Source organism: Oncorhynchus nerka, linkage group LG20, assembly GCF_034236695.1.
Source record: "Oncorhynchus nerka isolate Pitt River linkage group LG20, Oner_Uvic_2.0, whole genome shotgun sequence".
Classification (NCBI taxonomy): domain Eukaryota; kingdom Metazoa; phylum Chordata; class Actinopteri; order Salmoniformes; family Salmonidae; genus Oncorhynchus; species Oncorhynchus nerka.
This window is the reverse complement of record NC_088415.1, coordinates 64,269,423-64,557,780: the sequence shown is the minus strand read 5'-3', so window position 1 is coordinate 64,557,780 and position 288,358 is coordinate 64,269,423. Positions and strand designations below refer to the sequence as shown.

General features: G+C 42.9%; 3 protein-coding genes across 3 annotated transcripts; 1 reads left to right on the top strand and 2 right to left on the bottom strand.

Annotated features, from left to right (window-relative positions):
* Positions 1-67,928: 67,928 nt before the first annotated feature.
* Positions 67,929-207,265, top strand: LOC115102958 (arf-GAP with GTPase, ANK repeat and PH domain-containing protein 3-like). The gene is given in 19 exon segments (XM_065005681.1): positions 67,929-70,251; positions 70,254-70,325; positions 86,381-86,439; positions 88,533-88,620; positions 93,777-93,855; positions 98,738-98,886; positions 100,677-100,811; positions 102,067-102,194; positions 102,506-102,661; positions 108,054-108,140; positions 119,354-119,458; positions 125,100-125,271; positions 144,755-144,928; positions 155,312-155,473; positions 185,818-185,972; positions 187,512-187,602; positions 187,778-188,000; positions 202,639-202,894; positions 203,202-207,265. Coding segments are annotated over 19 exon segments (4,257 nt in total). The 5' UTR covers positions 67,929-68,528; the 3' UTR covers positions 203,445-207,265.
* A 17,786-nt stretch (positions 207,266-225,051) lies between these two features.
* On the bottom strand, positions 225,052-230,621 carry LOC115101764 (homeobox protein GBX-1-like). Its single transcript, XM_029621230.2, has 2 exons — positions 229,957-230,621; positions 225,052-229,438 (listed from the first exon to the last, which is right to left on the bottom strand). The coding sequence occupies exons 1-2, from the start codon at positions 230,402-230,404 to the stop codon at positions 228,924-228,926; spliced, it is 963 nt and encodes a 320-aa protein (XP_029477090.1). The 5' UTR covers positions 230,405-230,621; the 3' UTR covers positions 225,052-228,923.
* Positions 230,622-233,142: 2,521 nt separating this feature from the next.
* asb10 (ankyrin repeat and SOCS box containing 10) lies at positions 233,143-239,732 on the bottom strand. Its single transcript, XM_029623432.2, has 7 exons — positions 239,158-239,732; positions 237,104-237,371; positions 236,327-236,552; positions 236,002-236,184; positions 235,764-235,859; positions 234,326-234,439; positions 233,143-234,232 (listed from the first exon to the last, which is right to left on the bottom strand). Exons 1-7 carry the CDS (start codon positions 239,495-239,497, stop codon positions 234,047-234,049), a joined length of 1,413 nt encoding a protein of 470 aa, XP_029479292.2. The 5' UTR covers positions 239,498-239,732; the 3' UTR covers positions 233,143-234,046.
* Positions 239,733-288,358: the final 48,626 nt, after the last annotated feature.

Sequence of the window (288,358 nt, the reverse complement as noted above, 5' to 3'; positions counted from 1 at the left end):
TGTGTGTGTGTGTGTGTGTGTGTGTGTGTGTGTGTGTGTGTGTGTGTGTGTGTGTGTGTGTGACAACGGCAAATCCAAACATGGGAGGTTATTGGATGGTTGGAAATGCTATGAGAAGAACCATTCCACCCTTTCAACTTTCATTCCATTTGTTGAAGAAGAAGCTTGCTGTGTTTGGAGCCTTGTTTTGAACCCTACCTGAACCTCTTCCAGTGCGAGTTCCCTTTAAAGGCCTAGTGCAGTCCAAATTCATTTTTTCCTGTGTTTTGATATCATATTGTACAACAGCTGATGGAACTAACACTGTAAAAGTGTGAAAACACGATCAGTGTATTTTCCCGATAGATGCTGGTTGAAAATACAATCTACACAAGATCTTCTAATCAGCAGGTTTGCATGGGCGGGAGTTTCAGCTTTCCATGGTGACATCACCATGCGTTATATTGGTTAAACATCCAATGGGTAACAATTAAGCATCATATTATGAGGAATTGTTTTCAATTAAATTTGTAAAAATTTTACATTTACATTTAAGTCATTTAGCAGACGCTTTTATCCAGAGCGACTTACAAATTGGTGCTTTCACCTTATGACATCCAGTGGAACAGCCACTTTACAATAGTGCATCTAGGTCTTTTAAGGGGGGGGGGGGAGAAGGATTACTTTATCCTATCCTAGGTATTCCTTAAAGAGGTGGGGTTTCAGGTGTCTCCGGAAGGTGGTGATTGACTCCGCTGTCCTGGCGTCGTGAGGGAGTTTGTTCCACCATTGGGGGGCCAGAGCAGCGAACAGTTTTGACTGGGCTGAGCGGGAACTGTACTTCCTCAGTGGTAGGGAGGCGAGCAGGCCAGAGGTGGATGAACGCAGTGCCCTTGTTTGGGTGTAGGGCCTGATCAGAGCCTGGAGGTAGTGAGGTGCCGTTCCCCTCACAGCTCCGTAGGCAAGCACCATGGTCTTGTAGCGGATGCGAGCTTCAACTGGAAGCCAGTGGAGAGAGCGGAGGAGCGGGGTGACGTGAGAGAACTTGGGAAGGTTGAACACCAGACGGGCTGTGGCGTTCTGGATGAGTTGTAGGGGTTTAATGGCACAGGCAGGGAGCCCAGCCAACAGCGAGTTGCAGTAATCCAGACGGGAGATGACAAGTGCCTGGATTAGGACCTGCGCCGCTTCCTGTGTGAGGCAGGGTCGTACTCTGCGGATGTTGTAGAGCATGAACCTACAGGAACGGGCCACCGCCTTGATGTTATTTGAGAACGACAGGGTGTTGTCCAGGATCACGCCAAGGTTCTTAGCGCTCTGGGACGAGGACACAATGGAGTTGTCAACCGTGATGGCGAGATCATGGAACGGGCAGTCCTTCCCCGGGAGGAAGAGCAGCTCCGTCTTGCCGAGGTTCAGCTTGAGGTGATGATCCGTCATCCACACTGATATGTCTGCCAGACATGCAGAGATGCGATTCGCCACCTGGTCGTCAGAAGGGGGAAAGGAGAAGATTAATTGTGTGTCGTCTGCATAGCAATGATAGGAGAGACCATGTGAGGTTATGACAGAGCCAAGTGACTTGGTGTATAGCGAGAATAGGAGAGTGCCTAGAACAGAGCCCTGGGGGACACCAGTGGTGAGAGCATGTGGTGAGGAGACGGATTCTCGCCACGCCACCTGGTAGGAGCGACCTGTCAGGTAGGACGCAATCAAGCGTGGGCCGCGCCGGAGATGCCCAACTCGGAGAGGGTGGAGAGGAGGATCTGATGGTTCACAGTATCGAAGGCAGCCGATAGGTCTAGAAGGATGAGAGCAGAGGAGAGAGAGTTAGCTTTAGCAGTGCGGAGCGCCTCCGTGATACAGAGAAGAGCAGTCTCAGTTGAATGACTAGTCTTGAAACCTGACTGATTTGGATCAAGAAGGTCATTCTGAGAGAGATAGCGGGAGAGCTGGCCAAGGACGGCACGTTCAAGAGTTTTGGAGAGAAAAGAAAGAAGGGATACTGGTCTGTAGTTGTTGACATCGGAGGGATCGAGTGTAGGTTTTTTCAGAAGGGGTGCAACTCTCGCTCTCTTGAAGACGGGAGGGACGTAGCCAGCGGTCAGGGATGAGTTGATGAGCGAGGTGAGGTAAGGGAGAAGGTCACCGGAGATGGTCTGGAGAAGAGAGGAGGGGATAGGGTCAAGCGGGCAGGTTGTTGGGCGGCCGGCCGTCACAAGACGCGAGATGTCATCTGGAGAGAGAGGGGAGAAAGAGGTCAGAGCACAGGGTAGGGCAGTGTGAGCAGAACCAGCGGTGTCGTTTGACTTAGCAAACGAGGATCGGATGTCGTCGACCTTCTTTTCAAAATGGTTGACGAAGTCATCTGCAGAGAGGGAGGAGGGGAGGATTCAAGAGGGAGGAGAAGGTGGCAAAGAGCTTCCTAGGGTTAGAGGCAGATGCTTGGAATTTAGAGTGGTAGAAAGTGGCTTTAGCAGCAGAGACAGAGGAGGAAAATGTAGAGAGGAGGGAGTGAAAGGATGCCAGGTCCGCAGGGAGGCGAGTTTTCCTCCATTTCCGCTCGGCTGCCCGGAGCCCTGTTCTGTGAGCTCGCAATGAGTCGTCGAGCCACGGAGCGGGAGGGGAGGACCGAGCCGGCCTGGAGGATAGGGGACATAGAGAGTCAAAGGATGCAGAAAGGGAGGAGAGGAGGGTTGAGGAGGCAGAATCAGGAGATAGGTTGGAGAAGGTTTGAGCAGAGGGAAGAGATGATAGGATGGAAGAGGAGAGAGTAGCGGGGGAGAGAGAGCGAAGGTTGGGACGGCGCGATACCATCCGAGTAGGGGCAGTGTGGGAAGTGTTGGATGAGAGCGAGAGGGAAAAGGATACAAGGTAGTGGTCGGAGACTTGGAGGGAGTTGCAATGAGGTTAGTGGAGGAACAGCATCTAGTAAAGATGAGGTCGAGCGTATTGCCTGCCTTGTGAGTAGGGGGAAGGTGAGAGGGTGAGGTCAAAAGAGGAGAGGAGTGGAAAGAAGGAGGCAGAGAGGAATGAGTCAAAGGTAGACGTGGGGAGGTTAAAGTCGCCCAGAACTGTGAGAGGTGAGCCGTCCTCAGGAAAGGAGCTTATCAAGGCATCAAGCTCATTGATGAACTCTCCGAGGGAACCTGGAGGGCGATAAATGATAAGGATGTTAAGCTTGAAAGGGCTGGTAACTGTGACAGCATGGAATTCAAAGGAGGCGATAGACAGATGGGTAAGGGGAGAAAGAGAGAATGACCACTTGGGAGAGATGAGGATCCCGGTGCCACCACCCCGCTGACCAGAAGCTCTCGGGGTGTGCGAGAGCACGTGGGCGGACGAAGAGAGAGCAGTAGGAGTAGCGGTGTTGTCTGTGGTGATCCATGTTTCCGTCAGAGCCAAGAAGTCGAGGGACTGGAGGGAGACATAGGCTGAGATGAACTCTGCCTTGTTGGCCGCAGATCGGCAGTTCCAGAGGCTACCGGAGACCTGGAACTCCACGTGGGTCGTGCGCGCTGGGACCACCAGATTAGGGTGGCTGCGGCCATGCGGTGTGGAGCGTTTGTATGGTCTGTGCAGAGAGGAGAGAACAGGGATAGACAGACACATAGTTGACAGGCTAGAGAAGAGGCTACGCTAATGCAGAGGAGATTGGAATGACAAGTGGACTACACGTCTCGAATGTTCAGAAAGTTAAGCTTACGTAGCAAGAATCTAATTGACTAAAATGATTAAAATGATAGAGTACTGCTGGGGTAGGCTAGCTGCGTTGTTGACACTACCCTAATCAAGTCGTACCGTTGAGTGTGAAGTTTCTACAATGCTGCTTATCGGGAGCTAGCTGGCTAGCTAGCAGTGTTGGTTACGTTACGTTGCGTTAGGAGAACGACAATAGCTGGCTAGCTAACCTAGAAAATCGCTCTAGACTACACAATTATCTTTGAAACAAAGACGGCTATGTAGCTAGCTATGTAGCTAGCTACGATCAAACAAATCACACCGTTGGGACTGTAATGAAATGAAGTGAAAAAGTGATACTACCTGTGGAGCGACGCGGAATGCGACCGGAATGCGAAAGTTCTATTCAGTAGACGTTGGCTGGCTATTGGCTAGCTAGGAGTGTCTTCTACGTTAAGGACGACAAAATAGCTGGCTAGCTAACCTCGGTGAATTAAGATAATCACTCTAAGACTACACACTCTAAACTACACAATTATCTTGGATACGAAGACAGCAAAGACAACTATGTAGCTATCTAATACTACACTAATCAAGTCGTTCGGTTGAGTGTGATAGTTACTACAGTGCTACGGTAGCCGGTGAACGTATGCTAGCTGGCTAGCTGCTAGGCAGATAGGAGGGCGACGAAATACGATAATAACGCAATTATCACTCTAAGACTCCACACTCTAAGCTACACAATTATCTTGGATACGAAGACAGCAAAGACAACTATGTAGCTAGCTATGTAGCTAGCTAACACTACACTAATCAAGTCGTTCAGTTGAGTGTGATAGTTACTACAGTGCTACGGTAGCCGGTGAACGTATGCTAGCTGGCTAGCTGCTAGGCAGATAGGAGGGCGACGAAATACGATAATAACGCAATTATCACTCTAAGACTCCACACTCTAAGCTACACAATTATCTTGGATACGAAGACAGCAAAGACAACTATGTAGCTAGCTATGTAGCTAGCTAACACTACACTAATCAAGACGTTCAGTTGAGTGTGATAGTACTACAGTGCTACGGTAGACGGTGAACGTGTTGGACAGATAGGAGACGACAGATAGGAGACGACGAAATACGATAATTACGCAATTATCTTTGATACAACGACGACTATGTAGCTAGCTAAGAGGAAATTGCTAAGATTAGACAAATCAGACCGTTGTACTATAATGAAATGTAATGAAATGTAATGAAAAAGTTATACAACCTGCAGACCGAAGCGCGAACAAATACCTTCTTTTTCTCAAGCAAGAATTGTGTTGGGACTGTCTGGGAGTGGTTTGAATGGGGATGGGGAAAACTGAAAATGATCTGTTATTGGCAGAGCGGTTTGGAACTACCTTTCTTATTGTCTATTCATTAATTCACCACATGGTCATGTCACCATGGAATGCCAAAACTCCCTCCCACCAAAACGGTCAGAAATGTCAGGCGGTCTTTTCAAACAGCTCTTACACTAAAATGGCATTCTCACAATTTCCACAATTTCACAGTATTATTCCAACCTCAACATGTGGAAATATATAAAACACAGGAACATCACATTTTTGACTGCACTGGGCCTTTTTAATATACCAATGACAAAATGTTCCCTAACCACTCTGCCGAAAACTGTTAGTTTTCAGTTTCCCCCTCCCCACTCAGACTGCTCCCAGACAGTCCTAGCAAAATTCTTGATTTAGAAAGTTCTTTGCTAAAAATCTATTTTTGCCCATTTTAATAAATCTATTACAGTATGGTACTTAATTGTTACCAAGAAATTATTTGATAATGGTATAGACATGACTGCATTGGCTTGCCAGGTGGAACTAAACATTGTGAAAAAAAATGTGGAATCCCCGGCCTTTAAAGAAATAGATTTTTATAGAGGTAAATTAGAAATGCTCCTCACTTCGAACCTAGAAAAAACGTAAAAGTATCAGCTGAACGACAGCAAATAGCTCAGAAAACTGAGCTGCTTGTCCAATATCCATTATTCAGATCATTTTAATTTCTGAAGAGAACACGATTTCAGGTTTGTATTCAGCCACAGTCATTTACCATCACAAAGACTTGTGTGTGTGTGTGTGTGTGTGTGTGTGTGTGTGTATAGGTGGGTGGTTGGGTGGGTGGATGGACAGTGAATTACAGATTGCAGAACATCACGAAAAGATGGAAACCCTGAATAAAATCAGATATATTCTGTTTCCATTGGCATTCCTCTTTTTCCTCCAATGCCCCAGTACCACAAAAAGAGGTACAGGCCCAACGCACAGCAGTACGTCTTGTTCAAGCTGCCGATTCTGGCAGGAACAATTGAGTATCCAAAACCACACACTTGGAAAGAGAACTACGGACGGACCTTGATTCAATTATCTTTTTTTCCCCCATTGTGCAGAATAATGTAGGCTCTGGTACTACAATTGGCTAGAATAAACTCTTATGTCTGAGCTCAGATCTGGGTCCAGAAGCAGAGCTGTGTCAGACAGGGGAAGGTAGATGGAGGACCAGACTACAGTAACTTAATTGAGCCTCCAGTAGTCAGCAGATTCAGAGGACTGAAGACAGCACCTCTTAACCAGGCTTACTTAAACTATATTGAAACTGTCCACTCTAACTAATGTCATGCTGGCTGGCAGTAAGCTGACATCACATTTTTACTTCACACATTCTGGGATTTTTGTTGTTGTTGCTGACCACAAGTCTCCGGAAACCGTGTGTTTTTTGTGCCTGAGAGGCACCTTTTCATTGTAACGTTGGAACGTGTTTGCTGGCCTCATAAATTCTAGCCAGCTAGTTAACGTAAAACAAATATTTTTTGTTTGGCTAAAGTTACAGTAACTTGTTTGCAATCCCTTTAGCGTTGCTTGCTATGCTAGCTTGCTGGCTAGCTACAGAGGTTAGTTGGCTACTTAGCCAGTGGTGTAAAGTATTTAATAAAAAATACTTGAAAGTACTACCTAAGGAGTTTTAAAAAAATTATCTGTACTTTGCTATTTATATTTTTGACAACTTTTACTTCACTACATTCCTTAAGAAAATGATGTATTTTTTTACTCCATACATTTTCTCTGACACCCAAAAGTACTCATTACTTTTTGAATGCTTAGCAGGACAGGAAAATGGTCTAGTTCACACACTTATCAAGAGAACATCCCTGGTCATCTCTACTGCCTCTGATCTGGCGGACTCATTAAACACGTGCTTGGTTTGTAAATAATATCTAGCTGTTGGAGCGTGCCCCTGGCTATCCATAAAACATATATCTTTTTTAAATGGTGCCGTCTGATTTGCTTAATGTAAGGAATTTGAAATGATTTTTTACTTTTTATACTTAAGTATATTTTAGCAATTACATTTACTTTTGATACCTAAGTATATTTAAAAACCAAATACTTTTAGACTTTTACTCAAGTAGGATTTTACTGGGTGACTTTTACTTGTCATTTTCTATTAAGGTATCTTTACTTTTACTCAAGTATGAGAATTTGGTACTTTTTCCACCACTGTACTTAGCTACAGTAGTTAGGTACTGCCATCAGCTGTTGTTTTATTAACATATTTTGCCTATTCCTTCATTTGTAGAATGCATACTGGTATTGGAATATAGTGCGGGAACGGAGACAATGTAGACATGGTGGACACATTTAAATGTAGATGCATGACGTGTTTGGAATTCCATGATCAGAATTCCTTGATCAGAATACAAAAGCTGCATGAACTGTCAAGTATAGACAGAGCCTGAGATTGATCATACACCATGATCCATATATTCCCAAAAATATTTTGCACACTGGAGAAAGACCTGAAATTGCTTTGTCTAGTTTGGGTCTCCATAAACATAAAGGATATCCATAGCAAACTATTTACATTTACATTTAAACTATCATTCAAATACTGCCCAACCACGCATTTGTTATGAGGTGGCTACATGAAAACCCTCTCAAACTATTGCCATGCGTTCTTACATCTGACAAAATGGCAAAATATCAACATGTTAACCATATGGGAACATGGACAATGATCAATCATATTTTGACAGCTTTCAACACTTTGTGACCGATTCATGAATCATTCAAATCATGTTCTCTGAGATGCAAATAGAGGCTTGTTTTAAGAGGCTTGTTTCGTTACAAAGTACTTTGGCAGTGTGAAATCAGTTTTAAAAGCAGTGCTCTCACCCAGATAGAATAATTACTGGTGCTTGTCTCCAGGAATTGGATATACACTGAGTGTACAGAACATTAGGAACTGCTGCTCTTTCCATGACCGACTGACCACGTGAATCCAGGTGGAAGCTGTGATCCCTTATTGATGTCACTTGTTAAATCCACTTCAGTCTGTGTAGATGAAGGGGAGGAGACAAATAATTTTTAGGCCTTTAGACAATTGAGACATGGCTTGTGTATGTGTGCCATTCAGAGGGTGAATGGGCAAAACACAAGATTTAAGTGCCTTTGAACGGGGTATGGTAGCAGGTGCCAGGCGCACTGATTTGATGGTGTCAAGAACTGCAACGCTGCTGAGTTTTTAATGCTCAACAGTTTCCAGTGTGTATCAACCCAAAGGACATCCCAGCCAACTTAACACAACTGTGGGAAGCATTGAGGTCAACATGGGCAAAAGCGGTTGCAACTCAATATTAGGAAGTGTTCCTAATGTTTTCTGTACTCAGTGTGTATGGATATTGTTATTCGTACTACAATATGAAGCGTTGAACCCGAACCAACTGTCAAATGTTGTCAACCCATAACAACCCATGTCTGGAAGGATGAATTCCCTTTCATGTTTTTTTGTGATGACACAGATTTGTCAGACCTATTGATTAATGTCTTTTCTTTTCCCCCATGCCCTGTCCCTGGTCTATGATGGATTCTCACCATAATTCAACCCTGAAGGTAAGTCATATTTTGTGTGAATACAGTATATTCCAGGCCCATGTCCAACGTACTTAGGAGATATTTAGGTCTTACTCTGAATCATCACAGATTATTTCTAGCCTTGCGCGCCAAGCTTAGTTGGTGTCATAGCAAGGCACATGGCAGGTAAGTAGGACCTAGTTTATTCCTAAATGAAGCTACACAGAACAAATTGACACAACCGTTTGGGACATATGGCAATTTTTTCCTATGATGTGCCACATATAAGCATTCACCTTAGTGTGCCCTGCTGTAACCCTACCAGACTGTGCCCTGCCCTGTTCTGTCAGCAGTTCAGATTGCCAGCTGTTAAAGTAACAGCTCTGTGCTTTTCCACCTGGGCCTAACGCTATGTTCCGTCTCCTCGCTCATGATCCTGGCACTGTGGAACAGGCGCTGTACACAAGGTTACAGCCACGGACAAGACTAAGAAACAGTAATGCCTCTGGCCAAACTACTCCCCCCCCCCCCCCCCCCTCTGTATTTCAGATTGTTAGAACACTGCCACATATCCTCTTGTTGCGGTGTGCAGTCCTACAGCTAGACCACACAGTTGTAGCCCCAGTAGCTAGCAGTAGCAATGTGTCACTACCGGGGTGGCACCGCCAAGGATGGGAGAAGGACAGCAAGACGCCCTCTATGCCACTGGAGCGAGACCCGAGCATACACAGTAATTACATGCCTGGCTTAAAGAGAAAGGAGAGAAGCGCAGGAGGATTGGACAAATTGCTGTGGTGGAGAGGAGGAGAAGTAGGACAGGCAGGAGAGGAGGGGGTAAGGGGGTGGGTGGCAACCAACATCTGGGAGCAGAGCCCCTCTGGAGGCTGAGGGCAAGAGCAATCAGGCTCCCCGGATCAGCCAGGCAGATCCAATCGCCCCCCTGATCTTAATACTTTTTAATACCGCATCAATACGACCCAATACCCACAGGCAGCAGGCAGTAGGCTTCTCTAGTTTACATTGCAGGCTGTATGGCACAAACATTGTGATGCATACTACATGGGATGATTTAAAGACTGTTTCCTCTCATTAGTTGTGACTAGGCGATGAGGCTGGTATGGGATTGGGGCTAGGGCTGTGATTGGTAACAACAACAATATTGTTAGTGTAGTAATTGCAGGTGAAAGAGCAATATAATAATGTCACCGGAGGGGTTGGCTGCCATTTTACGGGCTCCTAACCAACTGTGCTATTTTATTTTATTTTTCCGCATTGTTTGTAACTTATTTTGTACATAAAGTTGCTGCTACCGCCTCTTATGACCCAAAAATTGTTTCTGAACATCAGAACAGTAATTACTCTTCTCTCTTTAATGAGTCTGACTTGAAGGATGTACTGCTTCCCGGAGACCAGGCCCAAATCCCTATCATTTGTGTGAAGAAAAGATTAAGATACAGGGGGCGAAAGTCAGGGTGCCTTGTGAGGATTCGTAGGCAAGTGACTAAATTGCCACTACCATCGGTTCTATTGGCCAACGGGGAGGGGGGGGGTCTATTTGTCAGCTAGTGTGCGATGTCTAATATTAAAGAAGTCTTGAGGTATTGCTCGTCTGAGGTAGAGTACCTAATGATAAGCTGTAGACCATACTATCTACGAAGAGAGTTCTCATCTGTATTATTCGTAGCCGTCTATTTACCACCACAAACCGATGGTGGCACTAAGACGGCACTCAACGAGCTCTATAAGGCCATAAGCAAACAAGAAAAAAAACTCTAGTCCACCTTTCCTCCACACACAGAGATGCATACAAAGCTCTCCCTCGCCCTCTATTTGGCAAATCTGACCATAATTATATCCTCCTGATTCCTTCTTACAAGCAGCAACCACAGCAGGAAGTACCAGTGACTCACTCAATAGGGAAGTGGTCACATAAGGATGCTACGCTACAGAACTGTTTTGCTAGCACAGACTGGAATATGTTCTGTGATTCATCCCATGGCATTGGGGAGTATACCACCTCAGTCACTTAATGATCATTATCATTAAGTGCATTGACAACGTCGTCCCCACAGTGATCGTATGTACAAATCCCAACCTGGGAACATCCGAGCTAAAGGCTAGAGCTGCCGCTTTCAAGGAGCAGGACACTAATCCCGCTATGCCGTCAGACGAACCATCAAACAGGCAAAGCGTCAATACAGGACTAAGATTGAAGCCTACTACAACGGCTCTGATACTCATCGGATGTGGCAGGGCTCGCAAACTATTACGGACTACAAAGGGAAACCCAGCCGCGAGCTGCCCAGTGACGTGAGCCTACCAGAAGAGCTAAATGCCTTTTATGCTTGCTTCAAGGCAAGCAACACTGAAGCATGCATTAGGATGAATGAGCACCAGCTGTTCCAGACGACTCTGTAGCCGATGTGAGCAAGACCTTTAAACAGGTCAACATTTACAAGGCCGCGGGGCCTGACAGATTACCAAGGCATGTACTCAAAGCATGCACGGACCAGCTGGCAAGAGTCTTCACTGACATTTTCAACCTCTCCCTGACTGACTCTGTAATACCTACATGTTTCAAGCAGACCACCATAGGCCCTGTGCCCAAGAATGCGATGGTAACCTGCCTAAATGACTACCGCCCCGTGGCACTCGCTCACATCAAAACCATCATCCCGGAAACCCTAGACTCACTCCAATTTGCATACCGCCCCAACAGATCCACAGATGACACAATCTCAATCACACTCCACACCGCCCTTTCCCACATGGACAAAAGTAACACCTATGTGAGAATGCTTTTCATTGACTACAGCTCAGCGTTCAACACTATAGTGCCCACAAAGCCCTGGGACTAACCACCTCCCTCTACATCTGGATCCTTGACTTCCAGACGTGCCGCTCCCACGTGGTAAGGGTAGGCAACTACACATCTGCCACGCTGATCCTCAACACCAGGTGCCCCTCGGGTGCATGCTTAGTCCCCTCCTGTACTCCCTGTTCACCCATGACTGCGTGGCCAAGCACGACTCCAACACCATCAAGTTTGCTGACGACACAACAGTGGTAGGCCTGATCACCATCAACGATGAGACAGCCTTTAGGGAGGAGGTCAGAGACCTGGCAGTGTGTTGCTAGGACAACAACCTCTCCCTGAATGTGAGCAAGACCAGGGAGATGATCGTGAACAGTTCTATTAACATCGACGGGGCTGTAGTGGAGTGGGTCGAGAGTTTCAAGTTCCATGGTGTCCACATCACCATAGAACTATCATGGTCCAAACACCAAGACCGTTGCGAAGAGGGCACGACAGTGTGTACGGCCCAATACATCACTAGGGCCAAGCTTCCTGCCAGCCAGGACCTATATACTAGGCGGTGTCAGAGGAAGTCCCCAAAAATTGTCAGACTCAAGTCACCCAAGTCATAGACTGTTTTCTCTGCTACCGCACAGCAAGTGGTACCGGAGCGCCAAGTCTAGGTCCAAAAGGCTCCTTAACAGATTCTACCCCCAAGCCATAGACTGCTGAACAATTAATTAAATGGCCACCAGGACTATTTCATTTGTTTTTACACTGGAGTAACTCGCTGTTTATTATCTGTGCATAGTCACTTTTCCCCTACCTACATGTACAAATGACCTCGACTAACCTGTACCTTCGCACATTGACTCGGTACTGGTACCCCCTGTATATAGCCCCGTTATTGTACTTTTTACAAAATATTTTACTTTTAGTTTATTTAGCAATTATTTTCTTAAGTCTTGAACTGCAATGTTGGTCAAGGACTTGTAAGTAAGCATTTCACGGCAAGGTCTACACCTGTTGTATTCGGCACATGTGACAAATATGATTTGATTTGAACTTCATATAAAGTGTTACCCTGGACTGTGTTTTATGTAGTATTTGTATTCGTCACATGCTTCCAGAACAAGCGTGGACTAACAGTGCAAAGCTTACTTACGGGCTCTTCCCAACAATGCAGAGAGAAAGAAAACAGAGAAATAATATAAAAATAAAATGTGTAATAATGAACCCACTAACTACGCATTTGTCTGTCATCATTCTTACCGCAGTGGGATAACATGGCGAGTAGCAATAGAGGTTATCAGCTGTAGACTTATTTTTCTACCTACTGCATAAGAATTTGACTTTTTATAAGTCGTCCTCTGGTGAGACAGAACTTCTTCTGCTCTGCTCCCATAACACTCATACACGAACACACAGAAACACGAACACAGAGTAGCACAGAAACACGAACACAGTGTAGCACAGAAACACGAACACAGTGTAGCACAGAAACACGAACACAGAGTAGCACAGAAACACGAACACAGTGTAGCACAGAAACACGAACACAGTGTAGCACAGAAACACGAACACAGTGTAGCACAGAAACACGAACACAGAGTAGCACAGAAACACGAACACAGTGTAGCACAGAAACACGAACACAGTGTAGCACAGAAACACGAACACAGTGTAGCACAGAAACACGAACACAGTGTAGCACAGAAACACGAACACAGTGTAGCACAGAAACACGAACACAGTGTAGCACAGAAACACGAACACAGTGTAGCACAGAAAGCAGAGCATTATGCCACTTTTTAAAATCTATTATTATTGTTGCTTGCCTCTCCAACACTATGCCAAACTAAACCAGACTGTCTCCTCAGCCCAATGCTGCCTGTGTGGGATTGGGAGGGACAGCCACAACAGAGAGCAGTGAGAGTCAAACAGTAGGATTATATAGACCAGACCCACCCCACACACTCCCAAATCAGCAGTATCTATCCATTTCTGTCCTGTCTGTCTCTGCAGTTATTTGTCTCTCTGAGCTGGGTGGCTGTTGGCCAGTGGAGCACTGCCCATTTCCAGACCAAAGTACTTCCAGTGCAGTAGTAAATAATGTCATGTTGAAGTTGATTTATCCCTTAGATGCAGCTGATGCAGTACGAAATGAGCAATGCATTAGTTGGTTTTGGATAAGCAGTCTATGGCTAGGTGAGGTATGACTGAGGATAGGTACTTTTGCATACGGTTTGCGTTTACTCTATAAGTAGTCAGTTGCCAGCAGCATACCACCCTGCATCCCATTGCTGGCTTGCTTCTGAAGCTGAGCAGAGTTGGTCCTGTTCGGTCCTTGGATGGGAGACCAGATGCTGCTGGAAGTGGTGTTGGAGGGCCAGTAGGAGGCACCCTTTCCTCTGGTAAAAAAAAAAAAACTAAATAGCCCAGGGAAGTTATTTGGGATATTTCCCTGTGTAGGGTGCTGTCTTTCGGATGGGACGTTAAACGGGTGTCCCGACTCTCTGTGGTCACTAAATATCCCATGGCACTTATTGTTAGAGTAGGGGTGTTAACCCTGGTGTCCTGGCTAAATTCCCAATCTGGCCCTCATACAGTCACCTAATCATCCCCAGCTTACAATTGGCTCATTCATCTCCCCTGTAACTAATCCCCAGGTCGTTGCTGTAAATGAGAATGTCTTCTCAGTCAACTTGCCTGGTCAAATAAAAGTCTTCTATTGAATTAAGTCGACCGATCCTCGCGTTCACGATCCGCTTGACAAAGATGTATACGACCAGAGGCTTCGATAACACAGTTAATGACGTCCCTTCTCTGTCAATGTAATAATGGTCATATCAAAGAATGTGAGAGGCATGGATGCAGGCGGGCGAAAAGGCAGAGATTAATTCATTATTACCCTATGGAGAGCAGTGTGTGTGTGGCTCCTCCGAATGAGTGGCGTTATGTAAAGGCTTGCAGCTCCTACTTAAACACCAGTCATAAATCAACCTGGTGCACGCACAATGACAACACCAACGCCAACCATGCCTGCTCGCCTCCTCCGCCTCTCTCTCTCTCTCTCTGTCCACCCTCACAACACATCTAGGATCAGAGCAGCGTTTCTTCTACCCTGCACTTAGTTTTCTTGCCTCCCACCTCAAAAGAGTTTTGGCTTCCATTGGTTTCAATTGTTCCTATCCTGAATATTCTAGGCGAAAGCCTGGATCAAAGTGCCACACCCTGAATTCTAACCTTAAAGCATGAGGAGGGATGACACCATATCTGACCCTGTATCAGTATTTAGGGGCACCTTTTTATCTCTTCCCTCTAGCTTTATCCTCCATCCTCCATAACACTAGGCAGGTTTCCATTGACCCAGGTTTATCCGACTAAAAGCAATGTCTCAAAAAAAAACCTGTGCGACGTGTAATTTAAAATGGCAGAAATAGGAGAAATGTTCTAATTATCGAGATTTGTATCCGTTTGACAGTGATGGCTTTGACTTTTTGTCTAACTTTCTTTATTGCTGCAAATGATGATGATGGAAACTGTTTTTTTTTTTTGTTGAGTAAATGATGATCTCCAAATACTTTTGAAAGTACTTGGGGCACCTGATGTCATCACATAACTATAAGTTCCACTCTGCATTTAATTTCAAATGCCTACTGCTTGCAAAATCTATTTTCTATGCAAACTTTCTTAATGTCGACAAACAAAAATCACTGGACAAGTTAATGGAAACATAGCTATTGCCATTCAGGAAGAGAGAGAGAGAGAGTCAGAAGGTCAAGTAAATGATCCTTAGGTGGATCGTGATGATGATGTTGATGGTACAGCTTATGTAATGTGATGGTGCAGAGGTTTGGTTGCTGATTTGAATCATTCCAAAGGATTTTTCGATGATGCTGAGAAGGATTGTTATGAAGTTGAACAAGTCAATTACTCTGATGAATAGTGTAACTAGTCAACCCGGTGACAATATTTATTCACTGTGGCAATCGATGATCCCTCATTTTATACATTTTTATACAGTCTTTTAGGAGCGTTGCTACTTTCCCTGGTGTCATCACAAAAGTAGACGTTTTTCCTACCGTTTCTAAACATTCTTGGAGCGCTGCGTAAAAGTTTTTGGCGGGGAGAATCTCCTGAAAAAGCTCCAGAACTTGGAGAATGGGAGCTGATGCAACTCTTTCCACACTAGTTGCGTTTGACATTTTGGGCCAGATGATTCGCTTTGCCAGCTTGAGTTTGTGAAATGTGTTGTGGCACTTTCTCAGATCTCTTTCTCTCTCTCGCGGTCTCTCGCAGTCTCTGTCTCTTTCTCCCAGTTTCTCTCTCTCTCTCTCTGTCTCTGTCTCTTTCTCTCAGTCTCTCTCTCTCTCTCTCTCGGTCTCTGTCTCTTTCTCTCAGTCTTTCTCTCTCTCTCTCTCTCTCTCATTGTTTCTGGTTCTCTCTCTCTCGCGCGCGCATGCACACACTGAAAAAAGCACAGGTGTTTGTCTCTTTTTTGCCGATTTATCATTTTACTGCACTTGTGATTTTCTACTTACTGTTTCGGAGATTACAGTAAAACACAGTCAAATCTGCATTGTGCTTTGATTTCACAAAGACGTGATTTATTTTTGCAAAGAAGGGATTTGTTCGTTGTTGGCTAAATCACATAATCTGTTCAAAAGTCTCCCAATTGGTTTTTCAGTTGGCAACGTATTAGCATCACCCCTAGTACAGTACGTTTGCAATTATTGTTTATATGCTGTCAGCTTTTCTGCAGTCATTGTAAGTGAAGAAAATTATGAGGAAAAATCAAGCTTAGATACAGGAACTGTACACATTTCTGCACCTTATGGCACTCGGGAGGGACCAATTTTTCTATCTGTTTTCCTCCATAACAGTTGCAGCTTTGCATTAACATCAAGCTATATTAACATGACATATTTTGTCTAATATTATGGGGCCACCGAAGCATCATAAAGCCATGGGGACAAATAACAAGTTCACAGCACTTTGCCAAAGCTTCTTCTAGGAGCATCCGGTCTCTCTGGCCCTGCCTGACGTATGAAGAAGAAGAAGAGGAGGAGGAGGAGAGGTGGAAGAGAGGAGGAGGAGGAGGAGGAGTGTGGGCCCAGAATGAGGAGGAGTATATGCCTGGGCACTATTTGTGCAGCCTGCCGGATGTGTAGTCAGGACCCAGAGTCATCACTCACTTCCAACTTCTTTCCGTTCACCCCCAGCAGCACCATCTGGAGAGGTTGCCATGGCCTCGCTGGCCTGCATGGTGGCAGAATTAGAATCACGCCACGGCCAGGACTGCTGCCAGGGCACAGCCAAGGCAAGGGGGAAAATCCTGTAGGGAAAAGGCCATTTTGAAGTTCACGCCATGTCTTTTCCTGCTCCCTCTGACTCTGTTGGCTTGGACAGCAGCCCAAAGTGTTGACGTAGGCCGCTGTTGGCTGGTTTTCTCCACGTCAACATACACCGCAGCTAGTCTCATCTCATCGACTACATGCTCGGCATGGGAACTTGGACCAACGCACGTGCTCTGTCTGTCGCTAACTTGGTCTGGTCGTTGGCTTATTTGAGCAGCACATTACAAATTCCCAGAAGATATCTCCTTGTTTTAATTAAGAAGTGCAAACAACCAAATATTCCCAGTGTAATGTTACCGGGGCGCTAACGTCACCTCTGCTGTTACTTAATCTAAAGCAGCACTCCGGGTCAGGTCTCAGGTAGTGGTAGTCTCCTTCTCTACTCTCTTTATCTGTCTCTCTTTCTCTCTCTCTCTCTTTTCCTCTTTCTCGCTCTCTTTTTCTCTCTTGCTCTCTCTCTCTCTTTCTCTTCCCAGGGGAGTGCTCTGCTGCAGAGTCTACTTAATGAAAACACAGGCTGCCTGCTAATATAAGGAGCCCAAAGCACCAAGAGAAGTGTGTGTCCGTCTATGTCAGCGCTTCTATACCTATTAATAGGGAGTGTGTGCTTAATGCGTGTGGGTTATTTTTTTGTAAATGGATAACACTCTCCAACCTATTCTTTAAAGGAATAATGGAAAGTGCTCTAGTCTTTTGCTGATGTCTTTTTATCTGCCCATCTAGTCTTTTCATTCATTACATGTATTTCGTAATAGGGCGGTGGTAGAGTTACTAACGCACCCTCTCCCCATGGTAACCAGTATCCAGCTTTGAGTTGCTGCTTCTCATATTGATGGAGCCATCTAATGCGGCATATGTTCGTTCCGACTGGACGTCATTGTCTGCCAGCTACAGATCTGCCATCTTAATTTGATCACTCTGTTGTCGCAAGAGAACTTTCCTGACTGGATTTGCCCTAACGACAAAATGCATCGACCCCTTACAAAAAATGTCCATTTAATTTGAATCTACACAATAAGAAGTGAAGTAGGGTCAAATTAAGGTCTGTAGATGACTCTTCAGGCAGTGGCGACTGGTTGTGTCCCAATAAACTGAGATGAACTGTTTTCCTTCATGATCGATGAATTGTAAATAGAATGGATAGGTTTCCTCCGTATTGCTTTCACTTTCATGTCTTATCAGATCAGTGGTTGGTGAGGTGGAGGGGAGAGGACAGGAAGCTGTTAAAAACTATTGGGACCGAGCCTGTGTTTGTGTGTGTTTACACAAATGATCAGCATTGACAGAGAGCCAGAAGCCTCGTCGTCACAGGAGAGCTCATCTCCGATGATGATGTGTTTCTGACACTCACAGCAGTACCCAGTCATTAGGGTTGTGTTCATTATGGCATGCATTGGGAATTGTTTAAAAAAACAACAACTTTGCAACTGAAAATGAAAATTAGTGTTACTTATCCAGGTAGTCCTTCTCTGTTTGTCAGTTTTCTTCCGTTTGGTGCCTAATGAACACAACCCAGCTAACAGACTCACTCCCAGACATGTACAGTTGAAGTCGGAAGTTTACATACACCTTAGCCAAATACATTTAAACTCCGTTTTTCATCATTCCTGACATTTAATCCTAGTAAAAATTCCCTGTCTTAGGTTAGTTAGGATCACCACTTTATTTTAAGAATGTGAAATGTCAGAATAATAGTAGAGAGAATAATTTATTTCAGCTTTCATTTCTTTCATCACATTCCCAGTGGGTCAAGGTTTACATACACTCAATTAGTATTTGGTAGCATTGCCTTTAAATTGTTTAACTTGGGTCAAATGTTTTGGGTAGCCTTCCACAAGCTTCCCACAATAAGTTGGGTGCATTTTGGCCCATTCCTCCTGACAGAGCTGGTGTAACTGAGTCAGGTATGTAGGCCTCCTTGCTCGCACAGTTCTGCCCACAAATTTTCTATAGGATTGTGGTCAGGGCTTTGTGATGGCTACTCCAATACTTTGACTTTGTTGTCCTTAAGCCATTTTGCCACAACTTTGGAAGTATGCTTGGGGTCAATGTCCATTTGGAAGACCCATTTGCGACCAAGCTTTAACTTCCTGACTGATGTCTTGAGATCTTGCTTCAGTATATCCACATAATTTCCCTATCTCATGATGCCATCTATTTTGTGAAGTGTACTAGTCCCTTCTGCAGCAAAGCATCCCCACAACATGATGCTGCCACCCTGTGCTTCACGGTTGGGATGGTGTTCTTCAGCTTCCAAGCCTCTCCCTTATTCCTCCAAACATAACGATGGTCTTTATGGCCAAACAGTTCTATTTTTGTTTCATCAGACCAGAGGACATTTCTCCTAAAAGTACGATCTTTGTCCCCATGTGCAGTTGCAAACTGTAGTCTGGCTTTTTTATGGCGGTTTTGGAGCAGTGGCTTCTTCCTTGCTAAGCGGCCTGTCAGGTTATGTCGATATAGGACTCGTTTTACTGTAGATATAAATACTTTTTTACCTGTTTCCTCCAGCATCTTCACAAGGTCCTTTGCTGTTGTTCTGGGATTGATTTGCACTTTTCGCACCAACGTATGTTCATCTCTAGGAGACAGAACGCGTCTCCTTCCTGAGCGGTATGATGGCCGCGTGGTCCCATGGTGTTTATACTTGCGTACTATTGTTTGTACAGATGAACGTGGTACCTTCAGGCGTTTGGAAATTGCTCCCAGGGATGAACCAGACTTGTGGAGGTCTACACTTTTTTTTGAGGTCTTGGCTGATTTATTTGGATTTTCCCATGATGTCAAGCAAAGAGGCACTGAGTTTGAAGGTAGGCCTTGAAATACATCCACAGGTACACCTCCAATTGACTCAACTTATGTCAATTAGCCTATCAGAAGCTTCTAAAGCCATGACATCATTTTTTCAAGCTGTTTAAAGGGACAGTCAACTTAGTGTATGTAAACTTCTGACCCACTGGAATTGTGATACAGTGAAATAGTCTGTCTGTAAACAATTGTTGGAAAAATGGCTTGTCATGCACAAAGTAGATGTCCTAACCGACTTGCCAAAACTATAGTTTGTCAACAAGAAATTTGTGGAGTGGTTGAAAATCGAGTTAATGACTCCAACCTAAGTGTATGTAAACTTCTGACTTCAACTGTATGTATCCCTATCCAGACAAACCTGTTTTTGAGCTACTGTTCCTGCTTCCCACAGTCCCTATAGTGCCCTCCTCTGCTCTGGGATCTGAAGTCTTAACAGAAGGATGGTGGGAGGAAACATAATTGTTTTGGTGTTTTTAAACCTTGGCATTTTACTTGACTGTTGTCATAGTTTCTTGATGTCCTTCCTTTCAAGGAATTCCTTTTAAAATGAGAAGATTTGCAGCCAAGTACATTTTTCAGCTGTTTAGTATTTGAGATTACTTTACATATTCCTCTGAGGGTTTTTGTTGATTTTTTTGTTGTTGTCAAGACCGAGATGTAGAGTAGGAAGAACCTATAGATGAAGGAAGTGGAGATTCCTACAATATGTTACAGTATACCACGGAGAAACTACCTATACCTCAGCTGCTCTGCTATTCTTTTCAACACAATCAATATTGTTGTAGCTATGTGCCCTGAGGACCCAAAAGTACCCATCTGTCTTGTAGGGGTCTGGAAAGCAAACAAACAGCGGTTTAATATATATCTTTTTTGTAGATATTTAATCTATTGAGCTATTACAAACTGAGGTGTACAGTAAACAGTGTGAGCATTCACCCATCAGGTGTCCAGTGGAATCCACAACACAATTATATCCCGTGTGTATTTATCTATAATTTCAGCCCTTTAACCATGGCCACTACAAACAAGACCTGGCACACACACACACACACGTGTGTGTGTTTCGTGCACACCCTCGTGCTGTCATTCGTTAGGAGCACAGCATGGAGGAATAAACCTTGTGTCCCTATTGTGTATTTTTTTTGCACTCTTACTGTGAAAGCACTTCCGGCTCTTCCACCCTCTCTTTCATTCTCTCGCTCGCTCTCTCTCTCTCCGTCTCTTTCTTTCTCTGTGAGGGTGGACGTGGGCGGTTGTTCAGAGCGTGGCAGCATCTCTCTGAATGCAGGGAGGGCTGAGACGAGAAGGAAAGAAATACACTGCTAATGAAATACTGAGAAAGACCTGCATACCTGCATACATGTAATCCATATAGGTCAGAGGATAATACTAAAGGTGTGTGTGTGTGTGTGTGTGTCACCCTCTTCCAAGTACATTTCTATGGTAGCTTGGTTTTATGTTAGCATCCTTTTTTCTTTTGTGGGCAACATTCCTGCTGTTCTATGTGCAGCAAAGGCTGTGTGTGTGTGTGTCACACCCTCTTAACAGCATTGATGCATGCAGCATCAGCCTCCAGCAGTAGGTTTGCTGTGACACGCACACACACACACAGTTGATGTATGGGTTTCTGTTGCTGTTTGCTGTGGTTCTTTATTTCTCTGACACAGAGGAATTAGGAAATTAACAGGACCCATCAGTTTAACTGTGAGCATCAACAATCACTAAAACATGTAAATGAGCCTCATTAAGCAGTACATTAGGTTTCCTTTCTGTAGAATTTTAAGTGTGTTCCTTTTCAGTCTTCCATTAATTCCTATTTATCCCTCAATGAGTAGATTTCTGATTTAGCCCATTGAACACCGTCGATGCAGTTCACATTCCCCCTGTCATATCTCCTTCCAAACTTCATTACAGCGTCGTCATTGTGGGTTGACACCCCGAAGGCACAACTCTGACACAAGCAAAATGGCTGGATAGACCTGGATGGACGCTGGAGGAAAGGGAGCTGTTGCGGGGACTGACGGGTGCACTGCAGTGGAAATGGACAATCAGCCTTATCTGTCCATGCCGTAACCCTTAGACGGAGGAACATTCCCTAGGTTTAGCCTTGACGGGAAAACAGATCAGTTTAACTGTGACAATCAGCATTATCTGTCCATGCCGTAACCCTTAGACGGAGGAACATTCCCTAGGTTTAGCCTTGACGGAAAAACAGATCAGTTTTAACTGTGACAATCAGCATTATCTGTCCATGCCGTAACCCTTAGACGGAGGAACATTCCCTAGGTTTAGCCTTGACGGAAAAACAGATCAGTTTAACTGTGACAATCAGTCTGTAAACATTGAGGTTTATAGAGCAGAAGAGGCTAGAGAGTCTACGTTGTAAGTGTGTCTGCTTCGATGGAATCCACATAAAGAGGGTAGTGGACAGATGGAGGGGGGGGGGGGGATTGGATGAAGGTAGTATTGAGGAAGGGGAGGGCTTAATAGCCTACATGGATGGCTGGACAGGATGAAAGGGAGATGAATGAAAAATACATGGTTAAACAAATAAGATATTGACATTTTTTGTTTTCACTCTCAGACAGAGTAGATGTGAGTGCTTTGGGGTTGCCTAGGCAACAGGTTCTCTGTCTGTTGGCCGGGTGGATGTCGGAAAGAAGGGGTGAGTGGGTGTGCAGGAGTCAGTAGGGGCTGTTGGAGTGGAGGCAGGCACGGACGATTGGCGCACGGCATGCCACACAGGGACCAGCCAACGGCGAAGATGCATGGTGTTCCTACGGGTGACCCCTCCACCCCCAGCCCCGCCTCCACCCCTCAAACGAACACAATCAAAGTACAGTCACAACATTTGCGACATGCCACATACAGTATCACCACACACCTCTGCTGTAGTTCTTCAGGGTGCGGATTGTGGTAGTTAGCGGTGGCTTGTGAAAACGTCATTGTGTGTCAATGAAGCACTTAAATGAAAAGGTTGGCTCTCTTTTATTTATTTTTTTAAAAGCATTTCTCAGCATTCTCCCGGCCCCCATGTTCCATGTTGGCGTGTTAGCTGATTTTGGTAGCTGATTCATGTCCCATTTGAAACACACACCACTCTTGTACTGTTGAGTAAGTAAAGGACCCCCCCCCCCCCCCCCCACACACACACACACACACACGGTGAAACACTTGGAGAAAAGTGCTAGTGAAAGGTGCTATATGAATGTAATCCATTATTAAATGTCAAGGACCTTGTGGGCATGACAGTTGTCCTCAAATCACACAGCGTTTATCACTGAATAATACCTCTGGTTATCTTCCTATGACCTTTTTTTAGCCAAATAAAATAAAAATGGCGTTCGTCACATGCTTTGGAAACAACTGGCGTAGACAAACAGTGGACATGGTTACTTTATGGGCCCTTCCCAACCATGCAGAGAGGAAAAAAGATCTGAATAATAGAAAAATAATCATTCAAGGAATAAATACATGGTGTATTGTATCGTGCGACTCACATCGCTGTTCCCTTTTGAGACGAGTTGAACTTACAAATATTACTAACGGTCTCCAGCATAGGCAAATATCGATCACGGATATGTATAGTATGTAATGTCTGTGCTACAATGGCAACCCATGTTTGTGTTCTAGGCCGCACCATTGGGGCCATGTGTGTAATATGTAATAAGTGAATGTGTGTAGACGGGTTGGTTGTTTAGCAACAAAACCAACACCGTGTGCAACTACAGGGCAAAACAGACCGGGTTGGCTTAGATTTTTGACAATTTAGATTTTTGACAATTTAGATTTTTGACAACATGTAAACTATATTTTTGTCTCCAATGTTTATTGATAACATAAATACATTTGCACGATGAGCACTTGTTGTCTCAAATACATCATTACAGTTGTTGGTTAGCTATCTAGCGAATTTGAGCCATTTTAGCATTGACATGAAATCAGTCAAAACTCCTCAAGACATGGTATCAAGAATACGATAAAAGTAGCTCAAACGAGTCACTTACAATTCCCCACATGGCAGTTTTCTTGTCATTGTTGCTGGCCATCTGGCCATCCAGAATCACAACAACTCCGACTTCTGCCCCATTGAAGCACAACATGCAACAATGTCAACGATTTTTCTGAGTTACAGTTCATATAAGGAAATCAGTCAATTGAAATAAATGTTTTAGGCCCTAGTCAGGTCCTGGGCTGGCATGGTTACATGTGGTCTGCGGTTGTGAGGCTGGTTGGCGGTACTGCCAAATTCTCTAAAATGACATTGGAGGTGGCTTATGGTAGAGAAATTAACATTAAATTATCTGGCAACAGCTCTGGTGGACATTCCTGCAGTCAACATGCCAATTGCATGCGCCCTCGACTTGAGACATCTGTGGCATGGTGTTGTGTGACAAAACTGCACATTTTAGAGTGGCGTTTTATTGCACCTAGCACGAGGTGCACCTGTGTAATGATCCTGCTGTTTAATCAGATTCTTGATATGCCACATCTGTCAGGTGGATGGATTATCTTGGAAAGGGAGAAATTCTCACTTACGGCGACGTAAACAAATTTGTGCCCCCAAAAATGAGAGAAACATTTCTGGGATCTTTTATTTCAGCTCATGAAACATGGGACTAACACTTTACGTGTTGCGTTTATATTTTTGTTCATTATATATGGTGAGAGACCATTTGTTTAACAATGCACAGCTACGCTCATCATCCAAAATGATTTGCATTGAAACACTGAGACGTTTGGAACATCTTCCCGTTACAGTATGTGATTATTCATGGTAATAAATGTTTATTTTTGCTCTTTTTTTTTTCTTCAGCAAAACGGTCTTCCTCTGCTATTTTGTTTGAATCCTAACTTTTGAGAACATTTTGGTTTTAGGCTAACTCTCCCTCTCTAAACACATTGGAGCAGAAGATCCATTGATCATCTCCTCAGATCTTCTCCTCCAATGTGTTTTGAGAAGGAGACGAGCAAAGAGGACGGAAGGACTCGAGGAAATCCACCATAGATTCACCATAGGCCAATCCACCGAGGGCTGGCTGCTGAGGATTGTGGATGGGGTGCGTGGGCTAGCCGTACCGTACCCCACTGATGACTGTTATGTCATCTCTGTCACTCGCCCGCTCAGGGCAAAGCAAAGGAATGACGTGAACAGACAAAGATTTGAGCTATTTTGTGGACTCTGTATCGTACATTGAGTCGTCTGTATGATTTGATACACTAAACAGTAATTAACCAAAAAAACATGTTTTAATAATACACTTTCTTTATATTTCATCTACTTGTGTGGCGCTAATAATGTGGTGGTAGTTACCATGGAATACTGTTGAGCACAATATTATATTCCCTTATTTAGTGGATTAGGTGATGTCTGTGAGATGGGAGATTTAAAAAAAAAGAATGGATCCCTAGCTTTCTTTCATCCTGACTGGAATGTGTTCCTTACTTCTGCTAGTTAGGGGTGTCTGACTGACACCTAATTATCCCACGTACAGAGAAATGCTGTGAACAAACCCTCCCTGTCACCCTGATTTAGGCTGAAGTCATTCTTAAGATTTCCTAGAACTGCCATTAAACATCATTGTCCTTCTTTAGGAGGAAATGTGCTGTATTTGTAACTGAACAATGTGATAAAAAAAAATATGCATGTAGCAACAGCGACACCTTCTGGTTAGTGTGTAACAGCACCACTGGTCCACCTTTGATGCAGTCCTATTAGAGCATCATCTTCCTGAACGATGCTCTGATTCCAGACTTAGACTGGCTGCTATCCAGCTGTATGTAGGGAGAGACCATTCTAGAACCACTGCAGAAAGTGTGTTGTTTTTTGTCGTGCTTTGGCTCTGTGCTCACGTGGGCAGACAGAGCTTACGTTGGGATTTAGCTGGATCGCCTCCGTTTATTGTGTCATGGCAGCGTTCAAGCGTTGACTAATGTCAGATTAGCTATTTGTCTACCCTCCTCGGCTCAGCTGTCCTCCCCTCTGGGAGCCTGTAAGCGGGCTGGAGATGCTGCTATGATTTTGAAGTTATTTTCTCTGGATCATATCGGGTTGGTCTCTTCTGCACTGCTGCAAAAGGCTACGATGTGTGCCACACTGCCACTATACTTTCTGTTTTCCCCGTGTCACCTATTTCTGTAGTTTGAAAAGTAATATTTTCAAAAAACCCAAAGTGAAACTTTAAAGTGTTGGTTCCTTACCCTCTCACTTAGTGATTGTGACGGTCAGTTTTCATCTCCTCGGGACTGTCATGATTTGCAGTGACTTGTGTTTTTTTAATGTGCATGCATTTAACATGGGCCATTCTAGCTGACTCACACATCACTTATTTCATCCCACGGTGAAAACAATGATTCAGCTATTCCAGGTCAATGTTTGCTGATATAGAAGTGGGAATTCCTCATGCTCATATTTCTGTGCAGTTGACCTGCGATGCCGCTGACTAGCAGCGGGAGACGTTGAGTCACCTGTGAAACTGGTAGGCAGAGCAGTGTGTACGCATGGAGAACAATTTGCTCGCTGCCTCCGTCTTTCTCTCTCTCTCTGTCCCCATGTACCTGTCTTTGTTCTTAGAGTAGTCAGATGAGTCCATGCGGGGTCACTGCCCCCCCCCCCACACACTCAATAACACAACCGTACCAAGTCTTTGACTAGCTAGCTCTTAGCCTAATTCCACGACAATGGAGGAGAGAGAAAGTAAAGTGAATGGGTCTTTTTTTTCATATCAGATCTATTGGAGTGGTGTATAGTGGCCTGGTGTCACTGTTCATTGTTGTGGGAGAAGTACTCTGAACTAAACCTTTTTCAAGGGACTCCGATTCAGAATGGCAACTCTAGCCATAAGTCTAGGCCTATACTGTGAAAGCAGCTGACCAATGACCAAGCGTTTCACCACCTGACTTGTCTTCGTGTTTGAAATGCATTAGACGTGAGTAACCAAAAGCATCGCTGTCGATACGAGGCATCCGAGATCATTTTGACAGGATATGTAATCATGCCTTTGCATGTAGTTTCTTTCCCAATGTACACACACGCCCAGTCTGTTCACGCCTTGGTGAGCGTTTGGTGTATATGAGCTGCTTTTCGTCAAATACGGTCATGAGATCATCAGATGACCCTTCCCCGGAGGTCATTCCCGCAACCTTAAGTTTTTTAAAATTTTATCTCCGTCACCACGGCCACCGTGGACAAAACAAGTGTTCAATCACTGACCTGCACTGGGGCTCCATTACCTGCCATTATCTAAGAGCTTATTCTTGGCCTTGAGCCACTCGAGAGCATGGAGCACGCACGTTATCATCACCAGGATAATTACACTCCATTATCGGGACAAAATTAATTTAGATTAGTCCCAATTCACATATGAGCAGCGACACAATAGTAGGCTGTGGCAGTGATGATGATCCCGACGTTGAAACCGTCACTCATTTCTCTTTCATTGTCCCTCGTCTTTCCTGTCTTGTTATCACCAGATGTTGGGTGACCGGGTTCACCAGTTCAGACTGTTAATTGGTGACGGTGGCAATGTTGCAACCTAAATAAAAGATGGTCTTCGATATTGACGTGATGGTTCATTGCGAAACCCAAGGAAGCCAGGTGTTTTCAGATGACAATACCCATGTTATATCTAGAGGAGTCCACATCCCATGCCATCTGTTTAGGTAGATCCAGCAATAATGCCCCAATCTGAAAATAATGGGAAAAATATACGCAATATTTTGTAATTCAAGATTATGCATATCTTTCAAATTCATTTGGGATTGACACATACTTTAGGAGGCGCTACACAGATGGCATGGGACGGAAACTCAAGCAATAATTTTGGGTGTCAACTGCTATTTTAAATTCAGCCGACCAAGTCACTGGTACCTGGTGCACTAGATTGCTGAACACAAGCCAGCAAAATAATGGCGTGAATATTATTTGACTTCTTTGATGTACAGTATGCTGAGCAAAGACTTCACGAGAGGCTGTGTCTCCTCTCCCCTGCTACCAGCCCTTTCAATGGAGCAGTAGATATTCACGGTCAGTCTAGTTTTCTCTCTTGGAAACTGATTGAAAACTTCTGCTGTCTGTGACTGTCGTGTCTTGGCTCGGATGTGCCATGAGTCAAGGTTTTTCAGAAGCGACTGTAAATGGCCAAACTTATTTTTCCAGTGGGCATATTACTCTTATACACCAATCTGATTGAGTATCTGTCCTTAAAGGAACGGGAACACTGAACACTCCTAGCTCTTTTCTGTTCCTGAAGTTTGAAATCAAGTTTGCACAGGATTCGGAGCAAGTTGTCATCTAGGCCGATAACTCTTGATAGTGATTCAATACTTTCAAAGTTTGAGGAAGTATGGAGTAAAAGCCTATATAGGGAGTTTTATTGTATTTAATTATGTTATTTGCTCTCTCTGTCTTGATTAGGCCACCAGCCTAGCAGTCCTCTGACTGACTGACTGGGGCATGGCACGCAGAGAGAGAGAGAGGTTGTCAGGATGGGGTGCAGTGGAGCGCACGCTGTCGGGTGTGTGCCTGTGGTGGGACGGGGTTCAGACGGGGTGATGCCAGCGGTCCTCTGACTGACTGACTGACTGACTGGGGCATGCAGAGAATGGCTGTCGGGGTTGGGTGGGGGCACACTGCAGAGAGAGAGAGAGAGCGAGAGAGAGACTGTTGAGGTAGGGTCAGTGTGGGGTGATGCCTGCCCGCCAGTGGGCCTGCAGCTGTTGCTCTCTCTGCCATGACATGAGGCGTCCTTCTGTGAGACTGACACAACCACTGTGCTCATCTCATTGGCATGCACATTTCAGCATTCAGCCCAGCGGTCACAGACAATACTGCCGAGGGGAATATGTAGAAACAACGGTGGGCTAGCCACAGCACTGCCACTTATTAACCACTTATCCCCCACTTCAATTCTCATCACTTTAAGCAGCACCTGGGTCGTGTTCAGTAGGCATGAAATGGGACAAAACATTTTGATACGGAGAGGTGGGCTGCTACCTACCTAAACTTGACTAAAAGGAACAGTGATTTTTGTAATACCTAGTGTGCGCTACAGAACATGAGCCTGATTATTTGTCATGGATTGTAAGCCGTCATGATTTCTGCTCTATTTAGCACATAGCATTTATATCGGCAATGTTCTGAACATTTCACTTTACTAGATTGGCCCCTGGTTTGGCTACGCAAGCAGAGAGCAAAGTACTGTAATTGGGTTGGTGTCCCAATTATGCTTGGGCACTGTATCTTTCTACCGTTAGGCCCTAGTGGTGCAGGGTGGAAGTGCTACAGTACTGTACCTTCCATGGGTTGGTTTGTCCTCCCAACTCCTCCCTACATGTGCCCTCACACCCATCTCTGCCCTCCTGCCCAGCATCCCGGCAGAGCCCCAGAAATATCCCACGACAGCAGTGTGGCGGTGCCAATGGCCCATATAACCACGTGACCTGTGAAGATGCCGGAGTAAAAACAGCTGAAACGATCCCTGCTGTCTTGACACAGGCGGTGCATCGGGATTCCCAGGCCTCCCTGAATACAAGGAGTCATTCTTCTAGAATGTCTGCTGCAGTTCTCTATCACTCTTAGATTACAGAACAGAGTCGCGTTATTCAATCTCATCTCTCTCTTGATGGGGGCAGGATGGCGTAGAAATAGCATATTGCTCATGAAGTTGGCTAGGTAGACATCTTTGGGTTGGTAGTTCTTTTTAATTGTGATAAAGTTGGTTGGATATTTCTTTTGGGTTTGGGCTGATAGGCAGTTCTTAATGATCTAGTGAAAGTCAAGAACAGTTCTCCTCCCCTTCTCCCGAGGTGCTGCTGATGCAGTATTCATCAGACTGGTAGGATGGAGGGAAGAGGAATTAAGGGGGGGGAGTGGAGAGGGAGAAGAGAGAGAGAGGTTCTGATCTAATTTCTGCTGCCTAAGGTTTTTTCCCGTGGCCCAACATCTCTTCTCGTTAGCCCGTCTCACTCCCTCCGGGTTGCTGTGGGAAGGAGGATCACTGTGTGTGTGTTTGCGTCTGCGGGAGTGTGTGCGTGTGCGTCAGTGAAATATAAAAAACTGTTGGGTAAAAGTTACCAGAGATTGGACCCAAGAGTATATGTAGGAGGTGACGACATGTCAAATAAGGCATTATGGGTAGACTAAGTAGTGTTTTACTTGTCCAGCATATCACATCAGTGGCATTGAATGTGTTCAAAGGTTCTGTGTGTATCAAATCAAATTTTATTTGTGTGTGTGTGTGTATGTGTGTGTGTGTGTGTGTTGGGAGCTTGGTATCTTCAGTGCAGCACATTTTCTCTCTGTAGAGCCCTGCTTTATTGTCCCCCAGCAGGCAATTTGTTCCCGCGGCATGTCATCATCAAACAAATTCAGGTGGACCCATAATACCAAATAGTCTAAATACACTCACAGTGCAGAGCAAAATAGTTTCCTCATTTGCATATATAGGGGCCAACATACCGGCGGCACGTCCTTACTATGACCAGTGTGGCTCTGTGGATTCGCAACTCTTTGTCTTAATCAATCAAATTTCAATCAAATGTATTTATAAAGCCCTTCAGCTGATGTCAAAGTGCTGTACAGAAATCCAGCCTAAAACCCCCAAACCGCAAGCAATGCAGGTGTAGAAGCCCGTCCACACTAGCATGCCACTTAGAATGAGCAAACTATTGGGCACGCATGCTAAGTAGTAGGCCTATGCTAGTATGGACAGTGGAATATAGCCTCTATGGCAGCTGTCGGTCTCGGTGTTGTGCCCTGCCTTGGAGCAGCGCAGTGTATAACATAAGTCTCTTTGGCACAGAGGCTCTGTGCTTCCATTAAACTGGCTATGTTTTGACACCACCCAAGGGGACATCACCTCTCCCTCCAATGCAATACAGCCGACTACTCTGGTCAGCATTTGGAACAATTGAATCCCGACAGCCCAAAACATTTTTGTTTTGGGAAAAGGAGTTTGATTTGATTATTTTTCGACGATTGTCAGAAGATATGAAGCAAAATTCCCGAAAGGAAATTCATCCTCATGCTGTAACGGCTGTTGGAAGGAGAGGACCAAGGTGCAGCGTGGTACGTGTTCATATGTTTATTTGAACTGAACACTGAAATAACAAAAATAACAAAGAGAACGAAACAGTTCTGTCTGGTGCAGACACAAAAACAGAAAACAACTACCAACAAAACACAGGTGGGAATAGGCTACCTAAGTATGGTTCTCAATCAGAGACAACGATAGACAGCTGCCTCTGATTGTGAACCACACCCTGGGCCAAACACACAGAAATAGAAAACATAGGATGCCCACCCCAACTCACACCCTGACCAAACCAAAATAGAGACAAAAAGGATCTCTAAGGTCAGGGCGTGACACATGCTTTTCTCTCTCTTGTCTGAGTACACAGGAATGGTGTACTAGAGAGACACGGCCGGGTTTATGATCTTCTCAGGATACTAATGCTGTTCGTCCCTTTGAACTCTTTATTTATTTATTTAGCTAACAAATTCGATTTCTCTTCTTTTTGTTGGTTTATTTGATAAGAAAAATACTGCCCTTGTCTGTAGTCACTGAAATAATAATACTTTAAGTGATTCTACTGATCGAGTAGCCTACGAAATGAAATGTTGTTTTAGTGTGTACTACTAGCCACATGACCGGTACCATTCTGTCCATGATGTCAATGTTCTCATCAATGTCACTGTCCTCTGTAAGACTGTCTGTGACGACAGCGATTTTACCGTCCTGAAGCATAAGGTCTTTTTGACATCAGCATATGAATTTAAAATCTGCTGATGGCATAACATTGATATGGTAATTCCTAAAAAAGCAGCATTATAATCACATTTCAGTTCCAATCAGATTATAATCACATTTCAGTTCCAATCAGATTATAATCACATTTCAGTTCCAATCAGATTATAATCACATAGCAGCAACAATCTTTTAGTGAGCAGCAACTTTCTTACTGGTACCATATTATGCGTTACACCCTCTTAGGATAAAGTCTTCTGACCTGCCAGAATACAGTAACTCAATGGTCACTTTTGTTGGTTTCACCATGTTCTTTTCTGGTTAAATCACCTTGACTGTCAGTCACTGTGAGTTATACAGTGTTGGAGTCAGGAAATGTCAGTCCTGGTGGTGCTATGGGACATGATGATGATTATGATGATACCCGTCATTAAGAATATAATAGACAGGGTAATGCCATGTCATCTTGGTGGGATAGATGCCTTAGAGTTTTCACTAGATTATTTTGGGGGTTATTCAATTTTATTCTTTATGGAGGACGGAGGAATACGGAATTAAGCATCTGTTGATTTGGTGTCTTTGATATTCAGATGTCATTAGAGACGGAATTGAACGGAGGCTCTGGACATCACATTTATTTATATATTTTCCAAGCTGTCCTCTGCTGTTATTCGCCCATCACTCACCCTAGGCCATGATAATTGTTTTTAATCATTTAACGTAATGCCGCCACTAGGCTACGCCATATATATATATATATATATATATAGAGAGAGAGAGAGAGAGAGAGAGAGAGAGAGAGAGAGAGAGAGAGAGAGAGAGAGAGAGAGAGAGAGAGAGAGAGAGAGAGAGAGAGAGAGAGAGAGAGAGAGAGAGAGAGAGAGAGAGAGAGAGAGAGAGAGAGAGAGAGAGAGAGAGAGAGAGAGAGAGAGAGAGAGAGAGAGAGAGAGAGAGAGAGAGAGAGAGAGAGAATGAATAGTGTATCAGTACTGTCAGTCACCTATGGAACTAATTAAGTGAAACCAAATTAGTCTCCGCTCCTCTTTTCGAGATGGTTGAGGAGGTTTATCATTCACAGATGTGCCACGTTTCCAAGGCACCACCACAACAACCCTGAACGCAGCATGTAATACACCACTAAATGGGCAGCTGGAACCAAGAGCCTTTTCCATTCTGAAAAGAATTACGCAACAGCCAGGGCTCTAATTCATATGAATACCATTTGGAGTGTTGAATTAGATTTGCATGTTTATACTGAACAAAAATATAAACAATACATGTAAAGTGTTGGTTTCACGAGCTGAAATAAAAGATCCCAGAAATGTTCCATATACACAAAAAGCATATTTATCTCAAATGCTGTGCACAAATTTGTTTACATCCCTGTTAGGGAGCATTTCTCCTTTTCTAAGATAATCCATCCACCTGACAGGTGTGGCATATCAACAAGCTGATTAAACAGCATGATACTTACACAGGTGCACTTTGTGCTGGGGAAAATATAAGGCCACTCTAAAATGTGCAGTTTTGTCACACAACACAGTGCCACAGATGTTTTGAGGGAGCGTGTAATTGGCATGTTGATTGCAGGAATGACCACCAGAGCTATTGCCAGAGATATTGCCAATTTAATGTTAATTTCTCTACCATAAGCCGCCTCCTGTTACGTGTAAATGAGTGAAGAGGTGTGGAGTCAGGCGCAGAGAGCAAAGGATGTGGGAAAAACAACACGCTTTAATGTCCTGGAAACATAACATGTACAAAAGTGGAAACACAAATGAACAGAAATATAAACGGACAGCGTGAAACCCAAATGCCAACAAAATACACTCAAACAAAGAAACAGGAGAACAAGCCCGCACGAAACAGAAGCGGGCTGAACAGACTATATATAACCCTATCCTAACAACCAAACAAGAAACAGGTGATACCAATTAGACAGAACTAAACGAACACAGAACAACGGATCAGCGATAGCTAGTAGACCGGCGACGACGACCGCCGAGCGCCACCCGAACAAGAAGGGGAGTCACCTTCGGTAATATTCGTGACAGTACCCCCCTCCTGACGCGCAGCTCCCGCAGCGCGCCGACGCCGGCCTCGGGGACGACCCGGGGGCCGAGGCGCTGGGCGATCCGGACGGAGGCGATGGAATTCACTCAACATAGATGGGTCTAGAATATCCCTCACCGGGACCCAGCACCTCTCCTCCGGACCGTACCCCTCCCAGTCAACGAGGTACTGCAAGCCTCTCACCCGGCGTCTCGAGTCCAGAATAGCTCGTATCTTGTACGCCGGGGACCCCTCGATGTCCAGAGGGGGCGGAGGAACCTCCGGAACCTCATCTTCCTGCATAGGACCAGCTACCACCGGCCTGAGAAGAGACACATGAAATGAGGGGTTAATACGATAATACGAAGGAAGTAATAATCGATAACAAACCTCATTTATTCTCCTCAGGACTTTAAATGGCCCTATACACTGCGGACCCAGCTTCCGGCAGGGCAAGCGGAGAGGCAGGTTTCGGGTCGAGAGCCAGACCCTGTCCCCAGGTGCAAACACTGGGGCCTCACTGCGGTGACGGTCAGCGCTCTTCTTCTGCCTTATACTCGCTTGGCGTAATGACTCTTGGACCGCCCTCCAGGTCTCCTTAGAGCGCTGTACCCACTCCTCCACCGCAGGAGCCTCAGTCTGGCTCTGATGCCACGGTGCCAGGACTGGCTGGTACCCCAACACGCACTCAAATGGTGACATGTTGGTAGAGGAGTGGCTTAGTAAGTTCTGGGCTATTTCTGCCCAGGGAATATATCTCGCCCACTCCCCTGGCCGGTCATGGCAATACGACCGCAGAAACCTACCCACCTCCTGGTTAACTCTCTCCACCTGACCATTACTCTCCGGGTGATACCCTGAGGTCAGGCTGACCGAGACCCCCAGACGTTCCATAAATGCCCTCCAAACACGGGAGATAAATTGGGGGCCCCGATCAGAAACTATATCCTCGGGCACCCCGTAGTGCCGGAAGACATGGGTGAAAAGAGCTTCCGCAGTCTGTAGGGCGGTAGGGAGACCGGGCAATGGGATAAGACGGCAGGACTTAGAGAACCGATCCACAACGACCAGGATTGTAGTGTTACCCTGAGAGGGGGGGGGAGGTCAGTAAGAAAATCTACCGAAAGATGGGTCCACGGCCGTTGTGGAACGGGAAGAGGTTGTAATTTACCTCTTGGCAGGTGTCTAGGAGCCTTACTCTGGGCGCACACCGAACAGGAGGAAACATAGAATCGCACATCCCTCCTCAAAGTGGGCCACCAGTACTTCCTCTCAAGACCTCGCACTGTCCTATAAATACCTGGGTGACCCGCCGAGGGTAGACAATGAGCCCATCGAATCAATTGATCACGGACAGCCAGCGGCACGTACCTACGACCCTCCGGACACTGTGGAGGCGCAGGTTCCCCCCTATGCGCCCGCTCGATGTCTGCGTCCACATCCCATACTACTGGTGCCACCAGCTTAGCTGCCGGAATGATGGGAGTAGGATCGATGGACCTGTCCTCAGTGTCATAGAGTCTTGACAGCGCGTCAGCCTTAGTGTTGAGGGAACCTGGTCTATACGAGATAGTGAAACGAAATGCGATAACCCAGGAAGGAAACTGATTGTTTGGAAAACTCACATTTCTCCGCCTTCACATACAGGTCATTCTCCAGCAGTCGTCTAAGAACCTTGCGCACAAGAGATACATGCTCAGTGCGTGTAGCGGAGTAGATCAAAATATCGTCAATATACACCACTACACCCTGTCCGTGCAGGTCTCTGAGTATTTCATCCACAAAGGATTGAAATATAGCTGGAGCATTCTTTAAACCGTATGGCATGACGAGGTACTCATAATGGCCCGACGTAGTGCTAAATGCAGTTTTCCACTCTTCTCCCTCCCGAATACGCACCAAATTATAAGCACTCCTGAGATCCAGTTTAGTGAAGAACTGCGCTCCGTGAAATGATTCCACTGCTGTAGCAATGAGAGGTAGTGGGTAACTAAAACCCACTGTGATGGAATTTAGACCTCTATAATCAATACACGGACGTAACCCACCATCTTTTTTCTTCACAAAAAATAAACTCGAAGAGACAGGTGACATGGAGGGCTGAATGTACCCCTGTCCCAGAGCCTCGGTGATATAAGTTTCCATAGCCACCTTCTCCTCCTGGGACAAAGGATACACATGACTCCTGGGGAGTGCAGCGTTACCCTGGAGATTTATCACGCAATCCCCCTGCCTATGGGGTGGTAATTGGGTCGCTTTCTTTTTACTGAAAACGATAGCCAAATCGTCATACTCAGCTGGAATGCGCACGGTGGAAACCTGGTCTGGACTCTCCACCGTTGTCGCACCGATGGAAACCCCTACACACCTGCCTGAACACTCATCAGACCACCCCTGTAGAGTTCCCTGTTTCCACGAAATCGTAGGATTATGAATAGCTAGCCAGGGAATCCCCAGAACAACTGGAAATGCAGGTGAATCGATAAGGAACAAACTAATTCGCTCCTTGTGATTCCCCTGCGTAATCATCTCCAACGAAATTGTGGCTTTCTTTACCAGCCCTGACCCTAATGGCCGACTATCTAAAGAGTGCACGGGAAAAGGGGGGTCTACTTTTACTAACGGAATCCTCAACCTCTGAGCGAGTCCGCGATCTATAAAGTTTCCAGCTGCGCCTGAATCTACCAGTGCCTTATGCTGGAGAGAAGGAGAATAATTAAGGAAACAAATTAATAGGAACATGTGACCAACAGGAAACTCTGGGAGAGTGTGGTGCTTACTCACCTGGGGTGACCGATGAGTGTTCTGCCTGCCCTCACGATTCCCAGATGAATTCCTCCAGCACCGACCAGACGTGTGCCCTCTCCGGCCACAACTGGTACAGGAGGAGCTTCCTCCTCCGATCTCCCTTGACGCAGTCCCTCCTAGCTCCATCGGGATAGGGGCAGGATGATCAGGAGGTAGAACTGACAGGACCCTTTCGGAACGTCCACGAGCAGCTAGCAGATGGTCCAACCGGATCGACAGGTCTATCAGTCCATCCAGGCTAAGCGTAGTATCCCGACAGGCCAGCTCCCTACGGACGTCCTCTCTCAGGCTACACCTGTAATGGTCTATCAGGGCCCTGTCGTTCCAGCCTGCTCCCGCAGCCAAGGTCCGGAACTCCAGCGCGAAGTCCTGCGCGCTCTTCGTCCCCTGTCTAAGATGGAACAATCTCTCACCCGCCGCTCGATCTTCTGGAGGGTGATCGAACACGGCCCTGAAACGGCGGATGAACTCCGGGTAGTTGTCCTTCGCTGAGTCGGGCCCGTTCCAGACCGCATTAGCCCACTCCAGGGCTCTACCGGTCAGGCAGGTGATGAGGACCCTTACTCTCTCCTCCTCCGAGGGGGCCGGCCGAACGGTGGCCAGGTAGAGGTCTAATTGCAGCAGGAATCCCTGGCACCCCGTCGCTGCTCCATCGTAATTCCTCGGAGGCGTCATGTGCAGAGCGCTGGAACCGGATCCAGATGGGGGAGATGGTAGAGTTGCTGGTAGGAGGGTCGGTGGGGTAGTAGTAGGGAAACCATTCCTCTCCCAACGATCCATCCTCTCCATCATCTGATCCATCGCTGATCCTAGGCGATGGAGGATGGACGTGTGATGTTGAACTCGCTCTTCCATAGTGGGAAGAGGAGTGGTCGCTGCTCCTGCTGACTCCATAGAAGGTGCGGGCTTCTGTTACGTGTAAATGAGTGAAGAGGTGTGGAGTCAGGCGCAGAGAGCAAAGGATGTGGGGAAAAACAACACGCTTTAATGTCCTGGAAACATAACATGTACAAAAGTGGAAACACAAATGAACAGAAATATAAACGGACAGCGTGAAACCCAAATGCCAACAAAATACACTCAAACAAAGAAACAGGAGAACAAGCCCGCACGAAACAGAAGCGGGCTGAACAGACTATATATAACCCTATCCTAACAACCAAACAAGAAACAGGTGATACCAATTAGACAGAACTAAACGAACACAGAACAACGGATCAGCGATAGCTAGTAGACCGGCGACGACGACCGCCGAGCGCCACCCGAACAAGAAGGGGAGTCACCTTCGGTAATATTCGTGACCCCTCCAACGTCGTTTTAGAGAATTTGGAAGTACGTCCAACTGGCCACACAACTGCAGACCACGTGTAACCGCGCCAGCCCAGGACCTCCACATCCGGCTTCTTCACCTGCAAGATTGTCTGAGACCAGCCACCCAGACAGCTGATGAAACTGTTTGTTTGCACAACCAAGGATTTTCTACAAACTGTCAGAAACCGTTTAGGGAAACTCATCTGCATGCTTGTCGTCCTCACCGGGGTCTTGACCTGACCGCAGTTCGGCGTCGTAACCAACTTCAGTAGGCAAATGCTCACCTTCGCTGGCCACTGGCACGCTGGGGCAGTGTGCACTTCACGGATTTATCCCGGTTCTCAACTGTACCAGGCAGATGGCGTCTTGTTGGCGAGCGGTTTGCTGATGTCATCGTTGTGAACAGAGTGCCCCATGGTGGCGGTGGGTTTATAGTATGAGCAGGCATAAGCTACGGAAAACCAACACAATTTAATTTCATCAACGTCAATTTGAATGCACAGAGATACCGTGATCCTGAGGCCCATTGTCGTGCCATTCATCCGCCACCATCACCTCATGTTTCAACATGATAATGCACGGCCCCAAGGATCTGTACACAATTCCCGGAAGCTGAAAATGTCCCAGTTCCTCCATGGCCTGCATACTCACCAGACATGTCACCAATTGAGCATGTTTGGGATGCTCTGAATCGACGTGTATGACAGTGTTTTCCAGTACCCGCCAATATCCAGCAACTTCACACAGTCATTGAATAGGAGTGGGACAACATTCCACAGGCCACAATCAACAGCTGTATCAACTCTATGCGAAGAAGAGGCCAGGGTGGTCACACCAGGTACTGACTGCTTTTCTGATCCACGCCCATATCTTTTTTTAAAGGTATCTGTGACCAACAGATGCATAGCTGTATTCCCAGTCATGTGAAATCCATAGATTAGGGCCTAATGGATTTATTTACATTGACTGATTTCTTTATATGAACTGTCACTCAGTAAAATCTTAGAAATTGTTGCGTGTTGCATTTATATTTTTTGTTTAGTATTAAATGTGTTTTTTTATCATGTGATCCATACAAAGCATCCTCAGTGGATCATACATGAATACTAATATGCATATTTGTAATACTTCAGGTATAAGCCCTTTATAATGTTTATAATTTACTATTACTACTGACTGAAAGTAGCTGTTATTTGTCAGGATTTCATTAGATAATAATAACACATTCTAAAGTGGTCATTGATGCCCAAGTCTTATGATGCATTATAACCACATTATAATAAATGACTGCGCCTGATGCCTATTGTTGATAGCATGACCTGCATTTCCGTAGCACCGTGTCTCCCAGACAAGCTGCTATTGTAGATCTCTATGTCAAGTGCATGAAGAGGATGTGCTAGTAATTATAGGATTCCTCCTGATTTGTAGTGCCGCAACTAGGCTTGGGCGGTATACCGGGGTATTTTGAAATGCTAACGGTATAAATTTCAATAGCGGGGGGGCTATACTGTTACACTGGCAATACTATAGTGCCTATAAGAACATCCAATAGTCAAAGGTATATGAAATACAAATGGTAAAGAGAGAAATAGTCCTATAAATACTATACTAACTACAACCTAAAACCTCTTACCTTGGAATATTGAAGTCTCATGTTAAAAGGAACCACCAACTTTCATATGTTCTCATGTTCTGAGCAAGGAACTTAAACGTTAGCTTTTTTTACATGGCACATATTTTACATGGCACACATATTTACATGGCACATATTACTTTCTTCTTCAACACTTTGCTTTTGCATTATTTAAACCAAATTGAACATGTTTCATTATTTATTTGAGGCTAAATTGATTTTATTGATGTTTTATATTAAGTTAAAATAAGTGCTAATTCAGTATTGTTGTAATTATTATTATTACAAATAAAATAAAATAAAATAAAAATGTTAAATCAGCCGATTAATCGGTATTGGCTTTTTTGGCTCTCCAATAATCGGTATCGGCGTTGAAAAATCATAATCGGTCGACCTCTAGTTTCTACATTATAGAATAATAGTGAAGACATCAGAACTATGGAATCATGTAGCAACCAAAAAAGTGTTTAACAAATCAAATTATATTTTATATTGAGATTCTTCTAAGTAGCCACCCTTTGCCTTGATGACAGCTTTGCACAGTCTTGGCATTCTCTCAACCAGCTTCACCTGGAATGCTTTTCCAAAAGTCTTAAAGGATTCCCCACATTTCTGAGCACTTGTTGGCTGCTTTTCCTTCACTCTGCGGTCCAACATCCCAAAACATCTCAATTGGGTTGAGGACAGGTGATTGTGGAGGCCAGGTCATCTGATTCAGCACTCAATCACTCTATTTCTTGGTCAAACAGCCCTAACACAGCCTGGAGGTGTCATTGTCCTGTTGAAAAACAAATGAAAGTCCCACTAAGCGCAAACCAGATGAGATGGTGTATTGCTGCAGAATTCTGTGGTAGCCATGCTGGTTAAGTGTGCCTTGAATTCTCAATAAAATCACTGACCGTGTCACCAGCAAAGCACCCCCACACCATCACAACTCTTCATCCATGCTTCACATGTGGAGGTCATCCATTCACCTACTCTGCGTCTCACAAAGACACGGAGGTCAAAACTTTCCAATTTGGACTCATCAGAACAAAGGGCAGATTTCCACCGGTCTCATGTCCATTGCTCGTGTTTCTTGGCCCAATCAAGTCATTTCTTATTATTGGTGTCCTTTTGTAGTGGTTTCATTACAGCAATTCGACCATGAAGGCCTGATTCACGCGGTCTCCTCTGAACAGTTGATGTTGATGATCTGTTACTTGAACTATGTGAAGCATTTATTTGGGCTGCCAGTTCTGAGTCTGGTAACTCTAATGAACTTGTTCTCTGCGGCAGAGGTAACTCTGTCTTCCTTTCCTGTGGCGGTCTTCACAAAAGCCAGTTTCATCATAGCGTTTGATGGTTTTTGCGACTGCCCTTGAAGAAACGTTCAAAGTTCTTTACATTTTCCTGATTGACTGACCTTCATGTCTTAAAGTAATGATGGACTGTCATTTCTCTTTGCTTATTTGAGCTGTTTGTGCCGTAATATTGACTTTGTCTTTTACCAAATAAGGCTATCTTCTGTATACCACCCATACCTTGTCACAACACAACTCAAATGCATTAAGAAGGAAAGAAATACCACAAATGAACTTTTAAGAAGGCACACCTGTTAATTGAAATGCATTCCAGGTGACTACCTCATGAAGCTGGTTGAGGGAATGCCAAGAGTGTGCGACGCTGTCATCAAGGAAAAGGGTGGCTAACTTAAGGAATCTAAAATATATTATGATTTGTTTAACACTTTTTTTGATTACTATATGATTCCATGTGTGTTATTTCATAGTTTTGATGTCTCCACTGTTATTTTACAATGTAGAAAATAGTAAAATAAAGAAAAACCCTTGAATGAGTAGATGTTCTAAAACTTTTGACTGGTACCGTATGTGTGTATATCATATAACCAAAAAAAGTGTTAAACAAATTATAATATATTTTAGATTCCTTAAAATATATCTAATTTTAATTTTGGGGGTAAATAGCGGCAGTTGTGTGCACTGCCGTTAATACCGTATACACCGATATGGGACAGGAACGGTTTGAAAATCTGCATACAGCCCAACCCTAGCCGCAACTCAGCACGGGTTGTGAACACTGTTGTCAGCTAACATAATGATGCACCCATCTCATTGTCTTGACATGTGTGGGTGGGTGACAAAGCATGGCACAGGGACACAGACAAAATATGCTCGCACAGCTATTCCGGGCATCCTTTTCAGGCGTCACTGAAACCTTGAAAGGGATTGAAAGAGACAGATATATAAAGAGCTATTGATATATATATATATATATATATAGATATAGATATATTTCATTCATTCATTAGTCGGTTGGTTTGCTGTAATATAGGTAGGAAACATTTCTAGCTGTCAGAAAGGGCATCAATAAATGTTGCTGTGACAGAACGTTTTTATTTAAGAGGAGGAACAGCCTTAAACACATTTCATAACCGCTGGTGTGCTGGGTCTTCTTTCTCCTGTGTGTGTGTGTTGAAATGACCGAGAATATGTTTGAAATGTTGTACGCTGAGAATACATTGGACCAGTGTCCGAACTCTGTCCTCCCAGCAACGTTCATGTGAAGGTCAGGGTTGTCAATGGTTACCGCCCAACTCATCATACCTCACAGGGCATGGATGGAAAAGGAAAGGTATTTCACATCATTATTTCTCAGTAGCATCTGAAGGTGAAGGCCTCAACATAATGTTTTGGTGTGAAGAACCTTTGATTTCAAAATAATGTTATTTCTTCATCCCCACACATGGCTGAGAATGTTGTTTGAGGATTTGCTTTCTTTCTCTCTCTATGTGTTTCTCTGTCTCACTCTTCTAAGAGGCTTTGATTTGAAGCGGGGCCGGTAGTGTAGCGAGGAGGAGGACGAGGAGGACACACACACACACACCTAAAAAAAACACCTAAGTGCTGTAGTGTAGTGAGGAGGAGGAGGAGGACTGGGAGCCACCAGCCCACGCAGGCAAAGCTGTGAATACTGTGCATTCAAGATTGAATCCTCCCCCGTGCTTTGGCTGTTCTCCTAGCAGCTTCCCTCCACAGACCAGCCGAAAGCCTCACCTCACCATCAGGCTCCAGTCCTCAGCCCCAACCAACCAAGCATTCAAGGAGATTTGAACCCTTCTCTCTCGCTCTTAAAAACAACACTGATTTTTGTCCTGTTCTTCTTAGTGAGATAAACATGTATTTAACCACACAGTAAGCACGGAGTGTAGTGTTTTGATGGTTATAAAGAGGGAGTCCAGCCCCCCACCACCTATGCATCTATCCGCTCAAGAACAGTACATGTACACTAATACACACACAATACTAAATACACATTCGAATCTAAGCACGTTTCAGAGACCGAAAAGCGTCTGGAATTTCTTCTCTCCGGCATCAGCCTCCCACAGACTTCCTCAAACCTATAATTTTCTCTGCAGTGGAAGAATTGTGATGAACGCTAGTCTGTAGTGCAGCTGAATTTTAAAAAGCCACACACACCCACGCTCGATATCACTACTGCAAGCATCATTATCCTTAACTTTGCTCTGTAGCCCCCTTCTGCTGTGTGTGACTGTCTCCGTTTATCGGTCTTTTGACTTATTCGTGTGCCTACATTAATTCTGTGTAAATGCACAACGGACGGAATTATATTAATACGAGTCTGCCACATTGATTATTGAATTGACTGGTCAGTGTGCAATCAATGACACAGTTGATCTTTTATTTCCTCCAGATTGGTTGGTCAGGGGTAGAGATTTTGTATCTATTTTGGTGCTGTGTGCGTGGGTGGGTTTGTCTGGGTAGAGAATTGTTGGCTGTACACTGTGTGGGAATGTGTGTTGTGGACGTTCTGTGTGTGTGAGTAGTGTTTGATACACATATTGCTGTAGTGTAGGAGGATGAGGAGGAAACATACTCATTAAATGCAAGATGGCGCTGATAGACATGGCCGCTTTGTTTCTGGTTCCTAAGCAACTTTGCATTTATTATTATTATTATTTTTTAAATATTTTTATTCTCACATCATTATTAGCCGAGAAAGTTTTTTGCATTATTACTTACAGCCAGGAAGAACTTTTGGATATCAGAGCGGCGGTAACTCACCAGCAATACGAATTTCCTGAATTGGATCCTTTGTTCGTACCCCCCAAGGCGATTGAACTTATCCCAGAGGCTGCTCCAAGACGCCGGCGGCGAAGAAGAGGTTTTCAGATTGGACAATAAAGTAGACGAGCTCAGGACGAGAATCTCCTTCCAAAGAGACATCAGGGACTGTACCATACTCTCTTTCATGGAATCATGGCTCTCTCCGGATATACTGTCCCTGTCCATACAGCCAGCTGGGTTCTCAGTACATTGTGCAGGTAGGAATAAAGAACTCTCCGGGAAGAAGAAAGGCGGAGGTGTATGTTTCACGATTAACTACTCGTGGTGTGATTGTGGTAATGTACAAGAACACAAGTCCTTTTGTTCACCCGACCTAGAACCGGGTGTTCTTCCCACTGTGACGATTTAAAACCTATTCAAACCAAAAAAATGTGGATAGATGGCAGCATTCGGGCCAAACTGAAAGCTCAACCTCTGCATTTAACCACGGCAAGGTGACTGGGAATATAGTTGAATACAAACAGTCCAGTTATGCCCTCCTCCGTAAGGCAATCAAACAGGCAAAACGATAGACACCAAACGTATGTGGCAGGGACTCCAGACGATCATGGATTACATAGGGGAAACCAGCCACATCGCAGACACCGACGTCTTGCTTCCGGCAGACAAGTTCAATATCTTCTTAACCTGAAAGTGGGCTAACACAGTGCCGGGGACGCGGGCCGCTCGCATAGACTGTGAGCTCTCGTTCTCCGTGGCCAACGCGAGTAAGACATTTTAAGCATGTTAACCCTCGCAAGGCTGCTGCCCCAGAAGACATCCCTAAACCAGCTGGCTGGAGTGTTTACGGACATTTTCAATCTCTCACTATTGCAGTCTGTTGTCCCCACTTGCTTCAAGATGTCCACCATTGTTCCTGTACCCAAGAAAGTGAGGGTAACTGAACTATATGACTATCGTCCAATAGTAGATGTTGACATGGGAACAGGACTCCCTTGGGTCTTGTGGGATTCTGGCAGGAATGGGAGTGAAGTTCTAGAGTCATGTTCGGGACAGGATCAACAGTCTACATCAACAGGCAGTACAGGAATAGTTGTAAAGGTGAGGTTTTTTCGGGATATAAATATGTAATGGGTGGAACATTTCATAAAAACAACAACTGTGTAGCCTAGGCTTAATATAGTTTACTTAATAAAAAATATATTAAAAATGTATAATTTCCCCCTTCCGTTGACTCACTCTTGCGCCTCACTCCAGTTGTAGCCAGTCACTACGCTACCTCAGATGCCAACCTACATTAGTAGGCTAAATGAAGAAGCCTTCAATAGAGGAATTGCAATGTCTTGTTGCAGCCAAGGACCCATCATTAACATTAGAGCTAAGGATAGAGCGCTGTTTTAAATGCTGTAAAAAAAATTGTTGCGCTTTAATCAAATAGGCTACCAACCGGGAAAGTGGGACAAAGTGGTCTGAAGCGGCATAGCTGCTCTACTCCTAACAACTTTACTGCCATGCCTGCTGGGATCTCTGTCCTCATCCTCCAGCCTAAATCAATCTACATTTAGGTCATTTAGAATACACTGTTATCCAGGCGACTCACGCCTACAGTCAGTGCATTTAACGAAAATAGTTAAGACAACCACGTTGAATACTTCCTAAACAAACACAATAGCCGTCATATTTTTCTGCACACAAAAATGAGCACGGGATGAGACTGAGTTTTATCGGGAATGGACAGGAGAGTTCAGGGGTTATAGAACTGTTGCGAGATCAGTACAGGGGGAAAAAAATGAACAGACGGGACAGGAATTCATTTTCACTCCCGTGTCAACCTTTTACCCCGTAGCACTCACTTCAGTCATTCATGTCACCTCCACCTTATCCGACACCCTAGACCTGCATACTGCCCCAATAGATCCACAGATGATGCAATCACCATTGCACTGTACACTGCTCTATCCCATCCAGACGAGGAATACCTATGTAAGAATGGGGCGGCAGGTAGTGGTTAGAGCGTTGGACTAGTAACCGAAAGGTTGCAAGATCGAATCCCCAAGCTGACAAGGTAAACATCTGTTGTTCTGCCCCTGAACAAGGCAGAACGACAGCCGCCCACTGTTCCTAGGCTGTCATTGAAAATAAGAATTAGTTCTTAACTGACATGCCTAGTTAAATTAAGGCAAAATAATTTAAACAATGTTGTTAATTGATTATAGCTCAGCCTTCAATAACATAGTACCCTCCAAGCTCATCATTAAGCTTGGGGCCTTGGGTCTGAACCTTGCCCTGTGCAACTGGGTCCTGGACTTTCTGATGGGCCGCCCCCAGGTGGTGAAGATGGGCAACAACTCCTCCACTACTCTGATCCTCAACACAGGGGCCCCACAAGGGTGTGTGCTCAGCCCCCTCCTGCACTCTTTGTTCACCCATGACTGCATGGCCACTCCTGCACTCCAACTCAATAATCAAGTTTGTATTTGACCTAACAGTGGTAACAGCCTGATTACCAACAATGACAAGACAGTCTACAGGAAAGAAGTGAGGTCCCTGGCGGAAGGGTGACAGGAAAATAACCTCTTCCCTCAATGTCAACAAAACAGAGGAGCTGATCATGGACTTCCGGAGATGGCAGAGGGAGCACGCACTCTGGAGAAGGTGAAAAGCTTCATGTTCCTCGGGGCACTGACAATCTGAAATGGTCTACCCACTCAGACCCACTATGAGTACTGACCGATGAGTACTTCAAATAGAATTTGTTTTTCTACTTATCAGTCTCCAGTAGTAGCTAGCATCGCACGGGCTAGCTATCGCGTAGGACCACGCTGCAAGGCTTTAGGTAACAAGTTCCCCTGACATTCAGCAAGTGTGGAGGCGGCTTTAGCACCTCTGCGAATCAGGGGACTAAGAATCTCCCCCTACATAAACGATTACCTGCTTTGCTCCCCGTCACAGGAGCAAGCAGTGTGAGACACGGTAGATAAAACCAGACCAAGATCTGTTTGGTGCCCACACGGAATCTAATACCAGGGCATCAAGCTGGATTCTCTCTCTTATCGGGCTACACTATTGAGCGGCCACATTACATCGTTCTAACAGTGCATCTCCCTGGTCCACAGGGGGTGCTGGTCATGCTCAGTAATTGTCTCCGTGCTGGGGTTGATGGGGTTGATGGCGTCCACTATCTCAGTTGTACCACTTGGTCTACTGACAATGATAAACTTCCAGTGTTGGGTATCAGACTAACATCTGTGTACACGACCTCACCTCAATCTAAAGATAGCAGTAACCTCAGAATGTCTCTCGACTCTGCATCACAGGAAGAGCCCCTCGAACTTCCGCTAGGGGTAGTATCAAATCACATCTTATTGGTCACATACACATAGTTAGCAGATGTTATTGCGGGTGTAGCAAAATGCTTGTGTTCCTAGCTCCAACAGTGCAGTAATATCTAACAATTCACAACAATACACACACATCTAAAGTAAAGACATATGTAAATATAATGACGAGCAATGTCGGAGTGCCATTGACTAAAATACAGTAGAATAGAATACAGTATATACATATGAAATGAGTAAAGCAGTATGTAAACATTATTAAAGTGACTAGTGTTCCATTATTAAAGTCACCAATTATTCCATGTCTATGTATATAGGGCAGCAGCCTCCTAAGGTGCCGGGTTGAGTAACCGGGTGATAGCTGACTAGTGATGGCGATTTAACAGTCTGATGGCTTTGAAATATAAGCTGTTTTTCAACGAGGAAGGTGGTGACGACAGACACATCCCTCCTAGGGTGGGGTGCAGTGCACGAGGGAAGAATAGTAAACAGTGTGGTCCCCACTAGGGCTGTTACAGTGACCGTATTACCGCCACATCGGCAGTCACGAGTCATGACCTCAGTCAATTTCCACGTGACCGTTGAGTCATGGTAACTAGGCTTCTCCAAAACTGGGCTCTGATGCTTTTGATGATCACTGATGTCCTGGTACTCAGGGCTCTATTGTCCCTCTAATCACTCTGACATCAATGCAAATGCTATTGAAAATCGAATCGAACACTTCTTGAGCACCCTGGCATTCAGAGTTTGAATGGAATAAGGTCACCTGTTGCGCAGCAAGAGCCAGCTTCTCATAGCTGGTTGATGCATGGAATGAGTGAGTGTTCCTATAAGCTCATGTTGTGCAACTTTTCTACAGGCTATGCTATAAAATTGCATGAGAGAACCGTGGTACACATCACTGAGTACCACTCATCATATTTTCAAGCATGGTGGTGGCTGCATCATGTTATGGGTGTGCTTGTCATCGACAAGAACTAAGGAGGTTTTTTTTGCCAAAAATAAACGGAATAGAGCTAGGCAAAGGCAAGATCGTAGAGGAAAACCTGGTTCAGTCTGCTTTCCAACAGACACTGGGAGACAAATTCACCTTTCCCCAGGACAGTAACCTAAAACACATGGCCAAATATACACTGGAGTTGCTTACCAAGATGACATTAAATCATCCTGAGTGTCCTAGTTACATTTATGACTTAAATCGTCTTGAAAATCTATTGCAAGACTTGAAAGTGGCTGTCTAGCAGTGATCAACAACCAACTTGATAGAGCTTGAAGAATGTTTAAAAGAATAATGTGCAAATATTGTACAATCCAGGTGTGCAAAGTTCTTAGACTTACCCTGAAAGAATCACAGTAATCGCTGTTAAACATGTATTGACTCAGGGTTGTGAATACTTATGTAAATGAGATATTTCTGTATTTCTTTTTTCAATACATTTGCAAAAATGTCTAAAAACATGTTTTCACTTTGGATCATTCACGTGAAGGTCTACCTCCGTCAGTACATTGCTGTGCCTAATATATGAAGATATAATAGTTTATCAACATTTTAAGCGAAACATTATGATCGGTTCCATGAACCTTAACTGAAACGTTGTTTACAGTACATTCAGAAAGTATTCAGACCACTTCCCTTTTTCCACATTTAGTTACATTACAGCCTTATTCTAAAATGGATTACATATTTTTTTGGCATCAATCTCAACACAATAGCCCATAATGACAAAGGGACAACAAGTCTTTTTACAAATGTATTACAAATTAAAACTGATACCTTATTTACATAAGTACTATGAGACTTGAAATTGCTTCCTGTTTCCATTGATCATCCTTGAGATGTTTCTACTACTTGATTGGAGTCCATCTGTGGTAAATTGGACATGATGTGGAAAGTCACACCTGTTTATATAAGGTCCTACAGTTGTCAGAGCAAAAACCAAGCCATGAGGTCCAAGGAATTGTTCGTAGAGCTCCAAGACAGGATTGTGTCGAGGCAGAGATCTGGGGAAGGGTCCCCAAGAACACAATGGCCTCCATTCTTAAATGGAAGAAGTTTGGAACCACCAAGACTCTTCCTAGAGCTGGCCGCCCCGGCCAAACTGAGCAATCAGGGGAGAAAGGCCTTGGTCAGGGAGGTGACCAAGAACCCAACGGAGATGGGAGAATCTTTCAGAAGGACAACCATCTCTGCAGCACTCCACCAATCAGGTCTTTATGGTATAGTGGCTAGACAGATGCCACTCCTCAGTAATAGGCACATGACAGCCCACTTGTAGTTTGCCAAAAGGCACCTAAAGGACTCTCGGTCCATGAGAAACAAGATTCTCTGTTCTGATGAAACCAAGATTGAACTCTTTTGCCTGAATGCCAAGTGTCATGTCTGGAGGAAACCTAGCACCATACCTATGGTGAAGCATGTTGGTGGCAGCATCATGATGTGGGGAGATTTTTCAGCGGCAGGGGCTGGGATACTAGTCAGGATCGAGGGAAAAATGAATGGAGCAAAGTACTGAGAGATCCTTGATGAAAACCTGCTCCAGAGCACTCAGGACCTCAGATTGGGGCAAAGGTTTACCTTCCAACAGGACACAGCCAAGACAACGCAGGAGTGGTTTCAGGACATGTCTCTGAATGTCCTTGAGTGGCCCAGCCAGAGGCCGAACTTGAACCTGATCGAACATCTCTGGAGAGACCTGAAAATAGTTGTGCAGCAATGCTCCCCATCCAGCCTGACAGAACTTGAGAGGATCTGCAGAGAAGAATGGGAGAAACTCCCCAAATACAGGTGTGCCAAACTTGTAGCGTCGTACCCAAGAAGACTCGAGGCTGTAATTTCTGCTAAAGGTACTTCAACAAAGTACTGAGTAAAGGGTCTGAATACTTATGTAAATAGTATATTTACAAAAATATATTTATAGATTTGCAAAAATGTCTAAACCTGTTTTTGCTTTGATATTATGGGGTTATTGTGTGTAGATTGATGAGATTTAAAAAACGTAACAAAATGTGGAAAAAGTCAAGAGGTGTGAATACTTTCCGAATGCACTGTACCTCCACTACACTACTTTGGTACATATCGTGTCGATTAAGAAGTGAACAGTGGTGTAAATATACTTGAAAATACTACTTAAGTATTCTTTGGTGGCATCTGAACATTACTATTTATATTTTTGACTACTTTTACTTTAACTTCACTACATTCCTAAAGAAAACTCTGTACTTTTTAGTTACTTCATACATTTTCCCTGATACCCAAAAGTTACATTTTGAATGGTTACCAGGACAGAAAAATTGTCTAATTCACACTCTTATCAAGAGAACGTCCCTGGTCATCTACTGCCTCTGATCTGGCAGACTCACTACACACATGCTTCGTTTGTAAATTATGTCTGAGTGTTGGAGCGTGCCCCTTGCTATCTGTACATTTATAAAACAAGAAAATGATGCTGCCTGGTTTGCTTTTTATATAAGGAATTTGAAAATAATCATACTTTTTCTTTTACCTTTGATACTTAAATTACATTTACTTTTGATGCTAAAATATATTTAAAACACACTTTTAGACTTTTACTCAAGTAGGATTTTACTGGGTGACTCACTTTTACTTGAGCCATTTTCTATTAAGGTACCTTTACTTTTACCTAAGTTTGACAAAGGGGTACTTTTTCCACCACTGGAAGTGAGTATACACAATGCCCGCTTAAAAAACAAGTGGCCATATGGTGTATACCCTCCACGACACCACGGACAGTAGAGAAACATCCTGTGTTGTGATGTTTTATGAAGGGAGCGTGTCACCCAATGCCAGTCTCCAAGCCTTTAGTCCCGTTTTGTGACCTATTGTGCGGATTACAAAAATAAAACGGTAACTGAAATCCTTTGTTACCAGCAAATATATTGTAATCGGATTACAGATACTATCGAAAACACTAGATGATTATTTCTATGATTTACTTTTTCTCAATGCCATCCATATCAGAATTGAAAAGGGACGTTTAAGTTTGTTCCACCTGAGCGAGTCTCGTCACAAGTCAGAGATCACTATGACGACACACCACATGCGTTTTGATGGATCGCAGGAAAGGAGCAGGAATAGGCTTTTGTAGGGTACAGTCTAAGTTATGTCTTCCAACGGTGCGACTGCTGTCGGCAACCAAAGATTTTCCAACTTGAATAAACCCTTGGAGGTAAGGACGACAGCAGTGGTGTCGCCTACGGGTGATACGGATATCACTTATAATTGATAACTATATGGCGCATTGATGTGAATCACACTGCTGCTCTCGTTTAGCTAGTTGCGCCTTATGGATTGTGGTTGTTGTGGATGGCTGTTCACATATGTATATGTGTATTTTAACCGAAAAATAGTTGAATTTAAGAAGTTTCGTCTGCCTGTCAGTAATTGATTTTGTGACAAGTGGACAGCCACTAAAAAAATGTGCTCTTGCAACAGCTGACTAATACTGATCCCAGCATATGGAATACAAGTTTGTGGGAGTTCTACACTTCTAAACTCCTCCATGGTATTGTGCTCCATACGGTCAAAAATGAGTTTAATTTAAGGAGACCTAGAGTCAGACTTGTATTGCTCAATCTAATTTGTGCTGATGAACATGATTTTTTATAGGCCTAACGGACACATGCTCGAACTTGCACACTTTTGATAGACCTTAAACAGTAGCAAATTATTGCGATACCTAAGTGTCACCAACAAAAACGTTAACAATGGGCCAATAGAAAATGCATCATATGGCATCCATTTTTCACATGCAAATAGCACTTCTAGGTGGGGCCCAAAGCATGCCATTCCAAGAGCAGTATTTTATTTCAATCTCGACACAATGAACCCAATCGGTCCTCCATGACAAGAAAATCATAAAGAACAGAGTAGCTAATAAGTCTTTAGTTTTGGAGTTATGCTCAAATTAAACACTTTAAGTAATCCATATTTCCAAGTCCTATTCTTGAAGATCAAGGGGTATTAAGTTCATTTGAATGACTGGAAATCTGAGACTGGTTTTTAATTTGAAGACAGGCTTACAGCCTAATCATATTATTATCTGTAGTAGAAAGCAATGGGTTAGAAGAAGCCTACATAACCAACCTATAAAGTAAAATGCAACATCCATTTATGGTCAGCTATGTAAACTCTAACATAGATTTTTCCTGCAGTAGATGTCATTCAATTGGTAATATTCATGTTTTTCTTCTAATGCCTCTTAAAAGTAACTGAAGGTAATCAGATTACGTTACTGAGTTTAGGTAATCCAAGTTACGTTACTGATTACAATTTTGGACAGGTAACTAGTAACTAACGGATACATTTAGAAAATAACCTACCCAACACTGCCGACCACATTTGCCGACCCTGGTGACAGGCGTTTGAACCTTGGCAACTGTCTGTGCCCTTCCTCTCTGTCTCCCTGTACATACCTGTCTCTCTCTGCTTCCTACTGTCCTGTCATGAAAATAATAAAATGCAGAAGGAGATCAGACCTGTTTTTTTTTTAAACAAACATTTAATGACCAGAGGATGGGCGAGTGGTGCCTTATAAGGAGGGAGGGGCTCATCTATTTCACCACTTAACCTGTCTTCCTTCAGTAGTCAGCCTACCACTGTGCAGGTGTGTGAGGTCAGTCATTAGCTAGGAGACAACGTGCACGAGGGATCAACGTCTGTACATATGTAGTTCCTCTGTGTCATAATGATGATGGTGTTAATGGGGATACTGAATACTGATAGCCACGGTCTCCTCTCCCCTCCTCTTCCACCCGGCCAGGAAGCAGCCTGCTGTTGATTGTCAGTGGAACAGCGTGTGTCTGTCATTTTCACACTGACTCAACTCATCCTAAAACTGAGGGTCGCGAGGAGACAACACGTCATACATCTGCTAGACTACAGTTGTAGACAGTTGTAGGATCTATGGTCTGTAACCTCCAGAATGTTGTCTGCTGGTTGATTTGAGGCTTTGCCTATGAGTTACAGCCTACTGTATAGTGTTGAATATATAAAATGGATGCATTGTGCAGTGTAAGTGTTAGACCCACATTATGTTATATCCGATCAGCCTGTTCAATGAGTATCACATGACATGGATAGATGTGATCATAATACTAAACTGGCAGTTTAATCCTTCCACCCAGTGAAAACCTTTGACTAACTGGTTAGGAGGTTGCTATTCACAGATTGTATCCCCAGGAAGTAGGATTTGTCTGTGATAGAACTCTGGTAGCTTCACATTCCATTGTGGTTCCTGCCTTGTTTACAGTGCCTTCAGAAAGTGTCCACACCCTTTTGACTTTTTCCAAATATTTGTTGTTACAACCTGAATTTAAAAAATATGAAATAGAGATTTTTGAGGGGGGGGGGTCACTGGCCTACACACACACACAATACCCCATAATGTCAAAGTGGATTTTTTTTCTTCTCCAAAATGTTTACAAATTAATAAAACATTTAATAAGAATTCAACCCCTTTGTTATGGCAAGTCTGAATAAGTTCAGGAGTAAAAACGTGTTTAACAAGTCACATAATAAGTTGCATGGACTCACTGTGTGCAATATTAGTATTTAACATGATTTTTGAAAGACTACCTCATCTCTCCACACGTACAATTATCTGTAAGGTGCCTCTGTCGAGCAGTGAATTTCAAACACACATTCAACCACAAAGACCAGGAAGATTTCCCAATGCTTCGCAAAGAAGGGCACCTATTGGTAGATGGATAGAAGAAGAAAAAAACATTGAATATCCCTTTGAGCATGGTGACGTTATTAATTATGCTTTGGATGGTCTATCAATACACCCAGTCACTACGAAGATATATGTGTCCTTCCTAACTCAGTTGCTGGAGAGGAAGGAAACCGCTCAGGGATTTCACCATGAAGCTAATGGTGACTTTAAGACAGTTACAGAGTTGAATGGATGTGATCGGAGAAGACTGAGGATGGATCAACAACATTGTAGTAACTCCACATTACTAATCTAATTGACAGAGTGAAAAGGAAGCCTTCACAAAATAAATACAATATATTTTAAAACTTGCATCCTGTTTGCAACAAGGCACAAAAGTAATTCTGCAAAAAATGTGGCAAATTAATTAACTTTTTAATTAAGTTTTGTGTTTGGGGCAAATACAATCCAACACATTACTGAATACCACTCCCCATATTTTCAAGCATAGTGGTGGCTGCATCATGTTATGGGTATGCTTGTAATTGTTAAGGTTAACTGAGGAGTTTTACAGAATACAAAATAAATGGAATTGAGCCAAGCACAGGCAAAATCCTAGACAAAAACCTGGTTCAGTCTGCTTTCCACCAGACACTGGGAGATGAATTCCCCTTTTAGCAGGACAATAACTTAAAGCACAAGGCCAAATCTACACTAGAGGTGATTATCAAGAAGACAGTGAATGTTCCCGAGTGGCCAAGTTACATTTTTGACTTAAATCTACGGCAAAACCTAAAAATGGTTGTCTAGCAATTTGAGCTTAAAGAATTTTGAAAAGAATAATGGGCAAATGTTCCACAATCCAGGTGTGCAAAGCTCTTAGACTTACTTAGATACTTATTTATCTTGCTCCTTTGCACCCCAGTATCTCTACTTGCACATTCATCTTCTGCACATTCTACCATTCCAGTGTTTAATTGCTATATTGTAATTACTTCGCCACCATGGCCTATTTATTGCCTTACCTCTCTTATCCAACCTCATTTGCACATGGTGTATATAGATTTTTCTACTGTATTATTGATTGTATGTTTGTTTATTCCATGTGTAACTCTGTGTTGTTGTATGTGTCGAACTGCTTTGCTTGATCTTGGCCAGGTTGCAGTTGCAAATGAGAACTCGTTCTCAACTATCCTACCTGGTTAAATAAAGGTGTTCTCAACTATCCTACCTGGTTAAATAAAGGTGAAATTAAACAAATATAAATAAAAAAGAGAGCTATAAACACTGCTAAAGGTGCTTATATGAAGTATTGACTCAGGGTTGTGAATACTTGTACATTTCATTTTCAATACATTTTGCAAAAATGTCTGAAAACAGGTGTTCGCTTTGTCATTATGGGGTATTGTGTGTAGTTGGGTGATACTTTTTTTTGTATTGATTTTGAATTCAGGTTGTATCACAAAATGTAGAATAAGTCAAGGGGTATGAATACTTTCTGAAGGCACTGTAAAATCACCTCACTACCTGCTCACCCTCTGGCTTCTCTTCTATTTTCTTCTATTGTCTTCTATCTTCTATTGTCGTCATGACTCAAGTGCAAACTGGCTGCATGCTCTAGATTCTCATCCTTGGCAGAGCAGAGCTACCTAGACTGTTAAAGGGTGGGCTTATGTAACAAGAACAGAAGCCTTTGAACAGTGTCTCAAGCAGCAGATTTGCCCTAGAAGAAGACTGGATCCAACAGCAGTCAGAGGGATGTGACTGCCCTCTGGTGGTGAGATGTACTGCTCCCGTCTGGCATTTCACATAGTAGAGAGTGAGAGGGCCATAATGAGTTTTTATATAACTATTTAATTAGACCTGTGCTGAATTAAATGCAGGAGATGCTATTTCCCTGAAGATAGCCCAAAGCCCTCAAGTTGGTTCAAAGTGAAAACTGTCTTCCTTCAGAGAGGGACATTTTATTTGACAGATTCCATAATTTAATTGAAGGTACAGTTTGCAGAGTGTAAATATACATTTATTTTAGGGAGTTAGTTTGCCAGACTAATACGGTCTTTTACTTCTATTTCATTGGTAATTGAAATTCATTTGGCCGTCTGAACAGTCATCCCCTAGGCCTAACATAGTTATTAAGAACAAAATGAGATGCTGTGCATGATAATGCATGTCTTGAATTTTTTTGTACTTTATTACTTATTTGTATTACTTTTGAAGTAAGGCTACACTTTCTAGAGTTTTCTCATTCCCTCTACCACCACCACTTCTAATACTGACAAAAGCATTGCTGTTGGTAATGATAACACTTAACAATATACAGTGGCTTGTGAAAGTATTCACCCCCTTGGCATTTTTCCTATTTTATTTCCTTACAACCTGGAATTAAAATATATTTTTTGGGTGTGGTTGTACCATTTGATTTACACAACATGCTTAGCACTTTGAAGATGCAAAATATTATTTATTGTGAAACGAACAAGAAATAAGACAAACTGAAAACTTGAGCGTGCGTAACTATTCACCTCCCAAAGTCAATACTTTGTAGAGCCAACTTTTACAGCAATTACAGCTACAAGTCTATTGGGGTATGTCTCTATAAGCTTGTCACATCTTTAAGTCACACCACAGATTCTCAATTTGATTGAGGTCTGGGCTTTGACTAGGCCATTTCAAAACATTTAATGTGTCCCCTTAAACCACTCGAGTGTTGCTTTAGCAGTATGCTTAGGGTCATTGTCCTGCTGGAAGGTGAACCTCCATCCCAGTCTCAAATCTCTGGACAACAGAAACCGGTTTCCCTCAAGAATTTCCCTATATTTTCCCCCATCCATCATTCCTTCAATTCTGACCAGTTTCCCAGTCCCTGCTGATGAAATGTGTTCAGTCAATAAGAATTCAACCCCTTTGTTATGGAAAGCCTGAATAAGTTTAGGAGTAAAAATGAGTTTGACAAGTCACATAATGTGTGCAATATTTGTATTTAACATGAAAGACTACCTCATCTCTCCACACATACAATTATCTGTAGGTTCCTCAGACGAGCAGTGAATTTCAAACACAGATTCAACTACAAAGACCAGGAAGGTTTCCCAATGCTTTGCAAAGAAGGGCACCTATTGGTAGATGGATAGAAGAAGAAAAAAACATTGAATATCCCTTTGAGCATGGTGACGTTATTAATTATGCTTTGGATGGTCTATCAATACACCCAGTCACTACGAAGATATATGTGTCCTTCCTAACTCAGTTGCTGGAGAGGAAGGAAACCGCTCAGGGATTTCACCATGAAGCTAATGGTGACTTTAAGACAGTTACAGAGTTGAATGGATGTGATCGGAGAAGACGGAGGATGTATCAACAACATTGTAGTAACTCCACATTACTAACCTAATTGACAGAGTGAAAAGGAAGCCTTCACAAAATAAATTTAAAATATTTCAAAACTTGCACCCTGTTTGCAACAAGGCACTAAAGTAATACTGCAAAAAAATGTAGCAAAGTAATTAACTTTTTGTCCTGAATACAATGTGTTGTGTTTGGGGCAAATACAATGCAACACATTACTGAGTACCACTCTCCATATTTTCAAGCATAGTGGTGGCTGCATCATTTTATGGGGATGCTTGTAATTGTTAAGGACTGAGGAGTTTTACAGGATACAAAATAAATGGAATTGAGCCAAGCACAGGCAACAGGTTTCCCTCAAGAATTTCCCTGAATTTAGCACCATCCATCATTCCTTCCATTCTGACCAGTTTCCCACCCACTCCTTGCTGATGAAAAACATCCACGCAGCATGATGCTGCCACCACCATGCTTCACTGTGGGGATAGTGTTCTCGAGGTGATGAGAGGTGTTGGGTTTGCGCCAGACATAGTGTTTTCCTTGATGGCAAAAAAGCTACATTTTAGTCTCATCTGACCAGAGTACCTTCTTCCATATGTTTGGGGAGTCTCCCACATGCCTTTTGGCAAACACCAAACATGTTTACTTATTTTTTTCTTCAAGCAATGGCTTTTTTCTGGCCTCTCTTCCGTAAAGCCCAGCTCTGTGGAGTGTACGGCTTAAAGTGGTCCTATGGACAGATACTCCAATCTCCGCTGTGGAGTTTTGCAGTTCCTTCAGGGTTATCTTTGGTCTCTTTGTTGCCTTTCTGATTAATGCCCTCCTGGCCTGGTCTGTGAGTTTTGATGGGCGGCCCTCTCTTGGCAGGTTTGTTGTGGTGCCATATTCTTTCCATGATTTAAATAATGGATGTAATGGTGCTCCATGGGATGTTCAAAGTGTCAGATTTTTATTTTATTAATAACCCAACCCCGGTCTGTAATTCTTCACAACTTTGTCTGTGACCTGTTTGGAGAGCTCCTTGGTCTTCGTGGTGCCCCTTGCTTTGTGACACAGGAGCGATGGAGAGAATTAGGCAAACATGGATGCATAACAAAAGCTTTACCTTGGTAACCTTAAGCATGAAACAATGATAATCTGAGTGCCTATAGATTGCCTATAAGTACTTGTCACAGTCTCGGATGTGATCATACATTGTAACTCTCTTACTTTGTGTTTTTAAAGAAATGACTGTCCAGCCGACGATCCCAGTAGGTTGGTGTTTATTCTGACGATCGACTCAAGGAAGCACATTAGATGTGCAGGACAACAGTGTGTTGATGGCTGGAGATTCATGATTCGTTGCTTGCATGTCAATATCAGACTGGGGATTTAGTCATCAAACAACAATGATGAAAACTGTTCAAAATACAATAAATGTAAGTACGTGACGATAGACACAAGGAAGCACAATATATGTGCAGGATAACAGTATGTTATAATGGCTGTAGATTTGTTGATTTGTCTGTTAGCATGGAAATAACTGAATTAGCAGGGAGCTAATGCAACAATTACAATTAGAGCATACTAGCTATCTCGCTCATACAGCAATAACATACAAAAGCACACCCCAGGATGCCCTCGATATCTAACAGGCGCCATACACATACGATCTCCCGCTATCTGCAAGCATGACCAATGGCATAACACCCTCACTGATATGTAAATTCAACCAGCCAATAGGAATACATACTGTAAACATTGAATACATATTTCTGCAGTGTCAAGTGGAAACATAACTAACCCTGTTACAAGTGGAAACATAACTAACCCTGTTACACTAGAACAAAAGACGTACTTGCTGTGTACGGTCCTGGTACCAAAGAAACCGCCGTTTCTACTTATTTTTGACGTCTAAGTTTTGCGCTTGAAAAATGTTTGCGTGATAATGTGCACTAGCTTATTAGGTAGCTCGCTAACTAACTTTTAACTTTCTAACTGAGCAAGGCAGTCACACTTCATATGAAACTAGTGGAACACTAAGTGCTGAACAATGTACACACAGCACGAAATACTTTACCAAGCTATCCATCATTTAATCACAATGGATACGTTTTCATGAAGCAGCTGCCTGCAACTGGCTGCCAAGAGTCGATGCAGTGTCTTTACTTTCCCTAGCTAGCATAACAGCCAACTGGTGAATCATGCTAACAATTTATCTAACATTAGCCAGCTAGCTAAAAATGTATATGGGCTATATAAAAGATTATAGATAGTGAATTCAATTTTATTTGTCGTCTTGCTAGCTAGTTATCTAGCTGTGGCCATCTGGCTAGTATCAACAAGGGCCTTTCAGTTTTTGATTTGTTAAAAAAGTTTGAAATATCCAATAAATGTTGTTCCACTTCATGATTGTGTCCCACTTGTTGTTGATTCTTCACAAAAAATACAGTTTTATATCTTTATGTTTGAAGCCTGAAATGTGGCAAAAGGTCGCAAAGTTCAAGGGGGCCGAATACTTTCGCAAGGCACTGTATATAAGTATTCAGACCCTTTGCTATGAGACTTGAGATTGAGTTCAGGTGCATCCTGTTTCCATTGATCATTCTTGATGTTTCTACAAATTGATTGGAGTCCACCTGTGGTCAATTCAATTGATTGGACATGATTTGGAAAGGCACACCTGTCTATATAAGGTCCCACAGTTGACAGTGCATGTCAGAGCAAAAACCAAGCCATGAGGTCGAAGGAATTGTCCGTAGAGCTCTGAGGCAGGATTGTGTCGAGGCACAGCATCGAAGGTCCCCAAGAACACAGTGGCCTCCATCATTCTTAAATGTAAGAAGTTTGGAACCACCAAGACTCTTCCTAGAGCTGGCCACACAGCCAAACTGAGCAATCAGGGGAGAAGGGCCTTGGTCAGGGAGGTGGCCAAGAACCCGATGGTCACTCTGACAGAGATCCAGAGTTCCTCTGTGGAGATGGGAGAATCTTCCAGAAGGACAACCATCTCTGCAGCACTTCACCAATCAGGCCTTTATGGTAGAGTGGCTAGACAGAAGCCACTCCTCAGTTAAAGGCACATGACAACCTGCACCTAAAGGACTCTCAGACCACAAGAAACAAGATTCTCTGGTCTGATGAAACCAAGATTGAACTCTTTGGCCTGAGTGCCAAGTGTCATGTCTGGAGGAAACCTAGCACCACCCCTACGGTGAAGCATGGTGGTGGCAGCATCATGCTGTGGGGATGTTTTTCAGTGGCAGGGACTGGGAGACTAGTCAGGATCGAGGGAAAGCTGAACAGAGTACAGAGAGATCCTTGATGAAAACTTGCTCCAGAGCGCTCAGAACTTCAGACTGGGCGATGGTTCACCTTCCAACAGAACAACAACCCTAAGCACACAGCCAAGACAATGCAGGAGTGGCTTCGGGACAAGTCTCTGAATGTCCTTGAGTGGCCCAGCCAGAGCCCAGACTTGACCTCGATCGAACATCTCTGGAGAGACCTGAAAATAGGTGTGCAGCGACGCTCCCCATCCAACCTGATAGAGCTTGACAGGATCTGCAGAGAAGAATGGGAGAAACTCCCCACGTACATGTGTGCCAAGCTCTTGTAGCATCATAACCAAAAAGACTTAAGGCTGTAATCCCTGCCAAAGATGCTCCAACAAAGCACTGAGTAAAGGTTCTGAATACTTTTTTAAAAATTGTGATATTCCAGTTTTTTTTATGGTATGTGTGTGTGTGTGTGTAGGTAAGTAAAGAAATAAAACAACAGTAAAAAGACATTTGAAAAAAGAGTAGCAAGGCTATATACAGACACCTGTTAGTCAGGCTTATTGAGGTAGTATGTACATGTGGGTATGGTTAAATGGACTATGCATATATGATGAACAGAGAGTAGCAGAAGCGTAAAAAGAGGGGTTGACGTGTGGTGGGACACAATGCAGATAGCCCGGTTAGCCAATGTGCGGGAGCACTGGTTGGTCGGCCCAATTGAGGTAGTATGTACATGGATGTATGGTTAAAGTGACTGCATATAAGACAGAGAGTAGCAGCAGCGTAAAAAGAGGGGTTGTTGGGGGGGCACACAATGCAAATAGTCCAGGTAACCATTTGGTTACCTGTTCAGGATTCTTATGGCTTGGGGGTAAAAACTGTTGAGAATCCTTTTTGTCCTAGACCTGGCACTCTGGTACCGCTTGCCATGCGGTAGTAGAGAGAACAGTCTATGACTTGGGTGGCTGGGGTCTTTGACAATTTTTAGGGCCTTCCTATGACACCGCCTTGTGTAGAGGTCCTGGATGGCAGGCAGCTTTGCCCCAGTGATGTACTGGGCCGTATGCACTACCCTCTGAAGTGCCTTGCGGTCAGAGGCCGAGCAATTGCCGTACCAGGCAGTGATGCAACCGGTCAGGATGCTCTCGATGTTGCAGCTGTAGAACCTTTTGAGGATCTCAGGACCCATGCCAAATCTTTTTAGTTTTCCTGGGGGGGAATAGGCTTTGTCGTGCCCTCTTCACGACTGTCTTTGGGGGTGTTTGGACCAAACTAATTTGTTGTTGATGTGGACACCAAGGAATTTGAAGCTCTCAACCTGCTGCACTACAACCCCGTCGATGAGAATGGGGACGTGCTCGGTGCTCCTTTTCCTGTAGTCCACAATCATCTCCTTAGTCTTGGTTACGTTGAGGGAATTCTGGCACCACCCGGCCAGGTCTCTGACCTCCTCCCTATAGGCTGTCTCACCGTTGTCGGTGATCAGGCCTACCACTGTTGTGTCATCAGCAAACTTAATGATGGTGTTGGAGTTGTGCCTGGCCATGCAGTCGTGGGTGAACAGGGAGTACAGGAGGGGACTGAGCACGCACCCCTGGGGAGCTCCAGTGTTGAGAATCAGCGTGGCAGATGTGTTGTTACCTCCCCTCACCTACCTGATCCAGTTGCAGAGGGAGGTGTTTAGTCCCAGGTTCCTTAGGTTGGTGATGAGCTTTGAGGGTACTAGGGTGTTGAACGCTGAGCTGTTGTGAATGAACAGTATTCTCACATAGGTGTTCCTTTTGTCCAGGTGGGAAAGGGCAGTGTGGAGTGCAATAGAGATTGCATCATCTGTGGATCTGTTTGGGCGTATGCAAATTGGAGTGGGTCTAGGGTTTCTGGGATAATGTATGTTGATGTGAGCCATTACCAGCCTTTCAAAGCATTTCATGGCTACGGACGTGAGTGCTACGGGTCTGTAGTCATTTAGGCAGGTTGCCTTTGTGTTCTTGGGCACAGGGACTATGGTGGTCTGCTTGAAGCATGTTGGTATTACAGACTCAATCAGGGACATGTTGAAAATGTCAGTGAAGACACCTGCCAGTTGGTCAGCACATGCCTGGAGCACACGTCCTGGTAATCCGTCTGGCCCCGCAGCCTTGTGTATGTTGACCTGTTTAAAGGTCTTACTCACGTCAGCTACGGAGAGTGTGATCACACAGTCGTCCGGAACAGCTGATGCTCTCATGCATGCCTCAGTGTTGCTTGCCTCGACGCGAGCATAGAAGTGATTTAGCTCGTCTGGTAGGCTCGTGTCACTGGGCAGCTTGCGGCTGTGCTTCCCTTTGTAGTCTAATAGTTTGCAAGCCCTGCCACGCCCAACGAGCGTCGGAGCCGGTGTAGTATGATTCAATCTTAGTCCTGTATTGATGCTTTGCCTGTTTGATGGTTCGTCGCAGGGCATAGCAGGATTTCTTGTAAGCTTCCGGGTTAGAGTCCCGCACCTTGAAAGCAGTGGTCGGATTTACCAAATGGAGGGTGAGGGAGATCTTGGGCAAATGCCAACTTTGATGGCCACTGGCACACTGGAGAAGTGTGCTCTTCACAGATTAATCTCAGTTTCAACTGCACTGCGTTGTATGTCTGTGTGGGCGAGGGATTTGCTGGGATGTCAAGGTGGTGATCAGAGTGCCCCATGGTGGCGGTGAGGTTATCGTATGGGCAGGCATAAGCAACAAACACAATTACATTTTATCAATGGCAGTTTGAATGCACAGAAATACAGTGATGAGCTCCTGAGGCCCATTGACGTGCCATTCATCCGCCACATGTTTCAGCATGATAATGCACGGCCCCATGTCGCAAGGATCTGTACACAATTCATTGAAGTTGAAAATGTCAAAGTTCTTGCATGGCCTGCATGCTCACCAGACATGTCACCCATTGAGCATGTTTGGGATGCTCAGGATCGACGTGTACGACAGCGTGTTCCAGTTCCTGCCAATATCCAGCAACTTTGCACAGCCATTGAAGGGGAGTGGAACAACATTCCACAATCAACAGCCTGATCAACTCTATGCAAAGGAGATGTGTCACGCTGCAAGTGGCAAATGGTGGTCACACAAAATACTGACTGGTTTTCTGATCCACCTTTTTTTTGAAGGTGTCTGTGACCAACAGATGCATATTTGTATTGCCAGTCATGTGAAATCCATAGACTAGGTGTAACGGTTTTCTTGAGTTGAAGGAGAGGGGGACCAAAATGCAGCGTGGTTTCTATTCATGGTTCTTTAATAAAGACTCAACACATGAACAAACTAACAAAACAAGAAACGTGAAAACCCAAAACAGCCCTATCTGGTGCAAACACAGAGACAGGAACATTCACCCACCAAAACCCAACACCAAACAGGCTACCTAAATATGGTTCCCAATCAGAGACAATGACTAACACCTGCCTCTGATTGAGAACCATATCAGGCCAAACATAGAAATAGACAAACTAGACATGTAACATAGAATGCCCACTCAGATCACACCCTGACCAAACAAAACATAGAAACATACAAAGCAAACTATGGTCAGGGTGTGACACTAGGGTCTAATGAATTTATTTCAATTGACTGATTTCCTTTTATGAATTGTGAACCTCTTTCTTTGAAATTGTTGTGTTTTATATTTTTGTTCAGTGTATGAAGCGAGTGGACAGAGAAATACTGCTTCACTCTATCCAATCGTACCAGCAAGATTGTTTTAATTTTATTTAACCAGGCAAGTCAGTTAATAACAGATTGTTATTCTTTCACAACCAGCCAAACCCGGGCGACACTCGGCCAATTTTGTGCCGCCCTATGGGACTCCCAATCACGTCTGGTTGTGATACAGCCTGGATTTGAACCATTGTGTCTGTAGTGATGCCTCGAACACTGAGATGCAGTGCCTTAGACCGCTGCGCCACGTACAGCCCACCCTTCTCTTTACAGACAGGAAAACTATCCAGTTGAGTTATTTAGACCACGCAGCACCTCTCTTGACTGGCTAACATGAGAAAGATGCGTGCTGGCATCTGAAAATCATGTTTTTTTCCCGATCACGGTTAATTCTAAAAAATACTGTAAAAAATATGATCATAATCGTATCCAGAAAACTGCCCATATCCGTTACGATACTCGTTTTGACTGACTACTTGGCACACCTCTACTTTCTACAGAAATAGAAACATTTGCGCAGCTAGCTAGCTAACATTGACTACACCATAAAGCAACACACACAGACATGCTTTGCCAAACTACGCTACCGCCACCTTCTGGTTTGGAGTGTTTTAACAAGGCTGAGTGGCTGACGACTTCATGGTCTTTGCTGCGTGAACACCGAGATTGACTGCCAACACTCTGTTTAGAGGTGTTTTAGTTCTGTCGGCAGGCAAGCGTTTGACAGTCCTACCCGTGTGTCTGAGCTATTATACACTGTAGACATCATAATAGCTAGGTTTCCATCCAATTTACAACAGATTTTCATGCCAAAATTTAAAAAATATGCATAAAACAATATGCAAATTTTCCACCAAAGATGTGTTTCCATCGAACAGACTTTTTGCGGATAAAAGTCTGTGCGTGATGTAGTGCACATAAAAATAACTTCTGCCACTAAATTCCCATGTACCGAAAGAAAAATACAAGTTAAATGGGTTTCCATCACATTTTCAACTCTAGGTAGGCTACTTACATTTTGAGATTATTATGAGAACAGTGATGTAATTAGTATTTGTCAAGCGGCAGCCAAGCATCGATCATCATGTCACCAGATTAAGACCTTCGATATTTATTGGAAAAGAGCATCAAGCTCGTCGCCTTGCAGATTCACCACCCTGTGAAGTTCAGAATGTATTTAGTCTGTAGCTTAATAAACTGCTTTCCGTGTCGTAGTGGGAGGACCACACAACGTATCATTGTTTGACTTCAAGGTTACCTCGATACGATGGTTATTATATCAATATTTGCACATAAAGGCACTTCCACCTCCATTTCCTGCGTAATTAATTTTACCTACACAAAAATATCCCACCATGTCGAACAAATTTGTTTGTTGGCGTTTATAAAATTGTACTGGCGTTTCATGTTTCCATCAGCCCGGTCACGACTTTGTTTTTCATGCGTCAGGTAATTCTTCCACATGAATAGGTTGGATGGATACGTGGTTAGGACAAATGAGAACACAGACATTAGACATTCACACACAAACACACACACACACACAGACTCTCATTGAAAACCCCCAGACATGGCCGGTCTGTCAAGAGTTACAGAACTGGGGCTACAGGATGTGTGTAGCAGCACTCTGTCTACAAAGTGAGAGAGAAGAGAGAGAAACACACAACACAGCTTGTCCTCTGTTGCCATGAGGGTATGGACGAAGAATGAGAGATCCTATGGCTGACCAGAGTTTATTAATGGATGTCCATTCTGGCCATGGGGCAAAGGATTAGCCTAATAATCCAATCAGAGTGTTGTTTTAGGTATAGGCCTATAGACCCCTCCTCCTCAGCTTCCTCAGCTCAGCGGATTACCAGGAGGAGGAAACGGATCCGAGTTCCATCACCTGATGCATGGTTGTCGTCTTCCTGACCAGGTCAGTGTGTTAGGATACAACTCAGCCCAGCCACAACACCACTTCAGAGCTGTCTGCCACGAAGTCTCCTGCGACTACATCATACACAGGACCAGGGCAATTACTATCTTTTGGATCCAGAGTTTGTCTCCAGTGGAAGTTGAAATAGAAACCTGAGAGGAAAGAGAGAGAATATGAAAGAAAATAGGGAAAAAGAAACAAGACGATGATGGAAAATAGGAGCTGGGTTGTCAGTCATTTTGAAGTGTGAGGGTTGGAAGGTGAATTTGTATGGCTCGGTTGTGGCTTGTGGGCCCTTTGCTCTGCTAGGAGCGGAAGGACTAAGACAAGTAAGTGAAGTCGTGCCCCTTGAAAGTCTGGGACAATGATGCTGTGTTTCGGGGGCCGCAGACGGAACAGGCACCACCACATCCACTGGAGTGAAGAGGACTGTCTACTGGCTAATGAGACGCAGGTTATTTCCAACCCTGCCTACCTGGACACAGGTAACAGAAACCTGTACACGACACGCTGCGCAGCAGCAGGTTAGCAGATCGCTATGACTAACAGCTGAGTTGAAGCAGCAAGCTCTCAAAGCAGTTGTTATCTGGAGTATGAATCTATTTGCTAGCTATTATTTGAGCAGTGTTTTCATTCAATTTGCTTCTGACCATTTTATGAACATTTACCTTGTGCTTTTGTGAGGATATTTTTGCAAAATCAGAAAACCTTTGGCTTGTTTCGTATTTGAGAAACCTGTCTGAAAGGCGGTATCCACAACCCAGACTTCCTGGAAATATGCTTGGGAGGTCTTGAAGGGGGCCTTCACCACATAACAATAAACTGTACCAGACAATGGCATGACGGTGTATGAGATGACCGTGACCATTGTACTGTATGATTGTGAGTACATCCACCACTTCTTCCACACTATTTCTCATACTCCGTTTCTTCTCACGTTATGCAATAACGACACTCGCTAACACCTAGATGGAGAAATAGTTTTCATGTTAGGTATAAAGTCACCTTTTGTCAAAAATAGGCTATTACTATTTTTAACACCAGTAGTGCAACCGTTTGAGAACATGTTTTGAATCTTTCAAGGGCCTCGTGTTTTTTTGTATAGAGAATAGTTGGTTGTTTGCCTTTCGTATGATTCAGTTGACACATGATGTCTGGGTGCTGTTTTGCAGTCAGTCAGATATAATCTGTACAGATGTCCTGTCGGAGTCTTGGCCTCATACAACCCCGGTTCTCTACATGTGCTCTGATGACTAATTACTATAGTATTTTATAACAGCATGTTCACATAATGTTGTTACTAGTATAATTGCAATGTAACTACAAAAAAGGTTTAAAAGCAACTAAAGAGTTACCATAATATATTAAGTTTTTTTGGTGCCATGTATGGATTTTTTAGAAAGAATTCTCAAGGTGTGTTCCAAAATCAGGTACCTTATTTTTGCCGTTCTAGCCTACTTATAAAGGGGCTTCATCTAAAGTGAGGCTATTTTCTAGTGGCCCTCAACAGTATGTTTCACTCTGTAACCCCAAGATAAGAATATTGAATTTGTACCGTGCCGTTATTGACTGGTTCCCATTTGATTGGCTAAGCCTAATTGAACACCAAAAGCTCTGCCAAAGCAGAATGTAGAGCTGGAATGTGGCAAATTAATCAGTGAAATGACATTAAAATAACAAGTTTATTGCAACCAATCTGTTACTAACAATGATTTACGAGCTATTAAATTGTTCCCCTCAAAAGGTTAATTTACTTAGTCAGAGATGGCCCCAGAAAAACAGATTTGGGATTATTATTAGTTTGTTTTCATACAAAAGTCGTCACTAACTAAGTCTTTCAGTAATTAACAAAACTATAAAAAATAAAATGCCCCCTGCCATAAAATGTATCTACATTTAGCGCTGTCGGGTTAGGTGACTGTGATTCATCTTGCTTTCACACAATTAGGCTACTCTGCCTTGAGCTTTCCTAGTGTTTGTTTTTTACAGTGAGAGCTACAGAACATTTTTTCCCCTAATCTTGCCCTTTAAAGCTATCCGACCCACCTGTGTGCGACCCATGTAGTCTGCCTTTGGCGGACCCTAGGATTAGCAGTGCTTTAAGTAGCGTCTAAAACCTGGATATATGGATGCTGTGTGCCGGGAATTCACTGGTACTTCCACTCCCTGTTTCTCCTCCTCCTCTCGTGAGCCATGGGAAAATCTCAGCCTTTTTTTTCGTGTCCCCTCTCCCCGTTTGTTTGGTTGTAGAGAACTTGATGGAAAGTGAGACTGGGCGAGAGAGAGCGAGCGAATGGGAGAAGGTAGAGAGAGGCAGAGAGGGAAAGACTGAGAGGGAGGGAGGCCGAGAGAGGCCCTGGAGACACAGTTCTCTTTCATAGCAGTTTGTTTTGGGGATCCTGCCTTTGTTCACTGCAGCAGCAGCAGTGGATGCTAAGCTCCCTCTTCCCTGGTTCCTATTCCTACTGTTCACCGTCGTCCATTTTACTCTGTTGGGGCTGAAATGCCTCTAGAGATCCCGAGGGGAAACTCGGTTCAGGGAGTTAGTGTGCTTTAATGCTGAGCGACGACCCCGTTTGGATCCGGTCCTTGTTTTCCAACTGTCCCGAGGGGTAGGGAGGCTACTGGGAAGTTCAAACAGACATACTCCCTCAAGCTATGTGCAGCAGGCAAGGGCTCGGAGATGAAGAGTTTTGTCTGCGCCGGTCGGCAGAAAAGGGATTGCTCATAACTCACAACTTGCCAAGAAGGAGGATGTCTCAGTTTTTCAAATTTTGCTCAAGGCCTCGCAGGTATGACCAACATGCATTTGGTTGTTCCAAGGCAAACACTGGAAGGGTTGTTTTAGCTGTTGCTCACCCTCACGTCGGACAAGTGGAACAAAGTAGAAATGAGGAGAGAGTGCAGCCAGTGACCCACTGTCCTGCAGCCTGTTGCGGTGCTGCTGTTGAATGCGGAGTATAAGGCTCTAGGGTTGGGCAGGTGGCACAGAAGCTTTGCTCAGGCTTGGTTGACTTATTATTATTATTTTTTTCATGTCAAAGGTTAAGGATTATGCCTGGGGTTGGAATGCAGCCTGGAAGTGAGGGACTCGGAGAGCAACCGTAAACACCACCACACTGGGGAGAGGAGTGTGAGTGCACATGCGTGTGTGTTTCAATTGGGCTAGATTGTGCAGGCCTGTGTGTGGGGGAGTGCAGGGCCGTGCCATGCTACTACTGAGCAGTCAGGCAACGGAGCGGACTAACCCCGGGGCCACAAGTAAAGCTGTCACAGCCCACCAGTCAGGAGGAGGTAAGACCGCGGTGGACCACATTTCTGTCATCCTGAATGGAACTCTGGGCCGTGAGGAGGTGGGTTCGAGGTCGGTGGCGGGCCAGGTCGCCCGATATGCCGCACTGGAGCAAAGTCATCCTGCAGCCGGGAGCACTAGGGCACGACAGCAGGCGCTGCAGGGGGAGGAGGGACGCTTCAGCCTGGGCAGGATACGGCAGGATCTTGGCAGGTGGCCCTCCCTGAGCCACACAGGCAGAGTGGAGAGGAGGAGGGAGGATGCAGTGCAGGAGGAGGAGGAGGAGGTAGAGAAGGAGGATGGGGGGGAAATGACAACGGACCGGTTTCTCCAACTGCAACAGCCCTCCAATAACTCAGCAGCTCCAGCAGCAGCCCAACCTTCTCAGTCAGACTGGGAGACTACAGCGGTAGGAGTAGAGGTAGATACAGCCACAGCAGCTCCAGAGCAACAGAAGACCCAGGTAGAAACCCAGGGACAGGACATTTCTCCCCAGTACGAAGGGTCTCTCCTTGGGCATAATGGTGGTGTTCTGGCCAGCGGTGGCCGTCTACCCCGGGCAGTGCTCCGCAGGAAGCCATCCCAGGACAGTGCTGCGCCAGACAGCAGGAGGGTGGTGAGCATGTATGGAGCCCCAGCCTGGCAGCAACGAGGCTCGCTAAGTGACCAGGACAGAACAGACAAACCCAGGAGGCCCAGGAGTGTGTGCATGCTGGGAGGCCCCAACCTCAACCCTGCCCTGTTGCAGCCTGGGTCCCACAGGTCCCACTCCCAGCAGAGCTCCAGAAGGGTGGCTACAGGATCTCTGGACGGTCCCCCGCAGCAGTGCTGGACCAGGAGGGCAGAGCTGCGGGCGGTGGACGGCCTCAAGCCGGGGGTGCTCCCTCAGCGGACAGTGGCTGAGGAGAAGGGGGTCCCCAGGGTCCGGCAGCAGACCTGGAAACAGAGACCAGTCAGTATGACAATGTTGGAGCTGAGGAAGAAGGCCTCTGGGTCTCAGGACGAGCTGGATAGCCATAGGGGAAGCCAGGTTAGAGGTCTGTTCGGCCGCTGGAGGATCTTTGGCCGACCAGCCCAGGACAAGGAGAAGGATAAGGAGGGAGCCCGAGCCCCAGGTTCCAAGCCCCCCAGCAGGCTGGACGTCCCCAAGAAGACCCTGAGCTCCTTACGCCGGAGTCTCAGTTTGCGGATCAGGAGGAACCGGCCGCGGGGGAGAGTGGAAATATCCGAAGTGACGGCAGAGGAACGCTCACGCACTAAAAGTATTGGGCAAGAGACATCTCTCCCCTCGCGGCCCTTCTCCTACCTCACCGGGAGGTCCCTGCCACCCCCTTACGAGAGGGACAATGATGGAGGGATGCAGAACATTCAGTACCACAGCCAGGGCAAGGTCAAGGTGATGGAGGTGCCCCTCTACCCAGCCAGACTGTCCTCCTCCACTAAACCAGCCCATGAAGAGCCCAGCGTGTGGCAGCTCATAGCCAGCCGCTTTAGGAGGAAGGAGCAGCAACAACCTCCCAACGGTAAATGTAAACTCCAGCCCCAACCCCTGAGCAAAGAGACTGGCAAATATCCCTGGCTGGGAATAAAAAGCCTCAGTTAGTTTCCATAGAGACTCTGGCAGGCATCAACTGCAGCAAAGGTCAAGGTAAGATTCCCTGTAAGATTGATGAATATATTCCCCAGCACTTATTGCCCCGAGGTCTGTACAGCCCCCCCCCCCCCCCCTCAACCACTCTGTGAAAAAAGTTCCCTTTTTATAGTTCAACAAGAACAGGGGTATGCTGCTCTTAGGAAAAAGGGCAAATTGAAAACACATGGAAGGGAAAGTTTAGGATGAGGTGGCATTTCAAGGCTTCAGGCCCCAGAGGTTAGAAACCATTCCTCTTTTAGCTTTTGCGTTTTGTTCATGTACTTTTCCCTCCACGCATTCCGTTTCAAATGCAGTTGTGTTCTTATTTGGCTAGTAATTACTGAATACTTTTTTGCATCACAGAGTGTATGCATGTCATTTTGATTACTTCTACCGAGAGAGATGAGGGTCTTGCCTGTTCTCTCATATGAGTTTGCCTTGTCCGTTTATGATGCTTTAAGTTAATTAGCTGTTTGGTTAGTAACAGTATGGGTGGTTGGTACTGTACTATACAGTCTGCTCCAGAATCTCTGTTTCCCAGAGACCGAGCCAGTTGGTAATGCATGTCCTAGCTAATGCCGCTGGCCTCGTAGGGACACAGCTAAAAGCAGGAGGCATTCAAATGGTCAACGGTGGTGACGTGCCATTGAGATGCTTTTGGCAGCCAACCAGGGCTAAATTAGGAGGGCTTTACACACTGTAATGATGGGGAACTGAGAGAGCGACATCTTAAGCACTGTGTTGAGCTAGCCAAAATCAAATCAGGTTTTATTTGTCACATGCGCCGAATACAACAGGTGTAGGTGTACCTTACCGTGAAATGCTTACTTACAAGCCTTAACCAATGCAGTTCAATATTTTTTTAAATAAACTAAAGAAATGTAATAAAAATCTAAAAGTAACACAAGAAAACTACACAGGGGGTACCGGTACTGAGTCGATGTGTGTGGGTCCAGGTTAGTCAAGGTAATTTGAAGTGACTATGCATAGATGGTAAACAGCGAGTAGTAGCAGTGTAAATAGTCTATATAAATTGTCCGGGTGGCCATTTGATGAATTGTTCAGAATCTTACGGCTTGGGGGTAGAAGCTGTTAAGGAGCCTTTTGGACCTAGACTTGTCACTCCGGTACCGCTTGCCTTGCGGTAGGAGAGATTACAGTCTATGACTTGGGTGACTGGAGTCTTTGACAATTTTTTGGGCCTTCCTCTGACACCGCCTGGTATATAGGTCCTGGATGTCAGGAAGCTTGGCCCCAGTGATGTACTGGGCTGTACACACTACCCTCTGTACGGTCAGATGCCGAGCAGTTGCCATAACCAGGCGGTGATGCAACCGGTCAATATGCTCTCGATGGTGCAGCTGTATAACTTTTTGAGGATCTGGGGACCCATGCCAAATCTTTTCAGTCTCCTAGTGCTGCTCTTTTAGCGTTGACAGTGTGGGATCCAGTGTGCATTTGAGAAGTTACTCATCGAAGTTGAATGAGAAACGCAACAATGAGCTATAGCGATTTGTCCATGTGTTGAAAAGACTTACGTTTGCTGTATATCCCTTGCAGTTTAGTTACAATCTGAATTAAGCATGGCTCTTTTCATAAAGGCGTTAGCAGATGACACGTTGCACAATGTTGAACTTGAAAACCTGTATCTGACAGGTTTGCTCCAAGTGCATCGAATCACACGCTCTAGTGTTACATCATATTTACATAATTAAGCAAAATCCACCACTCAGGCCTCCGTAATCTTCAAGAGAAGAATGAAAGATGAAGGTTTGAAACGTTTATTCAAATTTAGTGACGTTCAGATTGAAAATGGAAACTTTTACTTTCTCTGTGAGAAAGAAAACACGCCTGAAAACGTTAGAAGTACTTTGGATTGATTGGCAAAGGTTTGTTCCCTTCTGATCCTTGGCTCTTAATAAGGGTGCACAGGTACACGTCATGATTTGCAATTTTCTTTTGTTTTCCCTTTAAGATTATTTTTTTATACCAAGGTCACCAAAGTCTTTGTAGTAGTGTTAAGTGCACATTTAGTGATATCTGTGACTGTCTATGTAGTGTAGTCGAACTTGGAGAGGGCAGTCGGTCAGGCAGTAGGAATGTAGGTGTGTCGTTCACACTGACTACAAGCTAGGTGTTCAATGCCAAGGGCGGGCCTAACTGCCTGTCTCTACCTGCCTAAGTGTTTGACAACCCTACCTGCATGGTTGCAAAATGTATCCTAAGAGCTCTGAAGTCCAGCCCTTAGTTAGCACACACACACACACACACACACACAAACTGCAATAGCCACATTAGTCGGCATTACAATATAATTTCTCTGGCTATTATTGAGCTGTTTTCCAGGATGCCTTTTTTCCCTTTGGTGGTGTAACCCCACACCATGGCTGAGGTGTTGAGGCCCCTGTCCCCACTCACCTCCTCACTCCCACCCCCACCCTCACCCCACACCACGGCTGAGGTGTTGAGGCCCCTGTCCCCACTCACCTCCTCACTCCCACCCTCACCCCACACCACGGCTGAGGTGTTGAGGCCCCTGTCCCCACTCACCTCCTCACTCCCACCCCCACCCTCACCCCACACCACGGCTGAGGTGTTGAGGCCCCTGTCCCCACTCACCTCCTCACTCCCACCCCCACCCTCACCCCACACCACGGCTGAGGTGTTGAGGCCCCTGTCCCCACTCACCTCCTCACTCCCACCCTCACCCCACACCACGGCTGAGGTGTTGAGGCCCCTGTCCCCACTCACCTCCTCACTCCCACCCTCACCCCACACCACGGCTGAGGTGTTGAGGCCCCTGTCCCCACTCACCTCCTCACTCCCACCCTCACCCCACACCACGGCTGAGGTGTTGAGGCCCCTGTCCCCACTCACCTCCTCACTCCCACCCCCACCCTCACCCCACACCACGGCTGAGGTGTTGAGGCCCCTGTCCCAACTCACCTCCTCACTCCCACCCTCACCCCACACCACGGCTGAGGTGTTGAGGCCCCTGTCCCCACTCACCTCCTCACTCCCACCCCCACCCTCACCCCATACTGGTGGGTGAACAAAGCCATTCCTGTCAGGCCCGTGGATGGGATGACTATCTGACTATTCAGTCAGATAATGGCTCTCTCCCTGGCTCTCTTTATCTTGCCTAGAATTGACATGACTCATTGAGATTTGTCCAAAGTCTCCTGTGTGTCAATGTGCAGTCTCTATTCGTTCGTCTCACGACTGCTCTCTTTTAAGAGATCCATTAAATTGTTTGTGGAGCGTTTAAGAATGCCCTGGCATTTATTATTTTTAATCCCACAGCGAACTGAAGTTCATTCATGAAAGGTTTTTCTATTGCAGGTTTGGGATAGGGTCAAAACAGAAAAACAACTCCACGGTTGAGTTTAGCCATTAATTAAGATTGGCCTTTCTAACTCATTGTGGACAGATGGCGCAGCGGTCTAATCAGCCAGCTCCTGCTCCATGTACTGCGAGTTCAATCCAATGATTCATGTATACACTAGATGACAGACAGGAGCGCTGTTTTGAAGCTACTGCACCTCCATCTTGGCACTCCCCCACCTTTGTAAAAACTATTTTGGAAGCTATAGAAATGCATTTATTAATGTCTAGATTTGTTTTTGCTATATTTGTTCTATTACAGACACCTTCATGCATACTTTTAAATTATATTATGTGAGTTAACATAAAAATGTAAAAATATATTAAAACATTTTCCTTAAAGTATAATTTTTTGACAGTTCTAATGTGACTGTTCACACTATATTAAAAAAAACGTAAATACACTGAACAAAAAGTGTTGGTCCCATGTTTCATGAGCTGAAATAAAACATCTCAGAAATGTTCTTTGTGTACAAAAAGCTTATTTCTCTCATGTTGTGCACAAATTTGTTTACATGCCTGTTAGTGAGCATTTCTCATTTGCCAAGATAATCCATCCACCTGGCAGGTGTGGAATATCAAGAAGCTGATTAAACAGCATGATCATTACACAGGTGCACCTTGTACTGGGGACAATAGAAGGCCACTTTAAAATGAGCAGTTTTGTCACAACACAATGCCACAGATGCAGCAAGTTTTGAGGGAGTGTGCAATTGGCATGCTGACTGCAGGAATGTCCACCAAAGCTGTTGCCAGATAATTTAATGTTAATTGCTCTACCATAAGCCGCCTCCAATGTTGTTTTAGAGAATTTGGCAGTATGTCCAACCTGCCTTACAACCGCAGACCACGAGTGTGTTTTTGGTGACCTTCAATGCTGCAGAGCTTTTTTAGTGCCCTTCCCCAGTTCTGTTCAATACTGTCTCGGAGCTCAATGGACAATTCCTTCGACCGCATGGCTTGGTTTTTGCTCTGACATGCTCTGCCAACTGTGGGACCTTATATAGACAGGTGTGTGCCTTTCCAAATCATGTCCAATCAATTGAATTTACCACAGCTGGACTCCAATCAAGTTGTAGAAACATCTCAAGGATGATCAATGGAATCAGGATGCACCTGAGCTCAATTTTGAGTTTCATAGCAAAGGGTCTGAATACTTATGTAATACTTATGTTTTATATGTTTTATTAATGTGCACAGTCTATAAGCCTGTTTTTGCTTTGTCATTATGGGGTATTGTTTGTAGATTGATGAGGGAAGAAAATAATTGAATCCATTTTAGAACAAGGCTATAAACGTAAGAACATTTTGAAAAAGCCAAGGTGTCTGAATACTTTCCGAATGCACTTCATCATTGGTTCAATCCCAACTCTGGGCACTCATTGTGGACGGTTTTAGGTGTGTCTCCTGATGTCCTGGGGACCTGCAAATACAAAAAATGTCAACTTAAATCTGGAGTGATGTCTGTTCATACAAAATGTTCAGCCATTGTGAAGGATGGCCAAAAGCATTTCTGTTTCCCTAAATGTTGTCTTTCTACTATTCTTGAGTTTGAATCAGGCCTCTGAAGACTCTCTGTCAGAGTTGTGTGAAAGATGTATCTGATTTATTTAATTCCCTCAGCAGACCTTTTTTGAGCCAAGTTCCTCACTGCTGATTAGGTTTACCATTATGACAAACAGAATGTGTCACTCCCAAGCAAAACAGCACTGACAGTGTGATAATGCAAACCCACCTGCTGGGAGAGGAGTGGAGGGCGGGTTGAGTGAGTTAGTCAGAGACAGTCGAGAAGGAGATGGGATATGGAGGCTCTGCTAACACTTGAATGTGACTCCTTATTTGAGCGTCTGCTGCCACACAGATCCCCAGCTACATACAGGACTGCTTGAGACTCAAACTATGCTGCTGCTACTCACCTCTCAGGGGAAATAGCTTCTCAGAATCAAGTTATCAAAACCCAGTGACATGCTGGAGTCTGAGAGACCAGAGTCCCAAATGATGTGTTAGGGGTGGTTAAAGGGCTACATCCATTTCTTTGCTCTTCTAAATGAATGATATGTACCCATTGATTCCTGAAGAATATAACTTCGGAATGGCTCAGGAGCATAGTTCCACTGTACCCCATCAGAACCCAAAAATATAAACTTGTATAAAATATAAACAATATATATAAAACAAAATATAAACTTACTCCAATGTTTGTAAACAAGGTAAATGTAAACAAACACTATATAGCCTCAAAACATGGCTAAAACTACACTTAGTTTTTTTATCATGGATAGTCAGTCCTTGCATCCATAGCTCTGTCTGAATTTGAGTGGTTACATTTCTCCAGCCCCCTCCCTCAGCTGTTTACCAAAACAGGGGCGGTGAATATGCTTTGTGCTGATTGCCACTTTGATGTTATGGTGATGACAGAACTGCACAGTCGAGATAAAGGCTGGGGTTAAAGAACGCCTTTCTGTATCAGTACACAGGTCAAAGTTGAGTTCCTGGGGCTATTTGCATTGAACAGGTAACCAATGGTTACCCAGACTATTTGTATTGTGTCCCCCCCAGCCCCCCTTTTTACACTGCTGCTACTCTCTGTTTATCATATATGCATAGTCACTAACTATTCATTCGTGTACGTACTACCTCAATTGGCCCGACGAACTGGTGCCCCCGCACATTGGCTACCCGGACTATCTGCATTGTGTCCCGCCACCCACCACCCTCTCTTTTACGCTACTCTCTGTTTATCATACACTGCTCAAAAAGATAAAGGTAACACTAAAATAACACATCCCTTGATCTGAATGAATGAAATATTCTTATTAAATACTTTTTTCTTTACATAGTTGAATGTGCTGACAACAAAATCACACAAAAAATGATCAATGGAAATCAAATGTATCAACCCATGGAGGTCTGGATTTGGAGTCACACTCAAAATTAAAGCGGAAAACCAAACTACAGGCAGATCCAACTTTGATATAATGTCCTTAAAACAAGTCAAAATGAGGCTCAGTAGTGTGTGTGGCCTCCACGTGCCTGTATGACCTCCCTACAACGCCTGGGCATGCTCCTGATGAGGTGGCGGATGGCCTCCCGAGGGATCTCCTCCCAGACCTGGACTAAAGCATCCGCCAACTCCTGGACAGTCTGTGGTGCAACGTGGCGTTGGTGGATGGAGCGAGACATGATGTCCCAGATGTGCTCAATTGGATTCAGGTCTGGGGAACGGGCGGGCCTGTCCATAGCATCAATGCCTTCCTCTTGCAGGAACTGCTGACACACTCCAGCCACATGAGGTCTAGCATTGTCTTGCATTAGGAGGAACCCATGGCCAACCGCACCAGCATATGGTCTCACAAGGGGTCTGGGGATCTCATCTCGGTACCTAATGGCAGTACAGCCACCTCTGGCGAGCACATGGAGGGCTGTGCGGCCCACCAAAGAAATGCCACCCCACACCATGACTGACCCACCTCCAAACTGGTCATGCAGGAGGATGTTGCAGGCAGCAGAACGATCTCCACGGCGTCTCCAGACTCTGTCACGCCTGTCACATGTGCTCAGTGTGAACCTGCTTTCATCTGTGAAGAGCACAGGGCGCCAGTGGCGAATTTGCCAATCTTGGTGTTCTCTGGCAAATGCCAAACATCCTGCACGGTGTTGGGCTGTAAGTACAACCCCCACCTGTGGATGTCGGGCCCTCATACCACCCTCATGGAGTCTGTGTCTGACCTTTGAGCAGACACATGCACATTTGTGGCCTGCTGGAGGTCATTTTGCAGGGCTCTGTCAGTGCTCCTCCTGTTCCTCCTTGCACAAAGGCGGAGGTAGAGGTCCTGCTGCTGGGTTGTTGCCCTCCTACGGCCTCCTCACATCTCCTGATGTACTGGCCTGTCTGCTGGTAGCGCCTCCATGCTCTGGACACTACGCTGACAGACACAGCAAACCTTCTTGCCACAGCTCGCATTGATGGTCCATCCTGGATGAGCTGCACTACCTGAGGCACTTGTGTGGGTTGTAGACTCCGTCTCATGCTACCACTAGAGTGAAAGCACCGCCAGCATTCAAAAGTGACCAAAACATCGGCCAGGAAGCATAGGAACTGAGAAGTGGTCTGTGGTCACCACCTGCAGAACCACTCCTTTATTGGGGGTGTCTTGCTAATTGCCTATAATTTCCACCTGTTGTCTATTCCATTTGCACAACAGCATGTGAAATGTATTGTCAATCAGTGTTGCTTCCTAAGTGGACAGTTTAATTTCACAGAAGTGTGATTGACTTGGAGTTACATTGTGTTGTTTAAGTGTTCCCTTTATTTTTTTGAGCAGTGTATATGCATAGTCACTTTAACCATGCCTACATGTACATACTACCTCAATTAGCCCGACTAACCGGTGTCTGTATATAGCTTCGCTACTGTATGTAGCCTCGCTACTGTTATTTTTCAGTCTTTTTACTATTGTTTTTTATTTCTTATCTATTGTTCACCTAATACCTTTTTTTTTTAACTTAAATTTGCTCTGTGGTTAGGGCCTGTAAGTAAGCATTTCACTGTAAGGTCTACACCTGTTGTATTCGACATTTCACTGTGAGGTCTACACCTGTTGTATTCGACGCACGTGACAAATAAACTTTGATTTGATTGAGAGTTGGACAACCCTCCTTTGTGCAGAACCATGTTTATGGTATGTTGTCAACTAGGGTTGGCGTTACAGAAAATGTTAGCTTATACGCCAATTTAACTTTCACTGCTACATATTCTACTAAATCGAGTCAGCTAAGACTGAACCCAAGGAACAAAAGATCTCTCAAAAATCCAAATGTGTCTACCTCGGGTTAAAAATGAGAATTCATATCAACACCGGTGTCCAATTTAGCTCAGAGGAAATGGTTGATAACAATCCTTCAGCAACCGAAAGCTTAGACGAGACCCTTAAGTCAGCTTTGCTATAGCCCTCCACAATGGCATAGATTGGTCGGCAAGCATCCACCTCTCTGTCTGCATCACTAGTGATTCTGTTTGTCACTTACCTATCCCCTTAGAGTGAAATTACATTCTGCTGTTCAGAGCTCTACAGATAAGAGCTGTAGCAGAATTGAGCCGACAGCTTTGTGAATTGGGCTGCAGAGTCATAACAGTTACAAGATAGGGATATGATTCAGGAACAATTATGACAATGGAGCTGCTGCTCAGTGTAATTATACCCTAGGCCTAGTCAGAGGCAATGCCAGTGGGTAACAACCCACTATGTGGTTACCAATGAAAGATGTAAAAATACTTATTCCAAGCTAAATTCACACTCTGTCATTTCTAGCTTGTGGGGAAAAAATATCTTGGCCTCTGAGCAGCGTGGAGGTTTAGACCTCATGGTTGTCCTCCCCTCTCATTCCCCCACTGACCACACACACATGCACACTTACACACCCGCGCACGCACACACTCAAACAGAGTGGTATTTTCAGAACTCAATTAGGGGGGGGGTACTAATCGTGCCTCACTGCCTTCGGATTGAATAGTCATTTTTATTAGAGTGGACGTGAGCGGTGAGGTAAAAAAGAAAAACAGGACAAACAAGCGGCAGCAGTTTTCCGTCTCACACAAACAAAGGGATCTGGTGTCCTCTGGAGGGTGCATCACTGACGTTGGGGCTCGTTCTGTTCCGTTTCCACGGGCATTCTGGGTAGCGATGGGGTGCTCATTTGTAATGGAGGAAACACATGCATTCTATTAGCTGTGTGAGCAAAGGGCTAAGGACAAGTGTTTTTGCCACTCTGTATGCTACATCAATCTGGATAGCCACAGCATATAGGCCTAATATGTAACTTGTGTAGCACAAACAATGTGTCACGTGGTTTTTATAAAAGATAGCTAGGTAAAGCTTTGAGTGAATGAATGCTACTTGGTCTTCTATATCTCCTCTGTTCTTCTGCCCTCTGTGTTTCATGCCTTTTTTTAAAGTTATTTTCAAAATGAGTGGTGGTGTTATGGTCAGTAATAACACAATGTTCCATTCTGGTGCGGCGCCCCAGTGTCCTAACTCTCTAAGTGGTCAACAACACTATAGAGACCCTTTTGTATGATGACCCCTAATTCTACTGGATAGCCTGTCTATTTCTGGGGTCTTCTCTCGTGTGTTTGCCCCTCTTTCAGAGATTCAAGAACAGTGGAATCTACCGATGCAGTTTAGAACAAAGCTGTTCAAGTCAAAGTGCTCTTGTAAACGGGTTTCTGAAGAGTTGCATCGAAGAGCTCCAATCAGTGTTTTTATTCGTCCTCTTGTCTATATCTTTATAAAAAAAATAATAATAATCTTGACAAAATGAGTGGAAACCTCATTTAAACTGCTCTCTACCACTTGTGAAAAACACTCCCTCACTCACTCAAGCGGAGTGTCAGAACTGCAGAGCCCAAGGTTTTCCACACATTTTAGTGCTACTCGTGTTCGTGCTCTTGGGGTGGTCCGATTTTTCTTTTGGAACAACACGCACCTTCTGTAACATGATACCCTCTCTGGTCCATGTGATCCCAGACCCCCCTCCCCCCAATAGCAACATACACAAGGGGGCAATAGCAGAGAGAGATTTTCTTGTTGTTGTGTTCCCATTTGTGGGAATACAAAGAAGAATCAAAGAAGAGTTACGTTTAAAACATCACCACTGTTAGTTCACTTCAATGAAATGGCATGGCTAAAAAAAGCAGGCAAACGATCCTTTTAGCTTCCCACATCACCCCCATGTGGAATAATCCGATTTATCACGAAATAATATGCTAATATTATTTACTTGCCAGCGTAACCTACAGCATCATCCCAGTTTAATATGCTGCTGGAATGTATTCACACCCGTATCAGCTACAAATAGAATGCCATCATTTATGCTCAGGAAGAAACGGCACATGGTTTAGGGCTGTTTTAGGTAGTCACTCAGTAAAATACTTTTTTGGGGGGCTGGGGTTCTAATAAGGCTACAGTGTTGATTGGTTTATTGTTTTAAAAGTCGCTAAGATTATATTTGGTTGTCAATGCAAAATAGGCTTCTTATTTAATGCCAAGCTAAACCAAAACAGTAATATTGAAGTTTGAAGTGATTTTGTAGATTAGCTTCCCACATCGCCATGTGAAAGAATCACATTTATAATTCAATAATATGCCGCGGCAAATATTCGTATACTTTCTGTTGTAGCCTACACTGTTATTCCAGTTCGATATGATACTTGCATGCATTCACTCCCGTATCAGCTACAAATAGAATGTCATCATGTTTTGGTCGCGGAGAAAAATATATGTTTTTACCAATAGCCTGGGATCACTGGTTGTAATAAGGCTACGATGTTTGATTTGGTTGAACAGTCGATGAGATTAGAAGGCGTATCAATGCAAAAATAGGCTACTTTGATTCAGCCTATAGATTCAAGGAACCAAGCGAGCTTCAGTGCCTAGACATCACTGCCTCTACCGCTACGCAAAGAATGACACAGCAAGTGACCATTTTCATTTGGCACGGGAGTACTCGGATGTCGGAGTGCACTGCAAGGAGCCGCGCCTTTTGTGAGGAAAAACGACATTGCGACGCTGCGCTACGCACCGTATGGTCCGTCTCTGTAGGGTATAAATCGGCCTTGAAAGAGCATGTTCTAACATGTTAAAGGATATAGTCAAACTGGTAGTGAGAGGGCTTAGCAACACAAGGGCTGCTATTCAGAACCGCTCTGTGCAACACAGGTTGAATCCACCTCGGGCGATGCACTCCTCAACAACGAGGCCTGTTATTGTATACAGGAGTATTGTCCGTGTATTAAGTCAACCTTATTGCTTCTAAAACTACATTTATCAAGGAAGAATCTAGTGAACAAAAAAAACGATTTATTTTCTTAATTGGAAAAAAGTGTCTCAAGTGAAGTCTAATGGTGTTTTGGAATGGCTTCGATTAAGCCTTGGAGGAACACAAAATCAATGTTCTTCAACAATTGATCCTACATCCTGCAAATGTTTTAATTATCATGTAAGAGGCCCTTATTCTCGACTTACACGACTACTTATGGATTGGACAACCGCTTTCAAATAATGAAACATTTTGTTTATGGCCAAGTGCACTTCTTAGATGCCTATAAATAGGTGCTTGAATACAGGAAATTAGTCTCAAGGGTACATCCATTTGAATTGCATCACTTTTTGACAGAAAACCTTTTGATTTCAACAAAACTTTCCTTACATGTTTGCCCATGGAAGAAGTGGACAGAAAGTGACTTTTTGGACCAGAATTACCAAAACATTCAGGAGATAAAGGTGCTCAAAGTTGACCCGTTTTGCATACCCCACCATACCATGATATTCATGTCTTCCTCACTGGAAAATATAAAATGGTTAACTTTTTGATATCATTTAAAAGCTTACAAATGGAATCAGCCTATAGATTCAAGGAACCCAAGCGAGCTTCATTGCCTACTACACAACACGGGGCCTCCACGGCTACGCAAGGAATGATACTTGGCAAGTGACAATTTACATTTGGCACGGGAGTAGTCGGATGTCGGAGTGCACTGCGAGGAGCCTAGCATTTTGTGAGGAAAAATGACATTGCGACGACGCACCGTATGGTCCGTCTCTGTAGGGTATAAATCGGCCTTGAAAGAGCATGTTCTAACATGTTCAAGAAGATAGTCAAACTGGTAGTGAGAGGGCTTAGCAACACAAGGGCTGCTATTCAGAACCGCTCTGTGCAACACAGGTTGAATCCACCTCGGGCGATGCACTCCTCAACCTTGAAATGAAGTGAAATAACCATAACGACGAGGCCTGTTATTGTATACAGGAGTATTGTCCGTGTATTAAGTCAACCTTATTGCTTCTACAACCACATTTGTCAAGGAAGAATCTAGTGAACAAAACCATTTACTTTCTTAATTGGAAAAAGGGGCTCAAGTGAAGTCTAATGGTGTTTTGGAATGGCTTCGATTAAGCCTTGGAGGAACACAAAATCAATGTTCTTCAACAATTGATCCTACATCCTGCAAATGTTTTAATTATCATGTAAGAGGCCCTTATTCTCGACTTACACGACTACTTATGGCTTGGACAACCGCTTTCAAATAATGAAACATTTTGTTGATGGCCAAGTGCACTTCTTAGATGCCTATAAATGGGTACTTATTTTCAAGGGTAAATAGGAAATTATTTTCAAGGGTCGATCCATTTGAATTGAATCACTTTTACAGAAAATTCACGTAATAATTATGTTGTAGCTTAGACCCTATTTCACATCATCTGAGGTTTTTGGTGTTGTGTCCTCCATCGGCTGAGACACAATATGCTCTTGAATATAGGGTGGGTGTCATTTCAATCATAGAAAAGTCCATTATATGAATTATATATGGCTTCAGACCACTGAAATGTAGCTAGTACACCTTGAAATTTAATTGAAATGTAACTTCTAATCACTACCCCAACAGTTGAATGTCAACATAAATGGTCATGTCTATTCTATTATCTATATTTCTATGATCTCAATAGGTTTCCTATAGGGATGGACAGTATAATTTAAATCAACAGATATTCCCATTCAAGTCTACATTCTCTGATGTGTGGACCTCCAACTGTCTTTGTGGTCCCATTTGAAAGTTGAAATGTCTATTTTACTCCCATTTTAGTCATTTGTCAGCAAAAACATGACAACCCCCCTGTATTCAAGAGCACTCCTATTTGCCATATCTTCACTTTAAGCCTACTAGAAAGTGTGTGCTCTCAAGCCTGGAGAGAAGCAAAAGTAATTCTGCTACCTAAGAATATTAAAGCCCCGTTTGTTTACTGGCTCAAATAGCCGACCAATCATCCTGTTACAAACCCTTAGTAAACTTATGGGGAAAAAATAGTTTTTGGCCAGATACAATGTTATTTTACAGTAAACAAATTGACAACAGACTTTCAGCATAAACTTTCAGCATATAGAGATGGACGTTCAACAAGCACAGCACTTACACAAATGACTGATGATTGACTGAGATTGATGATAAATAAATTGTTTTGTTAGACTTCAGTGCGTATTCTGACATTAGCGATCACAATCTGCTGCAGGTTAAGCATATGTGTTATGGCTTTACACCCCCTGCTATATTGTAGATAAAGAGTTAGACAGGTAACAGAACACAGAGGGTGTTTTTTAATGGAAGCCTATCCAACACAATCCAGGTAGAATCAGGAATTCTCCGGTTCAGCTGTTTAGGCCCCTTACTTTTTTCAATCTTTACTAACGACATGCCACTGACTATACACGTCAGCTACTACAGAGACTGAAATGATTGCAACACTTGGGTGGAAAGGAATAAGTTAGTCCTAAATATTTTCAAAAATGTAAAGCACTGTATTTGGTAAAAACAAATCATTCACTAAACCCTAAACTTCAACTAAATCTTGTAAAGAGTAAGTTGAGGTGACTAAATTGCTGAGGTGACTAAACTGCTTGGAGTAACCCTGGATTGTAAACTGTCTTGGTCAAAACATATTGATACAACAGTAGCTAAGATGGGGAGAAGTCTGTCCATAATAAAGCGCTGCTCTACCTTCTTAACAGCACTATCAACAAGGCAGGTCCTACAGGCCCAAGTTTTGTCGCACCTGGACTACTGTTCAGTCGTGTGGTCAGGTACCACAACGAGGGAACAGGGCAGCACGGCTGGCCCTTAGATGTACACAGAGAGCTAACATGAATAATATGCATGTCAATCTCTCCTGGCTCAAAGCGGAGAAGAGATTGACTTCATCACTATTTGTATTTATGAGAGGTATTGACATGTTGAGTGCACTGAGCAATCGGTTTTTAACTACTGCGGTTTAACTGCGGTTTAACTACGGTTTTTAAGCTCAGACACCCATGCATTCCCCACAGACATGCCACAGACATGCCACAAGAGGTTTCTTCACAGTCTCTTCACAGGTCTCTTCACAGTCCCCAAGTCCAGAACAGACTATGGGAGGCGCACAGTACTACAGAGAGCCACGACTACATGGAACTCTATTCCACATCAAGTAACTCGTGCCAGCAGTAACATTTTATTTAGAAGACAGATACAAACACACTTTATGGAACAAACAGCGGGGACTGTGAAGCAACACAAACATAGGCACAGACACATGCATACAAACACACAATAACATATGCACTATACACACACGTACTGTGTACATGGATTTTGTGTGGTAGATATGTGGTAGTAGAGTATGGGCCTGAGGGCACACACTTAATGTGTTGTAAAATCTGTTGTGAATGGCTCCCGAGTGGCGCAGCAGTCTAAGGCACTGCATCTCAGTGCTAGAGGCGTCACTACAGACCCTGGTTCAATTTCAGGCTGTACAACTGGCCGTGATTGGGAGTCCAATAGGGCGGCGCACCATTGGCCCAGTGTCAGCTGGGGTAGGCCGTCATTGTAAAGAAGAATTAGTTAAATATTTAAAGGTTAAAAGAAAAAAAATATATATATATATTAATATATATATATATTGTAATGTTTTTAAAATTGTATAACTGCCTTAATGTTGCCGGACCCCAGGAAGAAGGCAGCAGCTAATGGGGATCCATAATAAATACAAATGATGTGTCTCAACTGATGCTGGGCACAACACAAAAACCTTAGAATGATGTAAATTAGTGTCTAAGCCACAACATTTGCGAATATGTTTTTTATTTTTAAGTTTACACATTTTAAAATTAAAAGTTTTTTTTTTTTTGTGTAAATTCTCCAGATATTATGAAATAGTTTGAAAACCCTGTTTGTAGGCCGTTTAAATTATTTCAATCTCAACTGTATATTTTCCAGTCATCGAAACATTGGTTTATCCTCAATACATTTTTCTGGATGATTGTTCTGGATGATCAATGTTTTTTGTTTGCTTTGAGCAAGACGAGAGAACATGGTTGCTGCACCAAACGCGCACTTAAATGACGCTGCCTTCTTTGGTGTTGTAGGTCTTCATTGTCCTGGTGTAGACACCGGGTCCCACCTGGTTTTGCACCTTGTTGCCTGGAGACAGTGTGTCTGCACCGGCACCACCTTTCTCTGTTGTTGATGGTATCTCCATGGGGGTCGCTAACTTGGAATAGAGGGTCTGCGACCCGAAACAGGAAGGGGGTATTTTGTCAAACAGTTGTGACAGATCCGGACACTTTTTTACTATAATGTCCTGAGAGAGAAGTTCTCTGTGTATCTGGTTATGACCTGAACAATGCTACTGACTTTCACCCAGTTTGTAATTGTTCTCTTGAATGGTTTTCTAGACTTAGTTTTTAAATGGCGATTTTTTTTCCAGTCAAATGTCCCTTCCATATGTGTCGCCATTAATAGAGGAACATGTTGGAACAAGTCTGGTTTTCTCTCGCTATTGAATTGAATTAGCTGTGTGCGTGTGCATTCTTGCTTGCTCGTGCGCCAGAGGTCTCTTTTTAAACCCCGATTTGCACCACTTCCCTTCAAGCCACAGACAGTACATGTTCGGTGCAATGTAAACAAACATCAAACAACAAGCATTGTCAGGACAAAGAGTCAAGAGGGAGAGCAGAGCCTGTTTTTCTCTGGTTCAACAGAACACATTGACATAAACTGTTGACGACACGAAACAGTGATGGGGAATCAACACCCTGCTTTACCCTTCAGTAACCTTAACTAAATGCTGTTTGTTCTCCGTCTTTTTCTCTTCCAGACTCTTTCGTCAACAGCCAAGAATGGACATTGAGTCGATCAGTGCCAGAGCTCAAAGTGGTGAGTGGTATGCATCATAACTTCAGCCCGTTGTTAATTGGCTGACATTGGCATTGCAAGAGGAAGATAAATTCAACATTAGCATTGGATTGATTTCAACGTCAATGCCAGTGCATGCTCTATGCATGTCAAAAACATTTCCTCTCATTCTGCATGAGAGAGAGGTAGAGTAGAGTACAGAAATTGGCTGGAATATTCCCTGGCACCAAACGAGATTGTGGGTGATTTTTAATGATGCTGTTTTTTTTTGCGTTGGCATGGTGACGCGGAGCGTAGAGTGGCTTGCAGCAGACTAAGAGATGAGTGACGGTTTTGGGCTAGACGAGTGACACTTCCTGGGTCTGATCCAGCCGCTGGCACAACCGTTCTTACCACTGCCAAACGCACGCACACACACACACACACACGCTGCTCACGTCCTCACTTGAAGAAAGGGATGCTTCACGCACATAATCAATAGGGATATTACCACAAAACCTCATTCCACCGTTCTGGTGTTAAATACTGTAGTAGTATTCATAGTATTTTGGTCTTCTATGAATTGGTTAGGGTCGTGCATCGCATCAGAAAGATTTATGGGAATCAGACACAAATCAGATGGGGGAACTTTTATGAAGAACATGTTTTCAAAACAGGGAGAATTTGATAGAGCTCATTGTCTTTTTATATAGTAGACGCTGTTCATTAGCGCCACACACTTCAGAGGTTAAGTGAACTGATGCTGAACTCAGCAGGGAAAAGACAAGGACTGCTGTCAGAGAACTTCATTTACTTTCACAGTTCCCATATGGCAATATTGGACAGAAGTAGTTCAGTCATATGAGTTATGTTTCCCAAAAGCATGGACAAATGTTATCGTTCCAACATGTAGGCTATTGTACTCATGGTGGACATGAGCTGATACTGTGTAGTACGGGCTTCCCAAAACTTTTCATTAAAAACATTGTATTCAAACCTGGACTTTGATGATGAACCCACAGACTGATCCTTAAAAAAAAAGTCTCTAGTGGAATTTACACATAGTGCCCGCTCTGCTTTCATCTGCCTGAACTATGCTCATAAAGCAGCCTTATTAATGATGGGCTTACAACCCAGCAGGTTACAAAGCTTTACAGTTCTAACACAAACCCTGCCCCTTTTGTAGTTAGTTTTGGTTATGAGTAGCTCCTAGCTTGTTATATTTATTTATTTATTTAACTAGGTAAGTCAGTTAAGAACAATGACGGCCTACCCGGCCAAACCCTCCCCTAACCCTGACGACGCTGGGCCAATTGTGCGCCGCCCTATGGGGCTCCCGATCTCGGACGGTTGTGATACAGCCCGGGATCGAACCAGGGTCTGTAGTCTCGGTCTATTCTTCCGTTCTTGATAGACTACTACTTCATGTCCTCTCCAAAGCCAACTTCCTCCTTACAAAGAACATAAGTATTGTGAGGGAGAGGATAGGTAGCTTAATCCCCCCCCCCCCCCCCCCCAACACACACACACACACACAGTCCGCTGTAATTAAACCAATCCTGACTTTACCACCCACTAATGATCTAAAGAAGAGGGGGATGAAGGAAGAGGGGGGGGGGGCATGTTGAAGGAGCCTTTGTTCTCCCCCAGACACCCTGGCATCATCAGCCACCCCAGCCTGGGAGCGGCACCAGCCCACCCTCCGTCAGGTTTCCCCTGGGGGCATAGAGCAGTCAGGGCTGGGGCCTTGGCCTAGACACCCACCAGGGGGAGTAGGTAAAACATTAGCTGAACATATACAGTACTGTTCCCTTGGTGTCTTACCTTTACCCTATAAGCACCATCTGTTCATGTGAAAGTTCATAGTCCTTTGGCATTGGTTAGTTGTGTAACCCTCTCTACAACATATTGCCGCCACCAACTGAACATTTTACTGGTACTAGTCATGTTAACAGACTTTTATTAGTACTAGTATTTTGCAGTCTTGCTGTTTCACCAATCATCATCTGTACTGTATATATGTCAAGCTGTAGAGGCTCTGGCTATGATTGCAGGTGTAACCATCCATACAACATACATGTCCTGGAATGAACTACATGTGAGTGTGGTGTCATGTGTTTTTGTTGTTTCTGCAGGGTATTGTGGGTAATCTGTCGAGCGGGAAATCGGCCCTTGTCCACCGGTACCTGACAGGCACGTACGTGCAGGAGGAATCCCCTGAAGGTAAGAGACTGCTGCTGAAATCCCGAGGGAGGAGAGCACCATCACACGTAAAAAAAACACGTTAAAAGTTGTCTACTTTACTAGACGGTCTTGTCAGTCAACACATGAACGCATCACTTGAGGCAGAGCTGTCTGTTCCTTCTTATAGCTGTGATGATATCTTGCTAATCTAGTCCATCTACTGGCCCTGCTGCATCATACATGAGATCTTTATAATAATTCCTAAAGTTTATTTAAGATTTTACCAGATTATTGTCAGTCCAAAACCTGTTGAAATTCCACCTGGAATGATCAATTGGCAAGCCAGTCTGCATTTTGGCAGATGTTATTCTAGCTGGGGATAGATACTGACAAAATACAAGGACTGGGCTTGATGCTTGCAGTATAATTAGCAGTTAGTTTGAGTGTTTTCCACATGGTGTATGGAGAGAAAGGAGAAATCTTGGCTTGTCATTAACGGTATGCCAGGTGTGTTGGTGTTGATATTTTGTATCAACACCAAGTCCGATTTTCTCTCAAACCCAAGGGTGTGGAGAGAGAGAGAGACGACTCTGAGGTAATTGGCCGTTAGCCAATTATCCGTTAGCATAAACGAATGACAGCTAGAGCAAAGCATTGTCTATGAAAGAGAGAGGGCTTCTGCGTTAGAATGATAATTCCCAAACACATCAAGGTAAAACTAAGACCTGGGCGTAAAGCACTAAATCCTACTATTAACTCTTCATTTACATTTACATTTACATTTAAGTCATTTAGCAGACGCTCTTATCCAGAGCGACTTACAAATTGGTGCGTTCACCTTAAGACATCCAGTGGAACAGCCACTTTACAATAGTGCATCTAAATCTTTTAAGGGGGGTGAGAAGGATTACTTTATCCTATCCTAGGTATTCCTGAAAGAGGTGGGGTTTCAGGTGTCTCCGGAAGGTGGTGATTGACTCCGCTGTCCTGGCGTCGTGAGGGAGTTTGTTCCACCATTGGGGGCCAGAGCAGCGAACAGTTTTGACTGGGCTGCGCGGGAACTGTACTTCCTCAGTGGTAGGGAGGCGAGCAGGCCAGAGGTGGATGAACGCAGTGCCCTTGTTTGGGTGTAGGGCCTGATCAGAGCCTGGAGGTACTGAGGTGCCGTTCCCCTCACAGCTCCGTAGGCAAGCACCATGGTCTTGTAGCGGATGCGAGCTTCAACTGGAAGCCAGTGGAGAGAGCGGAGGAGCGGGGTGACGTGAGAGAACTTGGGAAGGTTGAACACCAGACGGGCTGCGGCGTTCTGGATGAGTTGTAGGGGTTTAATGGCACAGGCAGGGAGCCCAGCCAACAGCGAGTTGCAGTAATCCAGACGGGAGATGACAAGTGCCTGGATTAGGACCTGCGCTGCTTCCTGTGTGAGGCAGGGTCATACTCTGCGGATGTTGTAGAGCATGAACCTACAAGAACGGGCCACCGCCTTGATGTTAGTTGAGAACGACAGGGTGTTGTCCAGGATCACGCCAAGGTTCTTAGCGCTCTGGGAGGAGGACACAATGGAGTTGTCAACCGTGATGGCGAGATCATGGAACGGGCAGTCCTTCCCGGGAGGAAGAGCAGCTCCGTCTTGCCGAGGTTCAGCTTGAGGTGGTGATCCGTCATCCACACTGATATGTCTGCCAGACATGCAGAGATGCGATTCGCCACCTGGTCATCAGAAGGGGGAAAGGAGAAGATTAATTGTGTGTCGTCTGCATAGCAATGATAGGAGAGACCATGTGAGGTTATGACAGAGCCAAGTGACTTGGTGTATAGCGAGAATAGGAGAGGGCCTAGAACAGAGCCCTGGGGGACGCCAGTGGTGAGAGCGCGTGGTGAGGAGACAGATTCTCGCCACGCCACCTGGTAGGAGCGACCTGTCAGGTAGGACGCAATCCAAGCGTGGGCCGCGCCGGAGATGCCCAACTCGGAGAGGGTGGAGAGGAGGATCTGATGGTTCACAGTATCGAAGGCAGCCGATAGGTCTAGAAGGATGAGAGCAGAGGAGAGAGAGTTAGCTTTAGCAGTGCGGAGGGCCTCCGTGATACAGAGAAGAGCAGTCTCAGTTGAATGACTAGTCTTGAAACCTGACTGATTTGGATCAAGAAGAAGAATCATTTCAGAGAGGAAGGGGATCATAGTTGCTGCCATGAACATAAACAGGTTTCTGTTTAGGGAGCTGCGAGGCTCTGAAACGAGAGGTCGTAGCTCTGCGAGGAGGTTGTGTTTACTCCTACAGTTGGAGCCCGTTCCCAAACCTTCCACTTATGACTTCACAGAATCAAAACAGAAGAGTTCTCCATTTTGATTCTCAGGCGGGAAATCGGAAGCGAAGGCTGCCCGAAACCCGTGAAGATGTTGGCAAAGTTGGGTTAAATGACAATTTTGGATGGTTTGTAGTGTCTGTTTTTATGTGGCTACTGTGTACTGAGGATGATGAGACATGAAGCGCATAATGAGTTCCTGGCATTAAGATGCTGCTTCACCAAGGGAAAGCAAGAATCCTCGATGCCTAATTAGGCCTAGAGAAGTCAATGACAAAAATGCTGGAATGAAAAAACCTGAGTGCTGGTTTTGGTAATTCTGGAAACATTTTATACAGATCATTGCATTGTTGCTGTGATACAACATACCGCTCTGTCTCCCATCCTTAACAGGTGACAAAGGGTCTCCTTTTAGTCTCATTTCTAGCACCTTGCTTAGCCCGGATAGAAACTGGCTTTGAAAGAGGCTACCTCGCTTCTGTCCGTACCATTCATTAACCCAGCAGTTTTACTTTACGGTGTTTTATTCTACTATGTTGCTAGTTCCTGTGATATCTAGAAAAAAAAGGCAGTATCGGGACAGGGAGGGAGGTGTTGCCATGGCGACAGTGAAACTGGCTCTGTTTGAATTGTGGCTCTGTGTCAAGGTCTCTGAGCATCCACATTCCATTCTAGAGCTGGATATGCCTATTGCCTACTGCCGGCTCACCAAGCCCACAATTTCAGCTACCATCTCAAAACCTGTGTGTGACTGTGTGTGTGACTGTGTGTGACTGTGTGTGTGTATGTTGGACAACAGTTTGATAGAAAAGCTATAAACACTCTTTTCATTAGCCACGTCCAGGCAAAATCATTATACATTAAATTGCTTGCCTCCCTAATACAGATTGAGTGTCTCTCGTTATTGCTGTACAATTACTGTAGTTTTGCTTAATTAGTTTTGCACTGAGATTCAACAGACGTTTCACAGTACAGATGGTTTCTCCTCCGATATGTTTTTGTCTATGCTTGCCGGTGAACAGTCACAGACACAGCAAGGATGTTGATGTTATGTAATCTAAATGTAGGTCTTTACTTAAATGCACATCCATTTTATACCATGGCAACAGAAGATGCTATTTGGTATAACACTCTCATTGTACGATTTTCAAGGGCTATTCGCATTTACATCCTCCAGAATCATTTCAAATGTCCTCTGAAGTCTGACACTTTGGTCCAGATACAGTCATTTTCTCATAAGATATGACTATACTGGGTATTACTACGAGTATCACTTTTCTGATATTTCCTCTAAATGGGAATCTCCTGGCATATGGCAACTCATCAGTCCGATCAGCGCTCCAATCTCAGAGCTCTGTTACTTCAGTGGAGGAAAGCTGGCTTGGCTTCCTTGAGTCTCCCTCTTTGGCTCTTACACAACTCAACTGATGTCTGGGAGAATCCCCCTTCCCCATTTGGGCTAAAGTGGAATTAATGGGTAGCAAGTGTGGCTCAAGTGGATCTGTAGAACACTGCCTACCTATCTCTTGAAGACTGCAGGCGGAGCCCGTCGCTGTGTCCTCCCTTGCTTTTTTGCAGAGGTGGGATCTGCACATCAAAGTACCAGTTAGAGTTCAGATAACACGGCTGATGATTAAATATCGGGTGTTGCCGCAGCGGTAGATATTTATCTTGTGTCTGTAGTTTTTTGTTGTTGATATACGTTAATATGCCCACTCTTACTCCTTTCATGCAGACGTACATTATTCAATATTGTTTGAGATGGCTTGAAGCAGATTTTCTGCTTTTGAAAAAGCAAGGTTTTTATTTTGCCTCGCTCCCCAACTTTCTCACTTTAATATTTGAAATCTCTGCAGGATCTCAAACTATTCCAATGTTATGCAAAATCCAATTTAGTGCCGAGGTATTCCCATCGGTCTGTATTTCATCTGCAGCCAGCCTTTGCCGGAGGCGAGGAATACGAACAAGCGTTCAAAGAGATGAGGGGTAAAAAGTCCAGGCTGACTATAGTAGCTACCCTTCTCCTGCAGAGCTCTAGCCTCCACTATCTTGTGGCCGTGAACTACACCCAACTTTAGATTTCTCCCTTTTCTTCTCCTATTATCTTCCATCCCCTCCTTCCCCCTCTCTCCACCGCAGGCTCCAGGCTATACGTTCATTCTAGTGGACGTGCCTTATCACGTCCTTACGGCCTGCTGCGCTGGCTAACACACTAGCACGCTATCTTATATTTAATGGAGTTCTGCATCAATGATGGAGACGGATCGCTAGGCTAGCTGGTGGTGGTGTTGTAGTGAATTTAGGGTGGGGGGGGTTGGGTCTATGGCTTTGTGGCAGTGCTCTGTGACTGTGTAGTGGAGAAGGTTCCCTCAGCAGCTGTGTACGTTTAAACATGCCAAATGGCAATTTCCCTTCATTGTAACTGACTTTAGAGACCAGTTTTCTTCCCCCAGCTTCTGATTATTATTCATTTTTGTTTTATTGAGACAGCGGGGCCAAATCAAACCGCAGCATATTCACAATCACATGCCGGGATGGGACCATCATCAAAACCTTACCGGGATGGAAAGTCATCAATGGGAAGTTCGAAATCTGACTCATGCTTAGGTCTACTGGTGTGTGCTGGTGAAGAATATTGGAATTAATATTGCATTTTGGTGATTTAGCTGTAGCGAAACCAAACACGTTTTCAGTGACAATGGGTAGAGTAGCAAGTGCTTTACACCACTTTGGGCCTGAGTTTAGGGCTCTTCCTTCATTTTGCCGACCCCTTTAATAGGCAGGGTAAAGTAGATCAGTCCACATTGGTTGTATTAATACTGCCGAAGCATGATTCTAGGCAACGCACCACCAAATAAGTCACCCTGACATTTCTCTCCTCTTCCTCAGGTGGTCGGTTCAAGAAGGAGATGGTGGTTGATGGACAGAGCTACCTGCTGCTGATCAGAGACGAGGGAGGCCCCCGGAGCTGCAGGTACGTACGCACAGCTTGCTTTCTGATCCCGCATGCCTCAGCACAGCCAATTAATGCCACTTAACGTCTGCAAGATCTCCTCCACAACAACCAGACAGGAACTAATAAACACTTCTCTGTTGGGGGGGGGGGGGGGGGGGGTCATTTCAATGCTGCACAGCTCTCCCATTCTCAGCAGTGCTTCATACTGCTTTTTACCAAGTCGTTGTGCCCTGAGAACTTACCAACAATTAAACCTAGCTAAAAGTCATTTCATAGTGGAAAGACAAGACAGAACAGACACACACTCTTGTTAAGATAGAGGACCCAGCAGCCTAGTTGGTGTGGAGCATCAAGAGTTGAGCCGGATTCATTCATTCGAGGAAGAAAATAGGTGGTATTTACAGTGCAGGTGACGGAGGGAAGACGAGATCCAGTAGGAGTGTTTATACACAAAATATACAGATAATGACAAGGAATTGGCAAAAATACTTGGTTGAAAAACACTGAATTTAATTGGCCAATACTACAATAACTCAACAGGAGTACACAGGCAAATGCACCGTAAATACAGAGCAAAATGCCCATAAATGCACACATTTTGAGTATAAATTGTCAGGGCTCTGTAACGACAATTTAACTCACGAACACAACGGTCGCGTTCCCCTGCTCAAACGTTGCATGCATCGAACAATGGTTGCATCATTAACTGTGCCATCGGGAACCAGATTGCAATAACATATGATGTGGTTAGCTGATACTTAAAATACCTATCCAGGCGTTGTAAGATCTGGCATGTGTCAGCAACGCCTGGGCAGAGGAACACGCACAATAGCTCTTATGGAGGAGGAGAGCAGTAATCTGGCATTAAAAGAGTTAGTGCTACCTGGGATCCTTGGGACATCCTCAACTCCTACCCCAACCATAACTCTTACCTTAATTTTAAATGATTTCAACTTCAATCGGGTAACTTCAGAGTTGGGACGTCCCATGGAACCAGAATAGCACCGACCCTTTAAAAAGGTAGGCTACATTCTCAAACACGACTAACACACATTTTCAGAACAAATGGTCAATACTTTACACGTTATTGAAAACAAAAACAATATATGCTCAAACATGAGCGTTTACAATCAACTTTGGAAACACCTCTTAGACGAGATAAACCAAATAACCTAATGAGAGGCGAGCCACCTGGGCATTTAAAGGTGGAAACTCACCTACTAGGAGGAGGAGCCAGTTCACAGCACTGGTGAGCAGAACCACTGAGGTATAATATCCTGGAGACTGCGTCCAAGATGTCCGACTGTTGGTAATTTACTCGGGTTCGTATACGCCGATTCATGGACTGTCTATATCCTTCTTGGACTGTCTATATCCGGGTTGCGTCCGGTTTACACGGACCAACAACACAATGCGCCCCAGCACTCAGTGCGCACAGGGAGCAACGACGACGTCATCCAAAAACATGGCAGACATTGGATGAAAATAAAATGCTGATATCTTCGGCTGTGAGTTACAATTATTTGAATAATTCAGTGGATGTTTTGTGCACAAAGGTGATGACTAAAGTGTCTTATTAGGATTTCTCTCGTTGTGGCAGTCTATGGAATTTGTCCTTCTGGGCCAGGCATCAGTTAAACTGCATTACTGAAACCGTGCTTCCAGACCGGAACACTTACCCTTGAGTTGAACATGTTGGCGGTAGCCTCGTTTTACCAGACTGATGACTGCTGCCCTACAGTGAATGATTTATGTGAAATGCACTGCACATGCCATGCTGCATTTATGGCGGTACGGCCTCTGCAGAAGTCAGGGCATTCATACTTCTTACGCTGTTGTGAAAGGAAGTTATCAAGGAAGTGAGTTTGTGTTTATACAGGAGCTCCGGCTCTCAACTATCGTCAGTGGCGGATTTAGGTATAGGCGACATGGGCAGCCGCCTGGGGCGGCATCCTGCCGGGGGCCCGAACACATTTTTTGAGGGGAATGGTAACATTTGCTGATTCGATTTTCTATCGCTCATTTGCACATCACATTAAGGATATCATGTCACGGTGTGGGACTGTGGGTCAATTAACCTGGTCGGAGCGGGTGCCCTGATTCTAGTTTGTGAGCTAGGCAGGCTACTGCCTGGGAAGGTCTCCCACTCAGAAGTACGAGATGGGGAGGGAGGTGGGGGTAGGTTGACCTCAGATCTCCCCATTGGAAGCTCAAGGTAGGGGGAGCGGGGGGGAATCTATCAAATAGCGCACTTCTAAATTTGTACAGTACTAATACAATTAGTAAAATCAGTGACACTACGAAATGCTACCAAATACACCACAATTCATTCATAATACTGTGAATATATAGTTTCACAGACATATTGTTGAATTTTCTTCTGGTTTGTGTGAAATTGTTAAGAGCAATATAAAAATCAGTCTGCACACCACCAAGGTGAACTGGTTTAGTCTTGACTCTTGGTTGACAGTGTTGGGGGATGGGTAATGTATTGATGCTCGAGTGCCAAATCAACACATTTGTTTCTATTTGTCTTTGTTACTTCTTTTTTGATATGAGTCTTATTTTTGTATATAGTTTTATATTTATATAGTTTTAAAGGTTATTAAAGGTTATTTATTTATGTTGTTCCAAATGTCTGAATAACAAATACAGTTAGTGCAGAATGGTGCTTCTTTTTTTTGTTGCCTGGGGGGCGCTGAAGGGGGGGTTCGCCCAGGGAGCCATAAAAGCTAGAACCTCCACTGCCTACCGCCAACCAATTAAGTCAATGCGGAGCTATATGGAGCCCTCCGCATTTTTACAACATTTGGTAGGTGCACGATGCGGTAAGGAGCTGAATTTGGCCTCTGCATGTCTCTGGAGGTTCCAGAATTGCGTCACACCCTCATTATGGAGCCTCCGACCACATTTTCAGATAAAGCATAAATTGGCTTTAACCTTGCAAGACCCGGATGGCTCACTAGGCTAGGTTGGCCTTACCAAACCAAAGAAATACAAAGCTAAACATTTCTAAAATAAATATGGTTGCCAGACTCTAGCTTTTGTTCTTTATATGATACAAATTACAATGTCTGATAGGACTAGCGACTGTGCCTCTATGCCAGGTACTCATTCAGTAATTAGGGAAAACATGGTGTGGTGATGCTCTTGGCTGAGCCATTTCATGTCTGTCTCTCTCTGGAGGCCTCATTTTCCTATTTTTTGGAATCTCTCTGGAGAGGCCTTGGAGTGAAAGCATCCTGGCACTCCAACCCCTCCATTGGGGATTTGTGATGATGAAACAGTCAATGATACCTGCCCTCTCCCTGGCTTAGCAAGGTTGGCTCACAGGCAGAGTTGTGCTAGCATGAGTAAGGTTGGCTCACAGGCATTAGCAAGGTTGGCTCACAGGCAGAGTTATGCTAGCATTATGCTAATGTTGCTCCCAGTCCCAGAGATGGGAATGGAAATGACTGTAGCTCCGTTCCTAGCTGGGTGTAATTAGCGCAGTGTAATTAAAGGCCTTCATTACGTTCCCACTTACTGGAGTCTCAGCTGAAGCTGTGACTCTAAACTGAAAGCTTGATGTCCCCATCCATTCTAGACCTGGGTTCAAATACTTTTTGAAATCTTCCAAAATACGTTTTGTGTTTGCTTTATGGAGTTTTTAGTGTTTTTATGGTGTTTACCTGCCTGAAGTGCCAGGTGGGTAGGGTTTGTTCTTTTGTGACTATTCTATTGGTTCCATTGCAACAGGTAAGCTCAATCAAGCACAGACACAGTATTTGACATTATTTCAAGTAGTATTTAAACCCAGGTCTGATTAATTCCACAGATATGAACGCTGCTGAATGACTAGATGGAGGGAGGGGGAGGCGAAGGTTGATACACTGTTAGTGCTTGGGCTCGCTCTCCTCCTTAACCACTTTCTCAGAAGCAGTTGTGATTATGATTACCTTATTCTGCTGCCCAAGGGAAACCTCTTCCTTTCTTCTCTCCCTGGTGATGCACTAGGAGATTAGGTTTGTGGAATGGTGCAGGGGAAAACAGGTTCCATCTTCCCGATAACATGGGACACTGGGTTGTAATAGCCATATTTGAGATTTCATTGATATTCCCACTAGTAACTGGCGACACAGGCAATACAATAACACAGGCCCTGTCATTACAATGATGTTGCTACACTGCCCTCTCCTGCACAAATATGGAACTGAAGCCACTCCCATACAAATATAAAAAGGGAATTGTTTTGCATGCACAGGAGGTTGGTGGCACCTTAATTGGGGAGAACAGGCTGGTGGTAATGACTGGAGCGGAGTCGGTGGAATGGGATGAATCGAACACATGGTTTTCAAGTGTTTGATGCCATTCCATTTGCTGCATTCCTGCCGCTATTATGAACCACTCAGCAGCCTCCACTGTTGGCATGGTAATAATAATAATAATATTGAGTCGGAAAGAGTAATGCATATTTCAAAGCTGTTACAAAGGTGGACTTTATTCATTAAGCTTCACTTGTTCATTAAGTTGACATTAAATTGCTGTGGTAATTTTTATTTTTTTTAAACAATCAAGGGATTCATAAGATAATTATGTTTCAGGTGGTTCCTGGTTCACCATGATCAATTGATTGAAATTCATTTTTATGTGAACAGCTCAATAGGGCTAGATTTATTTCAGCGTGAAAAACGTAATCTCTTCTCTTCTCACAAGCTGGTTCTCTCTTTTACATAAAAAAATAAAATAAATACAACATCTTATACACAAGTGAAGCCGATCCGGTTACCCGATACCTCTTGGCCACACACTCAGGTCCTCCCAGATCCAGACAGTGCCACCCACCCAAACACACACATTCAGTATGTTGGTGTTTTTTTTTATCCTATCAAGCCTGTGTTCTGTCTGTGTGTCCCCTGCAGTTTGCAGCGTGGGTAGACGCTGTGGTGTTTGTCTTCAGTCTGGAGGATGAGATCAGTTTCCAGACAGTCTACAACTACTTCCTGCGTCTGTCCAGCTACAGGAACACAGCAGAGGTCCCCATGGTCCTGGTCGGGACGCAAGGTATTTCTATTGAACTTTGATTTAACTAGCAAGTCCCTTAAGGTATGAATATTGTTTGGAATGTTAGCTTCGCCCCATAGTGGTAGTTTGTGGGTTGGAGGTAGCCAGTTGTTACCATACACCTGACATAAATATACATGAAGATGTAAGTAGGCTGGGAGTTTTGACATGTGCCCTGACCAGGAAGAACTCTCGGCCTTAGTTTTAGCATAGACTTGAGACTTTAGTGTGGATTTTCACATATAGTGCGTTCTGAAAGTATTCAGACCCCTTGACGTTATACACATTTTGTTTTGTTACAGCCTTATTCTAAAATGGATTCAATTAACATTTTTCCTCATCAATCTACACACAATACCCAACAATGACAAAGCGAAAACCGGTTTTGAAAAAAAAAAACTGAAATACTTTATTTAAGTAGGTATTCAGACCCTTTCCAATGAGGCTCAAAATTAAGCTCAGATGCATCCTGTTTCCATTGATCATCCTTGAGATGGTTCTACAACTTGATTGGAGTCCACCTGTGGTAAATTCATTTAGATTGGAAATCATTTGGAATGGCACACACCTATCTACATAATTGTGTCGAGGAACAGATCTGGGGAAGGGTACCAAAACATTTCTGCAGCATTGAAGGGCCCCAAGAACACAGTGGCCTCCATTATTCTTAAATGGAAGAAGTTTGGAACCACCAAGACTCCTCCTACAGCTGGCCTCCCGGCCAAACTGAGTCAGGGAGGTGACCAAGATCCCGATGGTCACTCTGACAGAGCTCCAGAGTTCCTCTGTGGAGATGGAAGAACCTTCCAGAAGGACAACCATCTCTGCAGCACTCCACCAATCAGGTCTTTATGGTAGAGTGGCCAGACAGAAACCACTTCTCAGTAAAAGCCACATGACAGCCTGCTTGGAATTTGCCAAAAGGCACCTAAAGGACTTTCAGACCATGAGAAACAAGAATCTCTGGTCTGATGAAACCAAGATTGAACTCTTTGGTCTGAATGCCAAGCGTCACATCTGCAGGAAACCTGGCACCATCCCTACGGTAAAGCATGGTGTTGGGAACATCATGTTGTGGGGATGTTTTTCAGCGGCAGGGACTGAAGGACTAGTCAGAATTGAGGAAAAGATGAATGGAGCAAAGTACAGAGAGATCCTTGATGAAAACCTGCCCCAGAGCACTCAGGACCTCAGACTGGGTTGAAGGTTCACCTTCCAACAGGACAAGGACCCTAAGCACACAGCCAAGACAACATAGGAGTGGCTTCGGGACAAGTCTCTGAATGTCCTTGAATGGCCCAGCCAGAGCCCGGACTTGAACCTGATCGAACATCTCTGGAGAGACCTGAAAATAGCTGTACCGCGACGCTTCCCATCCAACCCGACAGAGCTTGAGAGGATCTGCAGTGAAGAATGGAGAAACTCCCCATGTACAGGTGTGCCAGGCTTGTAAGTGTCATACCCAAGAAGACTTGAGGCTGTAATTACTGCCAACGGTGCTTCAACAAAGTACTGAGTAAAGGGTCTGAATACTTTTTTATTTTTTAATACATTTGCTAAAATTTCTAAAAACATGCCTTTACTTTGTCATTATGGGGTATTGTGTGTAGATTGATGAGGGGGAGGGGGAAACGATTTAATCAATTTCAGAATAAGGCTGTAACCTAGCAAAATGTGGAAAAAGTCCAGGGGTCTGAATACTTTCTGAATGCACCGTACATAATCCCCCCCAAATGACATGTTCTCAGAACAATATTACATTCTTGTTGGCCCTTTTTGTCCTTCCCCAGATGCCATCAGTGCTGCCAACCCCAGAGTGATCGATGACTCACGGGCCAGGAAGCTGTCCAACGACCTGAAGCGTTCCACCTACTACGAGACCTGCTCCACCTACGGCCTCAATGTGGAGAGAGTCTTCCAAGATGGTACGGGCTGGGGCATTGGGGACATACTGTAGCTAGCCTAGTAACTAATGAATCTCCCCTTGATAAGCTGAATGAGAAGTGTCAGTGCCGGCCTGGGACTAGAAAGGGAAAGGGGGATGACCTAGTTAGTTGTCCGACTGAATGTATTCAACTGAGATGGGTCTTCCCATTTAACCCAACCTCTCTGAATAGATTGTGGACCCCTGGGGATCCTTGCGATCAGGATCACAATATAATGGTCAACAGTGTGTCATTGTATGGGCCGATGTCCGCCCATAGTGTTTCTACTGCGATCCAGTATCCAACCTCCCCTAACAGATGCTGGAGCCTTTCATGTTAGAAATGGCAATGTGATGTCAATGGAAAGGCCATTGGTAAGAAACATATAACGGGCAGAGAGAGAGGACTATTTTCAACGCGGTGCCGATAGCCAAGAAGGAACTCATGTCTGCTTTACGAGAGAGAAACATGTGCGCTCGAGGAGAAAACGTCTCGGAACTTTATGACAACCTTCATTTGAACAGCAACAACATCCGGTCCTGCCACACTACGATACCCTGCCGGGTTCAGTGCATCCTATTAACGACAGCTTTCAAACAGTCCCCAAACATTCTCTTTCCCCAACTTTATGAATGCGTAACGCAGCAGTTCACTTTCTCCTTTTCGTTGCTTGTTGACGCACGGAGCCTTGCGGGTCTCTGTATTAATTGCTTGCTTTGAAAGAATTACAACAGCAAAAAGTGTTTGTGTCTTGAGATCGAGCGGCTCCTCCATTCCTCGTTTCCCATGCTACTTTAACTATCAATACCAATATGTTCCCCGGCTGTCAGACAGACTTAAACTCTTCTCTCTCCCTCGGCCCTCATTCGCGTTATGCAGAATCACAGATCCCCTCCCGCTGGAGTCTACAGCGAAGTGACGGGCGGTTGCCTACGCCGTCTGCGTTGGCCAATCAGGTCCCTCTGTACTACACCTGACAGTCTCCTTTGGTTAACATCACACCGCATATCTCCCTGGCTTAAGAAAGGCTCATTTCTCTGAACATCATATGGCAGGAGTATTTCCCCTTGGAAACGGAGATGCTTTGTTATCTCTGGAGAACTGTATCAGGTTCACTTCCCCCGTATGTAACGTAATGACCTGATTGAAAAAGAGAATTGCTATGAAGTGGTTAATATCAGTGGACTTGTTCTTGTTGTTGTGTTTGATTCCTAACCCTCTGTTGTTTTGTCTGTTTCTCTTTCTCTCCCACCAGTCGCCCAGAAGGTGGTGGCTCTGAGGAAAAAGCAGCAGCTGTCTATTGGTCCGTGCAAGTCCCTTCCCAACTCGCCTAGCCACTCATCAGTCCCCAACGCATCCCTCCCCTCTGTGCATATTAACCAGGTGAGGCCACACCCCCTACCAGAATATTTCTAACTAGGGCCAGGAGTTTTTCCTGACCACGTGACCTGACCAGGAAAAATTCAGGGCCCTAGTTTTAGGATATTACTTGTCAGGTTACGTGGTCAGGAAAAACAATGAGCTTCTTCTGTGTAATTGGCACATGCTGCAAGACATAGGCTGTAAACTACTGAAAATACAGAGCGTACAGTAGCCTTCATAAACTATATATTATGATCCGTTTTCCCAGATCCTACCTTCTTTAACTGACTAGTTTGTTCTCTCTCTGTCCTTCCCCGTCTCTCCTCTTCCAGGCGGCGAATGGCGGGGTTGCGTTCAGCGACTACTCCTCCTCGGTGCCTTCCACTCCCAGCATCAGCCAGAGGGAGATGCGCATCGAGACCATCGCCGCCTCCAACACGCCCACCCCCATCCGCAAGCAGTCCAAGCGCCGCTCCAACATCTTCACAGTAAGTATGCGGCAGCTGATGCAGAGCAACACCCACTCGCACTACTAGAGGGCGCAGTACTGCACACACACTGTCCACCAGAGGGAGACAAAGACAAAGCCGCCCACTTCCTGGCTGTATCAGATACAGGCACAGAAAGCCTTCCTGGTTTACTCCTTATACAAGCAACACAAATGGGCAATGAGAAACAAATTATAAGGATAACGGTTGCTGGTTGCCACCTGGGTTATATTTTGAACCCATACTATGAACAAAATGCTTCATTTATTTTTTGTTTTTCTTATTTTAAAGCAAATATCAAAGCTATAAGCACTGTGGAAAAATATCTCAGCTTTTTAAAACCTTTGTTATGTTGGTAACATTTCCTTTCCAATTGAAAGTAGATTCTCATGAGTTACTCATCTTTCACTTATCCCCTCCTCCTGGCCCCTCTGTCTCAATCTTTGGCCTCCCTCCCTACCCCTCTTATTTTTACTAGATCCTTTCTTTGCAGTGACTCCCTATTGGGGGAGAGAAAGGGTGAGGCAAGGCTACACCCCAGCAAAGCCAGCAATGCAACTTCCCCCTACCCTACCCAACCACACTAAACTAAACTAAAAGTCAGGGACAGACTATAACCCTTTCAGTCACTACAGAGTCAGATAATGCATGCTCTCCCTCGCTTCTCCCTCCGCCCCTACCTTACTCTAGATATCCCTTTTCTAACCTTTGCCCTTACCCCAGATATCCCAGCTCTTACCTTTGTCCTCTGGCCACTAACCAGTGTACTTACCATAGCTTGCCCTGCTCAACCCTCTTCCAATTACCCATACTTCTGATAGCCTTAGTTAAACCTCTATCCTTACTCTAGCTTCTACCTGAATTGCCCTTATTCAATCCCGTGACGCAGCTCTAACCTTCCCTACCTATGAGAGCCTTGCACTAACCACTGTACTTTCCTCAGCTTCCCCAGCTCCATCTCTTCCCCTCCATCCTTAGCCTCCCTTTCTCTTACCTCTACCCAGCCTCACCTGCTCCAACCTACCACCATCCCTTTCCCAGGTTCCCTTTTTCGTACCTCTACCTCTCCCTTCTACCCCTAACCCCAGCCCCCTCTCTTCCTCTCCCTTCTACCCAATAACCCCAGCCCCCTCACTTCCTCTACCTCTCCCTTCTAACACCAGCCCCCTCACTTCCTCTAACATCTCCCCCTACCCCAGCTACTGTGGTAGCCATCACGGGGCTCTGGGCAGCAGAGCAGTGCAGATTGTCTGTCAGTTAGTAGCTCCCCTTGTCTTCTCCCTCCCCCTGCTAGGTAGTGACTAACCCTGTTCACCAGAGACATGAGCCTCTGCCTGTCCGCATCATGGAGATGCCCAAGCATGCCACCTACCCCGTGTGGGTGCCCGACTGGCAGGCTGAGCGGGAGTTTCAGCTCATGACCTTCTGAGGAGCGGCAAGCCGGGACAGGGAGGGGCAGAAGATGGGTGGAGGGAGGAGAAACAAAGGGTGTGGGCGGGTTGACGACTCTCCATTTCCCAAATGACACTTCAAGAGCACATGAGAGGAAGGATTTTTGCCATTTTTTACAATACAAGAGAAAAATGTAAGTTTTGTTTACCAAGCAGCATCCACGATAAGACTATCCGTTTTCACTTTGCTTCTTCATCAACCTCAATTTGGAATACCTCTTGAGGAAACAGAATTATGAACGCGCCATTCACAATACAGTAGTCCTGAACATCTCTCTCTCTCTCTCTCTCTGGCCACAAATAGTTAGCAAGTCAGTATTATAACACTTGCAGTGCCACCTCTTCTAATCAGAGTACTGGGTAGTTGTGATCCCTAACCGTTTCGGAGAGTTGTAGTCAGGGTAGAGAAGAAGCCTTAACGTCGTGGGTTATTTTGATAGATTATACAACACTATTAGTGTCTATTTCTCTCCCAACCCTTTTGGGTTCGCTTTCCTTTACTTAAGGGGTTTTGTGGGCTTGTCAACCAGATAGAAAGTCACTCCACTAATTATAAACAACACTGTGGCTAACTTTGCAGTCATATTCATGAATCCACAAGGTGTTGTACTCAGTAATTGCTAGTTAGAATATGCCAGGAACATTTTCCCAATATTTTTTCTGTTTGATATATTTCAGTTTAGATAAGACAGTGTGTTGGCTGTATGATACATTCTAAAGCACAATGTATTACTGTTCTACATGTGTAGTCAAAGGTTGCTGAGGGGGAAAAAAATCAGAGTACTAAACAGTGACCACATAAACTACTCTGTATCCCAATGCACAATCTAATTAGATGTCATGCTCTCTAGTCAGATTTGGGTTCTGAAGTGCTTTTAAGTAGACTCATCTCAAAAACTCACGTTTTTTTTTTAGTGTAGGCTATTGCCAACAACTCATGTTGATTGAAGTATAATTAAAATATGAATTTATTTAGGTTACTGACTATAGATTTAGTGGGCACTGGGTACCATTGGAATATTAGAATTAGCTGAGGCGACTTTGATTCTTTTAAAATTTTGAGCTTTATATAGTGCATTGCAAATTGACTGGTGAATCTGCCTCTTTTGGAACTTTTATTTCTCAAAGTTACTAAAAGCTTTACTCATAAAGACGTTGGTTTATCCACCGTGTCTTTTCACCACCTTCATCACCAGTCAGTCAGTCTCACCAGCCATTATCATCACCCTCAGCCCACTTCTGTCATGATTAGTAATGGCCACTAGGTGTCAGCTGAGTACACAGAAATTATTTCCTAGTGCTTCCATGGTTTAGTGACCATATCAATAGGTTTTGGCATATGTCATATATTTTCCGGGCTGTTTGAGGCATTTTTCTTCTTTCGCTATGTTCAAAAGCACCATCATGGCAAATACCTTGTTGCATATTTTTTCAATTTGTTTTGGCCGCGTCTAAACCGCATATCCATCAACTCCCATGTATAATTGTCAGCCATTTTAGTTCCTTTTGCACTGGGTGTCCACTCTAAAGGAAACAAAAAAAGAATCTCCTGGAATGTTTTTTGTTGTTGTTGTTGATATTTCCAGATCCGTGCTAATTTTCCAACCTTTCTTCGACAAAAAGGGCTTCCCAACTCTTTCCGCATTAAGAGCGCTGTGCTATCAAAAAAAAGCACATTTCACCCCAATGAGTTGTCCCTCTGGCCTGTCATACCCAATAGGGAGGAGAAATGACTGGGGACTAGAGCGTTTTTGCTGCTTCGCCCTAGTGCCCCCTTTGCGTAATTGTGCCGTCGGGAGGTGCACTATGGAAACCATAGAACTTTGTGACAAAAAAAAAGCAACATGTAACATTGGTAGTTGCTGAGTAGATCTGGGAGTCAGTTCATGGTCAAAGTGAAAACAGTCAAATCCACCCTCTGGATTGTGACAGACTGTAGGAACTCTTCTCTGCTGGAAATGCCCCCCCCATCCCCCGCCCCCCCCACGTCCTTCAAGCCCACCTTGCTTCACATCCTTACAAACAGTCTGTGTACAGTACAGTCAAGTCACGCTTGGAATTCTAATTCAACCACTCAAAGGACACGGCCCCATTACATGACATCACACTGCCTTTTGCCATAAAACAAGGACTCAAGGACTAGAGGTGCCAGGTACATTGTGGTTTACTCCCCCGACCCCCGACCCCTTTCTTTTCATCGTTTTCTCTTTCATTTCTCTTTCTTTTCAGGGAAAGTCTTGAATGGACTTGAATATGTGGCAAACTTAAATAAGGGAATGTTAGGTGAAGTCGGGTAGTTTTATGAAGGCCTTCATAAAAATTAGGGTAGGGAGTCAGGCACAAGTGGTATCATACAGAATAATGAATAACTAATGGGAAATGGATTGCACCGACTTGTATGAATGTAGTGTCTATTTATTTAATTTGACTATGATTTGGAATGATCCATTCCCCATCCTTTATTATTGATATTTATTTACTTTTTAAAATGGTTTTATTCATTTCAATTTTGGTTTGGTATGAAGATTATGAACTTATTCCATAATCGCTTTTATATCATTTATGGATTGACAAATATAAGACTTCTGTATATCTTGTATTGTATTTTATTTACAATGGTACTCTATAGAAAGTATATTATATACATATATGAAATATATATATAAATAATGCCTTTATTGTCCATCCTATATTTTGTGGGAACTGCAATGTTTGGCTCATTCTGTTGATCTTATTTGGGAGTGAAACCTGTGACTTGATTTGTATGGTGTCTGTATAGAAACGAAAATAATCAGAATAAAACAATAAAATGTTGAAAATGATAAACCAGAGTTGGTTTACTTGAACTCAGACTCTACCTCTCTCCATTGGTGATTGATTGGGCATCCCTTCATCCTGTTCTGAGTGAGACCATAACAGTCTTGTCTGTTGGATATGAGTGACATTCCTGTATTTCACCTGTTAGTCCGTGCTTTGGGGATATTCTGTGTACAAGTACTGTGTTTGTCAGAAAATGGGGTAATACTGTATTTTCGCTGCTTTTTCCCTCCACAGTCTGTCATTTGAAATGTAATGTGTTGGCAGCAGGTGTTGGTGAAATGTGCTGCTGCACCTGTTCACTGATGTGTTCCACTGTTGTTTGTAATGACCATGTTCAACTGCAGCTGTACTAACCCTAACACTGTGATTGCCTTGAAATGTATTTTCCCTCCTGGTGTTCCAATAGGAATTTCAGAGGAATTTGAAAGGAAACACTTTATGAAACTCCTATATGATAACTTTCTTCATAATAACCTTCTTTTCCCCCTTACCTGCCTTTTCTCCTTTTTATTGCGTTTCAACTTGACTTGTCAATGTATCTATGCAAAACGGCCCAGCTGGGCCTTAAAACTTGATTTGGACTGACCTAGAAAGGCCCAATGTGGACCTAAGAGAGGGGTGTTCCTCTATGACCTGGAAGGGTCCACTGTGGGCCTGACAGAGGGATGGATCTCCCATGGGTTTACAGGACTGAGTCATGACTCAATGTGTGGTCGTCTTTTGGTCTACTACCTATTACGTGTTGGGATGTTTCTTCAGTGTCTGGTCTGGTCTGTTCTGGTCTGGTCTTTTTTTATTTATTACTGCACGCATGTCAATGTTACCGCTGTATGTTACGCTGGTCTGCTTGTTTGTTTACTTTCAAAGCTTTTGTTGTTGTTGAGAATTTTGTTTTGCAATGTTGAATTCGCCTCCCAACCGCTCTCCACACGCATACACACACACACACGCATACACACACACATATCCCCCCCCCCCCCCCCACACACACACATCCCACACACACCAACCTCCAAACATTCTCACCTCTGACCCACATGCTCATCTTGACACCATGCACCTTACTCAACCCCCCTCCATGTTTTCTCCAGTGACCGACTGACTCTCTTGTTTCCTTGCAGTCACGGAAAGCCAACAGTGAACAGGCAAAGACCACTGACAGTAAAACAGATAGTATAGGCAGTGGAAGGGCCATACCCATCAAACAGGTGAGTGTCTCTCTACTCCTACACTAGTCATAGATTGTGTCTGAAATCACACTCTATTCCCTATATAGTGCACTACATTTGCTCAGGGCCCTGGTCGAAAGTAGTGCATTTTATTGGTTAGGGTGCCCCATGCTGATCACCAATGGGTATTCAGGTAAGCATAGCACATTCACTGTGTAAGTAGCACATTTCTCCCCTTTAGTGCATACACTCCCCAATGTATGTATTTGGACAGTGATGCAAATGTTTTTATTTCGCTATATACTCCAGTATTTTGGATTTAAGATGAAATGTTTCATATGAGACAACAATATAGAATGTCACCTTTTATTTGAGGGTATTTTCATTCATATCTGATTTACCGTATATAAAGTGCTTTCATTCCTAAATCTACTCCCCCGATTTGAAGTCATAAGTATTTGGACAAATTCACTTAGTGTATTAAAGTAGTCAAAGGATTTGTATTTGGTCCCATATACCTAGCACACAATGACTACATCAAGCTTGTGACTCTACAAACTTGTTGGATGCATTTGCAGTTTGTTTTGGTTGTGTTTTGGGTTCTCTTTCAAATACTGGTTTTGATGTCTCGCTCTGGGATTCGCTGAATAGGTGGATCACTATGGAAGAACCAATCACACAACGTCTGTCGGAGACAGACAGATCGAGTGGCGAATGAGGTGAGCCCCTCCCTCTTTATAAGGTGCCCCTCGCCCCACCCTCTAGTTACTCTCGTTCACTATGCTCTCCTCAGCACGATTTGACCACTGTCTTCCTGCTTAACCTCGTGGTTCGCCTGAGAACAGTTAACGATGCTCAATGTAGTGCCCCCCGCCCTCTTGTCCTTCATGTTGAGTACTGACCAAAAGGAATGCTTTTGCTAAAAGTAGAATTAGCTTTTTGCTATTTTCTACTTGCTCTAAGTCTAGTTGTAACTAGCGTCACACGGCTAGCTAATGAGACTTGGCCAGCTGAGGCCGCAAGGCCTTGCTAACCCGTTGTGCCAGCTAACCACCACTTGCTCTTACTACCTGTACAGACGGTATAATTGCTAGCTCTCCTCTCTCGTTTAGCTTCAATAACGATTAATCGTTTTGTGTTGACTAAACTGACCGACCCAGCTTTTCAGCTCAACGGTCAAGCAAGTCTTTATGTTCACGGAAGAACTACGCTGCAACACGTTTGTGTTCTGCCAGCATTGTGCTAAACTAGCTAGGCTATTGGCCCACGAGGCGAACGTTTAGCAAGCTAACGGTTAGCAAGCTAACCACACAATTTGGTTGCTAGCTAGCTAACGCCTACGTTAGCCTCACAGCTTTAGCATTTATACACAGTACTCACTTCAGCTAGCCATTAGCCACGAGGCATCTAATGAGCTAGCTCATGCCTATCAAGGCTAAATTCGCAGCAGGCACAACTGGATTAGCAGGCCTTTTTCCATGAATTGGGGCCAAAGGAAGGGTAACAGCGGCTTGACCGCAACCCAGTCAGACTCTGGTTCAATAAATGATGGCCACTGCTAATCTGCCTCAGGCAGGCACTTGAACCCCCTCGTTCTTGCGTTTGCTACTCGATGATGATGAAAAGCCAGTTTTCTTCTCTCGCTTGGTGCATTTAACATTCACACATTTTGTTGGCTAAACTGACCAGTTACAACTCAATGTGCTCTGGTCAAAAGAGAATCTATTCTATAACGCTATTCAAATGGTTTTCTTCGCCATCTGTGGCGCAAGCCAACAAGGGGAACACTTGCTAGCTAACACCACAGCCTCACGACTAAGCGTCGACTAGCACACGCATAACCCGGTTAGCAAGGGCTTGTAAGTAAGCATTTCACTACACCTGTTGTAATTCGGTGCATGTGACAAATACAATTTGAGTTGATTTTAATACTTTACTCCCAGTTATCATGGGCCCCCGTATGCCATGGGAAACAAACATGCTTATGCAGAAGTTTGCATCCTGTAGCTCCAACTCCAAAAAGTTCTGGGACACTGTGAAGTCCATGGAGAACAAGAGCACCTCCTCCCAGCTGCCCACTGCACTGAGGCTAGGGAACACGGTCACCACCGACAAATCCATGATTATCGAAAACTTCAACAAGCATTTCTCAACGGCTGGCCATGCCTTCCGCCTGGCTACTCCTACCTCGGCCAACAGCTCCGGCCCCCCCGCAGCTCCTCGCCCAAGCCTCTCCAGGTTCTCCTTTACCCAAATCCAGATAGCAGATGTTCTGAAAGAGCTGCAAAACCTGGACCCGTATAAATCAGCTGGGCTTGACAATCTGGACCATCTATTTCTGAAACTACCCGCCGCCATTGTCGCAACCCCTATTACCAGCCTGTTCAACCTCTCTTTCATATCGTCTGAGATCCCCAAGGATTGGAAAGCTTCCGCAGTCACCCCCCTCTTCAAAGGGGGAGACACCCTGGACCCAAACTGTTACAGACCTATATCCATTCTGCCCTGCCTATCTAAGGTCTTCGAAAGCCAAGTCAACAAACAGGTCACTGACCATCTCGAATCCCACCGTACCGCTGTGCAATCTGATTTCCGAGCCGGTCACGGGTGCACCTCAGCCACACTCAAGGTACTAAACGACATCATAACCGCCATCGATAAAAGACAGTACTGTGCAGCCGTCTTCATCGACCTTGCCAAGGCTTTCGACTCTGTCAATCACCATATTCTTATCGGCAGACTCAGTAGCCTCGGTTTTTCGGATGACTGCCTTGCCTGGTTCACCAATTACTTTGCAGACAGAGTTCAGTGTGTCAAATCGGAGGGCATGCTGTCCGGTCCTCTGGCAGTCTCTATGGGGGTGCCACAGGGTTCAATTCTCGGGCCGACCCTTTTCTCTGTATATATCAATGATGTTGCTCTTGCTGCGGGCGATTCCCTGATCCACCTCTACGCAGACGACACCATTCTATATACTTTCGGCCCGTCATTGGACACTGTGCTATCTAACCTCCAAACAAGCTTCAATGCCATACAACACTCCTTCCGTGGCCTCCAACTGCTCTTAAACGCTAGTAAAACCAAATGCATGCTTTTCAACCGATCGCTGCCTGCACCCGCATGCCCGACTAGCATCACCACACTGGATGGTTCCGACCTTGAATATGTGGACACCTATAAGTACCTAGGTGTCTGGCTAGACTGCAAACTCTCCTTCCAGACCCATATCAAACATCTCCAATCGAAAATCAAATCAAGAGTCGGCTTTCTATTCCGCAACAAAGCCTCCTTCACTCACGCTGCCAAGCTTACCCTAGTAAAACTGACTATCCTACCGATCCTCGACTTCGGCGATGTCATCTACAAAATTGCTTCCAACACTCTACTCAGCAAACTGGATGCAGTTTATCACAGTGCCATCCGTTTTGTCACTAAAGCACCTTATACTACCCACCACTGCAACTTGTATGCTCTAGTCGGCTGGCCCTCGCTACATATTCGTCGCCAGACCCACTGGCTCCAGGTCATCTACAAGGCCATGCTAGGTAAAGCTCCGCCTTATCTCAGTTCACTGGTCACGATGGCAACACCAATCTGTAGCACGCGCTCCAGCAGGTGTATCTCACTGATCATCCCTAAAGCCAACACCTCATTCGGCCGCCTTTCGTTCCAGTACTCTGCTGCCTGTGACTGGAACGAATTGCAAAAATCGCTGAAGTTGGAGACTTTTATCTCCCTCACCAACTTCAAACATCTGCTATCTGAGCAGCTAACCGATCGCTGCAGCTGTACATAATCTATTGGTAAACAGCCCACCCATTTTCACCTACCTCATCCCCACAGTTTTTATTTATTTACTTTTCTGCTCTTTTGCACATCAGTATCTCTACCTGTACATGATCATCTGATCATTTATCACTCCAGTGTTAATTCTGCAATATTGTAATTATTCGCCTACCTCCTCATGCCTTTTGCACACATTATATATAGACTCCCCTTTTTTTCTACTGTGTTATTCACTTGTTAATTGTTTACTCCATGTGTAACTCTGTGTTGTCTGTTCACACTGCTATGCTTTATCTTGGCCAGGTCGCAGTTGCAAATGAGAACTTGTTCTCAACTAGCCTACCTGGTTAAATAAAGGTGAAATAAAAAAATAAAAAATAAAAAGCTCTCAAACGAGTCCTGCAAGGTTTTACTGAGTACCGGCCTTTGCTAGCTTTAGCTATGCTACTAGCCCTCACAGCGAATGCTAGCTAGCTAACCACCATCTGCCGATAGCTAGATTAGCTCTCATATTTAGTTTGCCTAGCATTAAGTTGCTTGGTGCCTACTAACTGATCCAATCTACGAGACGGCGTAAAACAGGCTAGCTAACACGGCAAGGTCATCCCCTCTCGGGCTAAAGGTGATGGTCTACGCTTTTCCTCCTCTATGCCTGATACTAGGCAGAGCGAGGGAACCAGGCTTATCCTTCATCTTAGTAGCCACTCAATGGCCACGGAGGCTCTCTTTAGCAGAGATCACTCCTTATTTACGACCAGCCCTGGCAACTACCATTAAGCAGGGATCTTCTGACCTAAGAGAAGAGAGATGTTCCACCCTCACCCCGAAACCCTGGCCCATGGGCCTGGCCCGTAAGACAATGAATCTGAATGTGACGTGACAAGCTTGCCGCTCAGTCAATTGAGACTATCCAGAGTGCCAGAGCCACTTCTACATGCTCACTGTATGTTAACAAGTGGTGCGGTTTTGAGAAGTGGTGTGACCTAAGGCAGATCATTCCTTTACCAATGCTGTTTTATGAATGGGGATGTCGCTTACAGTCTCCAAGCCTTGAGCCCCATCTTGAGACCGGTCTATTGTGTTTCAGGCTATTTCGCAGCAGACTTTAGAGGCGCAGGAAAGCATGTAGAATAAATATCTCCTTCAAAACTGCTTTACTTGATTGCCCTGACGTCTGCAAAGCGAGTGAGTGAGATGAACACACTGTCAGTCCACCAATTGTGCTTACAGTTTGCCCCAGGGTTTTCCAAGGTGACTTTTCTACCTAACCCCACCTTTATGACTAAGGTCGGCAATACTTATAATTGCCTCATCGAGAGCTTTTGGCATTCCACCCGCCGCCCTTCTCTTCTACATAGGAGGAGCGTCTCCACCGTTTGTGTCCAGTTTCACGCTTTCTTTGCACATTTACTTGGATAGAACAAGAGCATTACGAAAGAGCGATCAATTCTTTGTGTCCTGGGCACCTCCCTGCAAGGCTAGGCTCCTCTCTCATCAACGACTATCCCATTGGATAGCGGAGGCTATTATACTGGGTTATAATCGCAAAGGTTTTACAGCCCCTAGAGGGCCTGAGGGCTCATTCCACCAGAGGTATCGCTATCTCTTGTGCGCTGTTCAAAGGCATTTCTGTACAAGAGATTTATGATGCGGCATGTTGGGCCATTCTGCATATATTTTTTCCGTTTTACTAACTGAATTTCACTGCTCCTTCTTTGGCACATACACAGTCCTCAGTGTCAGAGCCTCTTGAGGGGTGAATGCAGCCTTGGCTTCGGAGAGTCTGTCTGCTATACGGGAGTTGGCTGTATCCCATAGTGAGACATTGAAACTAGTATTTGAAAGAGAACTCAAGGTTACTTGCGTAAGCCCGGTTTGCTGAGAATATGAGTGAGATGCCGCACCGCATTTCCCTGCTCGCAAGAGCGAAAAGAAGAGAGACATGCATGAGAATAACCAGATGGTGGGGCGAGTGCACATGGCTCCTTATAAAGAGGGGAGGGGCTCAGCTCATTCGCCACTCGACATGTCTGATTCCGGCATATGTGTGCGATTGGTTCTTCCATAGTGAGACGTCTCACTCATATTCTCAGAGAACTGGCATTACGCAATTAACCTTGAGTGATGTTTTGCCCAATAGGAACTGAATGGTGAATGATGACTGGAGTAATTTTCTTTGTGAATGAGTATATTAGATGTTTCTGAACTCTTCTTATAAATAATCCTGATAATGCCATGATTTAAGAAAAATCATGAATGAATCATGAATAAGGATGAGTGAGAATGTTAGAGGCTACAACAAAACATGCTAACCTCTTACCATTACCAATAATTGGGGAGGTTAGCATTTTTCAGGGTTATGAACTTTGTCCCTCTGTAACTTTCATCATTCACTACTCATTGATGATTATTCACAATCATGGTAGCATCCACGTTTACTTAGAAGTGTTCAAAAACGTCTTCTATTTTCACTTACAATAAAAGTGACAACATTTACACAGTACATTATTCACCATTCACTTCCTGTTAGGCAAAACACTACCAAAACAAGCTGTAAATGCATCCAACAAGTATTTTGAGTCACAAGCTTTATGTAGTCATTGTGTGCAAGGAATATGGGACCAAATACTACACTTTTTACTACTTTAATACACTATGAGTTAATTGGTTCAAATACTTATTAAAATGGGGCGGACTAGGAACACAAAGTGCTTTCATTTATAAACGTTAGAGCAGATATGAATGAAAATACCATAGGAATTAGAATACTACATTAAATTGTAATTTAATAGGATCTCTATGGAAAATATCCCAAATAAAAGTTGACATTCTGTACTGTTGCATATGCAACATTTGATCTCAAATTCAAAATGCTGAAGTATAGACATTTTTGCTTCACTGTCCAAACACATACAGAGGGGAGTGTATTTAAAAATGTATGTATATTTTAAAAAGTTTTGCGCATACTATTCCTGATCTGGCAAGTGTGTTTATGTGAGTGTTGAGGAAATGTTTGCTTTGTGGGTGGGCTGAATCATACAACTTTACAACCACCAGATGGCGACGTGATACCACATTACAAATGAAAGAAACCATTAAAGATTGTAATCATTAGAATCCCATTGCAAGTAGTGCTGTCTGAACCCTGAGGGTTCTTAGAATGAAAGGAAAAGGAACATCAGAAGGAGAATTTCCCTGCAAAGTATCAAGACATACAGATCACAATCTTTAGATTACTTACTTTCTGGACGTGTAGCTGTCAGGTTGGATGGGTTTGAAGATTTAGACTCACTATTAGCCTTGAGAATTTGTAATATATTCTGCGATCATATTGCAGTACGTAGGTGTCTCATATTGACAAGGTATAATTTTCAGCATTAGAGATTGTGGCTTGTAATTTCGTTGAAGGCAGTATTTGTTACATCCATCCCATTGTATTTTATTTGACCTTCTAATGTTATTAGACAAATACTCACTTTGTTGTCTTTTCATTTCCCAAGAAAATGTAAGCTTCTAAATCACTATATTTTCCTCGTTCCCCAGAAATCAATTTCCCGGAAACAACTTTGATTAATTATAATATTCCTATAAAACACTGAAAACTGTCGACACCAGTGTAAGGATCACAAGCTTGTCTGTGTAACCAAGCTCCAAATATAGTTTTAATAGTCTTTGAATATGCGCTCCAGTCACCTTTTCGCCTCATTGATCACCTGGTTTTACTTAAAGCCACATCTCAATAGATGCTTCCGGTATGACATGACATGACACAAGGTGGTCGGGTGGGTTCCATTGCCCCTCCATTACTCCTCTATTGTTCCCACAAGTAAGGAGGGGGGCAGACAACATCAGACCAACACCTTGAATTGCCAACTCTTGAAGTTTGCAGTTGTTTAAAAAAAACAAAATTTTGCTCAAAACATATATATATATATATATATATATATATATATATATATATATATATATATATTTTTTACCTTAAGTGTGTACACATGACTTATTTACAGGAAAGGGAGATACCTAGTCTGTTGTCCAACTGAATGTATTCAACTGAAATGTGTCTTCCGCATTTAACCCAACCCCTCTGAATCAGAAAGGTGCCGGGGGTCTGCCTTAATCGACATCCACGTCTTCAGTGCCCGGGGAATAGTGGGTTAACAGCCTTGCTTAGGAGCAGATCGACAGATTTTTGGTTTTGCCTTGTCAGCTCGGGGATACGATCCAGCAGCCTGGCCCAACGCTCTAACCACTAGGCTACCTGCCGCCACAGGAGCAATTAGGGTTAAGTGTCTTTCTCAAAGGTACATCGACTTTATATTTTGGATATTGTTTTTCAACAGGAAAACTTAAGAAATAGAGTCTTTTAGTATACATTTTCCTTTCAAATTAAGCTAAATAGCCTGTATGAAGTACAGTGGAATCAAACATCACACTGAGTTGGCGTAATTTGTACTAAGAACCAGGATGAGGAGTGATTGACACATTGATTACTATTCTCTCCTGATTATATGAGGGCTTTCAGCAAGGGTTAGTATCCTAATCCTAGCATTATCCTTCTTACCCGGGAATTACGGGAACGATCAAAGTATACACTTAGTTTTTAAACGTGGTGGGCCAAGCATTCCCTGCTGTTCAGGACACTGTCCACATTTCTGCACAATTAGAATGAATACAAGTATAAGATGACAGATGAAACGCATAGTAGAAATGGCCAAATAAATCAAATCAGCCAGGAAACATTGCCAAACAAGCCAAATATAATGTTTACAAACTTTTTATTGAGTCTCATTTGATCCCAATCAGAATGGAACTGTAATGACCAGTGCAATTCCCTCCGTGTCATTGACCAGGTTTAAGTCATGTTTAAGGGGATTAGACCAGCAGGGCCAGGTGAGAGGGAGGTCAGTTGACAGAGATCTTAAAGACCCCCCAAACATACTTACTGTGAGCTCTGCCATTCATTCTACCCATATGATAATGGCTTGAAGTAGGGCGTCTTCCCTTGGTGGGTATCATAGCAACCTACAATAAGACGATAAGATAAGACCTGGCCAGCTCTCGTCCCATGATCTACCCAAGAGTGGTGGGTGGGTGTGGGCTATTAAGAGTAGTTTATGGCCTGCCCTGGCCAGTCAATAGCACAATACGGAAAATCAACGTGCCAATGTGAGCTTAATTACCCCTATTGGGCAAATTATACACTGCCCCCCACTCCACCTCCTCCCCTCCCTCAATCCACTGACCCTGAGCCCCCTCCTATCTGTAAATATTTTAAATAAAGGCAACAACACACTCACTGCCGTGGAGCTGTCAACAGAATTTTTTATTCTGGCCTTCGCTCTCTTCTCTCTATTTCCCCCTTTCCCAAACCCCTCTTCTCTTCCTCCTGTTCTCCTCCGGCTTGGCTGTCACAAAGGCCCGGGCTATCACTCAGCCACTGTGGCAGGATGCAGCTTCTTTCTTCCCGGTAGCGTGACAATGGAAAGGGAAGACGCTATCTCCTCTGTGTAGATATGGCAATTATCTGGACACGGAGAGTGCGTTTGGCGATTGGCCGGTCTCCTTTGCCACAAAGCCTGAACATGGTGATCATGGTTGAATGTGAAGTCGGAGAGAGCGGGAGGGAAGGAAGGAGAGAAAGACGGTGAAGCGCAATTAATTTGTTTATTTTTAAGAATTCACGACATGCGCCCATTGACTCTATTTCGGTCATGATAAAATAACACTATAGTTGCTGTAAGTGATCAAATTATTCTTTAACATAAATGTGAATTATAACTCAATTATTCTAATTGTTTTAAATGGGAAGCTCAATGTAATAAAATATATTAGAGGATAAAACAATTTTATTCTGCTTTTTGTTTCTGACAGTCAGATGAATTAAGCGGATGTATAAAGTACCTACATTGGAATACTTCTCAGTATTAGTATTGATCTTTTCAAACCAGTGATGAATTTATGTTGGTCCACTGATTGCATGTATAGATTTATGGCTTGGCTCAATAAGGACAGGAGATGTATAACATTATTTGTGTGTAAAAACATGCATTACACCGTCGCCAGAAGCCTTGTGACGGGACCATTTACTTCATGTGATCATAAAGCCATTACATTGTGTTTACAGTTCTTTTATTGACCAAATCATGGAGAAAAGAGTCTGTGCACGCTTTGATCAATTTTAGTCATTTCGTATACCAAGCTTTCGGGTCACAAAGACCAAATCATGAACAGTATGTATATGTGTATGTATGTGTTTCGCACATGAGAATACAAAATACGTTTCTAAAAGCCGTCTTTGAAATATCCCTAGTAACAGCAGTATGTCTTTGTTAAAATGGCAAAACAGGTATTAGGTAGTGGTTCTCAAACTTCAAGAAAAGGTCATCACACAAAGTGATGATCAGAGGCCTGCTAGGGCCCTCCAGTAGGGGGGTTATGGATGTTGTTCAGCAGGGTATAGGGGTCCTCTCCTTGGGCATACAGAGGCTGTCCTGGGGCCCCAGCATGAGTAGGTCAGGGCTAGATCAAGGCAGGGGCCAGGATTAGGATGATTGTCGGCCCCCAGCCTGGTGCCTGGGTCAACTAGGGTCAGCTCCTGATGTGTTAATTAGAATTATACAGCTCTGCAGGACGGCCCAGCCTAGGACAATATCGGAGGGTGAGGTTACCGTATTTAACACTGACACACACACACACACACACACACACACACACACACACACACACACACACACACACAGAGGAAAAACACACATACACACTCACACATATATACACACACACACACAACCCTGGCTGTAAAAGCACAAACACTCCCCTGGTAATTCCCTAATTAAGCGTGCCCCTCCCCTGGTCCGTACCCCCAGAGAACCCTCACAGCCCCACAGAGCCCAGTGTTTGGCCAACTCCTGCAGAGGAACTGCCATTGTTTACCCTGGATTGTCCAAGCAGATAAGGCCAACCATCTGAGGAGTTAAGAGGCTCCAGAAGATAATGGTGGTGGTGGAATACAGGAGAGGGGCTAAATCAGGCCTTTGAAGAGGGGGAGATCACACATCCTAATCCCTCGATGGAGAGGTCCTCCAAAGTTCAACTGGTCAGGACATAGGGATGAATGCATACAGGGGCAAATTGGATTGTCTCTGCTCACTTTGACTGTAAGAGTGTAGTTTGCAGTAGGACAGGACCAATTATGAAGGTTCAAGTGACCACTGTTGAGTTGCGTTGACTATGAGGTTGTAGTGACCAATGAGAATCATAAGTTAAAAGGTTGTACTCGCATACTTACTCACATACATACAAGCAACCTGCTCCTTTAATATTACCCCTCTGGTCAGATCTATGGATAGAGCAAGTGTTCTCATTGTCATCCCAAGTTTGTTGCAGTATATGTTTTAGTCCACTGTGTTTAGCTGGAGGAAGACATTTTCTGACCCTTTATTCTCCTCTTCTCTCTCCTCCAGGGCATCCTTCTGAAGAGAAGTGGGAAGTCCCTGAATAAGGAGTGGAAGAAGAAATACGTCACTCTTTGTGACAACGGCCTCCTCACCTACCACCCAAGTTTACATGTGAGTATCCAGACATTTGGTGTAGTTCCGTTTGCAGTGGACCGCTATGCAGGGAATAGAGAAACGACTACATGCGTGCTGGTCCCTCACAAAAAGTTGAAATGAACGATTTAACGTACATTCATCAACAAGGTTTCCAGAGAGACATAAAAGCTAGCAGAGATCTTCCACCCTCTGATTATAAGATCTCCATCTTAGATGACTGTTATTAGTGACGGCCCACAGAACAAGGGGCGTCTGCCCTCTTGTTCTAGTGGTCCAAGTCTAAGATGTTGGTTGCTCCCGTGGGAGACCCGGGTTCATATCCCGCATGTTACACCCGGTCCTGGAGTTATGGTAATGGAGACATGCATGGCGCTAGCTGCTACTGCTGGGGGTCTGCTGTGCGCCTGCCACGCCCGGGCCACCACGCTAGCTTGTATTTATAATGGCGCTCGCCGCTGTGCGTGGCGCTTGTTGGAAGCTGAGGGACCTGCCACATCCGTCTCTGTCAAGAGTCCCGCTGGGCCACTAATACCTCTTAAACACTCCGCTGCAGCCTGCCGGCAGACAGCTCAGTCAGGACCCCCCCACAGCACGACATGGCTGCCTCATGCCCTGCTTGTCCCGGTCTACAGACCTCTAACCCCTCCCACTCCCACTCATGAGTTCTCGCCTTTGCATTTAATCCTTAAGAGTCTATTGACACATAACAACATAATAGAAAAAATCCCCATCAAAAAATCTGTCAGTTTAAGCTAGAGAGAGATCAGGTTTTTGGCATGGTCTCAATCCACCGCATTCGCATCAGTGGGATACCGAGCTACAGCGGTCTTCTCACGAAAACGCTTATAACGTCCAAACCCTTTTAGCTACTAACTATTATGACCACTCTATGGAAAGGGGAGACTGAGGAGCACGGACGAGTTCCAAGTGTCACGGGACTCGTCTGAAGGTAACCCAGACAAACGGATGGAAGTATTTTTGTGTCAACAAAAAATAAGGGGTTAAATATGTCTAAAAAAAAAACATATTTCCTGAGATTTCTTACACTACACTTACATAAACATTTTAGAACACCTGCTCTTTCAAGGGTTTTTCTTTTCTTTTTTACTATTTTCTACATTGTAGAATAATAGTGAAGTCATCAAAACTATGAAATAACACATCCGGAATCATGTAGTAACTAAAAAAAGTGTTGAATGAAAATATATTTTATTTTTGAGATACTTCAAATAGCCACCCTTTGCCTTGATGACAGCGTCACACACTCTTGGCATTCTCTCAACCAGCTTCCTGAGGTAGTCACCTGGAATGCATTTCAACTAACAGGTGTGCCTTAAAAGTTCATGTGTGGAATTTCTTTCCTTCTTAATGCGTTTGAGCCAGTCAGTTGTGTTGTGACAAGGTAGGGTACAGAAGGTACAGAAGATAGCCCTATTTGGCAAAAGTCCAAGTCCATATTATGGCAAATAATAAGCAAAGAGAAACAACAATCAAATAAGCAAAGAGAAACAACAGTTTATCATTACTTTAAGACATGAAGGTCAGTCAATAAGGGACATTTCAAGAACTTTTAAAGTTTCTTCAAGTGCCGTTGCAAAAACCATCAAGCGCTAGCTAACTGGCTCTCATGAGGACCGCCACAGGAATGGAAGACCCAGAGTTATCTCTGCTGCAGAGGATAAGTTCATTGAGATTTACCAGTCTCAGAAATTGCAGCCCCAGTAAATGCTTCACAGAGTTCAAGTAACAGACACATCTCAACATCAACTGTTCAGAGGACACTGTGTGAATCAGGCCTTCATGGTTGAATTGCTGCAAAGTAACCACTACTAAAGGACACCAATAAGAAGAAGAGACTTGCTTGGGCCAAGAAACACGAGCATTGGACATTAGACAGGTGGAAATGTGTTCTTTGATCTGGAGTCCAAATTGGAGATTTTTGGTTCCAGCCGCCTTGTCTTTGTGAGACGTGGTGTGGGTGAACAGATGATCGCGTGTGTATTTCTCAACGTGAAACATGGAGGAGGAGGTGTGATGGGGGTGCTTTGCTGGTGACACTGTCAATTATTTATTTAGAATTCAAGGCACATTTAACCAGCATAGCTACCATAGCATTCTGCAGCGATACGCCATCCCATCTGGTTTGGGCTTAGTCCCACTATAATTTGTTTTTCAACAGGACTATGACCCAACACACCTCCAGGCTGTGTATGGGCTGTTTTACCAAGAAGGAGAGTGATGGAGTGCTGCATCAGATGACCTGGCCTCCACAATCCCCCGACCTCAACCAAATTGAGATGGTTTGGGATGAGTCGGACCGCAGAGTGAATGAAAAGCAGACAAAAAGTGCTCAGAATATGTTGGAGCTCCTTCAGTACTGTTGGAAAAGTATTCCAGGTGAAGCTGGTGGAGAGAATGCCAAGAGTGTGCAAAGCTGTCATCAAGGCAATGGGTGGCTATTTGAAGAATCTCAATATAAAATATATTTTGATTTGTTTAACACTTTTTTTGGTTACTACATGATTCCGTATGTGTTATTTCATAGTTGTGATGTCTTCACTATTCTACAATGTATAAAATAGTACAAATGAAGATAAACCCTTGAATGAGTAGGTGTTGTAAAACTTTTGACCGGTAGTGTATATCTCCTAGATATAAGACAGACACTTCCAAACCCTATTCCTGGTGATTTATTTTTTGGCTGTCTTTTTTTGCCGTTTATGAATGTGTCATTGAATGCGTTTCTATGGGCTATAGTAGTAAATACCAAATTCAATATTTTATCAAATAACCCCAAAAAATCGAATTCAAATAGCAAAATGATCCATTGTATGACCATCTTAAAACAATTCCATATGTTAGAATATGTTTAGTGAAAGTTGGAGAAGTATTTGTGCACATTAACTCCAGATTTGTTTGACATTAGAGTCCAATTTGAAATAGTATAATGTATATTAGCAAGATCATAGATTAACACTTCTCAGCAAAAGACATTCATACTCGAAAAAGCATTGTCATTTGCTTGCAACATACAGTAAGTAGACTAAATCTGGTTTTATGATCATAGATTAGCTTCAAGTGCCTCTGTGTCCACATCACCAACAAACTAACATGGTCCAAGCACAACAAGACAGTCATGAAGAGGGCACCACAAAACCTATTCCCCCTCAGGAGACTGAAAGGATTTGACATGGGTCCTCAGATCCTCAAAAGGTTCTACAGCTGCACCATCGAGAGCATCCTGGTTGCATCACTGCCTGGTATGGCAACTGCTCGGCCTCCGACCGCAAGGCACTACAGAGGGTAGTGTGTACGGCCCAGTACATCACTGGAGTAAAGCTTCCTGCCATCCAGGACCTCTATACCAGGCGGTGTCAGAGGATGGCCCTAAAAATGGTCAGACTCCAGCCACTCAAGTCATGGACTGTTCTCTCTGCTGCCGCACGGCAAGCGATACCAGAGCGCCAAGCCATTAGACTCCTGAACATCTAATCAAATGGCTACCCAGACTATTTGCGTTGCCCCCCCCTCTCTCTCTTTTACACCGCTGCTACTCTCTGTTGTTATTATCTATGCATAGGTAACTCTACCTACATGTACATATTACCTCAAATACTTCAATTAAGCGGTACCCCCGCACATTGACTGTTATTTTTATTTAATTACTTTAATTACTTGTTACTTTTATTTCTTATTCTTATTTATTAAATTTTTTAACTGCATTGTTGATTAGGGGCCTCGTGAGTACGCATTTCACTGTAAGGTGAGACTATGAGACTAGTACAATATGATTGGGTGATATTCTTCTCGTGAGATGATAATGGATTAATTTAGTAGCCATTGTTATCAGAGCAATGTAGCAATACAGTGATGTACAGAGACAGTGGGTGTTATCGAGACAGTGGGTGTTATCGAGACAGGGGGTGTTATCGAGACAGGGGGTGTTATCGAGCCAGGGGGTGTTATCGAGACAGGGGGTGTTATCGAGACAGAGGGTGTTATCGAGACAGAGGGTGTTATCGAGACAGAGGGTGTTATCGAGACAGAGGGTGTTATCGAGACAGAGGGTGTTATCGATACAGAGGGTGTTATAGAGCGAGAGAGACAAGGGGTGTTATCGAGACAGAGGGTGTTATCGAGACAGAGGGTGTTATCGAGACAGAGGGTGTTATAGAGCGAGAGAGACAAGGGGTGTTATCGAGACAGAGGGTGTTATCGAGACAGAGGGTGTTATCGAGACAGAGGGTGTTATCGAGACAGAGGGTGTTATCGAGACAGAGGGTGTTATCGAGACAGAGGGTGTTATCGAGACAGAGGGTGTTATCGAGACAGAGGGTCTTATCGAGACAGAGGGTGTTATCGAGACAGAGGGTGTTATAGAGCGAGAGAGACAAGGGGTGTTATCGAGACAGAGGGTGTTATAGAGCGAGAGAGACAAGGGGTGTTATCGAGACAGAGGGTGTTATCGAGACAGCGAGTGTTATAGAGAGAGAGAGACAGAGGGTGTTATAGAGAGAGAGAGAGCCAAAGGTGTTGTAGGGAGAGAGAGACAGAGGGTGTTGTAGAGAGAGAGAGATAGAGGGTGTTATAGAGAGAGACAGAGGGTGTTATAGAGAGAGACAGAGGGTGTTATAGAGAGAGACAGAGGGTGTTATAGAGAGAGACCGGGGGTGTTATAGAGAGAGAGAGAGAGACAGAGGGTGTTATGGAGAGAGAGAGACAGAGGGTGTTATGGAGAGAGAGAGACAGAGGGTGTTATGGAGAGAGAGAGACAGAGGGTGTTATAGAGAGAGAGAGAGACAGAGGGTGTTACGGAGAGAGAGAGTGGGTTGGGAGCGAGAGCAACCGGGAAAGAGAGAAGGTGGGTAGGAGAGCGAGACATGGAACGAGAGCGCGAGGATCCCTTTAATTTCGCAGTCAGCCAAGCCATCCACACAATCACCTTCTGTTAATTCTATCTGCTACATCAATTAAATTGTTTGTAGAAACTAATTGAATGTGGCTTAATCACACATCTTAATAGCTTTGCACGCTTCGATCTGGCTGTTAATTCCAGCAATAAAATGAAATGAGAATGAGGAGCGCTAGCTGGCTGGGTAATTAGAGAAGAGGCAGGGGAAGAGATGAGTGCTTTATGGCACTGTGATAAAGGAAAGGAGAGAGATTTAGAGATGATGGGGGGGAGGGGGGTGCACCCAGTAACCCAGTAAAAGGCAGAGAAGAGCGCAGAGTTCTCCTCATTGATATCTGCTGATATCAATGAGTTTCACCTTGGCTTTCCTTCATCATCCACTTGGGATGGTGATGTTGTTTTAAATCGAAATCAAATGACCAAATTGAAAGAGAATGACTGTTTGCGTTCATTAGTCTACTCATTAAGTCTCTAAAAGCCAACTAGCTTGTGAGGCAGCATGAGCACAGGTGATACCTAATGTTCTGAAACTTCTCTTAGCTGTCCATCAGTCGCTTTTGGTACTTTTTTATTTAGCTTTGAAGTGGATGAAAGATATATGTCACATCATAAAACAAAAGTGAAAAGTTATTTCTTGTCAGCTAATGGGGGCAGTTTGCGTTTTCTTTTTTTTGAATGAAATATCCACGTTTTGTGTAATGACATTGACTCTGTGTGTTTTTTTGCGATGCTTGTGTGTTCCAGGATTACATGCAGAATGTGCACGGGAAAGAGATTGACCTGTTGAGGACCACGGTCAAGGTGCCAGGGAAACGACCACCCAGAGCAGTCACCACTATCGCCCCCACCGCCAGCCCCAAGACAAACGGGCTGACCAAGGACCGCAGCACCCTGCAGCTGGGCGTAGGCACCACAGGTAAGAGGGAATGCCTAGTCACCACACTGTGGGTCCATTCTAGACCTCTGTACCAGATATGGGTCAAAACATATGTCAAGCTAGCTTTGATTTAGATTACATGTTATTATAGAACAAATAAAATAATCCCAAAATCTTGAAGCACACCTCAAATACTTTGAAGACAGATGTACACTATATATGCAAAAGTATGTGGACACCCCTTCAAATTAGTGCATTCATATGTGGACACCCGTTCCTGACAGGTGTATAAAATCGAGCAATCAGCCATGCAATCTCCATAGACAAATATTGGCATTCAAATGGCGTTACTGAAGAGCTCAGTGACTTTCAACGATGGCATCTTTCCAACAAGTCAGTTCATCAAATTTCTGCCCTGCTAGAGCTGCCCCGGTCAACTGTAAGTACTGTTATTGTGAAATGGAAATGTCTAAGAGCAACAACGGGTCAGCCGCGAAGTGGTAGGCCACACAAGCTCACAGAACAGGACCACCAAGTGCTGAAGTGGGTAGCGTGTAAAAATCGTCTGTCCTCAGGTTGCAACACTCACTACTGAGTTCTAAACTGCCTCTGGAAGCAACGCCAGAGCAAGAATTGTTCATCGGGAGCTTCATGAAATAGGTTTCTATTGCCGAGCAGCCGCACACAAGCCTAAGATCACCATTCCCAATGCCAAGTGTTGGCTGAAGTGGCGTAAAGCTCGCCTCCACTGGAGCAGTGGAAACGCATTCTCGGGGAGTGATGACTCACGCTTCACAATCTGTCAGTCCGACAGACTAATCTGGGTTTGGTGGATGCCAGGAGAATGCTGTAAAGTTTGGTGGAAGAGGAATAATGGTCTGGGGCTGTTTAGGCCCCTTAGTTCCAGTGAAAATCTTAACGCTACAGCATACAATGACATTCTAGACTATTCTGTGCTTCCAACTTTGTGGCAACAGTTTAGGGAAGGCCCTTTCCTGTTTCAGCATGACAATGCCCCCGTGCACAAAGTGAGGCCTATACAGAAATGGTTTGTCAAGGTTGGTTTGGAAGGACTTTGCTGGCCTGCACAGAGCCCTGACCTCAACCCTATCAAACAACCTTTGGGATGAATTGGAACGCCGACTGCGAGCCAGGCCTAATCGCCCAACATCAGTGCCCGACCTCACTAATGCTCTTGTGGCTAAATAGAAGTAAGTCCCCGCAGCAATGTTCCAGCATCTAGTGGAAAATCTTCCTAGAAGAGTGGAGGCTGTTATAGCACCAAAGGGGGGACCAACTCCATATTAATGCCTATGATTTTGGAATGAGATGTTCGACGAGCAGGTGTCCACATACTTTTGCGCATGTAGTGCATTTTGGACAAACTGAGAAGGTAGAAGTTCCCCACTAATGACTGAAACAGGGTCAGATATTCCTCCTAACGGTTATGGCCAGGTTTGGGATTAAGGTCATCTGATTTTAGGTTTGCAGTTATAGGAACAACTTCTACCTCGAGTCAAACCGCAACCAAGCACAGTGAACAACCACCGACCAAGTAATTTGCAGGATATCAACTGAATAGCTTAAGCTAAGCAACCTGATGCCCAGTCCAACTGTATGCAAGCCTCTATCGACTTCATGTCCAGTCCAACAGACAATCAATAGAGGTTCTTCAATGGACTGAAAGAGACACCAGGGACACTAAAGTATTCAGAGGAGGGGTTTCACATGAATACCATTCACTGCCCAGAGGATACAATAAAGTATGCTCCTAATAGGTGGATTTAGGTATGTAATATGTATTTTGTTGCTGTAATTGTGTGAAAGCTCTTTAGATTATGGTACAATGTCATAAAATGAGGCCCTACAAGCCAATTGTCTCAATGTATGATTTTTCATTATGCAGATGAGCCAGCACAATATAAAAACAATGATAGGATTACTGAAGGAGTGCTTGTGAGGCTATTAGATTCTACCTTCAATTACTAAATAGGGAATTGATGAATGAGATCCCCGTTAAATATAATTCATTTGTTTATAATAATTCATTTCAAAGAAAAAATAAGATTTATCCATTGAGGGACATTTTATTTTGTCCAGATGTAATAAGTTTGCTGTGACCTAAATTCCATCAGCCAAGTTTGTATGTAATGTCACAGGAACAATTATCAGGTTGGGGCTTGACTTGCGTGTCCTGCCAATACCAATGCCTTCCTTCCAGTCCACACGGGGCCTATAAATAGACTTAGCTGACCGGTTGGATGGCTGTCTACGAGGGTGTCTGCTCTACTCTGCTCTGGCAGCTAGGTCCAGAGAGGCGAAGAGAAGCCAGTGATTCTATTTAGGGGTTAGGATTAAGAGTAATTAATACTAATTAGCAGAGTGGTCCCCAGAGGGGGGATAGACAGGGGGGGAGGGTAACGAGGGCGTCCTCTATCGGCCGAGGAGTGGGGTCCATGTTACCTACATTTACATTTACATTTAAGTCATTTAGCAGACGCTCTTATCCAGAGCGACTTACAAATTGGTGCATTCACCTTATGACATCCTGCCATGGCTGTAGCTAATTGGAGTGTGCAGTAGTGGAAAAGACAGACCAGACAGCAGAGAACACTTGTGGCCCAGCCCTTTCTTATTTTGTTGGGTCCTGGCCAGGATTTGAACATCAGGACCCCACTGGACCACATTAATTAGTCAAATGGTAGAGAAAATATAGGAGTTTACAGAGTGAAGGATAGGGGGTGGAGGTCAAGAGTTAACCTTCAGGATAAAAGTAGAGGAGAAAAGAGCAGAGGTGTCCCGTATCTGTAGGAGGGAGAGGAGAGTTAGGGGGAGGAGAGATAGGGAGAGGAGAGAGGAGATATAGGAGTTTACAGAGTGAAGGATAGGGGGTAGAGGTCAAGAGTTAACCTTCAGGATAAAAGTAGAGGAGAAAAGAGCAGAGGTGTCCCGTATCTGTAGGAGGGAGAGGAGAGTTAGGGAGAGGAGAGTTAGGGAGAGGAGAGAGGAGATATAGGAGTTTACAGAGTGAAGGATAGGGGGTGGAGGTCAAGAGTTAACCTTCAGGATAAAAGTAGAGGAGAAAAGAGCAGAGGTGTCCCGTATCTGTAGGAGGGAGAGGAGAGTTAGGGAGAGGAGAGATAGGGAGAGGAGAGTTAGGGAGAGGAGAGAGGAGATATAGGAGTTTACAGAGTGAAGGATAGGGGGTGGAGGTCAAGAGTTAACCTTCAGGATAAAAGTAGAGGAGAAAAGAACAGAGGTGTCCCGTATCTGTAGGAGGGAGAGGAGAGTTAGGGAGAGGAGAGATAGGGAGAGGAGAGAGGAGATATAGGAGTTTACAGAGTGAAGGATAGGGGGTAGAGGTCAAGAGTTAACCTTCAGGATAAAAGTAGAGGAGAAAAGAGCAGAGGTGTCCCGTATCTGTAGGAGGGAGAGGAGAGTTAGGGAGAGGAGAGATAGGGAGAGGAGAGATAGGGAGAGGAGAGAGGAGATATAGGAGTTTACAGAGTGAAGGATAGGGGGTAGAGGTCAAGAGTTAACCTTCAGGATAAAAGTAGAGGAGAAAAGAGCAGAGGTGTCCCGTATCTGTAGGAGGGAGAGGAGAGTTAGGGAGAGGAGAGATAGAGAGAGGAGATATAGGAGTTTACAGAGTGAAGGATAGGGGGTAGAGGTCAAGAGTTAACCTTCAGGAGAAAAGTAGAGGAGAAAAGAGCAGAGGTGTCCCGTATCTGTAGGAGGGAGAGGAGAGTTAGGGGGAGGAGAGATAGGGAGAGGAGAGAGGAGAGATAGGGAGAGGAGTGGTTCTGGGGGCCGGAAAGAGGAAAACCACAGAAAATGATTTTGTCTTTTATAATGAATTCTTATTTTTCTCTGACAATTTTACAGTATTTGCACGGGTATATACACCCCCACATGTTGCCCTCAGAACAGCCTCATTTCGTCAGGGCATGGACTCCACAGGGATACTGGCCCATGTTGACTCCAATGCTTCCCACAGTTGTGTCAAGTTGTGTGGATGTCTTTTGGGTGGTGGACCATCCTTGATACACACAGGAAACTATTGAGCGTGAAAAATCCAGCAGCGTTGCAGTTCTTGACACACTCAAACCGGTGCGCCTGGCACTTACTACCATACCCCATTCAAAAGCACTTAAACATTTTGTCTTGCTCGTTCACCCTCTGAATGGCACACATACACAATCCATGTCTCAATTGTCTCGAGGCTTAAAAATCCTTCTTTAACTGGTCTCCTCCCCTTCATCTACACTGATTGACGTGAATTTAACAAGTGACATCATAGCTTTCACCTGGATTCACCTGGTCAGCCTATGTCATGGAAAGATGTTTTGTCCACTCAGTGTAGTTTCTCTCTGCTGTAAATACAGAGCTAGTTAAGGATATCTTTGTGACACCCCATTCTAGAGGTTCAATTATTTTTTGCATCCGGGAGGGGAACAATACGAGACGATTTGCGTTAATCTCCACTTAGGGGAGAAAGGTTACAAATCACGGCAGGTCTTCTCCCGTTTGGAGCACCCTCTCCTCTCCTGGTGCGATCGGCGTGAGTTTGATTTCATTAGGCATGCAATTGATGAAGGGAACAAAGGGGTAATTTGTCATTCATGGCGTCTGAATCGCAACCCTGTCTTTGCCTTTGGTAATTCATTCACTTCCATGGATCTAAAGACCTTTTATAATCACAGGGGGTGGAGGGAGGAAGGGAGGGAGGGAGATGGGAGATGGAGAGAAAGAGAGTAAATGAATGAACCCATGTGTCTATGAGTGAAAGAGTGTGCAAGCTTAATTCCTTTTCCTCTCTCTGAGTGTTCAGCGGAACCGTTTTAAATATGATCCTCTCCGTTAATACGCATCCAATGGTGTCACCCACGACAGATGCATTGTATCAAAGTATTAATGAGGCCCATCAGTTTTAATCAATCGTATGGGCGGCAGAGATGTACTGTCTGTGGGGAAGGCGCAGGGAGGGGGTGGTGTGTGCCTGTGTTTCGCTCGCGGTACAACTCCTTCCTTATACATTGTAAACCACTCTTCCTCTTGCTCTGGGCCACACATACATACAGTCCAACTAGTGGGCACGGACTGACCACCACCACAACCATGCCTCTGTCTCACTGGCCACCAGCCCGGTGCGGGTGTGGAGGCTGGGGCTGGCCCCTAATGGTTCCTAAAGAGGATGAGGCTGGTTGTGGAGGGAGGATAGTTAGATGACAGGGCTGAGCCATAAAGGGGGGTGGTGGTGGTGGTGGCGGGTGGGCGGTCAGACAGGCGGTGTTAGTGAGCAGTGATAGTGATGATAGTGGTGGTGGATTGCACGGCCACAGCCGTTGATGATGTGCTGCTTCTCTCCTTCCTTTCCTCCCTCCCTCCCTCCTTCGGTCCCCCACATTAGCATTAATGCCTCGTTATCCTTCTACTTGTACATAATGGCAACAACTCCCCGGTTGGGTCAGGCCTCGGCGTCACGACTCATCAGCCCTCTGAGGGCATGCATGGTCGCGCCGGCCCAAAGAGAAATGAGAGTCAAGACGACATTACCGCTACCGCCGCTCTGTAGCTACTCGCTAATCCATCGCTTCTACTTAGCTAACAGCCACAGCAAGAGCCAGCCCTGCTGCTGCTGCTCCTATTCAGCATGGAAACCACTCCTTTTCTTTCTCTCCTACACACTTATATTTGTGAAACGAACATGTCAAATGAACATATTTCTATAATTGTTTTAAATGCCGGTATAGGCCTACATGATCGCTGTCGAGTTTTTGGACATTTCTATTAACCTTCAGGTGTTTACTAGCAATCTTATGCTGCTTTCACATAGAATTGATGGTATTTTGCCTGTAAAAAAAAGGGGGCAATGTTTATATGACCCCCTTACAAACAGGCCCATTTTTACCTCATTCTTGACTGCATTCTCTTTTTTATACCTCCCGTGCGCATGCCGGCGAATAGTGGTTGTTGTGGTGTGCCGATGTGGTTGGCCGTCTATATTAATAAATCCATTGAATATACACCATCAAAAATTATCCAATATTCATTCGTTTATGCAGGTCCTAAGAAATATTCTAAAACGAATCAAATGTATTTTCAAATAGAATGGCATATTTTGAGTTGAAATTATGTTACGTCCAAATGAATTCAATCAATAGTTAATTATTTTGTTCATTAACCCTTTGATACGTACCACCGAACAGGTTTGATCATTCTACAGTGGTCCTTGCAGCTTACGCTCAAACCGCTGTGATTAGAGCGCTTATTTAGAACATCCGGCGCTAGAGCTAGCCACACCGTTTTTTTCACAGAAACATGTTGCACAAACACAGTCCTTACAAAGTTATGTCCTGAATGTGACCAGTTTATTTTTGGATGCAATGTTCAGACATACATAGAAGTAGAGACAGCATAACACAATCATCTGAACCGGAAAATGTAGGCTACATTAGTCCTAGCGCTAATTGAGGAAAGATTGACATAACACAAGCAGTCATATTTAGCTAACTCTCGGCTGACAGAAACCACAATATGAATGATCTAACAGCAATTACTATGTACAATTCATCACATCATGGGTGAGCTCACCATTGCTTGAAATAATTGAGTAAAACACTTTAAAAAATCTAAAGTAATCCGATTATGAGTAGTTTCTGCGCACCACCATGTTTGTTTTTTCACGTCAACCAAAGATAAGAAGTGGAGACTAGATGAGTTTGGTCTGTTTGCAGTATGCATGTTGAAGGGGGTCTGTCGTCTACGATCATTCACTTCCCTTCATTCACTTCCGCAAGTTTACTCCGGAACCATTCCTTCACCTCATTATAACATCTTTGGTCTGACAGATGTTTACGTGACACCCAGAATTCATTGTATAATGTCAACAAACAAGGGGCCACACATAGCTGGCAAATAGCTAAGCATTAGCTCATCATAATTTACACACATTCATAGGTGTCCATTACAATCAGAATGCATTATTTGTCACCAGTACTTGAAAACATGTGAATAAAACTGTAAATACATGATGCTACATAAATACATACATACTGTATGCTACAGTAGACACAACAACAAAATACAGAAAATAAGGCACTTACTTTGATAGGAACGCACACATGTTCAAAGTTATTATTTGAAAGTAAAAAAAGAATGAAGGCAATGTGAGCATCAGACAGAAAATGTGCTACGAGGAAAACGTCTGCATACTTGATCTGCGGAAACACTGGGGAAGTGCTTTGGCTCTCCTCAAAGAGAGAAGTTTGTCCCGCTCAGTAAAACTTAAATTGTCCGCAACAGTGAAATGGGCTACTTCTATGTGAATTAATGAGGAGGTGGAGCACACCTCAATTCCAACTGTTGTTAGAAAATAAAACTTGAAATTGACAAGTTGAAACAGCCTATAGATTAATAGCAGACAGCACTGTCCTGTTACGTAACAATCACATTTTGGAACAGTGAGTGCATTCTGACATCACGTGCATAAACCAACTCACGCTGGGGCGACCGTTAGAGATATTTGGAACTCACGCATGAAAAGGTTTAAACAGACAAGACACACTTACCCCGATCACAGTCAACACACATATATTTTGAAGTAAGAATGTAATGGAATATGACAGAATAAAATACACATTTATTTTCCCACACAACTTGTGTCACAGGAACGTGTGGTACCGCTGTCACCCCTTCGGGTTTTTGGAGTTGCCTATACTCGATCAAGCAAAAATAATAGTCCTACACTTGATTTGGGCTACAATATTGCCAGCTAAATGTTTCTGGTTAATGATAGATGAGCAAACAAAATTTGTAATAGATGAGCTATACCACCTCCACTTATTTCCCCAGCCAGAAACCAGTTAACCAAATCGCTATACAGAGGGTGATTCAGTGAAACAAAATCACATTGATGGAGACCAGTCAGTAAAGTCACAGGCTTTTGTTCGGGAGTAGGCCTAGTCTACTAAATAATCCACTTGGTAAACTACATAACATGCTATCAAAATGCTGTAATAAATTAGCCAACTAGACAAGATGATCACAAGCAGCACTCACCTCAACTTAGCTAACCGTAGCCTAATACAAACGGCTTCAGTGAAAACAAAAATCTGACATTGATAGATTTATCAAGACGAGACCACACGCTTCACTCAAAGCAGCACGATGGCGTGCTGTCCTAATCAAAAACGGTGCTGAAATTATCATCTAGGTGACCACAGGTGGGTAGGCTATTGCTTCAAATTTATTTCAACGATTGGATGACTTTGGGAGGTTCAGTAAGCAACCATTTGATACATGCCTTCAAATGCATTAGCCTACTTTATTCCAATATTTTCGTCATTCCGTGATATTTATTCCCACAGTAATTATTTTTGGATGCATCCAATTATGGTTAAGAAAACAGTACATGCTTATTGGGGTTCTATGCAAAAATATGTGAGAAGTGGCATGCCTTGCAAAATGTAGAACTGGCAGGAGGATGGTTACTGGCGCTGTTTAGTAACCATGAAGAGATTAAGAGCATAGAGTGTGCCAGTGCCGTCTCAGCATTATCGCTACATTTATAGTAAGCCGTAGGCAGAAGTTTACAAAAAATTATTGCTTGGTTGTTAGGCAGAAATACAGGTTTAGGCTTTGATACCAGCAGTACCTTTGACATGTAAGGAAAAGGCGGGAAAAGGTAGGTGGTATGGTGAAGTTCACAGTTGCAAATGAGAACTTGTTCTCAACTAACCTGATTAAATAAAGGTGAAATCAAAAATTTAATTTTAAAAAAGTTGGCAGAAAAACATATTGGTATGAAAGGGATATGTCTCTTATAAATTATCACAGGAATTACAATTATGATTTTATTTTGTCGCCAAAGTTTTCCCCAAAAACTTTTTCAGGAGTTTATTTTTGTAATGGCAGTATTTCTACAGTACAGTGCCTTCAGAAAGTATTCATATTCATTGTGTTAGAGCATGAATTCAAAATGGATAAAAAAATCTACTCACAATCTACCCATCTACACACAATACCACATACAGTGGGGCAAAAAAGTATTTAGTCAGCCACCAATTGTGCAAGTTCTCCCACTTAAAAAGATGAGAGAGGCCTGTAAATTCCACTTCAACTATGACAGACAAAATGAGGGGGAAAAATCCAGAAAATCACATTGTAGGATTTTTAATGAATTTATTTGCAAAATATGGTGGAAAATAAGTATTTGGTCACCTACAAACAAGCAAGATTTCTGGCTCTCACAGACCTGTAACTTCTTCTTTAAGAGGCTCCTCTGTCCTCCACTCGTTACCTATATTAATGGCACCTGTTTGAACTTGTTATTCAGTATAAAAGACACCTGTCCACAACCTCAAATAGTCACACTCCAAACTCCACTATGGCCAAGACCAAAGAGCTGTCTAAGGACACCAGAAACAAAATTGTAGACCTGCACCAGGCTGGGAAGACTGAATCTGCAATAGGTAAGCAAGTTGGTTTGAAGAAATCAACTGTGGGAGCAATTATTAGGAAATGGAAGACATACAAGACCACTGATAATCTCCCTCGATCTGGGGCTCCACGCAAGATCTCACCCCCAGAAAATCCCAGAACCACACGGGGGGACCTAGTGAATGACCTGCAGAGAGCTGGGACCAAAGTAACAAAGCCTACCATCAGTAACACACTACGCCGCCAGGGACTCAAATCCTGCAGTGCCAGACGTGTCCCCCTGCTTAAGCCAGTACATGTCCAGGCCCGTCTGAAGTTTGCTAGAGAGCATTTGGATGATCCAGAAGAAGATTGGGAGAATATCATATGGTCAGATGAAACCAAAATAGAACTTTTTGGTAAAAACTCAACTGGTCGTGTTTGGAGGACAAAGAATGCTGAGTTGCATCCAAAGAACACCATACCTACTGTGAAGCATGGGGGTGGAAACATGCTTTGGGGCTGTTTTTCTGCAAAGGGACCAGGACGACTGATCCGTGTAAATGAAAGAATGAATGGGGCCATGTATCGTGAGATTTTGAGTGAAAACCTCCTTCCATCAGCAAGGGCATTGAAGATGAAACGTGGCTGGGTCTTTCAGCATGACAATGATCCCAAACACACCGCCCGGGCAACGAAGGAGTGGCTTCGTAAGAAGCATTTCCAGGTCTTGGAGTGGCCTAGCCAGTCTCCAGATCTCAACCCCATAGAAGATCTTTGGAGGGAGTTGAAAGTCCGTGTTGCCCAGCATCAGCCCCAAAACATCACTGCTCTAAAGGAGATCTGCATGGAGGAATGGGCCAAAATACCAGCAACAGTGTGTGAAAACCTTGTGAAGACTTACAGAAAACGTTTGACCTCTGTCATTGTCAACAAAATGTATATAACAAAGTATTGAGATAAACTTTTGTTATTGACCAAATACTTATTTTCCACCATGCTTTGTAAATAAATAAATAAAAAATCCTACAATGTGATTTTCTGGATTATTTTGTCTCATTTTGTCTGTCATAGTTGAAGTGTACCTATGATGAAAATTACAGGCCTCTCTCATCTTTTTAAGTGGGTGAACTTGCACAATTGGTGGCTGACTAAATACTTTTTTGCCCCACTGTAATGACAAGGTGAAGACATGTTTTTATAAATATTTGCAAATGTATTGAAAAAGAAATACAGGAAGATCTCATTTACCTAAGTAGTCACACCCCTGAGTCAATACTTTGTAGAAGCTTCTTTGGCAGTGATTACAGCTGTGAGTTTTTTTGGGATAAGTCTCTAAGAGCTTTGCAAACCTGGATTGTACAATATTTGCCCATTTTTATTATTTTTCAAATTCATCTAGCTCTGTCAAGCTCAAGTTGATTGTTAATGATTGCTAGACAACCATTTAAGTCTTGCCATAGATGTTGAAGCTTATTGAAGTCAAAACTGTAACTAGGCCACTCAGGAACATTCAATGTCGTCTTGGTAAGCAACTCCACTGTAGATTTAGCCTTGAGTTTTAGGTTACTGTCCTGTTGCGAGGTGAATTTGTCTCCCAGTGTCTGTTGGCAAGCCGACTGAACCAGGTTTTCCTCTAGCATTTTGCCTGTAGGCTTATATATAGCTGTATTTGGATTTTTTTTTATCCCCAAAAATTCTCTAGTCTTTGCCGATGACAAGCATACACATAACATGATGCAGCCACTAACATGCTTGAAAATATGGAGACTGGTACTCAGTTATGTGCTATGTTCGGGGCAAGTCCAACACAACTCTTTGTATTCAGGACAAAAAGTTCAGTTTTTACTTAATATTTTTATTCTGCACAAGCTTCCTTATTTTCACTCTGCCATTTAGGTTGGTATTGTGGAGTAGCTATAATGTTGTTGATCCATCCTCAGTTTTCTCATATCACAATCATTCAACTCTTAACTGTTTGAAATCTCCAGCAACTGAGTTAGGCAGGACGCCTGTATCTTTGTAGTGACTGGGTGTATTGATACACCATCCAAAGTGTAATTAATAACTTCAGCATGCTTAAAGGGATATTCAGCTTCTGTTATATTTTTACACATCTACCAATTGGTGTCTTTCTTTGAGAGGCTTTGAAAAACCTCCCTGGTCTTTTTGGTTGAATCTGTGCATGAAATTCAATACTTGATTGAGGGGCTTGCCATGACAAAGGGGTTGAATATTTACTGAATCAAGACATTTCAGCTTTACATTTTTTATTAATTTAATGAAAATGAGACAAACAATATTCCACCTTGACATTATGGGTTATTGTGTGTAGATCAGTGACACAAAATCTCAATTGAATCCATTTTAAATTCAGATTGTAACACAACAGAATGTTAGAAAAGTCAAGGGGTGTGAATTCTTTCAGAAGGCAATGTGCCTTGTGTAAATTCCGCCTATATAAATAGCCAGTTGACTAGCTTTGACAGGTAATTGGTGTGTGATTGTCTCAGGATGGTGCTGTATTTCATTACTACAAACACTTACCTCCAGACATTTACCAATGGAGAATGGACGGCTGGAAACAGTGCCCGGGGCAATAAAAGTTAGGTAGGTTCACCCACAATGTGCTACAGTACATGTCTGAGACAGAATGACAAAATGAACATGGAGATATGCTGTATTGTTTCTTGACGTGGAGGTGGAATACCCCATTGCCAATCAGGAAATGTGTACGGTGTTAGAAAGTAGAATGTTCTAACATGGATACAGAGTGCACCATTGTTTACATTCACAACAACATCACCAGAACCACAGAAACTGATTAACAAGGCAAAAGTACTTCTGCTAGGATTTTGATGTTTTCATTAGATATTTTCTTAGTGATAGTACACAGGCCAACAACACATTCTAACAAGTAGTATGACTCTTGGCCTTCCAAAAGGGGACTTTCTCCCCCCGCTAAATAAATACACAAACCCTGCTTGGATTCATATTTAAAATTCAAGTAACAATCATGTCTAATTGTCAAATGTGATGCTAATGATTAATGAATTAAACATGTATTCATCAATTAGTCCCCACAGAGTATACCTAGACCATTCCTGCATAAAGCAGCGGATAATGTAATTACACTGGAGCTATAATCAGCTGGTCGCCTCAGGGGAGAACTCTTCTCTATCTGCCCCATAGAAATAGTATTAGCACACCTATTAGACTACAGTATCATATGTCTTGTCAAAATATCAAAGGTTGTAAATGTTGTTTTTCTGTTCTGCTTTAAAGATGCACTATGCAGATATCGCTCTGCCATTTTCTGGTTGCAAAAATTAGAATAGTTTGCATAATTTCAGTTTATTGGAGAAGACAAGCAAGTACAAAATAGTGTAGAGAATCATTGTACTATCTAAACCGCTGTGAAATATTTTTTCCATAACCAGAAATATTGTATTTTCAGCTGTTTGAAGCTGGTGTACAAAACTGAAAGTTAAAAGATGCAAAAACTAAACCTGAGAACAGGAATCATAGAAATAACACACTTAGAACAGATCTTGCACTTTTTAGATTTGTTTTCAATGAGAATGACAGATCTTTAACTCACATTTCTATGTGAATTTAGTCATGTCGCCCAAAACGTTAACTTCAGATTTAAAATTGTCAATCATCCCAGCAAACCAAAATTGTTTTTGTGAAAGTTCCAAGAACATTCGTTAGGTTACGGCAAATGTTCTCATAACACAAAAAAAAATCCACTTGTGCTGATGGTTATACAGTGTTTGTATAAAACATTTGCCTGACGTTGCAAGAACATTCCCAGAACACATTTCGTCTGTTCTTTAAAGGTTCCCATAATGTTTCATTAGGTTGTGGGAACCGTCTGGTGGGAAGAGATGTTCCCAAAACACAAAAACTGTTCAGATGTGCTTGATTATTACAAATCTGCTATTTGGTTGCGAAAACATTTGTTTCTAGAATGTTCCCATAACACATTTTTTTAACGTCATTTAAAAGTTTGTAAGACATTTCTTTAGGTTCCCACAACACAAAATCTGTCCAGTTGTGATGACATTCTTGCAATGTTTGTATCCGGGTGCACAAAACATTCCCTCGACGTTCTTAGAATGTCATTTCTATTTTTTTGTTTTGAACAGTCCACGGAGGTTCCCTTAATGTGTTAGGGATATCTTACCGTTGAGGAAGTTAGTTGTACAACACTCCATGTACTGTAGTAACATATATGGCAATTATTTTGGAATTGCATGCCATTTTATTAGACATTTATTGTACATTCCTGTGCCACTGGGATGGGACTAACACCAAAATAAATGTGTTGCTTCATAGCCTTTGTCTCTCAAAAGGTAGGATAACTAAATCTAGAAAAAGAAGTATCCTCTATTGTTTCTTACCCGACCAATCCTGTTTACAGTGTATACTGTACAGTTGGGAGGTTTTGACTTTTATTTTCCCTGCAAACTTGATTTCAGAAATCATGTTAAATGATTGCTTGGCAGATTGCGGTAAGGTGTACTTGCATATGTACTAAGACATACATTGCTGTGAAAAAGTATTTGCCCCCTTTCAAATGTTCTCTACTTTTTAATATTTTTTTATACTAAATGTTATCAGATCTTCAACCAAAACCTAATACTAGATAAAGGGAACCTGAGTGAACAAATAACACAACAATTGCATACTTATTTAATTTATTGCGTCAATAAAGTTATGCAACCCCCACTGCCCCTGTCTGAAAAGTAATTCCCCCCCCCTTACACTCAATAACTCGTTGTGCCAAATTGAGCCGCAACGACTCCAACCAAACGCTTCCTGTAGTTGTTGATCAGTCTCTCACGTCGCTGTGGAGGAATTTTGGCCCAGTCCTCTATGCAGAACTGCTTTAACTCTGCGTCATTTGTGACTAACCGGTGTCCCCTTCACAGAGTCAATGTGAAGGGGACACCGGTTAGTCAAGGTAATTGAGGTAAGATGAACATGTATGTAGAGTTGAAGTGACTATGCATAGAAATAAACAAAGAGTAGCAGCAGCTTAAAAGAGGGGGGGCAATGCAAATAGTCTGTGCAGCCATTTGATTAGCTATTCAGGAGTCTTCTGGCTTGGGGATAGAAGCTGTTAAGAAGCCTTTTGGACCTAGGCCTGGCGCTCCGGTACCGCTTGCCATGCGTTAGCAGAGAGAACAGTCTATGACTAGGTTGGCTGGAGTCTTGGACAATTTTTAGGGCCTTCCTCTGACACTGCCTGGTATAGAGGTCCTGGATGGCAGGAAGCTTGGCCCCGGGCCGTTTGCACTACCCTCTGTAGTGCCTTGCGGTCGGAAGCAGAGCAGTTGCCATACCAGGCAGTGATGCAATCATTCAGGATGCTCTGGATGGTGCAGCTGTAGAACTTTTTGAGGATCTGAGGACCCATGACAAATCTTTTCGGTCTCCTGAGGGGGAATAGGCTTTGTTGTGTCCTCTTCACTACTGTCTTAGAGTGTTTGGACCATGGTAGTTTGTTGGTGATGTGGACACCAAGGAACTTGAAGCTCTCAACCTGCTCCACTACAGCCCCGTCGATAAGAATGGGGCCGTGCTCGGTCCTACTTTTCCTGTAGTCCTCAATCATCTCCTTTGTCTTGATCACGTTGAGGGAGAGGTTATTATCCTGGCACCACATGGCAAGGTCTCTGACTTCCTTCCTATAGGCTGTCTCATCGTTGTCGGTGATCAGGCCTACCACCGTTGTGTCATCGGCAAACTTAATGATGGTGTTGGAGTCGTGCCTGGCCATGCAGTCATGAGTGAACAAGGAGTACAGGAGGGGACAGAGCACGCACCCCTGAGGGGCCCCCGTGTTGAGGATCAGCGTGGCAGATGTGTTGGTGCCTACCCTTACCACCTGGGGCGACCTGTCAGGAAGTCTAGGATCCAGTTGCAGAGGGAGGTGTTTAGTCCCAGGGGCCTTAGCTTAGTGATGAGCTTTGAGGCCATACGATTTCAGTACAAAGGGAAATCCACTAGAAACATTAGGATCCTGGTGTCGCGCCAGACTAAGTAGCCTACAGCATTGGTGTAAAGAAATTTGAAGTGCTACTTTATTTGTTTTTTGGGGTATCTGTACTTTACTTTACTATTTTTATTTTGGAAAAACTTTTACTTTTACTCCACAACAGTTCTAAAGAAGTATGTACTTTTTACTCCCACATATTGTCCCAGACACCCAAAATGCTCTTTATATTTTGAATGTTCAGGCAGCAATATGGTCCAATTCACGCCCCTATCAATATAACGTGTTGTCATCGCTACTGCCTCTGTTCTAGCGAACTCACTGACCTAGTGGCAGGGTAGCCTAGTGATTAGAGCGTTGGACTAGTAACCGGAAGGTTGTAAGTTCCAATCCCCGAGCTGACAAGGTACAAATCTGTCGTTCTGCCCCTGAACAGGCAGTTAACCCACTGTTCCTAGGCTGTCATTGAAAATAAGAATTTGTTCTAAACTGACTTGCCTAGTTAAATAAAGGTAAAAAAAAAAAAAAAACACGAATACTGCGTTTGTAAATTATGTCTGAGTGTTGGATTGTGCCCCTGGCTGTCCGTAAAAACATTTTTTTAAACAAGACAACCGTGTCGTCTGGTTTGCTTAATACAAGGAATTTGATGTATACCATTTCCTTTTTCCTTTTACTCAAGTATGACAATTGAGTGATTTTTCTACCACTGTACGTACTTAAGTACATTTAACACCAGATACTTTTAGACTTAATGTTTTTTTCAGAACCAATTTAATTTAATCCAGACATGATTGCTGAAAAATGTTTAGGGAACGTTATTGGAACAATCATTTCATAACATCACATTGTAACTTTTATAAGAGTAACGGGGAAAGTTTCCCTGCATAGAGATCCTACCAAATCTAAGCTTCCCTGCTTGTTGATATAGGTGTCTCGGATGACATATCCATTAATGTTATCGGAACATTCCAGTAATGTTTTCTCAGAACCAATTGAATTGAATCCAGACATGAATGATTAGGGAACGTTATTGGAACAATCATGTCATAATGTCACACTATAACTTAATGAGAGCATTGTGGGAATATTCCCTACTTGTTGTTATGTGCATTTTTAAAAATAATATCTCCATCAACATTAGCAGAATGTTCCCGTAATGTTTTCTCAGAACCATTTTGATTGCTCTCACAGTATGTTCTAAAAACATTACTGCTATATTGTGTTATTAAAATACTTGGAAACCTAATGAGAATGTGTGGGGAATGTTCTGTGGTGGATGTTATAGATGCTGTGCACATAACATTCCAAGAATCTGTCATTGTAAAAATATATGTATGGGGAAAAAACAAACATTTTGTTGTCAAAAGCATTCTTGGGATGTTAGGGAGGTGACCAAGAACCCGATGGTCACTCTGATGGAGCTATATAGTTCCTCTGTGGAGATGAGAGAGCCTTCCAAAAGGACAACCATCTCTGCAGCACTCCACCAATCAGGCCTTCGTGGTAGAGTGGCCAGACGGAAGCCACTCCTCAGCAAAAGACACATGACAGCCCACTTGGAGTTTGCCAAAAGGCACCTAAAGGACTCTGACCATGAGAAACTAGATTCTCTGGTTTGATGAAACCAAGATTGAACTCTATGGCCTGAATGCCAAGCGTCATGTCTGGACTAAACCTGGCAGCACCCCTACAGTGAAGCATGGTGGTAGCATCATGCTGTGGGGATGTTATTGAGTTATGTTATTGGATGTTATTGAGCGGCAGGGACTGGGAGACTAGTCAGGATCGAGGGAAAGATGAACGGAGCAAAGTAAAGAGAGGCCCTCAGACTGGGGCGGAGGTTCACCCTCCAACAGGACAACAACCCTAAGCACACAGCCAAGACAACGCAGGAGTGGCTTTGGCACAAATCTCTGAATGTCCGTGAGTAGCTCAGCTGGATCCCGGACTTGAACCTGATCTAACATCTCTGGAGAGACCTGAAAATAGCTGTGCAGCAACACTCCTCATCCAATTGGCAGAGCGTGAGAGGATCTGCAAAGAAAAATGGGGAAAACTCCCCAAATACAGGTGTGCCAAGCTTGTAGCATCACACCCAAGAAGACTTGAGGCTGTGATCACTGCTTCAACAAAGTACTGAGTAAAGTGTATGAATACTTATGCAAATGTCATATTTCCATTTTTCTTTATATACACTTGTACAATATTATATTTTTGCTTTGTCATTATGGAGTATTATGTGTAGATTTGATTAGGAAAATAAACTATTTTGTCAATTTTTGAATAATGCTGTAACGTAACAATGTGGTAAAAGTCAAGGGGTCTGAATATTTTCAGAATGCACTGTATATTAAATATACTAATAATACTAAGCACTGTTCGATGATGGCACTATTTTCCAGGCGAATTTTAAGGCATTTTGTTCTAATCTGTTGTAATATGTTCTATCCTGTTCTCTAAATGTGATGATTTTTCTCTCACTTACAGTCTAGAAAGTTACATTTTTTTATAAGTTTCCTGGGGTTCGAACTCCCCTTCCTCTATTTCTTCTCTCCAATGCCCTGATTTGGGGATGCTAATTCAGCCAGCACTCCCCAGCATGGTTCCCCCTCTCTACTCCCTTCTTTCGCTGCAATCCCTCCCTCCCCTCTGGGACCTGAAGATAAATATTCCCGGGCCCAACAAGATAAACACTGATACTAATTAGACATGATTATGTGAATTTGATACACTTATTACTCCCGCTAATGAGAAGGACGTATTATCCTAACAAGAGCGCAGCGCCGCTTAGTTTACTTTACACACGGCACACATTACAGTATATCTAGCAACTGTTGTTGTTGTTAAACCTCAATCAAACATTGTTTTTTTTATTTTTTATATAAAGTCTTGTAATTGTGAAATAAAAAGGCCCTGCCGTGTGTGCTGTTTGTCAGTCATCTTATTACAATTAATAAAATAAATATAGGACTTTTACCGAAACAAAGTTTTTGACTGCTACCCTCTCATAAGTCTTTGCTCTGAGTAGATTAAGTCTGTTGCTAAATTATTGCTTCTAGTCTATCATTTTTTTGGGGGAGAATATCCAGCGGAGATTATAGTATACTTGATTACTCTCTTTGTTTTTAGTACAGCCTAAGGAGTAGGTCGTATTGTTACACTTTCACTCTATTATCTCTAGTTGGGCTTCATGTGTGTGGTAACAAACTCTCATGGCCAACTTTTATAGTATGTATTTATTTATTGCACCTCTGACAATAAAAACCTATACTTGATAAGGCTGTTGATTTACTGATGAATACCATGTAGATAATTTACCTAATCAACCAAGGAGGACTTATTTTGGTTATTTTGATTGTGAATTAGTGTTAGTTAATCAATTAAGTTTTAATTGACATCATTTTGTTGCAAAAGAAAATCATTATTACAAGCTTAATTTAATACATTTAATAAAAAAAAATAAATATATATATATATATACACACTCTAGATGAAAATATGCATTCTGTGGAACTATAGCTATAACTGTAGAAGAAGTCAAGTCAGGATCTATTGTGTTGTGTGGCTGTCGAGACTGGAACAGGAGGGAAGGACCCCACACTGCGCTGCCTATCCCATGAATTAGTAAAGGGAGGCAGGCAGGGAGGCATCCGTGGCTTGCTTGATTGGAAGTCGGTGAGAAAGAGGGGACCTGCCTGCCGACGGCGGGAGAGATGGATGTGGCAGTCAGAAGGATGAGGCGAGATAATTAGCGATCAGTGTATCTTGTTAATTAAGGGCTAATTAGAGACCGAGGCAGAGGGAGAGGGGGAGATGAGGGGAGGCAGACGGGTTAGGAGGGTTTACACATGTAACACAGAGAAAGAACACAAGGAAGGTGGCGGCAGCATTGTGCAACTTTACTATGCTGGATCATAGCTTTCACCTGGACTCACCTTGTCGGTCTGTGTCATGCTTTATCCACTCAGTGTATGTGGCTTGTTTGATGCAACATACACTTGGATTTACAAAAGAGACTTCTAACTTCAGTGAAATGCACCTCCATGTACAGGTATGCATTACATTATTTTAAATTCTCTTTCTCTCTCTCTCCAGGTGCGCCCCATTCTAACAGCAATACATCCCTCCAGTCAGAGCGTTCGGTCAGCGGAGGAGGCCTGGTGGGCTTCGGTGGCAGTAAGGACAGCATGCACCAACGCTCCTTCTCTGTTTCCAGTGCCGACCAATGGAACGAGGCCGTCATCAACACCAGTGCAAGCACCGGGGCCGGTGAGACTGACGAGCACCCCCCCCTGCCCTCTTCCTCCATCCTTTCTCCTTGTTTTCTACCCTCATTCTATCTTCCTCCTCTCCACTCCCATTACTTTCTCAATGAAGTCTCAGCCATTCAATGTAATTGAAATAGACAGACACACAATGAACAATAGAAAACATCCAGAACAGATCTGGTGCAGTCATATCAGTGTTGGTACAACAGCTGTGCACGGGGTCGAATTCATTAGGCCACACTGTAGCAAAATGTTTTGCAACAGAAAGCTAAAATGAGCATTTCTTATTGGGCAAGTTCAGGTAGTCCCTCCTTGTTTCAATCAGTTTTCGTCCGTTTGGTGCCTAATAAATAGGACCTGGAATTGGTGGAATATAACAAAGCTTGTTTTCGTAATGAGGTGATCAGGGCTTTGGGCGCTGTGACTTTTTCGCATATTGTTATCTGACAGAAGCGAAAGACGACGGCGGAAGTGAGCGAAGGTTATTTGCCATCCCGGCACCCTCACTCCGCTCCCTCCCCATCATAGAGCCTTGTCAGCGCACTTGAGTGAAGTAAAATAATACATTCGCTATGCGTGTCGGCTCCTCTCTCTCTCGCTCTCTCTCTCTCTCTCTCTCTCTCTCTCCCCCCTCCCCTCTCTCTCTCCGCAATAGGAAAATGAATGCTTTCCGGGGTACCATTCATCACCAGTTATTTCCCCTCTCTTTGTGGTTGGCAGTAAAAAAGCACTTAAATGCACATCAACAGAATAACAGTCATTTCCATGCATGTTTGCACTCTGCTAGTTCTCATTAGTGCGGTTGCGGCGGCGGCCCTCTCCCCATGGGCTCCCAGGGGCCCCGGCAGTTTAAAGAGCGCTCTTTACGAGCGCTGCTGGAGTCCAACGCTGCGTTGCGCGTACGGCCTCGTGGTTCCGCAGACGAGCCCCGTCTCTCATTTGGAACTGCCAAACGATCAATTCTGCCTGGACGCAGGAAGGCAGGCACTTCTATCATCACCCACTACCCCTCTCCTCTCCCATCAGCAGCATGCCCAAAGCAGAATTACTTAGAGGAGAGAGCGTGGTGGGGTCCTCTCAAATAAATGTGTGGCTGTGAGTGTGTGTGTGTGTGTGTGCGTGCATGCATATTTGTGTGTTTTCGCATGTATTTTTGTGTCTGTACTCTAGGCTACATGCGTTGTGCATGTTGTTTAGGAGAGAAGCACGTGTCTGGTGAATGTGGTGTGTGAATGTTGATGTAATTTGTATATGTGTATTGCCAAACACTGTGCTGTCATGCCAATCTATGGACACTCTACTTACTAAACAGCCAGCTAAAATCTATTTCCTTGTTTGGTAAACTAAGAGGACTTGACTTCATATTAACATAACTCATTAGCTACCATCTAGACTTCTCCTAGACCAGATTTACAATTCCCTCCATTACTCTCTTTTTTTTTCAATTATTTAAATGGTTCTCTTGAAGGTAACCACGAATGAGCCAAATGAGCTGAAAATGATAGATACATTAGAGAAGTCACATCAAAGGGTAAATATGTTACTTTGTCCCCTGTTCTTGCGTTGCCAATTCCATACAATGGGGAAGGGCTTTAAAACTTGAAAACAAGTAGACTTTAAGGACATTTTTTGTGTGTGTTTTTGACATTTTACAAGCATTATTTGGGTATGCCATACATTAATTTGTAAATAGAGGATCTGAATTAAAACGTGTAGCAGGATACGGTCATCCAATATATGTGACTGGAGGACTAGAAGGTAACAACATAATACTTGATTTAATTGTGACCCCGTTATTTTTTTCACCCTAGTGGTTTCTTCAATAATCAATAGGAGGGCGGTCCACCGCTCAGACCCTTCATGTTTGACGATTTGAATAGACTTCAATACGCCCCCAATCACTCCGTCACGGTTTCAAGTCAACATAAAACACTGTCCTTCTGGGAAGCCAAATGAATATAGAAAAAAAGCAGATAGGCTGAAGTATAAAATGTATTTTAGCCCAGGTAACCATTTCCATTTTATTTAAAGGATGTCCTCATTTGTAAACCTATTGAGGGAGAGGCAGAAGGAGATGCACGGGGAGCTCGCTACGTCTCTTGAATATTGAACGCTGCCTTTTGATTAAATCTCAGCCGCATTTTGTCTATTGCTTCGCAATTCAAGAGAACACTCTTAATCTGGACCCGCACAGGGCTTGTTTTTTCCCTCCTTCATATACTTCATCCTTTACGCCTAGATTCAATGAGAAATAGACTCAACTGGCACCTAAGTGCTGTGATATTTTTTACGAACATTGACCCCCGCCCCCCCAGGCAAAGTTTTGTTGTTGTACAATATGTAGTGTCCTGCTAACATGGGGGCATCTGGGAAACAGGAAACAGTTTGACCAAGTCTGAGGGTGTGAGAGTTATTTATTTATTTTACACGGAAGTAGGTGTATACACCATCCGTGTATGTTTTAAAGGTATTCACCCAGGCTTCTCTGGTGAAGGTATTTCAGTGCGAAGGCAATGCGTAAGTGAATGCAGGACCAGGCAGTTCTGTTCAGGTTGGGTACTGCTGTAACTCCACTCTGCCCTCCCATCGGGTACTGGAGAGCGTGTTGCATGTGGAGTTTGATTTCCACGCCAGGTCCGTAATGAAGTTTTACATTTAGTTTTAAGAGAGCAGCAGAGCGTGATCAGGCCTTGATTAGTGCATTCTAATTGAGGATAATAAGGGGGAAGCGGTGATTGTTTCTAATTTTTTTTGCCATTAATTGCAGCCGATGTCGTTGATTGAGGACAGGCAGTGAGCTGCTGCTGTGTCAAGTGACCTACCGGCAAAATCACAGTGCTGCCAGAGCCTCTCGAATTACGCGTTTACAAATGAAATGAAAACTTCTCTCTCTCATTATGTCCCTCTATCTTTCTATTTCACTTTCTCTCTCTTTTCAACCCTCTATGGCAGTTAGCGAGCTGTTAGCCCTCTCTTTGTCTCGTCCACAGTCTTCGTCATGAAGCATGTTTAAACTGTCATCTCCCTGGCGGGAGTGTAATAAACTGTAATCACAGGTTAGCCCTGATACCTATTCCACAGTACCCGCATGCCCAGGAGAGGAGAGCAGAGGAGAAGCTGAGAGGGGCTGCATGGCACTTAGCTGAGAGGAGAGAGAGACTTGTGATCCTCAGCGCGCCTCATTACCGCTGTTCGCTTCCTCGCTCTCTTGCTCCCGACAGCCCCTCATAACCACTAGCTAATAACGCCAAAGTGAACTCTCTGAGCGGTTCATAACAGTAGGCTACAGGACCTCCATTTTAAACAGAGAGCCATTCGGCGGCGCCGTTCCTGCTAAGTTTTATTATGGTAAATTGAATGTGATCCATCAGATTTGGATCGCTTTGAATTGAGGAGGACTTCAGATGAGCCAGGTAATCTCTGATACAGTTCAGGGCTGGCGTTATGGGCGGGCCTTACAGGGCCCGGCCCGCTCTACTGTATCTCTTTGCCCGTCCAAATAAAATGATTAAAATATTGATCATTTATTTGACCAAGATGCGCACCGACAGAAATACGCATCAATCTCATATAAATCATCAGAGCGAGCAAAACAGGACCCCTCTGTCAGTATGTGTATCCCATGTATCTGATGCTGTCTGGACAAAAAGAGTATGCTAATTAAACGCTAAGGACGGCAACATGTCATACTCTTTTTGTCCATACAGCATCAGATACATGGGTTACATATAGTAAGTATGAGGGGCGCTGTTTCGCTCTCTCCGATGCTTTCTCTGGTGAGATAGTAGTTTCAGCCACTTTGGAATTGAAGGAAAGTTGGTGGGTGCGTAGTGCACTGTTTTGGATGCTGGAATTATTTTTGGACAAACGTGCAAAGGTCACCTACTTTTTGAAGTGATTTGTTTGACCTCCATGCTGGTTGTGTTTGACCATCATGACTGGTTGTGTTCATGCCACATTAAAAGGTAATTTTACAGTTAAATGACATGTATTTACTATAAAACCCACTCTAGTATCACTAAAGCAGTCAGTTGGACTGCTCATTGTTTGTTTTTTTATTACTCTGACATTTTTTAAGTCATGCCCCACTCTGTCCTTGACTTCTCTTTAACACACACTTTCATTGTTATAACCAGTTTTTGAAATGGTTTTCCCCCATTGCCCCATCCTTCTTACGACAGTAGGGCCTGCTCCTCTCCTTCTCCCGATAGTTGAAGGTGCCGTGCCCAGTTGACAATCACGCCGATAATTGCCTCAAAACTGAACCTAAACTATACCAAAACTAATTTCACACACGTAGCAACAGATTCAATAAATGAAGTAAGGTATGATGGGGAGAAAGGAGAAGAATGGGCGAGTTGATGAGCGAGCGGAAGTGAACGATGCATAACTATGTAATCACCCATTGTGAATGAAGAACAGGGCGGGCCATTCTATTGTATTGATCTATTCTGTTTATAAACTGAAAATGGTGTGGACCCTCTATCAGTCCACCAAATCCAAGCAGTCTTTGGCCTAGTACAAAATGAGCGTGTACATAATTTACAATGGCAAAAAGACCAACACTAATGGATGCACATGCTGCGTTATCGTTGCTACGAAAGTCTGAATGAAAATGACTCCGAATGGCGGGGAAGAAATTAATCATTATGACATCTCTGATGATTCTGAACCTGAGCCTGAACCTGAACCTACACCTCCGAAGCCTAAGAGCTAAAAAGCCATAACGGTATACACTCAGCAGTTGCCCGCGCCACCGCCGACGAGATCAGAGAGAGGAAGGGACGGTACTGCTTGGATAGAAAAAGCCGGTGACAATGTTACGGGACGATTATCAGCACAAAATGTCATCGCTGAGAGAGCATTGCCGTACGTCTTGTTTATGTGACACGGACACACTCCAACTGATGGCATTGTGTGAAGACGTACACCATGTAAGCACGAGCTGACAATAATTGACCATTTTTTGACTACTGTCATATCTACACTTATAATCATTATAATGCCATTATTGCTTTGGTGCCGATTGTCACTATTGTCAAGTACACTTGGCGACGTTTAGGCTGCTGATGTTTCCATCGTTTGTGTTATTTGAAACATATGTATTTTGTATTCTAATGTCACCGAAGACCCTCACAAACACAACCAAATTATTATTTTTGCGATAGCACATATGAAATGTATTAATTACACTCTTAGAATGTTGCAGTGAGAATGCTCATTAGCTTGAAGGGGGGGTCCCTCGAGGCTCAATGGTTCTAGTATGGAAATCAAATGCCTGCCCGACTGATTCGTTCTGGCGCTGGCCCTGATACCGTCGCTAGTGGAAGTCTACACACCTCTCGCACAGTCTTCACATTTTTGCTGCCCTAAAATGGGATCTAAAAAGGGATACCCCCCCCCTACAGATCTACACAACCTCATCCGCATTTTCAAAGGAAAAGAAAAATGAAAGAACATTTTCAAAATGACTAAGAGATATAAGATGAGGATGTATTGATTGTGTGTGTCTGAACACCGCAAGAGTTAATACTGGGTGGAATCACATGTGAACGCCATTACAGCTGTGAATCGTTTTGAACAAGATTCTACCAACCTTGCACAACTCTTAGGGCAACATACTGTATATCTGTTGTTTTTGTCCCAAACTTTTGTTAGGAATCATTGATGGACAGCTATATTCAAACCTGGACCATTCAGGAACACTCAATACCTCTTGGAAAGCCATTTTGTCTTTGTCTTTGGCATAATTCCAGGGTTAAGTTTCCTGATGATTAAAGAGGATTTTCCTCTAACTTTTTACCTAGGCTTTGCTCCTTTCATATTTATTTTGACCCTATCAATCTTCCCATTCTCTGCCGGTGACGAGCATAGCCATAACTTGATGCTGCCACCACAGTACTTGAAAATACAAAGGGATCGACAACATTGCATTCACTCCACATTACTGGCTTGGCAGTGGATGGCAGTGAAAATGTCAATTGTAATGTTAAGTATCAAGGACCCCAGCCACTCGAACAACAGCCTGTTCATCCTTGCTACCATCTAGAAGGTGGAGACAGTACAGGTGCATCAAAGCTGGGACAGAGAGACTTAAAAACAGCTTCTCTCTCCAGGCCATCAGACTGTTAAACATTCATCACTAGCTGGCTACCACCCGGTACTCTACCCTGCACCTTAGAGACTGCTGACATAGTCATTGAATGACTATGTGTACATTTGGGACAAGTCTCAATGTCCTTGAGTGTCCCAGCCAGAGCCCGGACTTGAACCCAATTTAGCTCGTCACGGCCCAGTACATCACTGGGGCTCTGCTGCCTGCCATCCAGGACCTCTACACCAGGCGGTGTCAGAGGAAGGCCCTAAAAATTGTCAAAGACCCCAGACACCCCAGTCATAGACGGTTCTCTCTACTACCGCATGGCAAGTGGTACCGGAGTGCCAAGTCTAGGACGAAAAGGCTTCTCAACAGTTTTTACCCCCAAGCCATAATGGCTACCCGGACTATTTGCATTGTGTGCCCCTAACTCCTCTTTTTACGCTGCTGCCACTCTCTGTTTATCATATATGTATAGTCACCTTCACCTACTCTGCGCCTCACGAAGACATGGCGGTTGGAACCAAAAATCTCAAATTTGGATTCATCAGACCAAAGGACCGATTTGCACCGGTCTAAAGTCCATTGCTTGTGTTTCTGGCCCAAGCAAGTCTCTTCTTCTTATCGGTGTCCTTCAGTAGTGGTTTCTTTGCAGCAAATCGACCATGAAGGCCTGATTCACGCAGTCTCCTCTGAACAGTTGATGTTGAGATGTGTCAGTTACTTGAACTTTGTGAAGACTTTATTTGGGCTGCAATCTGAGGTGCAGTTAATTGTCGATTTCTGAGGCTGGTAGCTCTAATGAACTTATCCTCTGCAGCAGAGGTAACTCTGGGTCTTCCTTTCCTGTGGCGATCCTCATGAGAGCCAATTTCATCATAGCTCTTGATGGTTTTTGCGACTGCGCTTGAAGAAACGTTCAAAGTTCTTGAAATGTTCCGTATTGACTGACTTTCATGTCTTAAAGTAATGATTTACTGTCATTTCTCTTTGCCTATTTGAGCTGTTCTTGCCATAATATGGACTTGGTCTTTTACCAAATAGGGCTATCTTCTGTATACCACCCCTAGCTTGTCACAACACAACTGATTAGCTCAAACACATTAAGAAGGAAAGAAATTCCACAAATTATCTTTTAAAAAGGCCTACCTGTTAATTGAAATGCATTCCAGATAACTTCCTCATGAAGCTGGTTGAAAGAGTGCCAAGAGTGTGCAAAAGTGTTATCAAGGCAAAGGGTGGCTGCTTTGATGAATCTACAATCTAAGATATATTTTGATTTGTTTAACACTTTTTTGGTTACTACATGATTCCATATGTGTTATTTCACCGTTTTGATGTCTTCACTATTATTCTAAAATGCAGAAAAATTGTGAAAATAAAGAAAAATCCTTGAATTAGTAGTTGTGTCCAAACGTTTGGCTGGACTCTGAATTTACTCGTTCTGATTTAGCTCATTCTGATATTTCTTAATACTGTAGTTTGTTTGTTTTTTGGATTATGTGTGTATTGCTAGATATGACTGCACTGTTGGAGCTAGAAACATTATCTTATCTCTGCACATCTGTGTACACAACCAATAAAAGTTGATTTAATACTGCAAGACAACACCGCAAATACATTTTTGGCCTCAATTAAAAACTACAGGTTTGGGTCAAATCCAATAAAACACAACACCGAGTGAAACCCTTTGTACCTTCAAGTATCGTGGAGGCAGCATCATGTTATGGGTGTGCTTGTCATTTGCAGGGACTGGGGAGTTTGTCCGGATCAAAATAAATATGAAAGGAGCAAGGCCCAGGTGAAAAGTTAAAGGAAAGCCGTCTGAAAACAATCTAAACATCTCAGTTGACAATTATTTTAGTTTTTTACATTCAATCATATTCTTTCACTTTTTAAATGTGGAGTAGGTCCCTTTTTAGATGACGTTTACATTCACTCTGCACTATAAAAAAATATTATTTGGTGGGTGATAATATTTGTCCTATTTCACACATGTACAAGTGTGTATTAATATGAATGTGTGTATTGGAAATGCGTTTTTTTGCACGTCACAACTCTCCCCGAGAGACCCTCGGAGAGTGGGTTCATGGCATTGCTCATTTATGTGTATGTGTGGTTTAACAGCCTCTTATCAGTGAGTAATAGCATTTTGTCTACACATAACTATCAATGGCTTTATAATAGTTTGTAATCATATGGCTCCAATGGATGTAGCTTGACAGATTAACATATTTCACCTATTGAGTCAGTGACAGGGAAGTCTGAGCCAAAGACAAACGGCAATGTATTTCAACCTCATATTTGTTTTCCGTCGCAAAACGTTTTGCTACGGTGTGCCCTGATGAATATGACCCATGTTTCAGGTGCAGGCAGAGCAGCGGATCATGGGTCATGTTCCACAACATTGGGGGCAAAAATTGATAATTAGAAGTATTTATGACACGACGGGGCCCACAGAGGGGAGGCCTCCCCTTTCACCTCAAGCCACATTAAACAAATGCTGGCTGTCATCATCCAGAGTTGAACAAGGTTGGAGGGGTGGGGCCCCTTCGTTCTCCTCTCAGAGCTGCCATACGGAGCAGTGCTGGCGGGACAGACGCTGGGGTAAAAGGGGAGGAAGGGAGGGAGGGGGGTACTCTGTGGACCCCTGTGCCCCCAGCTGTCTGCGCCCAGCTAATGACTGGTCTCAGGGGGGCTGTTGTGGGAGAAGCAGGGAAATTGAAACAGACGCCACGGCTACATGTATGGCTCTGCTGCCATTCAAAACCACCCGGTGAGTAGCGGAGGGGAGAGCGAGGGAGAGGACTGGTGATGTAGTAGGCTAGGCCAGCACTGAGCATCACAGTCACTATATACTTTATTAAACCCACAGCATCTATTAAGGTGCTACAATCAATAATCAGTCTTTGTTGTTTTTTGTGTCTTTCCTCTACATATTTGTCCATGTTTGACTATTATCTATGTGAAATAAGATCAAGAACAATCGAAATGTAAATATTATTCTGATAATTCAACTAGCAGGTATACTAGCTGTATCGGTGGAGACACATGATGCATCCTTTTTTGATGTACATCAATGATAACTAAAATAATCCCAAGCATATATGTATGCCTAATACCGGTAGTGTGTTAGTTCCTATATTTGTGATTCCACGCTCCAACCTGGCCGCCTGAGGCCTTTTAAAGATCTCCCGTATCCTCCACTTTAACATCCTTCACCCCTTGCTGAGCCCATCCCACATCCCTCTCCTCCCTCCAACACAGCCCCATCTCCCATAAGGTAATGACCAAATTAGGCCTAATGTCTGATGTTGTACACTAGTGGCTAATGGCACAACCAGCGACAGTGGCGACATTAGAGTATGTGCAACTGGCAACAACAACAGCAATAATCCCTGATCCAAGCCGCCTTCTCTCTTCTCTACCGCCCTCCTCCCCTGCGGCTGGGAAGGTGTGGAGGGAAGAGGGAAGGGAAAATGAATGGCGTTTGCCACACTACAATGAGCTTTTGATGGTAGACAATGGAGGATCCTGCCTGCTCTCCACACGGGGTGGTAGGAGGAGAGAAATATGGGGCTCATGGACTGGCCCCGGCCCTCGCTGCCTCCCTCCCTCTCCCCGACCCCTGAGGCCCCCGGCCCCCATCTCTCCCAGGACTCATAATGGCATCCTGAGGGGGAGAAGAAGAAGGAAAGTGATGTCAAATGTCAGGAAACCAGAAAGATGGCAAGCTGACACCCCCCTCCATCCCTTCAGCCCCCTATCCCTCTCTCTCATCTCTGCCCAACGGTGGCGCAGGTTAATATCACATTTATAAAATACCTTACCAGAAACTAAGCTGGCTCTTAGCCCCCTGTCAGTCACTGACAGTCATATAGAGAGCTTGGCCTGAGGCTAACCTAACTAACCATTTGTTAGCTGACCTGCCCCCATACCTGTCTGTCTTTCCTTCATCTGTTCTAAAGCCACAGCAGTATAGATACTTTTGGATCGCTAGTATCGGGAGTGCTGGGTTGACATCTTTTTCATTGGGATCACTTTGTGTTCATTTGGTTGGTATGAATTAACACTGTCTGATATTTCTTATAATACATGGTACATCATCACTAGTCAATATCTCATGAATCATACATAGCCTTCTGTCTTTCCCTTCTAGAAATCCAAATGTAATATGTTTCTGCGTGCGTATTTACAGAGTATCAAACATCTTGTACGTAACCTGTCAAAAGTATAGTTGATTATGGTTTCTCTTAGTGATCAGTGATTTTCTCCGTCTTTCCACAGCCAACGGGATGGGCGAGCCCCTAACCTGCAGCTCTGGAGTGGGCAGTGCCACCAGTCCCAAGCTGGAGCCTCCCCCCTCACCTCACGCCAACCGCAAGAAACACAGACGGAAAAAGAGCACGGGCATCACCAAGCCAGACGGGCCGTCTGCAGGCAATGAAGGTAAGCCAGAAGTTAGGCTAAGAGTTCTAGAAGACACTAGTTCTGCAAACTCGTCAAAACAATCTAAAACTAGTCAAAACATTCCGAAACCGTCTGCAACAATACAGAAACATCTAAAACCAGTCAAAACAATCTGAAACCATCTGCAACAATACAGAAACATCTAAAACCAGTCAAAACAATCTGAAACCGTCTGCAACAATACAGAAACATTCTAAAACCAGTCAAAACATTCTGAAACCGTCTGAAACAATACAGAAACATTCTAAAACCAGTCAAAACATTCTGAAACCGTCTGCAACAATACAGAAACATCTAAAACCAGTCAAAACAATCTGAAACCATTTGCAACAATACAGAAACATTCTAAAACCAGTCAAAACATTCTGAAATGGCAAGCTTCCTGAAAAAAAGGTGCAAACTTAGTGATTCTGGTTAGCATACCTTATTGAAGTGCATGTCTATGTATAGTCACCCCTAATGTTCTCCAGTTTTTAGCCATATTGTGAACCAACCGCCCTGAGCTCCAGTAGCTGTGAATCTCTCCTCAGCTCAGCAGGGGAGTGGCAGCCACCCCTCTGCCCAATTAATAATGATTCTCCAGTCTGATGATGAATGGACAGCTCTAATTGGATGGCATTGTGAAAACACAGTCCCATCTCTAAGGCCATAAAACTGATGTCACTGGAGCCAGAGATGATCAATCAACATGATTGATACGCCGCATAGCAACAGCATTGGGAACCGACGCCTCCTTAATGACGCTTAGTATTTATAATCATTACGCTTTTATAATGGTTTCACTGACACACGCCCATTCCAGTTTGAATGGGACCACTGACCACATCGTTTCAAGCACGGATCACCTTCACTGTTGTTGATATGTTGGTACAGTAGTTTCAATGTCAAAGATAGGTTAGTGTGGTCATTGTGCTTCTCTATCTCAGATATTTGGACCTGTCTTGGATCGTTCTTACCCTCTGTTTTTCCGTAGGAGTAGAGAGGAATGCTTTGTATTGATTTGACAGTATTTAACATACACTGAGAGTACAAAACATTATGAATACCTGCTCTTTCCATGACAAAGACTGACCAGGTGAATCCAGATGATCACCTATGGTCTCTTATTGATATCACTTCTTAAATCCATTTCAGTCAGAGTAGATGAATGGGAGGAGACAGGTTAATGAAAGACAAAAGATTTAAGTACCTTTGAGTGGGGCATGATAGTAGGTGCCAGGTACACCGGTTTGTGCCAAGAACTGCAATGCTGCTGGGTTTTTCACGCTCAACAGTTTCCCGTGTGTATCAAGAATGGTCCACCACCCAAAGGACATCCAGCAAACTTGGGGGTGTGCAACTCAAAATTATATATACACTGAACAAAAATATAAACACAACATGTAAAGTGCAGGTCCCATGTTTCATGAACTGAAATAAAAGACTCCCGAAATGTTCCATACGCACAAAAATGTATATATATTCTGCTGTGCACAAATTTGTTTACATCCCTGTTACTGAGCATATCTCTTTGGCCAATATAGTCCATACACCAGACAGGTGTGGCATATCAAGAAGCTGATTAAACAGCATGATCATTACACAGGTGCACCTTGTGCTGGGGACAGTAAAATGCCACTCAAAAATTAGCGATTTTGTCACACAACACAATGCCACAAATGTCTCAAGTTTTAAGTGGTGGTGGTGCAATTGGCATGCTGACTGCAGGAATGACCACCAGAGCTATTGCCAGATAATTTAATGTTAATTTCTTTACCGTAAGTCGCCTCCATCCTTTATAGAATTTGGCAGTACGTCCAACCGGCCTCACAACCACAGACCACGTGTATTGTGCTGTGTTGGCGAGTGGTTTGCTGATGTCAAGGTTGTGAACAGAGTGCTCCATATGGTATGGGCAGGCATAAGGTACGGACAATGAACACAATTGCATTTTATCGATGGCAATTTGAATGCACAGAGATACCGTGAAGAGATCCTGAGGCCCACTGTCGTGCCATTCATCCATCCATCACTTCATGTTTCAGCATGATAATGCACTGCCCCATGTCGTAAGGATCTGGACACAATTCCTGGAAGCTGAAAATGTACCAGTTCTTCCGTGGCCTTCATACTCACCGGACATGTCACCAATTAGGATGCTCTGGATCAACGTGTACGACAGCGTGTTCTAGTTCGCCAATATTCAGCAACTTCGCACAGCCATTGAAGAGGAGTGGGACAACCTTCCACCGTCCACAATCAACAGCTTCTATGCAAAGGAGCTAGACTGGTTTTCTGATCCACGCCCCTACCTTTTTTTGTTAAGGTATCTGACTATACAAATGCATAACTGTATTCCCAGTGTTGTGAAATCCATAGATTAGGGCCTAATGAATTCATTTCAATTGACTGATTTCCTTATATGAACTGTAACTCAGTAAAACCTTTTGAAATGGTTGCATGTTGCGTTTGATATTTTTGTTCAGTGTGTGTGTCCATGCCCCGACAAATTGAGACAACTCAATATTAGGAAGATGTTCTCAATGCTTTGTACACTCAGTGCATAAGCCTTATTTACATCACCACGATTTTGCCCCCATTTATTCCTAAGTAAGCTTACCCACAATGCCCTGTATCATCCTGAAAGAGAAACCAAACAATATTTTAGACCCTATTGGACCAACACTATCAGAATCACTCCAATAATGGTGTTACGGTCTTGAATGAGTGATGGCTATCATTAGGGACTTGGGAAACTGGGTGGATTCACCTCGTCACATTGCATTGAGGGAATCATTAGTGGACATTAGCCCGTCTCAACGTCCGTCCCAACCTTTTGTTCTGTTCCATATACAGTAGCTTGGAATCATTGAAATGTGTCCACGTGTTTTAAAATGACGAACTTTCTGCTCTAGTTGTGGATGAGTGATCATAGTTGTACCTGTAAATGCTGTTCAGCATGTGGTGTCAATGGAAACGTGCGGATTCAGAAAGTTTTGTTCTCTGTCAAAGAAGCACATTTATTTCTTCTTCTTTTTTTTTTTTTTACCTCTCTCCTTCTCTTCTAAGATTTTCTATTAGCATCAGCTTGTCTGTTCTACTGAACGCTTCCGGAATACAGACATATTGCTTAAATATCGAAATCACTCAAGTGTAGGATGCAGGTTGTGTCTCTTGAATGAAGGGGAGAGAACGGGAGGGAGGAAGGAGAGGTTGGATCCTTGAATAAATTGCTATCAGTTTATCTCATTTACAGGGCAATCAGAGCCCTGGAATACAGTCCAAAATTGAATTTTAGTTGTTGTGAAGCATCATAAATCAAAGGGGCATGCGCATTTTAAGGTGAGCAATCAGTTTTGTCAACATGGGAAGAACAGGATGTGTGAGGGAGCCTTGAGAGGGTCAGACACACTGAGAAATCTGACTGCCGAAAAGGTACTTAGCGCATCTGCCCAGTGTAATAATAGTTTTAATAATAAGTTTGAATAATAATAGTTTAAATACTCCAGGCCACAAGGTGGCAGTAGGTTGTTTAGCTTGTGCCTACTGTAGCTAATGTAAGCTAACTAATGTTGTTGCTAGCTAGCTAGATTTTGTAGTAAGCCCTTTTTGATACTAACCAGATGGCCACAACTAGATAACTAGTGAAGTTAGCAACATTATACTAATAATCACAATGGATTAATATTTGATTGAAGCAGCTGCCTGTTAGCTATGTTGTGCTAAATGACGATTCTAACCATTTTAGCTAGCGTTAGCTAGCAAACAAACTGGCACTAGCAGTATGGGATAATGGAGATTTGAATTTAAGGATCTTCTTCATCTTGCTAGATAGTTAGCTTGGTAAAACATTTAATGTTGTGTGCATTGTGCTACATTTACCACCCCATTCATCTATATGAAGTGTGTGTGTGACTGCCTGGCTCAGTTAGCTAGCTAACTAACTAATGAGCATGCACATGATCAAACTGAACCTAACAAAATAGTATTTTTTCAAGCACAAAGCTGGATTGTAAAGATGTACATCCATTACATTTTCATGCAGCTATATTGTTTTAGTAAGAACAATTCAGATGAAAAGGTGGTGGATTATACTGGGAAAAGTGCCCATTTGTTTAATCTTTCTTGGCACTTCTGTCGGCTCCCTGACGTGGAGGTTTGTGCTCTCTAATTGTCAAGTTCATTGCATTGCGATTCTACACGTAGAAACGGCAGGTTGGTTGTTAACAAGTCAGTACACAGCATGGACTCATTTTATTCTAGCAAGAGAAGGAACGGCCTACTCTGCTATACCTATCGGCAGTCCGATTTCTCAGTGTGTCTGTACCATGAGCTGTAGCCAAGGAGATATCTTAGCCAGGCAGTTACGTTTATAAATCAGTAGGGCAGTGAAGTTGTCCTGACCATGTGACATGACCAGGAAAACCACTGCACCTTAATTAGACTTCAATTTGGCTCCACAGAGTTTTTCCATTGAAGAACTTGTGCTCCCTACAAATAACAGTAGGGCATACTTCCCAATTCTGTTCCCTATGCAAACCTTCAATTGAAGAGAGAACAGACAGACTGGCAAAGTAGATCCATCTAAGAAATGCGGGGTTGATTTTTGGGCCATTTTAGTCAGGAAAGTAACTTCTGCATTGTGAGTCAATTGATTGAAAGTGGAGCTGTTCCTATGTAAGTCAAGAGCAGTTCCAATGGCATCTAGCTTTCAACGTATACATCTCCGAATCAGTATTGTATAGGTGTGACATACGGAGGCAGCAATGTGAATTCTCTTTGCTGTGTCGGCTGCGTTTCCACTATACGCTTTCCTCAGAGGAAGTGCACAACGGACACAGCCCCTAATATCCTAGTGCACTGTCAGAGCCGTGTGCAGTGTAATGAATTTCTCATGTGCTTAAGGAATGATGCAGGATGCATAGCGAGACAACTGACAGCCCGTTAATGTGCTTCCCAGCAGCCGCCTGGCATCGGGGCTCTCTGTACGCGCCACTCGCACACCGTTCGCATGCCACCTGCCTTAAAAAACCCCACTGGAAAATCGATGGGCGATAAAGACTTGTGTTCTGGGGGAGGCCCTTCTGATTAATGCAGACTGTCAGGGAGAGGAGCTTCATTAATGTTATTTCTCTTTTAAAAGAAGGAAGGAAAGTGTATCAAATGTTCATTATTTGAAATGGGGGGGTTCAGCGTGTTCAGTGGGGAGTGGCAGCAGAGATGGAGGGAGAAAGACGGGAGGAAATGAGGAGAGAAGGAAAGGAGGTTCAGATCCTTCACAGTTTTACACTGTAGATGAGGACGTTTGCTCTTGTCAAGGACATAGCAGAAATGTTTTAACTGTTAGTTTATTTGTGTTTAGTTTGTCTCTTAATAGTTTTGAAATTGTTTTTCTAACTGTTTTTGATCGTAAGTTACTTTTATGACTTAACATGTTGTGTCGTCTCAGTTCCATGTGAATTTGAGATAGATGTATAACTCGATGTATGAAAATGAGTTGGTGTGAGAAATGTTCATTGGAAATGTCCTGCTCTTCTTAGAGTGGGCGTTCAGAAGAAACCTTGATGTGGTTGTATCATCTCCCAGAGAATAACCGTCCCCTGCCAACTATCGGTAACCCAGTAACACGTCTTATTGATTATATAAATATGTCTTAACATCCAGAGCGGGAAACCTACAATCCCTAACCCTCCTAATACTTTAGCCCTAACCCTAACTCTCCTCCTCAGTGAGGTTAGGATATAAAGTACATTCAGTAATATCCTCCACTCCCTCCACCACCTCAGTGTGTTAAAGGTTATATATAAAGTGTACATGATATACTAATGCCCAGACTCCTCCACTCCCACCCTCTACCTCAGTATGTTTAAGGTTATACAGTATAGTACGTAAATACCCAGACTCCTCCACCTCTGTGTGTTCAGTGTTAATGTCTTCTGGAGTCCAGCAGAGGATTAGGAAATGGAGGTTTAACAGCCCTGTGCTAATAGTGGGTATTTATCTCAATACTTTGTTTTGTCATTGACTCCCTCCCCGGACAATACCGTACATCTCTGTTTCATTTCGCAAAGCTGTCCCCGGAGCCCAGAGCAGCTACAGTAATGGCTCCTCGGCTTTCCAAACCAAACGCCACCCAATGCACGTCGCAGAGAAAGGAATAATAAGATTCTCATTTGTGCGGCTCTGTACACAACGCACTGCCCACAGATACGCCGTGTAATTGACAGTGTTTTCTTTTCGCGTATCGCTAAATGTAGTTTTGCTATTAGGTCGTGGCTTGTGTGCGTGTCTGTTTATGTACGCCTATGTGTGTGTCAGTATTCTCCTCTCACTCTGCGTTTTGGTGCGGTGCGGTTCCCCCGGGGCCGTGTGTGTCTCAGTAATGGCCTGCTCCTGATTGCTCTGGTCCAGGTTAGGAATATTGGCTTTAATGATGTGTAAAATGAGCAAGCAGTGCCTGTGACATTTACAGATGGCACCGCCTTGGCCTGTTCTTCCCAACTGCACGTTAATTCACAGGAACAGAAAGCACTTCTTTAAGTGACCGCCTGATGCGTGCAACATACGCAACCCAGCACAAGACCTCATACATACCATCACACATACAAAACCACACCTTGGATGACGTGTCGCCCCCACCACCTCAAAGTCTCTACTATATATTGTCCAAATACACACACGCACTAGTTTCACACTTGCACCCACATGCACACACACACATATACACTCACACCTTGAGGCGTTGCTGAGGCGGTCATTGAATCGATCTCTCCAGAGAGAGGTAGTGTGAGGCAGGATAGATGTGTCCCTCCCTGGCCCTGCCTCTCTGCCTGCCGTAGACAGCTCAGCTGGGCTCAGCCCAAACCCCAGAGGTGCTAATCTGGTCCTCCGGTCCTCACTTCTCCCATGGAGCATCTGCTGTGGAGTGGAGGGACGATCATTAGGAGTAGAGACAGCTCTGTGTCAAACTTGTACCAATGATCTCTAAATATTTATGCTCAGAGGTCTGATCTTCTTCATTGATCTGTAACGATACCAATTTGGTAATTTCTTGATTTACCAAATCTGCAGTTTATGTTATTTATAAATGTTATGTATTTGTTGTTAAGACATCCAGTCTGATGAATCATGACTCTGTAACTTAAATGCATTCTAACAGTTTTATGATTCATGGTAAATGGTGGACAGGAGGACATACAGGTAACTGCCAAAATAAAGGAAACACCGACGTGAAGCGTCGTATGGTGCTGGGCCCACTACGAGCCAGAACCGTTACAATTCTTCCACGAGAATTTCCATAATTTAGTGTTTTGTTGATGGTGGTGAAAAACGCTGTCTCAGGCACCACTCCAGAGTCTCCAATAAGTGTTCAATTGGGTTGAGATCTGGTGCGTGAGACGGCCATGGCATATGCTTTGAATCTTTTTCACACACATCAAACCATTCAGTAACTACTCGTTCCCTTTGGATGGGGGCGTTGTCATCCATTGGGCGCATGGCCATGGTATGTTAATTGCTTATTTAACTCGGGAACTACATTTACCTGTGTAAATGCACCTGCTTTCAATATACTTTGTATCCCTCATTTACTTAAGTGTTTCCATTATTTGGGGAGTTACGTGTATACTGTAGACTGTAGGAGAAGATGCCTTCGCTTTTTGCTTGACTCCACATCACCACAGCCATTAGGCTATCATTTCGTTTTTATTGTGGTCATGTTAATTAAGGAAAATCATCGTATCTGCCTCTTGATTCTCCACAGTTACAGTTGTTCCCTCCTATTGGATTCATATTACGTTGCTCCACGTCCGCCCACTGCCCCGGCCACATCTAATTGGAAAGGACTTGTTGATTGTGTAGCTGCTGGATAAATATTGTCAGATCACGGGGTTAATGCTGATTGCTGGTGTTAATGTGTGACTGAACTCCCCATTCGTTCCTCTGTTAGCCATGGGCTAACTGTACCCATTGGGGAACATCAGGAGTGCTAATGATCCTAGCGCTAGCTGTCTCAGCCATCATCATGGCAATAGAAGCCGTAATACCTCATTGTATCGTTCACGCCTGGTATTTATCGTCTTGGAGGAGGACATTTTGACCTTAATCGTCATGCTTAGATGGAACAAAATTACTTTGCTTCACACAGAATGGAATTACCTCTCCAGTGAGGCTGTGACAGGTCCTGCATTAAAAAGCAATATCAACATACTGTATAAGCATATCATAATACTACTGTTGCCTCCATGATACTATGATACTACCACAGAAATATAATTACTTGAACAGATATTTCCATTAAAGTCAATGGGTCTTAGGGGATTTGCCTGTTCTACTATCTGGTTTGGTCAGTGTTTTTGTCTGATGGTTTGGCCTTTTTAGTGCTCATGTCTTCCCTGTACTGTTCTGTTCTGCGCATGAAGAGTTAGATTTGTATCCTCAACAGTTTAAGAAGTCATCGATTTGTTGATTTCTTAATCTCAGTAATGAACGCGTTCTAATGCCTCCAATTTATTGCCAGTCAACTAAATAATTAGCTTTAAGAAGCTGAGTGCAGAAGTGTAACGTCATTGGACTCTGAGGAAAACTAGGCTGCAAATGTAAATGCCATGCTTTTTAAAAAATGAACAATTATGGGACAGTTGAGGAGAAAGAGGCACTCTTTAAAGTACAATACTTAATGTTGGCATGTACTGCAGCGCCAGCTGTGCCACCAGAGACTCTGGGTTCGCGCGGCCGCGACTGGGAGGTCCGTGGGGCGAAGCACAATTGGCCTAGCATCGTCCGGACAAGGGAGGGTTTGGCCGGTAGAGATATCCTTGTCTCATCGCGCACCAGTGACTCCTGTGGCGGGCCGGGCGCAGTGCGCGCTAACCAAGGTTGCCAGGTGCACGGTGTTTACTCCGACACATTGGTGCGGCTGGCTTCCGGGTTGGATGCGTGCTGTGTTAAGAAGCAGCGCAGCTTGGTTGGGTTGTGTATCGGAGGGCGCATGACTTTCAACCTTCTTCTCTCCCGAGCCCGTACGGGAGTTGTAGCGATGAGACAAGATAGTAGCTACTACAACAACCTTCGTCTCTCCCGAGCCCGTACAGGAGTTGTAGCGATGAGACAAGATAGTAGCTACTAAACAATTGGATACCACGAAATTGGGGAGAAAAAGGGGTCAAATTCAACAAAAAACAACAACAACAAAAAAAAACTGACTGAATGTCTGAATTTTTTTATTCAATCATATATCTTTTATCGTTTGTTCAGTTTCCTTAACAAATGATTCTTGATAGGATAATAGGACCTTCTAACACCAAAAGGAACTCAATAAGACACCAACTAAGCATCACATCATGCTACTCTAAGCCTTTGAGAATCATTGTAACATTACTCAAACCCAGACTTCCATATGTAAACACTCCTTAACTGTACTGTATGTTTAAATAAGAAGCTCTGAGGTCTTTATTGATTCTGTTACCTGTAGTCGATATCTCAAACGAGATCAGATAATTGAAGTTGGTGTCGAGCTAATTGGATTATAGCTTTTCCCCTGAAGAGGAGACCCTCCACTAGAGCATTGTGATTGCTACAATCCCCACAGCCAGAACCAACTACTTACTTTTGGTTCTGGGAATGGATGTATGGACTTATTATCCTTTTCATACACAGACCCAAATCCCACTAATTTACCATGCCTGCATAATTAGCCAAGCTTGTTTGTATATCTTAAAGGGGTAGTGGGTAAAAAACATGGGAAAAATAATTGAAAGTACTACTTAAGTCGTATTTTGGGTTTCTGTACATTATACTCCATATATTTTCCCTGATACCCAAAGGTGCTTATTGACATTTTGAATGCTTAGCAGGACAGGGAAATTGTCAAATTCACTCACTTATCAAGAGAACATCCCTGGTCATCCCTACTACCTCTGATCTGGTGGACTCATTAACTGGAAATTAGTTTGTAAATTTTGAATATTGGAGTGTAGCCAGGAGCCCGCTCTTTTTACAAGACAATTGTGCTGTCTGGTTTGCTTAATATAAGCAATTTGAAATGATTTATACTTTTGCAATTACATGTACTTTTGATACTTAAGTATATTTAAAACCAAATACTTTTAGACTTTTACTCAAGTAGGTTTTACTGGGTGAATTTCACTTTTATTTGAGTCATTTTATATTAAGGTATCTTTACTTTTAATCAAGTATGACAATTGGATACTTTTTCCACCACTGACTTTGATACACTATGTATACAAAAGTATGTGGACAACCCTTCAAATTAGTGGATTCGGCTATTTCAGCCACACCCGTTGCTGACAGGTGTATATAATCGAGGACACAGCCATACAATCTCTATAGACAAACATTGGCAGTAGAATTGCCTTCCTGGAGAGCTCAGTGGCTTTCAACCTGGCCCCGTCATAGGATACCACCTTTCCAACAAGTCAGTTCGTCAAATTTCTGCCCTACTAGAGCTTCCCCAGTCAACTGTAAGTGCTGTTGTTGTTAAGTTGAAACATCTAGGAGCAACAATGGCTCAGCCGCGAAGTGGTAGGTTGTACAAGCTCACAGAACGGGACCGCTGAAGCGCGTAGCATGTACAAATAATCTGTCCTCTGTTGCAACACTCAGTACCGAGTTCCAAACTACCTCTGGAAGCAACGTCAGCACAATAGTCGGCAGCTTCAAGAAATGTGTTTCCATGGCCGAGCAGCTGCACACAAGCCTAAGATCACCATGCGCAATGCCAAGCGTCGACCAGAGTGGTGTAAAGCTCGCGGCCATTGGACTCTGGAGCAGTGAAAACGCGTTCTCTGGAGGGATGAATCACGCTTCACCATCTGGCAGTCTGACGGACGAATCCGGGTTTGGCGGTTGCCAGGAGACCGCTACCTGCCCCAATGCATAGTGCCAACTGTTAAGTTTGGTGGATGAGGAATAATGGTCTGGGGATGTTTTTCACGGTTTGGGCTAGAGCCCTTAGTTCCAGTAAAGGGAAATCTTAACGCTACAGCATACAATGACATTTTAGATAATTCTGTGCTTCCAAGTTTGTGGCAACAGTTTGGGGAAGGCCCAATCTGTTGCTGTTTCAGCATGACAATGCCGTGTGCACAAAGCGGAGTCCATACAGAAATGGTTTCTCGAGACCGGTGTGGAAGAACTTGACTGGCCTACACAGAGCCCTGATTTTGAAATTATCTTGGGATGAGATGTTCAACAAGCAGGTGTCCACATACTTTTGGTCATGTAGTGTGCCTGTAAAAAAAATCAAACCTGTTGAAATAATATTTTTAAGAACCCAATTCATACAGTCCCATTTTTACCACATTTGTATATGTATCTGCCAAGGCAGCAGCTACTCTTCATGGGGTCCAGCAAAATTGATGTCAGTTATACAATTTTAAAATCATTACAATACATTCACACATTTCACAACACACTGTGTGCCCTAAGGCCCCTACTCCAGCACTACCACATATCTACAATACAAAATACATGTGTACGTGTGTGTATGTTATCTTATGTGTGTGTGTATGTACGTGTTTGTGTTGCTTCACAGTCCCTGCTGTTCCATAATGTGTATTTTTATATTTTTTAAAACTAATTTTTCTGCTTGCATCAGTTACTTGATGTGGAATAGAGTTCCATGTAATCATGGCTCTGTGTAGTACTGTGCGCCTCCCATATACTATTCTGGACTTGGGGACTGTGAAGAGACCTCTTGTGGCATGTCTTGTGGGGTATGCATGGGTGTCTGAGCTGTGTGCCACTAGTTCAAACAGACAGCTCGGTGCATTCAACATGTCAATACCTCTCACAAATACAAGTAGTGATGAAGTCAATCTATCTTCCACTTTGAGCGAGGAGAGATTGACATGCATATTATTAATGTTTGCTCTCTGTGTTCTGAGCTAATTCCCTTTTTGTGGCACCTGAACAGTAGTCCAGGTGCGACAAAACTAGGGTCTGTAGGACCTGCCTTGTTAAGAGTGCTGTTAAGAAGGTAGAACAACACATTTTTGTGGACAGACTTCTTCCCATCTTAGCTACTGTTGTATAAAAATGTTTTGACCATCACAGTTTACAATCCAGGGTTACTCCAAGCAGTTTAGTCACCTCAACTTGCTCAATTTCCACATGATTTATTACAAGATTTAGTTGAGGTTTAGGATTTATTGAATGATTTCTCCCAAATACAATGCTTTTAGTTTTATAAATATTGAGGACTAATTTATTCCTTGCCACCTTCTCTGAAACTAACTGCATCTCTTTAAGTGTTTCAGTAATTTCAGGTACTGTAATAGCTGACGTGTATAGTTTTGAGTCATCCACATACATAGACACACTTGCTTTACTCAAAGCCAATGGTATGTTGTTAGTACAGATTGAAAAATGTAATGGGCCTAGACAGCTGCCCTGGGGAATTACTGATTCTACATGGATTATGTTTGAGAGGCTTCCATTAAAGAACACCCTCTGTGTTCTTTTTGACAGTTAACTCTTTATCCACAATATAGCAGGGCGTGTAAAGCCATAACACATACAACATACGTTTTTCCAGCAGCAGACTATGATCGATAATGTCAAAAGCTGCACTGAAGTCTAACAAAACACCCCCCCAATCTTTGTATCATCAATTTCTCTCAGCCAATCGTCAGTCATTTGTGTAAGTGCTGTGCTTGATGAATATCCTTCCCTATAAGTGTGCTGAAAGGCTGTTGTCAATTTGTTTACCGTAAAATAGCATTGTACCTGGTCAAACACAATTTTTTCCAAAAGTTTACTAGGTATTGATAACAGGCTGATTGGTCGGCTGAGCCAGTAAAGGGGGCTTTACTATTCTTAGGTAGAGGAATGCCTTTTGCTTCTTTCCAGGCCTGGGGGCACACACTTCCTAGTTGGCTTACATTTAATATATGGCAAATAGGAGTGGCAATATCGTCCACTATTATCCTTAGTAATTTTCCATCCAAGTTGTCAGACCCCGGTGGCTTGTCATTGTTGATAGACAACAACAATTTTTTCACCTCTTCCACACTTACTTTACAGAATTCAAAGTTACAATGCTTGTCTTTCATAATTTGGTCAGATATATTTGGATGTGTAGTGTCAGCTTTTGTTGCTGGCATGTCATGACTAAGTTTGCTAATCATGCCAATGAAAAAATATTAAAGTAGCAATAACAGTCGGGTTTGTGATGAATGATTCAATGAGTTGAGTTTGCCTTTTTTCCCAAAATGTAATTTAAGGTGCTCCAATGCTTTTTACTATCATTCTTCGTCATTTATCTTTGTTTCAGATTGTATTTTCTTATTATTATTATTCAGTTTAGTCACATGATTTCTCAATTTGCAATATGTTTGCCAATCAGTTGTGCTGCCAGATGTATTTGCCATTCCTTTTGCCTCATCCATCTCAACCATACAATTGTTCAATTCCTCATCAATCCACGGGACATTGACAATGACCCAACACACCTCCAGGCTGTGTAAGGGTTATTTGACCAAGAAAGAGAGTGATGGACTGCTACATCAGATGACCTGCCTCCACAATCACCCGACCTCAACCAAATTTAGATGGTTTGGGATGAGTTGGACCACAGAGTGAAGGAAAAGCAGCCAACAAGTGCTCAGCATATGTGGGCATTCCAGGTGAAGCTGGTTGAGAGAATGCCAAGAGTGTGCAAAGCTGTCATCAAGGCAAAGGGTGGCTACTTCGAAAAATCTCAAATATATTTGGATTTGTTTATGTTTTTAAATATAGTTACTACATGATTCCATATGTGTTATTTCATAGTTTTGATCTGTTCACTATTATTCTACAATGTAGAAAATAGTAAAAATAAAGAAAAACCCTTGAATGAGTAGGTGTGTCCAAACTTTTGAGTAATACTGTATGTTAACTTGGGCTATTTTGAGCACTTTTCTGGGATGCTTACTTGTTTTCATTGCTTCTCCCACTCCCACTCCAAGTTCTCCCACTTAAAAAGATGAGAGGACTGTAATTTTCATCATAGGTACACTTCAACTATGACAGACAGAATTAGAAGAAAAAAATCCAGAAAATCACATTGTAGGATTTTTTATGAATTTATTTGCAAATTATGGTGGAAAATAAGTATTGGTCACCAGACCTGCACCAGGCTGGGAAGACTGAATCTGCAATAGGTAAGCAGCTTGGTTTGAAGAAATCAACTGTGGGAGCAATTATTAGGAAATGGAAGATATACAAGACCATTGATAATCTCCCTCGATCTGGGGCTCCACGCAAGATGATCACAAGAACGGTGAGCAAAAATCCCAGAACCACACTGGGGGGACCTAGTGAATGACCTGCAGAGAGCTGGGACAAAAGTAACAAAGCCTACCATCAGTAACACACTACGCTGCCAGGGACTCAAATCCTGCAGTGCCAGACGTGTCCCCCTGCTTAAGCCAGTACATGTCCAGGCCCGTCTGAAGTTTGCTAGAGAGCATTTTAATGATCCAGAAGAAGATTGGGAGAATGTCATATGGTCAGATGAAACCAAAATATAACTTTTTGGTAAAAACTCAACTGGTCGTGTTTGGAGGACAAAGAATGCTGAGTTGCATCCAAAGAACACCATACCTACTGTGCGGCATGGGGGTGGAAACATCATGCTTTGGGGCTGTTTTTCTGCAAAGGGACCAGGACGACTGATCCGTGTAAAGGAAAGAATGAATGGGGCCCATAGAACCCCATAGAAAATCTTTGGAGGGAGTTGAAAGTCCGTGTTGCGCAGCAACAGCCCCAAAACATCACTGCTCTAGAGGAGATCTGCATGGAGGAATGGGCCAAAATACCAGCAACAGTGTGTGAGAACCTTGTGAAGACTTACAGAAAACGTTTGACCTCTGTCATTGCCAACAAAGGGTATATAACAAAGTATTGAGATAAACTTTTGTTATTGACCAAATACTTATTTTCCACCATAATTTGCAAATAAATTCATTAAAAATCCTACAATGTGATTTTCAGGATTTCTTTTCTCATTTTGTCTGTCATAGTTGAAGTGTACCTATGATGAAAATTACAGGCCTCTCATCTTTTTAAGTGGAAGAACTTGCACAATTGGTGGCTGACTAAATACTTTTTTGCCCCACTGTATATCTGGTTCATAGGGGTGGCAGGTAGCCTAGTGGTTAGAGCGTTGGGCCAGTAACCGAAAGATTGCTCGATCAAATCCCCGAGCTGACAAGGTAAAAATATGTTGTCCTGCCCTTGAACAAGGCAGTTAACCCACTGTTCCTAGGCCGTCATTGTAAATAATAATGTGTTCTTAACTGACTTGCCTAGTTAAATAAAGGTTCAATAGACACATGATTACTGCATACACTAGCTGTAGGATCAGCAGAGGCATTCAGGGCAGTTAGAGGGACATAAATTAGGTTACTTACATTGTGTCTACCAACCCCCCTGGTATAATGTACATTTTCTGAAGCACTATGACAACTAATCACAATGGTAGGTATTAACTGAGCTGGGCCTGGGTCATTGATAAGTAATTGTCTCAATGCAGCCATATAATGTTGTGAAAGGATCCAGGAATGCAAATTATTTGGGTGGATCCCATCTTCCTTATAAAACGTGTTTTGTTTCCAAAAGGTATCGAAATTGTCAACAAAAGTTACACCCATTGAGCTGCAATAATCAAGTAGCCAGTTGTGAAGAGAAAGAATCCTGCTAAAGCGTTCAATGCCACGATTCAAGAGGGGATAGATATGATGGGTGGGATACCGCCCATGCACATGCCGGCAAGTTTAGGAGTGGGTGTAAATGTAGGCCGATGTGGGTGGACGTCTATTTTAATAAATCCTTTGAATATACACCATCACAAAGAAATGCATTATTAATATGTTTAGGCAGGTCCTGAGAAACATTATACGTCTAATAAAATGTATTTTCAATAGAATAGAACAGCGCATTTTTAGTTTAAATTATGTTACTGGTCTGTGCAGCCTATCGGCTACATGGCTGCGCAATGCACAATATATATATATTTTTTTGTTCATTAAAAAGACAAGACACACCTTCCCTCATCACAGTCAACACAAATACATGTTTTTGTAGGCTAAGATTACAGTGGAATAACAGAATAAAATACAAATCATATTTTCCCCACACAGCTATTTTGGAACATAATCTACGTTTCATCTCTTTCCTACCCTCAATCTGCTTTGTTAGGGAGCAGGCGTAGGCTCTTACATTGAGAGTATCTTCATCATAATACTGATAGGAAATAATAGCAATCCTGTTTTTAAAAGCATGTGAGTCTCGTGGTCATAGTTCACCGCAGGGACTTGCCTATACTCAATCGGGCAAAATAATAGGCCTCCACTTTATTTGGGCTACATTATTGCATGCTAAATGTTTATGATCAGTAGTAGATGAGCAAACGAATAGTTGAGCTATACCACCTCCAATTAACCAAATATACGGACAGCGATTCAGTGGAACAAAACCACAAAATCACAAGACAAGTCGCAGGCTTTTGGCCAGTAATGGGCCTGGGCTACTAAGCATCTGCGAGTAAAGAGCAAAAGACTCCACTTGTTACGCTGCATAACATGGTAGCAAAATGTTCTCATCAGTGCTTATAAATGAGCCAGCTAGACAAGATGATCAGAAGCAGCACCAACCTCAATTTAGATTTATTCAGCCTAATTGTAGCCTAACCAATATTCAAACGGCGATTCAGTAAAAAGGAAAATCTGGCAGTGTCTCAAAGCAGTGTAAATCAATGCTGAAACAGCAGGTAGGCTAGTGCTTCAAATGTATTAGAACAATTGGATGACTTTGGGAGTTTCAGTAAGCAACAATTTGATGCCTTCAATTGCATTAGCCCGCTTTATTATAATATTTTTGTCATTCAGTGATTTATTCCCACAGTAATTATTTGTGGAAAACAGTGCATGTGGTGGGCTATGCAAGGAGATGGGTGAAGTGACATGCCTAGCAAAATTTAGAACTGCCAGATGGATGGTAACAACCAGAGCCATATACCTGTATATATATATATATACACACACTCTGGTAACAGCCCAATTAAAAACTTTATCGCAATCATGACTAGGTCAGTTCAAAGGAAAACAAGCCATATCCCTGTAATGTTTAGAGAAGATTTTATGTAAAGTGTTATTGAAGTGTTGTGGTTGCAGGTTTACCTGGCACATCTAAAGCCTTTTCTTTTGGGGTGTTGCTGTAGGCCACCAAGTGATAACAGTCAGTATCTAAATAATATGTGTGAAATGCTTGATGTATGAAATGTGTGAAATGTATGTGATGTAAACAGAGAGGTCTACTTTCTTGGGGACCTGAATATTGACTGGTTTTCATCAAGCTGTGTGCTCAAGAGGAAGCTTCTTACTGTAACCAGTGCCTGTAATCAGGTTCAGGTTATTAATCAACCTACCAGGGTGTTTACAAAAACTACAGGACAAGATCAATCACATGTATTTGTCAGATTTTTACTAATACTCTAGAACTTTGTTCTAAAGCTGTATCCGTACCCATTGGATGCAGTGATAGTGAACAATATAGTGGATATATCCAGGAAAGCCAAAGTTCCAAAAGCTGGGCCTAAAATAGTGTGTAAAAGATCAAACTAAATATTTTGTTGTGAGTCGTGGTTGTTAAAAAATATTTGTTAGTCAGATGTGATTAATAAGGAGCATCAAGATGCTACACTTGATGAATTTCTTGATTAACCTGTACCTGTTAAGAAACTGACTGTTAGAACTGTTAAGGCTCCAGCAATTGATGAGGAATTAAACAACTGTAGGATTGAAAGAGATGTGGCAAAGGGAGTGGCTAATAAGTCTGGCTGCACATCAGACTGGCTGACTTACTGAAAATTGAGAAATAATGTGACTAAACTCAACAAAAAGAAGAAGAATCTGTATTATGAAGCCAAGATCAAAAAAACGTTTAAATTAAATTATGGGCAAAATGACTAATTCAACTCCGTCTTTCATAGACTCAGATGGCTAATTCATCACAAAACCATTTGATGTTGCCAATTATTCTTAATGAAAGAAAAGCATTGTAAGTTAGAATTTTGTAAAGTTAGTGTGGGAGAGGTGGAAATGTTTTTGTTATCGATCAATAATGACAAACCACCTGGCATTGACAACTTCGATGGAAAGCTACTGAGGATGGTAGCTGACTCTATAGCCAGTCCTTTATGTCATGTCTTTAATCTGAGCCTAGAGGAAAATCTTTGTCCTCTGACCTGTGGGGAAGCCCAAGTCATTCCGCTACCCAAGAGTGGTAAAGCAGCCTTTACTGGTTCTATCAGAAGACCAGCTCAGCTCTTAGCCACCAGCTCTTAGCAAACTGTTGTAAAAAATTGGTGTTTGCCCAAATACAATGCTATTTCTCTGTAAACAAATTAACAACAGACTATCAGCATGCTTATAGATAAGGGCACGTAATATGTACTGCACTGACACAAATGACTGATGATTGGTTTAAATAAATTGATAAGAAGAAGATTGTGGGAGCTGTAGTGTTAGATTTCAGGGCAGCCTTTGATATTATTGACCATAACCTGTTGTTGAGAAAACGTATCTGTAATGTCTTTTCAACCTCAGAGCTATCTATCTAATAGGACTCAGAGGGTTTTCTTTAATGGAAGATTCTCTAATGTCAAACATGTAAAGTGTGGTGTACCGGAGGGCAGCTCTCTAGGCCCTCTACTCTTTTCTAATTTTACCAATGACCTGCCACTGGCATTAAACAAAGCATGTGTGTCCATGTACGCATCAACATCAGCAGCCACAGCTAATTAATTCGCTGAAACCCTTAACAAATAGTTGCAGTCTCTTTTGGGATGGCTGAACAATAATAAACTGGTCCTGAACATCTCTAAAACTAAGAGCATTGTATTTGGTACAAATCATTACATACAGTAAGTCGGAAGTTTACATACACCTTTAGCCATATACATCCTAGTAAAAGTTGGTAGTTACTGTCTTGTCCCATCGCTGCAACTCCCATATGGACTCGGGAGAGGTGACGGTCGAGAGCCATGCATCCTCCAAAACAAAACCCCGCCAAGCCGCACTGCATCTCGACACAATGTGCACTTAACCCAGAAGCCAGCCGCACCAATGTGTCGGAGGAAACACCGTACATCTGGGGCCGTGTCGGCTTGCATGCACCCGGCACGCCACAGGAGTCGCTGGAGTGCAATGGGACAAGGACGACCTGGCCATCCAAACCATCCCCTAACCCGGGCAACGATGGGACAATTGTGCGTCGCCTCATGAGTCTCCCGGCCGGCAGTGACACAGCCCGGTATCGAACCAGGATCTGTAGTAACACAGCTAGCACTGCTAGCAGCGGTCTAATGCATTGCAGTGCATTAGACCGCTGCGCAACTAGGGAGGCCCCTCTTGGCTAAGAGTTGAGGAAAGACTGACTGCGTCACTTCTTGCTTTTACGAGAAACGTTGTGTTGGAAATTGTTTGCGTAGTCAACTTACACACAACACTGACACACACACTTACCCAACCAGGCATGCCACCAGGCGTCTTTTCACAATCTCCAGAACAAATTCAAGGAGAAGTAGAGTATTATCCAGAGCCATGAGTGCATGGAACTCCATCTTACATAGATAGTGCAAGGCACCACGCCTCTCCCCCATGTGGTCTACTTGTTGTGTGTATGTGTAACTGATAGATGCGCACACACATACACACACTACATGTTAATGTTTTTAAATGTATTCCAATTGTAAAGTCTTTGGTCTGTAATGTCTTTTTTGTTATGTGTCGGATCCCAGTAAGACTAGCTGTCGCCATTGGCGTCGGCTAGTGGGGATCCTAATAAATCGAATCAAATAAATGCAATCATACTCTTCTTCCACCGGACATTCCACTGACTTCAAAATGCTGTCAACTTCTTCCGTGACAACAACACTGTTGATTGACGTTTCTTCCCCATCACTGTCATCAGAAGACTCTACAATGTCTGGTTCAATAAAAATGATTTTACCTAAATCAGGGATTTCCTCATCGTCTGATTCATTTTCAGATTCAGAGAGTGAGCATGGCGCGATCGTCCTCCAGAATGTAGTCCATCACATCTTCTCAATGATCTTTGTCGATAGCACCTGTTCAATTCAGGGCAGCAATGTTGAAAGCAATAGCAACACTTTTGCAGTTCTGCATTATATCTCAGCCAATCATGGCTAGTGGGAAGGGTCCTCACTTTTTCTTTGGTAAAACCAACTAGGCTCCTAATTTAACAATTGTATTTGTATTTACAGATGGCATGCACATTTGTTATTAAGGCACATGAAAGTTCATATGTTCCAGAAGGCATTTCTGGCAACAAAAAAAAGCATTTTGATTAAAAAAATAGATTAAAATGCCTCTCCTGTGAAGTAGTGATGTGCGACATATGCCTAGCTTTTTGAAACGGGTCACAATTCATTAACACCTCTCTAATTTGAACTGCAAACTGCCCCCATGGTTTAACAACACCCAACACCCCTGCCAATTTGCCAGTTACCCACTGATATGTATAAAATGGTATACCTGCAAATAAGTGGTAAATAAGAGTCGGTTTGAAAGGGTAACATACCGAATCTTCTGTCTGAAATGGGTATGAAGATCGACTAGCGAGTCCATGTCGCCAAACTCCAAATGTCCGGTGTCTACAGATAATAGCTCAGTACTGACTCCCTCCCAACTCCAGCACACACAAGCCCTTTTTACATACACACCGATTTTACCAGAGCTTGGAATTCTGATCTCTTTATACGACTGTGAACTCTGTTTATTACATACAATCTGGGTGTGCAAAGAGAGGGCTGATGGGAGATGTGTTGGAGGAGCCCAATCTCCCCCTTGTCTGTACCCTCCTCCCCAGTCTCCTGCTGGAGGCAGGGAAACATGCGTTATGCAAATTAGCCCGCTATATTTGCATAGCCATAATTAGGTAATTACAAATCGTTTGGCTATGAGATAAAGCATGTGCAGAGGACTAGACGATTTACATCAGTCATTTTCTAGTGTATTATCATTGTGTTAATGAATTACTTGTAAACGGGGGAGGCATTATGACATGTATTATAGCATATGTTGTTGCAAAGCCCTTGCCCAGGCAGATGACAGGTGACATTTTCATAAAGCCTGCTTCATCGTGAACAACACATTCAAATCAAATTGTATTAGTCACATACACGTGTTTAGCAGATGTTATTGCGGGCGTAGCAAAATGCTTGTGTTTCTAGCTCCAACAGTGCGGTAATATCTAACAATTTCACAACATATACCTAAGGCACACAAATCTAAGTAAAGGAATGGAATTAAGAATATATACATTTATGGACGAGCAATGTCAGAGCGGCATAAACTAAGATATAGTATAGATACAGTATATACTTATGAGAATTATCCACTAGAATAAATACACAGAGCTTTTTTTGATTAGACTGTGTTGAAATCTGTTTTGAATTTATAGTGATTGCCATTATTGTCAAGAGTACACAATCAGTGTTGAGTAGCTAAAAGTACCCTGATACCGGTTTCAGTGGGTATCTTTGCCGTAAGTCACTTTGGATAAAAGTGTTTGCTACATGATATTCATTATTTATTACTAGGCTATTATTATCAATGACAAACAATCAATTACAGAAGAAATTGTAATCTACAGTATTTTAGCTTTGTCCAAAAATACCCAATCTGTTTCGTAAATGAAACTCAATACTTTTGTCTCATTTGAATGTTGTTTCTTAATTGATTTCATTTGGTCTTATTTCACAGTATTTACTCATCAGTGCATTCAGAAAGTTTTTAGATTCCTTCACTTTTTCCACATTTTGTTACTTTACAGCCTTATTTTCAAATGGATTATGGATGCCCCACAGATGCTCAATAGGGTTTAGGTCTGAAGACATGCTTGGCCAGTCCATCACCTTTACCCTCAGCTTCTTTAGCAAGGCAGTGGTCGTCTTGGAGGTGTGTTTGAGGTCGTTAACATGTTGGAATACTGCCCTGCGGCCCAGTCTCTGAAGGGAGGAGATCATGCTCTGCTTCAGTATGTCACAGTACATGTTGGCATTCATGGTTCCCTCAATGAACTGTAGCTCCCCAGTGCCGGCAGCACTCATGCAGCCCCAGACCATGACACTCCCACCACCATGCTTGACTGTAGGCAAGACACACTTGTCTTTGTACTCCTCACCTGGTTGCCGCCACACACGCTTGACACCATCTGAACCAAATAAGTTTATCTTGGTTTCATCAGACCACAGGACATGGTTCCAGCAATCCATGTCCTTAGCCTGCTTGTCTTCAGCAAACTGTTTGCGGGCTTTCTTGTGCATCATCTTTAGAAGAGGCTTCCTTCTGGGGCGACAGCCATGCAGACTAATTTGATGCAGTGTACGGCGTATGGTCTGAGCACTGACAGGCTGACCCCCCACCCCTTCAACCTCTGCAGCAATGCTGGCAGCACTCATACGTCTATTTCCCAAAGACAACCTCTGGATATGACGCTGAGCACGTGCACTCAACTTCTTTGTTCGACCATGACGAGGCCTGTTCTGAGTGGAACCTGTCCAGTTAAACCGCTGTATGGTCTTGGCCACCGTGCTGCAGCTCAGTTTCAGGGTCTTGGCAATCTTCTTATAGTCCAGGCCATCTTTATGTAGAGCAACAATTGTTTTTTTCAGATCCTCAGAGAGTTCTTTGCCATGAGGTGCCATGTTGAACTTCCAGGGACCAGTCAGTATGAGGGAGTGTGAGAGCGATGACAACAAATTTAACACACCTGCTCCCCATTCAAACCTGAGACCTTGTAACACTAACAAGTCACATGACACCGGGGAGGGAAAATGGCTAATTGGGCCCAATTTGGACATTTTCACTTAGGGGTGTACTCACTTTTGTTGCCAGCGGTTTAGACATTAATGGCTGTGTGTTGAGTTATTTTGAGGGGACAGCAAATGTACACTGTTATACAAGCTGTACACTCACTACTTTACATTGTAGCAAAGTGTCATTTCTTCAGTGTTGTCACATGAAAAGATATACTCAAATATTTACAAAAATGTGAGTGGTGTACTCACTTTTGTGATATACTGTATATTTATATAGAGTTGAAGTCAGAAGTTTACATACACTTAGGTTGGAGTCATTAAAACTTGTTTTTCAAACACTCTACAAATTTCTTGTTAACAAACTATAGTTTTGGCAAGTCGGTTAGGACATCTACTTTGTGCATGACACAAGTAATTTTTCCAACAATTGTTTACAGACAGATTATAATTCACTGTATCACAATTCCAGTGGTCAGAAGTGTACATACACTAAGTTGACTGTGCATTTAAACAGCTTGGAAGATTCCAGAAAAATGATGTCATGGCTTTAGAAGCTTCTGATAGGCTAATTGACGTAATTTGAGTCAATTGGAGGTGCACCTGTGGATGTAATTCAAGGCCTACCTTCCAACTCACTGCCTCTTTGCTTGACATCATGGGAAAATCAAAAGAATCAGCCAAGACCTCGGAAAATAAATTGCAGACCTCCACAAGTCTGGCTCATCCTTCGGAAACAATTTCCAAACGCCCGAAGGTACCATGTTCATCTGTACAAACAATAGTACACAACTTTTAACACCAACACTGACCCACGCAGCCGTCATACTGCTCAGGAAGGAGATGTGTTCTCTCTCCTAGAGATGAACGTACTTTGGTGTGAAAAGTGCAAATCAATCCCAGAAAATCAGCAAATGACCTTGTGAAGATGCTGGAGGAAACACATACAAAAGTATCTACAGTGGGGCAAAAAAAGTATTTAGTCAGCACAAATTGTGCAAGTTCTCCCACTTAAAAAGATGAGAGGCCTGTAATTTTCATCATAGGTACAGACAAAATGAGGGGGAAAATCCAGAAAATCACATTGTAAGATTTTATGAATTTATTTGCAAATTATGGTGGAAAATAAGTATTTGGTCACCTACAAACAAGCAAGATTTCTGGCTCTCACAGACCTGTTGCTTCTTCTTTAAGAGCCTCCTCTGTCCTCCACTCGTTACCTGTATTAATGGCACCTGTTTGAACTTGTTATCAGTATAAAAGACACCTGTCCACAACCTCAAACAGTCACACTCCAAACTCCACTATGGCCAAGACCAAAGAGCTGTCAAAGGACACCAGAAACAAAAGTGTAGACCTGCACCAGGCTGGGAAGACTGAATCTGCAATAGGTAATCAGCTTGGTTTGAAGAAATCTACTGTGGGAGCAATTATTAGGAAATGGAAGACATATAAGACCACTGATAATCTCCCTCGATCTGGGGCTCCACGCAAGATCTCACCCCGTGGGCTCAAAATGATCACAAGAACGGTGAGCAAAAATCCCAGAACCACACGGGGGGACCTAGTGAATGACCTGCAGAAAGCTGGGACCAAAGTAACAAAGCCTACCATCAGTAACACACTACGCTGCCAGGGACTCAAATCCTACAGTGCCAGACGTGTCCCCCTGCTTAAGCCAGTACATGTCCAGGCCCGTCTGAAGTTTGCTAGAGAGCATTTGGATGATCCAGAAGAAGATTGGGAGAATGTCATATGGTCAGATGAATCCAAAATATAACTTTTTGGTAAAAACTCAACTCGTCGTGTTTGGAGGACAAAGAATGCTGAGTTGCATCCAAAGAACACCATACCTACTGTGAAGCATGGGGTGGAAACATCATGCTTTTGGTCTGTTTTCCGCAAAGGGACCAGGACAACTGATCCGTGTAAAGGAAAGAATGAAAGGGGCCATGCATCGTGAGATTTTGAGTGAAAACCTCCTTTCATCAGCAAGGGCATTGAAGATGAAACGTGGCTGGATCTTTCAGCATGACAATGATCCCAAACACACCGCCCGGGCAACGAAGGAGTGGCTTCGTAAGAAGCATTTCAAGGTCCTGGAGTGGCCTAGCCAGTCTCCAGATCTCAACCCCATAGAAAATCTTTGGAGGGAGTTGAAAGTTCATGTTGCTCAGCAACAGCCCCAAAACATCACTGCTCTAGAGGAGATCTGCATGGAAGAATAGGCCAAAATACCAGCAACAGTGTGTGAAAACCTTGTGAAGACTTACAGAAAATGTTTGACCTCTGTCATTGCCAACAAAGGGTATATAACAAAGTATTGAGATAAACTTTTGTTATTGACCAAATACTTATTTTCCACCATAATTTGCAAATTATGTCATTTTGTCTGTCATAGTTGAAGTGTACCTATGATGAACATTACAGGCCTCGCTCATCTTTTTAAGTGGGAGAACTTGCACAATTGGTGGCTGAATAAATACGTTTTTGCTCCACTGTATATCCACAGTAAAATAGTCCTAAACCGACATCACCTTAAAGGCTGCTCAGCAAGGACGAAGTCACTGTTCCAAAACCCCATAAAAAAGCCAGACTACACATGGGGACAGATGAAACAAAAATAGAACTGTTTATCCATAATGACCATCGTTGTATTTGGAGGGAAAAGGGGGAGGCTTGCAATGCGAAGAACACCATCCCAACCGTGAAGCATGGGGGTGGCAGCATCATGTTGTGGGGGTGCTTTCTGCAGGAGGGACTGGTGCGCTTCGCAAAATAAATGCCATCATGAGGAAGGAAAATGATGTGGATGTATTGAAGACATCAGTCGGGAAGTTAAAGCTCGGTTGCAAATGGGTCTTTCAAATGGACAATAGCCCCAAGCATACTTCCAAAGTTGTGGCAAAATGGCTTAAGGACAACAAAGTCAAGGTATTGGAGTGGCCATCACAAAGCCCTGACCTCAATCCTATAGAAAATTTGTGGGCAGAACTGAAAAAGTGTGTGTGAGCAAGGAGGCCTACAAACTTGACTCAGTCACACCAGCTCTGTCAGGAGGAATGGGCAAAGATTCAGACCCAAGTTAAACAATTTAAAGGCAATGCTACCAAATAGTAATTGAGTGTATGTAAACTTCTGACCCACTGGGAATGTGATGAAAGAAATAAAAGCTGAAATGAACCATTCTCTCTACAATTATTCTGACGTTTCACTTTCTTAACATAATGTGGTGATCCTAACTGACCTAAGACAGGGAATGTTTACTAGGATTAAATGTCAGGAATTGTGAAAAACAGAGTTGGAATGTATTAGAGTTGGAATGTGTAAATAAACATCCAATTTCAACTGTATATACATATACTTGCAAGCCTCCCACTTTTTCCTCCAAACATAATGATGGTCATTATATTTTTGTTTCATCAGACCAGAGGACATTTCTCCAAAAAGTACTATCTTTGTCCCCGTGTGCAGTTGCAAACCATAGTCTTGCTGAGCGGCCTTTCAGGTTATGTCGGTTTAGGACTTGTTTTACTGTGGATATAGATACTTTTGTACCAGTTTCCCCCAGCATCTTCACAGGGACGTTTGCTGTTGTTCTGGAATTGATTTGCACTTTTCGCACCAAAGTACGTTCATCTCTAGGAGACAGAACGCGTCTCCTTCCTGAGCGGTATGGTGGCTGCGTGGTCCCATGGTGTTTATACTTGCGTACTGTTGTTTGTACAGATGAACTCAAATCAAATCCAATTTTATTTGTCACATACACATGGTTAGCAGATGTTAATGCGAGTGTAGCGAAATGCTTGTGCTTCTAGTTCCGACAATGCAGTGATAACCAACAAGTAATCTAACTAACAATTCCAAAACTACTGTCTTATACACAGTGTAAGGGGATAAAGAATATGTACATAAGGATATATGAATGAGTGATGGTACAGAGCAGCATACAGTAGATGGTATCGAGTACAGTATATACATATGAGATGAGTATGTAGACAAAGTAAACAAAGTGGCATAGTTAAAGTGGCTAGTGATACATGTATTACATAAGGATGCAGTCGATGATGTAGAGTACAGGATATACGTATGCATATGAGATGAATAATGTAGGGTAAGTAACATTATATAAGGTAGCATTGTTTAAAGTGGCTAGTGATATATTTACATCATTTCCCATCAATTCCCATTATTAAAGTGGCTGGAGTTGGGTCAGTGTCAATGACAGTGTGTTGGCAACAGCCACTCAATGTTAGTGGTGGCTGTTTAACAGTCTGATGGCCTTGAGATAGAAGCTGTTTTTCAGTCTCTCGGTCCCAGCTTTGATGCACCTGTACTGACCTCGCCTTCTGGATGATAGCGGGGTGAACAGGCAGTGGTTCGGGTGGTTGATGTCCTTGATGATCTTTATGGCCTTCCTGTAACATCGGGTGGTGTAGGTGTCCTGGAGGGCAGGTAGTTTGCCCCGGTGATGCGTTGTGCAGACCTCACTACCCTCTGGAGAGCCTTACGGTTGAGGGCGGAGCAGTTGCCGTACCAGGCGGTGATACAGCCCGCCAGGATGCTCTCGATTGTGCATCTGTAGAAGTTTGTGAGTGCTTTTGGTGACAAGCCGAATTTCTTCAGCCTCCTGAGGTTGAAGAGGCGCTGCTGCGCCTTCTTCACGACGCTGTCAGTGTGAGTGGACCAATTCAGTTTGTCTGTGATGTGTATGCCGAGGAACTTAAAACTCGCTACCCTCTCCACTACTGTTCCATCGATGTGGATAGGGGGGTGTTCCCTCTGCTGTTTCCTGAAGTCCACAATCATCTCCTTAGTTTTGGTGACGTTGAGTGTGAGGTTATTTTCCTGACACCACACTCCGAGGGCCCTCACCTCCTCCCTGTAGGCCGTCTCGTCGTTGTTGGTAATCAAGCCTACCACTGTTGTGTCGCCCGCAAACTTGATGATTGAGTTGGAGGCGTGCGTGGCCACGCAGTCGTGGGTGAACAGGGAGTACAGGAACTTGGTACCTTCAGGCGTTTGGAAATTGCTCCCAAGGATGGACCAGACTTGTGGAGGTCTACAATTTTGTTTCTGAGGTCTTGGCTGATTTCTTTTGATTTTCCCATGATGTCAATCAAAGAGGCACTGAGTTCGAAGGTAGGCCTTGAAATCCATCCACCTCCAATTGATTCAAATGATGTCAATTAGCTTATCAGAAGCTTCTAGAGCCATGACATCATTTTCTGGAATTTTCCAAGCTGTTTAAAGGCGCAGTCAACTTAGTGTATGTAAACTTCTGACCCACTAGAATTGTGATACAGTGAATTATAAGTGAAATAATCTGTCTGTATACAATTGTTGGAAAAATGACTTATGTCATTGCAGAAAGTAGATGACCTGACCGACTTGCCAAAACTACAGTTAGTTAACAAGAAATGTGTGGAGTGGTTGAAAAACAAGTTTTAATGACTCCAACCTAAGTGTATGTAAACTTCCGACTTCAACTGTACATTTTACGGACACATTCTACCTTACAATAGTTATCTTCTTTCCTTTTTTTTGTACTGGCCTTCCTCTACTTCTGATGTCCATCCAGATTTCTATTTGCCATATATTTGTAACTGTGCTATTTCACAAAAGTTCTGAACCTATATACATTTTACAGACCCCGTATGTTTTACATTAGTTATCTTTTTGTTATTAGTCCCACCCTTCAGCTCCATTCAAACCCTCCCTTCTATCTCTTAATTTGTACTTGCCATATATTTTTCAACTGTGCTGTGATGCTTCACAAAAGTTCTGAGCATTCTATTCTCATAGTTTCTAGAGATTGTAAATTAAAGATAAATATTTTTGCTAAAATAATTATTATATTATTGATCGGCTCTGACTTTTCAAATCACCCAGTATTGCTACCTGCAGCGTTAGCTCTAGGTAAATGTTGCAATACTTCAGCCATTCCTGGACCTGTGACCAAAAACAAGCTACATATGGACAGTACCAAAATAAATGATCTTATGATTCTGCCTCCCTACAGCAAAATTTGCAGAGCTGGGAAGGTTGTATCCCCCTTATATTTATAACATTCTATTGGTTGCAAGGATTTTGTATAATAATTTAAATTGAAATATTCTACGTTTTGAGTCCGGCGTCGTTTTCCATGTGCCATGGAATCGGTACATCGAAAATCTCTTCCCAACTATTTTTCAATTTATGTGGCACAGCTGTCCATGTTTTGATCCTTAAATGAGACTGGTATATATTTTTATTTATCCCAATTGTCCTTAACTTCTTATGGGCTGGCCAACATCCGGTGAAATTGCAGAGCACGAAATACAAACTACAGAATTATAAATATTTAACTTTCATAAAATCACAAGTGTAATACATCAGAATAAAGCTTAACTTCTTGTTAATCCCGCCACTGAGTCAGATTTCAAAAAGGCTTTACGGCGAAAGCACACCACGCGATTATCTGAGGACAGCGCCCCGCATACAAAACCATGAAAACCATATTTCAACCAGGCAGGTGGTACACGAAAGTCATAAATAGCGATATAATAAATGCCTTACCTTTGATGATCTTCTTCTGTTGGCACTCAAAAAGGTCCCAGTTAAATCAGAAATGGTCCTTTTGTTCGATAATGTCCTTCTTTATATCCATAAATACTCAGTTTTGCTGGCGCGCTTCAGTCAATAATCCACCCAGTTTCCCTCCATCAAAATGCATGCAAAATGAATCCCAAACGTTACTAATAAACCTTTCCAAACATGTCATATAACGTTTATAATCAAACCTTAGGTACCCTAATACGTAAATAAACGCTACAATTTAAGACGGAGAATCGTTATTGTCTTTACTGGAGGAAAATACCAAAGAACGCGCTCTCATTCACACGCTTGGAAACACTACAGCCAAATTGGGAGCCACCTAGAAAAACTAAATTTTCTGTCTCATTTTTCCAAAAACCAGCCTGTAACTCTTTCTAACGACTGTTGACATCTAGTGGAAGCCTAGAAACTGCAATCTGGGAGGCCTTCGCCTCTGGAGTTCTGTCAGAGTGACCATCGGGTTTTTGGTCACCTCCCTGTGACCAAGGCCCTTCTCTCTCGATTGCTCAGTTTGAGTCAGGAAGAGTCTTGGTGGTTCCAAACATATTCTTCAGACAATTCCTTCGACCTCATGCCTTGGTTTTTGCTCTGACATGCGCTGTCAACTGTGGGTACTTATATAGACAGGTGTGTGCATTTCCAAATCATGTCCAATCAATTGAATTTACCACAGGTGGACTCCAATCAAGTTGTAGAAACATCTCAAGGATGATCAATGGAAACTGGATGCACCTACGCTAAATTTCAAGTCTCATAGCAATGTTGGGGTATTGTGTGTAGATTGATGAGTAACATTTTTATTTAATCCATTTTTAATAAGTTTGTAACGTAACAAAATGTGGAAAAAGTGAAGGGGTCTGAACACTTTCCTAATGCTCTGTACATGTGGGTTTATGTTTTACAGAGTCGGAGGAGTCGTTTGAGTTCATTATTGTGTCTCTCACGGGCCAGATGTGGCATTTCGAGGCGTCTACGTTTGAGGAGAGGGAGCTGTGGGTCACAGCTATCGAGAACCAGATCTTTGCCAGCCTGCAGTCTTGCGAGAGCATGAAGAATAAGGTGGGCATGAGAGACAGTGAGGAAACTGTGGGTCTGTCGAGTCATGATTAGTTCAGGGTCGGGAATTTTTTCTGACCACGTGACTTGGCTATGAAAATCTCTGGTTGCTAATCAGGATTTGATTTGATTTGATTTTGATCTATTTTAGTCCCCATTTGGACTAATCTTCCAACAGTCCTTAAACATTAAAATACAATTTATAATACGAACACATTTTCACATATAACACACTATTACAAACATACATAATATACTAACACAATCACCCAATAAATACTTAATCTAGAAAATATTGATTCTTCATCTACTATAGTCCCACAACATTTCTATGTATTATTATATTTAAATTGTTTTAAAATAATGTTTAAATTTATATATCGAAAGGTTTCTAGTTTGCTCAGTTAATTTATTCCATTTCTTTATTGCTCTAAATCGAAATGTTCTTTTCCCTATTTCTCTTTTCTGTCTGGACAACGCATAGATGTTGGACAATCTATTCCTAGTATTTACGGATTGTCTGTCTCTTACCAACTGAATACCATTGTGAATAGAACTTGGCCGTTTTAAATTATGTAGGCAAGTCAGTTAAGAACAAAATAAGAACAAATTCTTATTTTCAATGACGACCTAGGAACAGTGGGTAAACTGCCTGTTCAGGGGCAGAATGACAGATTTGTACCTTGTCAGCTCAGGGGTTTGAACTTGCAACCTTCCGGTTACTGGTCCAACACTCTAACCACTAGGCTACCCTGCCGCCCCTATCATTGGTATATATTAAATAAAGAAATGGCCCAAGGCAGCTGCCCTGCGGTATTCCACAGTTTAACACATGAGGGGAAGAAAATGAACCATTGATATAGGTGGACTGTTTCCTGTCAGTTAGATATGACTGTACCCAATTCAATGTTACCTCCTTAAAACCATAATGCATTCATTTTATCAAAATTATTTAATGATCCACTAAATCAAATGCTGCACTGAAATCTAAAAATAGTACACCCACACCCACAAAAGGATGTGTGAATGCAAAATTCTCTCTCTCCCCCCTCTCCCCACACCCTTCTCTCTTGCCCTTCTCTCTATCCCCTCCCCTCTCTCTCTCCCCCTCCCCAATCTTCCTTTCTCTGAGCTGCCATGTGTTGGGCTGTGTGTCAGACAGGTGCAGTGCAGCGTGGGGGAGCTCTTATTAGAGCTGACAGACATCAGAGATGGGAACACGGCCTGTGTCAGAACACAGGGGAGGAGACGCAACGCAACACCGACTCAATTTCATATAATGCCCACTCTCTCTTCTATTTCTCTCTCGCTCTCTCTCCTCCTCCTCTCTTTCTTCTCTTCCCCTCTCTTTACCCTTGTTCTCTCTCAATGATCTCTAGGCCTTCAAAGCCTCTAGTCCTCTCTTCCCTCTCCCCTTCTGTTTTGTGCTGTGTAGCCAGCTGAAATCCTGTCTCCTCCATTCTCTCACTGCAAAGCAATGATTCTTCACACACGGAGTCCCTCTTGCTTACCTGTTTATAACTTCTCTCTGCTCCCCCAAAGTCCCGGTTAGGCAGCCAAAGTGATGCAGCGTCCATTCAGTCCATAAGGAACGTGAGAGGGAACAGCATCTGTGTGGACTGTGATGCAGCCAGTGAGTACAGTACTTTCTCAACATTCAAGTTATATGTCAATGATTCCTAATACTTTACATGCCAGGTATTGTGTATATAACATGATGTCTCCAGATTGCTATGGGCCAGATATCACCCTTGCTTATTAGTAACTAACATAGGGCTCATTTTGTTCCTCTCCTCCTCCTCTCCCAGACCCGGACTGGGCCAGTCTTAACCTGGGGGCTCTGATCTGTATCGAGTGTTCAGGGATCCACAGGAACCTGGGGACCCACCTGTCAAGGGTCCGCTCCCTGGACCTGGATGACTGGCCCGTGGGGCTCAGCATGGTGATGATGGCTATAGGCAACGCTATGGCCAACAGTGTCTGGGAGGGGGCCCTGGAGGGGTACACCAAGGTGGGCGCTGACAGCACCAGGTCAGTAACCCACATCTCTCTGTTAGTGTGTGTTTGTTTGCCATCTGCCGTTTGCCAGCTTTGTTGGAGGGATTTTGAAACAAACTGTTTGGAAATCCCCACATATTGAGCTGGTTTCCCCTAGAGCAGACCCTGGTTCCCACCCCTCCTTCTCCTCTCTGCTGGGGCGCCCAGGTCTGGTCCCCTCTTCCCGCTCCCCAGTGAGGGTTGTTTGTCTCTGGGTGACAGTTAAGGCCCAGCGCGTCTCTCTGACTAATGACCCTGTGTGTGGATGAGCAGGTAATTAAGGAGCCCATTATGGTGTTTAAGCCCACCCCAGGGGCCAGGCCCCTGGCCCCAGAAGGGCCCTGTCACATATCTATCACACAGAGGCCCCCCCATCACACTCTCTGTCCCACTGTAGAAGACAGGTCTGTAGTGCCTGTACTGTTGGTGACCTAAATTAAGAGAATATGTAAAGATATACTACTTAAGTGATCAACGGCTTGGTTTTTGATTTGCTGGTCTCATTGTTAAAAATGTTTGTACTGCAGTTACTAAAATGAAATGAACATTTGTCAGTAAGACAAAATCTTTCTTATATACACATACATACATACATACATACATACATACATACATACATACATACATACATACATACATACATACACACATACACACACACATACACACACACATACACACACACATACACACACACAGTATACACAATATATATATAATGAAATACATTTTTTTTAATTTTTTTTTATTAGTTATACTATGTTAATATTAATTACTGCACTGTTGGGTAGAGCATGCAAGTTAAGTTATGTTACTGAACTTGTGCATGTGACAATAAAACTTGAATTTATAGAAATGTAAACTAACTTGTAAATGTACCTTCAAATGCTCTTGTAATAAAGGTGATGACAGCTATTGTTGCTTGGAATTGCATATCAAGAGGACATATGTTTCAAGTTTGTTTTAATGTCGCGTGCACAAGTACAGTGAAATGTCTTTCCTGCGAGCTCTAAACCCAAAAATGTAATAATCAATATTAATTTAGTACTAAAAATAACATAATGTAGAATAGAAACACACGAGAAATAGAAATAAGAACACGAGAAGTAAGTTAGCTATATACAGGGTCAGTTCCAATAACATATTTACAATGTGCAGGAATACTGGAGTGATATAGGTAGATATTGTATATTGTAAGATAGTGTATATTGTAAGGTCACTAGGTATTTTTTGTTGTTGTATTTTATTAGGATCCCCATTTAGCTGTTGCAAAAGCAGCAGCTACTCTTCCTGGGGTCCAACACAAAACATGAAACATAATACAGAATGACATAATACAGAACATCATTAGACAAGAACAGCTCAAGGACAGAACTACATACATTTTCTTCTTAGTGATCAAATCCCGTTAACGGGATCGATTTGACAACATCCGGAGAAATGGCAGAGCATCAAATTCAAATTAAATGACTATAAATATTAAACTTTCATGAAATCACACATGCAATACACCAAATTAAAGCTATACTTGTTGTTAATCCAGCCAATGTGTCAGATTTAAAAAAGGCTTTACGGCAAAAGCAAACCATGCTATTATCTGAGGACAGCACCCCATCAAACAAACACAGACCATCATAATGGTGGTCTGCCAGGTGCGACACGAAACTCAGAAATAACGATATAATTCATGCCTTACCTTTGACGAGCTTCTTCTGTTGGCACTTCAATATGTCCCATAAACATCACAAATGGTGCTTTTGTTCTATTAATTCCGTCGTTATATATCCATTTATTTGGCGCATTTGATCCAGAAAAACACTGGTTCCAACTTGCGCAACATGACTACAAAATATCAAATAAGTTACCTGTCATCTTTGTCCAAACATTTCAAACAACTTTCCTAAGACAACTTTAGGTCTTTTTAACGTGAATAATCGATAAAATTTAAGACTGCGTTCAATAGCGGATAAAAACAAAGTGGAGCGAGCTTTCAGGTCACGCGCCTCTAACAAACAGTACACTTCACTCGACCCTCGTTTTGAACTGCCCTACTTCTTCATTACATAAAGGAAAAACACCAACCAATTTCTAAAGACTGTTGACATCCAGGGGAAGCGATAGGAACTGCATGCAAGTGCCTTAGAAATCTAGATCCCCATTGAAAAGAGAGTGACCTCAAAAAAACAATTTCCTGGATGGTTTGTCCTCTGAGTTTTGCCTGTCAAATAAGTTCCCTTATACTCACAGACATCATTCAAACAGTTTTAGAAACATAGTTTCTGGGCCTGAGTAGCAGGCAGTTTACTTTGGGCGTGCTTTTCATCCGGATGTGAAAATACCGCCCCCTAGCCTAGAGAGGTTAAAAAGGCACACGTAGCCGACATATCAATGCATACACACAAACTATCTAGGTCAAATGGGGGAGAGGCGTTGTGCCGCGAGGTGTTGCTTTATCTGTTTTTTTTAAACCAGGTCTGCTGTTTATTTGAGCAATATGAGAAGGAAGGAAGTTTCATGCAATAAGGGCTCTATATAATACTGTATGTTTTCTTGAATTTGTTCTGGATTTGGGAACTATGAAAAGACCCCTGGTGGCATGTCTGATGGGATAAGTGTATGTGTGTGTCAGAGCTGTGTGTAAGTTGACTATGCAAACATTTCGGGATTTTCAACACATTATTGTTTCTTATAAAAAGACGAAGTGATGCAGTCAGTCTCTCCTCAAGTCTTAGACAAGAGAGACTGGTATGCATAGTATTTATATCAGCCCTCTTATCACAATCTCTTTCGGGCCAGCTGCAGCTTAACTAGGTCTTTCCTTGCAGCACTGGACCACAAGGCTGGACAATATTCAAGATTAGACAAAACTAGAGCCTGCAGAACTTGCATTTTGGAGTGTGGGGTCAAAAAAGCAGAGCATCTCTTTATTACGACAAGACCTCTCCCCATCTTTACAACCATTGAATCTATATGTTTTGACCATGACAGTTTACAATCTAAGGTAACGCCAAGTAATTTAGTCTCCTCAACTTGTTCGACAGCCACAACATTCATTACCAGATTCAGCTGAGGTCTAGGACTTAGAGAGAGCAAATTAAGTGAGTGTGTGTGTTGGAGTGTCAGTGTGCGAGTGTACAGTCCTGTGAGTGTGCATAGAGACAGTGCAAAAGAAAAAAAGAAAATACAAGGGTTAACTCAAATTGTCCAATTAACCCTTTAGTTAGCTATTTAACAGTCTTATGGTTTGGGGATAGAAGCTATTCAGGAGCCCGTTGGTGTCAGACTTGATGCACCAGTACCGCTTTCTGTGCAGATGCACAGAGAACAGTCTATGGCTTGGGTGGCTGGAGTCTTTAACTATTTTACGGGCCTTCCTTTCACACCGCCTGATATAGAGTTCCTGGATGGCAGGGAGCTCAGCCCAAGAGATGTACTGGGCTATCCGCACCACCCTCTGCAGTGCCATGCGACCGAGGGTGGTGCTGTTGCCATACCAAGCAGTAATATAGACTCGTCGTGTGTGTTTGTGTGTGTGTGTGTGTGCGTGCGTGCGTGCGTGTGTGCACGCGTGCGTGTGTTATCTGTGTCCATAGAAAGATGTCGTATCCTCTTCGATCCATTCTACCCAACTCAGGGCAGCTTTGAGTTGAGTGATGGCCCACGATTACTTATTGAATGGTTTGTGGGCTCCAGTATTCCGCCACCCTGGACATGATGAAAGATTATTGATACTGATTCCTCTGTCTCACCTCTGTCACTGTTCCTATATCGCCCTGGGTAGGAATGTTTTTCATTGTCACGAAAATCACATCTCATTCTGTGTGAGCACATGCATCTTTGTTTAGTCTGTCAAACAAATAACGATAATAATCCCATTATTATCATAGAGGAAAGAGGTCGTTGCCATTATCTCATCGGTAATCATCGATCGATGATTATTGAAATCAGGATATATATTTTGCTTTACGAAAGAGGAATATTTTTTTTAAATCAGAAATCTGATGAAGAAAGGAGATACCATTATCTTGGCCCTGCCTCTATATCACCTCAAAGCATCTATTGTATACATTTAGGAGACAAAAAGGGGAATTAATATATTATCTTGCTTCTGATCCCCACCATTACTTTGTTGTCTCATCCATACAGATGAAACGTTAAGATGAAATATACAGATCTCTATTGTCTCCACACTAGCTCCTCCCCTGGGCTCGAAGTGGTTCTGATGTTAATTGTGTCACTGTGGTGACATGGAGCAGCTTTGTGATGGCACCCAGGCAGCTGGTGTAGCCTTCCCACCCCACCTCCTCCTAAACATTAGTGACACCTAATCTAAACGACTCAGTAACTACCTGAAGATGAGCCTCACATCTGATTGAATGTCTCCTGCGACACTAGTTCTGCCGGCTCGCATTTTGAAATGTTAACTTAAAAGGTGTTCATCCGCAAGATTAGCTTAGCTTTTTAGGAATTCTTATGTGAAAGAGGTCTGCACCAATTTGCTTTGTAGTCAGATTTATGTAGATATCGGTACTCATCGTGTAGGCTAATGTTGTGGTGGGATTTTGTAGTGGTTTGTATCTTTAAAGAACCAAAATGCATTTTGTATTTTTGATCAGACTTCTCCAGTGCCGTCAATAGCTTTCAGAGAGAGTTTCACATGTATCACCAAACATTTTAATGAAGTCTGAATAAGAAAGATGTTGATATTGGTGTGCCATAAAAGGCGTGTGTATACATCAATGGATCATGATGACATATATTTCTCCTGGGCCATAAATCTCATAGAGAAATGAAATCTTTCTCCAGTCAGCATATTGGAAGGGAGCTGTTCCCTTAATTAGTGTCTGCAAGTCGGCGTGTTTTCCACGCCACCTCTAATTGTATGGCACACACACGTGAGAGGAAACACTATACACTCACACTCCTAAGAGAAAACATTATGTGTGCACACGCATACACGCTCGTGAGAGAAAGCAGCACACACACACTTGTGAGGGAAAACACTACTGACTATATTGCCGGGGAAGGAAGACACACACACATACACAAACCTCTCCTTCCTCCCCCATGTCTCATTTGGGGGTGGAAGATGTCTGGGAGCGTAGACGGATGTGGAAGGCTATCCCTCACCGGTGCTGCCCACCTCACTGTCACCCCTCTGTCGGTTGTTGTGCCGCGCGGCGCCCTTGGCCACGGCCAGGTAATAGCTCTGCTGTGACGACCAGAGGAGTGGAGAGAGAGCGAGTTAAAGAGCCCGCCTCCTCCACTTTGTTTCAGAAATAATTTGCCGCTCCTGCATGCCGCCTGCAGGGTCTGCACGGTAATAAAAATGAATCACACCACTAACCTCTCCCAACCTGCTCCCTCTTTTTTAACTCCGTCCTTCCTGGACGGATACACGGCTGGGTGAATGGAATTGATACTGCATCCCTCCACTGTCATCCCTCATATTCTTCCCTCATTCTCATCCCTAATTCTCAGCTGTTATAAGAATCACCAACCCAGTGTGGATGGCAGAAAGGGCTGTAGTTTAGCCTGTTCAAGGATCCAAACTATAATGAGCCAGCTATAACCTCTCTCCTGTAGAACAGCCCCAGTCCCTAAACCAAAAAGCGCTGAGCCTTTCCGGATACTCACAGGTTAGGGGTGCGAGGAGCGCCAACCGGCAACTATCCAACTCTCCAAAGAGGCTTTAGAATAGCTGGCCTTGCCAGGAGCCCTGGTGGAGGTGGGGTAATTCATTTAGACTAATTAATGAGCGGAGCTGGGGTCTCCCGTCCAGTTCACCACCGTGCCGTGGCAGTCTCTCCAAATGAAACCCACAGGTCACTGATTAGCCCAGCCTGCCCTGGAGATGATTTGTCACTAATTACCCAATATGCCACGGGTTTCAGCACCAGCCAGGTATATAGGGGAAATTAACAAGCAAATCCAATTTTATTTGTTACGTACACAGTTTACTGCAAGGCCAACTGAAGCAAATTACTGTCAGTGTTTTATTTTCTATTTTAAATTATAGAGTATAATTAAAGCAACATATACCATATGCCATTGGAATCTGGAGCAGTGGAAATGTGTTCTCTGGAGTGATGAAACATGCTTCACCATCTGGCAGTCCAACGGACGAATCTGGGTTTGGCAGATGCCAGAAGAACACTACCTGCCCAAATGCATAGTACCAACTGTAAAGTTTGGTGGATAAAACATATTTTTTTATGGTTCAGGTTAGGCTCCTTACTTCCAGTGAACTTAGTTCCAGTTAACGCTACAGCATAAAATTACATTCTAGATGATTATGCGCTTCCAACTTTGTGGCAACAGTTTGGTGAAGGCCCTTTCCTCTTTCAACATGACAATGCCCCCGTGTTCAAAGCGAGGTCCATACAAAAATGATTTGTCGAGAACGGTGTAGAAGAACTTGACTGGCCTGCACCGAGCCCTGACCTCAACCTCATCGAACACCTTTGGGATGAATTGGAATGCTGACAGTGAGCCAGGCCTAATTGCCAAACACATCATTGTCCGACCTCATTAATGCTCTTGTGGCTGAATGGAAGCAAGTCCCCGCAGTCAGCAAGTCCAACATCTAGTGGAAAGCCTTCCCAGAAGAGTGGAGGCTGTTCTAGCAGCATAAGAGGGGACCAACTCCATATTTATGCCTATGATTTTGGAATGAGATGTTCAACGATCAGGTGTCCACATACAGTTGAAGTCGGAAGTTTACATGCACTTATGTTGGAGTCATTAAAACTCGTTTTTCAACCACTCCACACTTTTCTTGTTAACAAACTACAGTTTTGGCAAGTCGGTTAGTACATCTACTTTCTGCATGACACAAGTTACTTTTCCAACAATTGTTTACAGACAGATTATTTCACTTATAATTCACTTTATCACAATTCCAGTGAGTCAGAAGTTTACATACACTAAGTTGACTGTGCCTTTAAACAGCTTGGAAAATTGCAGAAAATTATGTCATGGTTTTAGAAGCTTCTGATAGGCTAATTGACCTCATTTGACCTAATTTAAGTTGGAGGTGTACCTGTGGATGGATTTCAAGGCCTACCATCAAACTCTTTTCTTGACATCATGAGAAAATCAAAAGAAATCAGCCAAGATCAGAAAATAAATGGTAGACCTCCACAAGTCTGGTTCATCCTTGGGAGCAATTTCCAAATGCCTGAAGGTACGACATTCATCTGTACAAACAATAGTACGCAAGTATAAACACCATGTGACCACGCAGCCGTCACACCGCTCAGGAAGGAGACGCGTTCTGTCTCCTAGAGATGAATGTACTTTGGTGCGAAAAGTGCTAATCAATCCCAGAACAACAGCGAAAGACATTGTGAAGATACTGGAGGAAACAGGTACAAAAGTATCTATATCCACAGTACAACGAGTCCTATATCGACATAACCTGAAAGGCCGCTCAGCAAGGAAGAAGCCACTGCTCCAAAACCGCCATAAAAAAGCCAGACTATGGTTTGCAACTGCACATGGGGACAAAGATAGTACTTTTTGGAGAAATGTCCTCTGGTCTGATGAAACAAAAGTAGAACTGTTTGGCAATAGTGACCATCGTTATGTTGCAGGAAAAAGGGGGAGGCTTGCAAGCCGAAGAACACCATCCCAACCGTGAAGCACAGGGGTGGCAGCATCATGTTGTGGTGGTGCTTTGCTGCGGGAGGGACTGGTGCACTTCACAAAATAGATGGCATCATGAAAAAGGAAAATTACGTGGATATATTGAAGCAACATCTCAAGACATCAGTCAGAAAGTTAAAGCTTGGTCGCAAATGGGTCTTCCAAATGGACAATGACCCCAAGCATATTTCCAAAGTTGTGGCAAAATGGCTTAAGTCAGGGTATTAGAGTGGCCATCACAAAGCTCTGACCTCAATCTCATAGAATATTTGTGGGCAGAACTGAAAAAGCGTGTGCGGACAAGGAGGCCTACACACCTGACTTAGTTATACCAGCTCTGTCAGGAGGAATGGGCCAAAATTCACCCAACTTATTGTGGGAAGTTTGTGGAAGGCTACCCGAAACGTTTGAGCCAAGTTAAACAGTTTAAAGGCAATGCTACCAAATACTAATTGAGTGTAAGTAAACTTCTGACCCACTGGGAATGTGATGAAAGAAATAAAAGCTGAAATAAATCATTCTCTCTACTATTATTCTGACATGTCACATTCTTAAAATAAAGTGGTGATCCTAACTGACCTAAAACAGGGAATTTTTACTTGGATTAAATGTCAGGAAACATTGGGTATAAATGTATTTGGCTAAGGTGTATGTAAACTTCTGACTTCAACTGTACGTTTGGTCATGTAGTGCAACTACATTTGATGACTCATTTCATTTAAAATCCATCTGATTAAAGGAAGGCTCATTTGTGTCAAGCTGGGTGAAATGAATTAATTCTGCAAGTGGTGTTTGTCGTAAGTGACTGGGTGCATGTGTGGTGTACATGTCATTGTCCCAGCGTTGTGTTGGAGAGGACAGGGGCAGTAGGGGGTTAACAGCGAGAGCATTTAAGGGTGTTAGTCTTCTCTGGCACAAAAACACAGCCGCTCCATCATGGGGACGGTGACAACCTCATTAATGTCACAATATATTCAACTCGTCCTGCCTTGTCTGCTGCTAGCCCAAGGCTCACAGATGCTCCTCTACTGGCCTCTCAATAGAACAACTGGCCAGACCGTTCAACCAGACTGCTCAACCAAACAAAACAACAGTCTCATTCTAGAGCCATACTATAGAACCACTATCTCTGGCCCAACATTCTACAGTATGTACATGAGTAAAGGAGGGTTTATCCTAGAAAGCTATATTCTAGATCATGTGTGTTATGTAGTTGTTATTCTTGGTTAAGGATAACGTCTAAACTGTACCCCTGTTGTTGACTGTAGTGAGTCTCATTTACTGGGTTGCTCTCTCATTTTTCGCCCCTAGCAACCTTTGAAGCTCTGGGGCCCTGCTTTCTCGCTCTGTTGTGTGTTTTTTCTCTCCCTTTTGTTTTTCTCTCTTTCTGTCCCCTTCTCCCAGCTCTCTCTCTCTCTCCCTCTCTCTCTCTCAATATGTGAAAGTGAAATGGCCGGCTGTTGCATGGGAATCTGTCCTATACAAGCCGCCCCCCTCCCACTGCGAGGGGTGTTTAGATTGCCTAGGCCCCCCCTCCACCACTCCTTCACTCTCAGTGAATCTATTTGATGTGTCCGCAGTGAATGTTGAGAGGCAGGGAGGGAGGGAGGTAGGGGGCTGGGGCTTACTCTGATTGTTTAGGAGGAACAGACTGTGTTTGAAGGATGGGGTGGTGTGTGTGTGTGCATGTGTGTGCGTTTGGTGGTGGTAATGGTGGGATGGACATCCTGATTCCTCCCTTAATGTGTGGACCAATCAATGGCACCTTTATTAAAGGAGGCCTGGAGTGGTCATTCTCTGGTCTTTGTCTATTCACTACTATTTTACTCAATGCTACCATGGTCCCGCCCCCTCTGTCTCAGCCTCTCTTTCCCTCAATAAATCCCTATTTGTCTTTGTCTTTGGAGCTTGACTAATTATCCTTGTTTGTTCCTCTTTATGTGGATGCAGTCATGTGTTGTTGACTTCGTGGACTGGGTTGAGGAGAATCATTCCGCCATTTGCCACTTAATTAAGCGGAGGTCAGAATCCTGTGCTCAGCTCAGGAACTAAACGTGCAGAACTCGTATAGAATTATAAAAGGGCTTCAGCACTTATTTTCACACAAGTTATTCTGCAACTGATGCCGCTCTTATATAAATTTGGAATTAGGATTGAAAAGTAGAGAATCTAACAGCCTATTTGACCGTTTTGTGTCCTCTGTGCCTTTCGACTTTAGTCCTGATACTGTAATCTCTGCTTTGTTTTTTAGCAAACTTTTGGAACAAATGTCAGCTACAAGGTGGTAAAGAAAGTATAGTCATTGCGCACAGACATAACACTGAATTACTGAGGAAGTTCATGCTGCTCCAAGCAGTAAAGCTTTATCGTTTAAAGAGACATTATTGAGATCTTTGCTCTCAGTCTCTCTTCTGCAAGTCCCCTCTGTCCCCTAAGCAACAGAGGATTTTTTTAGCAAGTATGTGTGCAAGGGTGGCGAAAGCAGTGTGTGTGCGTGAGTGCTTGTGTTTCACGGTGTGCGCGTGTGTCGAGGGTAACCATCGGCTTGGTTTCCTGAACATCATCCCCTGCTTACGAAGTTCACTCTCTATCTCCTCTCCTTCTCCCCCTCTTTCCCCCTCCCGCTTTGACATGCTAAATCTTGCCGATTTCTATTTTTCTTCCTCCTGCGGAGAGGAAGTGTCCTTTTCAAGGATCTCGGCTTTCCCCCTGACTGCCTAAACCCTGCCTATGTTTGGATTGTTGTTCTATTTCAAACAAAAGACAGAGGCGGGATTACCATTTCACTTCCTCTCACAGACTACCTTTCAAGTGGTGTAGCAGCTGAGGAATCTGGGTCACCACCGCTGGCCGCTTCCCTTTTTTAATTTTTTTTAAACGGAACTCTATAGTACCAGCGTGGTTACATTTGGACCCCTACTACTGGGATTGAGGTCTTTTTGTGGCTTCGAGGCCTGTATTCACAAATAGGATATATAATCAGTTTGCCTTTTAGATCGTTTTGAATAAGATTTAACAGGGAGGACCTGATCCCAGATCAGCCCTCCTACTTTGAGACTGCTTTGTGAGTATGGGCCTTGGGCTCCTTTCTTGGACCTTGACATCTTCTTAATGGTTCTCAGCCTTTTTGTTTCACATCCCGGCGCTAACTTTCTGCCTCATTTAGCTCATGTCAATTCACTGGGCTCTCCTCCCTAGATCTGGGATCCCATTCATTCAGTGGGTTAGCTCTCGGAGGCAAACCTTGGCTAACTGCCCGATTTGACTTCATCACAAATTCCAGATTCTACCAAAACAAAATATTAGGCAGTACATCTGACTATTACCAAATCTATCACATATAGTTTAACGTTCGACACGTACTTGATTCTCGGGTTTCAGAGAAGGGCTGGGGAATGTTTTTAAAAGGACTTGGTTCCTGTGTTTGAAAGTGAAAACCAGGGGGGGTGGGGCTGTCAGCCTCCTAACCAGAGCAATCCGCTGGTTCTGGTCTGCCATTGATCCGCTACCGGCCTTGTTCTCACATAACGACAGACTGGAGTTTGATGGAGGGCTTACACCATAAAACTGCTGGCTGCTCCAATCGCTGCTCCAATCGCCATCCTTAAGAAAATAGTTATTCACCCACGAGAGATCCTTTTCCCCACTGTTTTAATGCTTTTCAGGAAGTCGTAAGGCGAGTTTAGAGGTATGCCTGTACCATTGAGCTAATTTGAAGAATCGCAAAAGTAACACTTTACTTAACCTTGAGGTATAATGCTTTATAACGGGTTATAAGCATGTATGCAGGCTTTGTGGTATTACTGAACTCCAAACTAAACATTAAAACAATTTCCCTTCTCCCAGTGTAATTGGACATCCTTTAATGTATAAAGGACAATGCAAGAGTTCAGGGTGACTGCTTTATCTGCCAGGCTGAGCTTTATGAACTATTAATGGTGGTTAGCAGTTAATCAAATTCCGTGCGGGCACTGACAAAGGCATCTGTGATGTGGGCCAGGTCTGTCAGTGGAGAGGAGAGGTAGGCTAATTAACCCCTTTAGTTAAGGCTGGTGCTGCTGAAAGCTAGTGGGCCTGGCAGGTGACATACTGTACTATACATTGCATTCGGAAAGTATTCAGACCCCTTGACTTTTCCCACATTTTGTTACGTTACAGCCTTATTCTCAAATGGATTAAATAAATAAAAAACTCCTCACCAATCTACACACAATACCCCATGATGACAAAGCAAAAACACATTTTTAGAAAATGTTGCAAATGTATGAAAAATAAAGAGAAATACCTTATTTACATAAGCTTTCAGACCCCTTTGCTATGAGACTTGAAATTGAGCTCAGGTGCATCCTGTTTCCATTGATCATCCTTGAGGTGTTTCAACAACTTGATTAAAATAAAATAACATTTGATTTGTCACATGCGCCAAATACAACAGGTGTGGACCTTACAGTGAAATGCTTTTACTTACAAGCCCTTAACCAACTATGCAGTTTTAAGAAAATACAACAACAAAAATATATATAAAAATGTTTGTCAACATGTGGAACATTCTATTGGTTGGACATGATTTGGAAAAGCACACACATGTCTATATAAGGTCCCACAGTTGACAGAGCATGTCAGAGCAAAAACCTAAGGTCCCAAAGAACACAGTGGCCTCCATCATTCTTAAATGGAAGAAGTTTGGAACCACCAAGACTCTTCCTAGAGCTGGCCGTCTGGCCAAACTGAGCAATCGAGAGAGAAGGGCCTTGGTCAGGGAGGTGACCAAGAACCCGTTGGTCACTGACAGAACTCCAGAGCTCCTCTATGGAGATGGGAGAACATTCCAGAAGGACAACCATCTCTGCAGCACTCCACCAATCAGGCCTTTATGGTAGAGTGGCCAGACGGAAGCCATTCCTCAGTAAAAGACACATGACAGCCCGCTTGGAGTTGCCAAAAGGCACCTAAAGGACTCTCAGACCATGAGAAACCAGATCCTCTGGTCTGATGAAACCAATATTGAACTCTTTGGCCTGAATGCCAAGCGTCACGTCCGGAGGAAACCTGGCACCATCGCTAGGGTGAAGCATGGTGGTGGCAGCATCATGCTGTGGGGATGTTTTTCAGCGGCAGGGACTGGGAGACTAGTCAGGATCGAGAGAAAGATGAACGGCTCAAAGTAAAGAGAGATCCTTGATGAAAACCGGCTCCAGGAGTGGACAAGTCTCTGAATGTCCTTGAGTGGCCCAGCCAGAGCCCGGACTTGAACCCAATCGAACTGGAGAGACCTGAAAATAATTGTGCAGGGATGCTTCCTATCCAACCTGATAGAACTTGAGAGGATCTGCAGAGAAGAATGGGAGAAACTCCCCAAATACAGGTGTGCCAAGCATGTAGCTTCATACCCAAGAAGACTTGAGGCTGTAATCGCTGCCAAAGGTGCTTCAACAAAGTACTGAGTAAAGGGTCTCAATACTTTTGTAAATGTGATATTTAAGTTGTACATTTTTTTTAAATTTGCAAAAAAAAATAAACAAAACTGTTTTTGCTTTTTCATTATGGGTTATTGTGTGTTGATTCATAATAATAATAATAATAAAAACAATTGAATCCATTTTAGAATAAGGCTGTAACGTAACAAAATGTGGAAAAATTCAAGGGGTCTGAATACTGCCCGAATGCACTGTATACTGTAAACTCTGGTCCAATGCTAGCATACCCCTTAAAATAAAGCAACATATTGGGCATGGATTTCTGATGGTGTGCTAGTGTAGACATTTGGACATAGCCACGAGTCAGTCTGAGCATTGTCTTCAGACCGATGGCATCATTCTAACATGACACATTGCCATGAGCTATTTGTAATTATTTGTAATTTTGTCTGCTTTCTAGGCTTACTTACTGATAGTTTGAAATGTAAAGTGACGTTAGTGTCCATACAGACCCGTTGGCAGTCAGTGTCCTGGGGGATCCTTGTCACTCCAACCAGCGACAGAGTCGTTTTACCATATCAGTGTGAGCCCCTTTTCTCTGTCACTCACCCAGACGCCCAAACAACAGCCCCTTTCTACTTCCCTTATCACTCCGCTTGACGGGGTCGCAGGGTCAGAGCCACACTGAGCATGCCCAGCCATTCACTGTATTGATTTTCTTTTTTTAAATCCAATGCTATTTGGATGGTATTGCAGTTTGTGTGTGGGTGGGAGAAAAGAAAACTGGGGAGTCGAGATTCAAGATGTAGAGCGATGTAGAGATAGAAGTTTGACTAGCAGAGAGTGGAGGGAGATGGATCCCTCCTCCTCTGCTCCTCTCCATTCTCTGGCTCTATAACTGAAGGAGACCCAGCCCCAGCTCCGGTCCGCCCCTCTGTCTGCCATTCAGGCCCATCGATCGGCTTCCTATCCCGGGCACCCCAGGGGAGGCCGGGGCCCAAGCGCAGGAAGTCTCCTTTGTGGGGGATCCTCCAGTTATCCCTTTCCGACTGATGGCTGACAGCACTGATAAAAACATGTCCCCCTTTCCTCCTGTCCTGTATTGTCCACAGCAGACATGCTGTTCACAATGTGTAACCTTTAGATAGCTGGCTAGACTGTAACTCTCCTGCTGCAGACGATTATCAGTGGAGGTGGGATACAGTTTCAGCATCTGGCCCCTGCACTGAGCTCTTTCATCGTCAGTGTCCTGACACTCAGAGGCTACACTAGGCTCCCTATTAGAGAAAATACATGATTGAGACAATGGCGTGACTGTTAGGATTGTTCTTAAGGATCGATCTTAAGTGGCCGCGTGTGGTCTAGGCCCTATGAGTACTGTGGAATACAGTTACTCCAAAAGCTGCCAGAATTTCCTTGGATCCCTACCCTCCCGCCGATCAAATATTTAATAGAAAATCCCATTTCACAATTATATCATTGTTTCTTGTTTTTAGGTCCTCTGTAACCTCACTTGACCCTCTTTTAACCCTCTATGTCATATCTCTTCTCTCTTTCCTCACCACCAGGGAGGAGAGGGAGCGGTGGATCCGGGCTAAGTATGAGCAGAAGCTGTTCCTGGTGGGTCTCCCGCAGTCGGATGTGCCCCTGGGGCAGCAGCTGCTCCGGGCCGTGGTGGAGGACGACCTGAGGCTGGTGGTGCTGCTGCTGGCCCACGGCACCAAGGAGGAGGTCAACGAGACGTACGGAGACGGGGACGGACGCACCGCCCTGCATCTGTCCTGTGCCATGGCCAACGTGGTCATCACCCAGCTTCTCATCTGGGTGAGTACGTTGGGGTTTGAGAGGGGATGTTTTTCAACCTTGATTAAAGGTTGATCATCTTCCTGGTTGAATATAGATTGAATGATGAATGAGATAATATGGTTAAAAAGTTAGATAAATAGGGAAAATGTTATGGTCAGGGTCAGGAGTGTTTCCTAAGCATGTTGACACGACCAGGAAAAACTCCTGGCTGTGGAGGAAAATTGAGTTTTTTGAGTGAATCTGCTCAACTAGCTAGACCACGATGTCACCTCTCTCTGTCCAGTCCACTTCTTCTCCTCCTCACACCTCTCATCTGTTCCCTCAGTACGGTGTGGACGTGAAAAGTCGGGACGCGCGCGGCCAGACGCCGCTGTCCTGCGCCCGGCGGGCAGGAAGCCAGGAGTGTTCTGACATCCTGCTCCAGCACGGCTGCCCCAATGACCCGGTCAGCAGCAGCAGCCTCACCACCCCCAACATGAGCCGCAGAAACCCCAATGTTAACCCCAACCCTAACGTCAACAACAACAATGCCCTCAGTGAGCTCAACCGCAGTGTCAGTATAATGTAGGACCAGGAGTGGATCATCCCACACCAGACTGGAGTAGACTTGACTCACCGATCACCAAGGCTCGTGAACATAAACACACTGTGTCCCCATAGACGACCCAGTAACCGTACTACTCTCCCGGTCCCCATTCTCCTCCTATTCCGCTTCATACTGTGTAACCTAAACTGAGCGACTGGCAGTGGAGGCTTTTTTGGGCCGCAACGGAGAGGATAGAGATATGCCGAGAGAGGCATATCAAGATGCAGAGAGAGGCAGGCTTTACCTGGTGGACATTGTATATTGTATTTGTTTGGTTGTTGTTTTCCTCATATCATTGGCACAGCGGTACTGTCTGTCAGTAACGATCATGATCAGTTTAAAACTTTTTTATTGTTATTAAGCATCAACCAAATGAATGGCTCACCCCTCCCCTCTCTACTAAAACAGTTCATTTCTATGCTTGAACATTTCCTTTCGTGTCGTCCTCCTCTGTTGGAGCCAAACTGTGTTCATATTGTGTCGTTTGATGAAATGACAAATTCCCTCCGATAATGCTTCCATGCCTATATAGAGAAAGATAAACGCCATGGTAACATTTTTCTTTTAGATACTCCAAAGGAACTTCCATGTTGGACGCACAGCGTTTGCTGAGTGGTATCATCCATAGTCATGCAGGAGAGAAACTATTCCTATAGATGGTGTAATAGGGTTTACTACAAGCCCTCCATAGCCCACCAATTTCAAAATTCAGAAGGTTCGAAATTAACCAGTTAGTATTGGTACTATGAAGCCATCAAACTCTTGACATGCCATTCGTGTCAAAAATAAAATAAATTTAAAAAGCAACGCATGTCTAGGTAGGTGGAAGGTCAAAAATGATTGAAATACTTTACTTACGGGCTAAAGGTTTAAATCATAATTTGACATTTCAGAGATGATTGCACAATGGGAGAATTTTGGGAGATAGTTAAGTGAGTCATTTGTTCTTCCACTCTGATCATGTCCCGCTTGCAAATCATCCATGATTATAAGGAAATTGAGGGTCTGTTTTATGAGCATCGTGTCGATTGGTTTTTGTAAAAAAAAAAAAAAAAAATGCCTCTTCAATCAGAAATCATTCAGAGGAATGATTGAAGGAAGGAAATTGTGTCATTAAGAGATCTTTGTTGGAGTAATTTTTGGATGGATTTGAAGAGTGTTGATAACTATTTGACACAGATCACATAACCTGGCCCCTGCAGGCATAATGGAATGTCTGTTCGCCTCTTGTAGCCGAAGGCCCTGTATATTGGTACTCATAATTATATGTCTTTTGTTGCTGTGAACAACTATGTGGTGCGCGTGTGGGTCTGTGCGTGTGCTTCTGTTTGAGTGAAAGAGAGTGAGGAAGTGACTGTGTAGGACACCATTGGGAGAAAAGGCTAGCATTTATAGTTGTTTGACTAAAAGGGTTTTGGAGCAAAAAAGGTGTTTTCAAGTACAGACCACTGTAACAAGCAGGGGTTGGAACCGAAAACAGGAGAATAACATTTTTGTGAAACAGAAGTGAGGAAATTATCTATACTGTTCCAGAACAGACCTGTTATTTTAAAAGCATGGGAACCGGTTAATAACGTTTACGCAACCAAGAGCCTATGCAAAGCCCTCACTCTGTCACTCAGAAACGTATTCCAGTGTCTGCCTGCAAGCTGGAAATCTTTGCCTGTACGTGTTTAGGCTTACCTACCCCTCCCCCTCCGAAGCATAGACTACTGTACTGACATTACAAGTGTGATTCAGAAGATGGGGAGAGATTTTTCATTGGCTAGAGAAGAATGGATTCACTTTTTTTCAATGCTAGATAAGGATACTATAGTTATCACGTTTCACATTGGATTTATTAACTGCGAAAAGGAAGACGTGTTTTTAATTCTGGTGCCGCTCTGCACAAACAAGCTTGTTAACTAGCTCTGGTCCAGCATTAAGCCACCTCGGAACTCTCAGAGTGGACCGGACTCACCGACCACCAAGGCCCAGCGCTTGCATAGAAACCGCTCCTCTGTAGGTAGGGTATAATTCGGTGGGTTGAATTCGGAGAATGCATGTCATCACAAGCCACGCCTCCTCCTCCACCCTCTCGCTCTCCCCACCCGGGGGAAAACGATTGGAAAGTAATTTTGGTTGGTTCCAACCCCTGGTAAACAGTAGCTCGTCCTCCAATAAGATTTATCCTGAAGTGGTGTGGATTAACGTTGACTACTAGAGTCGTTTTGAAGCTTTCCCTCTCAATTCCTCTACAACTAATGTGACTTTAACGAACCATCCAACCGCTCACCCTTACTCAAGGTACCAAAACAGGTACATTCAAGTGTCAAACCATGGAGATAGAGACTAAAAGGGTCAAGATGGGATGGAAAGAAAAGCCAAGATAACTTGACAGTTTTTATGGTAATTCTTCATGATAATATCATATGTGTATATATAAGTACTTAGACGAGACAAAACCAGATGGAGGAGGGACTTTCACAACAGGAACATTCAAGTGGTATTGGCATAAAGTATATAGAGACATTTCATTTTCCTCGCTCTTCTGCCGCGTAAGGTTTGAAATTAAAACCCAGTTTTCTGGTCTTTAAATTTACTATGGCAGTGTTTATGTTTACAGGGCAAAGGCTCTTCATATTTACCCCGTTACATTATCTACATGGTTTTGTTATTTCCCAGCAGGCTAAACTGGTTGGAATTACGTCAGTACAACCTGGTTACAACCATATTATAAACTGGTTGTAATGAGGACATTTAAACCAGCTTTGCCCTCCCGCTGTGTTCCCTCAGTATTTGTAGTTTATTCAAACCTACAAGATATAAAGTTGTGGTCAATCAGGAATAGTGTCAAATACAGTATACACTTTCATCCCTGTTGTCCTGAATTGGCCTTCAGATTCAACCAAATGACATTTAGACTGATGGTCAACAGAGCTTGTAGACAGCCTTACGTTATAACTACATTGACGAGTTGGCCTTTTCCTTTGGTGTACAGTAGGTGTACAGTACGTGTACAAACCACCATGGCACCAACGTATTTCAATGAATTCTCAAGTACATTTCAACGTATGTCTGATATACGGTAGTAGATTATTTCCTATAGAGGAGTTTGAGGTATATACTTACCTGATGCCATAGGACCATATTCACCCTTGTAATATTTCCCTTCCCCACTACTCTTAACGTTGCCTGACTATAACTATAACCATTATTCTAAGCAAAATGTTTTTCCCCCCAAAGACGGGCTGTTCTGATATGGCACCCTATTCTCTAAATAGTGCACCACTTTTAACCAGAGTTCAATGCGATACCTGGTCAAAAGTAGTCCACTATAAAGGGAGTAGGCTACTATTTTGGACATACCCAGGACGTAGATATGGGTCCAAGATTCTCTATGACCAGACAAGCTCCCAGTCAAACAATTGAAAATATTTTGTTTTGTTTTACAGTCAGTCTTCCTTGACTTGTAAACCCTATTTTGATATCTTTTCAACTTTTTTTCTTCATTGTTCTTAAGCATATTTTTAGGTACTTTGGTTAGGTCTCAATGTAGCTACATTATCTGACCATTTGAGGTACTTTGTGTATAATGATGTACATTTGACATATTTATAATGCAGTATGTAAATATTGTTTGTTTTTTTGTTTAATTTTCCTATTGTGTTTTTTTTTCTCTCTTTACGTTTCTGAACGTGAAACAAAGCATGAAGCTAAAGAGTTAGCTGTTGTGTGCTTGGATGCTTGGCTGACCTTTGACCTATTCATCAAACACTCCAATAAAACAATGTAGCCTTTCCTGGATTTGGGAAATAACAAAATGTTTGAAATGTGTCTCTCTCTCTTTGCATCTTCTTTGGCTGACTTGCTGTAAGGGATGTACGTGTGTGTGTGTACTCTATGTGCTAGCATCATCTGAAGCAGAAGCTTACGTTGCGACCGCTCTTAAAACCATGGGGCCACTCCCAAGGCAACGTTTCGAACTCTGTCTTACACAAACCCTCCATTTTCTTAATGGCACTTCCTACCTAATCGTATGTGTGACATACTGTACATGGATGAGTATGTGATGTGCCAATATAGGATTTCCTGTTTCAATATCTAGGATTAATGCATTTAAAAGTATTATTCTATATACAGTAGGTCATGGATGTAGGATCAATAGCCAGCTTCACTCAGTCAGATCCATTGAAGTTAGACAATAAAGACAATCCACTCCTAGTACTGTGTTTCAAATGAGCAGCAGTTTTGGGACACTGAGGATAGCCTGTTGGTGTATGTTGTGTAGTCCGTTAGTATTAATGTTTAGTGTATTCCATTTGGTATTAATGTATATTGTCTGAATACCATAGTTATTATTGTGTTTCGGGAGTACCAGAGCTTGACAGAGGACAGAGCTCTGATGCGTCCTTCCTCTGCCAGCCCTTCAGCTAAGTGGTGTTGCCCCCTCTACCCTTCCACTTCCTGCTCATGGGGCCCCCCAATAGTCCAAATAGTCTCTCAGTAAGGAGGATTAAGATAAAGAGCCAGGCTTAGTGTCGGGCAGCATGACAGGCATTATGACGCGGAGGGGGAAAGTGAAAGGTCTCAGTGTCGAGACGAGTCAAAGCACACCACTAATCCACTCCTCATTTTCAGCTTATCTGCTCTCGCTAATACAGGGGGGGACTCTGTGCTTCACCTCTCGGTTTTCTCTTCTGTTGTCTTTTATTCCCTGTTTGTCTTCTCTTTCCTTCTTCCTTCCGCTTTGCAGACTGTTGGTGGTGATACAGCCACATGTTTGTGTTTAAGTGCTTACACACACACACACTTAGTTGAGAGAGTAGCCTATACAATGTCAGCACCAGTGGTGTAGTGGTACCTGGAGAAGTGTGTATAAGCTCATTTTGACAAAAAGTTCCCAAACGGTCCACCCGGTGACGGAGAGGTGCCGTGTTTGAAAAATTCAGTGAGGAACAGTGCCATAAACTCTAAATGACCTAAAATGATGAATCTCATTTTGGTATTTCACAGTCAGGCCAACCCAAGCTGTCCTTTGCAAGTAGGCTAATAGTAGACCTACTATTGAAACAGACAAATGAGGCTGTCAACTAAGTCAGAAATTCACAGGTTTCAGATTTGTCCAATGTTGGGGGGTTTCGCACTCAAAGTCACACTGTTTTAATAGAAAAACAACTAATTGGATGTTAGAAATCCATAACCATGTGTAAACCACATCATGAGACCACTTTTGAGGTCTGGGTAAAATCTAAGATATTTAGATTTGCTTATTCAAATGCCCATGCACCTAGCACTGTTGTTTGGTTAGTGGTGTTGCCAGAAGATTCCGACCCTACCGTTACGCTTGTTTACACTGAGCGGCACTGGGGTCAGAAGGCTAGCAATGGCCACTGCTGCCATTTTGGAATGGCAGTGTCAGGCAATCAGCTCTTTTGTTGTGCAACACAATGTGTCATTCCATAATGGCTGCTGTGGGTACTGCTAGCTAGCATGAGGGTGGAAAGCCCAGTATTACGGAAAACAAGCAGTATTTCAACATACTTGAATTATCAGTGTCGATAAAGGTACAATTTGGAGTACGATGGGACAGTATATCCCATCCATGCATTGCGGTAAGTTTTCCGATCTATATCGCGCGCCGGCTCCACAGTATCTTAATGTAACCATAATTGCGTTCCGACCGCAGTGTAGCTCAGTGTAAATAAGCATAACGGTAGGGTCGGTATTTTCTGGCAAGTTAGTGGTGTTTCTGTAGCACATACGATAGATTTTGCAAACCAAATAGCCACTGGATTGATGCAAATAATCATAATATCATTCTGCCAGGTAGGCAGGCTACTTTGTATCTATTTTACATTTAAGTGAGAATGTTTTTGGAAACCCTTTCCATCTACACTCTTAGAAAAAAAAGATGCTAACTAGAATCAAGAAGGGTTCTTTGGCTGTCCCCATAGGAGAACCCCTTTTGGTTCCAGGCAGAACCATTTTGGTTACAGGAAGAACCCTTTTGGGTTCCATGTAGAACCCTTTCCATAGAAGGTTCTTAATGGAACCCAAAAAGAGTTCTACCTGGAACCAAAAGGGGTTCTCCTATGGGGACAGCCGCAGAACCCTTTTGGAACCCTTATTTCTAAGAGTATACCAGATGACGTTTAGGCCTATCATTAGCATTGCAATGTTTTTCCCGTTTCTTAACCTCTTGCTTCTACCTGAGACGCTTGCGTCCCAACTAGAGCTCTGGAAATGCAAATGCGCTACGCTAAATGCTAATAGTATTAGTTAAAACTCAAACGTTCATTAAAATACACATGCAGGGTATCGAATTAAAGCTACACTCGTTGTGAATCCAGGCAACAAGTCAGATTTTTAAAATGCTTTTCGGCGAAAGCATGAGAAGCTATTATCTGATAGCATGCACCAATACACTACAACACAAAAGCCACGCAGGGGACGTAAACAAAATAATTAGCATTTCGGCGTTACACAAACCGCACAATAAAATAGAAAACAGTCCTTACCTTTCACCATCTTCTTTGTTGGCACTCCTAGATGTCCCATAAACACTATTGGGTCTTTATTTCGATTAAATCGGTCCATATAAAGCCTAGATATCGTTATATGTAGACTGTGTGATAAACGAAAAAAACATTGTTTCAAAACGTAACGTCATTTTTAAAAATTCAAAAAGTCGACGATAAACTTTCACAAAACACTTCGAAATGCTTTTGTAATGCAACTTTAGGTATTAGTAAACGTTAATAAGCGATAAAATTCATCAGGAGGCGATGTAAAGATCATTAGCTGTCCGTCTGGAAAAATGTCCGGCTAGAAACTCAACGAAAATATCCGGTCCTAGACCTGAAGAAATACGGTGCCTCGCATGTGTTTGACCAAGAAAAAACTCGAAGGCTCGCATGTGTTTGACCAAGAAAAAACTCGAAGGGAAATGACAAGACTCTAGACACCGTGTGGAAGCTGTAGGTACTGCAACCTCAGTCAATTAATTGTGGTTCACCTTTATCAATGGGTTCAAGTAGCGCATGGATATATTTTCCCATTTTCAGTGATCAGTTTTTCCTGTGCTTTTCGATGTAAATGCCGTTCTGGTAAAGCCACAGCAGTGATTTAACCAGTTTTATAAACGTCTGAGTGTTTTCTATCCACACAGACTAAGCAAATGCATATACTATATTCCTGGCATGAGTAGCAGGGCGCTGAAATGTTGCGCGATTTTTAACAGAATGTTAAAAAAAGTAGAGGGTCGACTTAAGAGGTTGTTTGAAACTTGGAAGTTTTACTTCATATTATGAGTGATGCCTTATCTTGCTTCAAAGTAGCTTATAGCCAAAATCCACCATAGAAACATGGAGGCAATTATTTAATAATGGCATCCTCATATGCTTCTCCTGTTCAGTTGGTTATCTTTCAGCTTACTTTCATTGTCTAGCAGCCAAATACATTATCCTAGTCATATTAGCAACCCATGAAAGTTGTTGCATCTTTAGATCTTCCCTCTTTCAAAAATATGTACAGATATTTCTATCTCTGTCCATGAATCAGCTTGCATGTGCAGTGCACATCTTAGAACAATGTTTTCCCGCAAATTGCATTTAGGACCATTCAAATTCAAAATAATAGTTAAACATTTTTAGCTAAACATTCTGGTCTGTTCCATAAGCTAATTTAATTGATATGGCATATATCTCCACTACACCACTTTGATACACATTGTGGGGATTAACCTCTATCCCCCCAACGTGCACTAATGTGATTAGCATGAAGTTGTAAGTAACAAGAACATTTCCTAGGACATAAGGCAGAAATCTTAAATTCTTGTTAATCTAACTGCACTGTCCAATTTACAGTAGCTATTACAGTGAAAGAGTACCATGCTATTGTTTGAGGAGAGTGCAGTTATGAACTTGAAACATGTATTAATAAACCAATTAGGCACATTTGGGCAGACTTGATACAACATTTTGAACAGAAATGCAATAGTTCATTGGATCAGTCTAAAACATTGCACATACACTGCTATCATCCAGTGGCCAAAATCTAAATTGCACCTAATCTGGAATAATACACAATGGCCTTTCTCTTGCATTTCAAAGATGATGAAAAAAAACACATGTTTTTTTTGTTTGGATTATCTTTTACCAGATCATTTCCACAAACTTCAAAGTGTTTCCTTCCAAATGGTATCAAGAATATGCATATCCTTACTTCAGGTCCTGAGCTACAGGCAGTTAGATTTGGGTATGTAATTTTAGACGAAAATTGAAAAAAAAGGGTCCGATCCTTAATTAAGAAGTGAGTATACGCAATTCCCACTGAAAGTAAGTGGTTATACTGTGTATACCTGCGCACAGGGCCGTTATTGCTCCAATACATTTCCTCTTCACTATAACAGCACTTACTTAAAAGTGCAAATCAATCCCAGAACAACAGCAAAGGACCTGTTGAAGATGCTGGAGTAAAACGTGTCCTATATCGACATAACCTGAAAGTTCGCTCAGCAAGGAAGAAGCCACTGCTCCAAAACCGCCATAAAAAAGCCAGACTATGGTTTGCAACTGCACATGGAGACAAAGATAGTACTTTTTGGAGAAATGTCCTCTGGTCTGATGAAACAAAAATATAACTGTTTGGCCATAATGAGCATTTTTATGTTTGGAGGAAAAAAGGGGAGGCTTGCAATCCAAAGAACGCCATCCCAACCGTGAAGTACGGGGGTGGCGGCATCATGTTGTGGGGGTGCTTTGCTGCAGGAGTGACTGGTGCACTTCACAAAATAGATGGCTTCATGGGTAAGGAAAATTATGTGGATATATTGAAGCAACATCTCAAGACATCAGTCAGGAAGTTAAAGCTTGGTTGCAAATGGGTCTTCCAAATGGACAATGACCCCAAGCATACTTCCAAAGTTGTGGCAAAATGGCTTAAGGACAACAAAGTCAAGGTATTGGAGTGGCCGTCACTAAGTTCCTAGGAAACTATGCAGTTTTTTGTTTTTTTTACGTGTTATTTCTTACATTGGTACCCCAGGTCATCTTAGGTTTCATTACATACAGTCGAGAAGAACTACTGAACATAAGAGCAGCGTCAACTCACCATCAGTACGACCAAGAATATGACTTTCGCGAAGCGGACCCTGTGTTCTGCCTTTCACCCAGGACAACGGAATGGATCCCACCCGGCGACCCCAAAAAACAACTTCGAAAAAGGGGAAAACGAAGCGGTCTTCTGGTCAGACTCCGGAGACGGGCACATCGTGCACCACTCCCTAGCATTCTCCTCGCCAATGTCCAGTTTCTTGACAACAAGGTTGATGAAATCCGAGCAAGGGTAGCATTCCAGAGAGACATCAGAGACTGTAATGTTCTTTGCTTCACGGAAACATGGCTCACTGGAGAGACGCTATCAGAGTCGGTGCAGCCAGCTGGTTTCTCCACGCATCGCGCCGACAGAAACAAACATCTTTCTGGTAAGAAGAGGGGCGGGGGCGTATGCTTTATGGTTAACGGGACGTGGTGTGGCCAAAACAACATACGGGAACTCAAGTCCTTCTGTTCACCTGATTTAGAATTCCTCACAATCAAATGTAGACCGCATTATCTACCAAGGGAATTCTCTTCGATTATAATCACAGCCGTATATATTCCCCCCCAAGCAGACATCGATGGCTCTGAACAAACTTTATTTGACTCTTTGCAAACTGGAATCCATATATCCGGAGGCTGCATTCATTGTAGCTAGGGATTTTAACAAGGCTAATCTGAAAACAAGACTCCCTAAATTTTATCAGCATATCGATTGCGCAACCAGGGCGGGAAAAACCTTGGATCATTGCTATTCCAACTTCTGTGACGCATATAAGGCCCTGCCCCGCCCTCCTTTCGGAAAAGCTGACCATGACTCCATTTTGTTGATCCCTGCCTACAGACAGAAACTAAAACAAGAAGCTCCCGCGCTGAGGTCTGTTCAACGCTGGTCCGACCAATCTGATTCCACACTCCAAGACTGCTTCCATCACGTGGACTGGGATATGTTCCGTATTGCGTCAGACGACAACATTGACAAATACGCTGATTCGGTGTGCGAGTTCATTAGAACGTGCGTTGAAGATGTCGTTCCCATAGCAACGATTAAAACATTCCCAAACCAGAAAGCGTAGATTGATGGCAGCATTCGCGTGAAACTGAAAGTGTGAACCACTGCTTTTAATCAGGGCAAGGTGACTGGAAACATGACCGAATACAAACAGTGTAACTATTCCCTCCGCAAGGCAATCAAACAAGCTAAGCGTCAGTATAGAGACAACGTGGAATCTCAATTCAACGGCTCAGACACAAGAGGTATGTGGCAGGGTCTACAGTCAATCACGGATTACAAAAGAAAACCAGCACTGTCACGGACCAGGATGTCTTGCTCCCAGGCAGACTAAATAACTTTTTTGCCCGCTTTGAGGACAATACAGTGCCACTGACACTGCCCGCAACTAAAACATGCGGACTCTCCTTCACTGCAGCCGACGTGAGGAAATCATTTAAACGTGTCAACCCTCGCAAGGCTGCAGGCCCAGACGGCATCCCCAGCCGCGCCCTCAGAGCATGCGCAGACCAGCTGGCTGGTGTGTTTACGGACATATTCAATCAATCCCTATCCCAGTCTGTTGTTCCCACATGCTTCAAGAGGGCCACCATTGTTCCTGTTCCCAAGAAAGCTAAGGTAACTGAGCTAAACGACTACCGCCCCGTAGCACTCACTTCCGTCATCATATGAAGTGCTTTGAGAGACTAGTCAAGGACCATATCACCTCCGCCCTACCTGACACCCTAGACCCACTCCAATTTGCTTACCGCCCAAATAGGTCCACAGACGATGCAATCTCAACCACACTGCACACTGCCCTAACCCATCTGGACAAGAGGAATACCTATGTGAGAATGCTGTTCATCGACTACAGCTCAGCATTTAACACCATAGTACCCTCCAAGCTCGTCATCAAGCTCGAGACCCTGGGTCTCGACCTCGCCCTGTGCAACTGGGTACTGGACTTCCTGACGGGCCGCCCCCAGGTGGTGAGGGTAGGCAACAACATCTCCACCCCGCTGATCCTCAACACTGGGGCCCCACAAGGGTGCGTTCTGAGCTCTCTCCTGTACTCCCTGTTCACCCACGACTGCGTGGCCACGCACGCCTCCAACTCAATCATCAAGTTTGCGGACGACACAACAGTGGTAGGCTTGATTACCAACAACGACGAGACGGCCTACAGGGAGGAGGTGAGGGCCCTCGGAGTGTGGTGTCAGGAAAATAACCTCACACTCAACGTCACCAAAACTAAGGAGATGATTGTGGACTTCAGGAAACAGCAGAGGGAACACCCCCCTATCCACATCGATGGAACAGTAGTGGAGAGGGTAGTAAGTTTTAAGTTCCTCGGCATACACATCACAGACAAACTGAATTGGTCCACCCACACAGACAGCATCGTGAAGAAGGTGCAGCAGCGCCTCTTCAACCTCAGGAGGCTGAAGAAATTTGGCTTGTCACCAAAAGCACTCACAAACTTCTACAGATGCACAATCGAGAGCATCCTGTCGGGCTGTATCACCGCCTGGTACGGCAACTGCTCCGCCCACAACCGTAAGGCTCTCCAGAGGGTAGTGAGGTCTGCACAATGCATCACCGGGGGCAAACTACCTGCCCTCCAGGACACCTACACCACCCGATGTCACAGGAAGGCCATAAAGATCATCAAGGACAGCAACCACCCGAGCCACTGCCTGTTCACCCCGCTATCATCCAGAAGGCGAGGTCAGTACAGGTGCATCAAAGCTGGGACCGAGAGACTGAAAAACAGCTTCAATCTCAAGGCCATCAGACTGTTAAACAGCCACCACTAACATTGAGTGGCTGCTGCCAACACACTGACTCAACTCCAGCCACTTTAATAATGGGAATTGATGGGAAATGATGTAAAATATATCACTAGCCACTTTAAACAATGCTACCTAATATAATGTTTACATACCCTACATTATTCATCTCATATGTATACATATATACTGTACTCTATATCATCTACTGCATCCTTATGTAATACATGTATCACTAGCCACTTTAACTATGCCACTTTGTTTACATACTCATCTCATATGTATATACTGCACTCAATACCATCTACTGTATCTTGCCTATGCCGCTCTGTACCATCACTCATTCATATATCTTTATGTACATATTCTTTATCCCCTTACACTTGTGTCTATAAGGTAGTAGTTTTGGAATTGTTAGCTAGATTACTTGTTGGTTATTACTGCATTGTCGGAACTAGAAGCACAAGCATTTCGCTACACTCGCACTAACATCTGCTAACCATGTGTATGTGACAAATAAAATTTGATTTGATTTGATTTGATTTAGAACATTTGTGGGCAGAACTGAAAAAGCATGTGCGAGCAAGGAGGTCTACAAACCTGACTTAGTTACACCGGCTCTGTTAGGAGGCATGGGCCAAAATTCACCCCACTTATTGTGGGAAGCTTGTGGAAGGCTACCCGAAACGTTTGACCCAAGTTAAACAGTTTAAAGGCAATGCTACCAAATACTAATTGAGTGTATGTAAACTTCTGACCCACTGGGAATGTGATGAAAGAAATAAAAGCTGAAATATATAATTATCTTATTCTGACATTTCACATTCTTAAAGTAAAGTGGTGATTTTTACTCTAATTAAATGTCAGAAATGGTGAACAACTGAATTTAAATGTATTTGCCTAAGGTTTCAACTGTACCATGGCTTTAGAGCTGTATCCAGGAACTCTGTGTTGCATCATACGTAAGAACAGCCCTTAGCCGTTGTACACAGTATTGGCCATATACCACACCTCCTCATGGATAATAATCCATGAGGAGGTGTGGTATATGGCCAATACTGTGTACAACGGCTTAACTATACTGAACAAAATATTAACACAACATGTGTTGGTTCCATGTTTCATGAGCTGAAATAAAAGATCCCATAAATTTTCCATACACACAAAAAGCTTGTTTCTCTGAAATTAGGTGCACAAATGTGTTTACTTCCCTGTTAGTGAGCATTTGTCCTTGCCCAAGACAATTCATTCAACAGGGTTGGCATATCAAGAAGCTGATGAAACAGCATGATCATTAAACATGTGCACTTTGTGCTGGGGACAGGAAAAGGCAACTCTAAATGTGCAGTTTTGTCACACAAATACAATGCCACAGATGTCTCAAGTTTTGAGGGAGCGTGCAATTGGTATGCTGAATGCAGGAGTGTCCAACAGAACTGTTGCTAGATAATTTAATGTTATTTTCTCTACCATAAGCCACCTCCAACGTCGTTTTAGAGAATTTGCCAGTACATCCAACCGGCCTCACAACCACGTGTAACCATGTCAACCCAGGACCTCCACATCCACCATATTCACCTGTGGGATCGTTTGATGCCAGTCACCCGGACAGCTGATGAAAAGAGGAGTTTTTCTGTCTGTAATAAAGCTCTTTTGTGGGTGAAAAACTCTGATTTGCTGGGCCTGGCTCCCAAGTCATGTGAAATACATAGATTAGGGCCTAATGAATTTATTGAAATTGGCTGATTTTCTTATATGAACTGTAACTCAGTAAAAAAATTGAAATTGCTGAATGTTGTAAAAAAAATTGTTCAATATGTAGAGTATATATATACAGTACCAGTCAAACGTTTAGACACACCTACTCATTCAAGGGTTTTTCTTATTTTTACTATTTTCTAAATTGCAGAATAATAGTGAAAACCTCAAAACTATGAAATAACACAATCCTGTCTCGGGGCTCTACGGACAATTCCTTCGATCTCATGGCTTGGTTTTTGCTCTGACATACACTGTCAACTGTGGGAGCTTATAAAGACAGGTGTGCCTTTCCAAATCATGTCCAGTCAATTGAATTGACCACAGGTGGACTCCAATCAAGTTGTGGAACATCTCAATGATGATCAATGGAAACAAGATGCACCTGAGCTCAATTTCGAGTCTCATAGCAAAGGGTCTGAATACTTATATAAATAAGGTATTTCTGTTTTTGCAAAACTAAAAAACTGTTTTTGCTTTGTCATTCTGTTTTTTGTTATTGTGTATATTGATGAGGATTTTAAAAATTTTAATCCATTTTAGAATAATGCTGTAACAGTAAAGAGGTCTAGATACTTTCCAAGGGCACTTTATGTATATGTATATTCCAGTCTCTGGTATTGCTCGTTCTTATATTTCTTATTTTTTCTGGATGATTTCTGTATTGTTTTTTACATTTTTTATTGCTCGGTATTAACTGCACTGTTGGAGCTAGAAACACAAGCATTTCACTGCACCTGCGATAACATCTGTGTACGCCACCAATAAACTTTGATTTGATTTCAAAACGTTTTCTCCCTTGGTGTACAGAACCCTGTTTTTTTTATTGCATACAGTAGGAGGTAGCTAAACACTGAGGAGTGTTCTGTGCTGCCCACCTTGGCTCAGACAAATCACCTCCCAGATTGCAGAGGAGGGTTTTCCTCTGATGGATGGCTACACAAACACCTGACAAGAACATATTTACCAGCATTAATTAAAAATCTTGTGTTGCGCTACCTAATCACAAGGTAATTGTTTACTGTGTGCTTGCTGTGCAAATTGTTTAACTATAGTTGCCTATCATATGCATGGTTGCCAATTAGTAGGACTCTTTCAATATTTTATTGTTTACATATAAGAAAGGCAAAAATCTGCTGATCGAAAACATTTCTGTTGAATTCCAGTTTAATTGCCGTGAATATAATACCTCAGTTATAAACCAATAAAGGTATTTGTTAACATGCTTGTTTCTGTGTGTCTACTGAAAGTGTTGAATACATCCTAGGCTTTAGATCTGACTAACGGACCTGGGACCAAGATTTAACCTTTTCCCCATTGACCAGTAATTATGTCTATCTTGTTACCTTCCCTCCTGACCACTTCTCATGGGCATTCATCCTCAGCCCTTCCTGACAAGCTCCTGAATATCCATTTATAATTCCCCCCCTCCATCATGTGTGACCAGAAGTAACCTGATGTCCATGTTATATCCTTCCCGATCGGACCTGTCCCCTCCTACCCATTTCTCCACACTCATCTCCGTATCGCTGCCTCTCCTTAATCAGAGTATCTAAGTCAACACAAATGTCTTTCCCTCCCTCTCTACCTCTTTCTTCCCTTCACACCGCCTTTATTTTACTCTCCATCCAGCCCTGTTTCTTTTCTTCACATCTCTCCCTCTTTCTCGACATCTCTCAATCTCCTTATCCCCTTCTCTCCATCTCTCTTCCCTCTCCCTCTCCATCTCCCTCCCCTTAACATCTCTTTCTCCCCCATCCCTCCCTCCATCCCTCTCCCATTCTCTCCCCCTTCCCTCTCCCTACTTATCTCTGCCCCCTCATTCCATCTCTCGCTCTCTTTGCCCCCCCTTGGCTCATGTTCGCGCGTTTCATTTCGCCGCTGTTAATTTGCCTGAGAATGCATTAGCTGTAATGAAGGCTGAGGGCCGAGGGAATCCTCCAGGGTTCCATTAATCATCCCCCCTCAGACAGGCAACCTTGATTACAAGTGGCAAGAAATTCATTAGAGCCGGGCCTCTGACAACTCTTATCTCCGCCACTGGATCTGACTCATTAGGCAGCCAAATTAAAGCTATGATGGCCCTGATGAAACTCAGTGCTTGTTTATCTTGTGCGATTTGATGCATCTGCCCATATATCACGGTTGGAGATGGAGAGGGGGACGTCCGGCATGAAGATCCTCCCAGGAGGTCAGGGCTCTGGCGTGGGCACACAGATGGGATGGTCTGATTACCTATGTACGTCTCTCTAGGAACATACATGTACAGGAGCAGATTTCATTTTCAGAAATCACTGTTGGAGATGTGGAGATGTGCAGGTGGTGTCCAGCATCCAGACCCAGAAGTCAGACAAGCCTCTGGTCTGTGTGTCTGTACACTCACTGTGAGGGATGGTAATGAGATGGGAAGGTCTCTCCGTCTCTCCACAAGAATACTATCTGAACTGAATGTAGATCTCATGGACATGTATAATGTGTTCATTTGTGATTCAAGTAGTAAATGATGTTACTCTTCTCAGTGAGGTGCTGTATTTAGGTGTACACGCCCCTATGTATTTATTTCCCCATTAATAATATTAATAATATTTGGATTTGATATGTTTTATATGAGGCGACAGTCACCTTTTATTTGCGTGTTTTTGTGTGCATCACCGTTTAGAAATGAGAGCACTTTATGTACATGTATTTGTATTATAGTGTGGTAAATGTTTTCAAAAGTTTAGTATTTGGTGACTCTACAAACTTGTTGGATGCATTTCCAGTTTTTGGGAGTTATGTTTAAATAATGTATTGTGTCATTTTGGATTCACGCTTATTGTACATAAGAAAGTAATGTGGATGCTACCATGATAACGGATAATCATGAATTAATCATAAATAATGATGTGTGAAAATGACAGAGGTATAAATACTGTATCAAACCCCCCCTAACCCACCTAAACCCCCCCATAACCCCCCCTTGGTAATGGTGAGAGGTCAACATGTATTGGGGATATGACCTTTGTGCAACTGTAACTTTCTCACTCATCATTATTCACGATTCATTCAAAGTAATCCGCAATCATGGTAGCATCCACATTAATGTAGAGGTGTTCAGAAACATATTCTACTCTTATTTACAATAAATGTCATGGGCGGATTGTCTGTTTGGCAATTCTGGCAAACAGAAGGGCTGGACCATCTTTTATTGGGGTGGGCTGGTCAATAATTGTTTTATGAATAATAATATACAAAAAGAATCATGGACATGGCTAGCGGTTCATGGGCCTGTTTTTTATGACTTTTGAAAGCTATTCTGAACAAAAGTATAAATGCAACACGTAAAATGTTGGTCCCATGTTTCATGAACTTAAATAAAATATCCAAGAAATATTCCATATGCATAAAATCTTGTTTCTCTCAAATGTTGTGCACAAATTTGTGTATACCCCTGCTAGTGAGCACTTCTCCTTTGCCAACATAATCCATCCCCCTGACAGGTGTGGCATATCAAGAAGCTTAATAAACAACATGATCATTACACAGGTGCACTTTGTGCTGGGGACAATAAAAGGCCACTCTAAAATGAGCAGTTTTGTCGGCTACACAGTCCTCGGCGACACAACCGCAGACCACCTGTAACCACGCTAGCCCTCGACCTCCACATCCCACTTCTTCACCTACGGGATTGTCTGAGACCAGAAAAGCCCTTTTGTGGAGAAAAACTCATTCTCGTCCATGGATGCACCCCTGCCCAGTCATGTGAAATCCATAGATTAGGGCTTAATTAATTCATTTCAATTGACTGATTTCCTTATGTGAACTATAACTCAGTAAAATTGTTTAAATTGTTGCATGGTGCGTTTCAGTGTATATTGAGCATTTGGCTGACCAGTGGGCAACAGGTCAGCCAAATGACTAGCTGAGCTGTGGTGGTGCAAATTCACATTCATAGTCAAACGCACATCATCAAGGAGAGTGAGACTCCCTCTGACTCTGTCAGTCACTCAGTCAAAACAGAAAAACTGAAAGGTGGTGCCGTAAAAGTTAGAGAGACCAGAAAATGCGCTCTTGATGCCGATACTGATAAATGCGTGAAATTAACTGACTTATTTGCGGAAGGTTCTGGTTCCTCTGGTCTGAGCGTTGTGTCTGTGTCTGTGAGAAATGACAGATCAGCTGCTGTGGTGCAGTGGAGGTAGGAAGAAAAAAGAGAAAGACACGCACACTGACACAGATCATGCTGCCAGTTAGGCCTAATATTTTGCCTTGTATATTGTAGGAAATATATTTCATACCTATTGTAGTTGCCAGAGAATTTAATGGGAAGGGAGATTCGGGGAACATTTAAGACACTGGAGTACTTGCAATATATTCTAACAAGTCGTTAGACTGACTTTTATAACACATCCGTAAGGCAATAGCCATCTACTAGACATATATACAGTGCTTTTTACTAAACCCAAGTCATCATGTATTACAATAAAGGTCAATTCGGGGGAATGTCTGTGAGTTTGTATTGTTTTATCAATGTTTATTCATTTCTGAATCTCAGTCTCTTCAGCCCAGTGAGTGAGTTTATGAGCTGTAGTAACAAGTGGTTCTGGTGTCTGATTACATTACATAGCCACCACCCTGAAGGCTGGAAAGTCCCGCCTACAGTATATTCCGCTTACTTCATTTGCTGAAAGGCCCGTCACTTCTTGGCAGAAAGATACGTTCACTGTCAAACCAAGCACAGTACTGAAAATCAATCCGCATCCACTTAAACTTGTCCTGGCATCGTTCTTTGACAAACACAGAACAGACGATTGTGTATCGAATTCAATAGAAGAAGACAAAGAGAGAGAAAGGGAGAGAGAGAGACGGCCAGTTCCTTAATGTAGCCATTGACTGTATTACACAGCCATAATCATTAACTTATTGGCGCACCCATCCCTTTAGCGGGATCATTTTCGTCAACATCCGCTGAATTGCAGATCGCCAAATTCAAATTAAATCATTAAAAATATTTAATTTTCATGAAATCACAAGTGCAATATACCAAAACACAGCTTAGCGTATTGTTTATCCACCTGGCGTGTCAGATATAAAAAAAAGAAGCTTAACAGCGAAAGCAAACCAAACCAATGTTAGGACAGCTCTCTCAGCAGAAAAAAACATTACAAACAGCTAGCAGCAAAGTAGATTGGTCACGAAAGTCAGAAAAGCAATCAAATGAATCGCTTACCTTTGATGATCTTCGGATGTTTGCACTCATGAGACTCCCAGTTACACAATAAATGTTTGTTTTGTTCCATAAAGATTATTTTTATATCCAAAAACCTCCATTTGGTTGGCGTGTTTTGTCCAGTAATCCACAGGCTCGTGTAGGTCACGACGGGCAGACGAAAATTCCAAATAGTATCCGTAAAGTTCATAGAAACATGTCAAACATTTTTTATAATCAATCCTCAGGTTGTTTTTACAATAAATAATCAATAATATTTCAACCGGACGGTAGCTTTTTCAATAGGAGAGAGAGAGAAAGGGTCTGCTCCAACTTGCTCGCGCATGCAAAACTTTGGGGACACACAGCTATCCACTGAGGCGATGTGATCAATCTCGCTCATTTTTCTGAATAAAAGCCTGAAACTATGTCTAAATACTGTTCATACCATGTGGAAGCCATAGGGAAAGGAATCTGGTTGATATTCTTTAAATGGAGGGAAGGCATGCAATGGAACAGAGAGGTTTCAGGATAACAGCACTTCCTGGTTGGATTTTCCTCCTTTTTTCGCCTGCAATATCCGTTCTGTTATACTCACAGACAATATTTTGACAGTTTTGGAAACTTTAGAGTGTTTTCTATCCTAATCTGCCAATGATATGCATATTCTAGCTTCTGGGCCTGAGAAATAGGCAGTTTCATTTGGGTACGTTTTTAATCCAAACATCAAAATACTGCCCCCTAGTCTCAAGAGGTTAAGGAATTGACAGTCTCTCTGTCTCCTTCGCTCTCTCTGTTTTCTTCTGTTGAATTATATGTAGCCTAATATATAAACAGTGAGCAGGGGGAACACTTCAAATGCACTAATTTGAAGTATAGTTAGGCTGTCATATGGTATTAAATAAGCCAATGGGGTAACACTTTATTTTAAGGTTCAGTAATAAACTATTTATAAGGCATTTATAAATTGTGTGTTTACTATTTCCTAATCATTACTCCCACATGAATAAACCATTTACTAATCATTATTTTAGCAGTGCCTAATCTAAAGTGAGTGATATTCATACTTTATAAATAGTTTATAAATGTTTTGAGTGGCCAGTATAATTTCGCACACATATGGACATTCCTGATGTACCTGTTAAAAGAACACAGGATGTTTAAGGAAATATATATACACGCGTGAATAACTGGCTTACTAATATTTACAAAAGTAATGATTAATAAATGGTGCGAAAACAGTGTTGTAAATGCCTTAAAAATGTCTAAAAATAAAGTGTTACTCTAGGCCAAGGAGGCTGTGGGCCCAGCACAGGCAGTGTGGTCCCCTGGTCTTCTGGTCCCAGTGGTGCTAGACTTAGCAGCACAGACATCTCAGCTGCTGCTCCAGCAGTCAAGCGTAGTGGACAGAGGGAGAAAACAAAGAGAGAGAGAGAGAGAGAGAGAGAGAGACACAGACACATGTACTGTCAGTTTATTGATATTTTGGAGTTGTATTACATGTATAGAATATATATACAGTTGAATATATATATATAAAATTTGTTTTAATGACTCCAACCTAAGCGTATGTAAACTTCCGACTTCAACTGTATATATATATACATACACTTAGGTTGGAGTCATTAAAACTAGTTTTTTCAACCACTCCACAATTTCTTGTTAACAAACTATAGTTTTGGCAAGTCGGTTAGGACATCTACTTTGTGCATGACACAGATAATTTTTCCGACAATTGTTTGCAGACAGATTATTTCACTTATAATTCACTGTATCACAATTTCAGTGGGTCAAAAGTTTAAATACACTAAAGTTGACTGTGCCTTTAAACAGCTTGGAAAATTCCAGAAAATGATACAATGGCTTTAGAAGCTTCTGATAGGCTAATTAACATAATTTGAGTCAATTTGAGGTGTACCTGTGGGTATATTTCAAGGCCTACCTTCAAACTCAGGGCCTTTTTTCTTGACATCGAAAGATGTTCGGATACAGTGAATTAGAAGTGAAATAATCTGTCTGTAAAGAATTGCTGGAAATATTACTTGTGTCGTGCACAAAGTAGATGTCCTAACCGACTTGCCAAAACTATAGTTGTTAACAAGACATTTGTGGAGTGGTTGAAAAATTAGTTTTAATGACTCCAAACTTCTGATTTAAACTGTATACTCTGCCTTTGAAAAGTGTTCAGACACATTCATTTTTACCACATTTTGTTAGGTTACAACCTTATTCTAAAATGTATTACATCGATTTTTTCCTTATCAATCTACACACAATGCCCCATAATGACAAAGCAAAAACAGGATTTTAGAAATATTTGCTAATTTATTACAAATTTAAAAACTGAAATATAAGACCCTTTACTCAGTACTTTCTTGAAGCACCTTTGGCAGCGATTACAGCCTCAAGTCTTTTGGGTATAACGCTACAAGCTTGGCAGGGAGTTCATTCCAGGTGACTACCTCATGAAGCTGGTTGAGAGAATGCCAAGAGTGTGCAAAGCATCAAGGCAAAGGGTGGCTACTTTGATGAATCTAAAATCTAAAATCATTTTTATTTGTTTAACACTTTTTTAGTTACTACATGATTCCATATGTGTTATTTCATAGTTTTTTTGATGTCTTTACTATTATTCTGAGAAAAAAAGAAGAAACCCGCACACTGCTCTTGATAGAATCACTGCTCTTTAATAAGCTTTACGTATCGGCCTCACGGCCTTCGTCAGAGCTTTTTTTTACTGCAATGTAGAATATAGTAAAAACAAAGAAAAACCCTTGAATGAGTAGGTATGTGTGACCTTTTAATTGGCACTGTATATTGGGCACAACATAACACAAGAAAAATAAACATTAATAGAAAATACATTGCATTAAACTCAGTATAACAATACCAGGGATGTGTGAGTCATTTACTACGTTCTCCTTATATATTCTCAGATGATTCCAGGTATGCAAAATACCCATCATCTCCTAAACATCTACAGATATAGGGACAATCACAAGACCTTGAAAACTCTTGCAATAACTGCAGTATTTTACAGCAGGGTATACATCATTGTTCTTTAATTGTGTATAAGCTCACCTAGTGTGAAATAGCTATAACACTCTGATACTATGTCATCTACTTGAAATCCAGGATTAGTCCACTTTTAAGACAAGATTAAATCTTCCATCACTGGCCCATTACAACATCCATCCTTATATCACCATCCCAGTGTCACAATCTTGGTGTATGAAGTGGACAACAAACAAATGACTGCACATTGCCACGGTTGGTCAGATGGCAATGCTACTCATGCCATTTGATGGTCACTCTATGCAGTTGGGCTGTTGAGACAAATATCATGGTCGAATCCCTACAACAGGCCTTAACATTAACTTCCCCTTAGCCTTATTGTTGGTTAGAGGCTGGAGGCTGTGGTGCTCAGATATCTTTTCAATTCAATCATTGAAGTTCAGTCATGGAAGTTCAATGGCAGCCTAAAACAGATTATTATTGTTTCCTCAAAGGACATACAGAATAAATGATCTAGCTCATACAATATGTCTGATGTTCAGTTTAAAATATAGTTGTCCTAGAAATGTGAAGCCCTATCTCTTCCTTCCATCTTGAGCAGTATGTTGGTTTAAAACTGTGAGCTGATTAATATAGCTACAGTAATATATTATAATATCAGGATCATAGGAGCCCCATTTGGAAACAGTTCAAATAGATATATTGTGTCCAAACTCACATCTGGCATCTGAGGCCAGCGGAGGTTGAAATTTTGCACAGCCTACCATGGTCCCCTCCCTTTAAGAAACTTTGCAGGCACACTTTAACCATAAACTCAAACATTAAATTGCCATGTAAAAACTACCCTGGATTGAGAGAGAACACTAGAAAAGCAGACAAAGGATATCCGAGGAATTGGGTGAGCCTAAACAAATTGTGCATCATAACCGCCTTACTCTCTGGTAGCAATACATCTATTGGGCTTTGTTTTTGTGTCCTTTTGTGCCAGGTAGCCTAGTGGCTCCAAGATCGAATCCCTGAGCTGATAAGGTACAAATCTGTCGTTCTGCCCCTGAACAAGGCAGTTAACCCACTGTTCCTAGGCCTTCATTGAAAATAAGAATTTGTTCTTAACTGACTTGCCTATTTAAATAAAGGTAATAATAATAATAATATAACATTTCAAAGAGTCATTTCACAGAGTCAATTATATGTTTTGTCATATGATGATGCATGTTGCATGATGACATCCACTGTTTTTGTGTAGTTTGAATAGCTCTAGCTCCCTGTAACGTTGTGTACAGTATGTCCCACTGGGCACACACTGGTTGAATCAACGTTGTTTTCACGTAATTTTTATGAAATTACGTTGAACCAACGTGGAATAGACGTCCGTGCCCAGTGGGGTGTGTCATTGCCTCCCCAGCGACAACTCTGTTCCCTCCATTAGCACCTAAACACGAGAACACACATCGAACATTCTGGCGTCATTGGAGGTTGAGACAGCTCTGGCAGATTTGAAGTCGAACATTAATTAGCCAACTTTTAGTTAATTGTTTTATCAGTAGGCAATAATTGTATTCTATTTCATTTAAATATTGTCATCTTATCCGTTGACCTATTTCCGTTATAGGCTGCCTAATCATTGCCGTCATGATTGAGATGACTTCAATGTGACAGCAGCAGCAGAAATGCAAAAACAGGTGTCGCTAATTAGCTTAATTTCTTGACTGGATTCAAATATCGCGCTTGATAACTCCGTTGACATGTTGATCAGTTATTCAAGACCTACCTGAGATAACACCTGGGGGAAATCTATTATAGCCTAAAGTTTTTCAAACCAACCCATATCTTGGATATGGTCTTTGCGCACCTGTAAATACTGTAACAACCACAGTAGCCTAAATGTAGCCTAAAATAAATAGTTTTTACAGGTATGCCTACACCTGTAAAAAATAATTGATAGCTTTTTGAAATTCTCTTTGTTCCTTTCTTATGATTGAAATTGATGGAAATGTACCAACTCGGATATCAAATGCATTACTTATACATCAAAATAAGTTTAAACTTTTCTCTGTATTTATGAGTTGAGACCTGCTGGCATAAATAACACACACACACACAGGGTCTTGTACAACTAACCTTGTTGGGACACACAATTCAGTCTCATTCAAAATCTTTTCTTTTTTTTGCGCGCGCGCACACACACAGACAGTGTTCAATCTCTCTGGTCTGGTCTCGTCCTCTCTTACAGTGATTGATGTTGAAGTTCATTACGACGTGTAGAATATGACCGTTCTAATGGGGATCCATCACTCCACCTTGAGACAACATGGCCCCCTAAAGAGAGATAAATGACTGCTGCTTCCAGTCACAAAACCCTGTTCTCTCCCTTTATTCTCTCTTGACTGCTTAATAAGAACCTTCATTTGAATGTAGCTATCATCAACGCCTATATGGAGAACTGCTGGACTTTGCATATAGGTGAAGCTGCATATAATTTCATATTCATCCTTTTAGTATCAATCGTCCACTTATTTATCCAATATTTTTTCAAGACCTACAGTATCATTACATTGCAAACTAACCCAGGACTAGTTTGCAAAAATGTATTCAGATTATTGCTGGCAAGATATTACAGGTGTACAACACAGAATTGTAATTTACTTACAAGCTTACTATTCGAAATCAATAACATCTGATTATTAAAGCCTATAAAGTGCCATTGCAATCGAGTTGTTATTTTGATTAAGTCTTATAATTTATATAGCAAAACAAATATTTAGAGATTGATCGGATTATTTGAATTGTCATAAGTATTGTTGCAGTTAGTCCTATGGTATTATGATCAATGATCAATTATAGTATTATTAGGTGTTGTTGTATTTGTTTATTGTTATAGTTAATGTTTTAGTACGCTCTTAAAATACACTGTCATGTCATAGCCTAGTGATATTATACTTCATGAATGAGAGGCAAATATATTCTATAGACAGAGAGATGACTGATCATTTTCTGAGACTAAACACAGCACAAATCAGCATCTCTAAAACTACAGCTTAACCAGCAATAAAAATGCATTTAGATAGATACATTTAATATAAATGGATTTATTAAGTCAATATACTTTACAGTATTTCTTTGTTTGGTTATTTATTTTCCTTCACATCTTTTTTTTCCACAAACAGCTGGCGAATACAATTCCTACAGTGGCCTACCAAAATGAAAACGTTGTAAGGTACATGCAACATGTGATAAACAAAACGGTACCAAATACGAGAAGTTTGAAATAGCTTCACCGAACGAGTAAAGCACATGCAGATAATAAACATAACATTTATAGGCCCTAGCTAGATATAAATATTTTAGAAAAGAATTTTTACAATCTCATTTCATAGTGCATGTCTGTGTCACCCGACACATATACTATTTACAAATTAACAAAACAATAAATAAAATATGAGATAGGCCTAATTCGACAAAATTAGTTAATCTGCGGATGAAAACATATTATCCTTAGTTGTCCAGTTGATATGACATGTCTCTTGATGTAAAGTAATCTCGCTGACCACAAAATATCATCCAGTTTTTGTGCTTCATGCATTTAACAACCCATATCTTTATTTTGTCAAAATTAGTTTAGGCCAGTATAGTTCGTCATGGCCTTGTTTGCTCTATCTGTTGGTGCTGACTCCTCACCGCAAACCTGTTGACGTGCACTGGGATTGGGACCACAATTTTGGGGTTTCTCACAGGCTCTCCAGACCTGTTATTCACGTTGCCAGCTTTGATTCTTTTCCATTTGGCCCTACGATTCTGGAACCAAATCTTGACCTGCACCTCACTCAATTTAAGTGCGTGTGCTATTTGAGATCGTTCGGTAAGCGAAAGGTACTTTTTACAATGAAATTCCTTCTCAAGTTCAAGTAGCTGCTCGCTTGTAAAAGCTGTTCGTCTCCTCCTGCTCTTCCCCACTGAGCTTCCCGGCGGTAGAGCTTCCTGCGACCCGGGTTTTAGTTTACTCTTTTGGGATAAAGCACCACAGTTGTTCCCATCGGATACACTTTCGTTTTCGCTGTCAACGGCAGAGCTGTCCTCTCTGTCACTGCAAGCTGTGTCCGCTGATTTGAGGTCCAACTTCTCATCGTCTGAGCTGTACAATTTAGTCTCACCTAAAACGTGCAAAAGAAGAAAGGAAACATACATTAGAATCAATTAGTTTGATCCAATACAAGTTTACCCCACAAATGTAGGTTAAATTAACGCAAGTAAAATACAGAGACCACAAATGTCTCTAAAATAAAAATGGAATAGGCCTGTTTGGAGTTTTATTTCTGCTATATTTTCGTCAAAGGAAATGAGTAGGCCTATTACCATTCATAACAGCCCTATGAATTAACGTGATATTACATAGCCTACCTAAGTCAAGATCGTTAGTGATTAAGAAATAGATTAGAAAACAGTGTGTCACTAACTTGAGTTAGGCTAATCTATTCGAGTTATTGCACATTTCAAAATGGTGGTTTGTTATGAAACTATGCGTTTGTAAAGATTTCGTAAACCTCTGGGAATTAGATTAGATCCAATTTCTAATTCGGATGCCGCTTGCGCGTTTTACCCAATAGGTCTCAACTTGCCAACCTAATATGGAAGCGTATGGACAGAACAGGGACACAGGCAGTGAGCTTACCTGGTATAGTTTGAAAAGTTTCCGAGAAGTTGAGTAAATCCGACCCCTTGTCCCTTCCATGGAGATCATCTGAGTGTGGGCTCTCCTGTCTCCTCGTTCCAGGGTCGGCACTTAACCGAGGTCCGGGGAGCTCTTGGGGAGGATAGAAACTATCCGGCGGATCGGAAAAACTTGGCAGTGTTGTGGTGAGAGCCACCATGGACGGCATCCCCTGTCCCAAACTCGCACAGAATGTGTTGGTAAGACGTCCAGCGAAAGATGCCAACGGCGCCAAAGGAGGTATGCCAGATGGTAAATGTGAATGAGATAAAGATTGAGGAATCATTAAGGGTCTGTATGGCATAAACATCGGGTAGCCCGTGTAGAGCAGGTGTCCCGGGCGAGGTTGCGGAGTTCCTATCAAGGAGTCAATCGAAAACGCCGTCCCTTGGCCGCCCGGTCTTTGCATTGCGAAGAAAATTGTGACGATCTTTATCGAAAACTCAGGCGCTCCTTCTTTCCCTCAACAAATAGCCAAACCTTAGATTCGATGGTCGAGTGAAGTTAAATGTCCCTTCGCTTTGATATTATCCGGTGGACTAACCAGCTTCTCCGAAACGTCCTCAAGCTTATTGCGACCTGTCGTTTTCTTGTTTTGTGCCCCCTCCCTATACCTCTATTTGTCACACACTGAGACATAAACACACACGCTCTACCCCTCCCTTCACATCTCTCTCTACTCTCTTTCTCTCTCTCTCTCTCTCTCTCTCTCTCTCTCTCTCTCTCTCTCTCTCTCTCTCTCTCTCTCTCTCTCTCTCTCTCTCCCTCTCCTTCCCCCACACTCACACACCACACTCTCCACACACACACACACACACACACACACACACACACACACACACACACACACACACACACACACACACACACACACACACTGAGAGAGAGCTTGAGAGGAATGAAAGGGGGTGTTACCCTGGGGACTCATCCATCTTCCTCAAATTACGCTTCATTTCCTTATTCAGCTTCTGACTTTTTGGTTGCCTTGAGAGGCGATAGTTTCCCAGTGGATACCGAATAGACGGGTCGCCCCCCTCCCCAGCCCTCCACCACCTTTGCCCAGTCCACATTGACTGGAAGCGGTGTGAGAGACTGCTTCAGCCCTTCCCCTTCTATAATCGTTGACCACACCAACCCAATCAGCTATTATTAATTTTGATTGATGATAAGTAATTACTTTGGATTCAAGGTACGACATAAAACAACGGTGCTTTTGTTGAAATGTTGGGACGGATGGCATCGGAGTGGGGAGGGAGGAGAGGCAGATGTTTTTCCTCTCTTGAGAGAGAAAAGCTTTTCTATTCTCCCGGGGTAAAACAATGCGTTTGGCCATAGAAAAGTGCGGTAACAATTATTCCCTGGAGAGAGATATTCTGTACAAAATTAGATTCGGATTAAATACATTCATGTAAGGTCAACGGCAATTTTTGAACGAGGCTGCGCAGTTTTGAAAAGTGTCATTTGGAGACATTTAAACTTTATTCGATTCAAAATGCAATATGCTATTAAAGTGTTGGAGGCTATGGCTGTACCATTAAAATAGTGGTCTATGTAAACCATTTAGCATGTTTAAAATAGGCCTAATTTGAGAATGCATCCTAAACGAATTGCCAATAAAATATGGAATAGTTAGGCTACAATTACGTGTCATTAATGCGCGCTTTCAGGGTTTTGGGCCACTCATTTTCTACATGCTTGTAAGTCTCTATTAAAATCAAAATGTGTAATGAGGAAAAATCACTTTTCTCTTTTCTTTTAAGTGTTGATTTAATCGGAGATAATTTTACCGTTTAAATGTCAATCCGTGATGATGATTAGCCCCTATTGAGTCCTGGGGACGCGCTTGGCACTCCAACTGGCCGTCTGATTGCATGAAGACATAAACATATCACCAACCGACTCTGATTAGCAATGGAGGGCCAATGGATGCTAATTATTCTTATAATTGCAAATGACTCATTCAGCAGCACCTACCTTTGATCTATTGAAACCAGATAGCTTTCTTCTCCCTCGCTCCTCTCTCCCTTTCTTTTTTAGAGTGGACTCACTTCTGATTGTATCGTCTACAATCAGAATCTCCTCATACCCTATTGAACAGATATGACACATTTCTCTCAGAAATGTGATACTTTCTGCATTTATATCCATTGGATGTATTATTGGTTTATTTTATGAGTTAGGAATCTAAAGTGTATTTGATCAGCTACATTTATTATCAGGCTATTGTAATAGTAATGCCTATTGTTATAGCCTAGTTGCTAGTATATGTCAATAACAACTGGGTGATGGACTTTCCTTGGAGCTTTAATGTCATGTTTATTCAAGTTCTAACATATTGCTAATATATCATTTATTTCAAAATTGTATTATTTTTCGTTGCAAGTTTACTTTCCTTTGATGTGGCTTATAGCTCCTCATGCGCTAAGCACATTGAAAAGCGTAGCTAGTTCAAGAGCCGCATTGTGGCAGGTTCATTACCCAAGTCAGCTTCTCGTCTCGGTGTCACCACCCTCTGTCACCGCAGGTCATTCTCCCCAAGCCGGGTGGTTGGTATTTAAAAGGACGCTACTTCTTTCGATCCCATACAATCACACAACTGGACCTCACCACATAATTATCAACTGGAAACGCTTAAGTCACCTAAGTGGTTTTACATCGACATTTCTGTGATTGAATTCAATCACAAATTAAATTATTAAATTTTAATTAAAATTAAAATAATTCATGTTATTTTATTATTTTTTGTTTGTTATCCATTAAATTGTTGTCGATCCCACTATTTGCTAGATTAAAAACATCGATCGACCTTGTTGGTAATTTTGAACACAAAAGCTTACTGCTTATTCAAGAGTTCATGATTTATGTCCATCACTAACGTGTTGTATTTGACTGAAACTTTTTGTAATATGAGATCACCACAGAGTCTTAAAGTCTTAACCGTCTCTCAGATTTGTTCTCATGAACACTTAATAAATACATAATAAAGTAATTGAATAATTTCCAAAATTACTAGTCTAATGCCAGTGCTATAAAATAGGCTTCTAATAATTTAGCCTAATTAAAATATTCGGACAAAATATTCGGACAAATATTCTGACATAAAGGAAAGGAGTTATCAGCAATAAACATGTATCACATACATTTGTTCATTTAGGATTTATTTAATTTAAAAAGTAGTAGTAATTCTCTACCAAATACTTACTATATATCCATATTGACATTGATCATACATTTTGTAATATTTTTTTGTTTGTCATTTAGCAGACGCTCTTATCCAGAACGATTTACAGTTAGTGCATTCATTTTAAGATAGCTAGGTGGGACAACCTCCATTACATGACAAGGTGCTTAGCCAAACAATAGTCTTCTATTTTTCTCTGAAATCAGATTATTTTGGAAAAAAATCTCAATATCAAAATATGTAAACGATGTCCTTGTACTCCTTCAACGTAAGATTACTTTACGTATGAACATTTCAGTGCCATTGATAGCACTAAAAATAAAAAAGGTTACACGTGACGCTTCTTTAACAAATAAAATAGAACAAAAAAACAGAAGGAAGCCAGCCATCCAATAAAGTACGTCTCATTTGTCGTTTGAAGACCACAGCACCCCCTTGTGGTGACTCAGATTAACAAGGTTCTTCTGTAACGCAAAATACATTTGAATTGTCAACGAAAATAGTAATAAAATGAATACAATCAATTGTAGAGACACAAATGATGTCCAAAACGTCATTTTGTCATATGTTGTTGTAGATAATGGTATCCATTTACTGAACACTACTCACACTGCAATCTCGAGGATAATGGATCCAGGAGCGGTAGTACTTACTGTAGTACCACCATCTGTAGGTCTATGATGATGATCCTCCTTCTGTGTCACTCTGCAAAAACTAATATTGTCACAGACAGACTGAATTCCTAGTGTTTGTCCTGAGTGTACATACAATACAGAGCTCTATATTGCTGGGCATTCTAACCATATCATACCATGTATCACCATATATTTAGTGTTTATGGCTTATATACATCCTGGCTCTATCTCTGACTCAGTGGACATAGTCTCTGAACTCCAGCAGCAGGAAATTTTTGATGAAGGTGGGCAGGTCTAGTTGTGGTACCACCTTGTGCACGTGCCCATCTAGGTAGTTCCTGAACTTCCATCGAGCCAGGTGCTGTAGGGAGCGAGGGGTATGCTGCAGGGAGAAGACGGATTCATAGAACCCCTTGTGTTCCTGGAGGGAGAGATACACAAAACACTCAGACAGTTAGAGTCATATTATATCAGCATAGAATACCGTAGAATCACTATGATTCTAGAAACGTACCTTAAACATCTCAGGTGAAACAGCCTCCACCCAGTCATCTGTGACCTTGAGGCGGTCGTACGCATTCAGAAGAACCTCAATGGTGCGTGGGGAGACACAGCAATACTTTAGCACCTGAAAATACATCAATGTGTCATGAATACCACGTTGCTTAAAACTAGAAACCAGATGGGCTCCGTTTGCACAAGCAGTTCAATTCTGACATATATTTTTTCACTAATTGGCCATTAGACCAATCAGATAAGCTTTGAAAAAGATCTGATGTAAAAACATCTGATCTGATTGGTAAGAGGACCAATTAGTGGACAGAAGATCAGAAACAGCCATGGTTATGGATACCTGGTCATGTTAAGGAAATAAACAATAGCTTATCATTTTTCTAGCCTATTTTCTAGCCTAAAACCTTACCCTTCCAGGTGCAAATTAAATATTCCCAATTGTATAATTGCAAAGGGAACAATTGCCTGCATACATTTTTTATATATTTTTAACCAATTCTCATTTTTGTGATCTCCTAAGAAACAAAAATGAAAATGTTAGATTTAGGAGGTTGTGACTTATGACTCATCAATAGAATATAAGAAATAAACTAAAGTAATTAAACACTTGGTGAGATGAACAGATTGGTCTACCCTCTGGGGGTTTACTGGAAATTATGCAATTAGTGCTAATTAATCTCCTATTAACATTCCCTAATTAGGAGTCAGGCATTTTGTTCCAGAGCACGTGGTGGGTTCAGTGAATAGTAGCAGACCTGGGTTCAAATACTCTTTGCAATCTTTCAAATACTTTCAAGCGGGTTGCTTTAGCCTGCCTTGAGTGCCAGGTGGGAAAGGTTTGCACGGGACTTTTGAAATGGTTCCATCGTTTCAACAGGCAAGCACAATCAAGTGTTTCAAATTATATAGAATATTATTTGAACCCAGGTTTGGTTCATTGAATAGAGGTAGTTTTTCACAGTGAGAACATTATTTCATGTTGAGGAGAGAAAAAAATAATTCAGTGAACTGTTTTAGTGTTCATACTTAATCTGTTCCTTCTCAACTGTACATCCTGTTACAGTTATATCATTGGCTGTTTACATCAACAACAATTGAATGCTGATGATTTCATTTAATTACACTTTTATGGAACATGAACCAATCTGTTTAACCGCAGGTGATTTCTGCATAAATGTACAGTATACACAATCATGAACACTTGAATGACTGATTGAATGCACAGCAAGATTACACAATACAAAACATGTTCAAGATGTATTGCCAGGTTCTTCACATCTTTTTTTTTTTTTTACTCCTACTCCTAACATTAAACACTATTCCTTCCCTAGTGTCTGTGCCCTTCACTAAATAATATTAATATAATTAATAAGAAAAGATTACAAGGCCCTAAGCAGTTGCCTTTTCCGCTTATAGTTGTGGCCGCTTCTGGCTCTTACCTCGGGCAGTGCTCCAGGCCACACCCTGATGGAGCCGTGGTTGAGCAGAGAGCGAACTACCCTCTCTGGCTTGTGATCCGCCTTGTAGGCCACCACCTTCAGAGGACCACAATGGAAATGAAGTTGGAAACCAGTTTTCCTGATTGATCCTCAATCATGTTCAATGCATTGTATCTACATGTGTGGCTGAATTGTGTTGTTATATGTCAAATAAATCAAATTTGAAAAAACACCACACCTTGAGGACGTTTTGCATGGGGGCGTTTCCACTGTAACACATGGTGTTGACACAGGCTCCGTGGGCCAGAAGATGATCCACCACGCCCGGGTTGATGTTCTTACAGGCCATGTGGAGCGGGGACTGTTTGTCCTGGTCCTCTGTGTTGACGTCAGCTCCCGCCGTCAGCAGCAGCTCACATACCTGGAGGACAGGACACACAGAAGGGTTATACACACCCCAGAGCCGAACCAAGGCGAGCCAAACCAAGCTGTACTGAATGTTACTAACCCCAAACGACCACATTAAACAAATAACACAACAATTAATTAAGTAACTCGCACACCTTGGTGTAGCGTTCCAGATCGCCCTTCTCCTGTGGCTGTGAGCAAGCGGCGTTGAGTGGCGTGAGACCATCGTCATTCCGCTTCTCCAGGGCGGCGCCGTAGTGCAGGTACAGCTCCGTGTGACCCGGGAGCCCGTTCTGTGCCGCCACATGTAGCGGCGTGTTATCCTCGCCGAGGCTCCGCCCATTGATTGCAGCGCCAAACTGGAGCAGGTGTTTGGCGCACCTGTACATCCAGTTACAGAGAAGGGCCGATGGGAAATATAATTGAAAATAAATGTAATAATATTCATTTTGACCCCTATCACCCTAACCCTAGCGTCATGTCCACATCACGGTTCAACCTTTACCCTGGCCATCACCCTAACCCGAGCTTCATGTCCACATCCCAGTTCAACCTTTACCCTGGCCATCACCCTAACCCGAGCTTCATGTCCACATCCTGGTTCAACCCAAGCCTCAACCACAACCCTAACCCTAACCCTAAACCTATTTTCATGTCCATATGCCGGATTCAACCCTAACCATAGCCTGAACCACAACCCTAACCCTAGCTTCATGTTCACATCCCGGTTAAACCTTAACAATTAACCACAATCCTAACCCTAAACCTATTTTCATGTCCATATGCCGGATTCAACCCTAACCATAGCCTGAACCACAACCCTAACCCTAGCTTCATGTTCACATCCCGGTTAAACCCTAACCCTTAACCACAATCCTAACCCTAACCCAGCCATGTCTTAGAGCAATACAATTGGTAGGTACAGTACTTACACTAGGGACTCAGGACCGGTGCACACGTGCAAGGGCATGAGCCCATCTTCACTGACAGCGTTGGAGTTGGCACCATGGGACAGCAGCAATTTTACACACTGGGGCTGGCCATTCTGGCAGGCCTCATGGAGGGCAGTGCTGCCCCCAGGGGCCAGGTCTACGCTGGCCCCGCGCTGCAGCAGGTGCCTCAGGCAGTCAACAAACCCCCGGCCGGCTGTAATGTGGAGTGGGGTTGTCAGCTGCTGCTCATAGGTCAGAGACCACAGTCCTGGAGAAGAAGAACAGGGTCGTGTCCTTAAGGCATGCAACTAAAAACGTTTTAAAACGTCTTGCAAGGGAAAAGGAAAACAAGCATTTGTTATTGGACAAGTCCAGATAGTCCCTTGCTGTTTTGTTCCTTTTTGGTGGCTAATGAACCCCCTGTGAACAGGTTATTTCAAACAAAGGCATTGACGTACTCAGGGTTCTATAGTGGTGCCTGAAATTCTTCCACTCCTCAATGTTGCTGGTGTCATAGATGGCATCGATGAGGTCTTCACACTCAGGTTCGTCCATGATGCTAATAAGGGTCAGGTCATCCCCCACCAAAAGACAGTTCCAGAATTGAAGAACATAACCTGTGGCCTGTGCCGTAGCGATCACATCATTGCGGTAGCGCTTTGGAGGCATTTATGCAGTGCAGGTTGAGTCTGCGCTCAAGTGGTAATAAGAGTAACAACTGACTGGTCCGATTAGTTTTTTTCTTCTTCTTTGTAAGGTTTCTCTCTCCTGAGGTAAATGTTATGCTGTTCTGAAGCTTGTTTGTCCACAGGGGGCTATTTCGGGGAGGCCCGACGGCAATGGTGTTATGTGATATTTTGGATGGCCCATAAAACCCCGCAGCCACTGCCCGGGTGGCGCAGCAGCCAAATGACTTCCTGTGTCACACGTAACAAGCTCACTCATGCTCAATCATTTTCATACTACCAAACCCCTTAGACTGGACAATGGAACTGCTTACAGACAACAACACACAGTTGCTATGTTTGTGACTGACCACCTAGCCACAAGAGAATAACATTGGACAGGTGTGTGGATGGAAAATCAAGCACATGACTAATACGTTGGCTTCCTGCTGGAATGTTTCTGAAGTAATTGGTGGACTGTATCTATAAATAATGTATATAAATAATATTTTGATACTGCCACGGTTGTTAATGATCGCAGGATTACAAGCATTTAAAACAGGGCAAGAGATTTATCCCAAGGTATGATGGTTGGCTTATGGGCTTTTGAAAGTGTCTATCAGGAAAATAAATACCATTTGGCATTGGTACAATGTTCAGACTCCAATGTAATTATCTAATTAAGCTTATTAAACAGATTCACTTCATTCTGAAATTGGTCCTTTTTTTTTTACACACAAAGGGGTTTTGTATTAATTTCAATAAAGACAAGGAAAACCCCTCATCAACAATCACTGTCTCAAGTCTAGAGCTTGGAGACAAGCAAGTAATTATCATCATGATGCCAGTTCCATTACCACTGATTATATACATTCATCTCTGCAATTACCTCAGACATATGTCATAATAGTGACATAAAAGTCATCTGTCACCGTATGTGACATATAACTACAATCGTTAAATGTAATTTTTAATATTTTTTTTTACATATTCTAATACAGTGGTTTCCAAACTGTGGGTTGAGGGTGCCAATTCAGCCGTGCAGACTACCACGCAGACTACCACGCAGACTCCCGACCGCGCCCGTTGCCACGTCACCTGTCACGCCCACCCCTTATAAGCCCCTTTTTGATCCAGAAAAATGTGTCACAAATCATTTCAGAATTATACCGTCCATTTCCTAAAACTGGCCACAAGAAGCCATACTCAAATCTAATGTTTTGAGGAAGACGGTATTATTCATTTATGTTTGACTTTTTCTTTGGTCTGCAAATGTTTTTTCACCGCTTCTCCTTGTTGTGGGTCTCGACTCAAAAGACACCTCAATTGGTGGGTCACAAAGCAAAACATTTTGGGAAACCCTTGTTCTAATAGGACCATGTTGCTTACCTTCCCCCCTGGCCACCCAGCGCATGTCCCCTCCCTGGGGTTCGATGATGAGGTTCGACGTGACACCCCTGGGGAAGAATCGCTGCACAGCGTCCGCATCCCCAGTATAGATTGCGTTCTGGATGACCAGGTCATGGCACACAGCTGGGGGTCTAACATAGGTGCAGGTCCTCGTAGGTGCAGGGCCTACCCTGTCCCTGGCCTCTTTCTTCAGCATGTAGCCGTTGATCTGGTGGCTGGCTAGCTGCTTCTTGTACTTGTCTCTCTCCAGCATGTCCTTGTCCAGCTGGAGGGAGCGCAGGGCCATGGGGGTGAAGACGAAACTGCCTCCTCCCGACATGTTGGACGATTGGCTGACTGGCTGGCTTCTCACTCAGGATAAGAGAACCAGAGTGTGTGAGGGTAGTCAAAGATCTGGTTGAAATGGTTCTTTCTATGTGTCTCTCTCGCCTTGTCTCTGTCCCCCTTTCTATGTTTCTGTCTCTTTTTCTGATGGACTCTTTCAGTATTTCTATGTCTCTCTCTTTGTCTCTGTGTGTCTGTCTCGTGTCTACTCTCTGCCTCCCAGCCATTCAGTGGCGTTGTTTGGATATCTAATATGAGAGCCTCCCTGCAGCATGAGCAGAAGGGCTATTTTTACCATCACTCACATGGCCACTTTGCCTCCCCTTGTAATCTATAGCCAAAGTGTCAAGCCTGTTGCCCCTGTATTTCGATGTGTCATAAGACTGTCTCCAAACAAACCAGAAATTGCCTCAGTGTGTTATTGGAAACATCCATGATTTCAGCCACAATATCACATATGATTTTAGAGAAAGTAATAGGGTGAGTGTAACTCGCATGAAGGTCAAGTACCTTCCTTCTCACTGGGTCTGGTGAAATCAACCCGGTAGAAACAAGCAGGGTCATCTGGTTCATTGTAGAGTAAACTATCCATTGCACTGACAAACATATCATTTTAATCATTTGCTATATATTCTAATGACAAAAGTAATATGTATTTGCAACTGACATGCAACAGACATATAGTACCAGTCAAAGGTTTGGACACAGTGAGGTGCAGAGTAGGTGAACGGATGATCTCTGCATGTGTGGTTCCCACCGCGAAGCATGGAGGAGGAGGTGTGATGGTTTCATGGTGCTTTGCTGGTGACACTGTCAGTGATTTATTTAGAATTCAAGGCACACTTAACCAGCATGGCTACCACAGCATTCGGCAATGATACTAAATGACAGACAGGACAATGTGTATTTTCTAATGGTGTTAAGTCAGGTTTCCCTGATATTATGAAAGGAGTTCCACAAGGGTCGATTTTGGGTACTGTACTTTTTACTGTCTATCTAAACAATATTGGTCTCTCTGAAACCAATTGCAACCTTCACTTGTATGTGGACGATACTGTTGTGTATTCTGTTGCCCCTTCTGTTGTCCAGGCTCTATCTGATCTACATTCTGTCTTCATTGTTTAACAGAAAACCTTTATTGACCTTAAACTAGTATTGAATGTCAGTAAAACTAAGTATACACTGAGTGTACAAAATAGTAAAAACACTAATGCTGAGTCCCCCCTCCCCATTCTTGATACACAGAGGAAACTGTTGAGCATTGAAAACTTGACACTTGACACAAACCGGTGCACCTGTCACCTACTACCGTACCTTGTCCAAAGGCACTTAAATCTTTTGTCCTGCCCATTCCCCCTCTGAATGGCAAACAATGTCTCAATTGTCTCAAGGCTTAAAAAATCCTACTTTTACTCTCTCCTCTCTCTCATCTACACTGATTTAACAAGTGACATCAATAAGGGATACAAATCCAATCACATTTAATTGGTCGCATACACAAGTTTAGCAGATGATATTATGGGTGTAGCAAAATGATTGTATTCCTAGCTCCAACAGTGCAGTAATATCTAACAATACGCACAAATATAAAACAATATATAGAAATATTAGGATGAAGAATGTCGGAATCCATAGTTTAAATAAATAAATATATATACAGTGTCTTCAGAAAGTATTCAGACCATTTGACTTTTCCCACATTTTGTTACGTTATAGCCTTAATCTAAAATGGATTAAATTTAAACATTCCCTTTGCAATCTACACACAATACCCCATAACGACATAATAAAACCGTTTTTTATCATTCTTTTGGAAAAAATACATAAAAAAACAGAAATACGGGCCTCCGGGGTGGCGCAGTGGTCTAGGGCACTGCATAGCAGCTCTAGCTGTGCCACCAGAGACTCTGGGTTCGCGCCCAGGCTCTGTCGCAGCCGGCCGCGACAGCGAGGTCCGTGGGGCGACGCACAATTGGCCCAGCGTCATCCATTCCTCAGTAAAAAGCACATGACAGCCCGCTAGGCAACCTAAAGACCCTCGGACCATGAGAAACAAGGTTCTCTGGTCTGATGAAACCAAGATGAACCTCTTTAGCCTGAATGCCAAGAGTCACGTCTGGAAGAAACCTGGCACCATCCCTTCGGTGAAGCATGGTGCTGGGGATGTTTTTCACAAGGACTGGGAGACGATTCAGGATCGAGGCAAAGATGAACGGAGCAAAGTACAAAGAGATGCTAGATGAAAACCTGCTCCAGAGTGCACAGAACCTCAGACTGGGGAGAAGCTTCACCTTACAACAGGACAATGACCCTAAAGCACATAGCCAAGACAATGCAGTGTTGGCTTCTCTGAATGTCCTTGAGTGGCCCAGCCCAGACTTGAACCCAATCGAACATCTCTGGAGAGACCTTAAAATAGCTGTGCAGTGATGCTCCCCATCCAATCTGACAGAGCTTGAGAGGATCTGCAGAGAAGAATGGGAGAAATTCCCCAAATACAGGTCTGCCGAGCTTGTAGCGTTATATTCAAGACGACTTGAGGCTGTAATCGCTGCCAAAGGTGCTTCAACAAAGTACTGAGTAAACGGTCTGAATACTGTTTTAGGTTTGTTATTATGGGGCATTGTGTGTAGATTGATGAGACATTTAAAAAATATATATTTTAGAATAAGGCTGTAACCTAACAAAATGTGGAAAAAGTCAAGGTGTCTGAATTTTTTTAAGTCATACTCAGACTCCTGAGTGGCACAGCGGTCTAAGGCACTGCATCTCCGTGCTGGAGGCGTGACTACAGACCCTGGTTCAATTCCAGGCCGTATCACAACCGACCGTGACTGGGAGTCTCATAGTGTGGTGCACAATTGGCCCAGCATCATCCGGGTTAGGATTTGGCTGCCGTAGGATCTCCTTGTAAATAAGAATTAGTTCTTAACTGACTTGCCTCGTTAAATAAATATACAGTTGGAGTCATTAAAACTCGTTTTTCAACCACTCCACACATTTCTTGTTAACAAATGATGGTTTTTGCAAGTCGGTTAGGACATCTACTTTGTACATGACACAAGTCATTTTACCAACAATTGTTTGCAGACAGATTATTTCACTTATAATTCACTGTATCACAATTCCAGTGGGTCAGAAGTTAACATACACTAAGTTAACTGTGCCTTTAAACAGCTTGGAAAATTCCAGAAAATGCACCTGTGGATGTATTTCAAGGCCTACCTTCAAACTTATTATCTCTTTTCTTGACATCATGGGAAAATCAAATGAAATCAGCCAAGACCTCAGAAAAAAGATTGCAGACCTCCACAAGTCTGGTTCATCCTTGGGAGCAATTGACAAACGGCTGAAGGTACCACGTTCATCTGTACAAACAATAGTACGCAAATATAAACACCATGGGACCACGCAGCCATTACACCGCTCAGGAAGTAGACGCGTTCTGTCTCCTAGAGATGAACGTACTTTGGTGCAAAAAGTGCAAATCAATCCCAGGAACAACAGCAAAGGACCTTGTGAAGATGCTGGAGGAAACAGGTACAAAAGTATCTATATCCACAGGTAAACGAGTCCTATATCGACATAACCTGAAAGGCCGCTCAGGAGGGAAGAAGCCACTGCTCCAAAACCACCATAAAAAAAGACAGACTATGGTTTGCAACTGCACATGGGGACAAAGATTGTACTTTTGGAGAAATATCCTCTGGTGTAATGAAACAAAAATAGAACTGTTTGAACATAATGACCATCGTTATGTTTGGAGAAAAAAGGGGGAGGCTTGTAAGCCGAAGAACACCATCCCAACCGTGAAGTACGGGGGTGACAGCGTCATGTTGTGGGGATGCTTTGCTGCAGGAGGGACTGGTGCACTTCACAAAACAGATGGCATCATGAGGAAGGGAAAAATATGTGGATATATTGAAGCAACATCTCAAAACATCAGTCATGAAGTTAAAGCTTGGTCGCAAATGGGTCTTCCAAATGGACAATGACTCCAAGCATACTTCCAAAGTTGTGTCAAAATGGCAACAAAGGACAACAAAGTCAAGGTATTGGAGTGGCCATCACAAAGCTCTGACCTCAATCCCATAAAAAAATTGTGGGCAGAACTGAAAAAGCTTGTGCGAACAAGGAGGCCTACAAACCTGACTCAGTTACACCAGCTCTGTCAGGAGGAATGGGCCAAAACTCACCCAGCTTATTGTGGGAAGCTTATGGAAGGCTACCCGAAACGTTTGACCCAAGTTAAACAATTTAAAGGCAATGCTACCAAATACTAATTGAGTGTATGTAAACTTCTGACCCACTGGGAAAGTGATGAAAGAAATAAATGACCTAAGACAGGGAATTTTTACTTCTTTGCGACTGGGGAGCAGTATTGAGTAGCTTGGATGAATAAGGTGCCCAGAGTAAACTCTCTGCTACTCAGGCCCAACAGCTAGAATATGCATATAATTAGTAGATTTGGATAGAAAACACTATGAAGTTTCTAAAACTGTTTGAATGATATGAGTATAACATAACTCATATGGCAGGCAAAAACCTGAGAACGAATCCAACCAAGAAGTGGGAAATCTGAGGTTTGTAGGTTTTCAAGTCTTTGCCTATCCAATATACAGTGGCTATGGGGTCATATTGCACTTCCTAAGTCTTCCACTAGATGTCAACAGTCTATATAACCTTGTTTCAGGCTTCTACTATGAAGGGGGAGCGAATAAGAGCTAATTGACTAAGGGTCCTGGCAGAATGCCATGAGCTAAGTCACGTGAGCGAGCGGCTGTGATAGCAAGCTCCGTTCCTTTTAATTTCTAAAGATAAAGGAATTGTCTGGTTGGAATATTATTGAAGATTTATGATAAAAACATCCTAAAGATTGATTATACACATTGTTTGACATGTTTCTACGAACTGTATTGGCACTGTTTTGACTTCTCGTCTGAACTAAGTGCCTGCGCCTTGTGAATTTGGATTTGTGAACTAAACGCGCAAACAAAAAGGAGGTATTTGGACATAAATGATGGACTTTATCGAACAAAACAAACATTTATTGTGGAACTGGGATTCCTGGAAGTGCATTCCGATGAAGATCATCAAAGGTAAGTGAATATTTATAACACTATTTCTGAGTTTTGTTACACCTCTCATAGGTTGAAAAATGGCTGTATGTTTTTCTGTGGCTAGGCGCTGACCTAACATAATTGCATGGTGTGCTTTTACCGTAAAACTCTTTTGAAATCTGACACAGCGGTTGCATTAAGGAGAAGTTTATCGTTAATTGTGTGTTTAACACTTGTATCTTTCATCAATGTTAATGATGAGTATTTCTGTAATGTGGCTCTCTGCACTTTCACCTGATGTTTTTTGAGACAATGCGTTTCTGAACATAACGCACCAATTTCAAATGAGGTTATTGGACGTAAAGAAGAACTTTATCGAACAAAACACACATTTATTGTCTAACATGGAGTCCTGGGAGTGCCATCCGGTGAAGATCATCAAAGGTTAGTGATTCATTCTAACACTATTTCTGTCTTTTGAGACACCTCTCCTTTGCAAAATGGCTGTATGTTTTTCTGTGGCTAGGTGCTGACCTAACATAATCACAAGGTGTGCTTTCGCTGTAAAGCCTTTTTGAAATCAGACACTGTGGCTGGATTACTGTGGCTGGGACGCTAGCATCCCACATATCCCAGAGAAGTTAAATGTCAGGAATTGTGAAAAACGGAGTTTAAATGTACTTGGCTAAGGTGTATGTAAATTTACGACTTCAACTGTATATACATTACCAGTCAAAAGATTGGACAGGCCTACTCCATTCTGTCACACCCTGATCTGTTTCACCTGTCTTTGTGATTGTCTCCACCCCCCTCCAGGTGTCGCCCATCTTCCCCATTATCCCCAGTGTATTTACACCTGTATTCTCTGTTTGTCTGTTGCCAGTTCATTTTGTTTCGTCAAGCCTACAAACGGTTTTCTCTTGCTCCAGTCTTTCTCTAGTTCCTGTTTTCCCAGTTCTGACCATTCTGCCTGCCCTGATGCTGAGCTTGCCTGCCGTTCTGCACCTTGTCACACCTCCCTGGATTTACTGACCTCAGCCTGCCCTGATCCTGACCCTGCCTGCCGTTCTGTACCTTTCGGACTCTGATCTGGATTACTCACCTCTGCCTGCTCTTGACCTGTGGTTTGCATGCCCCCTGATTTTGTTATAAACATTTGTTACTTCGAAACCGTCTGCATCTGGGTCGTCTCCTGAGCCTTGCCACATTCAAGGATTTTTCTTTTTTAAATATTTTCTACATTGTAGAATAATAGTGAAGACATCAAAATGATAAAATAACACATGGAATCAGGTTGTAACCAGTGTTATGGACAGTATGTGGATAGAATATATGGTATATCTGAAGAATACATAGGATATAATTGTCACGCCCTGATCTGTTTTACCTGTCCTTGTGCTTGTCTACCCCCCCCACCCCCGGTGTCTCCCTTCTTTCCCAATTATCCTCTGTGTATTTATACCTGTGTTCTCTGTCTGTTTGTTGCCAGTTCGTCTTGTTTGTTCAAGCTAACCAGCAATGTTCCTGTCAGCTCCTATCATTTCCTCGTCCTCCTGGATTTCTGATCTCAACAATAAACATTGTTACTTCGACAGTCTGCATCTGGGTCTTACCCTGAGTCCTGATAAGAACAGTATATGTACAGCAATAATTGGATAGTATGGCCGTGACCCCGTGTACGGATATATGAAATGGGTAAAGCAATATGTAAACATTATTAAAGTGACCAGTTATTCCATGTCTATGTACATAGGGCAGCAGCCTCTAAGGTACAGGGTTGAGTAACCGGGTGGTAGCCAGCTAGTGACAGTGACTAAGTTCAGGGAGGGTACTGGGTGGAGGTCGGGTAGTGATGGCTATTTAACAGTCTGATGGACTTGAAATAGAAGCTGTTTTTCAGTCTTTCGGTCCAAGCTTTGATGCGCTTGTACTGATCTCACCCTCTGGATGATAGCGGGGTGAACAGGCCATGGCTCGGGTGGCTGAGGTCCTTGATGATCTTCTTGGCCTTTCCGTGACACTGGGTGCTGTAGATGTCCTGGAGGGCAGGCAGTGTATTCCTGGTGATGCGTTGGGCTGACCGTACCACCCTTTGGAGAGCCCTGCAGTTGCGGATCATAGCTTTCACCTGGTCAGTCTATGTCATGGAAAGAGCATAATGTTTTGTACACTCAGTGTATGTTGTTTTCTAGAGTGTATAAAAATGACTTCAGCATATGTACTTTGGATGTTGCCCACATTGATCGTGTCCCTTCTTACAAATATCTGTGCATCGGGATAGAAGACCATGTCTTTTAAAACTATACTGTTAGCTATACTGAAGAAGCACAAAAAGGGGCTTCTTGCATGGAAATTCCTGCTTCCTGCCTCTCGCTTAATGCTAGAAAGTCGATCATTCAATCGATGGTACCTACCGGTCCTACACTACGGCGCCACTTCTTTAAAGCTATTAGATGCAGTTTACGATAGTGCACTTTGTTTTATTATGGGCTACAGGTTCAGTACACATCACTGCATTCTTTACCAGGCTGGCCCTCTGATGTCACGTAGGTTGATTCATTGCTCTTTTTTTCATTTATAACACTCTCTTATAAAAACTCCTGCTGTGCCTGACATAAATAATAACTTTTAGACGTACGAGTTACTATACCCGGTCATGACTAACTCTGGAAATCCCTTCAGTCTCCTCAGAGTTAGGTAAATCAGCTTTTAGTTGCTTTGCACCCAATGTATGGAGCAATCTTGCAACAGAGTTCCCTACAATGTGCAGGTGCCTCTCTGGCAGTTAAACATTTTGATTGGGGACCTCTTTGCTGAGGAATGTGATTGTTTATCTTGAGTGTGTAATTTTTTATATATTTTTATATATTGTATTTTGTAAATTGTGTGTATGCAGGACTGCCTTGCAAAAGAGACCTTGGGACTCCTTGTCAAAATAAAGGTAAAATAAAATATACAAATTGAAACATATCCATCCTCCCCAAAGTAAAATTACAAGATAAAAGCACTAACTGGCATAGTTAGTGTAAGGTTTGTTAAAATGAGTCTTTAAGCCCAGTATATTTTTTGCTTGGGCCTTAATGGCCATTAACACCCTGTAGCCACATGGCTTCTACATTAAAGAACATTAGGCTGAACGAGTGGCCTGGACACCGCTGGTTCACTCAACCCCACGGGTAGTAGTGTTTTGATGGTGGAGGGGCGGCACACAATTAAGTCCCTCAAAGTCTCAGTACTACTCAATGGAACAGCTAATCAAATGGCTACCCAGACTATTTACATTGACACCACTCATTTTTACGCTACTGTTACTCTCTGTTTATTATCCATGTATAGTCACTTTACCTCTACCTACGTGTACATATTACCTCAATTACTTCGACTAACCTGTGCCCCCACACATTGACTCTGTACCGGTACCCCCTTTAAATAGCCTCGCTACTGTTATTTTTTTTATATATATTTTTTAAACTTTTTTTTTTTTTTTTACTTTAGTTTATTTTAGTAAATACTTTCTTACCACTTATTTTCTTAAAACTGCATGGTTGGTTAAGGGCTTGTAAGTAAGCATTTCACTGTAAGGTCTACACCTGTATTCGGCGCATGTGACAAATAAAGTTTGATTTTGATTTTGAATTTGATCTGAAACACATTTCTTTTGAAGGATAAGACCTACATTTTCCTAGGCTTGAACACACTGTGCCCATCATATCCACATGTAGGGCTACTTACTGTGCCTTGAGGTTTTTGATACTAAAGATGTGTTTATATGAGTGGTGCCTTTTATATGAGTGAAAATCTCAAGATCCTATACAACTACCACAGTAAATTTGAAATGATCATTGAAATGTTCTGGCAGCATGCCTGGGATGTTTATGATACACTCTCTTTAGTTTGTTTGTTAATCTGTTTATCATATGTCTGTACAAAGTCTAGAGTGGATTATTGTGCTGTCTACAATAGCTACCTGCTTGCGTGTTCTTAGAGAGAGAAAGACGTTTCTGCTCATCTGAATTGCGCTAGTACCCGTGCAAGAACTTCCGATCATATATTGGAGTGCCTTCTTCTCTTTTCCATCAGAAAACATCGACTCACATTCGCCTCTTATCTACATCTTAAAAACGATTCTGATATTCTGGACTTTGCAAACACACATTACTAGAGAGAGACTGGGAATATTGTTTTCTGCTGCTGGAGTGGAGTACATCCTTTTAAATGATACCCATAATGAGTTTATAATATGCATCTGGGCTACCTCCTCTCTACTTTGATGTCTTCCAAATGGCCCGGGTGTCATCAGCAAAACATGTAGGCACTTTCCCGCCTCATTGACTCCCAAATGTATTTTAAATATCATTCCTGGTAACGCAATTATTTAAAACGCTGAACTAAACACTTACTAATGGGGAAAAAGACAGTGACTTCGATAAATTCATTTCTCAAATGGTGTGCTTTCTTTTATTTTTTTCTCCCTTTTTTTTACTGAAGCAGGGACGACAAAAACACATATCTGTGGACATTCTAAATCTTTTTACTTCCTCATTCTCCATTTACCAGCAGCTGTCTGTCTGTATGGGGTTTCTGCATTGTGGTCAACCTCCTCAAACAACAGTTAGCCACTGGACATTGAAAACAGCTAATGAGCTAATGACTCTGTAGCTCTTCATTTATTCTTCATTAATGCAATTAAGGAATTAGTTCCCTCTGATTACCAGGATCTTAATGCAGTTTTGAGTACTACTAACTATGGAATCATGCATTTATAAAGTGGATGGAATTAAATTAGCTATAGCCCTCCCTTCAGGCAGTAAGCTACATTCATAATGGCAAGTACGCAGTACTTCAAAATCAGAATCCGTCATTATGTTTAGGGGCCAGTGGATTGCAGAAGTTTGCGGGCAGGGACTACCTTCATTGTGAAACTGTAGCCTGTGATGGTGCAGTCAGATCACTCATCTAAAGACCTATTTTAGTCATAAGGGGTCACCATGGAAACAGGGCGGGAGACGAGGGGCTAATGGGGCCCCCTTAACAAGCTGACACTTCCCCTGTGCACTTTTACTTCCTCATAGAATTCCTAATGTGTCATTTGAGCCTTGGCCTATAAGGCATTTGGAGCGCTATATGACACACTCAGTATGCCTCTGTGTAAGCTCTTCTTTGAGAGGCCATTATGGGCCACAAATGCCTGGCGAAGGCAGCAAAGGCAGGCCTATGACTCATACCCACATTTGATGCCAATCAAGGTCCTCAAAGAAGAGCTTAGCCTACACCAAGACATGTCGGATGCCAGTCCAACCAACCTCAGTCTCCATCGCATCACTTTGTTGCTAGAAATATTAGGGAAAACAAAAATGCATTTATAGAACCTTTGAACTGTTGGTTGATGGAAGCTCTGTATAATTCTGTGAAGACATGATTACTTTCTCCCCCCTATAAACCCCTAATCCCCAAACTCATGGCCTAGGCCCTATAATGTATTGTGTCTGTCGTTACGGATTCCAATTGTCTTCCCTATAATGCACTGATCGCCATGCAAATGTCCCCTTGCTTCATTATGACAATTGAGAGGTTCATATTTCAACCTAACAGTTCTTCTATAACTTTAACCATCTATCTCAACCTCATTTCATTGCGAGTGCTGTTAATACGCTCTTCCCCGCCAAGTGGAACATTTTCTAATGATGCAGCTCTCTCTCGTACCCAAAACAAGGCAGGCGAGCCCGGTGCTTCTGCATCAGTCACTAATGTATCCATCCATAATGTGTTTATAACACTCTCCCTAAAGGAGACAGCAATGACTACAAAAGAGCGAGGAGAGTGAGGAGGCAAAGAGCCGGGCTGGAGTGGGGATCTTACGGGGTTGGTGGTGGGGAGCATGATATACACAGGCAGTCGCACAAATGATGGTCATGATGATAATAATTTACAAAAACACTACTGCCAAGCTATTAATGATGGCATCAGATCACACCCGTGGTAATATGTCCATAGATGTGATGTCATTAGCAACATATCAAGAAGACACATCGGAAATGGATGCCATGAGTGTGATAGGGGGAAGAGAGACTGTCTGGTATACAAGCACATTAACTCTGAATGCTGATTGACTTTCTGGGCTGTTGATAAGGGTAATAGCTACAAGTCTGGGGGTAATAGGTATATGTATGGGGTGATGTAAACATGATCCTAATTGTAAAGACCTCCATCATTTCATTTTCTCCTCATTAGACTTCATTAGTGTTATTACGTAGTAATCAAAGACTATTCAGTGAATTCTTATGATTATAGGCAAGACGTGTATTATTCAATTAGAAAATGTAAGCAAGAGGCTGTATCACTTGCATTCTCTTTGGCTTGTCTTCCGCGTTGAATGTCAGCAGCCCAACAAAAGATATTTAGGTGGTTTTATAACATGACATACTTAACCTATTGATGCATTCTTTTCCTCCAAGGTTCTCAGGTTGATATGTGGAGGAGAGAGGCATGCATTTATTATATTTGTTTAAGATATTGCTTTGACATATGACTAATTGTATAGAAAGCAAGTAAATGAAATTTGATCCAAATCAATTACTGCATTCTAAAATATATCAGGTTAATGGTTTATATTCTACGGGGCCTTTTCTTAGGCTGTGTTTACACAGGTAGCCCAATTCTGATTGGGCTCTGAAAAAGATCTGATGTGATTGGTCCAGAGACCAATTAGTGGGAAAAATATCAGAATTGGGCTACCTGTTTAAACACAGCCATAGATTGCCCTCTATATTGGGGAAGGGCAGGGATAGCACACATTTTTTAACCTCACAGTACTGGTTCTCTAGATCTAATTTATATTCTACAAAATCTTCAGCTCACACTATAGAGCTTGCCAGTCATAAAAAACAGAAATGAGTTGCCTCTGGTTCGATCAGCCATCTCTATGGGGAAAATTAATGGGGGTAAAAATGGGTTTTGGGATGAATGCAGAAAATAAGTTCTGAGGTTAACAAAGGCTTAGGAGATCTTATACATTCTGTTCCATCAAATCGGTCAGTTAACATGACCTTTATGAATGATGAAGCTTTTTATATGCTGTGTGATTTATTTATTACATAAAATTCTTCAAAACTCACAAAAAGTGACGTTAGCTGAAGAAAATTCTCATAGAAAATGTATAGAATCTCCTAAACCTGTGTTTACCACATACCTTATTTTCGGCATTTATCCAAAAACACTACAAAAACTCCATACATTTTCCCATGGGCTTTAGCCAACGAACCACGACTGAGTAACTGCCTAAGAAAAGACACCATTACTATCGCTCCCTATACTAAATCATTCATATGGTTGTGACATAAACCACAATTTATATAACATAAAAAAATCGATTGAGGGAAACCTTTTCAAGCAACCATTTACGACTTATACCTTTTTTTTTACATTAAAAGATTGACATAGCCCATGAATCAGATAGGTGCGGTGATGTAAATTGAGCTACATGACCAAAAGTATGTACAACAAACTGTTGCCACGGAGTTGGAAGCACAGAATAATCTAGAATGTCATTGTATGATGTCACATTAACATTTCCCTTCACTGGAACTAAGGTGCCTAGCCCGAACCATGAAAAACAGCCCCAGACCATTATTCTTCCTCCACCAAACTATACAGTTGGCACTATGCATTCGGGCAGGTAGCGTTCTCCTGGTATCCGCCAAATCCAGATTTGTCCATCAGACTGGCAGATGGAGAAGCGTGATTCATCACTCCAGAGAATGCGTTTCCACTGCTCCGGAGTCCAATGGCGGCAAGCTTTACGCCACTCCAGCCAACACTTGGCATTGCGCATGGTGATCTTAGGCTGCTCGGCTATGGAAACCCATTTCATGAAGATCCCGACAAACAGTTATTGTGCTGAAGTTGCTTCCAGAGGCAGTTTGGAACTCGGTAGTGAGTGTTGCCACTGAGGACAAACAATTTGTACGCGCTACGCACTTCAGCACTCGTTGATCCCGTTCTATGAGCTTATGTGGCCTACCACTTCACAGCTCCTAGATGTTTCCACTTCACAATAACAGCACTTACAGTTGACAGGGGCCTAGATTTGACAAAAAACTTGTTGGAAAGGTGGCATCCACGTTGAAAGTCACTGAGCTCTTCAGTAAGGCCATTCTACTTTCAATGTTTGTCTCCGGAGATTGCATGGCTGTGTGCTCATTGTTATACACCTGAGAGCAACGGATGTGGCTGAAATAGCCAAATCCATTAATTTGAAGGTGTGTCCACATACTTTTGATATATAGTTTACCTGCAAGGGGTCTGGGTATAGGTTGCCAATGTTATGATGAGGGTATTTGATGTACATGCTTTGACTAATAGGCTAAATAATGTTCACAACAAAACATGACTAAAGCAATGGTTCCATCTAGTGGTGAAAAATGAACATTGCAGAAGTTTTCAATTAAATCACGAGGACATAAACATTTTTATTTATTTATTTCACCTTTAACCAGGTAGGCTAGTTGAGAAAAAGTTCTCATTTACAACTGCGACCTGGCCAAGATAAAGCAAAGCAGTTCGACACATACAACACACACTTGGAATAAACAAACATACGGTCAATAATACAGTAGAAAAAGTCTATATACAGTGTGTGCAAATGAGGTAAGATAAGGGAGCTAAGGCAATAAATAGGCCATGGTGGCAACCTCAATATTAGTCAGTGGTGCATCCCTGGTTGCAAACCTGCATGTTGTATACCCTAAATGGTGTTTTTGTGGCGCTTGATGTACTTTAGTTTCTTTTACACTTTAAACTGGTGCATTTGGTGACAGCTTTGGTCCCCTCGACACGGCGTGCTTGGCCAGCTCTAGGAAGTCGGACTGTGGTCTGTACCTCTCAGCAGGTGATGGTTGAGCACTTGTTGTACTGGGTCAGACAAGATGCTTCAGTTGCAATGTGCTAAAACAAGTCCTTGACAACAGCCTGGTGTCACACACTAGACGTAACATAGTAAATGTAAACTCGCAACACTCAAATTAGTATGATTTGGTATACGTTTGGTATGGTTATAACGGCAACATCAAAGGTTGTGTGTGCGAATCCCATCATGGCCAACTATAGCAACTTTTCAACTACTTGCTACTTTTTTTTTATATTTCACAACTACTTAGCATATTAGCTAACACTTCCCCTAACCTTTGAACCTAATTCCTAACCGTAACCCCTAGCCTAGCTAACGTTAAGCAGCTAGCTAATATTAACCACAATAAATTGGAATTCGTAACAATCCTTTTGATAATTGATAACATATTGTACGTTTCGCAAATTCGTAACATGCACAAATCGTAATTTGTAACATATGATACGAAATGGATGATGAACATCGACAAATGAATACATACCATACGAAATGTAACATTACATACTACTATAAATGATTCCCGGATTTAAATACAGAATAAAACGTAATGCTCTAAAACCAGGTTGCAGCCAAAGGAATTCGTGACGCTCATTGCCCTACTGGAGTTGCCCGTGTCGGGATGGACCTAGAGCCAAAGAAAGAGCATGTCATCAAATAACACACAGCAAGTGGTTAGTTAGAATATAATTGATAAATCTTGCCTATTAGGCACATTATGATAGATAGACAAACTACAATCACAAATGTTAGGTTAAAAGTATTTTGCTATAACCTCGTCTCTTAAGCAAAACTTTATTGATATAAAACACGTACGTTTCTCTTCTCTTGACAAGAGAACATCCCTGGTCATCCATACTGCCTCTGATCTGGCGGACTCTCTAAACACAAATGCTTTGTTTAAAAGTATGTCTTGAGTGTTGGAGCATGCCTCTGACTATCCGTCAATAAAAAAATAAAAAAATAATTGTGCTGTCTGGTTAGCAATATAAGGAATTTGAAACGGTTTATAATCTTACTTTTCATACAGTACTATTTAGCAATTCCATTTACCTTTGATACTTACGTATATTTAAAACCCCCCAAAATTGAACTTTTACTCACGTAGCATTTTACTGGGTGACTTTCACTTTTACTTGAGTCATTTTCTATTAAGATATCTTTACTTTTACTCCAGTATGACAATTGAGTACTTTTTCCACCACTGCCCTTCTTTTTGGTTACATACATCCTTATTCATTTTAGAAACTTGTAAGATACAAAAGAACAAACAGTACTTCATAAGACCTACCTTTTGATACAGACAAAATAAGATCAATTGTATTGAGATACAGAAGGCACTCTTATGGTCTAGTGCGCAGCAGCCTAATTCCCACCTCATGAAGCCGTCGCCATCACTTGATTTTAATTAGTCAACAGCTCACGTGGTGTCCTGCACATATTTCTATATTGGCAGATACACAAATCAGTCTGTCATTCATGCGCAATCCGCTGGGTGTCGCGCGTGCACCAGCTTTGTACGCATTAATAAGCATTGCATCAATAACAGTCATTATCACCTCAAGTGGTTAAGATTGTGTAGTAAGTGATAATACATTCTTCTTGTACAATGGCGATTGTGGTCACAGTGCACAATGGTCCTTGACAGTGTGTATAATTTGTATGAAAGTAAAATTTTCAGCATTGCAAATTGGCTGAATATTTTTGTTATCCATCATTGGAAGATTCCTGTAGTTCAAGAGACACCAAAACAGCATTGAATCATACAAGGTACACATGTCTTACTATTGCATGCAAATAATGTAGGTAGTCTATCATGGTTATTTCCAGTCTTGGGGTTGCAGTGTGGTTGTACAGTACCACTGAGCTTATGGTCATAATTTAGAGTGTGGGGGAAAATAGCATTTTGCCAGGATTTGCACACAAAAACAGCAAGGTTACTGTAAACAACTGTTGTGGGAATGTCTGTGGTCTGCTCAAATCAAATTTTATTGGTCACGTACACATACAGTATTTAGCAGATGTTATTGCGGTTGTAGCGAAATGCTTGTGTTCCTAGCTCCAACAGTGTAGTACTATCTAACAATACACACACATCTCAAAGTAAAAGTATGGAATTAAGGAACATAGAAATATTAGAATGAACAATGTCGGAGTATGGACAGTATGTGGATAGAATATGTTGTGTACCTGAATAATACGTAGGATAGAATAGCATATTTACAGCAATAGTTGAATAGGATGGCCTTGACTAGAATACAGTATATACTTATGAAATGGGTAAAACAGTATGTAAACATATTAAAGTGAGCAGTGTTCCATTATTAAAGTGGCCAGTGTTCAATGTCTATGTACATAGGGCAGCAGCCTCTAGGGTGCAGGGTTGTGTAACAGAGTGGTAGGCGGCTAGCGACAGTGAATAAGTTCAGGGCAGGGTACTGGGTGGAGGCCGGGTGGTGATGGCTATTCAACAGTCTGATGGACTTAAAATAGAAGCTGTTTTTCAGTTTCTCTGCCCCATCTTTGATGCACCTGCACTGACCTCGCGTTATGGATGATAGTGGGGTGAACAGGCCGTGGCTCGGGTGGCTGAGGTCCTTGATGATTTTCTTGGACTTCCTGCGACAACAGGTGCTGTAGATGTCCTGGAGGGCAGGCAGTGTACCCCCGGTGATAGGTTGAGCAGACCTCGCCACTGTCTGGAGAGCCCTGCGGTTGCCATACCAGCCGGTAATACAGCCCGACAGGATGCTCTAAATGGTGCATCGGTAAATGTTTGTGAGGGACTTAGGAGCCAAGCTGAATTTCTTCAGCCTCCTTAAGCTGTTGCGCCTTCTTCACCACACTGTCTGCGTGGGTGGACCATTTCAGATTGCCACTGATGTGTACACCGAGAACTTGAAGCCCCGTCGATGTTGATGGGGGCGTGCTCCCTCTGCGGTCTCCTGAAGTCCATGATCAGCTCCTTTGTTTTGTTGACATTGAGGGTTATTTTCTTGGCACCACTCAGCAAGGGCCCTCACTTCTTCCCTGTAGGCTGTCTCGTCATTGTTGTAGGCTGTCTCGTCACTGTTGTGTTGTCTGCAAACTTGATGACAGGAGGGGGCTGAGTACGCACCCTTGTGCGGCCCTTGTGTTGAGGATCAGCGTAGTGGCTGTGTTGTTGCCTACCTTCCCCACCTGGGGGTGCCCCGTCAGGAAGTCCAGGACCCAGTTGCACAGGGCGGCGTTCAGACCCAGGGCCCCGAGCTTAATGATGAGCTTGCCGTTTAATATGGTGTTGAAGGCTGAGACATATAACAATGTGTTCATTTAAAAAAAAGTGTTACATAACCTAGCATCACAGTAACATCTGTATCGGTTCTGTTTGTGACTGTATTAGAATGGTCAAGGAAATGATCTTATACCCACAGAAGGATTGATCCTAACCGTCAGTTACCATTCCACGTTCAATTCACTACTATCTAAAGAGGGTTTGCGGTTAGTCAGAATTAAATCCATTTGACATTTCAGATAGGAAACCATCTGTCCTATATTTTGTGAGTCTGTGACAAGGTTTTTGTGACAAATAACATATGTGTGACGCACAGGAGGCTGCTAAGGGGAGGACCGTTCATAATAATGGACGAAGTGGAGCTAATGGAATGGCACCAAACACTTGGAAAGTATATGTTTGATGTATTTGATACCATTCCACTGATTCCGCTCCAGCCATTACCAAAAACCCACTCTCCCCAATTAAGGTGCCACCAACCTCCTGTGGTGTGACGTCCATATGTTGCCATGTCATATCTCCCAGCTCCTATCACAGGACTATAGACCTTGTATGTTGATGAAAGTCCATGTGTCTGTCATTGCAGGAGTAGGACAGTTTCATCATATGCATTTGGCATATCATTTGAAGGTAAGACTCTTTTAGGTTTGTTTTTGCCATAAATGTTTCATCATTAGAATGTCCTGTTTTGTGACACATACAGTAGGCCTGTCTAAACCAGACTTGATCAAACATAAAATGGCATTACATGCAATGCATTCTAGATTATTTCCCCAAATGAAAGAATCATCCCATGGTTTTAATGATTTCATGCACTTGACTGGACTATGATATGGAGATTAACAATCCCTTTTATAATGAATGGTGTAAAAGGAGCAAATAATTTTGGTGTCACCACTTTACCAGGACTTTACTAGTCGAAGCTGGGGTATACTCATTAGTCCGATTCCGTTGCAAAACGTTTTGTCTGTTGCAAAAGTAACAGTTTACTCCAAACGGAAAATGTTTAGCAACAAAGACGAGAGTTTCTGTTGGACAAATTCAGGTAAGTCTCTCCCCGTTTCATTCTGCTTGTTCTGTTTGCTTCCTTTTGGTTCCTAGAGTAAACACTAAACGGACCAAATGTTTTGCAACGGTCTGCGACTAATGAATACACCCCTGAAGTGTTCTGTCCTACAAAGGCAAAATTAAGTAACTACTGTACCCTTTTGGTCCAAATTGAATGAATACTGAAATTAGGCATTGTAGCAGTAGAGGCTGCTGAGGGAAGGACAGATCATAATAATGGCTGGAATGGAGTGAATGGAATGATATCAAAACACATGGAAACCATGAGTTTGATGTATTTTATATCATTCCACTCATTCTGCTCCAGCCATTACCAAAAGTCTGTCCTCCCCAATTAAGGTGCCACCAACCTCCTGTGCTTTGTATAATTTAAAAAAATCTTGCGACAAAGTGGCCTGGTTAAATTATGCTCCGTTTCAGAGAAATAGAGTGTGAAATTTGTAGTAACTACAAAATTCAAGCAAAAATCAAGGCAAGCATTGCTTTGTTCCACTGTGTTTTGACTGCAGTTACCTTCTCTGCTATACAAAGGAAAAGAGCAGTAAATGGCCTTAAAGTGTATTTGCTGTCCAGCCAAGTATGTTGTAGGTAGATAATTGATAAAGCACTGATGTATCATCTTATTATGAAGTAATTTGTTATGCATATCAACCATGACCACTGATTTGACTTATGATCAAAAGTAAAATAAATTACCATAGAAACAAAAAGAAAGTTGGATAAACACATTTAGATTGTAGATAAAGTAAAGTAAAACATTTGCTTTAAGTATAAATATTCTACTTAATGAAATAGTCCTTACCTTGTGTAAAAGTGCTTGAGGGTTACTACAATAAAACATAACATGAAACCATTAAATCTCAAACTGTTTTCATCAAACAGAAAAACAACAAGAACATTGGATAAACACATTAGATTGTAGATAATGCACTATATATTGGTTTATATATTAGTTTACATCCCTTTTAGACAGCATTTCTCCTTTGCCAAGATAATCCACCCACCTGCAGGTGTGGCATATCAAGAAGCTGATTAAACAGCATAATCAGTACACAGATGTACCTTGTGCTGGGGACAATAAAAATCCACTCTAAAATGTGCAGTTTCGTCACACAACACAATGCCACAGATGTCTCAAGTTTTTAGGGAGCGTGCAATTGGCATGCTGACTGCTAGAATGTCCACCAGAGCTGTTACCATAAGCCACCACCAACATGTAACCACGCCAGCCCAGGACCTCCACCAGAGTCTAGACCTGACTGCAGTTTGGTGTCGTAAACGACTTCAGTGGGCACATGCTCACCTTCGATGGACACAAGCACCTTAGAGAAGTGTGCTCTTCACGGATGAATCCCGGGTTTCAACTGTACCAGGCAGATGGCAGACAGCAATGTCAAAGTTGTGAACAGAGTGCTCCATGGTGGCGGTGGGGTTAAGGTATGAGCAGGCATAAGCTATGGACAACGAACACAATGGCATTTTATTGATGGCAATTTGAATGCACAGATATACCGTGACGAGATCCTGAAGCCCATTGTTGTGCCATTCATCTGCCGCCATAAACCTCATGTTTCAGCATGATAATGCACTGCACCATGTCACAAGGATCTGTACACAATTTTTGGAAGCTTAAAATGTCCCAGTTCTTCCATGTTCTGCATACTGAACAGATAGGCCACCCATTGAGTATGTTTGGGATGCTCTGGATCAACATGTACGACAGTGTGTTCTAGTTCCCGCCAATATCCAACTTCGCACGGCCATTGAAGAGGAGTGGGAAAACATTCCACAGGTCACAATCAACAGCCTGATCAACTCTATGCCAAGGAGATGTGTCAAGCTGCATGAGGTGCAAATGGTGGTCACACCAGATACGGACTGTTTTTCTGATCTATGCCCCTACCTTTTTTTTCAAGGTATTCCCAGTCATGCGAAATCCATAAATTAGGACCTAATGAATTGATTTAAATTGACTGATTTCCTTTATATGAACTGTAACTCGGTAAAATATAAAAAATTGTTGCATTTATATTTTTTTTCAGTGTAGTAACACCAACCCCAATGGTGCAACACAATAGGAAAAAAGGAAAGTGGCATGAAAAAGTTAGCTAACGTTAGCTAGGTAAACAGACAGTGCATGCAGATAGCTAGCAAAACAGACTCATTAAAAAAATGCACAAATCATTTGGCTGGTTAGCAAGTTTAGATTGAACAGAACAAAGCTGGCTGCATTTCCTAAGTTTTTCATCAGATGTTGTTCAAATTAATTACCTCCAAATGAGTCGGGCAGGACTGTTTTCTTCTGCCATGCCAATGCAATGGCGTGAAATGATCAGGTGCCCACTTTAGTCCCCTGAAAACAAATGGGGGAAAAATGATTTGCTTCATGTCTTTAGCTGGCTAGTAAGTTCACCAATTCATGATTTAAAAACCATCCGGGTCTATCACAATTGACAGATTGTTGAATCTACAATTAGTTTGTTAAGTTGTTCATATCTAAACAGCTGATAAGCAGGATGAGATCACCAGCTAGCTAGCTAGCGCGTCCAACATGTTAGCTAGCTAGCACTTGGCAACAGGTTGAACACCAATTACTCAACATGTGAAATCCATATGAAAGTAATTTGTTGAACAATTTAACATAATTTGGTGAATAAATAAACATTACTTCTAATTCTTCTGGAAAATGTTCTCAAGTGAGTACTTTTTCACTGTGCCACAAGGTGTTATGGGATATTGTTCCCAGCAAGGATACTTGGGACTGGGACAACTGAGGTATAAAATTAACGATTGGGACATGCCAATGTTGACGGCCTGGCTAGAAATTCTGCCTCTAAAAGGAAGCATCCTTATTATTAGATATTCCTAAACAACGTCTATTTGTGCCCCTACTGGATGGAAATTACAAATGTAATGGCTGTGCTCAATGCAATGGCACTTATAAATGTAGATTCTTCAAACACCCACAAACAGGGAAATCGATCCCAATAAAAGGTGTTATTACGTGCTCCACTAAAGGCAGTTATTTATCTTATAACTTGTCCTTGTGGTAAAAATTATGTAGGTAAAACAAAGCGCAAATTAAAAGTACGTATCTCAGAGCATAGTAGCACCATTAGGTGTAAAAACTTTACTTCTCCAGTTGCGGCCCACTTCTTGGAGGCAGGCCTCTCAGTTTCGTCTCTGCGTTATATTGGCATCGAACATGTCACCCTCCCTAGGAGAGGGGGTGACCTTGATAATTTATTGTTAAAACGAGAGGCTGCCTGGATCTTTAATTTAAAGACAGTTGCGCCCTTCGGTCTCAACGTAGACTTTGATCTGAAGCCATTCTTGTGATTATTGTGTCTTTGCCATTGTAATTGTTTGTAAACTTGTGTAGTCAAATTAATCTATGATCGTATGCTATCCATTTGTTTGTATGCTGTTCTTTGTATGACATTTTAATATTTCATTATTAACCAATGATATTAGGCCACTCTTGGCCATGATTACAGACACCTGTGTCTTTTGACACTATATAAACGAGTCATCCCGCAGTGTTTGTGATTATACCCTGATGAAGACAGCTTGGCTGTCGAAATGTTGGTAATTACATTTTTGCATCTGAGCTCCTAGAGTGTGCGGCTCTCTTTTATTTTCAAGTCTTCTACTCCGCTAGCCAGCACCTCGTCTTAATAGGTGTGCATTTCTTTTTCTTCTAGAGCATCCTTATTATCACCAACTGATGTCTCGTTAAACCATCAATACTTGCTAAATTCACCCACACAGCTGGTCTCAATTGCAACCATTATTGCTTAACTCATTACCGCTCCCTAAAAGATGCTTGCAACCAAAGTCTTTTAAGATATGTTCGCCCTCTGCTTGGTATTGTCATTGCAAGAACTTAGTCCTTTTTGAACAGACTAAGGGTGATGTATCTATTCGACAAGCATTGTAAACACAATTTAAATGAAGTATTTCCTTGTTTAACACTGCAAATCTACTGTGGAAAATTACCTGACACTGTATGAATGGAAACTAATGTTGGTGTAGCTTACTGACTGTAAATATTTTATTTGTTTCCTATTTATGGTATACAGTATTGTTATTTCTTATGAAGATCAGGGGTAAAATAACCCTGGACTGTCCATATTTGAAATGTATAACTACATCAAGTCAATCGGGGGATTTAGTTATTTGTGCCAGAATGGCATGGGCCGGAATTGAACCCACGCTGACCAGGTAGGCATATTCAGTCTCTCCCTATCCCAGTCTGCTGTTCCCACATGCTTCAAGGTGGCCACCATTATCCCTGTACCCAAGAAGGCAAAGATAACTGAACTAAACCACTATCGCCCTGTAGCACTCACTTCTGTCATCATGAAGTGCTTTGAGAGACTAGTCAAGAATCATATCACCTCCACCTTACCTGCCACGCTAGACCCACTTCAATTTGCATACCGCCCCAATAGGTCCACAGACGATGCAATCGCCATCACACTGCACACTGCCATATCCCATCTGGACAAGAGGAATACCAATGTAAGAATGCTGTTCATCGACTACAGCTCAGCATTCAACACCATAGTACCCTCCAAGCTCATCAATACGTTTGAGGCCCTGGGTCTCAATCCCGCCCTGTGCAATTGGGTCCTGGACTTTGATGGGCAGCCCCAGGTGGTGAAGGTAGGAAACAATATCTCCACTTCGCTGATCCTCAACACTGGGGCCCCACAAGTGCTCAGCCCCCTTCTGTACTCCCTGTTCACACATGACTGTGTGGCCATGCACACTTCCAACTCAATCATCAAGTTTGCAGACAACACAACAGTAGTGGACTTGATTACCAGCAACGACAAGACAACCTACAGGGAGGGGGTGAGGGCACTCGGAGTGTGGTGTCAGGAAAACAATCACTCACTCAACGTCAACAAACAAAGGAGATGATCGTGGACTTCAGGAAACAGCAGAGATGTCCACCCACACAGACAGTGTGGTGAAGAAGGCGCAACAGCGCCTCTTCGACTTGAGGATGAAGAAATTTGGCTTGTCACCTAAAACCCTCACAAACTTTTACAGATGCACAATTGAGAGCATTCTGTTGGGCTGTATGTTGTAGTCTAGTGGAGACCGATATCCCCCAAGACACAAGACTCCTGAACATCTAATCAAATGGCTACCCAGACTATTTGCTCCCCCTTTTACGCCGCTGCTACTCTGATATTATCAATGCATAGTCACTTTAACAACTCTACCTACATGTAAGGTATTACCTCGACTAACTGGTGCCCCTGCACATTGACTCTGTACCGGTACCCCCTGTATATAGTCTCCCTATTGTTATTTTACTGCTGCTCTTTAATTACTTGTTCCTCTTATTTATTATTCTTATTCATCTTTTTTAAACTGCATTGTTGGTTAGGGGCTTGTTGGTAAGCCTTTCACTATAAGGTGTACACCTGTTGTATTCAGCGCATGTGACTAATACAATTTGTTTTGATATCTAACTTGTGTTATTTTGTTATATAAAACAATGGTTGTTGATGTGTATAATTGCATTTCAGATGCATTTTTGTACATTTCATTGTTGCAGTAATATTACCTAGGCCTAGTGTTTGAGCGAGCGGAGACAAAGAGAACTGCTCATTTTCAGCCACTCACAAGGCTCATTTGAATTTCCTGATGCATCAGGAAAATTCTCTGCTACAAAAGGGTGATCAAGTTCAGATCCGACATCTGTACAGTGTCCAGTTTTTAAAGCAGAGTTTTGGGGCTGTGGAGGTAGTGTCACCATAGTCAAACAGAGGGTGACTTCTTCAAATCAAGGCCTTGCAAGCTGTTCAGGATATCCTCTTCAGAGACAGGAGTGAAGGATCTGGTGTGGGCGGGCACAGGAGGGGGGAGGGGGGTAGAGGGGAAGGGCTGGTGGGTGTGGGCACAGGAGGAGGGCAAGGGGCAGACAACCTTCGTGCAGCATTTGAGGAAATCTCTACGATATAGCTGGCAACCGTGAAAGTGCTCATTAAAGATCTCAGCCATACAGGCTTTGTTGGTTGTAACCACACCTCTGAAGGTGGGAGAGACTGGCAGCTAGGGAGAGGGTGTGCTATTCTGCATGGATTTCACAGTTTTCCAGAATTCGGATGGCTTACTGATGGTTACGGCAAACTGTTTATGAAATAAGATAAGCTACTTCGGTATGTATGATGGTTTGACAGTATTTGTTCCTGATTTGTCTGAAAACTAACCAGTCTTGAGGAAGGTTAGAGTTTCTGGCCTTTACCCAGGCGTTGTTCTTTTGGGTGATTAGCTCAGAGAGGTTATGGGAGAACCAGGTGTTGGAGCGAGTTTATTGAATATTTGCGTGAATGTGTTCTTGAAGTAGGACCAGGCATCTCCAACAGAGGGTATCAGACTCTGCCAGCTAGTGCGATCGCAGTCATGCATAAAGGCTTGCTCGTCAAAACGTTTGTAGCCGCGTTTGTGAACTAACACTTCTGATGCAGCCTACGAGACAGTGGTCACTGAGCTCTTGGGAGAATACACCAGACTGACGGTGGGAGGGGCAGCTGGTGAGAGTGATGTCAATGAGAGAGGACTTGTTGGGCTCTTTGAGAGAGATATGGGTGGGCTCTTTGATGATCTGACTTAGGCTTAGGGATTCCGGTTACAGGGAGACAGCATCGGGGAGGGAGAGCATGTTCCAATTGAGGTCACCCAGTAACAGGAACTCAGAGGGGAGGAATGGAGAGGCGATAGGAGCAGGCTAAGTTCATGCATTTATTTTTATTTTTTAGAAAACATAAGGCTAAGGGTCAGAATGTCAAAGTTCTTAGGGACAGATTTAGCCAGAGATATAGATCAGGGTAGGTCCTCTTTGACATGGATTGCAGCTCAACCACCTCTGGGAGATCTGTTAGAGCGAAACACATTGTAACTTGGGATAACCTGGGGGTTACCCTTCTTTATAAGGAGTGTGTGTTTTTTTGGTTTAGTGCTTACTGTAACGAAAAGTGTTGAGATGTTTGTGTAAGATGGTGATTACTGATTGATTGACAGCATTACAATGCAAACAAGAGCACCTGTTACTCATGGTTAGAGTGCGGACACTAGCAATCTACATCAGATTTATGAGTCCAATAAAAGTATGCAAGAGGTTTTGATACTCAGTATTAAATAGAAATGTCTCAATCATATGGACTTGTTATTGTAAATGTGAAGAGACAGTGGCATTTTATTTCATTTCATGAGGAGGAATTGAATGGTCATTGTCCATCAAATGTTATGAGGCCTACTATTTGATTTCTTCCTGTAAGTATTCAATATAAATTAGGAACCCGATAATTTCCTGACCATGCTTGGCTGTTATGACAGCACAGATGGGAGCCTGTCTTTGGATTGGTTTTTGACTGAGAGGATGAGTTTGCAAATGCAGATAACGACTGACCTGGAATTTGAAAAGAGGAATAGTGATCCATAGAAGATTCCTTGGCTGGTGAGCTTAGATTTTTACAATGCCTAGCAAGCCTAAAGATCTCGCTGTAGTAGTACAATATGTAAGACACCAATCAGGGCTCCAGAGGAAGATATTGTTTTGTTCAATAGAGATGAATTTGCCTACATATTTACGTGCATTAATATCATAGGCTAATTTATTTGGGGCTAATTCATCACCTGAGTAAGTGGAAACTCAACCACATTAGTTAGATTGCTAACTGTAAACATAATACCCAATGCTGGTAGCCATGTATTAATCTAACACTAAATTCAATGTCCTTAAAACAACTTTGCAGTTGTAGCCTTCTACCCAATGAGTCCTATGCACTCAATGGCTATGATGTTAAAGTGCAGACTGTCAGCTTTCATTTGATGGTATTTTCATCCATATCGGGTGAACCGTTTAGAAATCACAGCACTTTTTGTACATAGTCCCCCCATTTTAGGGGGACCAAAGATATTGGGACAAATTCACTTACTGTATACGTGCAGTAAAGTAGTAAAAATGTACGTATTTTGTCCCATATTTATAGCAAGCAATGACTTCATCAAGCTTGTGACTCAACAACTTTGTTGGATGCATTTGCTGTTTGTTTTGGTTGTTTCAGATTATTGAGCCAAATTTAAATGAATGGTAAATAATGTATTGTGTCATTTGAGTCATTTTTATTGTAAATAAGAATAAAATATGTTTCTAAACACTTCTACATTAATGTGGATGCTACCATGACTACGGATAGTACTAAATGAATCATGAATAATGATGAGTGAGAAAGTTACAGATGCAAAAAATATCACTTTGAAAAGATAATATTCTGTTACTCACACCCAAATAATGTTGTAAACTTGTCCTATACTTGTCCTATTTTTTGCCAAATCATAAATTGGAGTAATAATTTTTTTTTTTAAAAAAGAACCAATTATTTTAATACTCCAGCACCTTCCACGTGCGAGGATAACGACACTGACCCTTTTTCCAAAATATTTTTTGAGATTGGAGAACACTTTGGAAAGGACCTTAGACCCAGATAGCAACAAGCATGGGGCCCTCCAAAATTATTTGTCGCACGGCGATACAGCTGCCAGTCAAGGGCAAGCCACTTTTTTCAGAGTCAAACCAGCAGCACCCTGTTACCGTTTATTTTAATATATTTATTGGATGGTCAGATGACATGACAATAGTGCTCTTTGGCCACACACACCAGGGGTGGGTTTGGTGTCCAAAAATGGAAGCATATGCAGAACATATCTAATATCTACTGTAAAATATGATGGTGGATCATTGATGTTATGGGGCTGTTTTGCTTCCACTAGTCCTGGACCCACTGTTAAGGTCAACGGCATCATGAACTTTACCAAGTACCAGGACATTTTAACCAAAAACCTGGTTACCTGCGACCAGGAGGCTAAAACTTGGCAGCACGTGGATCTTACAGAAAGACAATAAACCAAGCACACTTGATAATCCCCAAAGAAATGAATTAGTGACCAGAAAATCTACATTTTGCAATGGCCATCTCAGTCTCCGGACTTGAACCTTGATAAGCGCATCAGGTGCTGCCTATTATAGGTGATCGTCAGTGAGTGTCCTAGCTGACAGTTGTGAGGCTGTTTGCTTTGTTTGGTGGCAATGAGGCCTTTTTTTTTGTCTTTAGTTTGGGCACGCTTTTGTATTTTTTCATTTCATACATATTTATGTTTAGTCACTATCTGAACAAATAATAATGTGCTTGGACAGGCCGGCCAAGAGGTCAAGAAGGAGCTGGCCCTGGACCTAGTAGTACACGTTTACTTCCCACATTTATGCACACATCACATCAGGTTACAGACCATGTATATAGGCCTAAGACCCCTAGATATAACAAGTTCGGTGAGATCAGTATGCTGGTTATTGGTTTCGTCTTTTTTTGCCATCTTTATCAAGGGTGCCAATCATTTTGGTGACTATCTTATATTGAATATGCCACACGTTACAATTTATTGGTGTTGTGAGGCTATCTTGGTTAACTAGCCAACAAACTTTCACCATTCCATCTGTATAAAGTCCAATAAATCACTATTTGTTGTATTCCACTAGGCCCTTCAGCTATGCAGAGTACTGGACATATAGGCTGTATCATTTCAGCTGCTTCCAATCCTGTTCCTTGAATACTGAATTGACCAAGTCAATACGAGGATGACTCCTTGCATTTACAAGCATTTCTCTGAGCTAGTAGAAAATATGAAGACATTTGCGTGGCGCATTGTGCGATATGAAGCCCTTTCTTTGGTGCATTGTGCAGTATGAAGACATGTTATTTGGTGCATTGTGTGTCGGAGCGAGACTTTTGTTATGTTTAGGTTGAGCTATGGCAGTCAGAGCCACAGAACTGTGGCTGTACTTACTGTAGTTATTGACAGGCAGACGCATTCAAAAAGCCCAGCATAAAGCAAAACATTTATATAGCGCTTAAGGAATAAGTGCTTAATATTCACTGCATTATGCCGTGTAAACCACCAGCTACGTGAAAGCCAATTACTAAGGAAAAGTCCTTACAAAAGTTCCTCTGCAATCTGTAACAAGCAGGCATGGAAGAATTGCAGAAGAAAATGCAAATAATTGCATAGGCTATAAGTGTGTTAGTTATTTGAATTTCTTTTAATTAAATATGTGGTTTAAATTATTTATATGAAAATGTATGCACAAAGGATATGAAAAACTTGAGTTACTTTATTGATTAGGCCCCTATGTCACACTTAGACACCTACTGTCTGGACATGTCCATGTGGTACAGAAGTAATGTAATGTAATGATGGATTGTAATAATGATCATGCATTGCACATTTTGAGCTTTTCAAAGCACCTTATATCAAAAGTGAAGGACAGGCCTTACTTAGGGAGGGAACGTTATTTATGCAGGAGTTTTTGAAACGCACAGGGCAAGGGCTTTACAGACCACCATGGACAAGAGTAGGGGTGGAAAGATCTCCATTATAGTAAAAGCATTGGGGCGGCAGGTAGCCTAGTGGTTAAGCCAGTAACCGAAAGTTTGCTGGATCGAATCCCCGAGCTGACAAGGTAAAAATCTGTCGTTCTGCCCCTGAACAAGGCAGTTAACCCCACTGTCCCCAGGTAGACCGTCATTGTAAATAAGAATTTGTTCTTACCTAGTTATTTTTTATTGCATGAATCTGTCATCATATTTGCAAGGTCAGGAAGGTTTTTTCTTTTATAAACATTTTATGCAATTCTACGTAATTTGACATATTAGGAGAATATTTTTTAATACCACACTCATTATCGAAATTACAGGCTAAGAATATACAGCTTAGAATATACATCATACCTGTTCATCTTATCATATTTCTCCAATGCCAAATCAGTGTGTCTTGTAATGAAGCTGTCCCTGTTTGCAAATAATTGAATCTTAGACAAAAGTGTTCATTTAAGTCGGGAATTCACAACACCCCGAGTGTAAAGGAAAAATCAATTCAGGTGTTGATCATTGATCCAATGTTGATACAGTCCCAAAATGTTTTGCATGTCAGCAGTCAAGTTTTCGAGATATTGGACTTTGAAGAAGCAAAGTGTCACTTGTCACATCATCACAATGAGTTATTGGCCTCACAATAAAACAGATGAGAGTAACTCGCATTGTGGTGCTGAAATTTGAAGCAGCAGTCGTGGCACAATCAATCAGAAATGGACAGCTCGTGGTGCTGAAAGTAGGCAAATTCAAGTAGGCATAATTCATTTCAACGTCTTAATTTTGTTTTTAATATGTAGTTTTTCCGTGATATACAAACGGTAGTTACAGTCTTGTCCCATCGCTGCAACTCCAGTACTGACTCGGGAGAGGCGAAGGCCATTCGTCCTCCGAAACACGACCCCGCCAAGCCGCACTGGTTCTTGACACACTGCTTGCTTAACCCGCACAACAGCCGCACCAATGTGTCAGAGGAAACAACTTACAGCTGGCGACTGATGTCATGGTGCATGCAACCTGCCTGCCACAAGGCGTCGCTAGAGCGTGATAGGACAAGGACATCCCGGCTGACCAAACCCTCCCCCAACCCAGATGACACTGGGCCAATTGTATGCAGCCTCATGGGTCTACCAGTCACGGCCGGCTGCGACACAGCCTGGGATCGAGCCTGGGTCTGTAGTGATGCCTCTAGAACTGCAATGCAGTGCCTTGGACCACTGTGCCACTCGGGAGGCTCAATGTCTTAATTTTAATTACAACAATTTCTTCCTCGATAAGAAATAAGAGGTAGGTTTACCTGTTTGACAGTCAAAATTAGGCTATATTCTGCTATGTACATAGATTTGTTGGCCAATTCCTCCACCCACCATGCACTCTTTAAATAACAGCCCTTCACTGGAGGTAGGCTAAGTTAAAACCAGGTGTGCCATAGGCCTAACTTTTATTAAAGAAAATGGCAAAAAGCACAGGCCTACCCATTATTAGCTTACGAGCTTGAAGAAAATAAAACAGATCTGGTAATATAAAGTGATATTTAACAGCACTTTGGTCCGCAATGCTTTATGCTAGAAACAATGCATATGGGGATAGCATTGGTTAGTTTCTTTGTCATTGAGGCTGATCTACAACCTTCTATAGCAGAGGAAACAAAAAATGTACTTTGCTCGGAAAGTAATCTAATTCTGTCACTATCAATTGATTAAGCTATTCACTTTCTGTACAATAGAAGATGTTTAAACCCAGACAGCTTTGAGGGAAACACTTGTGACCTTGTCTCATTGGGCTACACCACAGTAGAAACAGTAGCCAGCAGTTAAAGCTCCTGCATCGGTAGTAGACCTACTTCTTTGGACTTTTCTTCTTTGGACTTTATATGGCGATTTGCATCTAACTTTCATAGTTACCACGACGACCGACCAAACTCAGTTCATATCTCAATCACCCACGTGGGTATAACCAATGAGGAGATGGCACGTGGGTACCTGCTTCTATAAACCAAAGAGGAAATGGGAGAGGCATGACTTGCACCGCGTTCAGCGTCACAAATTGAACTGACTTCTATTTTAGCGCTTGGCAACGCAGATGCTCGTTGGTGAGTGCGAGCAGTGTTGGTGCAATAATTGAATAACATGCATGTTTAAATTTATTTTGCAATGCATGCGCACGCGACATGAGCGGTGTGGTCAGCATGTTAGGGAATAACACATGTAGGGTGTAAAGCCTTATTTGCATATTTCCCAGGGTGCCTTTCGAGTTACCCATCCACGACTGTATTTCTTAGTGAGAGAGACATGTTTTTTCCATTGATTAATTTTCACCAAGTGACTGCGTGAATGTGTTTAACTTTAAAAATAAACCCTTTGTGACCATATATTATACTTTTCAGTCTTTAGTTATGGCCTATTGTGGTCTGAAAATCGTGGCTCATGGGCCATATCAGACCTGCAAGTCACAATTTGCTGGCTTGTGAAGTCATTTGAAATTCCTATTAAAATCCAGCCATAGGGAGGCTTTTCAACCATTTAAACGTTTTATCACCCACAATCCGCATTCAGAATGATTGCCATGGTGAAGAACTTGTCAAACATGTCTACCTAATCCATCTTAACTGGAACGCCCATCAAGTCCAACCAATTACAGATTGGTTTAGAAACATGTCAGTTATTTATTTTAGATCAATCAATGTGCAAGGAAAAACATAGATATTAAAGCAAACTATTCTAAAAATGGGAAATACGATGATGTGGCCCCTCCCGTGTCTTTTATTCAGGTAATTAATGGAAATTAACTCAACACATTCGAGTAACAACAGCACTGGTGTAAATGTAAATCCCACTGGCGTTAAAACCCACTAGAATCGACTCTCAGATATATAAACTTTTTTCATCAACACTGAGATTTTAACACCCGCATATTTGCTGTGCAGGGATCATGTTGTCTCCTTCACTGAATGTTTCCAGTTAGCCATTTCTATGACGCCAATATCAGTTTGACATTGCTTTCTTCCACAAGTTGATGGACGAGTATTTTTTAGAATGATCTCAATCACACAACAGACAGCGTTAGTATCGCCGCTGGGTAAGGGTTGGTTGCTATGTTGTGAGTGTGAGCTCTCGGTTAGCAGGACGCCATATTGATTTTATCCTCCCGGGTTGCAGTCATATCCTTGGTAATGTTTCTATTGTTATGATAATGAGGCTTCTCAGGGCGAGTCAATGAGTGTTAATCTTGTTTGCTCTTAAAATAAATAAAAAGGTTTCTCTTTAGGATAAGGTGGAGTTTCAACCTTAATGAAAAGGCTGAGCCCATTATTATTAGTAAATCCTGGAAACCCTGGATCACATTTAGTGAAACAATCAACAGAGAATGACACCTCCAGGGGTTGGTTGGTTCCTTGGCCCGAAGGTGACAATGAGCTCTGGGGATATAGGACCCTTCAATACTAACCTATGTCTACACTTTAGAAAAAAAGTGTTATCTAGAACCTAAAAGGGTTCATTGGCTGTCCCCATAAGAGAACCATTTGAATAACAATTTTTGGTTCCATGCAGAACCCTTTCCATAGAGTGTTCTACATGGAACCCAAAATAGTTCTACCTGGAACCAAAAAGGGTTCTCCTATGGGGACAGTCGAATAACTCTTTTGGAACCCTTTTTTTCTAAGAGTGTAACAGAAAGTAAATGGCAACCAATGTGTTTGGTTCGCTCTCCTATTATAAGAAGAAACCAAAATACTATTTTAACCAGAAGAAGATCAATGGATTCAGTACTTCAATGTGTGGATCGTTTGTTTGACTTGTAAGTGAAAATGATCAAATCGAGACACATTCACATTCGCCTTGTAAAGATTTAGGCTCTTGCAACCACATCCCCACTACAGATAATTCATTCTCTTTGTGGTTATGCATTTTACATCCATATCAACATGCAACCTGTGGCATTCCCATAACACAGTAGGAGCTATCACTTGATCACAGATGACAAACGCAGACTGTTAGAACGCATTAGAAAACCATAACACAGTGAAGTTAGCAGCAGCACAGAGTGAGACTCCCCCTGTGCACACAGAAACTCAGCCAAAGCAGCCATTCGGCAGAAGGATGAATCCTGACTACTAAAGAGGTAGGGAGCGGGGGCGGGGGCGGGGGGAGAAAGAGAGCGAGAGAGAGAGAGTGGTGGGAGGGAGCAACAGCAGCAAGCAAGCCAGCTCGGGAAAGAGAGGGAAAGGCTGGCAGACCGCAGAATATAAACCTGTATGTTGAGATCGGGAGAAAAGCTAGTGGTGTTGAGCAGGTTTTAGATGCTAGACTGGCATCAAGAGGTGCATGGGCTTCCCTGCTAATTGTGGATGAGAGCGGAACAAGGTAGATACCGTGGAGGCTACCTACAAACACTGGGCTTGTCTGTAAACCACACAGGAGAGGTGGGTTAGTGGGAAGTCGATGACCCCCCTCATCATTTTCATCTGGGGAAAAGAGAGAAGAGAGTGACAGAGAGAGAAAAGAAAGAAAAGGAAGGTGGCAGTGAGGGATAGGGGGCCATCGCTCTCTCTCTCTCTCTCTCTCTCTCTCTATTCTTTCCCCCCATTCACAAATTCATTGCATCCCATTATCACTGCGATGTAGTGGCGTTCATGCCAATTGGAGGAGGAAGGGTCCCATTGACTGTTGAGGCTGAACCCCTCTTCAGCCCTACGCAGCCCTTTTCATTACCAATCCCCATCTCTCCCTCTCCTCTCCCTCTCCTCTCCTCTCCCTCTCCTCTCCCTCACGCCCGTCTGCTGTTTTCTCCCGGTTGTTCTTTTCATTGTCCATTTCACACTGCTCAGAAGGCATTCCCTTTTGGGTAAAAGTGGGTGTTTCTGGAGCTCATTGTTTGGTTCTGCTACAAAGACAGCTGAGCGGGAGCGAGAGAGAGAGAGCGCCACAGAGAGAGAGAGAGAATAGAAGAGGAGCCTGAAAGAAAAGGGGGGACCTGGGACTATATGGAAGAACTGACACCCACTGAAAGAGACATTTTAAAAGCATCTGCCAACCATTTTAAGATAGCGGTTAGAATTTTCCGCTTGCCGCTTATTGTTGGAATAAAAGCCACAGCCTGCGGAGCCAAAGCATTGGCGACTGGTTGGTTTGTGCTACATTCTGTTGCTAAGCAAGTCTCTCTAACCTGAAGTTCTTGTTGAGGATCACTCACCCAAACTGCAACCATGAAGGGGGACTCGGAGGAAAGCATCGAGAGCATCCGGCCTTCCAACCTGCAAGCCTTCGCCAACATGTCCACTCTACATGGCATGAGCCACATCTTTGCCTACGGGCACATGACGTTTCGCCGCTTCCTGTGGACGCTCTCCTTCCTGGGCTCGTTGGCCTTGCTTATGCTGGTGTGCATGGACCGCGTCTCCTACTACTTTGAGTATCCCCACGTCACCAAACTGGATGAGGTGGCAGCACCCAACCTCACCTTCCCTGCTGTGACCTTCTGCAACCTCAACGAGTTCCGCTTCTCCAAGATCACCAGGAACGACCTGTATCACGTGGGGGAGCTCCTGGCCCTCCTGAACTCCAACTACCAGATAGCCAACACTCACCTGGCTGAGCCTGAGGTGCTGGCTGCCCTCAAGGATAAGGCCAACTTCCTCAACTTCAAGCCCAAGCAGTTCAACATGACAGACTTCTACAACCGCACGGGCCACGATATCAGTGACATGCTGCTGCAGTGCACGTTCCGGGGATCGGAGTGTTACCCATGGAACTTCAGTACCGTGAGTCTCTTCAAATCATGTCTGGTTATCTGGTTTGGGGTTTGTTGTGCGTCATCTCTCTGGGTTTATGTTGTGTTCTTTTCCAGGATTAACAGAGTTTGGATTTCAATGGTTTTAGCTATGCAGTTTCTATGTTAATTGAGGCTTGAGAGGAATACCTCATGTCTTTATTCAGGGAACTTTGAACTCATTTGCCCTCCCCATAGAGGCGAAAGTGGACAAATTAGTTTTTGCATTGTCCTATTGTGCTCTCAAGATCCACATAAGGCTACTGTTGAGTGTAGAAATGGATTGTCACAGTAACTTTAGAATGAAACCAACGCTTTGACGCTCGTGTTACAGACAAGGTACAGTGACTCACACTGGACCTGCCGTGGTGTCGCTGTGCTGAAAGTTGTACATGTTTAAAGGTGATCCAAAGCCTAAAGGGGAATCCAGAATTGGACATGATGGTCACATCGATAACATCGTATAGATAATTTAACAATGGCTAGGTGTAATGATATTATTTTGTACATGGTAGGCTACTGTGAGAGAATCATTGGTTGTAGTTCAGGCAACTCTAGTGGCCTCGGTAAACAACAAGGTGAGTGGAAGATGGATGCCTTGCAGACAGTATCTTTCATTCCTTTAAGCTGTGGTTTCTGTGAAGGGAAGGAATGATACATCACTTTTCCCATATATTTTAAAAGCAGGAAACACTGAAACCTCGGGCAGTGATACAGAAATTGCTTAAAATACTCTGCCCATGAGGTGCAGAGTATCAATCTACACACATTACCCCATAATGACAAAATGAAAACAGTATTTTTCATCTTTCTGGTGAAGTCCACAAAGGAGATATTGCATGTAAATAACAATTACATGATCTGCAGCATGGTCAAGCAAGTTGTTTTCAACGGTTTACTAAACAACTACTGATTTAGAACCACTGAGTGACTGCAAGTCAGCACTAAGACAACAGGAGCACTGCCTCCTCTATTCCAGCACCATTTCAACTTAAACATTTAAACATCATCAAATCAACAGTGCTATATACAGTGCATTTGGAAAGCATTCAGAACCCTTCCCTTTCTCCACATATTGTTACAGCCATATTCTAAAATTGATTATTTTTATTTTATTTACACACAATACCACATAATGACAAAGCGAAAATATTTACGTAAGTATTCAGACCCTTTGCTATGAGACTTAAAATTGAGCTCAGGTGCATCATGTTTCCATTGATAATCCTTGAGATGTTTCTACAACTTGATTGGAGTCCACCTAATTCAATTGATTGAATATGATTTGGAAAGGCACACACCTGTCAATGTAAGGTCCCACAGTTGACAGTGTCATGTCAGAGCAAAACCCAAGCCATGAGGTCAGAGGAATTGTCCACAAAGCTCAGAGAAAGGATTGTGTCGAGGAACAGACTGGGGAAGGGTAGCAGAAAATGTCTACAGCATTGAAGGTCCCCAAGAACACAGTGGCCTCCATCGCTCTTAAATGGAAGAAGTTAGGAACCACCAAGACTCTTCCTAGAGCTGGCCCCCAGGCCAAACTGAGCAATCGGGGGAGAAGGGCCTTGGTCAGGGAAGTGACCAAGAACCCGATGGTCACTCTGACAGAGCTCTTGAGTTCCTCTGTGGAGATGGGAGAACCTTCCAGAAGGACAACCATCTCTGCAGCACTCCACCAATCAGACAACCTTTATAGTAGAGTGGCCAGACGGAAGCCACTCCTCAGTAAAAGGCACATTAGAGCCCACTTGGAGTTTGCCAAAAGGCACCTAAAGATTCTCAGGCCATGAGAAGCAAGATCATCTGGTCTGAAGAAGCCAAGATTGAAGTCTTTGGCCTGAATGCCAAGCGTCACATCTGGAGGAAACATGGCACCATCCCTACAGTGAAGCATGGTGGTGGCAGCATCATGCTGTAGAGATGATTTTCAGGGACTGGGAGACTAGTCAGTATCGAAGGAAAAATATGAACGGAGCAAAGTACAGAGAGATTCTAGATGAAAACCTGCTTCAGAGTGCTCAGGACCTCAGACTGGGGCGAAGGTTCATCTACCAACAGAACAACAACCCTAAGCACACAGCCAAGACAACACAGGAGTGGTTTCGGGACAAGTCTCTGAATGTCCTTGAGTGGCACAGCAAGAGCCCGGACTTGAACCCAATCTAACATTTCTGGAGAGACCTGAACATTGCTGTGCAGCGACGCTCCTCATCCAACCTGACAGAGCTTGAGAGGATCTGCAGAGAAGAATGGGAGAAACTCCCCAAATACAGGTGTGCCAAGCTTGTAGCGTCATATCCAAGAAGATTCTAGGCTGTATTCGCTGCCAAAGGTGCTTCAACAAAGTACAGAGTAAAGTGTCTAAATACTTATGTCAATGTTTTAATATATTTGCAAAAAGTCTAAATGTGTTTTTGCTTTGTCATTATTGGGTATTGTGTGTAGATTGATGAGGGGGGAAAAATGATTTATTCAATTTTATAATAAGGCTGTAAGGTTGCAAAATGTGGAAAAATTCAAGGGGTCTGAATACTTTCCAAATGCACCATATATATGCAAAGTAGCAGACACTTTTATCCAAAGCAACTTAGAGTCATGTGTGCATACATTTTACGTATGGGTGATCCCGGCAATCAAACCCACTATCCTGGTGTTGCAAGTGCCATGCTCTACCAACTGAACTACAGAGAAGCTCATAACAATGTAGATATTGGATGAAATAGTGCATGTGCCCTTGGTAGCAACTCCATATAGCATTGCCATTGGGTATTTTGTAGTTGTGTAACCTAACCAATAGTGAGTGGTGATTATTATGTACTTTTTGACAACTGGCTAAATGATTTATGGAATATTTGTTTGAGATATTCTGATGTAAAAACATTTACACTGTGATCAAGATGAGCATTATTTTACTTAAAAATGCTTTGTCATTGATGACAGCTACTCTGGTACATGTGATACATATAGCAGGGTCCAAAAGTATTGACATCCTTGATAAAGATTACTGATACTTGTTCTGAAAACATTTTCAATACCTCACCTTGCGTGGATAATGGCACTGAGCCTTTTTCTTAAATGTTTTATGAGAGGGAGAACACATTGGGAGGGACATTAGACCATTCCTCCATACAGAATCCTTCCAGATCCTTGATATTCTTTAGTCTGTGCTTCAAACCACAGGGTTTCAATGGGTTTCAGAGGTTGGAGCCTTGTTGGCAGGTTGTAAGGCAGGAAAATATGCCCTCTCCTTCAATAATGATCTATGCATATCCAAATGGACACATATTACCAGTAATGGTTTAGCATCCAAGATTTGAAAGATGCACATTACCATTCCTTATTTCTTTATTTAACAATTAAGTTCCTTTATACATTTTAAGTTTGTTCTATAATATATATATTTGTTGTTCAGACAATTGACATTTTTAGATTTAACACCAAGGCACTTAAAAACGTTTTATAATGAAATATGGACAAATATTACCTTAGCCCCTTATACATTTTAAGTTTGTTCACTGTGTAACCTAAATCAGATAGGCACATTATTTAATATGTTGTGGGACTGCCCTGCAGTTAAATGCTTCTAGGGCAAAGTTACAAAATTCATTTCAAAGTGTATGAATTTAAAAATTCAATGCTATGCATCTATTATGTTTCTTAACAGTGATAGCCCTTTGAATCTCTCAATCAGAAAAGATTACTGGCCCAAGATGGCAGCCACCTCACTCCTTCCCATTTAACCAGTGGATACAATTACTATTATAAGTTATTATGATAGAATTAGGGTCGGGAGGCATGGAGACATTGTTTCTGGGTGCCTGCTCTCCAGGACATGTATAAGCACTCGGTGTCAAAGGAAGGCCAAGAAGATCATTAAGTACCTCAGCCAAAAGTGCTCTATTTTCATGTGTATCATGAATGGTCCACCATCCAAAGGGCGTACAGCCAACTTGATACAACTGTGGGAAGCATGGGAGTCAGCATGGGCCAGGATCCCTGTGGAATGCCTTTGACACCTACAGGGGGTGCAACTCAGTATTAGGAAGGTGTTCCTATTGTTTTGTACCCTCAGTGTAGCTCAGTATTTCAGTTATTTATTTTATACAGTCATTTTTGCTCATCTTCATCCAGGGTGTCAGTAATTTCGGGTCCCACTGTATGTATGAAAATAAGGATTTGTGATTCATCACATTGGAAATGTTTTTTGCATTTAAAATGTCTCATCACACATAGGACCAACTTTACAAAATACAGCCAAAAAAATACAACGAGATATAGCAGAATGTCTGCGAGTTAAAAAATCCCTCTCCACTGTTACTATGACGCATTGTATTTCAATCTTGTTTGTATTGATATTCCGTCACATTCCATTTTCCTATACCGCCTACCAATAACACGGGTACTACTTTGTTCCTTTTTTTAAATGATGGGACTAAGTTCTTCTATTGAACACAGTTCTCAAAGGAGTTTATTTTGATCCGGTGTGAATGAAAATAACTCTCACCCCAAGTCAGTAAGCTCATGACTTGAGGTGTCCTAAATCTCATTTATTATATTAGGCCAAATATAAGCACCCATTTAAGTCAAATAAAGCTGAGATCTCACCAGATGATACTTTTAGTACCATCAGATGGTCCGGAAATGGAGACAGCGATGAGATGGGTGATGGAAAAGGAAATTAAATTGAAAAAGCTTAGCTTACAATTTGGGGCCTAAAATGATTTTATATCATTTCTCGATGATGCCTGCATATTATTACCTGGATTTAGGATAATCATAGTGCTACAGAAATGTAATAGTATGGTTCCTTATTGATTTATGTTGTGTTGGTGCTGCTCCTCTATGCATCTGAGGGAGAACTGAATGAGGAGTTGAAACAGAAACTCTCTATATTAGTCCAGATGATATAATAGAGCTGTAGACCCAGTAGCTGTATTTACAGCAGACCCAGTAGCTGTATATACAGCAGACCCAGTAGCTGTATATACAGTAGACCCAGTAGCTGTATATACAGCAGACCCAGTAGCTGTATATACAGCAGACCGTGGATCTGTATATATAGTAGACCCAGTAGCTGTATTTACAGCAGACCCAGTAGCTGTATACACAGCAGACCCAGTAGCTGTATACACAGTAGACCCAGTAGCTGTATATACAGCAGACCCAGTAGCTGTATATACAGCAGACCCAGTAGCTGTATATACAGCAGACCCAGTAGCTGTATATACAGCAGACCGTGGATCTGTATATATAGTAGACCCAGTAGCTGTATATACAGTAGACCCAGTAGCTGTATATACAGCAGACCCAGTAGCTGTATATACAGCAGACCGTGGATCTGTATATATAGTAGACCCAGTAGCTGTATATACAGTAGACCCAGTAGCTGTATATACAGTAGACCCAGAATCTCTATACAGTAGACCCAGTGGCTGTATATACAGTAGACCGTGGAGCTGTTGTCATGACGTTGGCATCTTTTAGGGTATAGCAAGCCCCATCCCCCTCTCCCTGCCTCCCCCTTGCCTCCTTCAACTAGGTTGCTGTGGTCACAGAGACGTCGTAAATTCCTGAGGATCTCCTCATGGACACACAGTATAGAGAGAGTACATTTTCATAGAGAACAAAGGAAATCCTTCCACCTCACAGAACTTGAGGTACGAACAAATGTCATATTCCGGAGAAAGCATAAAAGATTGGTGAAGAATCCAGCTACGAACTGGTCCGTTTGTCACAACTTGGGGAAGCTCATGGGAGACGGTGTGGCCACATTACCATAACACTGTTTATATAATAGCCTCAGATATGAGGTTTACATCTAATTGTTGTATAAGATGAATGAGTGAGTATGATACTGTTTGTATAATTGTGTAATATTATTTTGGACTGTTTAATGAAGAAAAATACAATTCCCATTTGATTTGAAGTAAATCAAAGGACTGCCCCTGAGCCCAGTTAGGGTCAGGCCTCCTGGGACAGCCCTGTTTCGGCCCTTCTGAATAAAACCCCCACTCGGGTTTTCGATCAGCAGACTGAGCTTACTTCAATTACGAGACGGCTAAAGGTTGCAGACCATGTTTTTCTCCATTAGGGAGGACAAAGGTTGTGGACCATTGCTGAATATTTTAACCATACCACGTGGTTAAACTCTTAGACTATCGATACGGACAGAATAAGAACAAGTATTTGATATTAATTACTAGTCTGTAGCTAGGAATTCGGTATTGTAGAACATGAAGAACGACAAACCACCGAAACATCCATTCTATAATGAAACTAATGAATGTCACTCTGAACAATCCATCTAACCACAACAGAGAGAGAGAGAGAGAGAGAGAGAGAGACAATTCTTCAAAAGAAACAAACTTTTCACCAGCGATCAAGACGACACACTGAGCGTAAATATATATATTGATTGCAATTGTTCCCGAATGAGTGAGCGTTCATGTGCAAAGGATTAACATTTCAATTGTTATAATTATCAACTCTGTAGTGACTTCTTAGTCGACCCCCACTTTCCCTTTTGTCTAACAAGCCGCCATGCCAGTTTAGCCCACTAGGGCACATTCTCCTACCATTTCTTGTAACCATATTTACTGTTTGTTTATGCATTTCTGTGAATTACTTAGTTAGTAATAAATTAATTATTTAAGACAATTGATGTATGGATGACTCATAGTGAAGACTGGGTTCGCGCAGATAACCAACAATTTACGATGTTTGGAATGAGACGAATGTGAAGTAAAGTAAATCATTCATTAATTCGAAGACTAATTGATCAGATAAAATATCTGAAAAGTTATTTTAGGAAATGATAACTTTGTAATCTGAATATTTTTCCTTGGTGCCCCAACTTCCTAGTTAATTAGTTACGTGTTTAATCAGTTGATCGCGTAATACTAATTACAGAGAATCTTTGATAAAAACTATGTCTTCAGTTTAATGATAGTAAAGACACGACACTGCATATACAGTAGACCCAGTAGCTGGATATACAGTAGCTGTATATACAGTAGACCCAGTAGCTGTATATACAGTAGACCCAGTAGCTGAATATACAGTAGACCCAGTATCTCTATATACAGTAGACTGTGGAGTTGTATATACAGTAGACCCAGTATCTGTATATACAGTAGACCCAGTAGCTGTATATACAGTAGACCCAGTAGCTGAATATACAGTAGACCCAGTATCTCTATATACAGTAGACTGTGGAGTTGTATATACAGTAGACCCAGTAGCTGTATATACAGTAGACCTAGTAGCTGTATATACAGTAGACTGTGGAGTTGTATATACAGTAGACCCAGTAGCTGTATAGACAGTGGACCCAGTATCTCTATATGCAGTAGACTGTGGAGTTGTATATACAGTAGACCCAGTAGGTGTATATACAGTAGACCGTGGAGCTGTATATACAGTAGACCCAGTAGCTGTATATACAGTAGACCCAGTAGCTGTATATTCAGTAGACCCAGTAGCTGTATATACAGTAGACCCAGTAGCTGTATATACAGTAGACCCAGTAGCTGTATATTCAGTAGACCCCGTAGCTGTATATACAGTAGACCAGTAGCTGTATATACAGTAGACCCAGTAGCTGTATATACACTAGACCCAGTAGCTGTATATACAGTAGACCCAGTAGCTGTATATACAATAGACCCAGTAGCTGAATATACAGTAGACCCAGTATCTCTATATACAGTAGACCCAGTAGCTGTATATACAGTAGACTGTGGAGTTGTATATACAGTAGACCCAGTAGCTGTATATACAGTAGACCCAGTATCTCTATATACAGTAGACTGTGGAGTTGTATATACAATAGACCCAGTAGCTGTATATACAGTAGACCGTGGAGCTGTATATACAGTAGACCCAGTAGCTGTATATACAGTAGACCCAGTAGCTGTATATACAGTAGACCCAGTAGCTGTATATACAGTAGACCCAGAATCTCTATATACAGTAGACTGTGGAGTTGTATATACAGTAGACCCAGTAGCTGTATATACAGTAGACACAGTAGCTGTATATACAGTAGACCCAAGCATAGGGTCTGTTTTAAACTGACATCTACATTGTTAGTACTTTAAGATAATGTGAATAGGGTGGTGATGTGAGGTGTTGGTTCAGGGAAATTCTCAGTTTCTCACCCAATAGTTTTGATCTACAGTACATTGCTAGGCTACAATAAGCTGCACAAGTTTTAAACTTAAATGGTTGCAATTTAGTACTGTGCCTATTCGTCCTGTTAAAAACCTCTCATATTGATGGTAAAATTCAAATATTTACAATTAAAAACTAAGTAGCTAACCAACGACGAGACGGCCTACAGGGAGGAGGTGAGGGCCCTAGGAGTGTGGTGTCAGGAAAAAAAACTCACACTCAACGTCAACAAAACAAAGGAGATGATTGTGGACTTCAGGAAACCGCAGAGGGAGGACCCCCCTATCCACATCGACGGGACAGTAGTGGAAAGGGTAGTAAGTTTTAAGTTCCTCAGCGTACACATCAAGGACAAACTGAATTGGTCCACCCACGCAGACAGCATTGTGAAGAAGGCGCAGCAGCGCCTCTTCAAACTCAGGAGGCTGAAGAAATTTGGCTTGTCACCAAAAGCACTCACAAACTTCTACAGATGCACAATCGAGAGCATCCTGTCGGGCTGTATCACCGCCTGGTACGACAACTGTTCCGCCCACGACCATAAGGCTCTCCAGAGGGTAGTGAGGTCTGCACAACGCATCACCGGGGGCAAACTACCTGCCCTCCAGGACACCTACACCACCCGATGTCACAGGAAGGCCATAAAGATCATCAACGACAACAACTACCCGAGCCACTGCCTGTTCACCCCACTATCATCCAGAAGGCAAGGTCAGTACAGGTGCTTTAAAGCAGGGACTGAAAAACAGCTTCTATCTCAAGGCCATCAGACTGTTAAACAGCCACCACTAATATTGAGTGGCTGCTGCCAACACACTGACTCAACTCCAGCCACTTTAATAATGGAAATGGATGGAAATTGATGTAAAAATGTATCACTAGCCACTTTAAACAATGCCATTTAATATAATGTTTACATACCCTACATTACTCATCTCATCATATCTCATCATCTCATCATATCAACTACTGCATCTGCATCATATCTCATCATCTCATCATATCAACTACTGCATCTTGCCATCTTTATGTAATACATGTGTCACGTCCTGACCTTAGTTCCTTTGTTATGTCTCTATTTTAGTTTGGTCAGGGTGTGAGTTGGGGTGGGCATTCTGTTTTTTTTCTTCTATGTTTTGTATTTCTGGTTTTGGCCTGGTATGGTTCCCAATCAGAGGCAGCTGTCAATCGTTGTCTCTGATTGAGAACCATACTTAGGCAGCCTGTTTTCCCACTATGGAGTGAGTAGTTGTTTTCTGTGTCTGTGTTTCACCATACAGAACTGTTTCGTTTTTGTTTCACGTTTCTGTTCTAATAAATATAACATGAACACTTACCACGCTGCGCATTGGTCCGATCCATCCTATTCCTCATCAGAAGAGGAAGACAATTGTTACAACATGTATCACTAGCCACTTTAAACTATGCCACTTTATGTTTATATACCCTACATTACTCATCTCATATGTATATACTGTACTCTATGCCATCTACTGCATCTTGCCGATGCCGTTCTGTACCATCACTCATTCATATATATTTATGTACATATTCTTTAGCCCTTTACACGTGTGTATAAGGTAGTAGTTGTGGAATTGTTAGGTGAGATTACTCGAGGGTTATTACTGTATTGTCGGAACAAGAAGCACAAGCATTTCGCAACACTCGCATTAACGTCTGCTAACCATGTGTATGTGACAAATACAATTTTATTTTTAACTGGCACTTTTCCCCAGGCAAGGCCCTCCTTATTGGATTGCTTTGTAGTGTTCTTTTGACAAAAATACCATCAAATGCACCTGCAAGAGCTTTAGCGATTAGGACTGGCTTACATTAATACTGGTACCATTCCAATACATTTCAAGTAGTGCCGCAAAATGTAGCAGAGAAAGATTTTAGTCAAATAGTCTTGAAGCTATTTGATTGCAGAGCAACAAACACATGTTTTGAAGGTTTATTAGAACACTCTTTCGCTCATACCATTTATTCTCCTATCGTGAGTGCTTGACAGCAATGGATGGGAATATGAATTCTCTCTTTGTTTGAGAGTAACCTGGTCTATAACCTTGTCCGTTATTTGTTGAATCCCTCTAAGCCATTTTTATGCTAATGGTCAAAAGTAAATTTGGGATTTGACTCTCAGTAAGTACATCAATTATACAGTGTGTAGTTTTCATGAGGTTTGCAAGAATGAGCAGACACTTTATATCGACAGTAATTTACCACCAAACTATCTAGCATGTCAGAAGAGAAGGCAGCAAGTGGTATGCTTATCCTAATGTTGGCCCGGTTGGGTTCCTTTTCTCACACTGAAATATTTAATATCAATTGTATCACTCATCCCTTTCACAGATTATGGCAAGAGATGTGCAAACTCACCCATGTAATGTTTGACCATTGACAAGTGAGTTCAAGTGCCGTTCATGTGAACCAACTGCTTGTGGTCATCCAGAAGGAATTGTGTGTCTTGAACGTGTTAACATTGTGCTCTCTGTAGACCTTGAAAGGGTAACTTGGCACATCGCTGTGGGCTTATATGATTAATCCGGGACTATGATTTGGTATTCTGGTGACATTTAACTGAAGTCCTTCATTGGTTGTGGAGTAGTCAACTGTCGTTTCAATTGCTTGTTCCTTTTTTTTGTATGAAATGGAAACATCTTTATTTCCATGTTTGTTGCCAAGCAACACTCTACGCCTTGGAAAAAGCAAATAATGGGTAATTGCTATTGTAATGCTTGATTGAAAACACTTGCCATGAAAAAAAAGCGGGTTAGGGTAGTTCCCACTGAAGCACATCTTTTTGAATGCACATTTCATTGGGGCTGGTGGTTGAACGCACCTGTGCAATTACACATTCATTCTCAGTCACCATATCTGATCATGAATGATTGTGTTGAAGCACAAAACACCAGGCAAACAAACAATATCAAACACACACCAGAAATCAGGTATTGCTGTGTTTTTGATGGAGTGAGAGAAGCAGCACACTGTACCAACATCATGCACCCCCTGTGAAGAAAAGCATTTGTCACCGTTGGTCTGGATGTCAGAAGAACTACGTACTGTACTGGTGCAGCAGTGAGCTGAGTGCTACATTACATCCATCCCCACCCAACAAACCTTAGCCTTTAACCCTCCATGGGGGTAACAGCTCTGTTGATAACCTGCTGTATTGCAAAAACACTGATTATGCTCAGAACTGTGCATTACTCATGGGTGTCAGTCATGATTAATTATGAAATGATTTACTTAATTTCAAATCAAATGTTATTAGTCACATGCGCGGAATATAACAGGGAAATGCTTACTTACGAGCCCCTAACCAACAATGCAGTTTAAAAAAATACAGATAAGAATAAGAAATAAAAGTAACAAGTCATTTAAGAGCAGCAGTAAAATAACAATGGCGAGACTATAAACATGGGAGTAACCGGGTCAATGTGCAGGGGCACCGGTTAGTTGAGGTAATATGTATATGTAGGTAGAGTTATTAAAGTGAGAAGATAACAAGAAGATAGAAGAGAAGATAACAACAGAGAGTAGCTACGGTGTAAAAGAGCGGGGGGGGGGGGGGGGGGGGAGCAATGCAAATAGTCTGGGTAGCCATTTGATTAGATGTTCACGAGTCTTATGACTTGTGGGTAGAAGATGTTTAGAACCCTCTTGGACCTAGACTTGGCGCTCTGGTACCACTTGCCGTACAATTTTTGGGGCCTTCCTCTGACACCGCCTGGTATAGAGGTCCTGGATGGCAGGAAGCTTGGCTCTAGTGATGTACTGGGCCATCCGCACTACCCTCTGCCATCTGCACTACCCTTGCGGTTCGACGCCGAGCAGTTGCCATACCAGGCGGTGATGCAACCAGGATGCTCTCGATGGTGCAGCTGTAGAATCTTTTGAGGATCTGAGGACCCATGCCAAGTCATTTCAGTCTTCTGAGGGGAAAAGGTTTTGTCGTGCCCTCTTCATGACTGTATTGGTGTGCTTGGACCATGTTAGTTTGTTGGTGATGTGGACACCAAGGAACTTGAAGCTCTCAACCCGCTCCACTGCAGCCCCGTCGATGAGAATGGGGCGTGCTCTGTCCTCTTTTTCCTGTAGTCCACGATCATCTCCTTTGTCTTGATCATGTTGAGGGAGAGGTTGTTGTTCTGTCACCACCCGGCCAGGTCTCTGACCTCCTCCCTACAGGCTGTCTCGTCATTTTCGGTGATCAGGCCTACCACTGTTGTGTCATCGGCAAACTTAATGATGGTGTTGGAGTCGTGCCTGTCTGTGAAGTCATGAGTGAACAGGGAGTACAGGAGGGGACTGAACACACAACCCTGAGGGGCCCCTGTGTTGAGGATCAGCGTGGCAGATGTTGTTACCTACCCTTACCACCTGGGAGCAGCCCATCAGGAAGTCCAGGATCCAGTTGCAGAGGGAGGTGTTTAGTCCCAAGGTCCTTAGTTTATTGATGAGCTTTGAGGTCACTATGGTGTTGAATGCTGAACTGTAGTCAATGAATTCTCAATGAATTCTCACATAGATGTTCCTTTTTCTCCAGGTGGGAAAGGGCAGAGTGGAGTGCAATAGAGATTGCATCATCTGTGGATCTGTTGGGGCGGTATGCAAATTGGAGTGGGTCTAAGGTTGCTGGGATAATGGTGTTGATGTGAACTATGACCAGCCTTTTGAAGCACTCCATGGCTACAGACGTGAGTGCTATGGGTCGGTAGTCATTTAGGCAGGTTACCTTAGTGTTCTTGGGCACAGGCACTATGGTGTTCTGCTTAAAACATGTTGGTATTACAGACTCGGACAGGGAGAGGTTGAAAATGTCAGTGAAGACACTTGCCAGTTGGTCGGTGCATGCTCGCAGTACACGTCCTGGTAATCCAGGATTACCAAGACCTCGGAGGGCATTTGAATAATCCTGGCCCTGCGGTCTTGTGAATTTTGACCTGTTTAAAGGTCTTGTTCACATCGGCTGCGGAGAGCCTGATCACACAGTCTTCCAGAACAGCTGGTGCTCTCATGCATGTTTAAGTGTTATTTGTCTCGAAGCGAGAATAGGTGTAGTTTAGTTCGTATGGTAGGCTCGTGTCACTGGGCTGCTCTCGGCTGTGCTTCCCTTTTGTAGTCTGTAATGGTTTGCAAGCCCTGCCACATCCGACGAGCGTCAGAGCAGGTGTAGTATGATTCGATCTTAGTCCTGTATTGAAGCTTTGCCTGTTTGATGGTTTGTCAGAGAGCATAGTGGGATTTCTTATAGGCTTCCAGGTAAGAGTCCCGCTCCATGAAAGCGGCAGCTCTAGCCTTTAGCTCAGTGCGGGTGTCGCCTGTAATCCATGGCTTCTGGTTGGGGTATGTACGTACGGTCACTGTGGGGACGAGGTCATCAATGTACTTATTGATGAAGCCAATGACAGATGTGGTGTACTCCACAATGCCATCGGAGGAATCCTGGAATATATTCCAGTCTGTGCTAGCAAAACAGTCCTGTAGCTTAGCATCTGCTTCATTTGACCACTATTTTATTGATCTAGTCATTGGTGCTTCCTGCTTTAATTTTTGCTTGTAAGCAGGAATCAGGAGGATAGAATTATGATCAGAGTTTCCAAATGGAGGGCGAGGGAGAGCTTTGTATGCATCTCTGTGTGTAGAGTAAAGGGGGTCCAGAGTTTTTTCCCTCTGGTTGTACATTTAACATGCTGATATTTACAAAAATACATAGTCCGCCGCCCCTTGTCTTACCAGACGCTGCTGTTCTGTCCTGCCGGTGCAGCGTATAACCAGCCAGCTGTATGTTGATAGTGTCGTCGTTCAGCCACGTCTCTGTGAAGCATAAGATATTACAGTTTTGAATGTCCCGTTGGTATTTTAATCTTCCGTGTAGGTCATATATTTTATTGTCCAAATATTGCACGTTTGCTAGCAGAATGGAAGGAAGTTTGGGTTTATTCAATCTCCTACGAATTCTCAGAAGGCAGCCTTTTTCTCTGCCTCCTTTTCACGCAAATCACGGGATCTGGGCCTGTACCCGAGAAAGCAGTATATCGTTTTCGCTTCGGCCTTGTCAGACTCGTTAAAGGAAAAAAAGGATTCTGCCAGTCTGTGGTGAGTAATTGCCATCCTGATGTCCAGAAGTTATTTTCGGTCATAAGAGACGGTAGCGGCA

What these genes read in the sequence shown, in the direction of transcription:
- asb10 (XM_029623432.2), bottom strand. Translation starts at nt 239,497, where the DNA reads ATGTCGGGAGGAGGCAGTTTCGTCTTCACCCCCATGGCCCTGCGCTCC. An exon ending in CTGGGTGGCCAGGGGGGAAG is followed by an intron (nt 237,372 to 239,157) that starts GTAAGCAACATG and finishes CTTCTTCTCCAG; the next exon opens with GACTGTGGTCTCTGACCTAT. An exon ending in ATCTGGAACGCTACACCAAG is followed by an intron (nt 236,185 to 236,326) that starts GTGTGCGAGTTA and finishes CCTGTCCTCCAG; the next exon opens with GTATGTGAGCTGCTGCTGAC.
- LOC115101764 (XM_029621230.2), bottom strand. Translation starts at nt 230,404, where the DNA reads ATGCAAAGACCGGGCGGCCAAGGGACGGCGTTTTCGATTGACTCCTTG. An exon ending in AACTTTTCAAACTATACCAG is followed by an intron (nt 229,439 to 229,956) that starts GTAAGCTCACTG and finishes TGCACGTTTTAG; the next exon opens with GTGAGACTAAATTGTACAGC.